General features: G+C 42.1%; 3 protein-coding genes across 10 annotated transcripts; 2 read left to right on the plus strand and 1 right to left on the minus strand.

The window, feature by feature from the left end:
• Positions 1 to 262: 262 nt before the first annotated feature.
• On the plus strand, positions 263 to 25723 carry KDM1B (lysine demethylase 1B). Of its 2 annotated transcripts, XM_052697766.1 has the most exons (20): positions 263 to 359; positions 1157 to 1281; positions 3110 to 3199; positions 4008 to 4119; positions 5160 to 5276; positions 6184 to 6222; positions 7303 to 7507; positions 8631 to 8815; positions 9717 to 9893; positions 10892 to 10966; positions 12260 to 12397; positions 13822 to 13993; positions 15040 to 15167; positions 16262 to 16393; positions 16707 to 16781; positions 17678 to 17794; positions 18756 to 18881; positions 20344 to 20466; positions 22091 to 22243; positions 22845 to 25723. In XM_052697766.1, exons 1-20 carry the CDS (start codon positions 270 to 272, stop codon positions 22926 to 22928), a joined length of 2463 nt encoding a protein of 820 aa, XP_052553726.1. In that variant the 5' UTR covers positions 263 to 269; the 3' UTR covers positions 22929 to 25723. The 2 variants fall into 2 exon arrangements, with proteins under 2 accessions (XP_052553726.1, XP_052553727.1); XM_052697767.1 differs by lacking the exons at positions 17678 to 17794; positions 18756 to 18881; positions 20344 to 20466; positions 22091 to 22243; positions 22845 to 25723 and adding an exon at positions 17821 to 18743.
• Positions 1280 to 46131, minus strand: DEK (DEK proto-oncogene). Of its 3 annotated transcripts, none has more exons than XM_052697820.1 (11): positions 46032 to 46131; positions 45035 to 45181; positions 42999 to 43100; positions 42376 to 42485; positions 38863 to 38957; positions 38253 to 38373; positions 37346 to 37528; positions 34231 to 34363; positions 32461 to 32609; positions 31255 to 31323; positions 1280 to 1838 (listed from the first exon to the last, which is right to left on the minus strand). In XM_052697820.1, exons 2-11 carry the CDS (start codon positions 45168 to 45170, stop codon positions 1818 to 1820), a joined length of 1119 nt encoding a protein of 372 aa, XP_052553780.1. In that variant the 5' UTR covers positions 45171 to 45181; positions 46032 to 46131; the 3' UTR covers positions 1280 to 1817. The 3 variants fall into 3 exon arrangements, with proteins under 3 accessions (XP_052553780.1, XP_052553779.1, XP_052553781.1); XM_052697819.1 differs by lacking the exon at positions 46032 to 46131 and adding an exon at positions 45892 to 46005; XM_052697821.1 differs by lacking the exons at positions 1280 to 1838; positions 46032 to 46131 and adding exons at positions 30237 to 30438; positions 45892 to 46005.
• A 1233-nt stretch (positions 46132 to 47364) lies between these two features.
• RNF144B (ring finger protein 144B) lies at positions 47365 to 131498 on the plus strand. Of its 5 annotated transcripts, XM_052697640.1 has the most exons (9): positions 82026 to 82579; positions 83329 to 83380; positions 96556 to 96744; positions 107639 to 107743; positions 114256 to 114316; positions 121738 to 121939; positions 122351 to 122495; positions 124224 to 124313; positions 124500 to 131498. In XM_052697640.1, exons 3-9 carry the CDS (start codon positions 96580 to 96582, stop codon positions 124638 to 124640), a joined length of 909 nt encoding a protein of 302 aa, XP_052553600.1. In that variant the 5' UTR covers positions 82026 to 82579; positions 83329 to 83380; positions 96556 to 96579; the 3' UTR covers positions 124641 to 131498. The 5 variants fall into 5 exon arrangements, with proteins under 5 accessions (XP_052553599.1, XP_052553602.1, XP_052553600.1 ...); XM_052697639.1 differs by lacking the exons at positions 82026 to 82579; positions 83329 to 83380 and adding an exon at positions 47365 to 47481; XM_052697642.1 differs by lacking the exons at positions 82026 to 82579; positions 83329 to 83380 and adding an exon at positions 47395 to 47481 and having other exon boundaries at positions 96560 to 96744.
• Positions 131499 to 288358: the final 156860 nt, after the last annotated feature.

Here is a 288358-nt window from a genome sequence, read left to right on the forward strand (position 1 = left end):
CGTCAAGATGTACTCAAGGATCTAATCTTAACTCTGAATTTAGTTTAGAATAAGATCGTTGTTCATTTCCCCATCACGCCACCTTCATTTCCACCCTGAGTTACTGGGTGGGCTGAGCAGATTCTTGTCCATGTTTCTCTGACAGGAGAAGCAGTGTAAGTGAGGCTGTGCCGTCCAGGTGATTGGATAGCTCTGCAAATTCAACCAATTCTTATTTTTCTTTTTTCTTAACTGCTCCCTACCTTTTTCTTTACAGGTCTAATAATACAATGTCAGCTGGAAGGGTACGAACAAAGAAAAAGGCATGTTCTTCTGAGCAGTCTCCAGACAGCCTTCCTCTGAGGAGTTCTGGAAGACAGGTATTTATAACAATTTGACACTCTTGTATTTTTATTTTCTGTTAACACTTATAAAGAAGGTGTTTCACTGTGGATACTTCAGGGATGGAATGTTTTTGCAGGAAGAGGGAGAATCAGTTCTGTGAAGAAGTAGGCAAAGCTGCTTTTTTATCAACAGTATTCGGAAGAGACAAATGCTCTGTATAACTTGAAAATTCTTGATGTGTTAAAAATACAACCAGGGCTTTCTGTGCAGCTGAACCAGGCTGTCCAAGACCCAAATTAATGTGATACACAGCATCTCTGAAGCCCATAAGAGGTATTTGGTATACAGTTTTGTATCTGAAGTCCAAAAAAAATATTCCTCCAAACCAGCCCTAATATTTTGTTTGAGGTGCAGATAAGATCACAGCTAATTAACATCAGTAAGTACGTGAAGGAGAAATTTTTCTGAAGGTGGAATAAAAAGAATGCCTGAGGCTTGACTCATTAGCATGTGATGGAGCTCAAAATGCTATTTAAATCAGAGGCTTTGCTTATAATTTCTTCAATGGTATCAGTTAAGCTAAGGCAAGACATTTTTAGCTTTAAATGATATCTTCATCTTTACTGTTCTGTTTTTTTTTCTGGGGGAGAGATAGAAAAAATGACCCAATTTGACAGCTGCTTCATGCTGCAGCTATCTCACAGTGGCTTCAGAAAGTTTGGTTTGTGTTCTTTATTCAATGCCATGCCACAGGATGCAAAACTGCCTGTATGCCTCTGTTAGAAAACACATCTGTGTCGTTTCTGGTCAGATTTCAGCTATTCTTTATTAGGTGAAGAAGAAAGCAGCCGAGGCAACAGATGATGATGATGATGCATCAGAAAAGAAATACAGGAAATGTGAGAAAGCTGGATGCACTGCAACGTGTCCCGTTTGCTTTGCCAGCGCAGCCGAAAGGTTTGTTTATTTTTATTTGCATTTTTTCATGGGCTCTTCTAAGCTTGCTATTTGAAATTCTAACCACATTTTGAAAAACCCCTTCATTTCCAAGTGTAGAGGGAGAACTGAAGGACACTGATACCAGTCTTATGATGCCAGGAAAGTGTCACAGGTTGTTCAGTTTGTGGTTAAGGTTCTACCGCACAGGTTGCTAATTCTGATAGAGTGTATCTTCAGCTTAGTATAAGCCTATTGATGTTATTAATGGTGTCCTCTGGAACACGCCTTGTTTCTGTGAAACCAAGAGCATCTGAGTGTAACCTGAGGAAGCTAAACTTGCTTTCAAGATGGAAAATGAAACCGCCATTTACTGCCGAAATTCTTGATCACTTTGTTGTTGGAATGTTTTGCAGTCCGAGGTGAGACTCTGAGCTTGACATTTTAGGACTTGGGAGACAATCGGACTTCTTTGAACTCCTTGTTCTCAAGTTGTTTGTGGCTTTCAGTGTGCTAATGCCAGCCCTTTTGCATTCTGACCCTGGAGATGCATCTCGTCAGTACTGTGTGTTCAGTATCTATAAAAAGAAACATATCAGACCTCATTATGCAGTAGGCAGACTGTAATTATATGGCATTGTTCCCTCTCTCGTTAATTGGGCAAACTTTCCTCATTTTATTTATTCTCCAGTGATATAAAATACTCCAGTGCCTCATTTACTTACCTATGAGAATTCTTCTTTGTTAGCTGCAGTTAAATGTTGTCACAGAAAAGCCAAGTTTTTCAGCAGTTGTGTAAGAGACTTTTAGGGGAAAGGAGTACCTGAGAAATCAGTTTTAGTGATGTTATATATATTTTTTGAAACAACAGATGTTGCATAATCTTTTTTTTTTTAATATTATTTTAATGTTGTGATAGATTCTATATTTTACATACAGATATATATATATATTTCCACCAGAATACATACTTTCAACATGATTATTTGAGATGAGATGATTTCACCACTGTCTATTTCAATTAGTACCTTAGGTCACTGCTTTTTACCTTATACATTCATCTTGACTCATTTCACTGAGTTTAATGAGAGTTTTCTAAGCGAAGAGTGATTGCTTTGCATAATGAATATAACCTTTGCTAATGGGCACTTATTTCCATGAGTAATAAAGAATAGAAGTCCAGAATGTGTAGGGGTTTCCTTAAGGTTTTCCTTCTTTGGGATAAAATTGCAGCTAACTTGGTCATATTAAAAAAAAATGTGGTGATCAGATTTGCGTATATGGTTGTGTCAGCTGTTCTGGGGACTAGATCTTGTGATGAGCTGTGAATCCATTCATCACTCGTACAAGAAAAATACTCATCAAGATGACCCCCTCCCACTGCTGCACCAGTACCAGAACAGAATGAAAAAAAGGACAAGAAATGCTAAGTTCCTACAGAGAGTTCCTTACACATTTGGAAAATGCTTTGTCTGTCACAATAGGCATTATAAAAACAACTCTATTTTTTGTTCAGAAAGTGTCTACTTAAAGGGTGCTAAAGCAGGGCTCAGTGGACCATTGTTGGAGAGAGGTTGCTGGAAGCCAAGCCAGCTATAGAACTGCTTATTGTGCACACTTTGCCTCCTTTGCATCTGGTGTTGCTTCGTTTGGGAACTGGAAGTGTCTGAGACAATTGAAACGATCTTCTCCTTATTGTGATTGGAATAACTGCAGTGCCTTGTGTAAGACAGCCTTCATGAACATAACATAATGTGCTGGCTTGTCCCGAATATTTGGTTCACATTCTAGAATGTGCTATTGTTAATAGGGTTTTTGAGATGTACCATAAAGTATTTCTGCATTTCAGATGTGCAAAAAATGGGTATACGTCCAGATGGTATCATCTTTCCTGTGGAGAGCACTTCTGCAATGAATGTTTTGACCACTACTACCGAAGGTAGATTTGCCAATTAACATTGTGCCTTTTCAGTACTTACTAAAATTTGACAGACGATACGAGTGAAGAGACCTCATATACTTGTGAATAATACGAGGGTTCATCCTCTGTGCTTGCTTTATTTGAAGTGATGCTTAGATATTGGTGTTAAAACTGCAGGTGTTGTATGGACTAATCATCAGCATAAATGTGTAGCGTGAGCAAAACCAGTTACTTTATACCTAGGCTGTTCTACAGGTACAGTTATTCTAAAGCTTTCCTCTCTTTTAAAACAAAAGCAGAGAATTTTAAAAGATGGGAGTGCATTTAAGTAGTTCCAAGTACATCCGTTTTCCCTTAGGCAGCAGATTCACTTCAAATGTGAGCTCAGGAGAGAGAACTTGGGTCAGAATAAGACCAAAGCCAGCAAGTAGATTTTGCTTTCATTTCAATGACTGGTGAAGACTCAGGTCAGGGTCAGAGAGTACTTTGGGCTCCAGGCTCCTTTCTGTTTTTGTGGGAATTTAGTCCATCTCTGCTAAGATTTCTGAGTGCTTATGAACTCAGCAGCACCTGTAACTCAGTCCCCATTTTAACTTCTTGGAAGTATGCCCAATACCAAGAGGATATAGTGGCCAGGATGCTCGTTATTGCTATCATAAGAACCACAACTTGCTTTGTTTTTAATAGGAAAAATACAGGACTCTCTTCAGCCTTATTTCTCTGTCCTTACATAAAAGGTTTAATTTTAGAATAACCACTGTTGCTTAAAACAAACTAGATCATTCCATTTCCTAACCACTTGCCTTTTTTTTCTCTTTCTTTCTAGTCATAAAGATGGTTATGAGAAATACACAGCCTGGAAAAGGATTTGGACAAGTAATGGGAAAAGTGAGCCCAGCCCAAAAGCCTTCATGGCTGATCAGCAGCTCCCTTATTGGGTAAGATGGACAGCGATTTGTGGAATATGGTGTATTTCAATGTGATGTTTATTTGTGAAGGCATACAGTTTTGAACAGATGTTTAAATTAACTCCCCTGACCTGTCTTTTCCATCTCCTTTCTTGAACTGAAAAACTTTCTGATATTGTATGATCAGGCAGCAGGCCAGCTGAGTTTTTACAGGGGCTAAAGAAAAGCTCAAGATCAATTCTGATCAGCTTCTCCATTGTTGGACACCTTCTCCAAGTCTCACAGAGAACAACTTTCTGTTGCTTTTTGTTGAAGTAGCAGCTAAGATGTATAATATTCAGATAGAGTAAGACTTAGTGGGGAAAATGGGACATACCAGCTATAGCAAACTGTGAGTGTAAAAGACTTGCAAAACATTGATTTCTGTATTTCCACGCTGAAGGGAGTAGAAGAGAAAGAGAGATGGAAATGGAATAAAGTTTGAAAAAAACATATCACAGAATTTCAACCCCCCTGCTGTGTGCAGGGTCACCAATCAGCAGCCCAGGCTGCCCAGAGCCACATCCAGCCTGGCCTTGAATGCCTCCAGGGATGGGGCATCCACAGCCTCCTTGGGCAACCTGTTCCAGTGCCTCACCACCCTCTGAGTGAAAAACTTCCTCCTAATATCTAACCTAAACCTCTCCTATCTCAGTTTAAGACCATTCCCCCTAACCCTATCACTACCCATCCTTGTAAACAGTTGTTCTCCCTCCTGTTTATACACTCCTTTCAAATTGAAGTAGTGCGTGATACACTTTTCACAGCAATGCTTGCAAAAGCCACTGCAGTAGTAATGGCTGTTGAATCAATTTTGGATTAGGTTCTGTGGTGAAATTCAGTCTTTTAGGAAATCAGTGCAAGACTTAGTATACAAAGTGTCTTACACCCGAACATTATATGAGAATGAATTTAACAACTGCACTTAAGAATTTTCTCACATCTGCCTTCTTTCAGTTGGTTATCGAGGCTTCATTAACCTTATCTATGATCAGTAACAAGTAAAAACATGTTTGTTTTTTGACTTGTAGGTGCAGTGTACAAAGCCAGAGTGTGGTAAATGGCGTCAGCTGACAAAGGAAATCCAGCTGACACCGCAAATAGCAAAAACCTACAGATGTGGTATGAAACTAAACAATTCCACCAAGGTAACACAGAAGACTTTTGCTCATATGGAAACTAGTAACAAGCAGATTTTTGTTGTTTGCAGACATTATTTACTTCTTACTTTGCTGCTTAATGTTTCTAATTTAAAAACAGTTGCTTGATGGCCTGTGGAGTTGCACAGTGAAAGGCCCACAAGCTGCTTGGCCTTTTCTGTATCCTGAGTGAAAATACCAAGAAAGAAGAATTTGAAATACTTTCTGTCTGTAGTCAGTTATAAAATCACTCATTCTGAAGCTATGAAAAGATTATCAGAACATACGAAATAGACATGCATCACAGTATTTGTTTTAGTTTGTCAAGCCATGCTCATTATGGAGGAAAATGTTTGAAAAGTTCAGTGAGCTTTTGGTAACTTCTAGCAAGTTTTATCATGGGAAATTTTCAGCTTTGGCACAAAGATAACTCTTGAAAAAGAGTCCTTTTAATGCCGCAGAGTCTTTTTTGTGAAAAACACGACAGTTCATCTTGGAACCTTGTGATGTTGAAATAAATCTAGGAATTTTGGTTTTATAGTCTGGACTGGAAGAGTCTCTCTGAAAAATGTAGAATCTTCCCAGATTTTTTTTTTGCCCTTCCAATTTGTTGTAGTGTTCCACTCCATTTTGTGGAATAAGACACATATTCTAATGTCTGATCGGTGGAGACTGCTTAATTCAACAAATGAGAAACATTTTCTGGTATATTTTGTATTTTTTCGGTGTGTTGTGTTTTTAACTATATATTTCTCTGTTATTTACTTCTACTAATACAAATGTCGTGCCACAGAAAGCTAACATGAATGCATTATTTGGTTTAGGGAAACATGCCATAGCCAAATTGCTTAGTTTTATATTTAATTTTTGTTGTAGAGTGTAAGAATAGCTCTGATTCAATTGGCTTTTCTTTCAGACGGAGGGCTCAGACCAATGTTCCATGCCTGAGGACTTGGTGAGTAGCAGCTGTTCCTCCTCATTTGTTCAGAATACAAAAACAACCCCAAAGCATGGCATACGTCTTTCCTTTTCTTGGACTTTTGGCTAATTGTAGCAGTATTGATGCATTTTGCAAAGGACACTATTTGCAACAGAGCCTAGGACCTTCTACTTTCTCATCTTTTTTCCTCTCTTCCCTCACTATACCAGTTAGATTTCAGGTGGTTCTTGCTGTCTTTGAGCTGTGGCCAGTGATACAAGGCTCACTCCTAATTCTCATTTTTGATTAGGCAAACCAGCATTCAGCTGCCAGTTTTCAAATAAAAATTCCCATCTCCAAATTCCCCTCTCTTCAAGGTGGTTTCCATCTTTAGTTAAGCCTTGTCTCCTCTTTCTGAAAAGTGCATAGGAAAGCCAAAACATGTTTTCTCTCTCCTCTACCTCCTAATATGAATGATACGTGATGCATGTTGGTGTTGCAATCGTTTTATGATCACATAACCTCACATTTCAGATTGAGTATGATATGATAAGCCAGCGTTGGCAAGCGTACCTGAGGTACCTCTGTCCCAGGAAACGTGCATAATAATTGTTGACTGCTGTGGAAGCTTGGACATTTTGTTTCCTTAATGCATGTTTACTTTGTAAAACGAGGCTGAGTCAGTAGCATTTCTTAGGGTTTTAGAAGGTCTTTGATGGGGATAGCAGAATTTATATTAAATCAGTCAGTTAGTTCAGACTTCTAAGTTCAGATTTCTGGTTGCACGAGCAACTGTAAATGTTTTATCAAGGGCCTGGTAAGGCACAGGTGCATTGTCGTGGCATGTCTCATCTGTTTGTTTTCCACATAGGTGTGGACTTGATGAAATTTCAGCTCAGTTTCTGAGGTTTAATACTGCTAGTTTTCTGTGTCAGGCTGAGGATGGGGAAAGAGGGAGAGAAAATGTCTTTAAGACTTGCAAATCTGAGATTGGTACTAATAGCGCTTTTTGGTGTCAGTTCTGGAGGGAGGGGGGAATTGGTTCATTTTACAACGTTTTCAAAGTACTGACATGTTCTCTTCTCCCCTCTTTCCTTCACTTCTCCGCTTGGCCAGAGAGTGGCTGAAGTTTCAGACCATTGGTGGTACTCCATGCTCATACTCCCTCCTTTGCTGAAAGACAGTGTGGCAGCTCCCTTTCTAGCTGCATATTATCCAGACTGCGTGGGCATGAGTCCATCCTGTACCAGCACTAATCGTTTACCTGGTGAATCCAACCTTGTGAAGTTAGAGCACTTAAAGAGCGTGCCTAATTTGACTGGTAAGGGCCATCTGCAGGGCTCTGTTCCTTAAGTAGGTGTGATGACTGTTGTCTTACAACTGAGGTTATAAGGCACACAACGCTCCTGACTCAGAAACACCAGTTCTGTTCTCAGCACTAATACACACCCTCTGTGTGACTGCCTCTCTACTTCTTTGTCGTAATTTACTCATTTGTAAGATAAAGGTAATGCATTGCTTTAAGGTGTAAGCACAGACCTCATAGGCTTTTTGATTACTACCTGCCATTAGGTAACAGAAATGGAAGTTAACATTCCGGTATTAAAAGATCATTTGTTTTCTTAAGGAAATTAAGGTTTGTAATAACAACATTTAATTCTGCTAGTTTTGATGTTGAGGATGTTTGAGGCTTTGCAGAAAAGGATTAGATTTCTTACGGCACATGGATTTTGTTTAGGTTACTTTTTGCTAACAGTAGCTCTGAGACTGACAATCTGGGAGCGAGATCTGCAAAATAGGTTCAGTATGAAAGAAGGTAATTCAGGATTCCCGTATCATCCTTACTGATATACCTCAGTACTGGCTCAGAGAGAGTACTTTGAGGGAAGTTCTGCTTTTGTGTTATCCTTGCAGGATTTGTTCTCCTTAGGTGCTGAAAATCAATCCGCTCATCTATTCAGCAGATATTTACCTGCTTTATAAACAGGAAACCAACTTCATTATACAGAGCTGCTAGTGCTGCATGTGGAAGATGATTACTTTTAGTCCCAGCTCTGGGTAGAGCTGGGAGCTGAAAATGAAAGCAGTTCAGAGGACTCTGTGAGCCTGTACAGCAGTGCTAGGCTTTAGACTTGAATTTAGATCCTGTTCCATGTTGGACCAGTCATGGCATCTGAGGGCATGTGCTGCTTCTCTGACAAAACTCAAACTCTTAGGCCCAAGGCACTATCAGAGGTGGTGCAACAAGAATTAGTACTACACAGCCTGGAGTGTAGAAGAAGGGAAAGCCGTATGAAATGAGATAATTCTAAAAGTGGCTAGAGGTTGGGGTGCTTCCTGGCTTCTTTATCTGTGCCAGATCAATGAATTGTCTTAAAGGGAAAAGGATAAGTAGATAAAACAGAATATGACTATTTCTTTTGTGTGTGTGTGTCTTTATTCAGTTCCAGGAATGAACAAATATTTCCAGCCTTTTTACCAGCCCAACGAATGTGGGAAAGCACTTTGTGTAAGGCCAGATGTCATGGAACTAGATGAGCTCTATGAGTTCCCAGAATATTCACGAGATCCTACTATGTATTTGGCCTTGAGAAACCTGATTTTGGCTCTGTGGTACACAAACTGCAAGGTAACTGCTAAAAGTTAATTTGTTTGTTTGCAAATAACTGCTGTTATGGGATAAGGATGTTTTAAGTGGGAGGAGGCAAAGGAATTGGACTCTATTTCTATTAGAGCCTTATGAACCAGAAAAAATTGTTTCTATCCTTTTGAAAATTCTTGCCAAGATTGGATTTCCACTCCACCATTAGTTGTAATGCCTGGGACCTTTTTTTATGGTAAAATGCTAAAGTTTTAAAAGCATTAAACCTTCACTAAATCTGCTCAGCTATTTACTGTCAAAAGTGATGTTGGGACATTTCTAAACAGTTGTTTGTGTGTGCTTGACAGTATTTTTTTTCTCGTATGAATGTTGGACAAGGAAATGACTGCCTTTCTCCTTTCGTTTATTCTACAATGTTACCCTTCAATGAAATTGCTTCTATTCCTATTTAATATAAACGAAATCAAGAGACAACTAGAATTGCACATACTGAAGCTTTCAGACAGACCCTGATATCTGCATTATAATTGTGAAGTTTTTGGATATTCATCAAAAGCTTTTATTCTGAATGCCATTTTAAAATGAATTTTAATGGAATGTAACCATGAGCACTGCCACCTGCAGTCAGGGATGGATTTCAGTACATGGAGTTTGCAAGAACATCTTTTACATTTATGCTTTTATTCCAAGTTCATTTAGCTTTTTATTTAAAGGAAACTGAGAAGAGAGAAATTATTACCTTACTCTTTAAGGCTGACTGGCAAGAAACTTCCACAAAAATTGCTTTTAAAATATTCTCAGGCACCTCTATGATTCACGATTAACCTTTATCATGTGGTTTACAATGCAAATACGTTGCAAACACGTGAAAGTATCGGATATTGAACTACCAATACTGCTTTTTTTCCCCCTTTTTTCTCTTCTACAGGAGGCCCTTACCCCTCAAAAATGTGTCCATCATATAATTGTTCGAGGGCTTGTGCGTATTCGCTGTGTACAGGAAATGGCGAGGATACTGTATTTTATGACAAGGAAAGGGCTAATTAATACAGGGATTTTATCAGTCAGTACTGACCAGTATCTTCTTCCTAAAGAATACCACAATGTAAGTAGCTGTAACAATCCCTGTGTTATCACTACTGTAAAATGACATGGAAATTTTTTTTCTGCTCGTTAGCTCTAACTCCAGTAAGTTGTGTCGGAATCACTTCTAAAAGCAAACATATTTCACACAGTCCTCATGGAATCATAGAATCGCTCAGGAAGACCTTAAAGATCATCGAGTCCAACCACAACCTAACCATCCTACCCTACTCTAACAACCCTCTGCTAAATCAGGTCCCTGAGCATAACAACCAAATGGCTTTTAAACACATCCAGGGATGGTGACTCAACCACCTCCCTGGGCAGCCTATTGCAGTGCTTAACAACCCTTGCTGTAAAGAAGTGTTTCCTGATACCCAACCTAACTATCCTGATATCCATCCTAACCTCATCTACCTGTAGTGCTCACTGAAACAGCAGAGATGGGAGTTTTGCCAGCCAGGTTTCTATTCCCACATATCTGTGGAATCCAACCCAGTGGATTTGAACTTTCTGTACACTTTTCAGATGGGTGGGAACTGTGGGGGAAAAACATGCAGTATGCTTAGGTTCTTCTTGTGCCTTAATCCTGGACTACACCTCTGCTTCCAGAGGTGAAGAAACTCATATTAAGTTCTGGTTTGCAAGAGCTATGATTGAAGGGTATATATTTATGACTAGCAATTTTCATGACAGAATGCAGAAACTTACATAATGAATGCATTCTGTAATAGAAACTTCGTAGAAAAAAGTTGATTTCTGTGTGGAGAGTGTATTTGCATGTGTTCTCAGTTTATCAAAAAGCTTTTATTGATGGCCCCAATTTGTGATTGGAATTGTTACAAGTTAAGTGTGTTATTTGTCTGAGAACTGTTCCAGTTAAAAGAAATTGAGACATCTGCAATTCAAATTGCATTTCTGAAATCTAAGGGTACTTCAACTTTAGCAAGAATACATTTGCAGCTATCATTTATATTTTAGTTCTTAACTACTTCTATGTATTTGAACGTTATTTTATAGAAATCTGTCATTATTGTTGGGGCTGGTGCAGCAGGATTAGCAGCAGCCCGACAGCTACACAACTTTGGGATTAAGGTAAGAAACTTTAGAGTACCTTACTTGAAAAAACAAGAGATTTTCTCTGCTTTGGAAGTGTTCTTCCTCAAAATAAAGAAATAACCTTGTTCTTAGAAACATCTAAGCATGGAGCATCCCAATTAATTGGCAGAATTTGGGGTTTTATTGAGTAAATTTTCTGCTAAAAACAGAATTTATCTTCATCTAAATTTTAACAAGGCAAGCAGTGTGTATTGTAGGCAGACTTGAGTAGGGAGGATAAAGGAAGTCAGGGACATTTGTGTATAAATAATCCAACTGTAGATGGCAATTGTTGTTTAAAGGAGATTTTCTCTCTGTTTTGCACTTTAGTGTACCTATTTGTTTATTAAACAGGCAAATCACACATATTTCCCTTCTCCTCCGCTTACTATTACCAGTATGATCCCAATATAGTAACAGAACTTTACATATCAGAGAATAGCAATATTCTTTACAAATTAGATGTTTGCAGTGCTGATGTTTAAGGAAATGAATGGGCACGTTGCTTTCCTTTTTTTTTTTAATAAGTGAAACCCCAGCTCCTACTGCTCCATAAACTCTTTCTTTTTCTGCTGAATAGCAAATTGTAGTGCAGCCTTATTGTCCATCAAGATCTTTTGGAAGCTCTCCTGCAGTAAAATATGGAATCATTGACTAGCAGGACAATTTTTTTAATGCATGAAGTATCTTGTCAATTTTTTAAATACATATATGTGCTTTTTTTTCCTATTGCATTCTGCTGTTTTGGAGAGAGTTTGTCCAAAAAGAATTGAGATAAAAATAAAAGCAAATAAAAATAAATATATTTAGTTAGACAAAGTATCCATCCAGTCCAGCATCCTGAGTCAGGATGCTGAAAGAAGTATGTATGAATGAATTAAACATGAGCTGTGAGCACATGAAAATGAGCTATTCTTGGAATACCCTTGAAATAAACTTCTCCAAAAGCATTATAGATGTCCCTAGGTGGATGTTGCACACAGATCATTGTTTGCAGCATGCCTTCAACTCTAATTTTGAGATTCCCAGCATGTCTTTATTGTTTTTAAAAATATTTTGAAGTTTTCCACTGGGATTGTTTCTTGAAGTATCAGTTGTTGTACATGCGTACATATCCCAAAGGGTAACCTTTAAATAACAATTTAAATGTTTAAATAACTTATATCAAGAAATGAAAATAAGGCATTAAGGTTGTTAGCCTTGTTGGTTTGCTTCTGTTTTTGCTTTGTTTTCCCCTTTGCTCTGGAGCTGGCCATGTCTCACCATGCACTGAACTGCACTGTGTCGTAGGTCATCGTCTTAGAAGCTAAGGACAGAATTGGTGGCCGAGTGTGGGACGATAAGACGTTCCCAGGCGTCACTGTTGGGAGAGGTGCACAAATCGTCAACGGATGCGTCAACAACCCAATGGCACTAATGTGTGAGCAAGTGGGTTCTCTGCTGTGGTCATGCGTTATCGTGACAGAACTGTTGTTAGAAGCTGGGTGTGGGTGGCTGGGTAAGGGCGGGAGTCTCTTTTCACGGCATGATTAAAACACTGTTCTGCGTTTTGAGGAAACCCTGTGCTGCTGTCCTATCTTTGGTGACAGATGGGGACAGAGAAAGGCTGCAGAATGGTTTCACGCACATTATGTAAAGAAAAACAAGGCAGCTTCGCTTCAAAACTGGAAGAAACTCCTTTTTTTGCCCTTTTCTAGAGATAAAAATATAAGAGGCACCTGGCAGACTGCTGATTCTAGTACAGACAAAACTTTAGAGCTGAGAAAGACATCACTGTGGTAGGCTATTGCTATGCTGTTGTAATACAGAGCTTGGTTACAGACTTGCCTTTGCTTGGCCTCTGCATTTCTAGTTTGATTCTGAACAAGCAATACTTAATATGTTTAACAGATACTTTTCCAAACATAAGACAGCTTAATTTTTTTGGGCAGGAAGCAGAATTTCCCCCAGTGGAACTTGAATGTGGAGTTTATTCAGAGAGGCATGTAAATCCAGCCCACGCTGTTTTAACTGTTTAGTGTTCTGTAGTGTCATGAAGAATAAAAATGATGGGGTTTATTATTAATTTTTTTTTAAAAACACTTCAGTTATGAGGTGAAGAGCAATGGCTTTTGAATACATGTTGGGTACTCGCCTTATGTGGTTATGTGATGTCATATTTCATGCAGAGTTTAGCTCTGTCTTGAGATCTGCAGTGGGGAGCAGCATCTTAGAGATATGCAAGGAGATGAGAAAAACACTGGAGTGCACTTAAGTAACAAGGCTCTAGGGAGAATCTCCAGACTGACTGTGTAGAATATAATGAATTCTTTGCTATGAGTTGGATGAGCAGAGAAAGATATGAGGTTTAATTCAAAACCATTTCTTTCATTGCTTGCCTGATAATGAAGCTGGCAGCAACTGGCAAAATGCATCCTGTCGATGCCTGCAGGGAACTGTTAGGCCATCAGGCATCAGAAAGCTGCTGAAAAGAACTAATTTCAGTGGCAATTAGAAAATAAAGTGAAGGAAAAATGAAAGAAACTCGTTCATTATGTTTGATACCAGATACATCTCTGTGCTACCCCATGACTTGACAGGAAAGTTGGAGATGAGGTTTCAAGGAATCTCCGATAAAGAAAATAATGGAAGAGTGGGGAAAAACAGTTTGTGGACAACTAAGAGATGGAAGGGCTCTTGGTATTCCAGAGCACAAGAGTCTCAGTTAATATGACTTGTTATTTAAGACCATGGATGTTTTTTCATTGACATCATTTAAATCTGAGGGATACACCTTTCTTTAAATAACCTTAAGCTGCTAGGCACTGCAGTTTTTCCATACTTATAAAGCAATAAAATGTCTTCTTCTTAAGCTTGGCATTAAAATGCACAAACTGGGGGAGAAATGTGACTTGATCCAGGAAGGTGGAAGGATAACAGATCCCACTATTGATAAACGTATGGACTTTCATTTCAATGCCATCCTAGATGTTGTCTCTGAGTGGAGAAAAGATAAAACCCAGCATCAAGATGTTCCTCTTGGTGGTAAGTGGGAGATGTATTTAAAAGTGAATATGTTGGCTGTGCTCATAACTGTCAGAATTTAGAATTTCATATTAAAATGCCTTTTAGATCAGACATTTTTATGTCTAGGTATGGCTGCATACCTAACCTTTAATACAGCAGTGATAACCCAGCTCTATTGAGGACAATTGACTACTTGTACACTCACAGACCAAAAAGTCCTTTGTAACTTCTAAGGAGGATGAATTTGAAGGCTTTTATAAATACTGCATTACTTCTGGTGTAGTATCTTGTTTTAATGGTGTAGCTTTTTGCAGTATAACTACTGGCAGTTGCAGCTCAAACGCTCAAACACCTGCTGAAGCAGGCGGCAGCGAGCTGCAACTCCTATTCTTTATGACTAATCTGTTTAAAAAACAGCCTAATCAAAGTCTTTCAACGGCAAGAATGGTCCCATCCCTGCTGGTAATGCCTCCCACTTACAGCATGCAAGCACATTCAACAACAAATAAACTTGCTCAGAAATAGGTGTGTCCCAAATCTTTACATTGTGGGATGAATAAGACAGAAGTAGTAGCTTTGTGCTCTTCAGTGAACTCCGGATCAAATTCCTCATCTCTTCTTGTTTTGTTTTTAAAAAAAGAATAAAAAAAACTAAACAGGATTTATTTGCAAGGATTCTGTTATCCTAAAGTGTTGGTTTTTTTCCCCTTGAAATATCTTCAACTGTATATTAATGACAGTGAAGCGATTAATGTCTCTCCTGTCTCAACTGATTATCCCAACTATGCTGTTGCACTTAGTAGTTTTTAAATATATTTTTTAATATCTTCCAGAAGCTATGTACATTTTCTTTACGAAGAAAAAAATATTTTACATAAACCTATGTTTAAGCAACAAAGTTGTATTTTATCATCAGAAAGATCTTGTGGTTTTTCTATGAGAAGAAAAACATCCTAGTACAAACAAGCCCGAAAATCTTGAGATCTAGAGAAGAGAATACTGAAATGCAGGAGGACTTCTAGTGAGTTGTGATATATCCTTATCTGAAACATGTTCTTTCACAGAGAAAATACAGGAGATCTATAAAGCCTTTATTCGGGAGTCTGGTATCCAGTTCAGCGAACTGGAAGAAAAAGTACTACAGTTCCATCTCAGTAATTTGGAGTATGCCTGTGGCAGCAATCTCTCTCAGGTGAGTTTTGACAGCTGTGTTTTGACATGGTTCAGCTCTGTGGAAAACAGTGTTGCAAGTGACATTGAGAAGCCTTCTGATCCCCCACGTGGCCTCAATCAGCTGTCCCTAAGTTACTCCTATATCCCTAACTTGGTCTTCAAAAGCACTGTGACATAAATTCCAGCACCTCTGTAGGTAATCTAATGGGAGTTCACGACACACTTGCAGTGAAATCCTCTTTACTTTCAGAAGCTGCAGGGGAATAGTGCATTTTGCTGAGATTCTGGGTGGTAGGATTCACAGAGTAACTCTTTCTCAGACATTGGTGTGTGACTTCTGCTTCTCAGATGTGTTTAAAAAAACTGAGGCACTTCTCTGCCTTGCTAGGTATCTTGAGAATAAAAGCATTTAACTCCTAAAATGTTCCAACACCGTGACAGTGGGCCCCAGTTCACCACTCCTAGGTATTCTGTTGACTGTGTGATATGGTTTGAATGCAACTGCAGTGATAGGAATTGTCATTTCAATAGCAATTTGAGAACTGCTTCACTGCCAGGTGGTGACTGCCAAGAGCAAATATTACTATTGTACTGTGAGTCTGTTGGGGAGAGAATGTCAGTGAAAGCAAACATGAAATAACCTGTGAAGATAGAGACAAATTCTGTTTGTTTTGTTTTGTTTTGTTTTTAACATCTCCTTTTCCCCCTCACACTGGGAAATAGTTCATTTTTATTCCAAGTCTTAGGGCTATAAAATATGACTTTTTTTGCTGGAGAGAAAACTGAAGTAAGTACACTGCAATCATTGCAATTCACCTCATTTTTTGGTACAACTTATCTTTTTTTTTCCTACCTCAAGCAGAGCTAAAAACTACTTGCTGGACACAAAGCCATTTTATGACTTAATCCAGCAATTATAAGCCACTTAGGGGCCTTGGGAAAATAAGCAGTTTATTTTTGTTAACAATGCCATATGTTCTCATGTACTTTTCTTTTTTTTTTTCCTTTTGCCAAAGCTGTGGAAGAAATTGGGTGGTTTTTAACTTACAGGACTTTTGTTAGAACCCATGTCACCTTACCAGTAGAGACAGCTGGGTTATGTTCTGTCCACAGGTATCTGCACGCTCATGGGACCATAATGAGTTTTTTGCTCAGTTTGCTGGAGATCACACTCTTCTAACTGTGGGATATTCCACTATCATTGATAAGTTGGCTGAAGGGCTGGACATCCGGTTAAATTTCCCAGTAAGTCTGGAAAATATTGATGCAATGCCTGTCTTGCTTTATTTTGACATACCCAATCATATATTTGAGCGGGTTTTTTGACCAGGCAAATGTGCAGCTGCAATCATTCCAACTTATGTCTAAGAAGAGAGAGGGCAAGTTCAGAATTTCTTTTGTTAACCTTCTGACTGATCAGAAATTAAATTGTTGATGTTGCCATCAGCATTGAGTAATTCTATTTATATGAAATCTGTGATACTGAAAACACAGCTGCTGTTATGTCTGCATCCTAGGTGTGCAGTCTAAACTATTATACACATTTGTATTTCAATAGGTACAGAGTATTGACTATTCTGGTGAAGAAGTACAGGTCACTACTGCAGATGGAACTGTGTGGAGAACACAAAAGGTACCCAGTATGCTTTCAGTTTATGGATTTTGGATACATAACAACAGCATTTTCCACAGTCCATGTGCTTTTGTTTGTTTGTTTGTTTTTTCCCCTTCCACAGAAGACTATTTACTCCAATTTCTCACACTTGTAAGAAAACTCATACATTCCAATGATCTGTATTTGGGTGTCCTGGAATCCATTTTTCATTGAACATGCTTGAGTTCTGAGCGCTACTTGATTTAAAGAACCAAGGACTATAAAGATAGAACTAAAAATATGAAGCACATAGATTTTTATCTGGTCTCTGGAGTAATGGTTTCCTTGGTACCCTTCCCTACTCAGCCTTACCCCTTTTTTACATGTAAATCTGCCTTTTAAAATGTTTTCCTTTGGGATGCAGGACTCAACAACTTCTTATCTCTCAGTCACCCTTACTTCCTACATCTTCATTTGCTTTGTACTGGAAAAACTATGTTTTAGGTATCACTTTAAAAATGATACCTGTTCTTATCAAAAGAGGATTGACATCACTAATGTTACTGAGCCCTTTTTTAAGGGAGGGAATCCGTCAAGGAAAAAAAACACCCTTTCCCCTTTCAAAAAGAATTTTTTGTTAATCTGATGGTCTGCCTGCCTACAGTTCATGAGAGATTAAAACTGTGTGGCATGGTTTGCCACTCACACAAGCAATTCAACAATTTGCGACTTAAAAGCCAGCCAAGTGAGAGACCTGTTCTTAGCTCAATGTAATGAATGTGTTCCCCATTAATGTGCAGTAGAATCAGACTCTAATGTTAAGGTATCTGGTGAGTATTATACATGGATAATCCAAGACACTTTAGAGGATTCTATCAATCTTAAGGACAGCGTTCAGCTTTTGCTGCAATTGTGGCTGTAATTGTTTCTCTCAGGTATTGGTGACGGTTCCACTGGCCCTTCTCCAGAAAAATGCCATTCAGTTCAATCCTCCGCTGTCAGAAAAAAAAATCAAAGCTATTAATAGTTTGGGAGCAGGAGTCATTGAGAAGGTAAGCAAATTCAGATCATATTTCAGGTCCTTTTCATGGAAATAGTCGCAGCTTTGGCCCTGTTGCTTTTATGGAGCATTTCTCAGGGTTTGCTTACGCATTTGGTTTTACTTGGATCCTCTGGCCAAAAATCTTCTGTGAGGTGCCTGCTGTTTGTGATTTTGGAGAAGGGGCTGGGGAAGGAAGCGCAGAAAAAACACTTTGCTGAGCTGCTTACTTTTTTCTATTTCTATACTATTAGTGAAATTCAATGGAAATAATTGTATTCATTTCTTTTTCAACCATCACAATGTAAATTATTACAAAGCCAGCAGAGCTCACGTGTATTTCTTAAAATTCCCATCTCAATGTGGTTTCTAAAGAAACTGTTACAGAATCACTTCACAGCTTCAACTTTTTTGTGCCTGAGTTTGAGCAAACCTTCATACTCATCTTAGATAATCCAAAGTTCTCATAATACTCTTAGCCCTGGTCTATTTTGACCTAGGAAATACATGAACTATTTTGGAAGAATACCAAAGGCTGTGTATTTGACCAGCTTGTAAGATCCTTTAACTCTTCCTAGCGGAAAAAGGGAGCTGCTCCTGAAAAGATCCCTTGTAAGATCTGCGCTTAGATTAAAACAGAAATGAAAGTAATGCCAACAGTGATCCTATAGCAGTGTGGAAATTTAAAGGCAAGATTCACTGATCCTCATCTGTTATAGGGAATTTCTGAGTTCTGCATTAGCCTTGTAAAAACTCTGCCAAATTTGAGCATTTTCCATAGTGAATTTCATGGTGAATTTAATTCCCTTTATTTTCTATTTCTTAGACTTCAGCTTACACATTATTTTTTGAAACTCCCTCAGAAAACTGTGTTGAAAATTGAGTAAGAAAAGGGAAAAATGATTAGATGAACAGTTATGAGTTTTGTGGTGTGCTATGAAATTATTTGATTCCATCTCTCTCTCTCTTCCTAGATTGCACTGCAGTTTCCTTATAGATTTTGGGATAGTAAAATTCAAGGTGCTGATTTTTTTGGTCATGTTCCACCCAATTCCAGCCAACGTGGACTGTTCAGTGTTTTCTATGACATGGATCCAGAGGTAACATACTCCATCTGTATTTTCTGCTGGCCCTTCAGAAATTCGGTTTGGAATCTAAACGCAGTCATTACCGAACAGTGAAAGCTTCCTTCCCCTCCAACCCCCCCCTTTTTTTCCTCTTTCCTTTTGAATTAAGTGGAATCACTTTTATTTATCAAGAAAAAGCTGATTGATACTTCTTTGTACTAAACAGCAATATTTTCCCAGGCCTGGGTGCAAAATAATACATAAGTATGTTAATACTTTTAGTATCAAAGCTATTCTGAAAACAAGTGTGTAAGACCTGGCACAGATGAACAAAGATGGAAAAGCCTTTCTGTCACTTCAAGTTTAGGACTTCTAATTCCTTACTTCAATCAGCTAAGAAGGACAATGTTGGCTTATTAATACTTACTGGCTTGCACTGGCCCAAGTGACTTTATGAAGTTGCAGAAGACAAGCAGTAGGTTCTGTGTGAATGTGAGGTCTGCAGGGTCAGCCTCAAAACCAGTTCAAACCAATGGACTGGCATTCTGTTTCCCTTCCCTGGCAGTTGCAAGCAGACACGCTACACATTTAACCTACTTCTTCATGCTTTAACAAGTGCTGCTTACTACCTGACTAGCAGTTCTTCTGGACCTTCCTGGCTTACTGTGAAAAGAAACTATCCTGTCAATATTGTGCTGTCATCAAAATATCAACACCTGTGTATGACTTTCCATGTAGCCTTTCTTGTCCTCTCCTTAATTCTTAGGAGCTCATTCTATATGAGATTCAGCATGCTGATGCTTTCCAGAAACACTCATGCAATTATTAAGTTGCTTGACAGCTATTCTCTGATAGCTATCAAGTTTAATAACAGAATTTATTGTATAGATAAAAGAGGGAGAGTTCATGAAAGGATTTGAGAATCTGTCTGGTATTCCATGGTTACAGATTAATCTTTGAAACTACCGAATCACAGCACATTTCCTGAAGTGAAAGGAATCGTCATGAGAACTGAGCTTTCATTTCTTGGGCCAAAATCAGCTGCTAAGAACTCAGCATTGGCTCTAATCCAAAACACGTCTAGCTAGTATTTAAATAGCTCATCTCTTTTACCATCTTTTGAAACCGGAGTAGAGTTGATGCGAAGTTTTGGCACTGGAGTTTGAGAGGTCTGGCTCAAAGGTCAAATGTTTGGGTGTAGTCTTCCAATAGGTATACAGCGAGTTTTCAGTTAATTCTGTGAGTTGTGAGAGGGGCTGACTGTCCCTATACAAGTTTCTGTTAACAAGATTTCCAGTTACTAACATCCTCTGATCTTAAACACTGAAAAATAGGAAGCCTTCATTCTAAAGAATCAGAGCTGATTTTGTCTAGAACAAAAATTATTCTGGAGCTGAAAAATATCTTTGTCTTATTAATTAAAATTTAAATTAGTAGTTAGTAATTAAACTGAAAATTTAGAAGTGATGTTCTATACTATGATTTTGTTTTCTAGGGCAAACAAAGCATTTTAATGTCAGTGGTCACTGGAGATGCTGTGACAACCATTAAGAATTTAGATGACAAACAAGTACTGCAACAGTGTATGACTGTACTTAGAGAGCTGTTTAAGGAGCAGGTAAGAAAAACCTCTTCTCTTAACAGATGTGAATGAATGTGCCAACAGAAATAAAGCTTCTGATTGCATTACTTCTTGATGTACAGGAAAACATTTGATATTTTTGACTATTTTTCTGTGTGTTTGAGGAAAAGCTTCTTTTGAGCTATGGTAAAAATCAAATTCAGATGCTGTGTAGGGGAGAAATTATTCTTCTAGTAAGAAACAGCCCTTTCAGAGATGCCCTATGGTAAAGGTACAAGCAACATGAACAGTCAAGGGTCCTAAATCCTGACTGTAAAGAAACAAGAGGTAAAAATTCCTTTGCTTACCCCATCCAGATACCAGCTTATCAGGACAAACACTAACGGGAGAATCAGACAAATGTGGGGCAAGCAGATGGCTGTCATTGAACGTTATTTTCACTCCTCTTAACAAAATCTGTAATATTTTACAGCTAAATCATTTGTAGCAGTTACATCTCAAGGAATGCTCAGCGTTAACGTTCATGGATGTTGGGACTAATGGTCTTGGAAAAATTTTGGCAGCTGAAAGCCAAGATGTTTTCCTAGAAAACATACTTTTGGTAGCAGCTTTACAGTTACCAGAATTGCAGGCAATGTAAGTCCACATACCTGCTATTTTCACCTCATCAGAACATACAAAGGTCTTCAGTTTGGTGCTGGTTTAATCTAGAAGGACGACTGCCATGTCTTTGTCCCCATGGCTTAACACAGTTGTGAATTTTAGCCATCTCTTGACAGCACTGCAGGACTTTCAAGGACAAGGTAGCTTTGCGTGCCATACCAAAACCTCCTTCTGGGATGCCTGTGCAACCTGTCACATGTATCTCCTTGGCTAGCAATTGTTTTGCTTGCTTGAACATTAGTTTGTGGGGGTGACCTGAATGGAATTGTCTATTTGTTGATAGCAAAAGCTGTGCAGAGGCAATCAGTGGTGTTTCTGTCTGCTTGTCACAAGAGCCTTAAGAGTAAGACACAGCTGTAGCTAAGTGAGCCTTCAGAGAGTTATTCAGGCTCTTTCTAGTAGAATGGAGTGGAACTTACACACTGCAATGTGACAAAAAATACACTGTACTACAATCACAGCTTAATTACAGACTTTCTTTTTGTTTCTCCCTAAATGTGGCTTTCAAACCAGCTCATTTTCTGATTTTAGACAAGTCAATTTATTTCTTCACTGGAACAAAATCATCTGCAAAACGGAAATTATATTTTGAGATTTAAACTAGAATTCACAAACTATTACGTCTTACTGAGATGCAAGGAGCTTACACTGCACACACAAACATGCTGAATTATGTTGATGCTGGTGTTTTATCTGTTTGCAAGATTACGTGTTACTGTGACATGGGAACTCTTTGTTTTACCTCTGTATTTCTAGGTTTTGATACAGTATCCACATTTTTTGCATTCAAAACAGAGGAACTGTAATGTTTCAAACATCAGGCAACTCTAGCAAACAGATTATCTTCAGTGCTTAGGGCTGTAATAAGTAAAACTGGGATTTAATTCAGGAGTTTAATCTATAGTAAAATAATACTGCATACTCCCTAAGGATTATGGAAAGCTACATAAACGTGAGCTCTTCTTTGCAGCATATAAGTTTCACTCTAATCATACAGGAGGTTCCTGACCCAGTGAAGTTTTTTGTTACTCGATGGAGCAAAGACCCTTGGCTCCAGATGGCATATAGTTTTGTAAGAACAGGAGGCAGCGGCGAAGCTTATGACATTATAGCTGAAGACATCCAAGGAACAATTTTTTTTGCTGGTGAGGTAAGTATCTTTGCTGCTGTTGATTTAAGGTTACTGGGGAACTATTTATGAAAGACTGTCCTTTGCCAGCCAACAGTTACTAACTTAGAGGTAGCATGAAAGTATATTGTTACACAAATATACTACTGTTTCTTCATTTTGACACACAGCTCTCTTTATTCCTATTGGGAGTAGGTAGTTCACTATGTATCTCAGGCTGGGAGTGAGCTGCATAACCAGGAAGAGCAGACTATGAAAAGAACATACTCTCCACTTGTATTTTTAGTCAAATTATCTTTCTGTTACTGGGTAGCATAACAGATGTATGCTGCTGATGGTGCTGATGGGTTCATTCTACCTTGAAATAGTACTCAAATGTCTCTCTATAGTGCTTACAGCAGAACAGACAACTAACGTTGCCAGTTGACTTGCTTTGCCAGCTTCTGATGTTGTCAAAAATCATCAATCTTTCCTCTAAAATTCTTTCAACTAAGCTTTCCATAGCCTTTCAAAATGTTGGCACACGCCTATGTAAAAAATAACTGATCTGAACTTTTCATTTTAAATCTGTTTCAGTAGCTCTAGAAACAATTAATTAATTTGTTTGTTTTTTTAAATACAGGCCACAAACAGGCACTTTCCTCAGACTGTTACAGGAGCTTACCTGAGCGGGGTTCGAGAAGCCAGCAAAATAGCAGCATTTTAACTATGAACTTTTTTGTGCTTATAGATATGTTTTAAATTGTTTTCTGTGGGTAAAACTATCTTCAAGTTTCCTATCTGCTGCCTTTTTGCCAAGTGGTACTTCAATAGTATATGGTACCTGAAGATAAAATCTTCATCTTCCTTTTCCTACTCTTTTTGTTTCCCCTTTTAAGCCCTAATGATACGTATTGTGTGTTTGGTTTTTTTTTTCTTTTCATCTAAAATATCACTAGCAAGGGTGCCATTGGAGTCTCTGGCCACAGCTTAACTAATGGAACTTTTGTTGCGAGTCCTTTTCTGTGTGGCTTAAGTCATGATATTGTAGATCTTCATTTCAGAAGGTCATATTAAAGAAAGATGAAGTTAACATACAGCATTAAAAATGCTGGCAGTTAGTAAAGGGAGAATGGGAGTTTTCCACTAACTGTGCTTCTCAGGTTGATTATGCTCAGAGGAGTTCAAACTTGCTCCCAAAAGCCTGAATAACCCAGACAAACTCTAGAATTACTGTAGGAAGGCACTCAGCTGTCACCGTTTCTACTTGCAATCGATGATCTCTTCTACAGTATTTCTCATATTCTTAGCCTCCACCACCCAGGCTTTGGAATATCAAGTTTGTTCCTTTAAATCAGACTGCTGGAACAGTTTACAGTGCAATCATAGGTTATTGTAGCTAATAAAAACTTGAAAGTAAAGATTAACTTTTACATTACCTTAAAAACAACTTTGAAATGTTTTCCCTGTTACTTAATTCAGAGAAATCCTTGTTACAGTAGGGTAAGTTTAGATTTGCTTAGTGCTTCAGATCATGTAGAAAAAGGACAGCTTGAGAACACTCTAAGATTATTTTGGAAACAAAACTCCAAATTCATTTGGGCTGAGGAACTAACTACTGCTATGAGTGCACACTGCGGGGGAAGAAAAGAACTGCAAGTTCCCAACAGCTCATTCAGCTTTCATATTTTAAAAATCAGTGAAGATGAATGAGGAAAAATATTAACTTTAACTTTATGAAGGGCTGAAACAAGGTAGCATGCACTTTGACTTGAAGTTTTTTCTTTTTCTTTTGTTATTAAAGTATTATGAAAAACAACTTGTGGGAGTTATCCAGTAAGGGCTAAGCATCTAGCTAATAGTTTTTCCACGAGACGGGGAAGACAAAGTATTTCTTAGTAGAAATCAGGCACAATCAGGATACCTGTTGTAATACTGTTCCACTAAAATGGTATTCGTGGGAAACAAAAATTAAAACCAACTTTTAGTTCTGTTCTGCCATACCTTCCGCGTAACTTTACTGCCTCGTGTTTTCTGGAAGGATAGCAAGCACTTATTCTTCTTCCCCCTTCTTGTAATATTTTGATCTCTTCATGTAAGAGTGACACAGCAAGCTCTTTCAGCTTTTAACAGTGCTTATTTCCATACAGCTGTATCACTAGAAACAACAAAAGCAACGTTAAGAAAAATGCTACTGAATAAATGCAATTCTTTTTAAATACCTAATAACTTGTTCTTAGAGTAGCAATGATATTGTTAAATATCTTTATTTAATCTCTAATTTACGAGGTGAAGATGTTTATATAACTGATGTTTTTCAGATATATATTGTTCTGCTTCTTAAGGCTGAATTATGCGGATTAATAGGAAAAGTGTAACTGTTCATAAGTTTTTCTCTACATAAAGGCTAGTATGTACAGTTTTGAAAGTAATTCCAAATATTAAATTGTAATTCAAAGGCTATAAGAAGCAAGACAAAATCCTTTGATGAAAGATAATCAAACATCAGATTTTGCTTTTGGTAATTATTTGCACTTTGTTAACTCCACACATTGCAGGCTCACTTACAGCTTAAGCAGGAAAGATTGGGAGCTGTACGTATTTGAGTTCCAAGTTTCTTTCCTCGCTTATCATGTATGAGGTGGTGGAACCACCATCCCTGTAAGCGTTCAAGAAAAGGGCAGATGTGGCACAGAAAGATGCTGTTAAGTGGGCATGGGTGATGGGATCTTGGTGATCTTTTCCAACCTTACTGATCCTATGATTCTAAACAAGCTTAATGCTATGAGCTCGAAACATTAATTCAATTCAATGGCTGCTTCTGCTGACCGTGGTCAAAACTTGTCAGCTTCATAACAAATCACTTATTCAACAAAAACCTGCCTAGAAAGAGGAACACAGCTTCATTTCTACAGTTGAAAAGTTTGCATGAACATGCTTATTTCAGGCATGTGCTTCCATGCTGATAATTTGTTCTTGGGGTTTTAAATCTATCTCTAAGTTGGCAGGTAGATAAATGATACGCTAGAGAATAGAGGAGGACATGAACCAATGCTATCACAGTTGGCTTTAGCTGCTGCACACTTCTTATAGCATTAACATAAGAAATGATAAATTTATCAGTAACTATTAATTATTTGTATCTTATTTTTGTGCTAAGGCACTTAAGTGGTGTTGCGCTGCACTTAAGTTTGAGGAGTAAATAAAAATAAGTATGTTCCACTTTACCTTATGTTCATTTAAAATATATAAGAACATCAGGCTGGTTCTGAGGCTTCATTCTTAATGTTCCCCCAGTTTTCTTTTTCAAATGCTCATGTCAAATTTTATTCCAAGCATGTATGTGTTTTTATTTCTGTGTTTAATTTATTCCCTGCAAATAAAGAACTAGGGAATGTTTTATTTGAGCAGATTTGTTTAAATGTTATCAAACATATTTGAATGCAGAGCATGATCTGTTACACTTCAATTCTTCTGTGTGACTATGTTATGGCAGCAGAATAAAACTGGAAAGTATCCTCAGGGCAGTTGTGTTATTTCTTCCTTGAATTTTCATTACCATTCTTCAAGACCCCAGCACCTGTAATTTCATTCTAACACTGAGAATCTTTGAAGCAGAAAAAAATACCAATGCTACTTCTAAAACCAGGTACTATGAAGCAGTAGATTGCACCACTGCCCCCAATTCCCAGTCAATAAAATAGCTGGTGTTACAAATTTGTTTTTTCTCATTTTAGTTCTAAAACATTAGCCTGTAATTTAGTTTATAAATGAGAGTGAAGTAAGTAGTAAGTTTAAGCTGTCCAGTGAACAAGCTCAGGAAGAAAGGCATGGTGAATGTGCTACCAGTGCTATCCCACAGAATATGTGAGAGGCCAGGTTTGTGGCCTGAGATTCTTTTAAGAGAACAAATTTTATTGCAGATTTGAGTATTAGACGTGGACAAAACTACGAATGCTTTATCAGTAAGAGACTCTAAGTTTCTCTCCCTCCTCACAGCCAGCTGCTTTGTATAAAATAGCCAAAGACCATTACACTTGCAGGATAAACACCCTCTGAATTTCACCAAACTATACCTGTTGGAGCTTATCATTGTTATTCCACCACCCCAAAGTCATTGGATGTTTCAGAGCAACACAACTGCTCGGATAAGGAATTTCTCAAGAAATGCAAAATATTTCATCCATTCTCATAGAATCATGGTTCACGTCAGAAGGAACTTTTGGAGATGATCTGGTTGCAGGTCCTTCTCAGAGAAGGGCCACTGTAAGGCAAGTTGCTCAGGGCCCTGCCTGAACACCTCCAGTAATGAGGATCCTTCCACCCCTGCCTGCTCTCTACTCTCTCTTGGCAGTTGCAGGCTGCAATACAGACCCCATTTACCTGTCTCTTTCTAAAGATGAGCAAGCTCAGCTTGCTCAGCATTCCTTTGTACATCGTGTGCTCCACACCCGTTATCTTGGTGGCCTTCCACTGGACTCACTCCAGGATGCCCACACCTTCCTTATCTCACAGAGCCCAAAGCTGAGCACAACAATCCCAAGGCAAGCTCCCAGGCACTGAACTTAGGGAAATACTTGCTTTTCTTGACCTACTGGCTATACACAAGCGTTATTGTGCCCCTGTGATGGAACACGGGGGTTTCAGGTGAACTCCAGTTCCAATTACTGGAGGCACCACCATTGGCTCCTTTCCAGATCCTTTCCTGAAAATCTGCTGCAAACTTGCTTAGAAAGAAGAGTCTGTCCCCATCTGAAGTGTTACACAGGCTTATTGTTCCCAGATGCCGGGTTCTGCATTTGCTAAGCTTTATGATGTTCCCATCAATCCATTTCTCCTGTAAATAAGGCCCATCTGAACATAATTTTTAATATACAACTTCTGGCTACTTGCTCTTATAATTATTTCCAAATTCAAAGACATTTATTTGAAAAGCAAAAATAACATGCTTTCTTAAAAATTTTCAGCAAGAGAAGCACAGACTTCCATTAAATTGCTTATTGCAAGGCTCCAGACAAAATATCCTGGTACCTTATAGACTTCCCATTGTTCTAAGTGACGAGAGCTAAAATAAAAGTAACAAAACTAAAAAAAAAAATAAAATAAAGCATTCCTGAGATGACTGGTTTTTTTCATCTGGCTCACTGGAAGCTACTTGATTACAGTCAACTTGTACAGCAGGTTGGAACCAGGTAACTTCCCGAAGTCTCCTCCAACCTAAAGTGTTCTGCAACACATTTGCCATACAACTTTCTGATTTGAAATCTACCCAAGCGGTTATGAGGTACCTTCTTTCTGAAACAGCATAAAAACCTGATAAGCCTTCCCAGAATTGCCATGCTGACTGCCAAAGGCAGTATTACAAATTAAGCACTGAGCTCCAAAAGGCTTATTTTTAAGCCCTGTTTAGTGGTGCCTACTCTAAATTCAGGCAGATGCACCTGAGCAGTGTACCATGGGTCACCCCAGAACTCAGCTCTGTCTGAAGACAAATAGCATCCTCCCTCCACCAAATTTCTACTCTTCCTTTTCCCCACCTAACCCCCTCCATCTTCTTTCTGCTACAGGACCCATGCACTCACTCCAAAGATCAAGATGACTCCTGAAAACAGCTGCTTGTGTAAGCAAGCCATTCAGGTTAATGTCTGTGTTTTTGCAGGTCACCAACCAAAACACTGAATACCAAAGACTTAAGTAAACAAAAGAACCAAACACACTGTAGGCATGTAGGAATTACACTGAAAGCAAATTAGATCAAGAAGTTAGACTGGTTTTTCTAGACTACTATGGTCAGCATATGATCTTGAACTTTTTTCAGGGTATGTGCCTTAAACACACCGTTAACTTCTGTGCCTATTTTGTATAGAATTTAGAGCTCTGATCAGCTGTTTCACATCCAATAGCATTAAGAAAAACAGATTTTTAAATGTATTTTCTAGTACTGGTCTCACAGCCTTCCACACAGTGAAATCACGTATCACCTGCAGCCAGACTGGAATGGATTACCTGAGAAATAGTTCAGACATTTCTCCTCAGCTGAGAACTGCACTTAGATGCAATTAAGATGTTGTAACACAATCTTTGACAGTTGCCAAGTCCATTTCCATTCCATCATCACAATTCCAAAATGGCAAGGAATGCACGTGCACAATAAATAGCAGCACGCTGTTCCTAAGAATTCACACAGTAAGAAACGTTTATACTTGCAAGTCATTTGCCATAAAAACACTTCCTGACCAAAAAAAAATGAAAACTCACTGGTATATTAAAATACCAATCACAAGAAAGTTACATGATTTAAATTACTGGTATTAAAAATCCATGTGAAAACACAATAAAACCTGACACAGGTAACTTAACAGCTTTAGCTGGGACTGCTAGTGGAAGTAGAAGCCCCTAGTGTTTTGAATTCCATAATTAAGATTTACAAAGTACTTTTAACACTCAAATATTTCAGAGGAAAAAAAAAAATAAGTCACAGAGCATACAATTTGAGGTCTTGTTGTAAAGACGTGCCCTTCAGCTACAATCTCCTAAGTAGGGAAGCCTGCTGATGTAAGCTGAGGTAGTTTCTACCAAACGAGATGAAGACAACAGCCTCGTTTCTGTATAATTATTTTTACTATACATTTAAGCAAACGTACCATCAACATTGATTTACATTTTTGAGAAAGACATTTATTGAATAAAAAACCCCGTTACATTCAGCCTTATGAATGATTACACGCAAAGCAAGTCAAAATAGGTGATGACTGAGTAGCCTAACTGGCTGAACATTTCCAGAACTTAGATTACTTATGAACACTTATTTCCCAACTGTACAATAATAAAATGCAAAAATATGCTTCTTCTTGCCATTAATACTGTAGTCAAAGGGATTCCTTGCTTTTGGCATTAATGGCAGCCCACACTTCAGCGTCTGTTGTTAGTTGGCATGTTAAGTGCAGGACTTCCCACATGAGCTACAATGTATTTGGAAAACAGAAACCAAAACAGCAGAAACAGATATGCAAAGAGTTCACTTTGATCCCAAAAGCTGTGGGTCAAAGTTCAAGATTGCAGACTTAGGAGTACCAGCACACACGTTGAGGCACCGTGGCTGAGGTTCAGAAGAGAGCTCCCATACAATCGTGCAGTGAAGCCCAAGTCAGAGACCCCACTGGGGGCTTCCAAAGCTATCACACCTCCTAACTGTACATCCTGGATATCCACTTCTGAGACGTCAGGCCATCAAGTCCAGACACTAAAAGACTTTTTTTTTTTTGCAATGTGAGATTTGAAAAAAGTTTCCTACAGTCTTTACAGGGACTTTATTTATAAGGTCAAGCCATTGAAACAAACGTATCTGTAGTCTTTGTACAAAATTAAACACTGAAAAGCTTAAGTATAAAACTACAGTTTCATTTCTGTACAAGATGGGAAAAACATTGTAAAACCTCAACTCATTTGTAGTTTAATCAGACTTCTGCATCTCTTTCCATCACAGCCTCACTGCTGAACACTGACATTTCATGTCATAAATCCTCTAAGATAAGATTAAAAACTGATTTGCACAAAAGAAATCAAAAATAACTTTATATACACAACAGAAAGCCTTTTAAGAGTACAAAAATAACATCTATATGCCAATTAGTTACCATGCTTTGACAATTCCAAGTGCCTAAACATGCAAGACAGTAATGACAATCTAGAATAATTCTGCATCTGTAGAATGTTTCAGACTATGAAAGACATTAACATGCCATTAACTCCTGTTCTTTTTTAAAATGGATATATATTCAATTTTTTTTTTTAAACCAATAATGCAGTATTCAAGTCTCTGCATGTATGTCCACAGATAAACAGCTTTCATCTTGATTTTTAAGTCTTCTGCAAGCTAGTAATGCAGACTAAAAAGCTGTGATGGTTCCAATCAATCTAATTATTCAAAGCAATCAAAGATGTACAAAAGCTATAAAAAAGGGAACACTTATCACCATGCACAAAACTTAAGAATGTTCAACTAAAACGTGCATCAAATGCATGTTTTGTTGGGTTCTTTTTTTTTTTTGCTTTAAAAAAAGATACACGACACGATTTACATTAACACTCTTAGCATCAGATCAGCAGAATCAGTTCTGACTAAATACCACAAGGGTAAGACACATTCCTTTTGCTGGTGCCTATCATATCTTCAAATCCACGGAAACAAAATCAGGAATCTTCAACTTCCCAGTCAAATCAGATCATGAAATCAACTGAAATGAGAAGTGCATTAGTTTTCTCCTTTCTCAGCTTCTACCTACAATGTACACACTGCCTCTCCTCTAGCATCAAGAAAATGCACTCAACTTTTTGCTGGCAGGAAAGGCCAAGAACATCCCTACAGCAGACAGATTGCTCTTATGCCTTTGCTGATAACACAGCACGTAGATGTAGCTATTTTCTAGACAGTCACGTATCATTTCAACACCTGCAAATGAACCTACAAGAAAAAAAACCTCATAGGCAGCTTCCTAACTGTGTTATCAGTGAAAAGGGGCAAATACAGAGAAAAGCTCTCTTCATCCAATTTCCTTCTCTCATTTGTAGAGCTTTCCAGTCTACGAAGCTTACACCACCTTTGTTTTGTTATCAGTGGTCAGTGCACGATTTACAAAGCAACTCGCAGCCAAAGCTGCAATTGGAAGAACATACAGCCTTCAGAGTCATCAAAACCTAAGAGAGCTCTAATTTTAGTTCTGCTTACTAAAGAAACTCAAAGTAGTAATGACATGCTAAGAAAAAAAAAGTCTGGACCAGTTATTTTAGGAAGAGGAATACAGAAAAAAAAACCCCAGCAACCACAAAGCAAACAACAGCAACAAAAACCAATAACCAACAAAACCACTCAACACACCCCACACAAGGGGAGCCAAAAAAGAAGGGCAAAAAAAAGCCAGTATTCACATTTATCAAAACAATGAGGTTTGGGATGCTTCCAACACTACACAGGAGGCTATTACAACTGGTGTAAAACTATGTCATGCCAATTCCTATTAGACTTGGAAAAATGTTTCTGAACAATTCTTTACCTCTTTGACTGTTTCTTTAATGAAGTCTTTCCTGTCAGATAAGTCATAACTGGGATAATTCTCATACACCTAGAAAAAAAGAATTAAAAGTACAACCTTGAGTTACTTCCACTCAGTGTACTTTATGAATAGAAGCTTAAATAAAAAGAGAGCAGAAAGCAGTGCTGTACTTCTAGCATTACAAAACTGGCAGAACTCCCTCTGTTAATTATGGAAAGTTACTTTTATTTCCCTGTCCTTATTTTGACCATGAAATCTACATCAATTTATTTTTTATGTTTGGTCACTGACTAAAATGCTACTGGCAACACACCACCAAATTGGAATGCCTAACCTGCCATGTCAAGCAAACCCAGAATTCTCCAATGTTTGTCCTACACATTTGCTAAGCAGACAAATACCTTCTTAAAAAAAAAAAAAAATCTAAATGCCTACTTATTTTTTTGTAATAAGTGGAATTGTCATCGTCCAAGCTACCAACATGAGCATCAATATATTTAAGTGCAATTCTACAATTACTCTCTGGTTAATCATCATGAATGAGAAGTGAAAGGATATCAAACTAATTAAACAACAACCACCACCACCACAGCAAATGCCAATACTGACAATGAATGCAGCTCACCACATTTCAGACTTATCCAAGTGTAAGAAGTGACCAGGTAGCAGTGCTGTCTGTGTGATGGTCACTTTTCCCTTTCCCACCCACACTCCTCCTTGGCTCCTGTCCTGCAGCTCAATGGCTTCTTTGCTCACTTTATACAACTCATTAACTCAATTGAAAACTATGCACTTATTCTGCGTTGACAGCACCAAACAGACTCAAAGGATACAAAAAGAGCAAGAGCAAGGCAAGCAGAAATGTGCACAGAGCAGCACAGTCCTTCCCTTTTGACAGCAAAAATCTGCTGCGCTGGTTCAACAGCTCTAATATTTGCACCTTAACACACAGCAGTTGCTTTGAAGGCAACAGCACTACTTTCCATGTAGCTATTTTTGATTTAGAGATTTTCATTCCCCTGTGGAACATACAGCATTGCATACCTTAAGATTAAGCCCTCCTATTAGTAGCTGTTAGTAAATAAATCAAGGCAAACCATTTTGTTTCGTTGTGTAGACTGTAAGCCATAGCTTACAAAACAAGATGAAAAGTCAACTTACAGACAGCTCACTGTCCCCCAAAAAACTGCTAAATCACCTGCTTACCTCCTTGCAGATTTGTTTCATTGTAACTTCCTCCAAATTTGCATTGGCCAACAATTTCTTGACAGTTTCCTTAATTTCTTCATCCGTGGGTGGTTTCTTCAGCTTTTTAATTAAAGGTTCATTATCTGAACTATCCTCCGATTCGCTTTCTAAATATGAAGAGTAATTCAGATTGTAATAAAACATTTTCAACTTGCTTTCATTCTTTTTCCAAAAGAAAAGCTATCAGAACATTTGATGCAAGGCTCACCCTTAAAATGGATATCTTGCCAGTCCATCATTTTATCAATAAAGCTAATGCTGTCAGTATTGCACTTACTTATCTATCCGCATTACTGTTTGTTAACTACCAGTTTACAAATCAATACATACTATAGAAAGTATGGATCTGTATACATTCATCTATCAAACAAAAGCAAAAAGCAAACCAACAACATTTATGATAAGAATTCAAAACTGAGACATTTCTGCCCTAAAACAACACTTATTTGCTTTGAAAAGGAGTTCAGATTCCTTTTCCCAATGGTGCTGCTCATTAGAGTCTCATCATTTTGCAGTGCTGTAATACCAAACATGCCATCAGAAACACCATTCCAAAAAGAAACAAAAAAAAAAAAACAAAAAACACCCCAAAAAGCAAGGAGAATCATAAGGGAAGTTAAGTGAAAAGGCACAGGACAGTCCTATAATCTTTTCCAGCAGAAAACACCAAGACTGAGTGACTCCAGCACACTGCTATTGGCATCCTGTCTGAGAATAGAGGCACTAAGTCTAGATGAAGAGCTTGCAGAATGACCCACTTCACATTTCAAGTTTTGTACTGTGGACGTAGACTCAAAACAGAAATGCAGCAGGAATAAATAGGAAACTAAGTCCAGACTATCTAACACACACATACACAAAGCACACACCTAACATCACACACATATTGTGGTGGTAAAATGAAGTGTACATGCACACAGTCAATCACATTGGTGCCATCAGCAAACTTAAAAATATTAAGTTCAGCACAGACTGCCTAACAGCTGAGAAACAAGGCTGGGAAAGAAGCTGAGCATGATTTTTTGTATCTGAGAGTTGTTGTTTTCTCAACTCATTGACAAACCAGTAGTCAGTTTGAACTGATTTCTCTGCGAGAGCACACATGCTGGTGCTGGCATTAAATGAACTGTGCTTGTAGTACACGGATATATGCTGTATTAGTAATGCTGCCACTGGGATGGCTTTTTAATTCCAAGAGGGTCAGAGAATTGAAGGCTATAAAAAACCTCTGGAGATCATTTGGCTGAAGCTCTTCCTCAGAACAGGGCCACAGCTGAGTGGGCTGCCCTACTCTGCATATACATGCATTTGTCAGACATAAGGAAAACGAGCAACAGGATGCACGTGGAACACGTATCTGTGTTGTGAATATCAAGCTGCTGAATAGGAGACAGAATGTTGGATATATACTATATACCCATCAATTGTAAGATTGAAGTTTAATAGAACTTCATGATGCTCTTACAACAGAAGACAAAACCAGGCTGATACTTTAATGTACAGACAAAAATGTACATAAAAATTATATAAATATAGTTTATATAATTATATAAAAATATATCCAAATCAATTTTTTTCTTTAAATTACCAGTGCGAGGAAAGAAACTTCAAATCCATAACTCAGCAAACTCCATTTTCCTTCACAATTAGGTAAAGAAGCCTGTTTTCTAATAAGTATCTCTGTTAAGCTACAAGACGATGCATGATAAAAGATTCAAAGCCGTTTACCTTTCCTAGAACTGTTCTGATTCTTTTTAGTAGTGCTGCTATCCGCCTTCTTGACATTAGCACCCTTCACAGTTTTCTTGGGTTTGGAAGTCACCTTTTTAGATTTTTCTCTTTTAGATGCTCTTCTAGGGGGCTGTAAAGAAGAAAATGGAGGATTAGAACAGTGGGTTCCTACTGAACAACCCATACTCCTCTTAAGCAATGGAAGTCATCCCTTCTGTCAGCACAAACTATACCAACAACATTAATACATTTTACTAGCTATACCTACTTCTAAACCATGAGGTGAAAACATTCACATTCTCACGAATTTCATGTTGCTCCTCTATACACTCAAACTGGCACCTTCTGATTGTGTTTGTAATCTAGCTGTACTGTGCCCCTCCATTTGCAGTTAGTTATCATAGAATGGTTTGGGTTCGAGGGAACCCTAAAAACCACCTGGTTTTGGACCCCTGCCACGGGCAGATGCCTTCCACTAGATCAGGTTGCTCAAAGCTATGGTTGCTTATAATTAGCTGAAAAATTTCAGAACACAACATGCCATGCCTTTAAATCATTTCTAGATGCTGTACTTCACTAGGACTACACACAGCAAGTTCTTTTAGTACAGCTGAGATCTATCAGCTGGCCCATAATTTGGCTGAATATTGCAGCTAACAAACTCAAAGAAAACTGCACTAAGTTACCACCAATAGAGAAAAGTGGGAACATTAATTCATACTGTGTGTATACATGCATTGCACTGTTATCACAAACTAAATGTGTGCTTAACACAGGCTTTCATATAGAACTTCTAACAAGGCTGAAAACTGCCCTCACAGAAATAGAAAGTTTTGACGAGGATAAGACCAGACTTCAGAGAAAGAACACCAGGAAACAAAACAACTAACAGTAATTACTAAATTCATCATTCCAATTTCAGTTTTAAATGGCAGTGTAGTCACCTGAGCTATCACTATTACACAGTGACATCTAAATAAGTTCATACAACTTGTAACTACTTGTTCCATTGGTATCTGGTACAACCCCTGAAACTAGCACTCCGTAGAACAGAATGTATTTCTTTATGCTGGATTGCTCACTTATAGTTGCTATTATAGCTATACAACTAAAAAGCAGTGTTGTTAAGTGAGACCTCTGCTGCTTAACATCAGAAAATATATTCAGGAATCACTCTAAGTCTAACTAAACTTGCAATTAGTTTTTAAGTTCCTGATAAAGCTCCATCACTAGCGACAGAATCAGAGGTTACAACCAGCAGACATATTTAAGCTTCAAAGAAATTATGTTCCTTCAGCATACAGAAGTATTCCAGATATCTTTTCCTTCTGGGTACATAAGATCAAAAAACAAAGCAATAGGATACTGTTGCAGCCAAGAGAAGCTCATAACTACTTTAGCCTGAGATTCCAAAAGAGCAGGGGAAACACAGCCTGTAGTTTGTTAAACGTTATATAATCCTAGCCTTTTTTTTTCTTTCCTTCTTTATGGTATAACCTTATAGCTCTGCAAAGGTAGACATTTTCCACTTCACCATTTCCTATATTCAAACTAATTTGGCATACGAGCGATTGCATGATAATTACACTTTTATTCCATGCAAGTCAGTTTCAACTTCCAAAGTCTTCAGTGTACACCAGGTTATTGCCTGGAGGTCATCAAATCCTCCTGCCTTTTGAAAGAAGGCAAAGACGACTCCGTTAGATCAACAGGGTCTACTATTTTTCTTAAATAGCTGAATTCTTAAGAAAGTTTCTAAAAGCAGATTCCTGCCCCTGAAAGCCATGTTTCCTTCCCTCACAGCAGGAAGACTGTACTGTTGAAGAGACGAACAAATATAAAATTCACTTGTAGTATTTTGCCCTCTTTTGACTCACTATTTGGGGGAAAAGAAAGATGCAAACTCAGAATTATGTTTGTTTTATGGAGATGCAAAGAACTTCCTTGAAGCTTCTTTTTAAATTAACACGAGAACCTCTGAAATTAGTAAAAGTAATTTGCATTTAATGGTTCAACTTACATACAGCAGCTTTTCTACAGCTCAGACTATTTACTTAGTCTGCCAATCCTGCACTTCAACAGAGGGAATGCAACCCAAGTAAATAACTGTCTCAGTTTGGAGTCAAAGGCTACGTAGCCCACATAAATAATTTCCTTTGGCACCAATTAACTAATTGCTGTTTGTTCTATGGCTTTGGTTATGGCTAAAAAGGAAGTCCCACTGAAAAGAAATTATAGGATAAGATGGAGCCTGTGGTTCCTTTCATTTCTTTCTTTCACACTTCAGACATATGGACAAAACCAGTAGCATCTGCACCAGAGCATTTTGTGCCTGTTCTGTTAACTACGTTCAGGACTGAAACTGAATGCACAGTGGAAGGCTTTTCTGTTTTTTTTGTTTTGTTCTTGTTTTTTAATCTCTCTGATGTTATAGAAGACTGAAATAAGTTTCAATGAATATACAGCAGAACAGCAAATAGGGAGAACACTTTGTAAAACACAGCGATCTCCATAAGGCTGCTTGTTCTGTTGCCTCCTTTAGCTCTACAGAAGGGCTTTTGGCCTACAGAAGCCCAAAAGAGAAATCAGAAAATAAGATCCAGAAGAAATGTGGAACCAAGATCTGAAAACAATGCAGTTAGTTGAGTCAGGGACCTGTACTCACCTCAGAGTTAACTTCTAGGTATCCAATCAAACCCTACATACACAGATACAAATACCAACATACTCTCACTGGAAAAGATACTGAGAATTTACTATTAAAATGAAGATTACGTTAAATAAAACCTTCACAGGTGATGTAAGAATCCCATCAATTACACTTCAAATTCTGACTGCCCTAATCTGACAAGCAGCAAATGGTTTTGTACGGGTGTACGAACAAAAATGAGAACCTTAGTATTATCTTATCAATTCTCTAACCTTAAGGAACTAAGAAATCAAGATCTCTCTTATAAGTTTTATAAATGAAACCATTAATTCAGCAAAACATTAAACCTCTCCAACCTCACATGTTCCACAAATCAACAATTGGTAGCAATCACACTGACAAACTGCAGAGAAAAGTTCTTAGCACTATGTTGAAAAAAACCAATGCAAGAGCCCTCATTACCTCTTCTTCACTTTCTTTCTCTTCTGAAGAATCATCCTTTTCCTTCTTTTCATCTTCCTCACTGCTTGATTCATCTGACAAGATCTCTGGACACTTGGTGCGTTTTGTTTTTCTCGTTGTTCCAGTACTGCTGCGTTCTTTCTTGCCACCTTTGCTTGGTGTCTTCTTGGACTTCGGCAATGGCTGAAAGCCAGGGATGCAAAAGAATGCAACAGAATGCAAAAGAATATTTTAAAGAAAAATATAAATTCCTTCAAATAATAGTAAAAAAAAAAAAAGTAAGTACACAGGTCTGCATCATGAAAACAAAAAACCAGGCCATTTGTACACGTTATTCTTATACCACATTTTGTGCTAAGAAGAAATTCAAAGCACGGGGATAAATCAGAGTAAAAAGAAACTGAATTTCACTTTTAAGCCAAGCATCCCCTTCACTCCCCTAATCAAAGAAATCTTCCACAGTTAAGGATCAGGGAAGCACAAACAAGGAAACTTTACATTACCCATAAAAGTACACTTTTTCTTCTAGCAGCAGATTACTGACAACTCTTGAGGTTATACAAAACTGCATTTTGCTCAGACTACCAGCATCCCTAAGGCAGCGTGCTGACTTGGTACACACTACTTCTCAGTGTTTGCTGCAAATAAACTGAAGTTTCCTGAGCAACAATCTAACTAGTTTGGCATTGCTTACAGATTAAAAACTGACTGCCATTATGTGATACTACTATGTCTGTTCTCTTGCACTCAGCCACAAAGCAGATGCTGCCTACTGGAATTTGGGAATGGCTGTCCCTAATTAGCTCACATATTAATCATGAATTCTGTTTAGTGCTTTAAAGCATAAAGGCAGCTACATTTTTTTGCCAGGACAGAGTTCTCAAAACAAGCATAACCTGCATCTTACCTTGCCTGAAGACTTTGGATGCATTAAGAAGTTTAAGATTCTGGTTACCAGCTCGCTGTTGACTCCTGATCTTTCCAAATCAAGAACTTCACAGATACTTTTCAACATTGCATTTCTAAATCTGGAGACAGAAAAAAGGAAGAGAAAATCCAAAGTCTTTAGTAACACATTATAAACAACAGATCAACATTTAACTGATCTATGCCTACAACCCGACATTGATTTGTTATGACTAGATTTACCGCTTTATATTATTTTCAAACCCTTTTCATTCCAGTTACAATCAATCTGCAGCACCTTCTTCTGTTAATAGGGCAGTAGCTTATGTGGAGAAACAGTACAAACAAAACAAAAAACATCTCTTTGTTACACTAAATGCTCCAGATCATTACGTTTATCTCACAGCAATTCTAGGAATAATACTGTGCTTTTAATATACATTAAGCAAAAATGGGTTTTGATTCTGAAGGAGAAAGGTTTTAAGGCACAGTGAGATGAAAGCTTGCACCATGAATGGAGCGTAATGTAAATTCTGTAAAGACAAATGTTGCAAATAAAAAGATAGTACAGCATGAGTCAGACTATATGAAGCAGCAATGGAGATCATTACTTTTTTAACATCTCCTCCTTCTTTTTGTATTGGTCACTTCCTTTTTCAAATGGAAACCCGCTGAACTGACCCACATTCTTCTTTAGGGAAGCAACCTAGAATAGAACACAGATTATCTTCTATTACATGCAGCTTAAAGGACTTCATCCAATTATGTTAAACTTTTCAAAGAAGAAAAATCTGTTCTATCTTGCAGCTTACCATCGATGAAAACTAGCACCTATACAAAAAACCCAATGAACATTCACTTCTACATCTTATGCCTCTGTTTTTCTCATGACAGCTAAATTACAACTAAGTTCCTGGGATCTTGGTAATTTAATTCCTTTTAATAACTTGCATGGAAAAATCACCTGCCGTTTGGAGCTTACAAATAATACAGTACGTGCAAAACATGTTTATGCAACGATGATCACAGGAAGCCTGACGTTCACACTGTACTGTATAGTTTGCTATAGAATAGTGAACTTTCAGTATACGATCTGTTAGAGCTGATTAGCTTTATTTGCTTTTTAAATTCTCACATAGGATTGTGACTGCACTTCTGAAGCTCTTCTTCTGCATGATCAATTTATGTATTTACACATCACTCAACTGACAAGGCTGGCCATTAAGCCGGTGGAGTGAACAGGAGCAAGCTTTCATCATAACAGACAGTCCTCACAATGAAAAAAATCACTCCTATCTACAACCAAGAATGAAGTTCCTTAGTTTTTTCTTCATCTCTTCTTCACAAAAAAAGTTTAAAAGAACCCCAAAATGTTATGAGATATTTATAATGTTACCAAGTACAACCTGCAACTACTTTCAACAGTTTTACAGATATTCTTTCTGGTGTTCCTCCACTAGTTTAAAATTTTACCAGTGCTAAGCTCCTTGTGTTCCACCCAGTACCTATAGAAAATCTGCAGATGTGTCAGCATGTTTTATTAAACATTACCTACTTTCTGAAGCACATATAGAACGTGCATACAAAACACCATCTGATTTCCTTGACCTTAAATGGCATTCTGAAATCCCTACAACTCTGATTAAATGTGGTTTTCCATGAACTCATACTGGTATTTCCAAATGGTACCTACTTATATGCAAACATATTCTCCTCTATTCTAGCTCAGAGGCACAGCTTTCACGAAAGTCATGCAAATACAGCCAATCTTTAAAGTATCTGATCATTAGAATTTTCTGGGACTAGAAATATTTTTATATATATTTCTATAATTAGAAACCACAAATCTGCTGTTACAAGTTCTGTAAATTGTGACTCTGGTCAATGATGGACATACTTTGTTCTACAAGACAAGGCTCTGAATTTATCAGTGATTATCACTTTAGGTTAGGACACAAGTGCTACAATAAAAGGTTTAGAAATAGAACAGATACAGTTTTTTTAAGAGAGAAACTTTCCACGACGAACAGAATCTTGTCATCTCACACTATGTTGTCCAGCTATCTCAGTCACTTTAGCAAGTGATGCTGCCTGATTTCCCCAAGCAACAGGTCTCACAGGAGCATCAGAACTTTGCAGGAAACCAGAAGGCTGCCCAAATAATACATCAAGGGCAATTATCTGTTATTAAGGAGCTAAGACAGCAGGAATCTATGTAAGCTCAAAAACAGCGTGAAAAATGTTGTTTTATTACATGGATCATCTGTATGTAAGATAGAAAATTATTTGTATTGGTATTTATTTATAGAACAACTGAGGCTGAAGTAAACTATTTTGTCTTAAGTAATGCAAGCCACATGTAATCAGAACAAAGCCAGATAAATGCAAGCATGTTTGAGGAACCTGAACCCAAAGCAGAACTTTGTAAAGCCACCAGAACCTATGTAACCATAATAATTCAGCCCGAGGCATACTGTTCAGATGACTTTCTGTGAAATACCATGTTTTGGGCAGTAGGAAGGTGGACAGCTACAGAACGTAGTGAGAGTGACCTAAAGACTCAGACCACTGGGACACTACAGCAATAGCCTTTAACAGCTAGCTGGATTCTCCAGCAAGTCTACATCCAAATGGGAGCACAGAGCAAAGCAGGGTGGAACTGCACCCAAGTAAATGGCGTGGGATGGAACAGTGAGAGTTGCATTTCAACTGCACTTCTGTCTAACTAATAGTACTGAAGAGTGTTAAATATCAGTTTCCAATCACATTATTTTGCACGTAATTCTGAAACTGCTAATAGTCACGTGCCCATTAGCTGACTGTGTTAACAAGCAATTTACTTAGTAGTTGGTGATAATTGTTACTGAGCTGTTAGTGCCTTAGTGACACACTACATAGCCAATAAGTATTATGGCCTCCTCAGTCAGTTACTCCTCAGATCTGTGAGCCATGGTGGGAGAGAGGGACTCACAGTACCTCTACCAGAAGATGATATAAAAGCATCACTAGTTTCATAAATGGATGCAGTTTCACAACTTGCACTAAAAATCTAGTTTGATCAGAAAGCTACATGGTTGTCATTCCACTTTTCCCATCAAATGATGAAATTCTACTGCAAAACAATCCAAATGTCTGACACACCAAATAAATACCACAATTCAGAGATTTTAATGAATATACACTGTTTTTTTCCTCCTGAATAGTTGAGATCACAGACCTTCACTGTGTCATTTAAACAACCACAGCATTTGCAGCAGTGGTTTCAGATATTCTAACCAGCATTTGTATTTGTATTACTCAGTTCCTCATTTCTGTGTTAGCTGTTTAAGTTTCTAAAACACAAGAGCTTAAAAATAAAGTGCATTGAAGTGATAATGTTGAATCTGCTTTAATTACTCCATCTCCATTTCACTCCTAGTAGCAAAGAAAATGGGCCAGATGTATTCTGAAATTTAAGGCATGATCAATCGTATGTAATAGGCACTAAGAACTATTTGCTATTATGGATCGAGTTTGATCTTTGGATACAAGAGAGAGCATAGCTTTTTTTTTTAATTAATCTTTCAGTTCAGTCTTATTTTAGGCAAATATGACAAAATCACTAATTAAAATGTTACGTATTGATCTACTTTTGCTTTCTATTGTTTTGTGGAGAAAATGACTAGGTAGGTAGCAATGTAGTGAAACCCACGAGTGCAGGTGCCACACAGAATAAATGAAGCAGTAAGACACAGCTGTATTCAAAGTAACTATACAGACTACAGTCAAAATATTCCATGTACATCAGCAGTTTTAGCATGTCAGCCATGAACTATTGCCAATTCATTTGCATTAAGTGATCATTAACCTGGAGTGAAGAGGAAGGGGGAAATCTACATTCTATAGGCTTACAATTCAGCATCTCTCTCCACAAGATTTTCAGAGTAGCTGACAGAAATTAGAAGAATTATGGGCTCGAGTAACTATTCCTTTAGCAGTAATTTTCAAGAGTAGTTTGTAATAAATGACACTTAAGTAGATCTATATGTGCAAATGCAGAAGAAAACAACGCCTACAGGATAAACTTTTTCACCATGAGAATGGTGAAGAATTACTAGTTATACAGATAGATTTTAAGTTCTCACAGTGCCTGGCCTGTTGTAGAGGAGTTTGTGCAGGTTCCGAAGTTCATCTGTCTTCTTTTTACTCAGAAAGAACTGTATCCTTTCAATTTCACAAAGTTTTTGTCCTTTTCCTGAAACAAATAAAAGAAAAAAACACAAAGAAATCACTTTCTTATTTACCCATCTGTTCACAACTTCAAATATCCATCTACCTATATATTCTATCTATACATATTTTTTTAATGTAAAAGAAGTTATTTCTGCAGAGCATCAAGTCAAGTGTTGGGGAGGTCATTCCCTATCAACTAGGCACTGATAAGGGCTTTTTTTCCTTACTTGAAACTACCTGTAACACGGCTAACAGACTTGGCATTTCTTTTTAGTCTAGATGTTCCAACAACAGTGGTAGCTAGATACTGAAAAGCCTATTCAGAGCTAAGTTTAAACATTATATAATTTCTATTGTTTAATGTGACCTTGTAGGATAAAAGACAGTTTGCATATAATTGTAACAGTCTTTCTGCTCGGAAATGCACAGTGATTCAGTTAAGTTAGGTCTCACCTACAAGATAACAATTTGATCTTTTGAGAGGTTTCATCTTCATTTCAACACCCATAATTCTTACCTGAAAGGACAAGCTTACCTGGTGTAATTGTAAAAGGTTCCTTTTGTAACGAGGACACTTGCATGGTCAATCGGTCTACCTTCTTTTTCTCCCTTTTTCCTTCAACAATGAGACTCTTTTCTGCAAAACACAGGGTGTTTTTTTTTTGTTAAAGTTTTTTTCCTCATTATATCAGCAACTCCACTGCAGTGATAGGCAATACGCCTCTGAATTATTGCAAAAGCAAAACAAAAAAGGACAACAATATAACCAAGCATTATAAGACTTCCAAACCTTTGGATAAAGGTCGATAGGATTTTACAGAGCTGTAGATCTGAGTCTCTCGTCCTTAACTACCATCCTACATCCAACCTATCCTTGAAGGTGGACAGTGGACATTTCCTAAAGGGATCTTCATCTCACGATGAAGATGGCATCTCCATGCATTATCAGAAATCCAGCCTTCTCTCCTTTCTTCACCTTTCTAAGGTACAGAGCAGATGCTACTGGCACAGTCTCATTCTGTCCCCTTCTGCTCCAGCCCCCAGATGCACAGCTCTACTCCAGTTCTTTACAGGAAAGCTAACAAATGGGCAAAGGGAGAATCCAGCTTGCTTGCAGCCTCTTTCTCTTCCCACCAGTGGAATGGAGAACACATAGCAGAATGCTATCAGTAGAAAATGCAGATACATAAGGATAGTGGGACTGCACCGAATCACACACAGACGTGCTTTGCAGCACTCTGCAGAGCACAAAACATCTTCCAAACTATTAAGAACATTATTACAAATAATTTAATATAATACTTCTTCCTTTTAGTGGAAGGAACCTGTTCACAGTAAGAAGTTTGAAACTAGATGACCTTTAAGGTACCTTCCAACCCAAAACCATTCTATGAATACGTTTAGATTGGCTTAATGGATACATTCCATGTAGCTACTTTAACAATACTACATTAAGAGAAAAGCCTCACTGTTTCACAAACATGAACACCTCGTTGTAAGATACCTGACCTTATATCACATATCACTTTCCTTAGCACATAGTGTTGCTCTGGCCTTAACAGAAAAGCAGCTTTATAATGTGCACAAACATTAATCTGGACACATACCTGGTGAGAACACAGCAAAACACACTTGTGAATAGACAATTAGCTGCTCGTAAAAAGCTAGTTCAAATTACTCCATTGTTCTTATAACAGCATAACCTTTCTAGTACATTTTTCTAAAGACAAAGCTCTGCTCCTTTAAGCACACAAAACCATCATTGACATGGTTTTCACTAGCCATACCACAGCTCTATTTGCACAGATGTTTTCATTTGCAAAATAGTTGCCTAGAGATTTAACAGCAGCAGTTTTGCATAGTAGTTCCTGCCTCGCATCTCCTATGCCTTCATTACCCTCTTCACATACGTGATGCAGTCTATTTTGCTTGTCTCTTCAACATCACCATGACTTCCGCTGGTAAAATAAGTCACATGGAATTCCTTCACCACTACAAATAAGTTGTGGCACCCAAAAAAGTAATTATCAGTTGGTTGGCAAATGATAGCTGTATTAGTCTAAAGCAATGCCAGGGTTATTTCCACTTGTCTATCAAGTGTGTCTATCAAGTGTGTATTGCCTCAAAGTGTTACTGACAAAAAAAAAAAAAAAAAAAAATTAAAATGCTCAATTTTCAGATAATGATTTGATACAGGATGATATGTCTTAAAATCTCCAGAAGTTTCTCCAGCAACAAAAAATCCCTAGTGTACGAACTGAAAATGCTGGTAATCCCTCCATTGTTTCCTAAGGAATATAGTATTGTTATTTCTAGTCTTGTCTGTTTTAGTCTACTGGAAAATGATTTGTGATCCATGAGATGTACAATTGCTGTTAGGAGATGCTGCAGTACAATTGCCCAGCAAGGTTGTGGATGCCCCATCCCTGGAAGCACTCAAGGCCAGGCTGGATGGGGCTGTGAGCAACCTGTTTTAGAGGGAGGTGTCCCTGCCTATAGAAGGGGTTTGGAACTACATGATCTTCAAGGTTCCTTCCAACCCAAACCATTCTATGGTTCCATGACACGTACCCTTTTCTTCCTCTTCCTCTTCTTCCTCCTCCTCATCCTCCTCGCTTTCCTCAGCTTTGCTTTCAGCCTCAGCTTGTTTCTCATCTGCTTTTTCAGATGACATCGTATCTTCTTTAGAGGAAGCAACAGCAGACATGGTGTGCAGTTCTGTAGAAAGCAGTGGGCAGAGCCATGAGAACACAGCGCCCTTGCAGAAGCTGCGGGCGTTCCCATGTTTGAAGACACGAACTCAAACACCCTGCTTATACGCAGCACCTAACATAACTCAGTAGCTGTCGCTCGTTCTGCAGCTGCTGAAGAGGTTTATCAGCACTTTCCACACACCAGTTCCCAAACTGTGAAACATTCGGAAACACACAGAGGAAACAAACAGGCGACGGGAACCGCGGGCTGCACTATGAAGGAGAAAAAGTTCACACCTTCTTGTAAAATGCCCAGAAAATGTCTCTCGGGGGTACAGGCAACAAAACCCTCCGTTTTTTCTTGAGAAAAAGCGATCGCTCTGCCCAACCTGCCTTTCCCCGCCTCTTAGCGCAGAAGAAGAACAGAAAGTTGGGAACTTTCCGCCTTGGCAACGCCCAGACCGGCGAGGAGGGCTGGAGAGGGTTGAAAGCGCCGAGATCCGCTTCTCAAAGTTACACTGGGGATATTTTCGGCCAGGAAGGGGAGAAAGGAGGGGCCCCTCCCGCCTCCGACCAGCCCCGCCAGCCGCCCGTCCCGGCGCGCAGCCCGAACGACGCGATGGCGCCAGACAGCGCAGCACGAACGCGGCGGCCGCCCGCCCCCCCCCCCTCCGCCCCGAGGAGAGAAAGCGGTCGTTCTGCAGGGCCCGGTGCGGCCATGGCGGGCGGACACACCTCGTTTCGAGCCCCGGCTCCTGCAGCGGGAGCGGCTGTGGCGGCAGGGTCGGCGGGTGGCGGCGGGGAGGGCGCGCGGAGGGGGAGGGGCGGGGCGCTGCCAGACTGAGTCGCGCGCCCCGCGTCCCGCTCGCTCTCACCTCTCTCTCTCTCCCTCTCTCTCCCCCTCCCGGAATCAACAAGGTTTTCAAAATGGCGGGTTCTCAGCCGGGGAGAAGGAAGCGGGAAGACGGCGGCCAATCAGCGCCGGCGCGGGGAGGGCGGGCACGGAGGTGGGCGGGGCGAGAGGGCTGCGCGCGCAGAGCGAGGGTGGGGCGAGAGAGGCGCTTTGAGGCCGTGTGCCGCGAGGGGGCGCCCTAACCGCTGTGGTGACGTCACGGCCGCTGGCTGCGCTGAAAGCGGTGTTTGGGAGGGTCGTGCGCTTGTCGCTCAGACCATCGAATCACAGAATGGCCTGGGTTGAAAAGGACCACAATACTCATCCAGTTCCAACCCCCTGCTGCGTGCAGGGTCACCAACCAGCAGACCAGGCTGCCCAGAGCCACATCCAGCCTGGCCTTGAATGCCTGCAGGGATGGGGCATCCACAACTTCCTTGGACAACCTGTTCCAGTGCCTCACCACCCTCTGGGTGAAAAACCTCCTCCTAATATCTAACCTAAACCAGATGCTGCAGCTCGCACTGTACAAGGGCAGGGCTGGGGAGAGCATCTCCCCCCTCAGTTCCTACAGCAGCTGCAGTTTCCATTCCCAATGTTTTTTTAAACCTGTTGTGAATACAGATGGTGGCAGTCTGAAAACCGAACGTCATTTGCCAGCCGTGCATAACTAGGCAAGCCTGAAGCTCAGGACACTGAAGGACCTGGCCATTAAGCCGTGGGCCACGCAAACAGCATGACAAAGAATCATAAAATCGCTCAGGTTGGAAGACCTTCAAGGTCACCAAGTCCAACCACAACCTAACCATCCTACCCTCACTCTAACAAAGTTGACTGCTAAATCATGTCCCTGAGCACCGCATCCAAATGGCTTTTAAACACGTCCAGGGATGGTGACTCAACCTGCTCCCTGGGCAGCCTATCGCAGTGCTTAACAACCCTTGCTGTCAAGAAGTTTTTCCTGAAAGATGTCGAAAGACAACGGGCGGCCCCCTGCAAACCCACGGGCTGGGGGCTGTCGAGGGCGGCGACAGCGGACCGGCTTCACGTCGCCTCACCGAACCCCATCGGGAATGCCCCGAGCAGAAGCGAAGCCGGCCGCCCCGCGGTGCGGCGCCGGGCAGCGGGCCGGCACCGAGCCGCCGCGGTGCGCCCTCGGCGCGCGTTGCCGCACGTCTCCGCTGGCAGCACTCGCGGCTATGACAAGGAGCCGCTGTCCCGGCCTCGGGGCTCCCCCCGCCCTCGGCGCTCGCAGGGGGCAGGCGGGCGCGCGGGGGCACCGGTCCCGGCGTCCCGCTCGCTGGCAGCCTCCAGCCGGGCGGGGAGAGGCGCGGCGAGGGAAGGCGGGCGCGGGCAGAGCGGCGGCTTTACCCGCCGGGAGGTGCCGACCCCCACCGGTCGCGGCCGGGAGGAAAACGCCGCCAGGAGCCGAGGTGAGGGGCGGCACGCGTGCGACGGGCACCTGCGGGGCGGGGAGCCGCGCTCCTGCCGCCGCTCCTCCAGCCGCGGCGCTCGGCCGGGCGGGCGGCGGTGCGTGCTGGGGAGCGCGAGCTGCTGGCGTTCCCTCGTGCGGCAGAGGAGAGCTTCTCCCAGCTTTGCGGCTCTCGAGCGGTTCCTTCGGCTCTGGCAACTTTTGCGGTGCGAACCGGCGATGAACGCGGGCTTGCCGTAGTTCTGGCGGACTTTCCTGAGTACGTTCCGTCCATGAGGCGTGCTTTGCCACACGTGAGATGCTGGGGCGGCTGCCTGAAGTGGCTGCTGCTGTGAGAAGCCTTTTCCCCGCTCAGATGTGAGCACTTAGTATATTTATTTCTAAGTACGTAAGCTGGGTGAAGACAGAAATGCTAAATCTACAAGTATTTTCTGTCCGTAGTTGAAACAACTATATTTAACCTCTAGAAAGTGAGATCCTAACTGAAGTCGTTGGAAGGTCTGGATGTCTGCACGTTACGTGCAAGCTGCTTTAAAATTCCAGGGCCTGCCATGTGAATTTGGTATGAATCATGTCTTATTTTTAAAGAAATGGAATTCCGTGCTGAAAATATTCACGGCATATTACAGGAATACCCATGGCCTGGCTTAGACTAACAAAATGCAGAAAATTCAGCGTGGAGGCAAAGCATTTATCCTCATTTCACCTCTGTGTGCTGGGTTTCTAGACATTTCTCCTCACAAAGTATGTAGTTATTGGCTGTCTGGCCCTTCCAGGACTTCAAGTTTAGTAAAGTGGGTAAATGCCAGGTAGCCAAATTCTGCTCCCAGTTACTCCAGACTCTTCGCCATGGTAACTCCGTTTGTTTCAGTGCTGTTATTTTCCATTTACAGGACTATACCTGGATACTGAATTTATTCAATACGTTTATCATATTTTGTGAATTTTGTCTGCTTGGGTCAAGCTTTAGGACAGGATTCGTTTGTAATACGAACAACGTGCAATTTAGCTGGTTCTCTGCAATAGAGCTTGTAGAATTGAAAGTATAGGTGGAACACATGTACTTAGTAGGGGCAAGAAACCACAATGGTGTTTTGTGTGGCTAAAAGCCATAAGCATTCAGTTCTGGTGATCTGTTTAGTGGAAATTCTGATACGTCAGAACTAAAAGCTTTAGGAAACTATTTTATGTGGATGCACAGAAATAGCCTTGCAGAGTCACAACCAGAAGGACTTTTAGAGTTATAAAAAAAAGTCTTAAAGAATTTCAGTAATGACATTCTGAAGTAGTGACAACTCAAATATAGGAAGCTTGTACTTTCCTCTTTGGTGGCTGAACCTCAAAGGCTTTGCACATGTCTGTGTCTGGTTTCCGCTTTGTGTGAGGTGGGTTCCACTATAATAGCACACCCCAAGGAAAGCTGTAAGAGGCCCACTAAGAGCTGCAGAGGTTTAGCGTGGACCAGAAGGTTTGCAGTTTCACCATTCAGGTTCTGGGTTTGATCCTTTTCTATATGAATGCATTTTTAGTGAGTATTTGGATAAAGCATGTCTGCAGCATTAGAAACTAGAAAGACATGTTAACTTACCGAAGTCTGCAGAGGGAAAATGTCCTATCCCTGTTATATTTGTACATTTGACGTCAAAGTATGGGATGTTAGAGATAAATTGGCAAAAGCTTAGTTAAATATTATCACATTTCTTTAAGTGGAAACCAGTTTGATGATGTTTATTTGAAGTATCACTTTTGATTGCAGTGTTTTGGAGGGGAGGTGTGCTTTAAGGCCTAACTGGAAGGGTGAAACCCCAAGAACTATTTGTCATATGAAGGGGAAAGTAAAAGTAAATACTCTGAAGTCTCTGCTGAGCTGCAGCCCTAAACTAAATATTAATCAAAGGTATAAAGACTTTAATTGTGACTTCTGTCACTACATTTCTTTACATGTTTCTGTTTGTTTTATTGTGTTTCCAGAATAATTTCAGTTTGACATGCGTTTATGACATAGTTCCAAGAAGCATGCATGTACAATAATGACTAAGAGTACATTTAGGCTGGGAAGACTGAATTGCTCCTGCTTCCTGCAATGGATTTAGCTGGCTGAAGCTCATTGTTTTGAAAAGTGCTGTGGAATAGTACATTCAAATGATGTGGACAGGTTTGAAAGCTGTGAAACTCATCATTCCTGCCTAGCAGCTGTGGATATGCTGATAAAGATGTCTTCTTTGACTGAGGTTAAAATAAAGACTGCAGCTTGGTAATTACCAGATAAAGCAATCTGACTTACAGGCTTTATGGCATCTAAGTGAAGAGTATACCTGCTGTTTTAACACGAGGAAGGTTTTGCTCACAACAAGCCCATAGGAAATTCAAGGGCATTCAGTACTTTATTATGCTAAAAAACAAGGATAGTGGAGATTACAGATTCAGTGATACAAAGGGAGGGTGGCTAGATATTTGCTGGGAAGGCTGTAGTCAGTAATGCAAAATTAGGTTTCTCCTTAATTTTATTTCTAGCACTTCAGCCACTCTTTGTGGAGGAAGGCACTGATTTAAACTCACTGATCTTTAACAGCTGCTCTACCTTTTTTAACTTTCCATGCAGAAGAGAAACTTGCAGCCTTTGCAAATGTTTATTGCTTCTTTAAACAAAAAGTCATTTTCATGTTTTAGTCCTTTTCTCCTGACCATAACAGTAATAGATTCTGAAATCTCATACGAAACATTATGTTTACTTATGCTGATGGATTTTTGAAAATACTCACTGAAGGTTTAAATGTGCTGTGCCAAAGTGTTGTTTATTGCTTCAGTTTTCATCTTCGAAAAAGGAAAGTACAAAGTCTTTTGAGCATGGAGATAGAATACAGGTTTTCTGCCTTGTGCATATGAATCTAAAAGTCACTTTCTGTGGCTCTGGATAAAAGTCAGTGAAAGGTTTCTGTCCCCGGGCTTTTCAGGTACAATGTGGAGAAAATACTTGCAGGAATATTCTGAAGCTCACTCAAAAAGATGAAACACCGTGTAGTACTTAGTGAATGGCAGCTATAAGTACTCAGAATGTTTAGTGAAATGGTATTTTTTTAAAAGCAATTCCTATAAAGTTGGACTAAGTTTCCTTGGTAAAAATACCCAAACACAAAAGTAACCTTTTCTTAAATGCAAATCGGTACACTAAGCATTCTGCTTATTTCCTCAGGCAGCATCACGACGCTGTTTTATACAATCTAATTCCAAAAATAAGACTGCTCTGTAAAATGCTTTGCTTCAAGCAGTCCCAATACAAGTCAAAATTATTGCAAGGATGCCACAGAAGGCAAAATTTATTTGCCTGAGGATGAGTGACGCTGCATCTGAAATGTGGACCTTGCAAATAGACTTTCCAGGAATAAATCACATCACTGCCCGCGTGCATCTGTGGGTAATTGGTCAAAGGTTTTCAGAAAATTCATAGGCTAACTAATTAATATGCATCTCTTGACTCAAATATAAACTGCATAGTTGGATTCATAGAGGAGATAATAAATATCTTGGAAGAAGAGTTGGATTTTTTTTCTGTCTCATCTTTTTTTTCTCCCCTCTACTCTGTCCTCTTTTGCCCCATGTATGTTTGTTGTAAGTAAACAAATTGCTCCTGATGGAATACTGGACTTCACCAGTTCTCTGTTTCTCTGAAGTGAAACAACCTCGAAGCCCCCAGATTTAGGATATCTGCTCAGGTAAAGTCAGTCATTATTTTCTGTGTTATTCAAACTTTGTTATTAGCTTGTTTAACTGCTGTTTATTAGCAGAGCTGGGGATATGCTGCAAGTTTGCTGATTCCTGTTCACACTGCCTGGATGGTGGAAAAACGTGGAAATGTACAACATCTTTCCAATAGGGCAGTAGAAAAGAGCAAACTGGTCAAACTACAGTTCTAGACAGCTTTAATCATTAACAGGGACAGCTTATCTGGAAAAATGCAGGTGATGCCCATGCTAGTTCCCTAAATGGCTTTGCTGTGAATGGAGCAACACTTCTGCTGTGCTTGGCATGTGAAACAGTTCTATTTTCCGTGACATAACAGGCTATAATCTGTGAGAGACAGCTGTTGGACAGGTAGATAAACATACATTCCAGGTGTGTATAGCTAACGTAAGGTAGCCTGTATTGTGCCTATGTCTAGACCTATGTCTCTTGTAAACCCTATGAATGATCCAGTATGCACGGAAATGTATGCCACTCCCAATGCTGTGTAAAGGACTTAACAAAATCCTGTAATTCTGATGAAATGATCTTTTTGGAGCAAATTGTGCAGATTTTGTGGACAGGTGGGTTTGTGGATGTGGATGTGGACTGCTTTTAAGTATTGTTCCTTATGCTGAAGATGAATGTATGAAAGTCAGACAGAAGTTGAGAGTGCTCTGTATGTTCTGCATAATGCCAGGGCTCTGAATTCAGTTGGGTTCTTATGTGATAGGTGGTTGTTACTTGCAGTGATCTGCTAAATTGAAAGCTACGTAAGAATTTTCACTGCTGTCTCGTCCAAATCTTGTCTTTGCATACTCATAACTTAATGAATTGTTCTCAGTTCCTGATGACGTTTTCCTATTTGGTTTTGGTCCAGAAGTTAGCTTTCCTGGAAAGCTCATGAGAAAATCCTTTGCCTGGTTCTGATTTAAAGATAAACAAATGAAAAAAAAATAAAACTTGTACTTCTTCCATTTAAATTGTAGCAGGGAAAAGAGGTTGCTGTTACACAGGCAGTAATGGTAAAACTTGACGTTTTTATCCTGACTGCTTTTCTTTGAGTATTTAATCACTTCAGAGATAAAACATTGAACAAATATTAAACATAAATAAGCCCACTGTCCATCTGTGATTTATTCTTAGTTACTTTATGCTAATATTCTGCCTGTACCCTGGATGATACTTTGTGGTGAGGCTTGTCCTGCTCTGCTTTCAAACTGCTGTAAATTCTCGTGATGAAACATATACTGCACTGCTTCTACCTTTGGTGACAGAAGACTCCTTGGATGCTTAGTTGGGCTTCAAGGGATATAGTTATACCCACTATGTAAAGCAGCTTTTATTATTGATGAGAATGAGACTTTTTGGTGGTGGTTTGCAGCACTGGTTACAAGATCCTTGATCACACATGAGCTCTGTAACCTGAACGTTCTGTTACACTGGAAGAAGTAGTTGCCTGTCACCTCTCAGAAATAGGTCCTAAAATCCCAGCACTATAAATATCTATGACAGTAGATGTTTGATTTGCCTGCCCAAGTAAAGATAGAATTCACATAGCTGAAGGTTTGTACAGATGTGTGAAGGACTATGGACTTGACTAATAATGTACCATAGCTGATATCTCTGTGAAAGGTTTCACAGCTTTAGAGAAAATCACTATTTTGTGCTATTAGATCTGTTTGTTAAATTTCCTTTTTGGTCTTGAAAAGCAAAAATGTTAATTAAAATTAAGCAATTTTTTAAATGATAAAATTGTAAGATCTGTTGTATCTCAAAGCCTACTGAAGCCCTAACTGTGGTTAGACAGTACTCAGAGAAAGGTGTTTTTGCCCACAGTGAACTTGGAGCTGGTATATGCTGCTGTTCAAGACAAGTAGGGAAATAAGCAGCTCGAGTGATTTAGCTGTTTAGCATTTGTGTGTGTGTCACTTCTGACATGTAAATGTGAGTTCAGTTCAGTTTGAGCCTATATGAGCTGTCTGATCCGCTCTGAGCTTTGTTAGGTGGGAATACAGGTATGGAAAGCACAGCAGAACCCAACGTTAACTATAGAAGTTGAGACTGAAAACCAAAGCTGTGGTTCTCATCAGAGCAGGAGTTTAACTATGGCATTTATTTATTCCTTTAAGTTCTCTAGGTATGTGATTTTCTTTTTCTGGTGTACTGAAGAGATGACTTTACTGAAGAAGAATTTGGCCTGCAGTGTGCACTTCCAGCATCAGAATGATCAATATTATGAGGAAATCTGAGAGCTGTTAGTATAAATCTGTTTTGTGTGTCTAATGGCCTTTGCAATCACCCTTTAGAAAATGTGTTCACCTTGAGATTTCATCAAAAGTTTTCCTTGTCATTTCAGACTTGTTGCTACTTTTAAACTCTATTAAGAAAAAAAGATATGTGACTTGACTTGGCAGAGAAGGTCACATAGCTTGGCTTTCCATCTGGTTAAGTAATTCAGTGAAAAATGAGCTAAGCAACAGAGCCATTTTTGTCATTTTTCTGAATACCTCACCAAAATGCTTGCTTGGAATGCTTTCACTTCACACTTTGTCACTGCTACCTTCCAACCCAGCGCTGAACACAGCCCTCTGTCTTTGCTGCATCTTGGCGTTTCAGGAAAAACGAGGAGCAGTTTCTGGGCTTGCATACATAGGAACATTCAGAAAAAAAAATATTCCAAATGAGCAGCATGGACGTTCTGAGATGTTAACGTGAACAAACTTCTCAAGTGTCCTAGTTAGCTCACAGTCAGATCTGTTATGGATACTTACATTTGGCAGTGGCTTTTGTTTGTTTAGCTAACTTCGAAAGTAAATTAAACAAAAGTGTTCTACAGTCATTTTAAAATTCTATTTATGGTTTAATTAATAACTTTTAAAAGCTTGTTCGAATTAATCTTCCTGAAGGTTCTGGCTAACAAACCCTGCTAAGTTTTGGTAAGGCAGTTAATGGGGTTTCAATGTCTAGTTTTGTGTTCTGCTCCTCTCCTTAGGCTGCTGGACAAAGATTGTCAGAACAGCACGTATGGTTGCCGTGCAGCTGGGGTAGTTTACAAATGGGATGTAGCACAAACTCACATTCCCAGAAAGCAAATACAGTTGACTGTGAGGCAGGAACAGATTGCTTGCTGTGCTGCAGCAATGGCCCTCTTTGGCAGAAGGTTTAAGCAGGCAGCAAAAAGTGGTAACGTCTTCAGTGTCTTCATTTACAGGATTTGGCAAGACTTGTGTCAGTAAGGCTGTGTGTCCGTGTAAACAAGCTTTCTTTCACAGCTGTGATGTGGGACTGTGCTTTTTCCTGGAAATCTGCAAAAAGCAGAGGCGTTAAGTTAAATTGCTTAGCTGTGGAATGTTTTTTCAAGTTGATTTCCTGATATTGAAGATGTGTCTTCCTAAAGACGTTACTACCATGGAATAAGGTAGGATGTACACAGTATCTGTTGTTTCACACCGGCTTCTGGTTTGGGCATTCACTTCTTTGTGAAGTAGTTCCCTATTGTGGCATATGCAATTCCTTGCACATGGCAGGAGCTACTGAGCAGTTGAATTTGTGTTATGAATTCATGCCATTGTTTAATGCAGATTAGCTTTTCTACACAGAACAAGGATGTCCAACAGTTTGGCTTTCCTGGGTCACATTGAGTGAAGAGGAATTATCTTGAGTGAAGAAGAGTTGTTTTGGGCCCCATATAAAATATATAATGTAACTAATGTATGTAAGTAACAAAATTTATTTTTTAAAAAGTCATTGCAAGTTTGAAAAACAAGAAGGCAACAAAACCATTAAACTAGTGGATATTAGACTTTATTTTTGTGAAATTAATCACAGAATGGCCTGGGTTGCAAAGGACCACGATGATCATCCAGTTCCAACCCCCTGCTGTTTGCAGGGTCGCCAACCAGCAGACCAGGCTGCCCAGAGCCACATCCAGCCTGGCCTTGAATGCCTGCAGGGATGGGGCATCCACAGCCTCCTTGGGCAACCTGTGCCAGTGCCTCACCACCCTCTGGGTGAAAAACCTCCTCCTGATATCTAACCTAAACCTCCCTCCCCTGTCTCAGTTTAAAAATATTCCCCTTGGTTCTGTTACTAGCCACCCGTGTGAACAGTCATTCCCCCTCCTGTTATACACTCCCTTCAAATACTGAAAGGCCACAATGAGGTCTCCCTGGAGCCTACTTTTCTCCAAGTTAAGCAAGCCCAGTCTCCTCGTGCATCCAGATGCATCAGTCTGGTTCAGTGGAAGTGCTTGCAATTCTTAGCAAGTTCTCAAGTTGTTCCTCAGAGATTTTTAATGAAATTTTAATCTTCTGTGCTTCATTCTTGAAAATAGTTGCTCACAAATGGCAGAAACTGATGACATGAATAAGGCACGATTATGAAGTGAGAGATTTTTTCTGTCAAGGTAGGTCTTATAGAAAACTAAGTAAGAGACATGACCAAATTTTTCTTTGCTGATTACAGTTGTACACATTCCCTTTGAAAATTCACAGGTCATTTACGTATGTTGACTGAAAATGGAATATATTTCTGCCAAAATCTTGATACCAATTCTCAGATTCCTTTATCAAAATGAAAACCATTGCTGCACAGGACTGTGTTTAGCCAAAGTGTCAAAATTATTTGCTCAAGTTATATCATAACTTGAGCTTATCATAATTTAGGTTTAAGTTGAATGCTGTTATGATTTGCAACAGCACAGGTAAGTTAATTTTCACCTTCAAGGCACATTTAACTCATTTAAATGAACAATAAAATCGCTCATAGAAACATAGTGCAAATTATTTTATAATTTTTGGGAGCTTTTTGACATGTTGGAAATTACAGCATTTGTCAGCACTACAGAAGAATTCTGGATATTTCTTCCACAGTTAGCTTGTTAAGTTGTTAAATTTGTAAAAAATAACACAAGCCCAAGTGTAAGAAAGAAGAAAACTTCCATGTCTGCTTAATAACAAGAGAACTCATCTTCACAAGCAGACGTGTAGATAGGTTGGAATATTGACAGCAGTCACAGCATTGTACTCACCAGGTGACACGAGTGCATGTAGCATTGCATAGCACGATTGCACAAGGCTTTCATGCAATCATGGAAAGCATTGATGAAAATCACATGATAATGGTAAAAAATCACAATTCTTCTAGGGCCACCCTGTCCAAAGCTGCATCTGGGCCATGGGTGGGATATGCCTGCTGTGGACGTTCGGTGAGAGTCTTTTTTTGTTCACTGACACGCAGGCTTCCTTGGCCATCTCTCCATGTTCTCTAAGCAGCACAGAAGTCTGTTTCTCACGTTGTGGAAATCCCTGGCAGGCCATCCTGCAGAAACCGTGTGCAAGAGGGAATTCTGAATGCAGTTAGTGCTTGGGTGAGGCGGCCTTTCTTCTCTGGAATTACAGTTAATTCCTGCATAGGTTGATTTGGATGAACACACAGAATCTTTTGAGTTCATGTAGTGCTGGCTAGGAACACTGACTACTTTCCAAAGCTAGTGTGCAATAATAGATACTAAGTGCCTTTATATAGTTACTCATCACTTTATTCTCCTCCATCTTAGTCCAAATAATCTGGAATTTGTCCTGGTAATAACTTGGAAAGAACCAGAAAAAATGCTCCCTTAAACATTCCTGATGCGTCCCAAACTAAATGCTCCTTTTTGAGTAACCAAACAGCTCACATTCTTTGGCATGGGTTCTGCTCCCGTCCTCAGAAAAACAGTCTTGAAAATGAATTCAAACAGTTCAGAACAGAGTTAGAAACAGCTTTTATTTTTTGTGTAGGAAGTACTGCTAGTTACTGGTTTCTACTTTCTTCTGAGGTTGCTTCATTTTCTGCCTGGTGCTCTTTTCTCAAGGCTAATGTAAGTATTGCTTATAGGCTTGTAGTCGTTCTGTACTGTCTTTTGCTTATGAAATGTTTAATCCTCACAATATAAATCTTCTTTTTAATTTTTTTCCTCCTTGTACACTGTTATTTGTCTCTGCCCTTCAAAAGCTGACAACTTTCCTCTTGACTTTTTATGCTGCAAATATTCTGGAATATTGGAACATAGAAGCTTGTATCTCTTTGTTTATATCAATTGACATTTTCATCTATGTTTGAAGAAGTCCGACAAAACTTTTGGGATATTTTGAAATGCAAATTTATAGATTATCTTAAAAATTAATGAGCTGATGATGCTGATTTATAGCTTTTGAGGAGAGGGGTGAAATGTTGCATGTGCAGTATGTTCAAATGGCAGTACATTTCCAGACGTGTTCAGTGTGTAACATGGTGAGACTGGGAGAGGAAAACAGAAATAAAGCAGTTGCTTTTAATAATAACACTGGACCTGGGAAGAGAAGTCATCTTTCTTCACTGCAGAGGTGCTTTGGGCCGTCGTGCTAGATGGTTCTTCCAGTGCTTTGGGGAGTAAGAGTAATGTGCTGTGATCTCCTCAGAGCAGAAGGATGCTGAAATTGAGGACTAACAAAACACGGGGAAGTTTCACATCAGCCTGGCTGCTCGTCCCTTGCGACAGGACGCTGGTGGAGGTTCCGAATGCGAGCATGTCGATGTGTGCCTGGTGCTCTCACTAGATGGAGCTCCTCGCCTTGCTTACCTCATCCCGGGATGCCAGAGACAGCGCTCTGCTCCTCGCTTGCGTCCCTTGCCGCTGAAGTCCGCTTAGGCCTGTCCTTCTGCCAGAAGGGGTGACCCTGTGGTCGTCTTACCTTCCACCCCGACATCACGTTATGTTACTGCTCCAGTTTGATTGGGTGGATAACAGACGTGCTCCACTTGGAAAGGAAGCAGGTTTTTTTGTTTTGTTTTGTTTTGTTTTTGTATCATAGGATTGAGGCTCTGAGCAGCTCCTAAGCCTGGCTGGTCATCTGCTGACACCGTGCTGTTCTGTGCTGTTCTGGAACAAGTGACAAGTGTGCTTCTGTACCCATTTGTGCACTTTCTGTGTTTCCTGGGACAAGAGAAGTCCAGTAAACTGGTCAGATGGAAAACTTGTCTTTCTTGTTTAGAGTTTGCTGAACTGTCTTACTCTGTAGTTGCTCAGCTACTAAGGAATGAGGGTGGGAGGCAATATGGAGCTCTTCTTGCAGGGGAAGCCCACAGTTGCACCATACTGGAAAAAGCTGGAGGCTCACTGCCTCACATCTGAATGTTTAAAATACAAAGCAACAGTGTGAGTAAAGTTTCAGTGCTTTCTTTCCTCACAGTTCCAGTACTTGCTTTTGCATCAGCAGGTTTTCTTCCATGTCAAAGGAAAATGCAGTAAAAATCAGAAATATTTTTCCATTAGCAAAGCAAAACAAAAACCTACGTTTGAATCTTTTATTCTTTTGAATTCTTATTTCCTAGCTGTTACTAAATTTTGCTTTTTTACTGTATATAAATTCAATTAATTAGTGGATTCTGAATATCCACAGAGATGAGCTCACTGAAGATTTAAAACCAAATTTAAAGTAGCACAAATAATAACTCTGCGTGTTATTTATTGAATAAAACATTAGATTATAACAGGGTCAAAATGAGACATGTTAGAATTGGAACTTCTTTTAGTTTGCCATTGAAAATGTGGTTCTTAAACACTGGAACTCTTACTTAGTTGTTTTGACATTTGAATGCATTTATTTTAGTCCTTAGATGACTCAGATTCCCACCAGCCTGCTGCGTGTTAATTTGCAAACACTATAAAGAGCAGGCATTAAAAAAGTCATAGACTGTGCAGCGTGCCCTTCAGCACTCATTACATGCTCATTAGCTCCTGGTCCCTCGTTTGGTTTGCATCCTAGTTCCTCGTCCTCAAAAGATGTGTGTGTGTACTACTTCACTTTGAGTTGCTGCCTAGGGATTAATGGAGCTCTGATTGTCTTCCTGGCTTCCCTCTGCTCATGAGATCCCACTAGTATATGAGGGCACACAGAGTGAATTAAAGCATATGTTGAAGGGAGAAGGAGCTGGGTTGGTTCGATGCATAAACCGACTGAGAGTGCGTATGTGATGATAGGCTTGGCACAGCAGAAGAGGAATGGAGGCCTTAAGGGGTCCCCTCATCCAGAATACTGATGTCTGTGGATCTGCTACTGCCTCTCTGTGTCCAGCCCACTGCTAAGTGCACTGAGCAGTGACTTACTGCAATTTGTTGGCCATTTTCCTTTGCCTTGGCCCTCGGACAGCTGTTACTTCAAGCTCAACTCAGATAACCTGATAGCATAATAACCAGAGAAAGTGTTCTGAGAAAGTAGTGAATTGTTTGTTTGCTACTACTATTTTGGGTTTAGTATTAATGCTTGTCCAATATACCGTTATCAGTATAGCAAGGGCCAGGCCTTTCATAACCTTTGTGCTTTTTATAACTTGCCTATGATTTCTATTCAGTGTACTTTTAAAAGATGAAAGCAGGAGTATTTGTAACCTTTTCAACTACAGAATTACAGTTCTCTTTAACACGTCTGCAGAGCATGCATATTCATGTTACCTTTTTCACTTTTCACATGAAGAGGCTTTGCTTGCTACTTGAATTCCATCTGCAGAGTCACCTCTGTACAGAGGTTTGTTCTGCATGTATTTTTCCTTTGTTTGACTTTCTTGGGGGTGAAGAGAATATTGGAATAAATTGGATACTCTGTTTTTCTAAGGGGAGTCTTTTCTAAGACTATGGGCTACTTTTGGGCTATTTTAGGGTGAAAATGAAACCTTGTTTTTGTGCCAGTTGATTTGATAGAAGCTGTCGAACATGATGTCAGGCCATGGGAATTATTTGAAGATGCTTCTAAAAATGGCATACAGAGTTCTCCCTGGAAATTATTTCTTGTTTGAACAAAATATGCTTTTCACCTCTACAGTCTCAGTGAAGTAGGAATGGTAGGGTTCTTTAAAATAAATCTGTATTATCACTAATATAAGAAAAAATAATCCAATACCCTGTTTCAGAGCATCATAATTAATTTGTTCTAGTGTCAGTCTGCTTTCTTTCATGCTGCTTTTTCATTTTCTAACAGAGGCTGAGGAAGAAGGAAATCATAACAGGACACAGTGAACGTAGCTCATTTTGATGGAAAAATGTAATAATTGTGAAGTAGCACTGAATTTCCTCTGGGAAAACAAGGTTTTCTTCTTTGGCATTGCTGTTCTTCATAAAATTGTATCTGCTGTGACCTTGTGGTTAATGACCTCAATAGAGTCATATCATACATGCACTTAAATCACTATTGGATTTTACATATTTTCCTTTTGCTTGTTATCCCTTGATAATTTTGTTATTACTGATGGGAAACATAAATTTCATTTACATTTAGATAAGGAAATTGTGTTATTGTCAGTAAGCTGGATACAGTTCTAAACCTTTTGTACAAGTGCTGTGAAACTGAGATCAGTGAATTGAAATGTCCTGTTCATATTTAAAAAAAAAACCCACAACAAAAAGCACAAACCAACCAAACAAACAAGTCCCACAGCCTTTGAACTTAAAGTAACTGCAATACAAAAATATCCTCTAAAATCCCTGCGATAAGAATCCCTTAAATAAACGTGTGAGAGTTCAGGCTGAACTGAATATTTCATACTCTCCCTAATGGAAGGATAGGCAAGTAGCTTCTAAATAACTTTTCGTGTATCTAACATGCTTAATAGAGTTAAGATGAAGGCTGATGTAATGCTTCTGAATCAAATTGTTTCAGCAGAATTTCTCTTTGTACATAACGTATCATTAAACCATAGCTGTGGATCTCAGGGACTCTGGAAGTGGAAGAGGGTAGATTTTGACTGGATATTAGGAAGAAATTCTTTACTGTGAGGGTGTGAGACACTGAACAGGTTGCCCAGTAAAGCTGTGGATGCTCCCTCCCTGGAAGCACTGAAGGCCAGGCTGGACGGGGCTTTGAGCAAGCTGGTCTAGAAGGAGACATCCCTGCCTATAGCAGGGGGTTGGAACTGGATGGCCTTACAGTTCCTTTTCAACCTGGGCCATTCTATGATTTTGGGTATGAATATCAGTCTTCTTAGAGGGGACATCTTTGCCAAAATGCTTCATTCTTGAAACTTCTGCACAAGCTTTCTAAAAACCAGAAGGTTGTTACAGAAGTGAAATGTTATTCTTCATACAATTTTGGAATGTATTTTTGTTGGTTTGTTTGGTTTTTTTTTTTAAATGCAGGGTTTCAGGTCCTGTTCTTTTTCCATTCTAACTGTGGAAATGGACATAAGAAACTTCTATCTATTATGAAAGTGGCAGGAAAAAAATTTAAAAATGTATATAAATTTGGTATTAATTGTATTATTTCCCTAAAGAGAAAAACCTCTGCTGTAAGTAAAGAATTGCCTCTCTTGCTGAGGACAGATGTCGTACAGAAGCTGTAATCACGTGTTGGAGCAGGAGTGGTGAAGCCTGTGGGACAGTTTGCCACCAAGTGAGGTGATTGTGCCCCTTCTCCTTTTCCATAAATACTGGCTTCTACTTTGTGCAGGCATTTGGCCTTGCATGGCTGTGTGATAGAGAAACTATGGGCTGTGTCTTGATTTCAGCTGGGACAAATGGTTTTCCTCAGAGCATCTGGTATACCGTGTTCAGTTCTAGGAGAAAAACAGTGTTGATATTCTTTTTTTTTTTCTTTTCTATTCTCCCCCCCTCCCGATCCCACTGGGGAGGAGGGGAGTGGGTGAAGGACTGCGTGGTGCTGAGCCACCACCAGGTTAAACCACAACAGCCTGATATGACAGGTGATTTGTTGTCAGCTGGAGAATTCCCTGATCTCACTGCCCTACTGACAGTGGCTCTGGCAGCAGGTGAGAACAAAGGATCCAGTCATTTGGTCACTGAGATAGAAGACCCACCAGAGAGAGACCTACCAAGGGCCACGTAGCCCATGTGAGAGGCTTGGTGTATTTTAGGTGTCTGTGTCTGAGTGACCAGTAACACCATACTTCAGGAGCTATGGAGTGGAGATGTGCTGTATGTGTACAGAAGACTAAATCATGCCTATCATTACCAGTCTTGAAGTTAAGCTACTGAGATTGCCTTCTCTTTGTGTCCAGAATGTGTGGCAAACCAGGTACACAACGCATGTGTCTATCAGTAGTAGATGCTCCAGTTGCTGTGGGCAAAATGTACGAATATCATGCCCTCCTTCACAGATTGCACACAACTCTGTATGGCAACCCTTTTTGGTGGGGGAATGGGTTAAGATCTTTTATTTTTGGCTGGCAGATAGGGAACTTAAAGGCACAGTCTCCCTGGATGCAAAAGCATCTAAAAATCAGAAGAATCTGCAGTCCAGTAGCTCTGTGGGCTGTCATGGTGTGCTTCATAGCTTATTTCATCAGACACATTTGTTGGATCAGCTCAGGAAGTGGGAAAACTTAACAAGTAAGAAGTCTTAAGCTGATTTTACCCTTTTTAACTTTAGAACAGGATATCTCTTCAAGAAGTAAGCAGAATCCCAGTGGAAAAATAACTCCTTGGAGATGCAAGCAGCACTACCTGTTAGTTGCAGACTTTCAATACTGATGACCGAATGAGATAATTAGTTTACTTTCAAGACTGAAGGCTCTCTTGACATAAATAATTGTATATCAATGAGTTTTATTAATAATGGTTGGCTGAAAGCCCCATTAACCCCTTAAAATGAGAAAGTAATATAGAAATAGTCTCGTGATCAACAGTGAGCAATTTTAACTGTGAAATTTAAATTACTGTGTTCACACAGGTGTATCACGCAGTACCTAGAATCTGCTTTCCTTGTGCTGTGTAGGCCTGTTAGGTGGAGCTGATAGGTAGAAATTTGCAAGGAAGCTCCACAGCCATTTGCAAGCTTGTTTGGCGAGCAGCAGTGAACGCTAGAGGGCTCTTTTGGACCGATGCAACATAGTACAGTGTAATGTTTGTGATTTAAGATGAGTCTGAACTTAACCTGAATTAAAAAATGAAAAATATTATTTTCATTAGAACATAATACTGCTTTCCTTTCCAAGAAAAAGTGAAGTTGCTGCCTTTGAAAGAAGAGAAATACAGCCTTGTTGTTATATGGCAAGCATTTGAGCTTCTGAGAGGTAAGAGATTTCTATGACGTAGTTTAATTGGTTTAAATTTTTATACATTTTTTTTCTGATCAACATTCAATTTTTTTTTTAATGCTCCCTTTCTGAGTGACTAATTTTAGGATAACGAGCTGCTGTGTATTTCTTCTTGTTTGCCTGCCCTCTTCATAGTTTCTTTCCTTACCTGGTAGTTAATTTAGAGTAGCCTGTGTCCTGTGAAGCCCAAGTCTGCATTGCATTATACTGAACACGATGAAGAAGTGAACGTATGATGTCACTGCACTTGTTTGGAGGTGCTTTCCAATTGCTTTTTACAAAAGAATCAAATTTCATACAGTTCTTGGAAGTGAAGAATGATTTTTAGCTGGTGTGAATTTCCAGTGCAGCCTGGAGAGCTCCTGTCACCTTACAGTGGCTGAAACACAGACCCAGTGTGTTTATTCCAATGTTAACTGATACCGTTTTGTGAGGCAGAAAAAAAAGCTGAAAAACCTGCTCCATGTTGATGGGAAAAAACATAAAATAGCACTGCTCTATAAAGCTGTATGGGAACAGTACTCTTTTTGTCTCCGTTTATACAGCCTTTGTCATCAGATATATTTTCTTTCGTACATCCTCTTGATTTTCCCTTGTGAAGTAGTTCTTGTGCCTAATGTATTCTGGTATTTTTCAATGACACTGTGGTGGTGTAGGAAATAATTGATATTAGAGAGAGGGAGAAACAATACAAATTGAATTTATTATTATGGAGTGCAATTTACATCACTCTAGGCAGCAAATTGTCAGAAGGAAGCTTGAAATTATACATCAAAATTGATACAACTGTGCTTTGAAATTGAAAGCTTTTACATACAGACAAATGCTCACACTTGTTTCAAGAAGTGTTTATAGAGAACAACGCGTAGGTTGCTTGTTCAGAAAAATGAAGGGCATTTTTTCCCTATGGCAAGTCAATCATCCAGGAAGCAAATGAGACTTGAAAGACAGGTTGTGAGATAATTGTTTTGTGGGACTGATGTCCTAGAAACCAATGGAGATTTTTTTGTGTTAAACAGTATTGAGAGCTGCAGAGTAATTTTACAAGAGACATTCTTTGGCTGTCAATTACCCCATTCCCAATCCTGCTGTACAATTTGTAGCCACAGGTAAAAATGACCTGTTTTTAGCTCTTGCGTGGTTGTGCTTAGCAAATGTTCAACCTCCAAGTGGATGTTTTGGAAGTACATAAAGGTAGTGGTGTAGCAAGCATGCAATTAGAAGATGGATTTGAACTGTTTCAGAATCTCAATTTGTCCTTTCTTTTAGATTCCTTGAACTTGATAACTCCAAGTATCCATTCTCTGAGAAGGGGCTGTGAATTTACAAGCAGGAGGGATAACGAAGGAGCAGGAAATCTGCTGCAGACCCAAATTATCTGCTAAACCTTCTTCCCCACACATAACTCTGTTACTCCTTGCTGGCACCCACTCGTTAGGGAGATTTGGCAATCCTTCCAGACTTCTTCTAAGTATTGATGCTTCCTCCTCACCACCCACTGTAACCCACCTCCTCGCACTTCCTTCTTGGCTTTCTCCCTGCTCTGCTCCCATTACCAAGTTGCATGTTTCTGGTCCAGATTTGAGAATAACGTTAGTTAATTTCTTCTAATCCTCAGGGCAGTCGCACTCAGTTTTGCTGGTCTTGCTGAGAAGTACTGAAGTGATTCCACAGAGGATAGCACAGCTGTTTTTCCTTAAACATTGCTGATGTCGTATCAGTCAGTTACCAGAATCAAAGTGCTTTCATTTTCTTTCAGGATGAGTGCATGGTCTGCCTTGAGTGTGTTTTTGTGGTTCACACAAAACAAATAAGAGCTACAGATGCAGGACTTTATTAAAATGATGTCTTCTGGGCACAATGTGGCCCAAACCACTGAGATATGGACAACTGTGATATTTCTGCCTTTCATTGCTGATAAAGCATGATGTATGTATATGGTGATTTACAGTAGAAAATGACAGGCTGGAATCTGTTTCAACTGCTGCTTCTAGCTATCACAGAACCAAAGTAGCATAGGCTGCAGCACAGCTCATAAAGCTTGCAAAATGGATTTGGCTAATGAAAATGCCAGCCAGGTATCAAATACTTTGGCAAGGAGAAGGTTGCTGTGATATAATTGGCAGTTCACCCCATGAATGCAGTCTAGGATTTAGGGAGAGCCTATGTTGGCACTAAGCTTGGAAGAACAGTGAGAAGTACACAGTAGATATAAAAATGAGTTTAGTTTTCTGTGTCCTGGTTTGTTATATTTGGCTGGGCTTTGTTTGAATGCAAAATGGAATACAAAATAAAGTGATTTGGTAAGACTCGAGCTCACTTGCTACTCGGGTCCTGCTACTGTGAATTAATATCTATGCTTCTTACTTGAGATAGTGAATTTTAATATTTTTAGCTTTTGCAATGCTGGGTCTCAGAGCAAGATTCAATTAATGCTGAGAACTTCAGGAGGAAGCTAAACTGTGTCAAGTAGCCAGGAAAGAACAAGGCTTTTTGAGCTGTTAGAAGTTGAAGGCTTCTGTTTAGAATGGTCAAGTATTTCTAAAATGTGAACTTGTCTGAGGATGCAATACAAAGAACTGTAATTTGTTATCATTTAAATTGATCCAGCACTCTCTGAAGGAGGGATTTTTATTCCATGTTTCATAAATATTAAAACAACAACTGTTTCTAGGCAAGGAACATCAGGCGGCATTTCTGCTAAAAGCATTTTCAGAAAATGCATCACTTTGGCTTTTTGTAAGTAATAAAAATATTACGCCACACTTAATCAGCAGCTATTAACCAAGAACTGAGAGCACCTTCAGAACTTGTTCATTCTGATTAAAGAAATCCAACCGATGGTTTCACAAACGTAGGGAATCCTCTTTCTCATAAATTCCATTTGCTTTAACATGTCCTTTCATTTAGAACACATCCCATTGATGCTGCCCTTCAAAGACATAGCTTTTTATCTAGAGGCAAAGGTAGCGTGTTCCTGGATTACAGAGAGGGGAATAAAGAAAAGGGAGGACGGTGCTGTGCAGGCAGGGTGTTAGAATTACACACTGACTTCTGTCAGTAAGAACTGGTGGTAATGATCCAAAATCAATTACTGTTACTTTTTTTTAATGCCAGTAGAGGTGGAAATGCTGGAGATGGCTGTGGTTTGGGTTAAATTTATCAAACTCTTTTCTCTCTAAGCCATATCAACAGCAGTCATTAGTCCTAATCCCCTTTCATAGAAATGCAGTGTATTGATAACCTAGGAAAGTGGGTGCTGCGTGCTACATTTGCAGCTAGGTGCTTTTATGTGGTATATGTATACATAAATAGGATTATCTCTTATCTAATCACTGTTACCTAAGGGTGATGGCTCCAGATTTTCTGCTCTGTGGTTCAGCTTGAACAGGGAAATTTTATGTGGGCTGGGGTGAAAAAGAAATTTTACTCCAGAGTAAAGCATACAAGCATGCTTTCAAAATGCAGTACATCCATGGTTGTGTCCCTGTTTTTCCTCTTCTGCATTTTATTTCTTTTCCAAGGCACAGCCTGTCCATAGATCCCCAGTTAATGCTGGATCCTGTAGACTTACTCTCAAGTATCCAAAACATCCATACTTTGTTGGATTGTGGGTTTCTTCCACAGAGCAAATTTCGTTTTTGTCTCTGTGAGAACAGTTTAAAAATACAAATGCAAAAAACGTTTTGACTGCTGTTGACATCTCTGTCAGAACATAGAAGCGAAAGCCATGTTGTATCTCTCATTGACATCACTCTGATCTCTTGCAGTTACAGGGAACAAAAACCACCACAAGCCCCTTTTTTGAGGAATTGTGCAGTGCATCCTGAAACTACAGCTGTTCTGCTACTCTGAGGCTTTAATGGAAGTAGATGATAGACTTGAGGACCAAAGTCTGAGGCAGCAGCACTAATATTTTTAGATCACTTTCTAACAGCTGTAATAAAATGCAATGCACTTCTGGGCAATTTTCTCTCTCTTGAGTTAATTGTGTGAGTAAGCTTCCAAAAGCAGATGTGGCCCAATGAAAAATAATTATACCAGGACATTTTTGAAAGATGGATCTTCTGATAACTTTGTCATTCTGATGTGTTTCCTGAAAAGAAACACCAAACAGCATCCCAATGTCTTATAGAAATGGCTAGATTTTCAGCTTCTGAGGAAAACTGTGTGTGCAGTCACCCTATCTTCATCCTGTCCCTTTGGTTGCCTGTCTTCCCTGTGGGGATTCTGGGACTCACTGCTCAAACTCCAGCAGCTCTTGCAAGGCTGAGGGAAGCGCAGCTAATGGCTAATCCATTCTGTGTGGCTGCTGCTGGTCACCTGTTGGTACACATTGCACTGGGCTGGCAAGAGCTGGATGGAAGAGGAAGGACAAAGGCTGAGCAGCTGTGTTCTTCCACGGGGACTAAATGTAGTCCATAATTCCATAGGCAACCAGACTTCATTCAGTCTGCTGTTCCCAGGATGACTTGGAGAGTGGTAGGTATGCTTCCTAGATGTATTTGTATTCTTAAGATACAATCAAAACTTTCAGTGAGTGGCTGGGTAGTGGAGGGCTTTGTTTTGTTCCAAAGATACGTTTTAATCTCCATTGAAAATGGAATTATTGAAGGCCTGCTGTGGATAGAAAGCCTGTAATTTGTCGGGTAGCTGTACTGGTAGGCATATCTAATCTGCCTAATCAACTGACATTGCCAATGAATAGATGGAATGCTGAAAGTATGCCTCAGCCCACTGGTGATGTAAAAGTGCTTACAGCTAAATAGATTTTTTGTTTCTTGAGATTTATAGCTCACATATGTTTGCTTCAAAACAAACAAAGTTCAACTGAATAATAATACTGTAACTTAGTTAGAGGTTTCTACTGGCAGTACAAATCATGAAGGCAAAGCTAGATTCCTTTTTATGTGCATTTGTACTATTGAAATATAAGTGTTGCTTTCTGTGTTCATATTTCTTCACAGTAGTTAAAGAGAGGAAGCACAGGCAGTAGTTTTACTGAAAGGGAACTTCAAAATCGAGACTGGTATGGAGTTGCATCAAAAGGGAGTTTCAAAATCAAGCCTGGAATGTGCCTGTGAATAGCCACAGTTTCAGAGCAAATGGCAAGCATCATCACAGAATCACAGAATCACAGAATTGTAGGGGTTGGAAGGGACCTCCAGAGATCATCGAGTCCAACCCCCCTGCCAAAGCAGGTTCCCTACACCAGGTCGCACAATTGGTCTGTGTGTGCAACTCTTCTCCTTTTGAATTTTAAAAAGCTACTTTTTCTTACTTTCACTAATGTAATTAAGAATACTTGGCTGCATATTGTAATACAGAGGAAGAGATATAAATAAAAGGAAGGCAGAAAAGGGAGCTACAATCAATATGGCAAAAATTGCAAATTGCATTTTGATGCATTATATGGTACTCAGGATCTCTAAGGCCTTTCTTTTGTTTTTTTTACAAGTGAGTAGTTAGGAACACCAGCAACTTCCTCCCCTAGCTGTGCATCTCTGAATTCACTTAAAGTTCCTCCTGAACCAGTTTGGTGGAAGCTGAAGATGTAATGTTGCCCTATGAGGAGCAACTGAAAGAACTGGAGCTATTTGGTCTGGGGAAGAGGAGACTGAGAGAAGACCTTATTGCTCTCTTCAAACACCTGAAAGGTTCTTACAGCCACAGCTGGGTTGGTCTCTTCTCACTGGTGACAGGTGACAGGATGAGGGGAAATGGCCTCAAGTTGTGCCAGAGGAAGTTTATGTTGGATATCAGGAAAAACTTCTTTACAGCAGGGGTTGTTGAGCACTGCAATAGGCTGCCCAGGGAGGTGGTTGAGTCACCATCCCTGGATGTGTTTAAAAGCCATTTGGTTGTTATGCTCAGGGACCTGATTTAGCAGAGGGTTGTTAGAGTGAGGGTAGGATGGTTAGGTTGTGGTTGGACTGGATGATCTTTAAGGTCTTTTCCAACCCGACCAATTCTATGATTCTACGTGCTGAAGCCCTGTGACAGCTGGTCCTAATTATGCATCTTTTTCAGGCATGATGCCTCCTTTACATAGAAGTGCTTTTCTTCAGTCTCCTGATGGCAGACACTATTCAGTTATCACAAAGACTTTTATTTTTCCCTCCTTCTGTAGTATTTGCTGGTTTTTATTGTGGTAACTTTGCCTAGACAGTCTCATATTTTCTCAATAAACCCCTTTTGTGTTAAGGTAAATATTAAATATAAACACTTCAAAATATTCAGTATCTGTCTTATTCTTGAGAAGCCATTGAATAAATATTAAGAGGTGGTTTTCACGTGGTCTTAGCTTGATAGTTGAACACTTTGTTCAGCAGCTTTATGGATGAGATAGAGTGCAGGAGCAGAGGAAAGCCTAGTTCCAAGTTTCCTTGCAGCTTCCCAGACAGTGTTAGGTGCATGAGTGATTTTTGCCTTAGCAGAAGTTGAAAAGCTCATTAGCAGCCATCAGTTTTGTTTTGAGCATATATTAAAACAAATAATGCAATTGTATAATCACATTACATGGCATATGTAATTAACTAAATCTGCAGGTTGACAACATGCTGTGTGATCCTGTCAACATTCAGGCTAGACACTGCTGTCAGCTGTTGCTAGCTTCAGTATAGTTTTATCCAGTGTGGGGCAGTTTTCCTGTAAGGATGTCTACAACTGTAGACAGAAAAGAGCTGTGAGGAGCACAGGTGGACTGATCCTGCATTTTCTTGCAGGTGTCAGTATGGTGGGAAGAGGCTGAAAAAAAGAAAAAAAGAACTGATCCATTTGAGGCTGGATGGGAAAAAGATAAATTGTTCTCATTTGGAAGGAAGGTGCTCTGGAACCAGTAACGCTTCTCAAGCATGGAAAGTTTTCCTAGAAAAATTGACAACTACAGCAAGTCAGTGCTCCAGATGTGAGGATGCAGGGAGCAGAGTTCCCTCTGTGCTTGTTGGGCATTAGTTGCCAGGTAGTATTGGGAATCTGCTACTTGAATGAAGGTAGGCCTGATAATGGCAGTGTTCGTGTCAATTAAACGGTTCAACCAGACTTTTAAAGGTAGAAATATGTACCCAAAGGCTGGGGCAATTTGATCCGTTGCTGATTGTGTTAGAAGAATCTGGGTCTTTGAATCTCAGGAAAGGTGCTTTGTGTGCCTGCAAGGGGGCTGAGTCAGGCTGCTGGTAACTCCTGTGCACAGCTGTGCCAACCCTCCAGCATGGAGATGGACAGACAGAGTTTTCTAGGCCTGGTCTCTGCATACTTCTGCATCTATATTTTGTGTAGCTGGCCTCCGTAGAGACAGTTTTCCAGCATGGTCTTTGGAACATAGCTTGATTTGTGGTGTTGCAACACTCTGCTTTATTTCTAGCTTCTAAACAGCCCTAAAAGAGAGCTAATCCCTACAAGAACAATTTCTTCATATCATTTTCCAGGACAATTAGTTACCAAAGCTCTAATTACAGAGGCCAGGGAAAGTTCCTCCCAGTAACGCGTGTCAATAAAATGGCTTCTTTGTTAAGAGAAAGCTCGTGTTGTGGAGGAAGGATGCAAAGCAAAATGCAAACTGTGCCAGAAACACCTCCGCAGTGAAGTGCTGACAGTATCTGTGTCACCATGAAGCAATCCGAGCACCCACCTGATTACTAAAACAGGTTCTTCACATATCTGTCTGAAACAGTGAGGTTTTTTGAGGGAGAGAGGGCAGGTGGGGAAGGGATTTGTGGCTAAACTGAGAAAAGTGTAAAAAGGAAAAAAATCTCTCAGTAATTGTGCTTGATCTCAGAGGCTTTCAGCTTCATAATGAAGTCGGGTGAATGATGTTTGAGATCAACTGATGTTGCAGCGTTTCTTGTGGTGCTTAGGTCCAGAAAAGCATTCTGCCTCAGTTTCTAAAATCTGTCTGAAAATCTGTTTTTACAGTGATAAAATGAGAATTTTCCAAAATTCTGGAAATAGCAAAAAGGAAGGTGTGGTCTGAGATGTTAGTGTCTCGTGGGCATTAGGTGTTACCATCAGCAGCCTCGTGAGGGAAGGCCTTCAGGAGAGAGTGCCCACTCCTGCACTCCTCCAGCTGGGAGGATTGCTGCTGCTTTCTGCTTCTCTGTAACTCATTATTGCTCCTTTGTTTTCTGCCAATGTCAGGCTTGCTCATGCTTTCCTGCCTTTTTATGTGGCCCCTTTTGTTTATCTAAAGAACCTTGTTATTGGCCTTGTTATTCATAAGGTAAATATCTTCTCTTCCTTCTGCTTCTTCACTTCCTCCGTGACTTCTGTCTGTGGTCAGCCAACAGTGATGACTAGTCAGCTGTCAGTCAAGAATTTCAGTTATTTATTTTCTTGATGAGGAGGAAAGGAAGCTAAAGAAGACATGTCAAGTATCCTGAATCATTTCACTGTATACAGAAGTAGGTTATGTCTTCTTCCAGTCACACCTTTCCTCCCTTACTTTTCTCTTCTTGTTTTACAACTCTTCTTGTTGCTTCTGATTGCACCTCAGACTGTGACCTCTGGGACAATTCCCTGTGCTGCCTCACAGGGATCCAGTTTGGAGTGGGATACAGAAATCTATGTGGAAAAATGTAATTATACCAGGTTACTTAATTAATTTAACTCAGTCTCATGAAATATAGCCTATTAACTTTTTTTTTTTTCATTTTACTAGTAGGTTAGGAACAGTCAAATAGGTGTTACCTAAAAAAGTTACCTTCTGATGAACCTATGCACACGTTAAAGATGTGTAAAAATGTGATGTCATGCATATTACATTTCCAGTAAAACAGGAACACAGATGTACATGCTAACAAAAAAACTGTTGGACACAGCAAGCCTTTAAGACAGACAATATCAAAGGCATTGATGTGTGCTATGTATCTCTATAGATACAAATAATCATAAAACACTGCCATATTCACAGGGGGATATTTGGACTTTTGCTGAGTGAGTGAAATAATTATTCTAAAGAAAAGGTGAAAAGATTTAGATTTCTAGAGTGGACTTAGGCAGGTAACACAATCAGCCAGGATGCTTTAGCAATTACCTGCCAAAGTCTTTGTGTGTCTGAGATCGTAAGACAGACACCACATTTGCTGAAGGGTGAAAGGGAAGAAAGTGGGAAATTGAAGGAAGAAATCAGGAAGTTATTCAGAAATCAGAAGTACAGTGGCCTTCTGAGGCCTCATGGCTCCTCTGCAGGCATTCAGTATTCATTTTATATTAGCATTTAGCATTCAAGCATTTAGAGTGTCTATGGCATTTATCTGTTCTACTGATCTTTCTTAGTGAGGCCAGATTGATTGAAATAGGCCATGCATGCACTTTGTACTGTTTGAATGATCATTTGTATTATCATTCAAACAAATAAAAGCTATTTCATCAGATCACTGATGCTCACAAAAAAGCTTTTTTTTGTCATGACTGACTTCATTCTGTTTGTTCACTTCTGATTTCCCCATTGAACACTTATGTTACTTTGCTTTCTACTTGAAGCTGCTAGCCTGGAAATACAGCACATTTTACAGTCTGTAACACAGCGTACAAGAAACCTGGGGACCAGTGAGGAAGTTTTATGGGGAATTAAAAATGATTATCATTAAAAATGAACATTAGGTGCATGTTGAGATTTGGTTACTTTTCCAAGGTTGGAGTATGTTTCTAGCAACGCATAGAATAAGTAGTGTTTTCTACTGCAGATATTTGTTTGTTAAGTATGTAGAAAGCCTGTAACAGAGGTTCTGAAATTGGCTTTCCTTGGTCAGAACTGGGTAGTCAAATGACAACTTTTCCTCTTTGCTTCTCACTGTAATGAAGCACTGAGGTAACCAAAAGCCAAAAGGTTTATAGCAGGGGGACTCGAGACTTGTGACTGCAGAGTACAGTGACTTGTGCCATGTTTCTGTAAAGCCCTCGGAGGTCTGAAACTGAGTGAAGTGTTGTGCTTATCCTCGTGCCTTAAGGAAGCAGATCATGTGGGTTATGCTATTCTTCTGCCAGTATGCTTGACAACTTTTCAAGTCATTGATGTGAATGGGCAGGCAGTGCTCTGCTGGTGTTCCTTTTGGGGTAGCATCCAGTCAGAAAAGCAGCGTCATATGCAGGATGCACTAATCAGCACATGTCATAACTTACATTGCCTTGGATCCAGATGCATATCCTAAGAAATACCTGAAAGCTGGCGTTACTGTTTGCTTGTCAAAGTTGAGTAGTACTTAAGCCATACAAATCAGAGAAACTACGTTTCATTCGTAAATTTGCTGTTCTCCAGTTTTTCCACATACAAGCTTGGAGCCTAAAATCTACCTTATTAATAGATCCTCTTACCTGAGAAAAAAGCTGGTTTGTGATATCCCCTTCCCCTTCCCCTGAATCCCTGAATGAGAGAAGTCGTTTTCTCATTGATTTTTTTTTTCCATCAACATACCTGGAAACAACTAATTTAACAATCAAATCCTACAGTATTTTATCTTAAAATAGAATTTGCAGTTGCAAAGATAAATTAGTTGGGCAGTTAATGGTACAGAGACAGCAAAGAATTCATTGGTCATCAGTCTGGGAATACTGTAGTAGGAGGGAATCTTAAGCCTTGACACAACACCAGTAACAAACTTTGGGAGGTCTGGATGAGTACAGAGAGATGGATGGGCCTCTTGGCCCAGCTGGTATCCAAGACTTGATGGTGCCTGTGTGTTGAATGTTCTGATTTACACTAAATGACAAAAAAGATTTCTTGGGCACTTCTGGCCAGTTGAAGCAGGCTAAAATGATTTCACTGTTTCCTGGAAAGATGGTCAGTGAGCTGAAGCTGATTCTTGGAGTATTTCCTTCACCATCACTATCTCCATTCATTCTGCACTCTGTTTTGTGGACTGGAAATTAACTTCAGCAAAGCATCCATCCAATTTCCTGTAAAACATTAACTTCATTTATTCTTCCTACATGTTTCCCAGTTCCCTCCTCTCTCTCCTAATCCTACTGACACCAGGAGAAATGACACAAAAGATCAATTGTTGGCTTTCTGTAAAATATTTCATCAAAATGGTGAGTCACTGGGAAAAGATTTGTCACAGTGAACATACACTCAAATATCCACTCAGGTCACCAAAACAAAAATGTTATCAATGAGGACAAAGGAAGTTGTTATGTTACTTTTCAAACAGTCTTGAATCATGTTTCCTGTCATCTGGCTTAGGGGGAGAGAAATAAATCTTCCTAAAAAAAACCACAGCAAAACTGCTAAAAACTCCAAGCACTTCAATCGATAAGATAAAAACTGTGGTGAAAATTAAGTTATCCCCCGCTGTCCAAATTCTGTTCTCATGGACGCAGTTTGAATTCTGCATATCACACCACATATTGATACTTCTTTAATCTACAGACAAGAATCTGTCATTACTAATACTTTGTGTCATATTCTAACGAGCATAACAAGCATATTACAAAAGAATGTCAGATGGAGTCTTGCTTCTTCCTGAATTGTGCTGGGTTGTTTCTCTGAGGTTTGCTCAGCAGGAAGCAGCGTATTTGCTCTAGTTCTTGTCAGCCCACTGAGATACTCTGGCCATTTTTGTAGCTAAAGCTACAAACCAGAAACTGGTGAGACACTTGTGATCACCAGCAAGGATGTTGGAGATTCTGTGTGGCTGGTGCCTGCCACTGCCTTTGCTTTGTGCAAGTCTATTGGGAATTGCTATTTGTCAGAATTTAGGTTATGCTGCTCAAAAAGCTGAGATGCTAGACTATAACCTGTAAGGTTATTTTAAGAGCTGGTCTTAGGAAAAAAGAAAAAAAAAAAAGCAAAATATATTACACTGAAATAGCTTTTGGCTCCTTTTTTTCATGCAATGTTAGGAATATTCTAAAAATCTTTTCCTTTTCACTTTTTTTTTCTTTTTCCTCCAATATAGAGAATGTATCATGTATAAACCAAAAGCAAGGAGGGAAGGAGAGTGTTATGATCCTTCTCTTTTCATGCTGTTAATTTCATTGCAAGGGAATCAACTGGTTTCCCTTTGGCCTCTGTTTCTCCCTAAATTTCACTTTCCTTGTACCTCCTGGTACACTTGAAGATCCTGGAAGTTTCTTACTGTCTGCCTCCTGCAGAGGGACTGGCAGCTAACCTAGCTGACTTGGGTCATATAGGAAGTGAGAGAAATGTCAGAGAATGGCTTGGCTTGGAAAAGGCTCAGAGATTACTTAGTTCCAACACCCCTGGCAGGAGGGGGTGTCAGGACTTCTTCCACACAAGTAGGCCAGTTTTTTCTAGTCTTGTACAAACTCTCTTTTCTTTCTTCTGTAAGGCAGCATCCCTGCACCTATGACCGCTTCATAACTTGGGAAATTGCCTTTTCTCTAGATCTGCAAGTTGCAGGTATGTAGAAAGTTGTCCTAAGGATAATTAAAGGAGAAAAGTTAGTTAGTTACTAGTTGACAGAGTTCACTGAGCATACTTTCATCACTTTAAATTCATATAACCTGGTTGCAAAAAGGTAAAACTAACGGAAATCTAGACAGACTCAAAGTTTACACTTGAAAGCTTTGTTTATAGCTTACCTTGCGAAGTGATTCTCTGTGGGAACAAATATATTGACAGTTTTTGCTCCTGACTAGTTTCTTTGGTCATATCATAGGAAATGAGTAAAAGAATAAGTTGGCTATAGCTAAATTCTACATAAATTTCTTCCTAAGGAGTATAGGGGAAGTAGCAGAGCCAATGGATTTTCACAGGGAAGTCATGCTTAACAAAAAGGTGAGTTCCCTTGGGATTTCTTCTATGACCATAGGTAGGAGAGAAAACACTATTTACTTGGATTTCAGCTGTGTTTAGAAAAGCAGAGCTTTTGGTATGCTTCCTGCCCTCCAGCCCCTGCTGTCTCATAAAACTTGCCTTTTTTTTTTACGAGAGACTCTTTGTTCCCAAAAGGATAGGAGCAGTTTTATGAGAGATTAAAAAAACAAAAAACAAAACAAAACAAAAAAAGCAGGTAAAAAGCATGTATATTTAATAAACTGATTTAGCTCTTGGAAGTGGCAAAAGCATAGACTTAAATACTCCCAAATTACAGAGCACCTGAAAAAAAAATCCTTATGTCAACAATGTGGTTGTTTTTGAGTTCCCACTATATCCTAACTTTGGGGTTGTTGAATTTAACAACCTCTTGCACAGTGGCACATGTTGGAGATATTCTTTCAAGGAGGTCATTGTAACTGTTCTCTTCTCTGCTTTGAAATTTATTGAAGGATAAGTTCATGTCATACCTAAATTCTAAAGAAAGTTATGAATCAGTGGTGTGCTCTGGCTCTGCATGTTAGTCCTGCCTGCTAGGTGTCTAGGGAACACAGCCCTGTCATTGGCTGTAATAGCCATAAAAGTAGGTGCCTCAATCTTATCTCATCTCTGACTTTCCTGTGCATGACTCCAGAAATTATAGTTAAAGCAGAAAGGTCTGAGTGAAATGTATTATTAAACTTCCACATTCCCCCTCTCTCACCTTTTGCCTCCCACCAGAGATAGAGCCACGCCAAGCTAAGGCAAAGCCTTCACCTAGGAGGGTTGGAGGTTGGAAGGAATAAAGCTGTCTTTTAGTCTTTCCAAAATAGGGCAGCTAAGAGCTTGAGGCAGGACAGAAAAAAAAAACACTAGAAATGGAGAAGCTAAAACAGCAGGCACATTTTTTTCTTATGACAAGGACAGGTTGGTGACCTGTTCTGTTACAGAGAAAGTTTCCTGTGTTAGCTGCCAGCATGGTTTTTCCCTTTCAGTTTTTAAACTGATTCCAGTATCTGGAATCATTGCAATTCTAGGTATGTTACCAAAACGCTTGGTTAAAAGTCAATGAAATGTGTCACTTTGGGCACATGGTCAAAAGGAAAAATGTCTGTGCATGTCCGTGCCATGCTCTGAAGCTCCTTGTGGGCATATATGATAGAAAATAAAGTCATTTAATCAAGCCTTGAGTTTTTCCCATGCAGTCTTTATATATATGCTTGAAAATGTCTGCTTAGTTTATGAAAGAGCAAGACAACTTTGCTGTCTCCTCTTGCATCTATAAATTCTCACCTATTGCCTGATCCTCAGAAGACTCATGCAACTCCATGCCTCTATGTGTTATACGTCAGCTCAAGAGCAAGGCAGGCTGTCTGGTTTCCTATTTTTTTTCCAGCAACTGCTGAGGTAGCATAACAGCTCTTCTTGTCGTATGGAGGGTTGGGGTCTATGTGCACTGCTTTATGAGCCAATGACTGGCTCATTCTCTTCTCTTGCCAGAGGAGAAGGTCAAGGGGAAGGATGATGATGGCCTATGGGTAAAATACTCCTAATGCTTGCTGGTCCCAAGACTAGTTGCACTAACACTCCAGAAATGTTCTGTCAAAGCCATCACCCTTGACATGTAAACCAAGATTTCTGAGCACCCAACCACAGCTGTCCCACATGGGTAAAGCAGGCTGTCTTTGTGCTGTTTTCTGCTGAGGCTGTGTTTCTTTCATCTAGCACTTAACTTGGTGAAAGAGATGTTGCTGGATTTTGTTAGGAGATGGTCTGCTGTGCCAATGTATTTTAATGATTTGCATTTTGCTTTATTCAGAGCAAGATGACTGTAAGTTACCTCACCACCTCTTTTGTGACCGTCTGAGACAAATCCATCTGCTTTCAGATCATAATGATTGTAAATGTTCAGTACAGAGTGCAGCATCACACTCACTGTTTTTAACTTGAAAATAAAAAGCTCATTAGATTTATACTTACTATTCTTTTAAAATAATTTAACTCTGTTTATTTTACCACAAAACACCAACTACTGAAGTTTTAGTATCTTTTAGCTGAGGGGAGTAACAAAGATTTCAAGCCTGGTTTGTTGGAGTGTGACTTGCATACCAAGTCAGATCTGTAGAATGATAGGGTTATTTAAACAAGAAAAGGTGTAATCCTGGTTTTATTGCACGTATTCTGAGAAAATCTTATCTGCACTCAGACTATTACATAGCTCTGGGGTTTTGCACTAACGTTTAGTTTCCAGCATCGTTTCTGTAATTTTATAAATACACACATATATGTAGAATAGAGATTCTTTTTGTCAACATGAAGCTAGCACAAATGACTTTTGAGGGCAGAATGTCCCTATAAGATAGGACCCATGGAAGAAAACTGTCCTTAGCCCATGACATCAGGGTGTCACGCTTGCAACTTCTAGATAATATGTATATCTACTGTGCAAAGTCCTGTTTTGTTCTCAGCATTGGTTATGTTACACATCAGTATCTGTTCTGCTTGTGAAACTGTATCTCTTGCATAGACCTATACAAATACTTCTGTTTGTGTGTAGGAAAGCAGATAATTGGCATGCGCACCAATAAGAAATAAGAAAGTTTTTTACACAACCTGTTCTTACTTTGCGTCTATGGAAAGCAATTATTTTTCAGAATATTTCCTATTAGTTGAAAAACTGTGAATGAGAGTAGTGACAATTTGTATTTTGGGTTTTTTTTTCCTCGCGGGCTAATTCTGATTCCTTATCTCCAATTATATGGGTCATTCCAAAAGTAATGCCTCCTGTTTATCTCCATGGAAACTCCGACAGCTACATAGAGCGCAGGAATGCTGTTTGATAAAGCAAATTCTCAGCTACAGAACACTTTTTTTTCAACATAACCACCACCATTAGCTGAGTGTTTCCACCAGTGATGAACAAGAGCCTGCATGCTGTGCTAGTAACAATCTGCACCAGCAGAGCTGACCTGCTGTCACTGTCTCCATGCTGAAATGTACCACCCACCACCTCACTGTGCTCACATCCACTGTTTGGTCTCCATAAGCATTCAGTAAGCACAGATGAATGTCAATAGGTGCCATTTTTTCCCACATGGAGAAATTCAGTTCCACACCTTTGCTTCATCATCACTTCCATTTCAGATGCCTGCTCCTCTGTTGCCGTCTGCCACGTGGTAACAAAATGTAATGGGATACTGGCAGGAAAGTTCAACCTTTACTGCCATACCACCAACGTGAGCCCATGACACTGTGGGCCAACACAATAAAACAGGCATTGCTTTTGGAGCAGCCTTCATATAAGGAAACTGTGTTAGTTTTACCCTAACCCAATGTTTTCATTTGCTGGTAATAGTATTCTTTTTGTGGCACGTGGGAGACCATTGCAGGGGTCAAACTATTACTTTTTTACCCAACTATGTCATAAATTAATTAGTAATTTTGTTAACACCAGTGTGGCTTAGTCATTTTGTAAGCATTTCAAGTAGCTGCAAGGATGACACAGCAATGTTAGTAATTAACTTTTCTCTCCGTCTGGCTGTTAAATGCAAATTCACTGTGAGGTTGTGATTTGGCATGTATCATCACAGAGACTCGTAGATTCCCCCACCTCTCTGCCATAAAAGTGTCTGTTAAAAGCATCCAGAAAATGAATCGGACTCTCTCTGTTTTGTGCTTTGTGCTATTGTTCATTGAGGAAGAAATCAAGCAGTGTGAGGGTTCAGTGTCTGCCACAACTGGCATTGTGAGACATTCCCTACTTGTGTTTTTTTATTGGTTGGCTCAGAAAGGAGATCAGTCAATCTGAGTTAAGAGATGTAGGCATTTCAGCTGGATAGAACTTCTAGCATGACTCATAACACTTTACACAATTAACTTGCCAAGAAAATGTGCTTCTACAAAACTGTGAAGCACTCGGGCTTGAAGTGCAGCTGGAAGAAAAATCATTCTGATAGAAGAGCTCATAACAGTCCAGCTGAGGATTTTCGGCAGCGGTGGCGGAAAGAATCATCAGCATTGATTGTCTCACATCCTTATAGCTGTAGTTCTGGCACAGTGCCATGGCACCTTCAGCTCTCCTTTGCCATAAAGATCCAGGATAGGCAGCATAGAAGCAAATACAGAACTGAAGACAGAAGCTTGGGAGCACCAGCTGCCCACAGAGCTGCAGGAAGCGACTGTCCTCCATATAGACACAGGGAGCACTGTTTAGGATTTGCTATTCTCGAAGTGCAATGACTGGTATCATGGCATCTTAACATCTTCCAGAAAATTAAGTGTCTTGAGGAACTCTCCTGATGTTTCTCACCAATTTTGTGAAGTTTAAGGGAAATCTGCAGTAAGCAGTTCTGCATGTTTGTGTAGTCACATAACTTCCATGCAGAGATATACTGAGTAGGAAACCGAAAAAAAAATATGATGTGATTTTTGCAACTGAAGCTTTCAGAATTTATCTGCATTTTAATGGACTAATCTAATTGTGTTAATTTAGAAGAACAGCTCCCCAGATACAAACAGGACTAACCATATATCTGAAAAGATGATTAGTCTTTACTTGCAGTTGTTTTCCTTGGTTGGTGGAGGCTACCACAGTGAAGCTTGGTTAGTTTTACCACGCCAGCATAGGGTACCAACCAGATGCCATTGTGGTCTGCTCCCCCACTCTACTTCTGGACCCATCACCCTACCATCTTCCCTACACCTGCAAGAATGACTTGCCTTCTTCATCCTCCCTCTCTCACCACTTTCCTCCTTGAGATAACTTTTACTGTTGATGTGCTGTAATGCTGGACACGGGAACTGAGCAAGAAGAGTTTTCTTGCTGCACTTCATCTGTTGCCTAATGAGTACCTGTGTGATGAGACACAGTAGCAAAGGTAGCAGCTGCAGGAAGAAAATACAGGAGCTGGAAGGGAGAGAGGGAGAAGAGAAGGGATGTAGTGAAAAAGTGGTAGGGGCTTTCACATTGGAACAGAAGATGGAGGAGAACAAACTAACCACTGTAGAGCACTCCTTTTCAGTTATGAACTTGGACACACACATTTTCATGACTGCTCTGCAGCCCAAAAAGTAGGTCTGAATCCCAAGTGTTTGTTGAGTACTGTCTGGGATTGGTGACTGCTGAGGATAAGTTGTTACTGCTATAAAGTGCTCTACTTGTTTAAGTGGCGAGGTTCGTGGCTCTAGGCTGCCTGATCCAACTGCTGAATACTGTAGGATCAGCGTGGTCCCACATGCTGGAGTGGCTGGACACTATTTCCTTCCTGCACAGAGAAAAGAATTACACTGATGTCAAATTGAGAAAGATTGTGCTCATTCCAAAGGGATGGACGTAAATTCAAACAAAGCTGTAATGTTGAGGTGTGAGGAAGCTGAATTAGAGCTATGCAATCTTTCTGCCTTCTCCTTAAATTCACCTGATGCAGCATAATTGTCTGAAAACAGGTAAAAGCACAGCTATGAGCTTCTGCAAACCCCTGAAGAAATGCCTGTACCTCAGTCTTCACAGCAAAGTATTGAAGGCAGAATGCCAGCAAGAATTGCATGAAGTACAAAGTAAACTTGTTTCGTAATTTAAAGAAAATTATAGATTAGCATCTCTACTTGCTTCTCCCCCTGTTTTTCTGCACCCGCTGCACTCTGGTGTGTCTGTACTTCTTATTTGTGGGTGTGGTACATTTCCTACAGCAGGAAAATCTGGGGGGGATTTGGTGCCATGGTATGATACCTTCTCCTGCTTCATTGCATCCACAGGATCAGAATACAGAACTGCAGTATTTCCCACCCCTCTTGCACATCTTAAAAGTGTCAAAATGTAGTCTTGTGAGAATAAACTGAGCACAAGCATCATGGCTAAGCACTCAGATTTGAAATCACACTGGCACTGCTGAGTTTAGATTATTCGCTTGTGAAGAAATCACTTTTAGCCCCCATTTTTCACAGGTGGAGATAAGCAGAAGTTGCAGTGTTGAAGGCATCGTCCTCCGGTAGTGGGTACAGATCGTACAGACTGCTATCCTGAAACAGGTTAAATGGCAATTGGGCTGTTGCATCTATTGCGTTACCTCTTTCAGTTTTATCTCTCTGGGGCACAGATGGGAGTTTCAAGCAGCACGGATATCCAGATAAGAGCGTAGGATATGCATTGGCTGGAATCTGACAGGGTTGAAGAAATCACCTGCCGCTGAATTGAGACTCAGATGGGAAGTAGGAAGTGCTGTGCTCAAGCTTCCTGTATAAATAAATGCAGCTTTCCCACAGCTACTGCATACAAGCTGTGACGTGCTTTTAAGATATAATGGCAGCATGCTCTTAATAGCAGGGAGGAGATTATTTATCAGAGTGGCAGAGGAACTGAGAGGCAAGTCCTTCTGCAGTCCTACGAAGTGCACAGCTGTCAGATACACGGAGAAGAGAAAGGGCGTGTGAGAGGAATCTGCCTCTGCTTCTGATTGCAAGCTGCAGTGGTTGTGACATGATTCTTGGGAGCGCTGGAGGGTGAGTGAAGCTATTGAAAAGTCAAACAGCTGGGACTGAATACTACTCTCCTTTCAAGGTATGTTGGAATACAGCTTTCTTTATTTTTCCAATAGAAGCAAAAGATAATTAAAAAAAGCAGAAAACCAAAGATTGCTTATAATGGACAAAAACAGAAAAGGCTTTGTTAATAGACAAAGTAAGGAACAGAATGATTAAAGGGCTAGAATAAATGTTACTTGTGGTTTGGTTAAAATCTAACCGTGTAGTGCTTAGAACTGAGGCAAAAAGGAGATCTTGGAGTCTGGATGATTAAAGATACAGAAAATCAGACATCAAGTACTTGCCAGAAGGGTGAAATTACTTCTGTCAGTGTAACTTTTAAAGGAATATGTGTATGAGGGGGTTGAAAATGCTGCAGTATTAGAACATACAACTGTGTGGAAAGCAATTGCCAAGATGGCATGCTATGTCATATATCTGTTCTAGCTTAAACACAAAAACTCACTTCATACTGAAGATACAGCTTGGGCTAGAGGGAGTCTGAATTCAAAATTTAGATTCCTTCTGCTTTAAAGCCATTTCTTATGTCCCAGTATTGTGCAGCTGGTGTCAGGAAGGAAAAACATTCTGATCTGTGTTCTAAGCATTAACGTACACTTGTAATCTGCTTGGGGTCGTAGTTTTTTAGGTAAGCACTTAGCAAACATGCAATACCTAGTAGGCACTATTTCTTCCTCCCCCTTCTCTCCCCTTTTCTCCCCCCCCCGACTAAGAACAGAGAATAGCATTTGCTGGTATGGCACTGCTTTCTCTTTCTCTTTGTAGAGCTTTCCCAGTACAAAGCTTCTTCAGTAATGATGTTTCACTGTGACTTACAGTAAGTCTGTATTTTCTGTAGTAAGAAGGCACTCTGCTCCTAACTGTCTGTAACAATATCAAATATCCTCCTTCAGAGAGCAGTGTAAGTAGTAAAATATTTAGGATGATGATAGTTAAGGAAACATCGCAGGCTGACTCCCATCCCCTTGGTAAATAGTGAATGCTTTTAAGAAATACATTTCAGATAGAGAGGCTGTGACTGAAATGCCCCTGTGCAGCCTTGCAGCCGGCTGTGAGCAGGCACAGTAACGTGATATGTTTGGCTGCCCTCAGCCTCAAGGGCAAGTGGTCTTGGTTAAGGACAAGCACTGCATTTGGAACACCAATATTTCTGGAAACAGAAGTTCCAAAATGCTGTCCTTAAATATTTTCCAAAACAAATCAGTCGGCCTGATTCTCCTGCCATTTAGGACTTGTCTGTGCCTGAAAATGAGTGGGTGTACGGGTTGTTGTCATAGCATGAAAGTGGCGGAAGCCCTTCTCGTGGTGAACGTGGGCTATTTTGGAAGAAATACAGTACGTTGATAAGGGGATGGCTGTGGTTATGATACTGAAAGTAGTGCTTTACATTATGAATTAGGAAGAATGTGTTTGCAGAGCATCTAAAGCTCTGGTAAAGCTATGGTAAACTGGGAGGTATTCCTTCAGAATAAACTGGAGCAATTCCACAGCCAAGTCAGTATGATGAGAATCAGACTTGTTTTCTCCCATGCATCTTAACTGTGCAGTGAGGATATTTAAAACAGTGTTGTCTGCTCATAGAAGTACATGGAAACCTCCCTACACTTCATGTAGGAACAGCATTTGGCAACTTGATCGAGTTTTGTGCTATATCCCATGTGCTTCTTCCTGGCAGTCATTCTTCTTTCCTGCAAATAGTGATATTTTGGTGATTGTGTTTGAGCAGAGCATAAGTCAATAATATAAATAGCCAATGATATGGAAATGTTCCTCTCTAGCTGGGCTTTTTAGGTTATGCTGTATTCTCTAAAAGCTTCAGAAGCTTTCTAAAAACAAATAAACAACATGGAAGAGATTATTTGACCTTTCTTTTTTGCTGGAGGAAGAAAGCATCCACTTGACCTTAATAACATCTTCAGTTTAAAATGCAACTATGGAAAGCAGCAAGTGAATTGACAGAAAAACAAGCAGCACTAATACTTAACCAGGTTCCCAGTTCATTGGTATACTACTGAAAGTGTTTATTATACGAGTCTGAGTCTTGTGCCTGTAACCTGCTCTGCCCAGACCTTTCAGGGATTTTTATAGTGAGACCCACTGACGGGTATTGCTTTGGTGTGTGGTTTAAAGAAAAAGGCAACAGACTTGCTGTGCCTCTTTGTGAGCGAGTGAGTTTTCTTGAATATACCTGAAACTATGCAGTGCAGATAGATTGCACGTATCAGACCCATAAATATCTCCCAGACTGGTAGTATTGTGAAATCTGAGACTGTAATTACATCTCTAGGCCCATGGATCACAAGCACACATGAACAAAATACCATGGCAAGCTGCCAGTGTCACTGTTAACTGAGTCCACTGGACCTCCTTGCATGTACCCAAGCATACACTGCCTTCACGTTTGTGAGGCTGAACCTGTCTTTTTCCTCTGCCTGCTTGCTGAAAGGTGACCACAGTTCCATTCTCTCCCCTTGGCTTTCCTGTGCCACAGCCCAGTCCTGTGTAATGCACTTCACAAATTCCCTTCGTGACCCAACAGCCAGGAATAGCCTTACATTCATTCCATCTCAAAATTAATCATCTTTTTGTTTGTGAAGGGTAACATGGAACAAAACCAAAAAGATCATAAGGGAAAGATAGCAATGTTAGTCAGCTCAGCCTCTATCATTTTGTATTTGTATTTGTATTGAGCTTCAGTGCTCAACTATGAGCCTTGACAGAGAGAAGTACAGGTCTGAGGGCCATCGTACACAGCAAATTTACCCAGTCCTCAACAAATATTTACAGAGGTGCTTGTGCCAAATAACATTGTGCTGATCAGTAGAAAAATAGTGTTCAGTAATCTTTCTGTGTCTCTTGTAAATGGTTTCAACTCAGTGGGAATGGAGTGGGCATTGCATTCACAAAGTAGATCATTGCTAGCAGTTCTTAAAACATTAATAATAAAAAAAATAAAGCATCTCAAATTACACTTCCCACTTAAGTTGGACTTCCCCAACTTCTCTTCTTCCAGGGAGGAGCAGAGGTCTGAGTGGAAATTTCAGTACCTGAGATCATGACTTGTTTAACTGCATTGTAAACACACTTTCGAATAAAGGTGGCTATACAAAAAAATATTTTGTTGATGCTGTTTCCTAGGTACCTTGGTATGTGTAGATACTTCACACAATGACATTTGTTCTCCATATCTGGTTCCTTTTATTCTATTTTAATAAAGAAATAAGATTATGGATTGCCCCAGATCTATGTGGGGTTTTTTTACTGTGTTTCTAGGGGAATCTGCTCAGCCACCAAGGGAAAATCCATTGTTTAAGCACAGGAGCAAAATGGTGTTTTAGTTAGCAATGCTATCAAGTGGCCTGATTCTTTGAATGTCCTTGGTGCCTGCAAGTACAGTTCTGACTTTGCTGGAGTTCGGGCCGTTCTGTGAGCATCCTTGTGCCCCTTCTTTTTGATGGGTCAACATCTCTATTGTCCAAACTAGTGCTGGGCACAGCAACTGGGGCCATGGAAGTCAGACTTGAGAGAATGCTTAGCTCCTCTTAAGTGAGGTAGTCTCAGACACGCTTTAGTCAAAAGGCAATTTGTTTGAATTATATTTGTATGAAACCTAATGAGAAATTTTGTATTCTTCTGACAGACTTCAAAGGCCATAAACAAGGGCAGTTGAATGAGTTGGACTGGGACTGAACTCCAGGACTGTGACTTGATATGTTTAGGTTTAGGTCTGGATGTGCTGATCATGGAAATCACAGTCAGCATTCTACTGTGAAAGATTCCAGCTTGTGCATGTGGTTTTATACATGATAGAACACATCACTTGTATGGATTTTCTTCTTTAGAGGCATTAGAGGTTGTTGTAGACACAGCAGTTATGGGGAGTTGTTCTACGTGCTTTTTGTCTGATGGAGAGACAAGGGGCGCTGATCAAGAGACAAACAGTACAAAATTACTTTTAACTAGAAGGGAAAAAATACCATTTTACTGTTGTGCTCATGTTCCTCCTCTTTAATTGAGAATGTTGCTATTTGTCTGTGTCTGTTGCAAGCTTTTCTGCCTTTCACTTTGCTATAATAATGAGGAAAGAAGGAAGAGCATAAGACATGAGTCATCCAAAGCGTGGACTCTGCCTAGGTCTGCAACAGAAGCTTTGATATTCATGCTTGCGTATACAAAATACTGTATCCTCAGACTGTCAATGAGCAAATGTGCAGATCTGAAAACCTTCACGTGCTCTGTTTGCAAAAAGAAAGAATATATTGCAGTAGAAGAGTTGTCTCCCTATGTTCAGGGGCTTAAAGAGGTCCCCAATGGCTGCCTACACTTGCACTTTTATGTACTGTATATCAGTGTGGCTTAGGGGTGAACTCCTTGCTGATGAATATACAGCTAGAGATCACTCAAAAGTGAATGCTGTAAAACCCCATGTACGTAGAAGGAAAACACATTTGATGACAGCTAGCATATAGGCTGATCGTTTGCATGCAAAGAAAATTCTGAGATTGACTAGAAGCTGTGATGTACAGGCTGATACTGGTTATGTTTGAACTGTATATACGAACGTTCATGTGTTCTGGCTCTTCTTAATTTTGGAAGCATTCAGGTGGGTGGATGTGGGGAGAAGATGAAGGAAAACAAAGCATCCCCTGCCCCTTCACCCCTCTCCAAAAAAAAAAAAAAAAAAAAAAAGGTAACAGGGATGTAGTCAGTGGGAGAAAAAAAAAGCTGACCCTGTGGGCTGCCCAGCAGTGCACTCACTTGAAATTTCTCAAGCAGCAAAATCTCGGCTAATCCCTGATCCTGGAACCTGTCCCAGTGGAGTTTCCCCAATTTAGGACTAAGATAACATACAGAGGGCCAGCAACAACTTGCTCCGTGAAGTTTCATACAATGGAGAAAATGCAATCTTGAGCCCTTCACACCCCTTCACATTTGTGCTGCTGGGTTCAGTGGTGAAGAGTCTCCATCACACTCTCCAGGGAGGGTTTGTGGGAAAGAAATTCATGTCCTTTGCCTAGAGTGGAGTAAGTGTATGTAACATCTATAAATGTGTATAACATCTAGCTAATGCTGCTTTAAGGATGTGTGTTTTCTATACTGGCCACTTGCAATAAAAATATTGCAAACACTCAAGTAGTCAACATGATTTGACCAATTTCAAACCCCTTGCTGACATAGCCTCTCTCTTCTTGGCATATTGGGCCAACAAATGAAAGAAACAGGCATCTATGGGGAAAGGAGTAAAGAAGGAGTTGAGATGTCTTCCCATACTTCCTTTTCTTAATTATTTAACAGAGATGACAAAAGACCTTTTTGAAGGGCATGGTCGTAATTAAGGCCATCCACCAGAAAGGTATCCTTAGAAAGATTTTTAGAAGATTGTCATGCTATAGTATAGCAAGGCTATGAGGTCTTTCAGAGCTGTGTTATTAGATGTACATTGTTTGGAGTGTTCGGGAGGTTTTGGAAGGGCAGCTTTTAACTATCACTAGTTGCTTATCTGTGCATTCATGAACAGGCCTTCTGGTGCCATTGGCAGCATTTTCATTGTCAGGGCTTTGACTTTCTGGGTAGGGTAATGTAGGGACCAGCCAGTCAGATACTAAGGTTCTTAAGGCTGAGATCTGTGTTTAGAGCTTTCTGTTCTCCTTTGAAGTTATTTCCATAATGAAAGTTGAAATTTGCAATTTAAGTGAGGAATGCAACAAGCAGACTAGAAAAGAGGAAGAGCAAATGTGGACATTGAGAGACCTAGAAGAGAGAAGCTCAGACAGGGATTGCCACAGGAGCTTCTTTCCCTTTCTTGCCTCTGCAGATCTGGCTGGAGCTGTACAGCTCTCTGTCCTTCCCTCACCTCCCGATGCAGCTGACTTTGGTAGGGTTTGATCATTGAGGACCTGGCAGAGATTTCAGGATACACTGCAATGAGATTGATAACCAGCTATGAGAAGAAGTGTCAGTTACTTCAATAAAAGCAGGTGTTCGTTGCAAAACAAGCTGCTCTCATATTAGATTCCCAAACCTCCTCTATTACTTCTTAATGATTCTGAATTATTTCTTATCAAACTACAGCACAGTGAGTACTTTCTCGTGTTGTTTTCTTAAAGTAAAGTGTTGTATTAACTACTGTGACTCCCACAAGGTGTAATCTTTGGACTAGATCTCAGTCTTTGATGCCTGTTACTCTTCCCAATGTTCTATGTCATTGAGACATTCTTTGGTTGAAGGTAGTTTTCAATCCTTTATTGTTTTTATCTTAGTTATCTTGAACAGCATGTTTTATTTAGAATAATACGCAGCATATTTGACTGAAAGATTAGATAGAGGGCAAACGAAACCTTCATTGTGTTTAGTTTTACTCGCTGAGCAGGCACACAAAAACTGTAAAAGGAAAACAAACTTGTACTTTGGTTGTCCTTTTGATGTAAATCCAAAATTGTGTGAAAGTACTTTTTGATGCTCACAGTAAACAAGATGGCAGGACCATAATCTTTCAAGTTTGCAGATGTCTTGGCCTCACAGAATGAAATGACTGAGATGTTAAAGGTATCATCTTGTTGCAGGCTCTGAAAAGAAGGCATTACTCAGATCGTCTCTTCTAAAAATAAATAAGTAAACAGATGCCATTTTCTCAATATATGACGTTCAGTTGATTTCTTCAGTATGCAGCGTTCCAACAGAGCTCAGTGGAAGATCTTTCATTGTTGTGCTCAGCTCAGGTGTTTTTTGCCTACTGGAAAATTCTGCATGCTTGCCTTGGCACTAAGAAATGTTTTGCTGTCACCTTCAAGGCCTGGCTGTGAGTCGTGTCCCTACTTGCCTTGGATTGCCTGCTTTGCAGTCGGACGCTATTCCCTGCACGCAGCCTTGGCTGCTCTGAAGGAGCAGTCTGCAGCCAGAGGAGCCCAGCAGCTCACTGATTTTCTTCTTAGAAGAGAATTTGCTGTGACCAAACAGATGTAGTCGGCCCCTCTGTCAAATACAGTTCTACTGCTTTAACATCATGAATTTACAAATACCTCTGGAAAATTCCTTGACCTCAGAATAGGCCAATGTCACAAATATCTTCTGAAAACTATCTGGACTGTAAACATTCCATTTCAAGGATTTAATGTATCCCAAGGTTTTATTATCAAGTTAACAAAAATAAACCGTGGGGTTTTTTTGTTTGTTTTTTGTTTTTCTCCTGTGTCAAAGTCAAATTGTTGCATTTGACTTCCTATTCCTGTTTTGGCTGATACAAACAGCTAGCCAAGTTATCAACCCACTTGACATCCCAAGGGTTCTATTCCTTTTTACTTAGTATGTTGTGGTTTCCAAAAACCCTCACATGGTCAAAAAGGAAGATCTATCATTTGCTTTTGACATTGATGTCATGAAGAGTGGGGTTTTTTTTTAGCAGTGGTGTGTTACCTCTTGACAACAGGAAATTCAAAATAAAGGACGCCAAACTAGTTAGAATGGAAATTCCTTGTAGCTTAGCATTGGCAGACATTGCATAGTATCATTAAGAATAGGGAGTGTCATTTAGATAAGCTTTGGAGTCTAATCTTGCGTTGGTCGCTAATACTTGAAATTCCAGTTGGCACAATTTTCTTGTTCTGATGTGTTTTGGAAATACTTGGAAATGTTTGATGCCACATTTGCAAGTGCTTTTGTCTAGCTGCAGTTTGTGCTGTCTGAATTCAGCTTCACAGTGTATAGGGTGAGCGTGAAACATCAGGAGAGTCCTGCTACTAACAAGCTGCAGGACCAGATATATTGCCATGGCTTGCTGTGGGCACCCTGAACCATCATGCTGCTTAGGCAGAGCAAGCTCAGTTCATCTGGGTCACCCTAAATTGCTTGCCTGAAGGCCTCCAGCACCTGAGTCACAGAATCATATAATACAATGAGTTGGGAGGGACCCACAAAGACTACCAAGTCCTGACTCCACATAAGACCACCCAGAATTCAAGCCATGTTTTACAGTATTATCCAACATGGAGTGCTTTGACCACTGTCCTGGGGAGTCTGACCACCCTCTGATGAAGAGCTTTTTGCTAGTAGCCAGGCTGAGCCTGCCCTGCTGGCTTAGTCCAGCAGATGTGATGTGGGGAGCTTGCTTCCTAGCCTGGCAGTGTTGATGGAGCTGTCTCCTCAGCATCTGTACCATCCTTGTTCCAGCAGAACACGATGAAGGTGGTGGCTTCTGCAATGCAGTGATCTGACATCATCCCCCCAGAAAGGCTTACTTTTGTCCTCATGGGGTCAGTGAGTTTTGCTGTTGCATGGCTCCTGACTGTAACGAGGAGAGATGAAGATCAGAATTCTGCATTATTTCTTTTTCAGTCTTTAGAAGTGATTGGAAAGTATCACAGTATTACAACACAGTATTACAGTAGAGATAGTGTTACTGAACAACTGTGCCTTCAAAGGGTTGTGGAGTGTAATGATTTACATATGCTCTAATGATGTTTTGATTTACTAGAATAATTTGAAACTTTTGGGTTTGTGTGGGATTTGGGAAACTGTTCAATATGTGCTTTAGGCATCCTAAAAGCTAGTATAAAAATACCTTACAGGAAGCAGGATGATATTCTGAGTTAGTGCATTCTGTCCCTTACTTTTGTGTGTGTGTATGAAAGGCTTCCCACTCAGTATATCCTTTACAAAATATTTTATATATTTATGTTCTGGTTGCTAGCTTGCTATGATGATACTCTATACAGCCAATACTTCTTGAGCAGCAGCTCAAGGGCTTGTTTTTGCCCTGACTTTCCAACAAAAACAAGCGATAGAAACTGCCTTCAGTGTGTTCTCATGCAACATACAGAAATTTACTTAGGCTGCTTGATTTTTAAACAAGCTTATTTTAAAACAGAGTTTTACACTGTCTGAAGTATTAAACATCTGACTTCCCTCAGTCTGTGCTCAAAGAGTACAGATACTGAAATGTTTTTGTTCTCTCTAATACTTCACCTCGGTAGCGTATCATGGTATCCAAAATGGGTTTTCCTTGTGCATGTATGTGATCAAGTCACTGGCTTGCTTGCTTGTATTAAGGCACAGATGTATTATGGGAAATCCGAATACACAAAAAATGTATTTTAAATTAGACCCTACATTCATGGATCTGATTGCTGACTGCAGTTTCAGAAAAAAAATTAAACACTTGACTTGTTAATAATCACATTTTAATAAGGCAAACACTGAGACTTTTTTTCAAATAAAAACACTTAAGCATATGATGAAGCATCCGCCTCGAAGATGATGGCTTTCTGGAAGTAGAGCTTTAATCACATGTTTTATAACCTTCCTTAGCTGGTACTTGATAAGTAGTGCTGTGTGGACTAGATTGGTAGCTCTGTGTAGGCACTGCATATCAAAAGAGGAGATGATTGCATTGTGGTTTAGCAGCCAGTCTATTAGACCACAGAAGCAATAGCATGGCTTGATTCAGACCAATCTTTGTGCAGAATCACTGAGTTCAAAAAAACTGCCCTAAATGCAAATTTTGAATAACACTGCCCTGAGAGAGTTGGGACAGCTAAGGACACACAGCCAGAACTGGTCAAGATGATTGAACAACTTTGTTGAAGTTGATGCTATAAACCATAGAATCGTGGAATGGCCTGGGTTGCAAAGGACCACAATACTCATCCAGTTTCAACCCCCTGCTGTGTGCAGGTCACCAACCAGCAGCCCAGGCTGCCCAGAGCCACATCCAGCCTGGCCTTGAATGCCTCCAGGGATGGGGATCCACAGCCTCCTTGGGCAACCTGTTCCAGTGCCTCACCACCCTGTGTGAAAAACTTCCTCCTGATATCTAAACTAAACCTCCCCTGTCTCAGTTTAAAACCATTCCCCCTTGTCCTATCACTGTCCACCCTTGTAAACATGTAACACAAACTGTTTCTGACACCTGTCTTCACATGTCCTAATTTCACAGTGATCTGGCTCCATTATCTCAATACTACTGTTAGATTTTTGAAATCTTTTATGATGATCCTTTTTGTAATGGGTGGAGTACCTCAAAAATCTCTAGGACATGAGAAATGCAGCGCTTGCAAACATTTCTCTAATAAAGTTTGATGAATACCTGGAACACTAAATGGGAATTTTACAGGTGCTGTCAGTTCTGTCATTCTGTTACTGTTTTTTTGCAAAGTGGGGAGGCATTGTTATGTGCTGGGCCCACACCTGACCTTAAGCCTAACCCCAAACCTCTCTGTGATCCCACCATGTACATACACGTCTACCCTTCCTTGGGAGCTGGCTTATGGCAAGCCTGGGGGCGAAGCTTGGCGTAGACAGGATGTCAGGGTTATTATCCTGTCTCATCATCTGGGCACACAGCAGCCTGAAAAACATATAAAGGACCCTTTTTGTCCTGTGAATATTTCCTGCAGCAGCTTGTTCATTTTGGTACTTTCCTTGGCTTCCTTTAAACTCAGCATTGAGCTAAAAGCATCGAGCTCTGCTAACTTCAGCAGAATTGCTTGTAAACGCAAGGCTTGAAGGAGCTTCTCTAAGAACTCTTGTTATTATTGGATACGGCGTGTGAAAAATGAAAGGGTGATTTATGGCACTGAATACAATCCATTCATTCTCCTCCAGTACCAGTGTGGAAACCTTTCATGATTTTGCATGATGTTTCTAAGTCACACCCACACACATCTTTTCAGCTAAATAGTGACTTGGTTGCAGGTACACAGATAATGTCCTGATGTTGCAGTTTAGGAGACTGCCTGGCCTGCTTGTGCTATCATTTACACAGAGTAACTTTTGTTTTTCCAGACTGGTAATCTTGCTTTGAGGCAGCTGGGCAGACTTACCTGAGCCTCTGTATGACTGTCACAGGAATGTTACCTTTTTCAACCTATGGGTTGCAGACTGTACTCAAGGAAAATCAGTTTATTGCCAATTAAAATAGATTCGGGTGGTGAGAAACAAAACCAAAACTTAACACACCACTTTCTCCCTACCTTCCTTTTTTCCCAAGCTTGCTTTCACCCCATCCCCAAGTTCTCTGCCTCCCCCCAGAAAGCAGCACAGGGGCTGAGGGGATTTTTATCATGAGCTGTAATAGCTCTTCTCTGCACCTCCAGTTTGACCAGTTTGAGTCAGTTTGACTGATCTGTGCTGGTGCAGAATTTAGTCTAGTATGTTCCTCTGTTTTAGTGCATCCCTGAGATGTGTTTTTCTTTGATCCACAAGATTTCATGCAGCCTCTGTTGAGAGAGACTTTCCACTTACTTTTATTTCTGGTAATTTATTTTTATTACTATAACATAATAGAATATATTCATATATGTATTTTTATTAATATAACCACATACGGAATGCTCTTTTTCAACTTTGTCCTCAGCTGACTGCCTCTTCCTCTGCAGGACAACGTACATTCAAGATGTTTTGTTTTCAACCTAAATTCTTTGCAACTTGTAATTACAGTAGGAATTTTAATCCACTATAAGGAGTGCTAATGGATGTGTAGTAAACTAATGACAGTCTATGGAACTGGGCCTAGCAAAGTAAAAGCTATAAAAATTTGGAGGAACTGAGATGGAACTTCAGAGATGTTCCACAGTGGATGGAAAAGTCAGTTCTGACAGTGGTGCTAAAGCTGAGGAGGTGGTTTGAGAGCCTGGGAGAGGACGATGCATCCTGAAGTGTTGGAAAAGGAGGAGTAGAGGGTGAGAACAAGAGGAAGACAAGTGATTTTTCTCTCCCCATCATTTCCACCGACTATTCTGATTGTGGAAATGAACTACCCTCACCAGGCCTGGTTTCTCTTCAGAGCCCAGTTGCCGCTGCATGGGCTGTCCTTTGTGACCTTTCTTTCTGCATGCTTTTTGTGACAGCCATAGCAAAAGTAGCAGTTCTGGTGGGCAGAAGCAAACTGATTAATTAGGTTGCTTGGGGAAGAGGAGCAGGTTGTGTACATGCTCTCACTTTGCTGGACATATTTTCAGGTACTAACAGGGTAGCTTTGCCTGTGCCAGCCTGACCTGGAGAAGAGCTTATGGATGGGCTGGCATGGAGGGAGAGCAGCTGCTGGTGGCTGTGATGCCTTCCCCAAGATGCTCTGTAAGCAGGCTGCACTGTTGTGCTCATAGCTGCAGTTCTGGCTGCTTCATTTGCTGAACTGTGCTGGGGTTAATGAGGTTGTGGTGAGGTGAGCCAGGGCTGTGCTGGGGGCTGGATGCTCTGATCCTCCAGCTTTGCTTTCAGTCATTTACTGGAGATTTCCACAGGGTGCTGTGCATGTGGAGGTGAGTAGCTTACCTTTATGGATGCAGCTGAGTAAGCGTGTTACAGTTCTCCCAAACACTGAGATAACGTCTGACACGTAGTTCTAAATAACAGGTAGTTCTTGATCTGCTGTAGCGTTTCCAGTGACTCACTGCTTCTTTTTTTCCTCCTGTTGCAGTAATTACAGAAGAGTGTTGCAGTTTCTGACTCAGAGGGAAGCTTCATTCCAAGGCTTCTGGCCGTGCAGGAGTTCTAGCTCTGCAGCTATATGGAGTGTGTTGTGGGGACTGCATGGTAGAGACTGCAGGTGGAGACTGAGCCAAAAATAATGCAGGCACAGCACATATCTTGAGCAGTGATTGCAAGACATTAAAAGGAGGATTTTCTTTGGATTAGGGGACAGAAATTTCGTTGCCAGAATCTTGGCTATGACTCTTGTGTCTCTCAGACAGGCTGCTTACAGGAAAGACATCCCAAGAGATACATCTGATGGCTGTTCTTCCAGACTGGAAACTAAGGAGTGAAAAAGTGTGCTCCACCCAGATCTATTGTGGTTGCATAGCTTTTGAAAGGAAATGGTCTTCCTGCAGACTCATAGGAACTCTGGACAAGAGCCTCATGGGGCAGGCATGGGAATGGGTCTCAAACGTGTGCCATATTGTGGGATAGGAGCTGTGGGGCAAGGTTTCACATGTGTTGCCTCTTCTAGCTCCATGAGCACCATCGTTTCTTCTTCTGGGGAGAAGTTCTGCAGATATTGCAAGCTAGTGCACTGTGTACACATGGACCAGCTGCAGCTGGCATGACCGCTTGGGGTGCAGCAGCACAGCAGCAGTGACATGCTGCCAAATGTGACCTGACAGCCCCGCCGTGGGGACACAGGAGGCTGCAGGGGAGGGAAGCACAAGTGGACCACAGGGCTCAAGTCTCCTCTTTGCCTTGTGAGATGTCAGAGCTGACAGGCACACGGACAAGTCTCTGTCCCCTGTTGTTTTCATGTTCACACAGCTTCCATTTGTAAAGTGACCTCCTAGATTTGGTGGTGCTGCATTTTCACTTTGGGCTGCTGCAATTGGCTGTGTGCAGTTGGCTTCCAGACCTCTGCTTGTCAGAAATGTGTGTGAAGGCCTTCTTGCCATCAGATAAGTGTATTCAGAGGCAAGTCTGTGGAATTCAGACCGTGTTTCTTGGAGGTAAGTGCTCCTCACAAAAATACCATGCTTATGAAACAAGTTTCATTGTATTTAAGCATGATATTTCTGTGAGGTGCACCATTCCATTGGTGCTTCTCTAAGGATAGGAATTTCTTCCCCAAGCTCTGGGGACATGGTTATTCTGAGCATCTCCGTGTAAGTGTGCACTCAGTTTAAGGCTCACAAAACTCATTTAGATGCCTAGGAGCCCTGCAGAGTTAAGTGGAAGAGCTGCATGGTCGTGGGTTGGATATAAAAATACTGTTGTGTGCAATATAAGTAATGTGTAATCTGTGTGATTTGTGTTTGAATTTGCTGATAAGTGCCCTGACTGATACATTTAATGCCAACAAGGTAAATCTCTGAGAATGCAGTCCAGTTCAGGTCTTTTGGGGTCCTGGCCTCTCAGGAACCTTCTCGGTAAAATGTCTTGAAGCACGAGACTAGAACCAAGATGACAGTACATTCAGGTGTGTAGGGGCTTTCATGAGCTATAAGTTCTCTCTTCAATGAGAAGTAACTACATGGTCTGTGGGATGCTTAAGCTCTTGATTTCTCTTTCCAGGCAGAGAGGACAACTGATGAGAGAATGGGCTCTGCGGGGAAGCCTAGCCCTGACACCATGACAGCTGACAAGTCAGAAGCTGGAGACTTAGCGCTGGAGCCCCTGCTCACTTGCAAGCTATGTCTCTGTGAATATTCCCTGGATAAGATGACCACTCTGCAGGAATGCCACTGCATCTTTTGTACATCGGTAAGATTTAGCAGCACCTTTAAGTTACGAGAGCAGAGTAATGGAAGATAGACAGAACTTCAAGATGGGACTGCTTACATCCTGCTAGAAGTGTTACCTCTGCTGATAGGGGATGCTTTCCTAGAGCATTTGGTATTAGTCTCTCTTGCTTTGTCTAGAAAATTTCTCTGTTATTCTGCATTTAATAACATGCAGCTCTAACAGATGTTCCTGTAGCATACAATAATAATAAATCCCGGTAGTAAATAGGAAAAAAAGATGCATTTTAAGACTATCGGAGAACATACACATTCATTGCTTCTGAAGCAAAAGTCATCCTATGACTGTGGTTTTGTTTCCCTGTTATTTTCTGGGTAGTCATAGGCCTTTTTTTCCTTTAAGTCTTGAATGTATTTTTTTAAGGGCAGTCAGAAAACCTAAACAAAAATTAAACTTGGCCTATTGAACCTTTGCCTCTGCAGTCTGTGCTGCAGAGAAATTGCCGAGGTCATGCATTGCCTATAGTTGTCAGTGAGGATTTTGCACCCTGCAAATTCAGATCAAATAAAGCTGGTGGAAGTGATAAAGGCTGGGGTTGAGTAAGCTCTTAAAAGCCTTGCAGATATTAGTGCTCTTCTGGTTTCTTTGTCAGCATGGGGAAATGAATCCAGTTTCTCTGGCAATAGTGACTTTGATGTACCTGACTAATGAATACTGGAAGCAGGTCACAGTACAGAAGGTTTTGGGTTTTTTTTAATACCTCCAGAATAAAAGTATTTATTTTTTGACAACAGATTGCAGGTAAGCCTCAAATAAGTACTTCTAAATTTTGCACTTGATTGTTTGAACTCAGAGAAGCAAAGTGATGTTATGAAGCAGGATAAAAATAATAGAATGGCTTATTTTGGAGGGGACCCTAAAAATCATCTAGCTCCAACCCTCCTGCCATGGGCAGAGTTGCCACCCACCAGATCAGGCTGCCCATCCAACCTGGCCTTGAACGTCTCCAGGGATGGGGCATCCACAGCTTCTCTGGGTAACATGTACCAGTGCCTTACCATCCTCTGACCAGCCTCCACCTGGACATAGACCTGTTGAGAACAACACTTTGCCTACATCCATCCAACCAATTCTTTGTCCATCTGATAGTCCAGTCTTCAAATCCCTATGTTTCAAGAAACCAGGAGAAGAGTGGTTAATTGCATTTTCAGCCTGAAATTCGTGTAGCGTCTTTTCCATGCTGACTTCCACAAGACATGCCTGACAGGTAGATACGAGGGAAGATAGAACTTTAAATTTAAAACTTGGAAGCATTGATATTTATAAAGCAGTCTCACTCTTCTGTGAGAATTTACTGACTGATTTACTAATATTAGTAGCAGATGACTCTAACCTGAGTATTGGCTGAGCAGAGTAATCCTCTGGCCCTAGGAAAGGGAGGTCTGCTGAGTACTGTACCAGGCAGAGCTGAGTTCTCCACTGTTCTTAAAGGAGAAATCAGTGACAACTGGGTATGGCTGCTGTTCCTACCCATCCTTTGTTGATGCTGAACATGCCACCTTGCATGTGTTCCTTATACCTGGATGGTAGCATGAAGCATGTTCACCCTGAACTTGGCTTTAGGACTACCATTACAGAGTGCAGTCATGGTTGTTTTGCATCTGTGCTGACTCTGTATAAGGCTAGAGTCAGCTTTGGGTGAGTTTTGAATGCAGCTGGGTGAAGCCTTTAGACAAGCTCTGTGTATATGAGTTGGCTTAATATGCCTTTGTTGTGCTTATGCTCTGTGTCTACCCCTTGGCTGTTGTTGCCTGTTCACCTCTGTCTTTCACAGTCACTTCTCACTTGTCCTGTGATCACCCTGTCTGGCTGTGATACCAGGGACAGGTAGAAAAGGAGCATCTTTTATGTGCTAGCATTCTGTGATGAGTTGCTGCTCTCTTCTTATTTCTGCACCTGACGGTGCAAAAGCTTGGACATGGGCTGTGTCACTGCCTGCAGAGTGCTCTGTGCTTTCCTGCTGCCTTTCCTTTTGCTCACTACGTGTGCTGAGATGAAAACAAATACAAACAAATACCAGCATATCTTTGCTCCCAGAGATTCCTGTGTGTCCACAAAGAAATGCCATGCTATGTAATGCAAGGAGGTACACTGAACTTCAGTTCAGAAATGTTCCTTGAGAGATCAAGGGTTTCAAAAAGCACTGAAAGATTTTGTAGTGGTTATAAGGAGAAAGGAAGTTGTAAGGCACTTATATAGAAGCAAGATGTGTAACAGAGGAAGGCTGTTTGATGCCTCTAGCACAGATGTAGTTGATAATCTGTGTCTGTATTGATGCAACGGAGACGTATAGATCTTACCTCCTTCAACAAAGAGGTCTCTGTCTTTTAACCTGCTTGTATGCTTTTCCATCTTGAACTCAGCATTTTCTGGCTGTATAAATTGCAGTGATAGCTTTAGGCAGCCTCCAAAGAACAGTGGCAGAAGCAGCACCTCACTACAGAGGGCCTCAGTGCAATGCCAGGACTTGTGTGAAACACTGCACTGGGCACAGCCTGCAGTGGTTGCTCTGCTATGCAGTGCTGTAACTTCCCTCCCATCCATGACAAGGCTTTTAGATACCTTCTTAATGCAACATCTGTCTTAAAGGCTGTGTGAATGTTAACCTCGAGCTGTAGGAATCTAGCCCATATTAGTTTTTGAGCTAGCAGAGCTACCTGTCTGCATAGCTTATTTGTACTTTTTATCACTAAGGTTAATTCTGTAGATCCATGAACAGTGTTAAATTTGAAATTTAATAGAAGAATACTTCACGTGGACATAGGATCTTCAATTCTACTATAATGAAGCCACTAGTTTGGTTAACTTTTGTTCTATTACATATGTGGCTTTTTTTTTTTTTGCCAAGTGCACTGATAGTTCTCTGTCTATGATTGTTTTTTACTACAACACTTTTGATCTTGGGAGTAATTGGAAATTGTTAATATATAAGCATCTGCAGGGGAGAGATTATATCTCCTTTTCATTAGACTTTGTACACAGCTATTTTTTTCAGCTTAGATACCCTTGTAGTAAACATTATATCTTAGAGAAGCTGTGTTCTTGCCAAAGTAAGCTTTATTTAAGGAGGTGTATATTTGCATTTTGGAGAAAGGTTGCAATTAAGACAGGAGCTTTTCACCTAGCCATTTTTACTCTGCTTGTTCAGAGAAGAGAAATCAGATGGCTTTGTATGATACAGTCGTGTCATTTGGTAGGCCAGTCTGAGAAGACATCAACCTTGGATTTCTTATCATTTCATAGAATGTCTTGGGTTGGAAGGGACCTTAATAAAGATCATTGAGTTCCAACCTCTCTGCTGTGTGCAGGGTTGCCACCCACTAAATCAGGCACCAGCTCAGGCTGCCCAGTGCCCCATCCAGCCTGGCCTTGAATGCCTTCTGGATGGGAACCCACAGCTTCTCTGGGCAGCCTGTGCCAGTGCATCACCACTCTCTGAGTAAAGAATTTCCTACAAACATATAATCACGACCTTCCCTCTTCATGGTTTAAAACCATTCCCCTTTGTTCTGTCATTATCGGGCTTTGTAAAACATCGGTCTGCCTCTTGTTTATACTTGTTTCTTCTTAATATCTAACCTAAATTTCAATCCTTTCAGTTTAAAACCATTCCCTTTTGTCTTATCACTATCTGCTCATGTGAAAAGTCGATCTCCCTCCTGTTTACAAGTTGCTTTCATTATTGGAAGGCTGCAATGAGTTCTCCACAGAGCCTTCTCTTCTCCACACTGAACAAACCCAGCTCCCTCAGCCTTTCTTTGTGGCACAGATCTTCAGTCATCTTCCTGGCCCTCCTTTGGAAGGCCTCCAACAGCTCCATGTCTTATTGTTGCAATTGGTGTGAGACTCCACTGAAATGTAAGATGAAGCACTCCTTTACACACTGCATGCTTTGGAAACAGCTATAATGTACATCGTGGCTTAAAACTACATCGTGCAAAACTTCTGACGTCCTTTATATTATTCAGATAACTTCCTGTGTCCATTAAAGCTTTGTGGAGTGCCATGCTGCAAACACACGTTATTATAAATGAATATACATATATAATATTTTGCAATATACATATTGCTTATGCCACATACTTTTTATACTATACGTCCCATTCAGAAAAGAGAGCGTCTCATCTGTTCTCAGCACTGCTTGTCTTTTTATCCATTTTATCTTATCAGTCATCCTTCTTGTGCGTTTGCAGGATATCCTTCCTGTCTACAGCATCTTGTGCTTGCCTTGTCTTGAAGCCTTTTATTCCTTGGAAGCAACCAGCTACAAAAGTCTTTGCTCCTTTGGTCCCACTGCTCACGTATCTACATAAAATGATTATTCGCTGTGCCTGGCTTTGCCATCAGACTGTTATGAAATACAGAATTTTACTGCACTTCTGCCTGAATCCAAAGCAAAATAATATTTTTTGTATCCTGATTAGCTTACAAAATTATACATTGCTGTACTTGGACAAGTGTCAGAAGTGCTCTCACAGTTTGGTTGCTCTTAACAGCACTGCTGTTAGGGAGAATGTGGTTTTGCAGGGGTCTGTTAATGTGTTAGCTTCCTCCATCCTCGGTTCTGTTTGGTTTTGTCTTTCCTCTTTTTCCTCTCTCTTTCTGAAAACAACAGGTTTCTTTTGTGAGCCAGGTGAGCAATTCCACACTATAGCTTCACTCTGTTTACATCAGGCAGTGGCTTATATCCGTCCTGTGTCTTATTTACTGCATCAGGTTTTGAGATGCATAAAACAACATATGACAAACTCTGAAAGCAAAAGATAGTTTTAGATGTTGACAGTACATGTTCTGCAGGTCTAGCATGATTCACCATTCTTTCTCATCCAAGCAAATTCTTTGTTAGGTCTTGTATTTCTGAGAAGTGTGTGAAGTAACTGAATTACAAAATATGCAAAACAAATGCCATGGTGATCACGTTTGATGTTTTGGTGCACACAACCCAGTCTAATCCAGGTTTAAACCTCCTCCAACCTTAACAGGAAAAGTCAACATGCAGTGTTGAATAGAAGCACAGGTAACTTCTACCTCGAATATTCCACAAAGTAGGTGATCTGGCAGTGTTTGGGAGAACCCAATTTTCTGCTGTGTGACAGCAAGGCCAGGGCTCAGGAAAGGTAAAAAAAGGCTCCTCTACAGCTATTGATAGCCTGGTGCCCTGGGCAGCTGCCTGCCTGCCTGGTGAGTCAGGGCCATAGGATTCTGCAGTCTCTGAGAGAGGAGCTGGCATGCTGCTGCCAGCTACATTTTCAAGGGGGGAAGGGAAAATCCTTCCATAAAGAGAATTTTCACCTTTGTACTTCAACAGCAGGGCACTCTTTTGTGCCTTCTAAGGCAGCTGTGTGCTGCCCTACCTTCTTCTTCTTCAGTTGGCCTCATACTGACCTTTTGTCCTTACTGCTGCAAGCCTTAGACTGCTTTTCTAGGGAAGGACTGGTGAGCTGTAGACAAACTGATGTGAAGGATCAGCATGAACTGCAAAAAGCACAGGAAGAAAAGCTTTGGAGCAGAGCTTTGGAGCTTTGGAGATTGATTCAACCAAAGTCAAGGGAGAAGCAGACGACAAAGAGCATGAGATGTCTGCTGAATTATGCATTATACACAAATACTCCAGTGAAGGACTACTGAGTAAAATTTGAGTAAGAGAAAATGTGAACACCTAAATCTAGCAAACATTGGATTTTAATGTTTCTTATCTTTCTCTGTGCTAACTTCCATGAGGGGACTTCTTGATCCCCTCTTCTTTCACTTTTCCTCATCCTAGGAGACATCTACATGTGCTCATGGCTGCACTAGAACACTGTGTTCTCCTGTTCCTAAAGAGCCCTTGTGCTGCAATGACCCACTTACTTTATATAAAACTCACCTCAGATTGTTTTCTGTTTCCACCCACAGGTAAAAGCTGCCAAATTTTGACATTTCAGATTTTTTTTTTTCCCAGCTTGACATTTGAAATGTTTCAGAATAGCTTTTTTTTAAAAAAGTTATAAAAAAGAAAATTCCCACGCCTGCTAATATTGGCACTGAACGCTTAGCATTTTTATCATAATTTAGATGGTTTAAGAGCTTCTTGCATGTACTTCTGGATAGAATATCAGAAAGGCACAAATGTACCCTTTTGGTGGATGCTACCATTCAGGAAAGTGGGCAACGTGTTCCTGAAGTCAGCAGGAATGGTAGCACCATGACAGTGGCCGAGAGGAGAATTGGGGTGGACAGAGGAGGAAGAGAGAACCACAATATTTAATCACAGCACTGTGTCACCAAAGTTTGTCATCTCTGTTTAACAAATGAAGAAACAGATGTGAAGTAAGCACATTCTAAGTCAGTGCCTTGGAATAGTGGAGTATCGGAGCCAGTCTGTGACATAAGCCTCGTGGTCACATCTGTTTTGTAGCTGTTGGTAAGAGAGTGTTTGGTTTGACACAGATTTGTTTGCAAACAGTATTCACAGCTGGCTGAGGTTTTTCTAGTCCTGTTCTCTGGTCTTTTTTTGTTTTGTGGTGCTGCTTTATGTCAAAGATTACCAGGTAGCCATCCTGATTTTAATGAAGTGCTTCCACTTTGTGGAAGGCTTTGTGTAAATTTGTTTTGGACTGTGTGTCCAAAACTGTGTGGACTGTGTGGATGTCCCTTTTCATTGCAGGGGAGTTGGACTAGATGATTTTTAAAGATCCTTTCCAACTTAATTCAATTTTTCTTCTTCATGGCCATCCCTCCAACTTTCATAGTGCTACCTGTTCAATTTTGCCATATCACATACACAGTTTCCTTTTATCCCTTAACATCCAAACCAATGATTTAGGCAGCTGGATTGCTGTGTGCAAGTGGGAGAAGAGCAAGGTAATAGAACGTGTCAGGGTACTCGAAAAAGTAGTATGTAGGAATGACTGAGATCTGTCTTTTCTCTCTGGCAGAGATATTATCAGAAAGTGGCTTTGAATAGAATCATAATAAAATTTTGCAGTGAGAAAGATATAATGCTTTTGGCACATCATTACCTAGAAATGTAATACTGAAATTACACTTTCATCTCATTCTTAAGTTAAAATGTAGAACTGTTATAAAAATAATGCATCCATGTTGCACGTACTATAATTTGATCTAAGTACTTTACAGGCCTTAACCTTCTAGATGTATATCTCATGAGAACCACTTTTTTGAAGTAGGCAAATAGACATTGACCTTATTTTAGTAAATGACAGAATGGTAGCCTGAAAAACAGTAACATCTTAATGTGAAAAACTTTTTCCTCAAAATGCTTAGAGAACAAATTATTTGAAAGAGATAATGTTACGTATTATGAGTATCAGGCAGGAAAAAAAAAGATTTCTAGAACTATTTTCACTAAAGTTGACAGTCCAGCAGGAGCAAAACTTGATTGGTAAAGTTAGATCAGCACAAAACCTTCTGTTTGGGTGTACCAATTTTTACTAGTGGAGTGATATTACATTTGAATCAGCCGCTCTTCCTTGATTGCATCCAGGCTTTATAACGTATCCCAGAACACAAAGGTGCTTGGTGAGCAAAACCTTAGTGAAGATGAGCTTAAACCAATCAGGGTACAATTGCAAGTACAGGACTTAAAATTCCTTTGATTGCTGTCTGCCATTTATTTGATGGAGCAAATGCAATGGAGCCAGATCTCAGATTTCATCTGTAGGCAGCAAGCTGTAAACCTGTTCTGCAAGAGACCTCAGTGGGTTTTTAATCCTGCTGCCTTGGCCATTGTGCCTTGACTACATGAGGAGTTTGTGGAAACCTCACTTGCTAGTGGGAAGCCTGCTGAAGGTGACTTGGGCCACAAAGAGCGTAGCTCTCCATGTCACAAATTCTCACCAAAAGTCACAGGTTCTCAACCACTGACTGCTCTCTGTGCTTGTACATCACTACACAGTGGTAAGTTGGTGAGAGTGTAAGCCCAAGGGTGTTAAGACCTCATTGAAAGGGTGGATAACAGCAGGACAAGGGGAAATGGTTTTAAGTTGAGGGAGGGAAGATTTAGGTTGGATGTCAGGGGGAAGTTCTTTACACAGAGAGTGGTGAGGTGCTGGAACAGCTGCCCACAGAGGCTGTCGATGCCCCGTCCCTGGAGGTGTTCAAGGCCAGGTTGGATGGGGCCCTGGGCAGCCTGGGCTGGTATTAAATGGGGAGGTTGGTGGCCCTGCCTGTGGCAGGGGGTTGGAGATTCATGATCCTTGAGGTCCTTTCCAACCCTGGCCATTCTGTGATTCTGTGATTCTGAGTCCTTGAGGTGATTTCTTGGATGTCAAGATGATGATCCTTTCAAGGAACTCTGGTATCACAGAGTACCTTTGTCCTACCTGCATTTGTAGAGGATTAAATGTATGTAATATAAATATGTAATACGTACAGTTTTTTAGACAAAAAGCATGAAGAAATAGTCTTATATTTTGCATTTATGTAATGAATTCTTCATAGTGTAGGAAAACAGACTGCTGAGAAAATGAATTCATTGTACAAACTGTGAATCCTCTTTTCATCACATATACAATTGGTATGTCAATTCAGTTGCTTTGTTTGCCATTTTTCAACTAAGTAGCTAAATTAGTAGATGGACTGTAAATAAAATCAAACCTCTCTAAAAAACTGTCTTGCTGTTAATGTGGAGACGTATTTTGAAATTTTAGTTATTTTCCACTGTCTGATCTTTGTTTTTGTTTTTGTTTTTTTTTCTGCTAAAAATGAAAGAGGGCACAGGAAGTTCAAATCTTCACATACAGATTTAGGTAAAAATCATCATCCTGTTAAAAACCTTCCTGTAAGTCCTTCCATCATCTTTTTGAATTGCTTCCAGAATACATTCTCCAAGCTCAGAAAATTGAGGCGAAAGTTATAATAGCTATAAAACTATTTAAGATGTAGGTTTTGGGTGAAGTTCCATGGCACTGCACAGATCTGTTATGAAATATATCCAAATCACCCTCTTGTAGCACAGCACCCTCTACAAGTATTGCAAGAAGGCTTAACTTCTTATCCTTATCTACAGTCAAGTGGTGAGTGGGTGAAGGAGAATCCCCGTGCATTAACAGTCCCCAGAAACCCCTGTTCTCCTGGTGTGGTGTCCCTAGTGGCTCAGATAGAGGACATAGAAGCTCAATTCAAACCCCATGCTGTTGTTGGAAGTTCCTTAAGCACTTCCTGGCCATGTTGGCAGGAGAGGTTAAATGTCAGTCCTGGAAGTCTAAATTAAGAACAAGGCTCTGGGCTGCTGGTAGGCCTACAGGAACTCCTCAGCCTTTGTCCTCGCTCTGTACCCGGCTGACCTGAGCTGCCCCCAAAATACAAATCCACTGCACCATGCTGTCAAAACAAATTACTCAATATCAGGCAGCACCGCAGAGGAGACAGAAGGCAGGATCTCAGTGAAAGTAAAAGGCTGTTCTCTCATGGTTGCTGAGGAACTAAGGCAGACTAAATGCTTTGACAAGAGGGGAACTTTTCCCCTTCCCCAAATGTTGCCATAGGTCTTGATGCAGAAGGTAATCAAGTCTCCTATGAGGGCAGAGAGCAAGACATGAAGAGCCCAGGTACCTGAAGAGCCCTGTTCCTAAGGTTGGCAGATCTTAAGAACCTTGCACTGCATTTCTTAAAAGTGGTCAGGTATTTAATCAGGAAAGCCCATATTAGAAGCCCTAATGACCCTTTAATTCAGAGGCATCCAGTGCTGCAGCTGGCCTCAGTGGACAGGAGCAGGGAGGGAGAAAAGGAACAAAGCAACAGAGGGAAGAAGCCGGCAGATCTGATGAGGAGGACAGGATTACCATGTGAGCATGTAATAGATCTGTGGAGAACAAAGCTTGCTTAGACCTGCACTCATAAAACAAGTTGGTTTTCATTTACAATAAACCATGCAAGCCGATACCAAAATATGCCAGAAATCCACATTTTGTAATTTTGTTAGCAGTGATTTGCCATTTACTGCATGCTCTTTGATTTTGTTCAAGGAGGTGGTTGTTCTGTTTTATTTAGAAGCAAGTTCACTTACTTGCCTGTGTACTTTGGAGATAAAATTAGAGCACTGTGCGTCAGTCCATTGCCCCAGTTTTGTTTCGTGACTTCACTGAAGGTGGTCTAATATGCGTTAAATAGGCAAAAGAATTGTGGAGCCCCAAGGTCCAAATTACGTGTATTTGAAACTGGCATGCCTAATAAAAGGTGGGGATGCTGACATTGGAGTGGAGAAGTCTGCCATTTTTGTGTCATCAAACAGTTTGAAACGTTCCTAGGAAGGTGTCTGTGCTGAAAACAGACCTAAAACTCTTTCTGAATGGACCAGAGGCTGATGATAAATCATAGTAAATCCTGGAAGTTACCTGATCTCAGCGGAGCCTTGAGAGGGAGAACTGATAACTGCACATCTTGTCGGGCAGATTATAACCTCCTGTAACCTTCTAAGCCTCCCCCTTTTATGGAGCTGAGAACAGTAGCCTCTTTCTTGTAAATGGAGGCTGCTGACTGAGAGTCTGAATTAAGAATGCAAAAGGAAAGACAAAAGAATGAAGCCTGTTTAATTAATATGAAGGATCCCCCTGCATAATCTACCGAACTCGACTGAGCAGAGTGTAGGAGTTAGTGCTGAAGGGTCTGACTTGCTGATTTGGATAAACGCAATACTCAGCAGATGAAGTCACACGTAATTAATTGTTCTGTGTTGCATTCTTTCCTATGTAATGACCTGTAGCATTCACACTTACAATAATTGATGCTTTTTGTGTGCTGGAGCTACAGGATAGCCAATTAAGGCAGTGAAAGTGGTAGTTGTGTGGAAGTTCTAGCATTGCTATGCTACTAACATATAGGCTCTAAGTTCTTTTTCTTTTGTTATTTCTAGTGCCTGAAACAGTACATGCAGCTGGCCATTCAAGAAGGTTGTGGTTCTCCTATCACTTGTCCAGACATGCTCTGTGTGAACCATGGGACCCTACAAGAAGCTGAGGTATTAACACTTCTTTCTCCTTTTTTAAGCATAAAAACCCCAAAGTTCTTTTCTTCATCTACATAATAAATATGATCATGTACTTTTTCCTCCCTTTAATTACCTTTAATGAGCTTTTGGCAAGAAGCCTGACTGACAGGAACTACTAGAAACAAACAGATGTTTTTCAAGGGTTTTGCTCCTTTTTCCATCTGTGCCTTGAGGAAAGGCTTAATTGGCATCCAGACAACCTCTGAATTATCCGTGCAGGTGACTTAACCAGAATACCTTGTAGCCTAGAATTGCTGAGCCTCCATTAGTGCTGTCAGTTAAATTAGATTTGATATGACTACAGACACTACAATTCCAGCACCTCTTCAAACCCAAGAGCAACAACACAAACTGATTATACACAAAGCCAGCACGTTTTCTTCTGTGTTTATAATGAGCAGCAGCAACCAATTTGTGGCCCAATATAAATACATGAGACGGTAAAACTGCATTGAAAGAAAGGTATCTGCACAGCAGTTTCTCTTAAGACCTAAGAGAAAAGTCTCTTTTTTCCCAGGGCAGAGATGGTAGAAATGGAGAGCTCAGAAGCTAAATGAGGTTTGGGCACAGCTGTTTGCACATCTGGCACATGCACAATCCCCCGAGTGACATGAAGGTTCAGTTTGGAAGTTGGAGGCAGAAAAGTGGAGGGAAAATGTAGCTTTAGACCTTGCACGCCTTGGGGCAGAGGGGATTCAAGGGGCTGTAAATGGCCCCTAGAAGGCTTCCTAATGGCCTCCCAGCAGCACTCAAACAGCCTTCTGGCTCACTTAGAGCTTGTGCGGTTTCTGAATTGGGCTTAGTGCCAAGCCTGTAACATGGGGAGGAACTGCTGACTGTGTGTCTGGAACCACACATGCCGGCTATTCTGCTCATCTAGAAAGCAGTATAAAACTGTGGATAAATCTGATGCTGCCCTGCAGCTATTCTTGCTTGCTCTGTGAGCCAGGTAAACCCCTGCTGGGCAGAGGAATACAAGCAGAAAAGAAAGACTAAAGTCTTTTGGCTTGTTTGGTGCATTCTCTCTGCAGTTGTGCACAGGAACAAAATCAAGGAGAATCAGGCCTCCGTCTCAGAACTAAAGAAAGGCAGTTTATTATTTTCTGCATTCCTTTAAGCTCTGTTTGTACAGGTGGCATAACTGTATTAGAGATGTATAATTCTGTTCAAATGCAATCAGTGACAGCACAGTTCCTTGATGAATTTGGCCTGTGGTCTTTTCTTTCAAAAATTTTTGTGCTGTGCAGTAAAAGCTGCAAGATCAGATCATAGTAGCTAAGCTATTTCTCACAAATATTTGAGATGTGATTACTTTCTGACGGGAATGTGATATTAAGTAGCAAACTCAATTCCATTAACCATGGGATGAGATTTTCCTTTGGCCAAACCCAGCTACTGTGGAAAGAAATCAGCTGCTGCCATTCCTCCTTTTTTTTTTTCTTTCTTTTTTTCAGTAAATGCAGAAAGGGCATAGCAATGTCATTCCTACCTATTGCACCACACTGAAGGCAACCAATGTTTACTGAAAACGCTGCTTTTAAAGAAAATGAACAAATGCTAGGAAGAATTCTGCACTGATAAACTAGGGCTATGATGCTATAGGAATTATAAGAATGTATTTCCCATTAATAAGCAGAAGGGCACTCCAGGGTTAAGTATTAACAGACCATTAGCTTAATCCTTGAGTGCTTTTTAGGACTAAGGTAGAATGACCAAACTACCTAAGACATGCGTTAATGTCTGGTGGATGAATTAATATTCTAACAGTCCCTCTTGCCAGCTCTCTTGAAGCACAAACCTTCTGCTTGAAAAGCAAACAAGTTCCCAGTCTGGTTAAAGCAAACTGCTCATGTATGAGGACTGCTGCAAAAGTAATGCTTCCTGTTTTATTATGTTGGCACATGACATCAGAGGTGAATGTCGGTGGTGTGGCAGTAGAGGTTGAACCTTCCCACAAATATTCTGATGCATTTCGTTGTCTTATGTGAGATAACTGCAGAGGGGCAGCCTGGCAAAATGGCATCTGACATGGAAGTGCATCCAAAGCAAAGGTGTGTCATTTCCCTCACGTGGAAAGAGCAGCACCTACTGACATTTATTGATGCTTGCTGAATGTTTCTGGAGACTGAACTGTGGATACAAGCGCAGTGAGGCAGTAGTGATCTTGTTCATCACTGGTGAAATCGTATAGCTAACAGTGGTGGCTATGCTGAAAAAGAGTGTTTTGTAGCTGAGAATTCGCTCTATCAAATACTGTTATTGTGCACTTTGTAGTTGTTGGAGTTTCCATGGAAATAAAGAAAAGGCATTACTTTTGGAGTGACCTACATATTTTACTAAATACTTCAGTAAAGAAAACCTTAGGAACCAATAAAGCGAGAACAATTGAAATAATAGATTATGAATAATCTGCATGATCAGACTGCAAATTATGCATGAGCATTCTGTGTTCTCTTCTGTAAAGACTGAAAATGTGGCCTTTAAAAGCTGTTAGTTACACAAATCCTTATTCAGATGGTGCAGAATATCTGTAAGTGTGGCTATTGTTTGGCACAGAAGCGCAGAATACAGTCACACTCTGAAACTTCAGGCGTGAAGGTATCAGTCTCCTTGTCTCCAGAAGGTCTGGATGTTTGCTCTCTGGCAGGTAAAAGTTCCACAGCAGGACAATGCCATGAGAAAAGACACAACCCTGGCAACCACTTTCTCACCTGTCCAGTAGCGTATGCTTTGAAGCCACTTACATTTATGCATTTCAGAGTTTCTCTTTTGGTAGATGTTAGTGTATGGAAGTAGGCATTCTTCTGAAATTGTTGTAGCTGTTGCCTGTACTAGCAGGTGCTGCTACAGTGTAAAGATAAAATGGATTATCCCTTTAACAGACACGTTGTTAAATTGGTTCCATACTTTGGGCTAAACTGTGTCTAATTATGTTAGTCAACACAGTTGTCTTGTTTGTTTTTCAAATGCCTTTTGCCCTATCCTGCATAAGGGAGATAAGGTGAACTTAGGCATAATTTTAAGTGAAGAAAAGCTTTTCCATTGATATCAATGGGCTGAGTCCTCTTCACTAAGGAAGCTGAACAATTTGTAATAAAGCTTATAAGCAACTTATAATATGTAGTAGTTATGGAAGATTATTTACTACTTTCTGTCAAGGTCTTTATTCAAGGTGTGTAGTGTTTCTTTAGTGTTTTCTGTTTACCTACTTTAATACCTTCACTGTGAATTAAGTATGCTTTGTCCTTTGAGCAAAATTCTTGCATTCCTGTTGTTCAGTACTAAATTATTTGAGCATTTGGATTGCTCTGGACTTGATTCTGACACACGTGCTTGTTGTGTTGCTTTTGACAGGTGAGGGCAAAAGCTCTGGGTAACATTTTAAATGTGTAATACAATTTCTTCCCATATTTCTCATGAAGAAATGAGCAAGTCTGAAGAACTGGAACGCGACTTTGTAGAACAGCTAAAGACTTCATCAGTATTTAGGGAGTAAACTACTCATTTGCAGAATATGAGATGCTGGGAGTTAAGGCTCAGCTTTTGGTGAACAAGAGCACTGTGTCTCTGGATCTTGGAGGAAAACATTTCAGGTTTTTTATTCTTAAAAAACTTAAGTCATTTGAACTAGAAAATTGTACCTTTAGGTGCTTAAAAAATATGCTTTCTGAACCCCCTGATTTGTTTTGTGTTTATAATAAAATCTAGCTGAAACTGGTATGTTCCCTGCCAGCTTTTTGTTCTGACAAACAGTACATTCAAATAGGAGGAACTGTTCCATGGGAGTGCTTGAAATCAAGTCTAATCTTAGATCATATCTTGGCCTGTTACATTAAGGTAGCAGCTGCTTGTAGTATAGCTTGTTTTAAAGTAGAAATAAATAGGTTTTGATGGTGGGAAGGCAATGGTTTTGCCACCAGACTCTTTCAAATTAACTGGTTACATGAAAAAAAGGAAGTTTAAAAGCAATCTTGTTGGACAAGATGTTTGTCCTTTTGCACTCTAAAAAGTACAATAAATGAAACTGCTTTGGATTTGTTCCCAGAAGTAGGAGGTGGAAGGAGCATCTGATGCTGATGCAGTCCTCTTCAACTGTGCACACTTCTTGCATCTCGAATACTCCTGTCTCTCTTGGGAATTCACTCAGTTGATTTAATTGGAACAGTTAATATCCCTAATCTAAAGAAAGGATGATTTATCACAATTTGAAATGGTTTTACTTGGTACAAATGCAATCACCAGCGTAAGCTGGGAATCAGTACTATGAATCAGGTCTTGAGTGCATTCGACAGCTTCCCATGTAGTACTCACTGGGATAATTTCTAGTGGATTGTGCTTCGCTGCCTCTGATGCCTCTTCTGTTTTGCAGCTCATAGGGCTGATGCCAGTGACCCATGTATATGTAATTCTAATCAGATTAATACTGTGAAGCAGGCAGTTGGGTTTTCCCCTTGCCTCATGAGTTCAGTGAGGAGAATAGTACCTTTGCAGTTAGTACAGTTTCTATTTCTTGTCCCTCCATCTGTGTGAATACCTGGTCTACACCAGTGCTAATCTGTCAGCACTTTGCAAAGAGATACAGAAATGGGATGGTGACCCAAATCTTAGAGTTCTTCACTGTTGTATTCCATACACAGCTGAGCAAAAATGCCATCGACTGTCAGTTTAAAATACTGTTTTTATTTTTAATTTGAAAATTGGTTTGCATTTTGCTGGAGGTGATTGAAATGGTAAAATGAGGAGGAAGGTGAGAAAATGTTGACCTATCTTTTTCAGGGTCAAAATTAAAATTGTTGTACGTGTTATTTACTTATATCAATCCAAGAGAAGTAAATGAGAGAGTCATTTTGTATGTATGTATGTATCATTAAATGAGCTCCTTGGTGGAGAAAACAAATTAATATTTCACAATTAGGTTATTGAATATGGTAGCTGAAAAAGAAAGGAGTGAGCGTAATTTCTGGCCATGAGATTGAACCTCCATATGATCTCCCTGCAAACCACAACCCAGCTTAGATCTGTTTTGCACTCTTAGCAAAGTTAGATGCTGCCTCTGTGAGTGCAACTTCAGCAGAGATGGGCAGTGCAGCCCTTTGCAAGTGGCTCTTGGTGCTGCTGGTTCAGGATCTTTCCTTGCTGTGTGTCTGCTAATGTGGAAAAGGGAGAAGCACTTGCCCTGATGAACTCTCCTCTTGTGGCATTATCAAGGCTTGATTCATATGGGTGTGAAAGGAAGGAAGACCTTTAAAGTTCTATTTATTGCCTCCTTGCATATCCTTTGAAAGCCTGAGAATAGAAGCAGGGAATTCTGTTTACCACTGTGATAACCAGCATTCAAAAGCAGGGAACTTGTTCTGCCTTGGCTCTTGCTTATAGCACTGCCCAAGTTACAAGGAACAGTCTGCCCCTGTGTAAACAGAACTCAGTTCAGTGCTTTCCTTCTCCTTCCTTTGCTCTGTTTCTTGCACAGTAATAGCACCTCTCGTTATTGTACCATACTGGGCAGTCTTTCGGAACACTCGGCAAGGGTCCAACTGGAGACTTTAGTGGTAGTGAGCCTCCCTAGTTTTCCTTTTTACCCTGGATGTTCTTATTTCAGATGGGAGCTGCCATTTCTCATGAGAACTGTCAGTATTCTGATGCTCTGACAAGAGAATTTTATCTGTTGCTTACAAAGTATAGAAAAACAAGAAAACTTATTTCAACTCCTGCCATTCCAATAAGTCTCACATCAAGATCTTTTCAGAAGAAGAGAGTCCTAGCCTCTCATTTTCTTCATAGGTTTTTATTGTAACTTTAATTTAGCTTTAAAAAAAGATTTAAAAAAGATTGTTGTAAAACCTGTCAATGTAGCAATGAATAATTGATTAATTTCTTGTCTGGAAGAGGAGACATCTGGATGCGCTCGCATTCTTTCAGCACTTTGCCACCTGCTATGTGGGCAGTTTGCTTCTGCTCAAGCTCCTTATCTGTTGAATGCAGTGTTCGAGGCAAGGCAGGGGAAGGGGTGTTTGGATGGACTCCTGAGTAGGGCTGAGACTGTTTCTGAGTCTGATCTGACCCCTGCCATAAAGACTGGGAGACGTGCATGAGCAGCCATTCATTTGGCCTGTGTTCTTGTCCATGAACAACGGTTTTCAGTTTCCAAGGCTGGGTAATTGTCACCTTCAGATGCATTAAACAAACATGAAATAAAACTTTATAGTAAACATAGAATCCATCCACAAAGAAGGCTTTCCTGTGCATGGTTAGAAGGACGTGAGTGAACTACTGGGCTATGGGGCTGAAGTAGGAGAGATTAATTACTCCTTTACGCTTTGGAGAAGGAAATCTAGGTATGGATGGGTGTGATGGTAAAATGCAAGAAGGAAAAGAAGGTGAATTTGAGAGCTGGCTCAGGAGAGCAGAAAAGTAGAACAGGGTGTTTATTTTTCTCAAGTCTCTAATTGTTTCTAATGCTTTTTCTTTGTTTCTCATTGCAGATTGCCTATTTGGTACCAGTTGACCAGTTTCAGCTATTCAAGAAGCTGAAATTTGAACGTGGTATGAAACTTTTCAGTTTCTGTTACCTTGGTTTTTAAAATGTCAGTGGAAGCAGTAATATAACAAACTCTAAAGCACTCTGCCTTAAGACAAAGTCCATTGGGTAAATTAAGGAAGAGGTGGAGAAAATATCATTATTTTGAAATTGTTTAACTGCAGTCGTAAAGTCCACAGGCCAATTTGAAATGATTTTGGTAAAACAAAATCAACAGTGGCACTTTACTGAAATATCATCCTTTTACTCAAACTTGTGGGCAGCACTCATTTTGCACTCAGACTGTGTGCCCGAAACACTGTCACCCTTCCTGCAGTGTGTTCAGCCTGGGTCCTTGAGGCAGTGGTTGTACAGGGAGAAAAGTGATAGTAGAGTGAGACAAGGTGCCAGAGACTGATGCTGTGGTGCAGAGCACACATGATCCTTTACTAGGGGATCTTCCAGTTTGGGGATCTTCAAAACTGTGAGAGATGGACCCTGCTGTCTGATAGGAACTTCTGCAAACACCCCTAGAAAGGGATTTTTTCTCACGGAGGAGCCTTGTGAGTGTTCCTCTAGTATTTTTAAATTTTTCCTGGTGGATCATTGGTCCCCTCATTACTGAGTAATGGCATATTAATAACACGGTTTGTAATTGAAGGTCAGAGGTACGCCAGCGGTCAGCATTCTGATTCAGGAGGCAGGTCTGAGCCAAGGCTGAAAAAGATGCTTGCCAGTCAGAAAGATGAAGTCCCACAATGATTTTAAAGACTGACTCCAATTGGAAAGCCCCAGTTAGAAGTTGCAGTATTTTTGTAAGTTCTCATGCCATGGTAACTTGCACTGTATTTTTTACTGGTCTGCCCTGACTCTGCTTGTCTTTCCTCTAAAGACTGTATTTTTATCATCCTATAGATGCATGCTTAGATGCAGATGAATTGGGAATATGTTTGAAATTGCAGAGTTTTACATTAATGTATATTAATGCACTTTAAAAGATGGTCAAATAGAAGAATGTGTGGGTTTTTACTGAATCTCATCTTGCCTGAAGTTCAGTGAGATGACCATGAAGCACAAAACCAGCAAAATGAGTGCACCTAAATGTACCCTGGAGTTCATGGGCAGATGCAGATTGTAGCTGTGGTTTGCACGTATATTGAATACTTTTGAAAAAATCCCAAGAGCAGCTTTCATTTTTTAGTTCTATCTCAAATTCTACCTTCTTCTCTTTTACTCTTAATTCATTAGGAAGTTCCCCCTGTTCATAAGCAAAGCACTCGCCTACAAACCTGAACAGAAAAATTCAGAGCTTGTTATATCATCGTATTAAAGAAAGAGAGGCATTCTTGAAATGCATTTATCTGTTTTGTATAAAGTCTTTTGTGTTAAGAGACTGAAGACTGTGAAACTAAGGATTTCCTGGTATCTCTTCCTCTACAACCAGACAAAGCTGAACTCATGATCTTTTGTTCAATTCCCTGTTACATCTTATTTTTGTTTGGTTTTTTTTCATTGCCTCCCACTCATAGAAACCTGAAACTTGCCTATTTTTTAAATCTTCCTTCCCTTTTCTTTCTTGCCTAAGTCTTACAAATCTCCTCTACACCTCTACTTCCTCTCTTCATGATGTTTCTAAGATCTGTCCTTTCTCCTCTGTGATGAGTAAAACTCATCAGCAGGTTTAAAGTGAGCCTTTTGGCCTTGTGTGTTCTTAGCAATGAAGCCAGTTTACTGATAACTTAAACTGTAACCTGGCCACCAGCATTAATGCCACCCCAGCAAGGTCCTTTTGTACATCCCAGCTTTAGCACTGCCCCTAGGACTGGCCTTTCTTGGGTCATCAGTTGAGCCTGGCTGATTTGCTTCTGCTTGCCTGAAGCTGTCTTCTCAGACTTGACCCCAGCTCAGTAATGCTGGCCTGATTATCTTTTTCTGAATCTTGCAATAAGCATTGCTGATGGCACTGCTGGCACTGATTGCTGACTCTGGGACTCCTGACAGATGAGATCTGATCTGTGGCTTGTGTTTTCATCAGCGTTTGTACAACCTAGCCATTCTCAAATCTCATGATATGCAAAAGCTGGGTTGCTGCTGTCTGGCCCTAATCTCTCTCATGGTCTCCTAACAGCCACAACCACTAGGTACCTTTGTGAGCCATTCTGACACCAGGCCTAAGGCAAACTCAGTGTGGCTCCTTGAACTGACAGCAAATGTAGTCCCTTGGTATTTGTGTTCAGCCATAGGCTTTCATGAACTTCAGTCATTATGCAACCAGATGGCCAGAGCTGATGTCAGCCAGAAGCCAAGCCAAGTATATCTTCAGAGGTCCATTAAATCATTGGAATTGCTTAATGACATAGAACGTTTCAAAGAGCTGCAAGATGGTGTATTAGTAGCATTGCTCTAATCAGCCTTTTAGGGTTTCTTAAATAAAGAGAAAATTTACTTGTGAAATATTTTGAGCTCTGTTTTCTTCCTAGTTTTCAGTTTTTCTTCAGACATGGCACTGGAAACAGCTAGTTTGAGTTAGCTTGGGATTTTTTTTTCTCTTTTTTTTTCTTCTGTCTTTCTGAGAAGTCAGCGTGGTAAGGGAAAGAAATCTAAAGCAATATGTTCTCCAGATGTTGCTCTTTAAAGTACAGTAGGCCAAATTCTGATTCTTAGAATAGACAGGTACTACACTGTCCTGCATTAATTTTGTTCTGATCAACAAAACCCTGTATTCAAACCCTTCAAGTTCCTGAATATAGTCTCTTCTACTCTCAACTTCTGCTCTCAGCTTCTCTTGCAATAAGGGCTTTGTGTGCTCCATCTTGCTTCAGCACCCCGTTTGCTTTATTAGAAGTGTTTGAAATAACCAAATTCTTGGTCAGGAGAGGAGACATAAAACTGCTACCTTGGACTTCTGGAGGGCATACTTCAAAATATTCAGGACGCTGGTAGGGAGGGTTCCTTGGGATTCAGTCATGAAGAGTAAAGGGCTCCAGGAAGGCTGCTCTCTCCTCAAGAAGAAAGTCTTAGAGGTGCAGGAGAAGGCTGTTCCCCTGTGCCATAAGATGAGCTGGTGGGGGAGAAGATAAGTGTGGAACAGAGAAATTTTTCTGAGGATCCAGAAGAAAAAAAGAGTCTACCTTCTGTGGAAAAAGGGATGGGCAGAGAGCACAAAGAAGTTGTTAGGATATGCAGGGAGAAAGTTAGAAGGGAAAAACCCAGCTTGAATTCAACATGCCCACTGTAGTAAAAGAGAACAGAGCTCTGTGGCCAACAAAAGAACCTTAGCAGTGCTTAACCATGTAGAAAAGATGAGAATGCCACTATGAAACATCTCCAAATTCTCCTGTTTATTTCTTCATACTCCTCCTGCCTATTGCCTCTGGAAACCCCAACGCTGTTCCACGAAGAAAGGCCTTTCCTTCATAAACAATCTGCTCTCTGAACGTGATTCTCAGTTCCAAACATTTGACACATTCAGACTGGACATAAAAATTACCCAGGGCTGAACATGAGCCTTACGATGGAAAGTTCAGAAATTTCAATCCTTTCAGTTTGTCATGGAAAGTGGGTTCTGTGGTTCAGGGTAGGCTCTTAAATATGAAAAAAGAGCAAAGTTCTGGGGAACGAGGATTGTTTTAAAGAGAAGTTGCGATGGCTGGGATGCTGATGTGAGCTACATCTTGATGGAGCTTCCAATGACTAAGTTACATTTAAGCATTGTTAGCAACTATCAGCAAGGGAGCTGAATCTTCTGTAAGACTGAGTTTCTTGGAGGAGATGAGCTAGCTTCTTAGGAGAGCTTCAGTCCAGTTCCTGGGTGAGAGCCTGCAGACTCTGCTTTAGCAGGAGGTTGGACGTGATGATCCCTAGAGGTCCCTTCCAACCCCTATGATTCTGTGACTCTGAGATGAATTTTGATGACCTGAAGAACTTATACATCCCAAAGCTGTTTTACTCGCCTCCTATATTTGCTACCTATTTTAATGTATCTTTCCTCTCTATTACCTTATCTACAATAGACAGATAATATTGGGTTAAAAGTTTGTGGGAAATAATTGGTATACAATTTTATACCTATATGCTCTTTCTTCATCTGATAATGAATGTACTCAAAGCATCCAGTCTTCTTGTGCTGTGTTCTTAGAACACAGATGTTTTCAGATTTAAATCAGCTTTCTTACATATCTTTAACTTACATGCTGGCAGTCATGACCTAGCCACAGGGCTTCTATGTAATTTATCTTAATAGAAGAAATCAGGAATTACTGCATGTATGTTTATGATGGAGTTGATGTGGCCATCAGAAATAACAAAATAGAAGAATAGGATGTGGTTAAAACATATGCCTCATATTTCTATGACAGTTGCCCAATAGTGAAAGATGATGTGAAACTCCACTGTATGCCTACTGGAAAAACAGTCCATCAAAAGGGAAATATTCCTAATATTCTGTGGAAGGCATGGGCTCATCTTTTCAGTAGGCACCTCTTGGAAGCCAGATATTCTCTCTTCTTCAGGATGCTGCATTTCCCATCTTTGCCTCCCACATCTTGCTTGCTTGTATGTTTTGTGAAAACTGTCCAGATCTCTGCCTGTCACAGGCACTGTTTGGGAAAGCGTTCTTCCTGAAAGTGGGCTGAGTGTGGCTGAAATGGCTGTGGGGAGACAAGGAAAAGGCTTAAGAGAGAAACAGCCCTAACCAAAAGATTGAACATCTCATCAGAGTAAAATAATAAATTCTTTCCTTGTTTTGACTGCTCCTTTGTGTTTATTTATTTATTTTTCTGGTTTCACTTGTGCTCCATGGTAAAGCAAACAGCATGAGACAGCATGGATTGCAAAATACCATCTGTAGGTTCTTTGTGAAAATGGAGGAAGTGGGAGCAGAGGGCATTTCATTTCATGCATCACATCTTGCTGCAACCAATCTGTAAAAATCAGTAAGATTTACAACCCTTCTTGCATTGAATGTCAAAACCAGACATCCTGTCTTTCATCCAAAAACAGGATAGGTGAATTTGTGTTCCCAAAATTGAGCATACTGCAGGCACTGGAGTTTTTCTTCCTTTAACTGCTGTTTATCATCAGAAATACTGTGTGAAGACTGAAATGCAACAGTCAGTAGTAGGGCATGGGCTTACCCAGTTCAGAGCATCATCTCTGAAAGAAGCTTGGATGGCTTGCCCATCACTGTGTCTCTTTTCTCCCCGCAAATGAAAGTACAAGCTGTTTTTGGCAAAATATTTGTTTGCTTTTGAGAGTAGAGGAAGCATGTGTAAGAGAATAAGGAGAAAGAAGAGAACTCAATTCATGAGTGGCTTACAAATCAGGTAGTACGGGTGTTTTTGCTGGCACATTCTAAATTATAGGTTAAAGCCTTTGCCGTGGATATGTGAAGTCTCCACATCTGTCAGAGGACAGACTAAAATATTACCTTCAGTTGGAGTAAGTACTTGTGTGCCCTTCAGGCAGCAGATCAGCTGGTTGTCCTTACTAGGTTCCTCACTGTAAGTGTCATGCAGAACTGGACAGGAAGGTGGAAGATAAATGAGCACAGCAAGGCTATGTTATCCCATACCACAGGGACTCATCGTGCCAACTTTAAATCTGGGAGACTGGAACAGGTTCAAAATTTTGTCTCTCTCATTTCATGTTGAAGTTCTACTTTTGGAATAACCTGAATTAGGTCTTCCTGCAGAGCCCTTTTGGAAGTATTCTATGTTCTGCACAAAAGAGTGAGGTAGGTTTTAAGATAGAAACGGTCAATGACTGCTTTGCTGTATTCACCTCATCTCCCAGGTATTCTCCCTGCCACTGCTATGCATATAGGTTGGAAAAGCATCCATGGAAATGAAAATCCAAACATGGGACTGTCTGATATCCTCAAAAAAGAATGAGGCTCAGCTTGCCTTGAGCAGAGGAGCTCTCTCCTACGTGTTTGCTCTCAACTATTAGAACTGTTAGTGTTCCATCTGCTTTGTGGCTTTGCTAGTATGATTGTTGAGAACTTACTCTCCATTTGTCAAAAATCACCCCAAATATTTGAATAATTTTGCAGACGGTAGTTTTGTCTCTTTCTTTTGTTTCTGAGCTACCAATGGATTAATTTGAAATTCATTTGTTTCAGTTAGGGAGAGATATTTTTCTTCCTAGCTTTAAAGAAGCAGAACACAGATGTTTGACACAGTAGAAGATAACTCAGTTTCAGTGGATTGTAAAGGCTGAGGGATGTCCTTCTGCCAAGTGTTTATGCATATGTATCTACTTTTATCTGTCTACTGATAATGTTTTATCTATGTACTGATTGTGTATCTACTGTTCTCCTTATTTGAACACATTTGTAGTTGTACAGTTTCTACTTTGTGGATATCTGGATCTGAATTGATATAGTTGTTTATCATGCCGACTGGAGCTTGTGCTGGATATCCATCCAGCAGCCCCTTTCAGTGTGAGTTGCCAGCAATGTCCTGCAGAGGAGCAGTGCAGAAAGGGGTGTGCATAGAAGGAAATGAGTTCAACTGTTTCAGCAAAATCTGCCAAAGAACATATTTCAGAGGTCATTGTGTAGCCTATTGTTACAAGTGGGACAATATTTTATCAGCTGAAAGTACAGAATAATTCTGTAATGGCTATTGACATCTCACAGTCAGGTATTTCTATGCATTGCTGTTTTCAAGGCTGGTATCAGAAAGCTTCCAGGGCAAGAGGAGATGCAGATAGCTCCTTACAGCATGACAGCCCTTTTCTAGGGAGGCTCCGTGGGTTGGGAGCATTTGGCTTCACTGCAGGGACTTGAGCAGTGTAAAGCAGTACATAGTAGACAACCCAGCAGTGAATGTGATTTGTCTGGGTTTCTCTTGTAAGCCCACATTCCTTTAGTAAAGATTGGAAAGTGAGAGAAATAATTGACGTTTATTATTCACTGCCATGTGCCACTGTATGTAACTCATGGTTTCCACCCACTGTCTTACCTTGACTGTTGTAATTTGAGACCTGGCCAATAATGCTCATATTAATCAGTTTGTAGATGGTGGGAGGAAGTAAGTCACAAGAAGAGACCTGGCATTAATTTAATGACAGTCCTTCTGCTACTAACATGAGAGATATGGCATGGCTTGCACATGCAAAAGATGTAATATCCTAGCATTACAAAAGACACGTGCATTTTCTTCATAGCAACAGTTACCTTCATCGTTTTCACCCTATAAAAGCAACAAAAAGTCCCGTGTAGTCTATTGCCATTATTGTGATGCATCCAATGCAGCAGCTGTTGAAGAATTCAGTTCTACACTTGCATGAGGAAGAGAAGTAGCCTCAAACCTCCACAGACACAGATTCAGAAGGTTTCAGTTTCCATGTGCACGTTCAGAACAGGGTCTTGCATACCTCAACATGCCACCAGAATGAGAACAGGGCCGTATAAGTAGTTTTATGTCTGTTTCTTTTGTTTCAGAAGTCCATTTGGACCCTCAGAGAACATGGTGTCCTGCAGCAGACTGCCAAACGGTGTGCTGCATTGGACCAAATGAGTCGGGAGCGCCGGTGCCGGTGGAGTGCCCAGCCTGCCACATGATGTTCTGCTCCTCTTGTAAAGAGGCATGGCACCCACAGCGCCCGTGCCCAGAAAACCAAGCTCTGGTAACAACAGAGCAGGGGTAAGAGTAAAACCCACTATGGCTGTGCTAGTTCTTCTTGGCATAGGGTGCTTGTTCTGTGTCCAACTGCAATTTCATGGAACTGTTTTCTTAACGGCATCACTGATACTGTCCATCTCTGCTGGCATTTCCTAAATAGAATTCCAGTCTAATTTCTATCTTAAATTATGCATGTTGGTTTTATATAGCATTAAAGACCAAGAAAATGGAGTTTCACTTTCATATGATGTAAAATCCTACATCTAGTAGTGGATATACTTCAGTGTATTCTATTGAATATAATAAGCTTCACACATCGTGTTAAGACAATAACATTAGATGCTCCAGAAAATAAGTAGAATCTACATTAGGAGCTGAGTATCAGCAGTAACTATATTTAAATTTCACTTTAATGTTTCCTTTCTCTTCTAGATCACTTACTGGAACTGAGACAGAAGCACCAATTAAGCAGTGCCCAGTTTGTCGGATCTATATTGAGAGAAATGAGGGCTGTGCTCAGATGATGTGCAAGAACTGCAAGCACACGTTTTGCTGGTACTGCCTACAGAACTTGGATGTAAGTGCCACAGAGAAAAAAAAATCTAGATGAAGGCTTAGTGGGGGCTGAGGTTAGTCTGAAGCTCCACCCAAAGTTCTCCACCAACCTAGGAAGTCTAGTTCTAGGAATAACTTGACTTATTTCAGATGCTGATTTAATTCCTTTTTCTCATCCAGTGCTTTTATTTATTTCAACATTCTTTTTTTCATAAGGGATTATAGCCATATCCAAAGGTCCCATAGCAGTTCTTTGAGGGAAATGAGATGTACTAGTTACTTTCTGAAAGCTGATTACTGCATTACCTTTCTCCAGTACCTCCTTTCAGTGCAGTAGCTACAAATGGTTTGGTTGAGAGTAAGAGAGATGGTAAGATCTTCCTTCTCCAACCACGTGGATCACAGCCTGTCCAAAAAGGGCATGGTACTGGGAAAAAAACATTTTCATGGGAAGATCTGTTAAGAGCTCATATAAACTAGGTCTGCTTTACAAGTCCATTTTTAGTGCTGCGTTCATTGAAGAGAATGATAGATCAGTTGATATGACAATAAAGCTGTGGGATTATGGATGTGGATTATGAAGTGCAAGTAGTTGTTTCTCCAGTGATACCAGCTAGTCTCAGCTTTTGTGGACTTCAGTCTTTCTGACAGGATTAAGAATACAAAAAGTAATGAACTCTGGTACGTGAGTTTCTCTTTCTTGCACAGTCACTAGTAACAAATGGGGGAGTGTGAAAATAACATTTCTAGCACTTGACATAAAATATTGAAAGATGCACAGCTTTTTTTCTTCTTTCTTGTACTCCACAGCCAGCAAACAATGAGACTTCCTCATTCTTCAATCTTTGTTTTCTCAGAATGCATATTTAACTTAACATCATGCCCTATTTTTGGATGTGGGAGAGCAATTTTTCAACATCTGTCTCTGGCTTGCCTCAGAGTACAGACATTACACAGTGATTGCTTAACACCATGCTGAGCTGGAAGACCATCAGATTCACAGTTTTGGTAGACACATCCTCACTAAGTTTCAGCCTGTTCTGGAGGAAAAAAAAACCACAACCAAACTGTAGCTATGTGGTTCAAATACAGTTTTTCTAAATGAGCAGGGTTACAGGAACGCCAGGTTTAGATGTAGCTAACAGCTGCAGAGCTAAAGAATAAAGCTGAAGAGTGAAAGAGGAGGCAACATCATGTTACAATGCAGCTGGCAAGGGGAGAGTAATGTGGAGCATTCGTCACGTTCTGAATTAAAAATGGTTAATTCAGTATTGCTGGGAAAAGAAAAAAGAAAAAAGTCATTTCCTTTTTTTTCTTCTTGTAATTATTTTCTTGTTAAGTCTATGAAGAAAATGCAGGCGTAGCAGGACAGAAGGTAGAAGTACCTCAGAAGATAATACCTGAGATTGCAAACTTCCTGAAATATCTTCTCCAGAAGCCCCGTTAGCATCACCAAATAACAGACTAGGTACCTGTGCAGTAAGTGCAGTGCATATAGGTAACGTTTTTTAAAAGCATGTGAGGGAAGGAGCTATAAAGTAGGGGAAGGAGCTATAAAGTAGCTTGGGTCCTAAATACACTGCACTGATTGGGACTGCAAGAATTTTCTCTGGATGAATATTTGGAAGACAGATGAGTTTGCCTGTCAGCAGCTGGTGGTTTTATGGCAGCGTCAGGAAAGTTGTATTTCCAGTGCAGTTCCCAGACTGTAACCTCCTCTTACAGCTTCTTCTTTTTATTTTTTTTTCAGAATGACATCTTCTTAAGGCATTACGACAAAGGCCCTTGCAGAAACAAGCTCGGCCACTCGCGTGCTTCGGTGATGTGGAACAGGACGCAGGTGTGTTCCTAGTCAGCTAAGCAGAACAATCATGCATGTGTGAAGCAAAGACATTTTACCCTTCAGCAGAGAACCAAGATTGTTTTTCATGCTTTCATTTTTTAGCTTAATCCATGCTTATGCATGCACATGCATTTTATTTTTCACGTTAGCTGAATATGTATTTTTCCCCACTATGTCTTGCAGGTTGTAGGGATCCTCGTTGGACTAGGTATCATAGCACTGGTGACCTCTCCCTTGCTGCTTGTGGCATCTCCATGCATCATCTGCTGCATTTGCAAATCTTGCCGAAGCAAAAAGAAAAAGCACAGCCTACCTACAACCTAAAAGTCTGTGTCTGAGCCTGTATCTGTACAGTACACATTTGTGAGAAAGCACAACGGTTGGATTTTGGTGCCATACCTATCACATAATGCTCCCCTTTTTTCCTTTTTTTTTTGGCCAATTTTTGGGATAAGTGCCTATTCTCTACAGGCTACTCTATCGATAACAAGTGACAGGGTGGAAGAAGTCTAGATAATTGCAGAGTACATACGGTATATGGTTTTGCTTTCTGACAGAAAAACATAACGCCATTCAGTAGCTCATACTCTCAAGTGTGAGCCACCTCTTGAGGCTGCTAGAACTTTACCATCTTCTGTCAGCCACACATGAATCAACTCTGCAGTATTAATCTGCTTTTGCAGGCCCAGTTGTTACTGCCATGCTTTCCGTTGGTTCTTGGTGAAAGTCTCTGAAATTTTTGAGTGTGTTTTAAAAGGGGAAGAGAGGAGGCTCGATGTTTTTCTGTCTGCCAGCGCATCCCATTAGAGGTAACAAACTGTTAAAAAATGTATTTGACAGTTTTCTGTCAACTGGCAGCCGTGGCATTTCTTTCAGCATTGAAATCAATGGGTTTTATATTACTGATTCCAATGACAATTAAAAGCCAACAAAACTATTTTGAAGACAGAGCTGCCTTTTAAGAGACTGGACTAGCTTGAGAAAGCTGTATTTTTTTCTGATCAGACATGCTGTATCTACTTAGAAATATAAGGAGTTTGTATATTTCCCTGATATTGGGCACACCTTTTGTCAGTAGCATGGGAATAATTCCACCTTGAATCTAATAATTTAGGAAAGGCAGTGATACAGCTCCTGTTCTTTCAGTACTGCGATCTTGGCTGTGTGTGTATCCAGTGACCTCATGTCCGTGGATGTACCGAGTGCATAATGCACAATTTATTTTCTAGGTAGTCAGTATATTTTTTCAACAGTTTACCTGGAATAGCAGCAAGAACCCTGTAATGTTACTCAGAACAGGATAAGGAAAACACTCTCTTGGACCTTCCGGACCTGCTGATGTAAATACTTGAGAAATGCTGTGCAACCATCAGTCCACAGGTGGATATTTCTTCTGTCCTGCTCAAGGTTAACTAACTGTTATATATATATCATTTTTTAGTTATTCTGGATCTGTCATTTAATACAGCCTTCATTTTCATTTGGTGCCTCACTGTCAAACTGATTCAGACCCTACTATCAGTTACACCTGTATAAATTCACTTAAACCTCCCTGAAGAGCTGAAGTTACTTCGGGCTCACTCAGGAGTAGCTGAGATCAGACTCTGCTCCCCTGAGTTTATTTCCTTAATGGCTGGTGCTCCTCATAACCCTGGCCAGCAGCGGCTTTTGTTCTGGGCTCCCAGTGCATTTTATATCTGTGGGAACTGATACGAGTTTGCACTATGTAATCAGTTGTAATTCCATACCCCTTGTGATAAGGGCTGCAATATTTAAATGAGATGCTTGGCCTGAGCATTGTCTCAGGCTCTTCCTCCTCTTGTCTACCCTCCTGCATGCACACGGTGCAAGGCACCAGAAGGATGTTGTGAAGAGCATCTCTTCTGTTGCATTTGGCTGAACCTCAGGAACTTTGCCTTCTTGGCAGTCATAAATGTGACCTTCCTTTGTTTAACGTCGCCCTCTGGTTCCTGTAACAGAAGTGGTAGATGTTCTTATTTTAAGAAAGTGCAGTCTGTTGAGCAGACTAGCATGGACAAAGGCCTTAAATGATACTGTCTGTTTTACTTTTACATTGATTTATTTTATAAATGCTCTCTGATTTTGTTACCAGTGGCGGTGCTCGCCAGTTGGAAAGGCTGTATTTATTCTTCATCCATAGCCTCTAAGGGAAGCAGAAAAATAGTCAGTACATTTTAAATGTAAAGTGCAATGCAGGCAACTACAATTTATAATAAGTGGAGAATGTTTTCTGTATGGTTGTTGTTTTTCTTTTTTAAGAATAGTAATGGTTGTGCTTGGGGGCAGTTATGGCATATTAAAGTATCCAGCCCTTGGCTTTGCACTATTTTTCTATCGATGTTTTTATGGCACTGCTGTCATCTTCAGCTTATTTACAAACTTGCAGTTAAAAGTCTTACTGTAAGAAAGCATCAAGAACAAAGGTATAAGAGCTGTACAGTGACCAAACAGCTATACAGCTGTACACTGACCATAACCAGCATTGTGAGGTACTGAGAGTCTTTGTGTGTTGAACTTAGTTGTTTTTTCATGTTTTGTGATCCTATTTCTGCTAGCCAGTTTCTTTCTTTGCCTGCTTCCTCTTTCCCTTGCAGATGCTCAATGAAATGAATGTTTCTCCTGATTTTTCATTAATACTGCCATGTTAATGAAATTACGAAGTTCTTCCCTCTGTTAAAGGAATGCAACTGGAGGCAGTATCTTACTTGGAGTACAGTAGGAGGATTATTTTACTTAAAAGGCTTTGCACAGTGTACTGCATATCCTGACTTTTCATTGCATAGGGATTCCTGAGTGTGCTTTAAGTACACTGTGACCTTGCTAGCTCATAAGGCTCAACTAACTCAGCTGTGCAGAAGTTCTGGGAGCAGTAGAGCCCTACCCCTTGTCTTCCAGTAGACAAATATTTTGCACCAACTCATCACACTTAAAGGCTTCCAAAGAACTATATGAGCAGGAGACTTTTTACAGTGTTTCTTTCTTTCAAAAACAAAAATTATAAGAGAAACCATAGAATCGTAGAATGGTTTTTGTTGGAGGGGACCTTAAAGATCTTCTAGTTCCAACCCCTCGACCACAGCCAGGGTTGTCAGCCACCAACTCAGGATGCCGAGAACCCATCCAACCTGGTCTTGAATGCCTCGAGGGTTGAGTTACCCACAGCTTCTCTGGGCAGCCTGTGCCAGTGCCTCACCACCCTCTGAGTGAAGAATTTCATCCTAACATCTAACCTAAATCTCCCCTCTTTTAGTTAAAAGCCATTCCCCCCTGTTTTATCACTGTCAAACCATCTAAAAAGTTGGTTCCCCTCCTGCTTGTAAGTTCCCTCCAAGTACTGGAAAGCTGCAGTGATGTCTCCCTGGAGCCTTCTCTTCTCCAAGCTAAACAAGCCCAACTCTTTCAACCTTTCTGCCATAGAAGAGGTTCTCCAGCCCCTCTGATCATCTTCATGGTCCTCCCCTGGGCTTGCTACAGCAGCTCTGTGCCTTTCTTGTGCTGGGAGCCTCAGGCTTGAACACAGTACTCCAGATGGGGCCTCAAAAGGGCCAAGCAGAGGCAGGACAATCACCTCTCTCTCCCTTCTTCCACCGCTCTTCTGATGCAGCCCAGGATGCAGACGGCCTTCTGAGCTGCAAGAGCACACTGCTGGCTCATGTCCACCTTTGTGATGTTTCCCCTTTTCCAATCGCCAGGGACTTTGCCAGACAGCCACGATTTTTTAAATATATGTGGAGATTGACTTGGCAACCACATCAGCTAATTCCTTCGGAACCCTGGGATGCACATCATCAGATTGATTTGTATACGTTCTGCCTCATGAAATGGTCTCAGACTTGCTCTGCTCTTACAGTGGGATTGATTTTGCTCCCTCAGTCCCCACTTAGAATTTCCAAGACACAAGTGGTGTGAGGAGCCTGACTGGCTTTGAAGACTGAGGCAAAGAACTCATTAAGAACCTCTCCATGTCTGAGGCGGCCAAAAATAAAATAAAATAATGATCATCATTTTATAAAAAAATTATTGCAAACGTGGCAAATAGTAACTGAAAAATTTGAGTAGAGGAGGAAGAGCTCTAGCTGCTTTTAGCTGTGCTAAATCAATGTGAGTCCACCCTCTTGAGCTCCGTCCATGAGATGTGGTGCACAGTACTGCCAGCCTTCCCACTCGCTATCCTTGCCATCCATCCTTCTTCCTTCTGGCTTGGGGCATGTGTGTGGGTAACACACAGGGGACAGAGCTCAGAGCTGGGTGCTCTGTAGGAGCTGGGATCTATGGCATATGGCCTGGCCTGGCTCCATCACCTGAAGCAAATGCTTCTCATGCTATAGCATAGGCACTTCTCCACAGTATTCGTTGTATTATTGTAGACCTATGGGAGGTGGTCAGTGTGGACATTCAATAGTTGGTTATTTTTCAGTGGTGCATGAGGTTACTCTAAGAAGAACATGAGGGCTTACAGTAACTGGTGTTTATACGGTGTTTTTATGATGTTAAGTTCTAGGTACTCTTACCTGTCCAGTAACATAGCATAAAGTATAGGTCCAAAGAAAAGTTTAAAGTATACGTCATTTTTACTTGAATAAACTAGGAGAAACTGGATACTATCTTCATACTTGCTTGGAGATATGCAAGTGGGCAGCAATCAACTCCATTTCCACAAACTAACAGCAAAGTAAGCTTTCAGCTGCTCTGTTTGTGGTACTGCAGCAGGCAGTTGTGTTGCAGTGCCTGCAGCTTTAACGGTCTGAAATCTGTTTTGCACTGTGTTTTCCTTTTCACAGTCACTTTTTTCTTCCTCAGACCAGATTCCCTTTAAGATCCTATTTTTCATCCCCAGTCTCAGGCCAAAGATTTTTAGAGTGAAATTAGTAGATTTCCTTATGTGAAAATAAAAGCCTTCTGATAATTTTCTTGCAAATTTTATTAAGAAATTTGATGCTGAGGCAATGACCAAAGAAAGAAAATTCCAGCTTGGCTTGTTTAGAAAAACTTCATTTAAACTCGAGAGGTGGTCTTGGAATACGTAAATAAGGACTGCTTTGGTAGAGCACTACAGCTTTTAAGCCTCGTGTTTCAAGAAATATGCTGTGAAAAAAAAATCACAGCTTCGATTATCTACATCAAAAGAGATTCTCCTGTAGGCATTCAACATCCTTCCCCATCCCCCTAGAATCCTTCTAAGGTGAACTTGTACAATAAGATGATTTGAAATATACAGTAGAACAGATTAACTCATACAGCAGTGGTAAGATATCTTTCTCACATGTAAGACCAGGCCCTAATTTTTGTGGGTTGCAATAAAAACACAAAGATGTACCTTGCCTGGAATAAAAAGAATTGATTCTTCTGCATTCTGCTAGGAACTGCTAAGAAGTGAACTTACTGCTAAGATTATGAAAACCTTCCACCCCTTTTTTTCTTCATCCTCTTGTTAGTTAAGTAATGTAGCAAGAACATAATGCTTTTGCAGAACAAGAATCCCAAAGGTCTGTTTTGTCACTATGTTGAGTTACACAGATCCAATGCACTTTTGAAAATTCATTATTTATATAATTCATACATAATTTATGTTTTGTAATTATAAAATACAGATTTTGAGGGCTGTGATACGTTTTACTGTATGATACATTTATTTGAGTTGCATTCAGATTGGAAATCTTTCCTCTTCTTCCTGGGGAGAAAATCATCGTATTCCTGGCAGGGTAAATTCCTATGGTTTGCTGCTGTCCACAGTAAATGTTTTGTGCTGTGTTTTACTTGTGCGTTATGTCTTGTTATGATCTCTCAAGTTAGTTCTCTCTATCAAGCAAATACTATGGTTAGGGAAAATATTTTCCTAGCAGTGCATTTTGGTGACTGCCACAATTTGGACTATACAAGATGATGATGATTGACAAGATCCACCAGCTTTTTAGAGGACATGACCTCATTCTTTCCCTTTCTCTTACCCCTTCTGCCCAAGGAGGTTTCTCTTTTCCTAGCTTAGAATTAGGGACTTCTCTCATTAGTCTGTGCCTTCTGAATGTCCAGGATGGAGCAGCTGCTTCTGGTGGCGACGTGCTGGGAGATCCCAGACAAGTTGAATGTGCAGTGCTTGCAGCGTTAGTGCAGTGAATTTCTTACATTTCAGGAAGGCGCCTGGTGGCTCACAGCTGGCTGGGACATGTGCTGCAGATGTGGTTGGTGGAAGAGGGACTTTGTCCAAGCAGCTTCATGAGTGCCCCCAGCTGTAGGGCGACCGGCTGCAGGACACGTGTGGTGCTGAGCCACTGCAGCGCTGCAGCTGTGATGCCGGGCCATGTCACCATGCATGCATGTCTCCTGAGTGCTGTAAGAGCTGCCGTCATCTCTACCTTACCCAGATTGCACAGCAAACCTCTGTTCCTTCAGTTTTCCAGTACCTGCTACTTGCAGAGAAACCTCAGATCAGATGAGTTATTTGGGGCTGGGCTGGTCTAGGCATTCATTTTGCTGAAGGTCTAGAAGGAAAAGCAAACTGCTATATGCCCTGCTGATACCAGCATCAGGGGCACCGAGTGTCAATTTGTGAGAACTCTTCCTCTGCCACAGTGTTGCATATTTTTCAGGAAAAAAAAAAAAAATTAAAGTGTTTTTTTGTTGTTTTAAGGCGTACTTTGAGGTGTCTGAGCCCAGCACCTGATCCTGAGTGCAACATGGACTGGCATCAGTCACAGACCCTGCTGGGTGGCAGCGCTGGGCTCAGCCCAGCTGTGGTCTCCCAGCTCTTGCTGGCAGGAGCAGGACACGGGGCTTCTATTGCTGTGCTGGGCAGATGGTGTGGAAGGGAATGATTAAATTGCAACAGGAGGAGGCAGTCCCTGAGCAGAGGGCCAGCCCCTGCTGTTCAGAGGGACTTGTCTCCTGCACTGTGCTGCACAGCGCTGAAATCCTCTTCAGCGTTCAGAGGTCGTTTACCTGGTACTTGGTTCAACTTCGGTTTTATTTATCCGGGTTTCTTCCTTTCTTCCAGGTAATACACTTTCTTCACCACTCTTACCCTGGTGAAGGGCAAAAGGGTTTGATCTTTGTAAGATTTGTTAAAATATTTCTGTGTTTATAAGAAAACTGACGTATAAAGAAATAAGTGCTTTTGTAAGATTTTGTTGTATGATTCAGCATTTAAACATTTTACAGATGCAATTTTTTGCACTCTCTCTGCGTACATTCATGAAAGTATATATTTATTTTCTGTCTTAGAGGTTTACTTTGGTGTTTTTTTTCTTCTAATGTTACAAAATGCAATATGTGCGACATTAAATAACAGTGAAAACATCACGTTTTGTTGCAATTCTCTATCAAACTGTCTTCCAAAAGATGAACGTTTGGTTAAAAAAAAACACTACAAGAATAATTCAAATCTGGGCTGCTTACTGGAAATGCACAGGATAAAAGGGGCTCCAATAGATGGAAGTAAAATCTTGACTCTTACTTTCTGAAAAATGAATGAAATCAAACTGCATGCAGGACCTTCCCTGGGCTCCTGAACAACCTTTGAGATTTGCACTCACCCATTTACAGGGTGGGATGAGCTCTGGCACAGCTCCCACATGCTGTTGCAGATTTCCCTCTGCAGATGGGCTGTGGGACCCCTGTAAAGCCGGTCCTGTGCACACCGGTGGGGACCACATACAGAAGGCTGCAGGAGGCCAAGTCTGCTGCTTTCAAGCCCTTTCTCATCCTTGTCCTCCCCCAGTCCTTGTGGCAGATCTTGGTTTTGTGGTTTGTGTTGCCAGAGGATATAATGAAGCATTACACAGCCCTGTAATTGCAGGTAAACATGCTCCTCAGTTTTCTTACATGCACATATCCTACTGTACTTGTAAGGGACAGTCACAGCTATGTTCTGAGCATCAAATATTAAAGTTGTGTTTACTATTAAGTATTTCTAGCTTAGCTACAATTACTCAGCACCCAGAGTCAGGATTTTCCAGCTGAGTGACACATCCTTGAAAACCCAACCTGCCACATGGGGGGCTTTTCACCTCAGCAGATTATCTGATAGATCTGGAGAGTTTGGGCTTTTAGGACACATTTTTTCAGTATGGGGGTCGAGGGAAACGATGGAGAAAGCTGTTTTCCCCTGTCATTGCCTTCATAACCATGTCGCCATTGTCACCTACTGCTTAAAGTTTCGATCACACCCAGGCATTTTTTCCCACCAATTTGCTCAGAGTAAATTCAGCACCAATATTATTTTTTTTTTAAATGCACTCATTTTTATCGACTTATTTTTGCAGGCTCAAGTTTTGTTCTGTCAATGTGCAACAACGCAATGGCAGCACATCAGTCCATACAGAAACATAGCTGACATGTTACAGCAGAGCAAATACTTCCAGCACAGCAGTTTTCCATCAGAGGAGCCTGATGGAACCAGAGAACCAATATTGAGGTAGGAATGTATAAATTCCATCAAACTCAGGGTGGAAACCAGCCGTTGGCAGCCCGTGTGCCTGGTGCCCTGCCAGCTACCAGCTGCCGATGGTGGGCAGGCTGCCTGGCTCCCCACCTGGTGGACAAGTGAGCTGCTGGCTCCTCACCTGCCAGCTTGGGGCAGAAAACATTATCCATGAAAAATTCAACATTTCTAAACTTTTCTCCTATTGTTAACATTCCAGACTGAATCAGCACGAGCGATTTTCAGCTGAGAAGCAATTGCAGATGCCTCGATGCGGTCACACCTTCTTCCATGCGCGCGTGTTCTTCAGTAGAAACAGGAACTAATTACCACATTCAGTTCACTGACACTCCTTCCAACCCAAATATCTGGCCAGCTTTGGAAAGAAAAGAAAGAAGAAAGTGTATGTCCCGAAGTTTGGTTTGCTCCCTATTTCAACATGCCATTCTCCCCAGTTCCTTTACTCGTCATGAAGGCTAATATTCTTCAACAAACAGAAGTTTGTCTCAGGGTTATTTATGAATAAACCCCTGGATTTTAAACTCCTTGTATTTGTTAAGTTCCAAAAGATGTCATCTTCTTAGCTTGTCTGTATATAACAGCTATCTGCTTGCATGCCCACACTCCCTTCTTCACAGGGATGAGGGCTGACTTCAGCACTACCTTCAGCTTTATTTTTCCCTCTGCTGGGACAAACGTTACTCACGTCATCCTTGTAAAACACCTCCTCTGATCTCCCAGTGAGCAAGTTGAAGTTTTGCTCTGGTGTGAGCCTACAGACAACACCTGCACACCCTACAGTAGTTCTGTCATGCTCCTTTGCATGGCTCATGACCTTCATGCGGATGTTTCCCCCTCAGCAGCTGTCAATGACATCCAAGAAAGCCTCCAGGAAGGCCTCCAAGAAGGCCTGCAGGGCTGTGTTTAAGAGATACCTTCAATGGTTGCACCATGAGTTGGCCAAGCTCAGCTCTGCCTTGAGTTGTCCACCCCTGAGAGGTGACCAGAGGTGACAGGTCCTTTAGAGGTGCCTCCTCCTCCCTTACACAGAGGACACCCCAAGTGTCTGCTCCCATTCCCCGTGTTCCAGCAGTGCTGCAGTCAATTGTGGCCACCGTGTGGAGACACACTGAGCCTCGCAGGTGCCTTGCGTGCAAGCTCAAGGCAGCAAGTCTGCACTGTGATTTTCAGCAATAATATTCTTTCTTGTCATTCTTTTTCCTAAACTGAGCTTTCGCAGCTTTGCAATTAGAGCAGCTGTGCTTTAAAGTTAAGTGGGAATGATGGAACTGTTGCTGGCTATCAGAGCTTCTGAGGAACAGCGTGGTGTTTACACCTGCCCAAAAATGTGCCTGGCTTTTATCAAAAAGGGAAAACTGCCAGAACCACGGCTTCTCAAACTGAGGCTGTGGGAAGTTTACCCAGTAGTAATGAGGCCTCCAGGCAGGAGAATCCCTAGCTGTCTTAAGGTTGAAATTGGCTGGTTTCTTTTTCCTTAGGACTATCATGTATTACAGAAACAATGATTTGTTCCTGATTCTGAGCTCCTGTTAGCATGAGTAGGTAGAATCCTGCCTTACCAAGAGCTTTGTCAGCGTCGAAATATCAAACTTGGAGAAAGCCTGAAGGATTGGTCAGTTAGCGAATGATTGAATTTTCTCTCTTGGCTAATGAACTGAATTTAAGGCCAGCTGAGTGGCTGTGCCTACAGTGGCCTGTGCTGCTGCCTGTCGCTGGAGATCCTGCTGTGTGTTGTCCTGGAAGTGGCAGCAGCTGGTGGGAAGCTGTTCTGGGAGCAGTGGTTTCACTGTGGCAGTGTGCCTGAGCGTCTCGCTGCTTGGCTGAGCCTGCAGGTGGGCTCCTGGAACAAGGCTGTGTGGGGCAACCTGTGATGGTGCCCAGGGGAAGTGCTAAATATGGGGGGAGGTACATCAGGATTTGGGGCTTGCTCAGCTGAATGTCTTTTGGGAACAGTTTGTTTTTAATGATACCTTTTCCCATTTTGAGAGTGTTTGCCTAGTCTTCCTGGGAGTGTTGCCTTAATTGTAAAGGTAGAAATGCTTCAAGGCACAGCAGGACCCGAGGAGGGAAGGACAGCAGATGCGATGTTGCTGTGGTAGCCCACCATCATCCTGTGTCTCCCCAGTGTGTGTTCTGAGGTGCTCAGCTGCCAGGAACTTCTGGTAAGGGCATGGGATAGCTGTGGAAAAATGTGGAAGCATATGGGATCAATAAAAAGTAAGTGAAAGGGAGAGTGTTGTGTGTACCACTGCAGGAATTCTGGCTTTTTTTGACCGTGGGGTGGTTTACTGGGCACCTGCCCTGATGGCTGCTGATGAAATCCCCCTGGGTCATAGGGAGAAAAGAAAGAATTCTCCAGTCCCTGAGCTGTCTGGGCTCATTGACAGGGCTTTAAGCTAGGTTTGAAGGGGGAAAAGGATGATAGTGAGCCTGCTGACTACAAGGTGTGGGGTAGTATAGCCAAGTCAGAGGGACAGGATGCTAGTGGAGGCCCTCAGCCTGCTGCATCTTATGGGGAATATACTAGGTAGCAAGCTGTCAGGACTCATCTCCAGGGCTTTAAACTAGATTTGATGGGTAAAGGGGATGTGCTGCTGAGGAATAGAGAAGAGCCAGGGAACTCTCTTGCTTTAGGAAACAGTGAGGGAAAACCTCAAATTTGTCCCAGACATTTTTGGGAGGGCTCCTCCAAGGAGGCAATGCAGCCCAGCTGATGTGCCTCTATACTGATGCACACAGCAAGGAAAGTAAGTAGGAGGGGATGGAAACTGTGGTGCAATTGGAAAAGTATGACCTTATTGCTATCACAGAAATGCACTGGGATGAGTCACATAACTGGAATACCATTATTGAGGGCTATGAGCTCTTTAGAAGGGATAAGCAAGGTAGGAGGGGTTGAGGTGTTGCCCTCTTATGTGAAGAAGTGGATAGACTGTGAAGAGCTCTGTGAGAGAGTCATGAACAGGTTGAGAGCCTGTGGTTTAAAATTAGGGGCCAGACCAATACAGCACACCTGGTGGTCAGCATCTACCACAGGTCATCTGATAAAGGGAAGCCTGTTAAGGCTTTCTTGCTATAGCTGCAAGAGGCATCATGTTTGCAGGCTGTCATCCTGGTGGGGGGCAATTTCAACCACGTGGACATCTGCTGGGAAAGCAGCATGGTGACGTGCAAGCAATCCAGGGGACTCCTGGAGTCCATTGACAATAACTTTCTAGTTCAGTTACAGGATAGACCCACAAGAAATGAAGTGTTGCTGGACCTGGTGCTCACCAACATGGAAGAGACCATAGAAGAGGTTAAGATCAGAGGCAGCCTGGGCTGGAGCAGCCACACTCTGGTCTAAAGGAATGTGGGCAAAGACTGGAATCAGGACCCTAAAATTCAGGAGAGCAAACTTCAGGCTGTCTGAAGTATTGTTGGATGAGATCCCCTGGGAAACCGTCCCTAGGGACAGAGGGGAGAGGAGATTTCTATCCCTCAGAATAAGAAAGCAGGCAGAGAAAGCAGGAAACCAGCATGACTGAGCAAGAACCTGCTGTTCAGGCTGAGGGGAAAAAAGGAAAGGCATAAGCAGTGGAAGGGGGGGGGGGTGGCCTCGGAAGAATATAGGGATGCTGTCCAGATGTGCAGGAATGGGATCAGGAAAGCCAAGGTGCAGATGGAATTGAACTTGGCAAGGGATGTGAAAAACAACAGAAAGGATTTTTGTAGATGCACTTGGCAGAAGAGTCTGGCAAATGAGGGCATACCTCTGAAAAGAGGGAGCTGGCCTCCTCAGTAGAGATGGCTGAGGTACGTAATGAGTTACTTGCCTCAGTGTTCATGGATAGTTAGACTTCACACATTTCTTGTGTCCTGGAAATTTTAAGCAGGGGTCAGGGGAGCAAAATCACTCCCAGTGCAAGAGCAGAGCAAATCCAAGACCACCTCATGAGGCTGACTGTGTACACTGGGACCCAGTGACGCATCCCAGGGCTCTGAAGGAATTGGCTGATGTGATTGCCAAGTATATATTTAAAAAATCGTGGCTGTCTGGCAAAGTTCCTGATAACCAGAACAGGGGAAACCTCACTTCCATATTCAAGAAGGGGAGAAAGGAAGGCCTGGGGAACTACAGACCGGTGAGCCTCAAGTCTGTGCCTGGGAAGATCATGGAGTGGTTCCTCCTGGAAGTGATTTTAAGGCACATGTGGAATGAGGTGGTGATCTAAGACAGCCATCATAGCTTCAGCAAGGACAGATTGTGCCTGACCAATCTGGTAGCCTTCTATGATAGAGTGACAGCATCAGTGGACAAATGAAGGGCAATTGATGTAATCTACCTGGACTTGTGCAAGGCCTTTGACGTAATACCACACCACATCCTTATCTCTAAATTGGAGAGAGATGGATTTGAAGTCTTGGCTATTAGGTGGATAAAGAATTGGTTGGATTGGTTGGAAGGTAGTACAATATGACAATAGACAATAACACCAGTGTTATTGTCAATGTTTTTATGTCCAGGTGGAGGCCAGTCATGAATGTTGTCCCCCAGGGGTCCATGTTGGGACCAGTGCTCTTCAACACCTTTATCAGTGACATAGACAGTGGGATCAAGTGTACCCTCAGCCAACTGACACTGACACCAGGCTGAGTGGTGCAGTTGACAAACAGAATGGACAGATGCCATCCAGAGGGACCTGGACACATTCAAAAAGTGGGCACAGAAGAACCTAATGAGGTCTAACAAGGCTGAGTGCATAGTGCTGCACTTGGATCAAGGCAAACTCCCAGTACAGACTGGGAGAAGAACTCACTGACAGCAGCTCCGAGGAGAAGGACCTGGGGTTCCTGATGGACGATAAGCTGGATGTGAGCCAGCAGTGTGCTCCTGCAGCCTCGAAGGCCAATTGTGTCCTGGGCTGCATCAGAAAAGGGGGAGCGAGAGGGAGAGGGTGATTGTACCCCTCTACTCTGCCCTTGTGAGCACTGTGTTCAAGCCTGGGACCCTCACCACAGAAGGTTGGAGGGGCCACAGAGATAATCAAAGGGCTAAAGCACCTCTCCTCTGCAGAAAGGTTGAGCTTGTTTAGCTTGGAGAAGGCACTGGGGAGACCTTATTGTGGCCTTCCAGTACTTGAAGAGAACTCACAAAGAGGAGGAGGACTGACTTTTTACATGGTTTGGTAGTGACAGGACAAGGGGGAATGATTTTAAATCATTAAGAGGAGAGAATTAGATTAGATGAAATTCTTTTCTCAGAGGGTGATCACCAACATCATTTATGACAAATTTAAATTACAGAATCATAGAATCACAGATCTGAAGGGGCTGGAAAGGACCTCCAGAAGTCATCAAGTCCAGCCCACCTGCAAAGCAGTCCCCAATAATAGGCATTACAATTTTGCATTGCTTAGTTAGCCTTTCCAATGGATCATCATTTAACCTTTGCCTCTTGTTTGCAAAGTATGGGAACTGTTAAACTCACTGCAATTTTCATATTTTAGACTGTTCTAAGTTGTTTTGTTTAAATACACCATTCTCCTTGGACTCTACTTTAGTTACTGCATACAAGATGAAAACAATCTGACAGCCAATCATATCCTGTTTTGCAGGGGTAAAATAGGTACTTTGGAAATCTGCCTTGCCTTATTTGTTTCATCTCAATTCCTACCTAATCAAACCTTCTCTATGCAACTAAATAGCAGCATTTAAAACCCATTTGGATCATGTAAATATAAGTTGATATGGCAAGCAGCTGAGTACTTGTGAGGCACTGGAACACATTACCCAGAGAAGCTGTGAATGCCCCATCCGTGGAGGTGCTCAGGGTCAGGTTGGATGGGGCCCTGAGCACCTGATCTGGTGGCTGGCAGTTCTGCCCACAGCAAGGGGGTTGGAACGAGATGATCTTTAAGTTCTCCTTCAACATAAGCTATTCTATGACTCTGTGTGTGTCAAGAATGGGGTAGTTCATCAAGAAATAAGCTTGTGTCAGCTAATTAAAAGCAAGATCCTAATTCTAAATGTCTGGTGGCCCACGATCCTCACAGTCCTTTTCGTCACTCTTCCTAAATGAGGCCTAGGTTTGGGCAGCCTCAGGCCCGGTCTATGGCCATGCTTCATGTTCACATGCTTCCAAGGGTGACCAGCGTGCAGTGGGACAGACCTGTGGGCTGGTAACTGCAGGAGACGAGCTCTGCATGGTGGTGGGCTCTGAGACTGGGCACCACCTCCTCCCTTCAGCAGCTGATGCCACCCAAGGCAGTGGGCAGGTGATGCCCGTCCCTTCCCATGCACTGTATGTCTTCTCTTGGTCGCACGCTGGTGTCTTTTGGACACCTCTGATGTATGGCCAGGCCCAGCCTTATGGTCTTAAGAGAATGCTGATGGTGGCTTTGCCATCTCTGTGTCCTGAGATCCCACCTCACCTCCTTTGGGAAGGCAACTGTCCGAGGCTCAGGGATTTGTATGGGTGTGTATCTGTGTTTTTCATTAAGCTGATATCACATGGGAAGTGCTGGCGCCGGGGGCGGTCAGAGCTACTTAGCTTTGGCACTGAGGTATTATTATCAAACCCATTATTCACAAACTATCATTATGCAATCACAGATAATGACTGTTATATAAATGATACTGTATTATCTATCTGTTTATTTATGTGCTCATCATGACCTAAAAGCACCTGAGATCATAGAATCTTAGGGGTTGGAAAGAACCTCTGGAGACCATCAAGTCCAGCCCCTCTGCTTAAGCAGGTTCCCTGCAGAAGGTCATACAGGAAAGTGTCCAGACAGGATGACCGGTTTCTTCCCAGAAACGATTACTTTTCAGCATGTGCCAAACTAAAATGCAGAGCAGCCATCCATGGCGTAGAGGAGTGAAGTGATGGTGAGGTGCTGGGCTGTAGGGGGCATTGCTTTGCCTGGGGAAGACGAGGGCTGCCATTTTGTTAAGAAGCTCTGGGGCCAGGGCTCAGTGGTGCTCAGTCAGGGGTCTTCTTGTGCAGGGATCTCAGTGCTGGTGCAAAGATACTCTATGTGGAGTGCATAAAAAAAACCAACGTCAGAGATTTGACTTGTACTTCTAATGAATCTGCTAGTCTGTCTCAAGCCCCATCAGTGTCAGTGCAAGTGGTTCTCCATCACTTTTGCTTCCCAGAAGCGATGAAATCATCTGACTCGCTGTGTAATGAGAGATATTTGGCTGCTGGCTTGGCTCATTGCTCTGCTTCTACAGGAAGGATTCCATGGGTGGACAGACAGAGCAGGAACCAGGAATTAAAGAGCAGATTATGGTAATTGTCTGATTCATAAAAGAAAAAGAAAAAAAGAAAATAAAGTGTGGAATAGTATCCAGCTGATTTCACAAAGTGCTGTGGCTGTTTTTGCTTGAATGTTGCCCAGTCTCTACTGGGACAGAGTTGTGTGGGCTCACTGATGGACTCTGCCTCTGCTCATGGGCCTGGAGGAATTTCTGGATTTTGGAGGAGGATGTTTGTGCCTCACATTAGGGTCTGGCAGACCGTGTTCACCACAGCATTGCCCCCTGGTTGTCACCACATGGGACAGGCGTGAGACAGGCACAACACCCCTACAGGTGTGCCTCTTGTTCCCCACTGCCACAGGCAGCCTCCAAGGACTGTGCCAGGGGAGCCTCTCCCTCCTGCCCTGTGGATCCAGCACAAGGGTTGGGTGAAGAGCTCTGCTCCGATACCTTGGATGTCAGTATCCAATCTTTTCTCCCTTCTCCAGCATCTTCAAGGGGATTTTAGAGCCTATGTCAAGGTAGGTGCATCTTCCCTAAGCTGACCTTCTAGAGAGGGGTCCTGGTTGCTGAACACCTTCTGATAAGTCAGGTTTGTAGACTCCTGGCTTGGGCATCACTTGTGATTTCTAGATGGATTGTGGGAAGCCCTCCCAGTTTGCATCCTCCTCTCCCAAAAACCTCTCATACATGGTTTGGGAGGAGGGTGATGCTGAGCCACCAGCTGGAGCGAATTCCCTCCCCTGAAAGTAGGACTCTTGTCCTCAGTGATGGGATGCCCTGTATCATGCAGTCAGTCACCTCTGGAAACCATCAGCAGTGAGTGTGCAGGACTTGCCAGAGGACTGAGGCACGCAGGGCAGGGCAGTGCAGCCGTGGCAGCAAAGCAGCTGCTTACAGGTGGGTTACATTCTCCAGATGCCTTACCTTCTGACGTGTTCAAAAATGGCTGAGGTTGCTGGGGTGGTGCAATGTGGCATGAGCTGAAATAAAAAGGCTTTCGCCATAGATTGCTGGTGTGTGAAGTTCTGTGGGAGCAAAGCAGGGGTCATTCTTTTCCACTGAAGTTTAAGGAAGTCTCTGAAATATTTCAGGCATCGCTGCATGGGCGCTTTCACTATGACTTGCAGAAACAGAACCTTTACAAGTTTGGAAATAACCTCGCTGTCCTTTGTGCAGCCAGGGGCTTTGTGGGGACTTTCCTTGGCTCCTTTCCCCTTCTCTTCAGGCACAGCCCAGGGTGAGGGGCAGGCTGGGAGAACTGCCATATGCCTTCCATGCATTTCAGCCAAGAACCATGCTAAACCAAAGCCTCACCTGTGTCCTGTAGATGGAGGAGCAGCCATTGTGATGAGGGCTGGGGGTTGACATTCCTGCAGATGCTGAGCAGAACTGATGGAGGCAAACAGCACTTTCAGGAAAGTATTACCAATTTATCTCCCACAAGACATCAAAAAACTGAAGTTATACCTTTCTTTCTGAAAGTGCAGATAACTTTCCTGTTAATGTGAGCTATGAAGGGTCTGGAAATGCTGATGACTTTCTCCTACAGCTCCATGGCTGCCATTGGATGGAGATGGACAGCTTGGTGTGGGGGAAAGCTGCTCGTTACCAGAACATCAGTATGGCTGTGCTGGAGCAGGTGGATTAAATGTTATAAATAGTTCAGATGGGTGAAATCATGGACCTGAAAGAAATGAAGTGCCCTGAACAAAATAATCTGATAATATCAGATAAGGAGTATAAACAGTAGGCCAGCTGGGGCTGAAGGAACAAGAAACATCACCAGGGCATGTTTTGAAGGAGAGTCTTTACCAGAGAGAAAGCAACCGTAACGAGGAAGAAGAAACACATGTAGACTGCATGATGAGAGGACTGCCCATTTCCATTTAACTAAGTAATTTTTTTCCCCTCATCTGCTCCTATAAATGCAATGATTAAAAGGAGCTGGAAGTTCGAACAAAGGAGGGAGAAGGGAGCTGGGGGCAGCCTGACATGGCTGTGCAGCTTTACAGCACGAAGAATGGCTGGATGATGTCTGAATGTTTTAGCCTCTCCTGCTGTTGGTCAGGGATTTGGGAAGTGGGCTTTACAGTTATGAGACTGTAGAGAATAGCATTTGTGTATTTCTGTTCACTTTCTGTGGCTGAGTGCAGTAAGGATATGAGATCAGTGCTAGCAGGTTTCAGGCCCTGTGCAGTTATGTGAGCCAAGGCTGGTGAGGAAAAAGGATGATCAGCTTTTCTGGAGCTGAGACCAGCTCTCTGCCTGTTGGGAGGTGACAGCAATGTGGTGGGATGGGCCTGATAGAGCACCTGGAGCTTGTTGTGGAGAACACAGCTTTTCAGGTGTTGTTGAGCAGTGCTGGCAGAGCTTTGGAGATGTGGGAGATCATAGAGATGGCTTGGTGATAAAAGGGATCGAGGACGCAGAGCATCCTGAGATTTGGAAATGGATAGGATGGTGTATAGCGGTAAGCTTGGATGGCAGTGGTTTTCACTGTAAGAAATGTCCTACTGTCATGTAGCACCAAAACAGACTGATGTTAGAAAGCTGGGATCTGGGTCTGCTGATGGCCCATGTAAACGCAGTAAAACTGGGGCAAGCAATTTCAGCCTCCCAACTCCAGACAAATGAGGTTGTTCTGCAGTGGTTTAAAGCAGAAGCATTCAGGGCTTCCTCAAGCTGTCAATGAAACTATATTAGATACCTTCACAGACTGCAGGAGGGTGCAGAGCTTGTACTGGAGCTGTGCTTGGCCATAAGTTGGGTGCAGGCTGCCAGAAGAGAGGTTTGTATTTTGTTATGGTTAAGTCTATCAGTAAGTGGTAGAGTACACGAAGATTATTTTTTCTAATGTCCTGGCTCTGGAGTATGCAGTCACATATGATATCTTCATTTAGGGGGAAAAAAAAGAAGGTATCTTTAGCCCTTGACAGGCAGCAGTGTAATTTGACTCAAGAAGATCAAGAACCATAAAGGTGAGGAAACACTTCTAAAAAAGGAGTGCAAAGCCAGTCTCCTTCTCCAGGGAGGCCTGACTCTGAGCCACCTGCATGTATAGAGTAAGCACCACTGCTCTGTGCACGGCACCTCACGTGTTCTTCCTTCTGCATGCACGTATTTTGTCCTCCCTCTTCTAAGCACTGACAAAATTCTTTGCCTCTCCTTCCCTATCACTTTCATTATTTTCATTACCAGGCCATGTGTCATCCAAATCCCTACTCATTTACACAGCCTCCTGCCTTTCTCCTTCCCCACGACTGCTCTGTGCATGCAAGGTGCAACCCTGTGCCACACCTGTGCGTGTTCCTGCTCTCTTCTTGCTTGGCCTCTCTGCCCTAGCTCTTGTCGGCACACAGAAATGATAGGGAGGAGGTAGGCAGCTTGAAGAGATGAATAAAGAGAATTGGTGTTTTATATTTTATGGCATGAATAGAAGGACCGTGTTGCTGTAAGGCAAGGGTTCACCTCCATCTTGTCCTGCCATGATTGCTTAAAGGCAGAGCATAAGTAGAGAGTGACAGGAAAGAAGGAACTGGTGCCATTCAAAGGACCTGGACAAGCTTGAAAAGTGGGACCATGGGAATCTAATGAAGCTCAACGAGGAACGAAGACAAGCGTTGCACTTGGGTCAAGGCAAACCCAGATAGGAGTATAGCCTGGGAGAAGTACTCACTGACAGCAGCTCTGCAGGGAAGGACTTGAGGTTCCTGATGGCCAAAAAGCTGGACACGAGCCAGCAGCGTGCTCTTGCAGCTCAGAAGGCTGCATCAAAAGAGGTGGGGGCAGCAAGGAGAGAGAGGTGATCGTCCCCCTCTACTCAGCTCTTGTGAGGCCCCATCTGGAGTACTGCATCCAGGCCTGGGGCCCCCAGCACAAGAAATACAGAAAGCTGTTGGAGCGAGTCCAGAGAAGGGCCACAGAGATGATCAAAGGGCTGAAACACCTCTGTTATAAAGAAAGGCTGAGCAAGCTGGGCTTGTTCAGCCTGTAGAAGGGAAGGCTCTGAGAACTTTAAGACTTCTTACAAACAAGAGAGAGATCAACTTTGTTAAAAAAAAATCTGCTAATGTTAGGAGGGGGGGAGTGGTTTAAACAGTAACGAGAAGAGATTTAGATCAGATGTTAGAAGGATTTTTTTATTCGGGACTGTGAGGCACTGGAATAGATTGTTTGGAGAAGCTGTGGATGCCCCATCCTTGGAGGCATTCAAGGTCAGGTTGGATGGGGCCCTGGGCAGCATGTGGGTGGCAGCCCTGCCCACTGCAGGGGGTTGGAACTGGGTGATCTTTAAGGTCGGTTCCAACCCAAGCCGTTCTATGATACTAAGACAGATGATGACGTATCCCAGTATAACTGCCTTGGCTTCACTCAGGGAGAGCTTGAGAGCCCCAGATTATCTCTCCAGGTAGCCAATATGTTGTCATTAGTTTGAGTGGCTTGTGAAGGGTGCAAGATTTGGTGTGGGCAGCACAGCTTGTGCAGAGAACAGGGCTGGGGAAAGCAATCCTTTGAGCAGCCCAATTGCACCTCACACTTGTGCTACAAAGTATTGTTCAGCCTGTTGCCATACATTTTAAACACCCTAGTCCTTGTTGCTATTTCTGCATCAAATACATCAGCAACAGTGGGATACGTGGGAGGGCTTGCTGTGCTGCGGTCATCCTCCTGGGAAGCGATCTGTCATGGGATATTGCATGGGGAAATGCTGCATAATGCATGGCCTGTTGGGTGACAAAAGGCATCTGTGGCCTGTAAGCAAATACTGAAAACAGAATGAAATGAAAGGAACTGTCTGTCTGCCTGCATGTTCTACTTTGGCATTCCACCATCCAGCAGTCGTTCAGATGGGCACTCCTCTCCATATTCAGGTGAAGATGGAGCTTGACAGGTGGTTATAAAAATAAGTAAGTAAATAAACAAAGGCTGGTAGAAGAAATAGAAGCTTCTGAACTGATGGAGATACGAGTGCATGAGGGAAGCCCCCCTGAAAGGCTGCCTGTGATTAGTGCTGGGAGAGAGCAGTCTATGTGGAGTGGAAGAGACTGAGGCAGTGGTTCATGGCTGGGGATGAGGGGAGGCTGAAGGCCCTGGGAAGGGTCTGGGCTGAGTAGGCAGCAAAGCTCTGGTTGGTAACTGTGGCAAGTTTGCAGAGCACACAGGCCAGAGCACTCTGCCATCTTACACTGAAAGTGCACGGCCCTGCTGTTCTACTTGCAGCTGAGAAAACCAACTGCTAAAGAAACCACAGGCTGATGGTGCAAAGATGTTCCAAGAAGGTATTTCCTGCAGGAGAAACTGATTTGAGATGAGCTGGAAGCTCTTCCAGCAGGATCCTTCCCAGCACCTGGGTTTGTGCCTTCCCCTTCTAGGAACACAAGAAAGGACATTGAACTTCAAGGCTCTCAGGTTGGAAGTGGCCGTCAGGCTTTGAAGTGTGGGTTCTTGCTGCCATCTAGTGAGTCCAGGAGGTAACTAAAAATGTCAAAATGACGGACTGTCAACAGAGCTGCTAAATTCGCAGCAGTGGGAAAATAATCCTGAAATATCGCCGCCTTTGTGTTCTTTGTCTCCTGCAAAACATCCGTGGGAAGCTTTGGCACTCTAAGGAAAATTTCAATGGGTAATTAGTCGTGAAGCATATTTGTCATTTGAATGAGGTTATTCCCAAATTAGAGACAAAATTAGAGCTGTTTTTCCCTCTGTAGCAGTGCTGCTCCAGGTCAGAGTGGGCTTGCTTCACCTCTGCTGCTTTCCTGTACAGGTGTCCTTGCAATGTCCATACAAACATGGTGAGAAGCATATGATAAAAACAGCAAGGCAGTTATCCCTGCAAAGGGATAAAAAAGGTCTTTTTATTCTGAAACTTTCAGGTCCTTGAAGCTGACCTAATAACAATGGAGTATGACCCATAGGATTATTTTTCTTCTCTGTGTGCATATGTAGAGAAGACCTAACAGTGAAATTAAATGGGGCATGATCAATTGTGTATGTGTCTGTTATTGTCATCAGAGACTTCATGGCCCTTCTGACTCTAGGAATCTCACAGGGTCGTAGTTACTCTTAGGTTCTCAACCTGTACTCTTTTGACACTTTCAGGTAGAAGTTGGTGAGGATTTTCTGCAGAAAAACATATGGATTGTGATTAGGCCAAGAGCTCACTGTAATACTGGCTAGTCTGTTTACGACCTCTGAAATAACAACACAGAGAATGTTTTTACCTTAAAAACAAGTTTGGGAAAGTTTCCTGGAGCTTCTTCACTTGTGCTGCAGCCATGACCCGTTCTTTCCTGAGCATGTTGTAGGTATGCAGATGTTTTTCTATCTCTGTAAATATCCTCAGCAGGAACAAAGACCTTTGCATCCTGCTAGGTCCATCAAGCTTCTTCCCTCTGCCTCTGAACTGCCTGTGAGAGCAGTGATGGAAGTGGGGTATCACAAAATAATGACTCTTGCTCCCCCTCTCTCTGAACCTTCCTCCAGCCTGAAGCTTCCCAGGGAACACTGCGAAAAGGGCTATTGCTGCTGAGAGCAGGAGGCCTAGAAATACTGCAGGTATCCCATTAGCATTACTTCAGCCTTCCTTGCTCCCTGGCACCTCTGGGAACTGTGATGCCAGTGGTGATAAATCATGTTAGCTGCTCGTGTCCTTGGGGGCGGCTGCCGTAATTACTTGGAGTGACCCCTGCTTTTAGCCGTCATAAAAACCTTGCCATAATCCCAGCAGAGCTTAAATCCTTGATAGGATGTAAACTGCTGGCATCAAGGGCAGTGTGTGTAGCCAAATAGGAATACAGTGCTCAAACAACTGCCCTCCAACCTGTGCTTTTTTAAAAAAAAACAAGGTTAATAATCTCTTGTTAAAAGGAGAACAAAGGTGCAGTGGTCTTAAAAAGGTGGTGGCTGTCTGTACATCCATCTGTAGTCCTTTGAAGACTGGGAAACAGCAGTCAGCAGTCATGGTCCTCTGATTGGATACTGTAGGCCTGCTCCACACTGGTAACTGTGTGGGATGGAGGGGAGCTGATGCTCTGTGTGGACGGGATGGAGCGATGACTTTGTGATGGACAACCTAATGAGAATGCGGTGGTGTAATTCTTCTCTCTGAAGGTCAGTCTGTCTTTGCCATAAGATTGCAGCCTTTTTAAACACTGGGGAGGTGCAAAATCAGTGGGAGGCAAAGTCAAGAAGCTACTGGAACTTTGCAGACCACTCTCAGATGGTAAGAAGACACACGGCAAGGAGAGCCATCAGTATGTGCTCAGGGACGTGACTTAGCGGAGGGTTGTTAGGTAGTATGATTAGGTCATGGTTGGATTTGATGACCTTTATGGCCTTTTCCAATCTGAGCAATTCTATGATTCTATGATTAGTGGGCTCACTCCAACAAACAGTGCACATCCACAGAGTTGAATGGCTTTCCCACCCTGCAACAACCGTCCAGCTGGGGAGCATGATAAATTCTCTACCCCTGGAGTGGAGATAGATGCCTAAAATCATGGTGTAACTGTGAAGCCATGAGTAGTTGGAGTTAGAGCACAGCAAGAGCACCAGTATCTGCTTCAGGCTTACTAGCCAATGGTTCACAACTCTCAGATGTAGATGATGTTAAATCTCAGTTTTTGCAATATCTTCCTCAGTCAAAACATTCAGATGTTTGACATTTCCAAAGAAGATTTATGTTACCTCTTACCTTTCCTTAAGATAGGGGCTAGGAAGCAGATCCTAGCAGAGGTGCTTGCCTTTAATCTCCATTGATGTGTCCGAGAATATCAGATTGATCAACTGCTTTCAAAGATTTCCCAAAAAGAATCAAAAGCTGATTCCAGTGAAGTCATGTCTGAGGCAGAGAAAGGCTGGAAGGAAGGAATAAAAAAAAGAATGATTCTTCTCGTGTGAACTTTCACTCACAGCTTTTCATTCTGCTAAGAACCAAACATGACAAACATGCAGATTGGCTTCCTAGCCAGCTGTGTCAGGGCCAAAGCAGGGACTTTGAAACTCCATGTAAAACCAATCCAAAACATCTCAGAAAACTCTTTGCTTCACTTGTGTGACAAGCAGAAGACTCTGTGTATCCTTCAGTGTTTGGGCATGTTCATTTAAGTACACAGGTAAATTACAGTCCACTGAAATTGCTTGAATTAAATGGATAGTTAAAAAACAAAAACAAAAACAAAACCTGGCTTTGTCTTGAAAAGATGCCAGAAGATAAGCTGGATGAGAAAACTAAGCTAGATTGCTGAAGGGAACACCTTTGTGTATAAATCCTAAAGCCCCAGGCTATATGTTGGATGCTAAGAAAAGAAAAATCACAAGCTTAAAGTTTCTGTCAGTTGCCTCTTATCAGTCATTCAGGTTGGAACTCCTCAAGCAGAGAGTTTGATTTAAAAGCATATAATATTTTTGTGTTGTGCTCAGCACCCAGGGTTTAACTGAGGGCAGCCTTCCCTGGAGTTGGAAATAGGCTCTGACCTTTAGAGGTGGATACATATGAAAACAGACTCAATTGTTTTGGCATTGTAATAGATTCACTCCTTGCTGGAGTGTTTGAGTGGCACAAATGACAGCCACCAGCATCTGCAAATGCTTGTGTGCAGTGGCTGGGTTGTGGTGGGTACCTGTGGGTGCAGCCCTGGCCAAACAGTGCTGCATGGTGCACATGTGTGCTGGGACTGGATGTAGAACCGGGTTCTTTTGGCCGTGGTGCCATTCAGGTGTGCTCTGAACACAAAGGTTGGAACAGACAGAGCTAACCCAAATTGTTGTGGGTTTGGGCTGCAACAGGGATTTGGTTCAAATTCATCAGAGTGGGAGTATCAGCTCATTGTGGGTTATCTTTGTCCTACCTGAGATGGCTTTTTTAGAGTTTATTATCTGATACCTGTGGGATCTACCCGAGCAGGCAGATCAGGATCAGTCGATCAAAAAATGTCTGTAGAAAATGTTCATATTCCAAGGCTCCTCCTCTAAATTTTGCAGTTTAAACTTTTAAGCCTATTGTCACTGAAATCTTATTTTATTTATTTATATTGTAGTTAATATTGCATGTATTCAGATTAAATATATAAATATTCATTGTCAATTAAGTTTACCTTTTTAATTTATTACAGAGATGCTTGAGAAATACTGCTTTCATCTGCACCTTGATTCCCAACAAAGCCTTCTGGTGTGAAAGTATTCTGAGTCCCATCACGCTTTTGATTGATGCACAGCTGAATGAGGGTCTCATGCATCTTGTGTCATCTCCCTGTCACACCAGAGATCGCTGCTGTGCTGGCCTCTGCTGGTTGGAATAAAACCTCCTCTGTGAAACCAGACTTCCCTCGCTCTCCCTTCTGGACAAATACACCTCCTTCCATTTCCTTGCCAGCACTTGGTGTGCTGAAGGTGACAAACATAGGTCATTGCACCCTTGGCTCATTCTACTGAGTGACCTAGTGGCCTTGGCTGCCCTGACAGCAGTGGGTATCTAATCTCTGTGTTCATCCACAACCATGTCCTCAGGACAACATGAGTCTCCCCCTAACCCTCCCTGACTGATGTGCTGATGTTGCTTTCTTCAGCTGAAGATGCCTACAGTGTAGACACCTGTGCTTCATCATGCTAATCCCATCCCTGTTGATTTACCTGTTCTTCCCCTCAGTAAAGTAGTGTTGAAGGACATCTGCTCCTTTTCTTCAGCGTGAACACCAGGTTTTCTTAGACAAAAAAATTTTCATTCTCAAAAAGTCCTTTTCTTTCTTCTGTTTCCTCTCCTCTGAATAAACTGGCATTATTTAACATCATGTTTCTCAAAGCAATCCCTTCTCGACCTCTGATTGTTCATGTGGTGTCTTGCTAAATACTTTCCTGTTAGTCCTCATCTTCCTTGCAGTGTGGTGCCCAAAACTGGAGGCAGCACTCCAGCTCAGGCTTTACTCATGCTGAACAGAGGCAACAGATCTTCTCACAGATCTTCTCCTCAAAAACCACATGGAAACTTCAGTAAATCCATGTTTTTGGGTTTTTTTTGTTTAGTTTTGTTTTGTTTTTGCATTAAATCGTGACTGCTCCCCCTATTCTGCCAATTGGTGAGGATGCAGAATGGCATATCCTGTGAGTGGTGTTTATGTGTGTAATTACTGCATATGCTGCAGCATTCTGCTGCAACAGTGCACAGGAACCTGCCCAGCCTCCCCACTGCCATTCCCCTTTACCAGAGCACCCTTTCCCATCTGTGCCTCTGCTTGAAGCCTGACTCAGCCTGGGCCCAGCTCCCCTGAGGAGGTATTTGTCTGTCTGCCCCTTTGTGATCGTTCATGGAGGTTTTTGAACTGACAGCAGTGATCTCATTACTAACAGAGTATTTTCTGGGATTTGAGCTTCTGAGCCATTTTTCTGTTCTATACAACCTTTGCTGATGACTCCTTGGGAATAATTTCTTGACTTCTCAAGGGCTCCAGAGCAAGGCACTTGTTTGACATGGGCTAGACCAAATTTTGGAGGACATACATAGGATTATTGATTAACTTGCTGTTATGCAGAGATAAATTGTTACATCACACACACGTTTCCTGGTATTTTAACTCACTACCGACAGAACTGAGAATTTCTAAAGGAAGCCAGGGTCTGGTTTTACCTCAACTTGGCACATGTGTCCTCTATTGAGTGGAGGGTAACAGAAGCCTCAGGGAGAGGCATCTTGGTATGCAAACACCTGAGCATCACTTCCATGCATGTCTGTTCATATTCTGTACTACCCAAGCACAGAGCTCACAGTACTGAAAATCTCTGAGCAGTGTCTACTTGCAGATTTGATTCCGCACAGGAGGAATAAATGGAGATAAACCAGAAGTAGAAGGTAATTTGAGTGAAAGCAACCATGAAACAACAGAATCACTGTTCTGAGAAAATTAAGGAATGAAAGAAGCAGAAAAAGGGTAATGAACTTCAAAAAGCAGACATCAACAAGCCTGGGAAACAAGTAAATGTGTGTCTTCTGGGAAGATAATCCGAAAGATAAATGAACTGTCAGTTACTGAAACTGCCATGAACAAAAGAGGAATGGTAAGCTATCCTGATGTGAAAGAATGAGGAACCCGAGCAGGAGATCAGAATCCAACTGCAACAGGAGCCAAAACCCTGAAATCAAAGGGAATTATGTGATAGGTAGAAGCAGGGACTCAGAGCTGACAGTGACTGTAAGAAAGCAGCACAGGCACGCTGCGGTGCAAGCAGAAAAAAAATTAACATACAAAACCAATTAGAAAGAAATTGAAAATGTCACTTTTCTATAAATACGTGGAGGAAAACAAACATCTTTAACTTAATGAAAAGAAATGCACGCAGCAGATGAGGCACAAGGGCTGAGAAATTCAGCGTTCGACGCAGAGATCCTAGAGGTCTGAAGATAAAGCAGGATGATTGCTGTCTTAAATAAATAAATATCGGAGGAAGTAATGTTGGAAATGTTTTACCACACTGCCTGACTTCAAGAACTGCAGAGATACCCAACAAGTTAATGTCCTCCTTGTAATGCAAAACAGGATTTTAAATGTTATTAAAAACCAGCATGACTTTGTCACAAGCAAATCATGCTGAACAGGTCTAATTCTCTTCCTTTATGGGACAGTCATACAAATGGATAAAGAGAAAGCTGTGAGTGTGGCACATCTTGGCCTGAACAATGCTCTGGAGACTCTCATGTAAGCAGTTGGCCAAGTGTGGTCCAGATGGAACAACTGCTTCTCAAGTCTGTACCTATCTCCATTTAGAATGGAGTGGTTTGTGTTTCTGTGCCACACTAGTGGAGACTTACTGCACTTCTTCAGATGTTTCTTCTCAATCTGTATATCTAGTAATGTCCTTAATTCACTGACGCATCAACAAATTGTATTCCTATGTAGAAAGATATGACCTTTAATGCATAATGTGGGGCTAGCTCTGCTATGGACTCAGGCTGCTGTCATTAAAAAAAAAGAGCATTTTTCATTCCATTTTTCACTCTGGTAGCACACAAGAGAAGTATTTCTCTTTATTTGACAGTGCCAAGTCTTCTTTGGTGTAAATAGGGCAGTACTGGAGACCACTGTTTAAGATGCACAGAGGCAAAGGAGAGCAATACAGCAGGGCTCAGAAGCTGAAGTGTTGTTCAGAAAACACGATCCAAGAGATGGAGGTCCCTTCAGCATGGAACCACTGGAGGAAAGGTAGCGCTGATGGATTTTCTGTGCATGGAATTTTCACAAAATGCAAGGAATGCTGGTGTCCATGTGCTCTGAGACAGAACAGGAAGAAACTCATTGCAGCAGTGGCAGGGAAGACTCAGAATTGAGCCTGTGTCCCCTGTCCACCTCAGAGCAGCTGTAGTTTCTGTCCCTGGTGAGGTTTTGCACTCCTGATGTCCACACCAGAAAGGCACAGCCACTGCAGCAGCGCAGGGAGTGACGTAGCATTGCCACAGAGCCAAGTCAGGAAAGCACGTGATGTGGATCAGATGTAAAAACTTGGATGCTGTTGTGTATAATGGCTCCTGCCACAACTGTGGTCAGCTTTATGTCTCTTATCACTGGGCTTTTTCGAGGAATGAAAGCATACTTCCTCAATCTCACGCAGGAAGGATCTCATTATTCCTCATTAATTAGGTCTTCAGTCACTAATCTGTTATGTACCTTTCCAGCCACTGTTTACAGAGAAGTGTTGTAGGATCTAATTGATGGAGGATAATTAGCTCCTCCCTAATTAGAGTGAAGTGTGCTTCTTTTCACTCTGTGGATGATCGCTTATGAATGAAAGGCCACAAATGGAAAGCTCAAGATGTGCAATGTGTCAGGAACTAATTTGCTTAAACTATATCTGAAAGCTTACTTAATTAATACCCAAATAGTAGGCTTATGTGTGAGCGTGTGCAACTGACTTCTGTCGTAGGCAGGCAAGTGGTTGTTGCAGACTTCAGCGTTAGCATCGTAATCTGTCTCTGGAGGCTGCACAGCGACCGTGAGCAGCCGGTTTGTGAGCATCAGCCAAAATGATACGTGCAACGTTTGGGAAGGAAACTAATCTGGAAGTTCTGTCCGCAGCTGCATAACTCCACAAAATTTTCTCAAGAATGATAGAGAATGTGTTTGTGACCTGCTGTGGACAAGTGTTTAGCACATTTTGGGATATCTGTGCCTAGCCTCTGAAATTTGGAGGGAGGTATCTTGTCACCAGAGAACAGGAATTCACTGGGAACCAAACGCTTATATACAAACCAAAATTACAGAATCACAGAACCACAGAATGGCCAGGGTTGGAAAGGACCTCAAGCACTATGAATCTCAAACCCCCTGCCACAGGCAGGGCCACCAACCTCTCCATTTAATACCAGACCAGGCTGCCCAGGGCCCCATCCAACCTGGCCTTGAACACCTCCAGGGACGGGGCATCCACAGCCTCTCTGGGCAGCTGTTCCAGCACCTCACCGCTCTCTCTGTAAAGAACTTCCCCCCTGATATCCAACCTCAATCTTCCCTCCCTCAACTTAAACCATTTCCCCTTGTCCTGCTGTTATCCACCCTTTCAAAGAGTTGAAAGCTATTTTCAAAGAAAGGTCTCCACAATACCTTCAGATTGTTCTTTCTATAACATACTAATAATTGCTTATTGTCATAATTGGTCTCAGTTACAACACTACTAATACCCTGCGAAACAAGATTGCTTCTGCATCTGGCTGGCTGTCTTCTCCTGGCTGCAAAAAGAAACAAAAAGACCGCAGGGTCTATGAGCCACTTTGTGGGTGGATATCTGCTGTGAAACACAGACATTGGGTCTTGGAATTCCAAGACAAACCCACAGCCAAGCCTTCTACAGGTTGCTCACTGCTAACTTCGATGTGTTAAGGCATCAAAAAACTTGTATGAGTGGACGTGGAATTCCTATAATTAAAAATGATGTGGATTCATTACAGAGCCTGTATGTAGCAGCTTCAGCCTTGCAAGCAGATAGGCTTTTATCTGGATGAAACTAGTGCTGGCTGTTTGACCACAAGTCTACCAGGCTGATGAGAGTGCCAGGAAGCAAATAGATTTGACTGTATTTCTTTGGATGAGATATGTCTCTCTTTGTAGTGCAAAGGTACAGCAAGGAAATATCAAAGGAGAATAAGTAAGCCTCCTCTCCTGGATGTGAAGAAAATCGTGAAATTGTGACCCTTCAAGATTCGAAACCCCAGAAAATAAAACCACAATTCTCAAACTCTTGTTTTCTCCCCAAGATCTTGTGAGGTTTAAAACAATTTAATGATTTAGGAAGTTGTTCTCCTCCAGTGCTTACTAAAATGCTAAGGGAGAGGGAGATAATACTGAGAAAGGGGAGAGGACACCAGCAAGGTTAGCATTACCTGTGAATTTCTAATGTTCACTGAGAGTAGAGAATTGCTTCAGTGGCGGTGGCAGCATTCCCTGGAAGCCTAATGCTGTTAATCAGTGAAGAAAGATTTCACTGTTTCATTACTTGCTGTAGCTGAAACTCAAGGAAATTACTTGAGTCTCATTATCAGATAAAGTTAAGATGCCAGTATGAAAGAAAACTTTTTCACACTCAGGTCGAGAGTAATTTATTTTCCCTAGCTTGGATTTTAAAAATAGAGAGCCAGCACAGGAGAATACAATAGAACTGCACAAAGTCTGGATACCACAGATCTGCTTTGATACAACAACAGTTTCCAGCCTGTCTTTTATCTTTATAACTCCTCCTGCGTATGGCGGGAAGAGATTAGAGTGGCAAGCTGAGCAGCGCATCCATCCACTGCAAGGCACTCGCCAGCTCCATGAAATAATGGCATGGGACAGCCTTGGAAGGAGCCACTGCCATCACTGCCTGCACTACAGTGTGCCTAGGGGATGAGGTGGTATCTGGGGGAACAGAGTGAAACTGCAGACTCATGCAGGAGCAGACTTACACAGGAGCGGGCTGCAACTCAATCCGCTCCCTCCTTTTCCCGTGCAGGGAGTCACCCCAAGTCCTGTCCGTCCTCTATGTTGCCTGCTTCTGCATGGGAAGAGATGCTCAGGGTAGATGGATTGCCAGCTCCAGGACCCAAGCTCTTGGGCACCCGTGGCTTGCGGGGAGGCTAGGAGCAGCAATGCTCTCCCTGCTAAGATGGTGTCCAGCTGCAGGTATCTTTCAAGCAGGATGAGTGGCGAGTGTGTTTCAGAACTGCAGAAACCCAGTCTCTGAGATAATAGAAAACTCCTTGCTCTCAGTCCACGAAGCACTTTCTCTTGGGAAACCTTTCTGTAATGAAACTTGAGCAGCAGAGCTCAGTTACGTTCTAGGCAATGGCCAGTTTCCAGTGGGTTTGGATACCAAAGTTCAGATGTTTTTCCTTCCCCTGAAAAAAAAACAGCGCTGACGAGCTTAGGTTAGTTACTGCGCATGAGAGTGCAGAAACAGGATATGCCAGTGAGGATGGCAGCGTGACTGCCCCTTCTCCCCTTGCCATTACAGAGAGAGGGATAGCTGCCAGCTCAGGTGCCGCAGCCCAGAGCAGGGCTGACAGAAAGGAGAAGCCCAGCTGGGTTCTTGTTTTCCTTCTGAATAACTTACTAAGTACTTTGGCAAAACCTCTGGGAGCCTCAGTGGTGAAATGTAAAACTTTCCTGCCCCTTTGTGTACCCAGCCACTTCTGAGCAAGGCGGGTAGTGAGCTGAAACATGCTAATTGGAAAGTGCCACCAGCTTCATTCTGCCACTCTCTGCAAATGTCCACATTTTTTTTTCCCCAAGGTGGGAGTGTGGAGGGACTTGGTCGGGGAAGAAAGGAGATTCAGTGTTAATTAAAGGAAGGACATGATGGCTTCCTTGGTGGAAGTCTTGAAGCTGGATATTCAGCTCAGGGTTTTTATTCAGCTCTCCTTGAGATTGTTTAATGTTGGGGTGCTCTAGATGCCTTTTGGCAGAAGCTGATGCTTGAGAAATACTAAAGAAAGGGGGTGTGGGGAGATGGTCCCTGTACCTTCTCATATCAACGTACCCAGGTCTTGGCTCAGAGGGCTCAAGTGCAGGACCCTCAAGGGGAGGATGCTTGAGGAGAAAGATGCAATGGATGTGTGATGGGCACGTGGTGTCCACGCACACAGCCCATGATGTACAGAACGTGGGCACAGAAGGGAGAAAAACCATAAAACCAATGTTTCTACAACTTCATAATCCTGATTTTAAAACCAGCCAGAAGTTAGTCTTACTGTAAATATAGTTTTAGTTTTAAGGAATGTGGAAGTTTACACATGAAAATACCTAGACCAGCCCTACTAGACCAGTCATCCCCTCAAAGTAAGGCTCATGTTGCTCCCAGCACAATTTGTCCTTGGTGAAGCTGTTACGGGTGCTCCCAGAGGTCACCTTGTGCTTTGTGTGCTTCACCAGGAAACGTCTAGCAGGTGTATTAGGAGTACAAGAATTTCTCCCAATGAGCTGAGAAAGTCTGTCAACAACACAAGAGAAAAGGGCAAGGGTGAACTTCAAATGGAACCACTCTCCTCTCACCTTCAAGACCTGAGGACCCCAGAGACCCTCTGAGAGAACACAACTTTGTGTTGCGCTGGCACGGTAGACAAGGAATAGCAAGGCCCACACTATTCCGTTGAGCACAGAGGGCTGCGCTGCTGTAGGGTGCTGGTTTACTGAGGGGAGGTAACAGAGAAGCCCTGACCCTCCAAGAACACTCTTGCCACCATCTCGTGCAAGGAAACCCAGGCATGGGATGAAGATGGAGTCTGGTGCCCTGGCTGTATGAGGGCAGGTGTCCAAGGAATGACTTTTCTCTCTGTCTAGAAAAATGGTATAGGGAAGCCCTCTCCAGGAAAGTTCTCTTGATTCCCCATCTGATAGTGGATATTGAGAATCTCATGGAGTTGGATCCACCAGTATATGCCGTGACACCCAATGGTATCCAGTGGATACAGAATGGCATGGAACTATCGCTCCCCTGTCCAGCGATGCATGTTGAGGAGCCCATGAAAGTGCATCTCCTACCAGAATGCCAAGAGGAACAGACATGGTGGACATCTACTGAATGATGGGTGGCACAGGCACGGCCACTTATCAGAGAACTACAGGAGGCATAGACAGCCAATAGACAACATCATGGAACCAAGCTATTCCAACTGTGCAGAGAACAACAAAAGGCCAAGATGTTACTGTTCTTAAGAAAATAAAATTGTACAGCGAAAGTTGCCATGGTGTGCACAGTTTTAATTTTAGAGGGTAGGGAGCAGGTAGAGATGAGCTTTCCCATGTGTGTAAAGCAACAATTCGACTGTGCCAATGTTTGGCAGGTGATTCAGCTTAGTAAATGACAACACAGTGGTCTCTCATAGTGTCGGATCTCAAAAAAGAGCACAGTTCTGTGGGTCTTTCCATGAAAGTGCAGCTATGCAAGAAAAAGCAGACCATGAATTTCTGCTGATTTTGGTTTTAGAGATGTTTCCTCCAGCAATGGCTCTAGAGCATCCATTGTCATGCCAAATACAGGTTCACAGGCCACAGCGTAGCCTAGGTTGGAAGGGACCCGAGGAGCTCATCCAGCTGAAACTCTGGGTTAAAACACAGTCAACTATAAACCTGTGCGCTTTAAAAAACCCTCCAGCTCTCCTAGTTTTTACCTAACCACATTTACAACTAGAAAGCTTTAAAAAACAATTACATGTTTTTCCCTTTTTTTTACAGCAACAGATCCAGAGGAAATGGCATGTGGCTGCATCAGCGGAGATTTGGCCTGGGCATCAAGGAAAGGTTCTTCATAGACAGGCTCCCCAGGGCAGTGGTCACAGTCCCAAGCTGCTGGAATTCCAGAAGCATTTGGACAACAGTCTCCGAAAGATTGCTGAACTTTCCAGTAGTGCTGTATGGAGCCAGGAGCTGGACTCGGTGATCCTTGAGAGTCCCTTCCAACTCAAGCTGTTCTATGATTCTGTCACTGTCACCAGCCTCTCCTAAACTGAAGGCTCTCTTTTTAATTGTGATTAGATATAACCTAAACTGAAACACCTAATTTGCAGGAAAATTGGACATCTGTGGTTCTCCTGAGTGAGTGCCCTGAGTAAGGGCTGTGTCCTTTATTCTTCTCCCTATGTTCCCCTTCTGCTCATTGTTGCCCCTTAAGTGCAAGCCTGCAAATAAATGTCCAGGTCCAGAAACTGAGGAAACAAACCAGAAAAGCAGGCTTTTGAGCAGGCTGCTTACTCCTTTCTCTGGCAGTAGTATATAACTAAGGTGTCTCTGAGGCTTTGTTTCATGTATTTATTTTCAGCACATGAGGTGCAAATGAAAGGCAAACAATATGAGTCAGGTGTGATAGTCCTGGATAATTAACAGCTGGAAATAATAACCTGCTACCAGGAAGAAGGATGATGGATGGAGGCAGGGAGCAGCTGTGTGGCATCTTCAGCTGGCTTTGTACAGGTGAGTATGAGAAATGCCCAGAGAAATTGCCTGAAGGGGCTGTGGGAAAGTGTGCAGCAGCCAGAGCTAATAGCAGGTTCTACAGCGTTCTGTGGGGGAAACTCTTCCAGAGACCTTGTTTTAAGATCCCTGCCCTTCCTTCTGGAAAATCTAATATTAGCCTTGCATTCCCCCAAGACAGATATTTCCCCTGTGGGCTGTGGGAAACCCCACTCTTTTCATCCCAGGACCATGAGCAGAGGTGCTGTACTGACTTGTGACATGACACAACACAGGAGCAAAGCCTTGTGAAGAGAAATGTGTGCTCCCAGCAGAGGGATGTGGCCAACCCCAGTCCTCACCTGGGATCAGAGTGAGCAGTTGTGGAGGATGGAATGCATAGAGAGCCCATGATCTCACCGTGCTCCAGCAGCATCTCTCATGGGCTGGTCAGGGATGCGCTCATAGGGGCCAACTTGTTCCCATCTCATATCCTACATCTGGGGTTTGGGTCTGGGGGGTAATTGTCTTCATCAGGATGCACAGGGGCCTCCTCCATAGCCAGGAGACCAAAGAGGAGCCCAGCAAACCATTCCCCTTAAATAGTTAAACGGCTGCCTCTCACTAGCACAATGTCACATTGAATTTGAAACAGGGAACTTTTTATATTTTCCTCCTGATTGTGCTGGCACCTGGCAGATGCCTATTTACCACAGGCATCAATACACATAGTAATCAAAGGAAATCAGAGGCACAGATTAGCAACAGCTGCAAGTCATTAGTGGCAGCCATGGGAAAGCACAGCTCTGCACCCAACTTCGAAATAACCAATATGAGTATTTCAGAGCACGAGGGTTACCGCAGGGCACAAGAGAGAAAGCAAACAATTGCCTCACTTGTCTCTCGAGATGGCTTCTTCCCTTCCCAAAGGCAGCCCTGTGTACTCTGTTATCAATGAATCCATCGCACTTTTCTGGTCAATTGAACGTAACTCTTTGGAAGGCTGATTCTGTCAATTGGAAATGGCCAGAGCTGGAAAAGAGTCTATACCTGTGCAGATTTCTAGTGATTCTTCATTTTCCATGGACTGCCTGCTGCCCTGATTGCTGGTATCTCTGATGTAATCTTGAAAAAAATAAGAGGTTGGAATCTCTGAGAATTACTGCTATCTTAAAACGATGGTAGGTTCTACTTGGGGGTGCTCTAGAGCAGTTGACCAGAAGACTCGTTTATATTTCTGATTTCTATAATCGATTCATTTTGAGCCAGAATAGAGTCCAATTTTTATTTTAAAACTCGATGTTGATTGAGATTTCCATTGCAGATTTAGGCTGTTTGGATTTCTATTTTGATCAGCCTCCGGAAAAGCCGATTTTACTTCAAAGCATCTCTGAGTCTTACAGGCGCAGGAAGCTGATGCCCTATTAATAGAAAGAGCAGAATCCGGCATCAGTGTTGTGTGGCCGCTCCCCAGCAGCGCTTCCACACCAATTGGTACCTGTCCTCCTCCCTTGCCCAGCAAAGCCATTGCTGCTGCAGAAGCAGCATCCAGGCTGCACTGATGATCCCTGGATCTTAGCCCAGCCCTCAGACCTTCAGCTACTCTCAGCTCTCCGATTGAATCTCAGAATAATGAAAGGGATTTGCTGAAGCAGGAACACCCAGAGCAAGGTGCCCAGGACCTCGTCTTCAAACACAGATATTAATGTAGTTTCCTATCTGCAAACCCAAACCTCACTTATTAGCGTCAGCTTTCTCAGAACTCCTTCCTCTCATATTTTTTTCTGTTGTTATTGGAAAAGTTGAATTTGCTTTCCCCAGGGACGAAATAAAATGTTTATGGAAAGACAAAAGTGAAATTTAGCTTTCTTTCCCAAGACTTCTAGAGCTGGATCTGTGAACAATATGGAATGTGCAAACAGAGTATTGAAGGTAACAAAGAAAAATATGGTTTTAAAGTAAAATAAAGGTAAACAGCATCGAAAGTTAAAGCACACTAAGTGCTCACATCTCTTAATGCTAAGGTGAAAACAAAGAGAAAGGAGCAGTGGTTGGATGTTAATTCCACCACACCTTCACAGCTGCTCCTATTTCCACTTGTAAACAAATGATTTTAGGATCACAAATATCCGTAGTGAACAAGACAGGTATTTGTGATGGGACTCTCAGCCTTGCCAGCTGCATGTAGTAGGATGGCTTTGGGCTCAATGGCTAGGGAAAGCAGAAAGTCTTTTGGGAAAATTCCTGGTTAAGTGCTTGATGTCAAAGTATTTTTCCATTTGCTGTAGGGCTAGTGAGAGGGAATAGTACCTTCCTTTCTTTGCTCTTCTGCAGAAAACTACGTGTAAAGGAAACAACAGCTTCAGGAAGAACGTTTTTTGTGTGTAGGGTCAAGTGGTGAAGAGCACTTCGTAGAGTTGGGTGCTGTCTCTCAGAACAAGGAGCTACAAGTACCCATGGTGGTTAGCCTGTACCTAGGGAAGAACGGGCAGCTCCTGTAGGGTTTGTGAATACCACACATGAGGAGCCCACAGGGAGCTTTTTCAGCTTTTTGATTTTGAAGCACTTTCGCTCAAACTGCATCTATGAATGGATGCAGAAGAATGGTAGGTACAGGTTGCATAAGCCTTACAAGGAAACTGAGGACTGGAAACTGAGGACCAAGCAATTTTCACCAGTTCTCCTTTACAAATTAAAAGCTAACGTTTATCACTGCAATTCTTTCTTCACAGATGTACGCAGGAAAAGGGCTATGTGATGCTTTGGCCATTTTATCCTGCATTGTGCTTCCAAAGATATCTAAAGCAATTGCTTGTAATCCTGTTAGTCGGGAAGGAAACCCACCTTGAAGACTTTGAACTGGTTTACTGGTGTGTGGTCAGTTGCGTGGAAGTCACTCATTTATTCCTGCAGAAAAGCTTGATGAGGAGCAGTGATCTCACCCAGCCCCACTGGCAGAGGCAGGGAGAGCAGCGCTTGGTCACTTTTGAGCTCCAGGGACTGTGGAGGAAACTTGGGTTTCTGAGTTCAGCAGCTGTGAAAAATGTCCGAGTTGGATGGCCGAAATTGCTCTGAGAGGATTCTATGAATACCCGTCTTTATATAGCTCTGTTCGGGGGGGCTTTGAATGCAGCATCTATACTGACTTAACTGCTGTTCCCGTTTGCCAGAGGGTGTATGTGTATACCCTTTCAGGTCAAGAAAAACGATTTTGTAGAAACCTCACTTTTAAAACGACTACCTGTTCAGGATTAAAAAACAGAGCGATTCCATTTTCCACTCCCGACAAGGATCTCTAAGTCTCCACGAGCAGAAATACTCAGAAAAGACTATCTTGTTCCTTCCAGGGGATCTGTAGTGTCTTTGACAAATCACAGTTTTCCCTTTAAATAAAACCCTGGGGTGCTCTGCAAGATGCTCACGGTTCTGATTCACTGTGTGAGTGCGTCTGTACGTGCAGGGGGAATGCGGCTGTGTTGCACGTAGCCCTAGAGGCCTCATTAAATTGTGATGTGTGGTGTCACATTTCAAACCCACAGTGCTTGCTGTTCCTAGTTTAAAACTTGATGCAAATGATGAGTAACTGTGGTCCAGACGCCGTCTTGACAAATAACTTGTGCAGGCAATGGCTGAAGTGATCTGAAATGCCCACTTGCTTTACATCCTTGGGTTTGTCTGTTGCGCAGCTCCAAGACCATCGTAGTTGAATTTTCAGAGGTGTGACGTGCCTCTCATCCCCTCCAAAATGTGGAGTGTCAGAACCCAGAATGCACTTTGGAAAACGCTCTCGATGACTAACATGTGACTGGCTGTAACGTGTTTGGTCATGCCTTTGCATTTGTTTCCTCAGGAAATATATCAGTGCTGTTCTGACGAAGGTCAGCATCTGTCTGTACTCATTTAACTAAAAGAAATGTATCGAGAAGGTCAGCAGCATTCTTAGACCTGAGAGAATAATTAGCAATGAATTATTCTACTATGCAATTGTATTTTTCCCTATTTGTTAATTATCTGCAGGCAACTTATAAAATGTGTCAGCACTAAAAGAATTATTTGCAAATAAATACTCAGCATATAGTTTGCAAGTGTGCTGACAGGTGGTATGGAGGTGGTGCCTGGAGGGAGGCCAGCATGGCCAGGCCATGGCAGAGGACAATCAGGACGTGCGGTTTTGGGCTGACTGTGGTGCAAGGCTGAGGCTCCTCCAGGCTGCCCCCTGCCATGTGGGGTTACTTTTCCTTTCTGCTCTTGGTGTCACCAAAAATCACTAGCCTGGCAGCAGCAGGTTGGTCCCGAGGTTTAGAGAAAACAAGCTGCCATTCATTTATTCACCAGAAATAATTCTGTGAGGTGTGTTAAGCTATTGAGCCAAAATGACCAGCAAAGGGAAACAAACCATCCCTGTGACAGGAAGAAGCTGTCCTTATTTCACAAGTCTCGTGGTGCTATGAAACGGCTCAACCTTACTGCATATGGAAAAAGCTGTAATAGTCCATGGCTATGATAAGTTATGTTTTGAAACTTGGAGTGAAAAACCACACCTGAAGTCATTAGTCTACTGACTTGGCCAGGATGCACTCAGTTTTTGGACACTAGTGATTCTTGTGATTTTCAAGGTTCTAAGCATCCAAAAAGTGACTCAACTTGAAGATTTGTGCTATTATTATTTATCAGAAGAGTTCTGTATGTTCTCTTACTCCAACTCTTTTAGTTCTGAGATGAAAACTATTCAAGAAGAAGATGATATATTGGTGGTGTTTGGGCAAAGGGCTGTCTTCTGGAGCATAATGTAGGCTTTGAACCATAACATATTGAATTATCTTTGTCACTTTGAGCATGTAGGCAGCTCCTCTTCTGAAAGCAAAATACCAAAAGTATCTGTCTACATCAGGTTCAGGTACAAGTCTGTCCTCATACAGAACCTTACGATAAAACAAAGATGTTATACTTGCTGATCTACGTACTTGGTAATATGCTATTCCTAAATAATGACAAGCAAGCTGTTTTTACAGTGACTCCGTAGATTCAACTGATGTAATTTCTCACTTAGCAATAGGAAAAAATAAGTCTGTACCAAAACAGAAAGTTTTCTTTAGAAGGAATAAATCACTCCTTTATGCCAGAGTCATAATCGTTAACATGACACACATTATTTTCTGCTCAACGAGACTTGCAAGCAATGTCCTTGTGAGCTGTATCCACCTCACTGTTTTTGTTCTCTCAAGTTTCTGTGTGATTGGTTATAGTAAATTGTTAACTTTTGCTGTTCTTGCCTCTGTCCTTCTTTTTGGAGTATGTAAAAACAATGACATGAAGGACACTTTCAGTAGAGGCAGGAGATAAGCCTGGCCCTATCTAGATTATACTTCAGACTTTCACAGCCTAATTCAAGGAGGACGAGGGTGAAACATTAATGAAATGAACTCAAGTACTAGCAATCAAGTTAATTTCTCAGGATACGTGTGATCAAGTATTACACTGGCTAGTAAATAACCCTCCACCTGCACTGATTTATTTTAAATGTTGTTTGCACAGTCCACGCTTAAGTGGATTTAAGATATCTTCAGAATAATCTTGATGTGAAGAGGCTGCCAGAGGATAAGAACAGTCTTTCCTCATTGGTTTACTCTTTCACAGCTCAGAGAATCACAGCTAATTGATACTGTTTCCATTTTAATTACATATAATTTTTCTGTTTTGATACCCAGGGAGCCAGGAGAAGAAAACAATACTCCAACTACATGCAAATCTTCCAATCAACAATTTAAAACCTTTATGCTCCCAAATTTGTTCTTATTTCAGAATGAAAATATACGTGCTTGGGCAGGTCCTTACAAGTTTCCAGTGTGTGAGTATACCGACACTGAGGTTCAGACCTGAAGCCTTTCCCCCTCCTTTTCCCTGTGCACTGAACGGGGTTCAGGCTTGATGTCAGTGCTCCCAGCTCCTGTGATTTTTGAAGTAGGATTCTCCCATGGAAAATCCTGTGATACCCATATTTCTTTTGTTTTAGCATAGAGCTTCCCAGTTCCACCTTCAGCCCTGCACAGGAAGGACTGTGGTTATGCCTTGGTGATGCAGATACGAGATGATATGTTGCTTGCACCATCTGGGCAAAAGATGCTGAAGGAAAGAGTGAAATCTGGACACAGAAGGACACAAAAAGAGGCTTCAGAGAAGGAATGTGGGAACTGATTCTTGGAGGTGGAGGCCAGTGGGAAGATTCCTGTAGGCTTGGATGGAGCTCTTGAATGGACAAAACACTTTTGGGTGGCGTTGCTGGAGCTAGATGTGTGCATAGCAGAGATGTCTTTTCCCTGTAGGCAGAGACCTCTGCAGAAAGGCAGCTTTTGGAGAGAAACTGGGACATACTGTAGAGAGAAGGAAAGTGGAGGAGGTAAAAAATATTTTTAGTAGAGAACTGCCTGTGTTTCCATGAGTGATGGCAAAACTTGCAGGCTCTGGTTCGGAAAAATAAATATTGACTGTGAGAACGGTGCTCCGGATGTGATGAGTCTCCCTTCCTAATGTTGGTGGGCTCAACCCTGTGGACATCAAGCTGACGTTTAGCCAATCTGGAGGACAGGAAAGCAAAAGCACTTTGATGCCTTGCCATGGCTTTTCTGATCAGCAAGGCACCAGACATGCTCCCTGAATGAAAATGGGCAACTTGAGTCCCTTGCTGACTTGACCAGCAGTTTCGTGATGAAGACCTGAAAGATACAATCCTTCAGTGAGTAAGAAATGCTTGATTTTTAAAGAAAACCGCACATCACCTGTGCTTTTCCTTTTCATGAGAGGCTTTTCCAGCATGAATTGTGGAGTCTGATTGTTTGGAAGAAGGATGAGGTCTTCTGGCACCCTTAGTGCAAGGAGGCAGAAAGCCACCATTCCACAAAAGCCAGGATGCTGTAGGCCTATGTGTGCGCTGGGATGCTGTGTGTGGTGGGGACCCAGCCCCACTGTCCCTTGGCAGCACAGATGCCCTTTTGCCCTTGGGTCCATAGCATCTCTCATCTCTCTTCTTTCCTCCAGTATTTAAAATTCTTGCAAATCCATCTGTTCGTGCCAAGGCTGGTGACTAATGCAGCAACTCTTATTAGGTCAAAATAGCTGAAATCATATGGCAATTACACATGCACACAGAAGGGTTGTTTCCCCTCCGCACCCCCCTTTTCCCATCCCTGGAACAAAACATTCCCTTACTGCTCAGAGGGCCAGAGCAGCTGCCCAGCTGGCAGGAGCAGGGATGTTAGCACTGTCAGTGAAAGGATGAGTCACTTTGTAAAAGTTATTTAGGAGGATCACCCTTCTCTTCCCCTTTCCCCTCCAGCCACTGATCCTCTCGGGTTCATCTGACATTAGAGTTCTGTGGCTTCAGAAAGCACAATGAAGGCTTTTCAGGGCATGAAGGCTCCTGGGAATCAGAGGAACGGCAAGTCCTGTGGGTGACTGATCTGTTGGTCTCCTGAAAAAAGCTTCTGCCTGTCTTGAAAACATGTGATGCTAGCTCCATTACAGCCTTTTTTTTAAATTTTAATTATTAATAATCAGAAAAGTATTATCAGCATATGAAGGTAAACGAGAACTGAGAGATATAATGTGGTGGAATCACCACACTTGGAGGTGTTTAAGGAAAAGGCAGATGTAGTACTGAGGGACATGGCTTAGTGGATAATATTGGTAGTAGGTTGATGGTTGAAGTAGATGATCTTTTCCAACCTTAAAAGTTCTATGATTAATTCTAAGATAAGGGTAATACTGTTACTTCTATTTTCTTATGTTTTGGTAAAAAGTCGCAAAAGAAATGCCTTCCTCCTGGGCAGAGCTCTCCCTAGGTCCTTCTCCAGCTGAACCCTCCCCTCTCAAACGTGAGATTAAATATCTCCTGACAAGACAGAACAGAGGTCTGACTGCTTGTTATGCTTTTAAATCATCTCTCAAACCCTGCAGCTGCTGAATATTTGCTGTGTGTGTACAAGTGCATGATGGCGTTCATGCTGCGAAGGGGACCGAGCTCCATAGTTTCCTATCTGCAGATCATGGTCCACTGGTTTAAAGAGGGCTTCCCTGTTTTATGATCAGAACCATCTCAGCACGTTCTCTCTAGGGCTCAGCTATGTAAGGACCACAGTGAGGTTGTTCTGGTCCGTTCCGTGGGCTGCAATGTGTAAAGTGGCTGTACATACATACATACATGCATGCAGCATCTTGTGAATCCTCTCACAAGTCTTTAACAAGGAGAAGCTACTGAAGACCTGCTATTGCTTTGTAATGCAAGAGTCAACTCCTCTCCCAGAGTGTGTCATCAAGCCCACTGCAAGTCCCTTTGGCTGTTATGATGGGCTGGGTTTCCAGCATTCATAGAATTCTTTTTCTTTTTTTTTTTAATTTAGTAGAGGAAAAAAAGATGGAAAAAAATTCTCTTATGTGAAGTTTCAGGCAGCATTGATGAGAATAGCTCTGGCTGGGCAGGGAAGGAAAATTCAAAATGAATCTTTTGTTACTTTTACTGCTTAAAATGTTTTGACATTCTTCATCACTGCTTTAGAAATGTTTCTTATCACTTTTTAAGTGACTTGCTCATGACAGACAGGAATGTAGTCCCTTCCAGAGAAGCACTGGCTCACAGCGCAGTGATGGCAGAGGCTTCCGCTGATACCCAGTTGCCTGTTCCTTTCTGAGCACCCTGCACTGAAGAGCTAAATGTAGCTTATCCCAAAATAAACTTTTTTCTTTTCCTTAACGATTTGATGTTCACTCAAATAAAAATAAAAATAAATAATCCGTATTTCTCAAAGCCAGAAATGCATGTGAGGGTTCTCTATCCTCTTATCCTTTCCAATTTACCTAGAATACAAAGGTAATTGTTTAATATTGGTATATAACTTGAAATTCTGCAGTTTGAAAGGGGCAAGTGACCTAGTTAAGCATTTACTAGTTAAGCATTTTTGAGTATGTCAGTGGAAAGAGGGCCTCTTGTAGTATTTCAGCTATCTTCTCTTTTAGATGTCCCCTCACTCCCTGCCCCCCGGAGAGATATACACACACTGATGGTGAAATAACAAGTGACTAAATGCACTGACAGAAGAATTACAAACCCCAAACGCTTACTGATGGCAAAGCAGTCTTGTGTCATTTTGTGGGTGTCTAATTGGCCCGGTGCAAAATACCAAATTAAGCCTTGAATATTCAGATTAGAAGACTAAAATAGCCTCTCCCTGAAGTTTATTCTGTTCTCTGATATTTTTGTCCTATTTTCAACCTTTATAGAGGTGACACATCCCCGCTCAGCGTTACTGGCTGCGTATTGTCAGTCTGGAGTACTGGCGCTCCATCTGTGAGCTCCAGCTAGCAGCAGGTACTGTAAATCATAGAGATTCATGACAAGGCTGTGAAGTTTTCTGAAGGACAAATCACAGTATCTGCGTAGAACATTACCGAATCTAGTAACCATAAGCAACTCCTTGGTTTGTGAAATGCTGCTGTGATAACACTGTTGGGTGATGCTTTAAACCGTTGTGAAGTAAATACGCAGAAAGCCCAACACACATTTTTATGTTCTTTGCAGCTCATCTTCCCCATGCATTTACTCTCACAGTAACAAGTATTCTTGTTGCCTCCAGAAGAACTGAAATGGAGCACTTTTCCAGTGTTTTCTCCCTCTTTCATAAGCAAAAACAAGCAGACTCATTCTGCTGCAGGCTGCCACTGGTTCAGAGTAGAGGGATGAGACCCATTTTGGGTCCAGCACCTAGCCAACTATGGCTCAGAGGGTTTCCAGGCAGATTTTCTTTGTGTTGATACCCTCAGGACATCCTTTGAGATTCATTTTGCATAGTCCAGAGGTGGGTGCATATGTGCATTTGGATGCATCTCCTGTCCATGGGCTATTGATTTGTCATGGCTAATTCAAATATTCTGGGTGTCCTTTGGGCACCCAGTGGCTTTTGGAGTTCAAGCACAAGGCTGAGGTTAAGGTTGACAGTCTGGATGAAAAAAGTTTAGCTCTCTCCTGCCCATCAGGATGGGTGGCTACTAGCCCAAAGCATTGTCCTAACGGGATGTGATGGAACAGGGCTTATGGCAGATCATTGCTTGGGAATTAAGCTCAGTGAGATCCAGTTCAGTTGACAAGAGCACTACAGCAATGATGGTCAGGGCTTCCTCCATGTACTGCCTATGAGCCTTTGGCCTCCCTGTACTAATTGACTAATGCTGATGCAAGCCTGAATACATGCTTAACACACCTATATATGCTTAGCTTCATCCTCTGTGTTTGTAGCTCTTTAAATGGTGTCTTGAGGGAGTGGAGCAGTGCAGTTATTCCTAAAAATCCTGCTGCAGTCACGCTCTTTTCCCCTCAGCTGGCAGACTCTTCCTCACATCTTCTTGGTGCCAATGTTAACATATCTTTTGGCTGTTAAAGGGATTTTTTAGGCTTGTTTGGAGAATCCCCCCTTCACTGCATGCTGCTCTCTGTGCTCTGAACAAGCCTACTGCTACTGAGGGCCTCCCTGTAGAGGCTTTCCAACTGACACACCTCAGTCCCAACAGGAGCCTGGCCCTAGCCCACGGCAGCACAGCAGAGCAAGGGAGAACAAATATACAGCAAAGGGTTTCTGGGCAGTTCCTGAAGCCTGTGCAACATGGGGTACTCTGTGAAATGAAGCAACTTTTTGTTTTCAGGGCCTGCTAAAATGGTACTGGCTTGTAGCCTGGGACAAGAGACATGACAGGAGGCACATGTGTGTCCTCAAGCATCAGATTTTTCTTGCTTGGGCTGCAGTGCCTTATTGTGGAAGACTTTAATGTAAAGTATGTTTGTGTCCTTGGCATGCCTGCTGTGGACTTCTGGAAAGAGGAGATGAGAATCCCTTGGGGGTGGCCCCACTGCAGATGTTCTGGAGCGTCAGGTGTGCCCCACAGTTCAGCCTCATCACCACAGTGTGGCTGCTCACACTTCTGGCACCAAAATGCAGGTGGTGACTACTGCTGATTCCTCCCTCCTGCTCCCATACACTGGAGAACCTTTCTCCCACCAGCTCTGGTTGCAGCCAACCAGTTCACCACCACACTCCATCAGAGGGGCTGTTTTCACTGGTGTCACCTTGGGTGCCATGCCTGAGAGCAGCTGCTCCCTTTGGTTTGCTGCTCTTACAAGGTACTTCAGGAAAACCACATTTCTGAGCCCAGTTCAGAAGAGTGTTTCCACTTAGGACAGCAGTTAATTGCATGGTGGAGTCAAACTGTGATTGAGTGGGACTTGAGTGATGCTTTAAGAGGGGAACACACAGCCTGAGACCTGGAACTCGTTTATAGGCTCTGTTACACCAAGAAGGGCCTACAGCTGAAGGCCTTATCGCTCTCTAACTTTGAGGAATGGATGCAAGGAGCGAAAACGAGGCTGACCACCTGCTCAGAGCAGCAGTTTGGATTTTGTTTGTTCTGTGCATTGGTGCCTTTGTGAGGTAGTGAGCCCAGAAGGGAGGCGCTCACCCTAATCGTTGTTCAGCTGCACAGGGCCAATGCCTGCCGCAGGACCTCATCCCAGCTGAGGTGCTGGCTCTTGGCCCAAAGGCATAATGCTTGAGGGGTAGAGATGTCCCTTTTTGGGAATGTTGAACAGGATGAGAGTCCCAAGAGAGGATGGTATTTAGATTACTGGGCAGCCTGGTCTGGTATTAAATGTGGAGGTTGGTGGCCCTGCCTGTGGCAGGGGGGTTGGAGATTCATGATGCCTGAGGTCCCTTCCAACCCTGTGATTCTGTGATACTGCTGGAAGGGCAATGCAGAATAACCCTTTTCCTTGTTCCTTGTTTCCACAGAGCTTTCACAGAGGATTTATGTTGTTGACTTCCTTTTCCTATTAGTGGGAACTTCACATTCCTTGGGGCTTAGGGTGTGTGACAGGGACCAAAGACATGGCATGGGAAATGGGGTCTTCCCTACAGATCCTTGCTGGGAGCCAAAGTCTGTCTCCCTTGTCAGCCCAGTCCATAAGTAATAAATGTGTTTTTCTCCTGTCTGAGTAGCTTCAGATTGTTTAGGATCAACCCCTGGCAACAGGTGAGGCTCTAGTTTAGTCCATGTTATCTTGAAATTGTGGTTTTCAGTTTCGGCATCCAGCATCAGAAATACGATATGGTCTAAACCAAAATATTTTCCTCTACAGAGAGGAGAGCCCCAAACAGCTTTCCAGTTAGCTTGTTCACTTCTAAGAGTTTTTGTTCTTAGTTTCAGCAGGCAAGCTGAACAAAAGTGACTAAGGATCAGAGACTTCACACATCTTCAGTTGGAGAAAGTGTACAGTTCCACCTCTGAAGCAACGTTTCCTAAAATAACAGCCTCTGGAACCTCTGCAATCTGTTTCCCCGTCTCCCAGAACTGAGAAGTCTTTCAGCATTGTGAAGCAAGCTGCAAAATAACAGCCAGAACAAGAGAGCCTCAGTCTCTAGCACGCTATCTGGGGACCTATTGGGCTATTATTAGCAGGGGATACCAAATTCATTTTGTAAATATTTGAAAAGCCTTGCCAAGCAGCGTTGCAAAGACACGTGGTTTTCTGTGAGCCTTTCAGTCATTGAGCCTGGATAAAACACAAGGAAAAAGAGCCGTTTGCACACACCATCCCGTTTTGTTCTCCTCTACCCGAGGAGACGCGCTTATGCACCCCTTGGGCCAAAGCTGAAAATCCTGCCCCAAACCTTTGACAGAGGGGATTCTTTCTCGGGTAGAAAGGAGGGTTGAGCGGCTCCCGAGCCCCCAGTCCGGGACGTGCTGCTCCCAGCACGCGTCCTGCCCGAGCTGCGCAGCTGCCTTTCGGCAGCGCCACGCGGGATTCCCGCGCAGCCTCCCCTCGTCCCCTCCAAGCACAAGGGACCCGCAATCTCCGTTTGCACCGCTAGAGGGAGGGAAACTACACGGAATTAGAACCTCCCCCGTCCGTCTGTCCGACCCTCCGCCGTAGGCGTGACGGTTAATATTCTTCCAGTGTTGTTTTTAACGAGGGATTGCTTAAAAATGGGTAAGGTTTTTTTTTTTTTTTTAATCGCAGTTTGTGTACGTCCGTGCAAGAGCTGAGAGCTGCTCCGCCCTACGGGGCACCAGCGTGTTCTGGAAGCTCCCCTTGGGTCACGTCTGTGGGAAATGCAGTGCGCTATGACAGGCTTTGGAGCCGCGTCCTCCCTGTGGTAACCGAGTCGGCGCGCGGAGGGAGGGCGTCTGAGGGGCGATGCAGGCTCACCCGCCTTCAAGGCGCCTGGCGGCCCTTCCTTAGCTTCGCAATCTCTGCTGTGGCCGGTTCAGTGTGGTTAAGTAAGTCAAACCACCCCAAATAAGTCTTTATGTATGGTTTCCCTTCCCTCCCTTTCCCTTTGACACTTAAGGAAAGTGTAAGGAAAAATATATTTTATTGAAAGCAAACAGTAATGGAAACTTCTGGAGAACTTCTTTTCCTTTCTGTTTCTGCACAGAAATTTTGAAATTTGATGAAGAAAAAACTTGATGACGTTTCCAACCTAGGAATAGGAATGCAGTTGTCAGTGAAACCCACTGCCATTGGCAGTACCAGAGAACAACCTTCACACTTTCAGAACCTATTTATCAAACCTGGTAGCTGTTTGTTCACTATCCACCCTGGACTTGGTGTTACACAGCTGGATACACTCAGCTTTCCTCCCTGGAACGGCGCTGAGTAACCACAGCAGCTCATGCTTAGTTTGCTGAGGGGATGCCTCTCCTCTACCCAGTGTGGAAGGGAGAAAGCAGGCATGTTGGAATGAGCTGCTGCTACTGTCAGAAAAGCAAGGATGGGTCTCTATTCCATATGTCAGCCATGGTGTAGAACACTGCAGGAAGGGAGCGTTGCTATCTCTTGGGAGTCCTTTGCTCCTGAGAAGATGTTCTTGAGGGACAACAGTAGACTTTCTTTTTTAAACACAAAAGAGAATGAATACTGATCAAAAATGAACACAACCATGGCTTATTTGTTGCTGAAGTCTGAACAGAATAAATACAAAGAGACAGCAGTGAATCCAAAGTGAAAAGGAACATGCATTTTTATTTGTTTTGCTATTTTAAGTATTAGCTGTTATATATTGTTGGTAGGAGGAGAAACAAAAATCTATGTGTATTATTCTTCTTTAATGAAAGAAAGCAAGAATGGTGCAGAACTCCGGACAACCTAGAAAGATGAAACCACAGTGACAGTTTCCTAACATGTGGCTTGGAGGAAATTGCCCTTGCAACTGTCTGGGTTTTCATAAGGAAGGGAAAAGGACAGAGCAGAACAGCACTGAAGGTTGCTTTCCTCTTTTGACACTAAAAGAAATGTGCACATCCCCTGTGTGCAAAACCTGGCTTCTCCCGGCTGTGGAAGTACGGAGGGAAGCTGGGCAGACTGGGACCCCTGGGATGGGACATGGAGGTGCTGGGCCATGCTTTGGGCTCAGCCTTCCTCAGGGACAGCCTGCTCCTGCTGCGGCATGTGTGAGGAGAAGGCAGTCTTCTTTGTGGAAAGCTGGCCCCAGCCTTATCACTGATGGCTGGGCAGAGAGGATGGGCTCAAAGGAGAGAATGAGTGCCTGTGAGGATGGTGCACCAAAAAGCTCTTGCTGGCAGCAGAGCAGCTGGCCTCTGCTGCTTGTTCAGATTGGCTGGCCCAGGAGGATCCTAATTACAGCACAACTGCTGTCTCCATAATCACTGCGGCAGGAGCCATGTGGGCCAGAAGGCACTGAAAGGGACCTGGATGCAGCAGCAGAAGATATTAGGGCTGCTGTTCTCTGTCCTAGCCGCTGAGAAGCACAAAGCCTACCAGATGTCAGGGAGGAAGAAGTGGGTCATCCTCCAAGTCGGCTTGTGCAAATAATGTAATTGACTGCCTGTGTGAGCAATGGAATTGTTCAGAGAAGCTCAGTGATATTCTTTTGAGGGTGTTTGAAGGTGTAGGGAAAGTGCTGGAAATGTGGTGGAGGGCTGTTGCTGTGTCAGATGTTCCCTGTGTGCCAGTAAGGACAGCCGCTCACATACCTGCACCCGCTGCTGACAGATGGAATCATCCTCAGCAAATTAATGGAAATGAGGAGAATTTGGGCCCAGCAGTTATCAAGAAGTGCTCTGATGAGCCATGAGAAAATAATGTTTTAGGATGTGAATGTTACTTTTTTTGAATTCCTGGTACAGTCCCAAAGTCAGCTTCTGCAGATACGGTTTGAAATCCAAACAGTAAGCTCAGGCAACGAGCACGCAGAGGGAATACATCAAAACAGATGTAATCTTTGTAGCATGGGCCGTTCGTTGGCAACGAAAAGTTACTGCTGATGCCTGTTGTGTTTAGGACCTGGGGTCAGAGGTGCTTCTGCTCTTCCCTTTGCCACACAAAAGCAACAGTGGTGTCACAGTGCTCTTCACAGAAATGCTCCCCCAGACAAGGATGGAAATGTTGAGCTGTGTCTTTGTCCTGGAGCCCCAGTCTTTACCAAAAGCCTTGTGCTTGGCCACAGACATGAATAAAGGGAGCCAGGCACAGGTAGAATGCTACGTCCTCATCCTCCTGCTCACCGCCTCTCCCCCCCCCCCCATCTTTCTGTCACATGCGAGAATTCAGTCGCATGCAGCCTCGCTGGGAGCTGGGGCAATAATTGGGATCTGAAACATTGCTGAATGACTCACACACGCTTTATCTATGTCTGTCCACACTGTTGTGGCTTTTCTTGCTGGTGACAACGTGGCGGAGAAGGACAGGGTGAGAGAGCAAGATAGCGTGGATGCGGGGGGCCATGCCAAGGTGACGAGCTGTTTTGCATTGGCATCTGATGGTTATAATCAGTAACGATGTATTTCAGAAGGTGTCTTTGATAACCACACTTTAATAATTTAACCCTCCTCGTATTTTTGGATATATAATTTGTGTGGGGATTACAACCCGAATCTGCTTAGGTGCCTCTGGTTTCTGACACAGCAGCAGCCTTTGAATCAGCGAGTGTCTGCTCTTGCTGCTTAATCTCTGAGGCAGCCAATTTGGGGACAGAAGGAGTTTTTACTTTATCTGCTCCAAACACACTTGTACTTTATTCCTTTGTATTGGGAAAACAGGGAAAAAAAAAAAAAAGGCCCCAAAAAAAAAAAAAAAAAAAAAAAAAGCTGTGTGTGTGAGCACGTGTGTGTGTTTATATAGCATGGGAGACAGAGACAAAACTGAACAAGTGTGGGAGGGTGAGAACCTTTATTGTGCAACAAACTGATGGCACCAAATATGCTGCATTTGTTGTGAGTTAAAAGGTTTATACAAAGATTTTCTTAGTAGTGTCTAAGATCTTAATAGGGTAATTAATCTTTCTAAGTGTTAGTGCCAGATTATGGGATCAGCTATTACCCCTGGCTACAGAGTACTCCTTTGTGTGTTGCTATGAACAGGATGAAGTGATGAGACTACTCCATTTGCCAAACAAAGATATGGTTGCTGCTAGCTTGTTTATGTTTGAAATGCATTTTCTGGTGTAGCAAGAGTAGAAGAAACCACTTCTTTGGGAATTTTGGTGCCCTTTAAAATGAGCCTTATAAAGAGAAGAAGGAAATGAAGCTTTGCAGAGCTTTATAGAAAAGTGCATATATACTTTAAGAGACCTAACAGTCAGTTGTTTGGTTTGATTTTTTTTTAATTCCAAAGCAGGCAGATAAATACATAGCCAATGTAATTGCAAGAAGCAGCTGTAGGAATAGATAAAAAGAGGTCTATACTTAAAAACTTTTGTGTGGAATGCAGAAGCCAAACAGTTTATTTGAGGAATTAAAATCCAGCTTGTATTGCAATAGGATAGGGTGGGACATAGAGGATGTGGGAGAATTTTCCTAAGAAATAGCCTTTGCTCGAGCCTGTTTATTCAAAAGGGTGAGTCAAATCTATTGGCTGTTTTATTTAATAGATAAAGGATATTTTTGTTAACTCAGTGATGTTGGGTTGGAGAGTGGGAGTGAGAGAGATAAAAAAGAATGATATCACGCAGTGGCTATCAGGATTGAAACAACTGGATCATCCTGAAGAAATGGCTGCTTGGCCAGCCATACTACTGAATAAGTAACCTCTGCTCAAGGTCAGCATAAACAACTCTGTCCACATCATTTGGTTTCTGGTATAGTGAAGGCTTTCATGTTCTTAAGTGATAATAAAAAGAAAGCTCCAAGTCTAAGCTGTAATATATACTATAGGTGACTTGAACCTTGGATTGCTTTTGAGTTGACCCAAAAGCAGTCACCTACAAGTGACAGGTTGCATATGGCTGAGTACGCCCTGCATCTAACAGCGCTAGAGAAGCTGTCTGTCTTGGAGATCAAATGGCTTAGGCTGCCATGTCAAGTTAGCTTTTCCTCGAGGCACTGAGAGAGAGCACACAGCAGGGCACAGGAAAGCTCTGTTGTGTGGCTGGAGAGCTCGGGAACTTTGCAGAAAAGCTATGAAAAGAACTGTCACAGAGGCTGGGGTCTGGGGCCTCTCACCTTGCACAGATACCTGCTGGCGGTGGCTGTGGCCTACTGCAAGTCCTCCATAGGACCGTTCCCTGTACAAGGGGAATCTCCTGCCTCACAGACAGTGGAGGGACCTGGCACTTCCACCCCATCTGCACCTACCACGAGTCCTGGCCTGCTAGATGGTGGCTTATGGCTGAGAAAAGATAGGAGTGAGAAGTCGCAGGCACTGGTTCACCCTCTCTTCAGTCTCAGGGGGCAGCTTGCATTTATACAAGACCTGAGGAAGCAAAGGAGAACCCTGAAATTGTTTGAAACCACCAGAATGAACTCCTAATACTCTGATTTGGCATAAGGTATGGGTGCATTGAATGGCTGTTGGATCAAAATGGCTGTCAGCTAGGTCCAGCAGGTTTATTCTGTTTGTTTATGTGGGGGAGGTCATTGATTCCTTCCACTGGACTGCATCACTGAGCCTGCCCATGATGGTGGTGTTCATCCTGCATGGCTACAGTTGGTGGAGGTTGTTGAAAGCCCATCCGCTGCACTGTAAGTCTTGTCTTTGCTCTTTCTGTAAGTCACCTGGGTGTTCCTCCTAGAAACTGAACATTTGTCTAAAAACCACAGCAAGCTCTTGGCTCTGTCCTGCTGTCCCAACACTTAGGCAGACTCCTCTTCCAGTTCTGCCAACGGGACTTCTCACAATGTGATGCCATAGAGGTGTGCTTGAGTTTTAGTATTAGACATCTTTATTGCTTGTACCACATCTGTCGCTTTCTGTGTGAGCTTAGGCTTTTGTCAGTTTTTGAGATTTGTAATTTGATTTACAAATCTGTTTGATTCTGGAAATGATATTGCAACACAGAATGCTAAAAGATCTTTGAATATAATTGCAGTTACCTTATCACAAAGAAACTCTGAATAGTATGAGAAAAAAACACCCTATTAATGTAGAGTTGAGATGACCCAGCTGTAGAGAGACCTTTCCAAACGGAAATACTGAATCAAGGTACATGGCCAATAAAACATTGACTCTTCCCCCTGGAGCCTGGATAACACTCACTGGGAGTTACCCACCTCCATTCCAGCTGTAGTTGCTGTATTAGCTTGAGCAATGTGGAATAGTGAGAGGCTTAGATTGAGTTTGGCAGAGTTTGGAGTCTAGTGTGGAATAATTTGGTGATGGGAGAGAGGAGATGCTGCTTGTACATACCTGGGTGTTTACATGCAAGCGCAAAGAAAAATCCTACCTTAATCCAAGGGAGAACTTGGGAATTTTACTTTAACACTGAGCTGAAGCAAGTCTCCTTGTCAAAGACTGGAGGCCAAAAATTTAGCAATGGGGATTTAATGGCGGGCAGGCATGAAATGCTACTGACTTAATAGGGTTAAAGCTGGGTTGAGGTGATGTGCTGCTGTAGGCTGTGTAGCTGAGTAGGTGTGTGTGGCTTCCATTTGGTACAGCACACCAACAGCACAGCTGTTGTTAGCAAGAGGAAGGATGCTTTGGATGCTTTTTGTTATTCTGCAGTGTACCTAAACCTCTCCCTTCCTGTGCATCTACCATGTGTGTTATAGGAAAACTGAGGTCAGGGGACAGTTATAAAGCTGAATTTTCTTATTTCCATTAGGTTGCTTATCCAGAATGGTACATATTACTAGATAGCCCAGGCTTTCTGATAGCAAATGTATTTGTCAGTGAATTTCCTAGGCTTGTTCAATAGGAATAGAAATAGTGATAGAATTTTGTTGTTGAAAACAGTGATGACTTAAGCAGTGGAAGTTAACGTGTAGTTTGTTACTTGAGATATCTGTTTCACTAAAAAAAGGAAATAGGATGTTTTGTGAAAAAGTGGCTGTGCTCTTTCTTATTTAAAAATGATATATTTTTTTTCTTTTTCCTGTTTTTTTTTTTTCTTTTTCTTTCCAATGGAATATAAGTTACTGACATGTTTTGAAATATCTGTAGGCCAACAGAAGAGGGAGTTGAAACTTGTGGTCTGTGTCTCCAGTGTTTTCCCTTGGGGTTGTAACAGTTTAAATGCTGCCCTAGCATATGGTAAAGAGCTGGGTATTTGGCTCTAAGCACATCCTCTGAGTCCTGCTGGAGCTCAGTCTTCTCAAGATGAGAAGAGTCTGAACTGTCCTGCATGCACTGGAAACTCCTGGACAACCCCCAGCCATGGGAGGGCTGCAGAACACTCTGGAGAGCAGGAAAGGCTTCATAGTAGCTAAGCTGGCCCTCCACTGCAACAAATGCATCCAAATACCACTTCATAACCTCAGTTCTCAGCATCTCTATAACTTTAGGGAAATGTTGCAATGAAACGTTAAGGCTATTTCAAGAAGCAGCTAAAAAAAAATCACCCTGGGAGACAAGTGACTTGTTAATAAGTCATGGGACTTTGGTACGCCTCAGGCAGCATTTTCAAACTATTGCTCTCCGGATCAGTCGCTATAATTATACCGCTTCCCAAGCAGAGAAGAACAATGTTGGAAATTCATCTGATGTGTTATCACAGGTTTGATTCTTGAAGCAGAACACAATGGGTTATTGAAACATAATGGTGAAATAGGTGTGACTACAGAATAGTGGGTCAAAGCAAATCCTCATATGAGTAATTAATTCCCACTATCCTACTTGTTCTATTTCATTCTTAGGTATTTAATTACACAGTTTTCCTTTCCTCCTGTCCCAACATACACCACAAGGCTTTTTTTTTTTTTTTCTTTCAGCCTTGCAAACAGTAAAATTTGAGTGTTTTATTGGAGTTATTTTCCTAAAAATAAAACTTTGAAAGGTCTGAGCAGTAGTAGGGCCAGGCTTTGTAATTACAGCTCTGTCTGGAGGGCGTGAGATGGACAGGATGTCCTTATGCTGGGTGCTGTGCCATATGTTTTAAGGCAAGAATTTACAAACAGTAGAGCACTGAAGAAAATCACTATTTTCTGAACAACTTACAGCCCTTTGTATGATGCTAAACCTAGCATTTGAAATGGGTTCGGTTCAGTTGCAGCTGTGTGTTGTCTGGATATGGTCTATATCTGTGGGGATAAGAGACCTTTATTTTCTCCTAAAGATATGTGCTGGTTAGCATAATAAATATATATACCATTTTTGTTTTGTTTTGCTTTTGCAACACTACTCCTGTGTTACCAGCCTGGAAAAATAAGACTGAGTGTTTTCTTCTAAAAACATTCTCTGCATGTTTAGGTGCTTGCAATGTTCCTGTCATTTTAGTCTTCAAACGCCTACTATTCCAGCAACTCAGCTGATAGCACTACAGAAAGTAAATCTCTCTTAAGCATTTTCCTTCCTCTGGCTAATAGCTAATCTAATAATAGTTTGACTCCTACCACCACAATAGCTCTCTGTATAAGATGGGTAATAGGAGGAGGCTACAGATTTCATCTCATCGGTGGTGATCCAGAGCTACATGAAAGCAGTGTGATGGTGCTGGGTCAGGGCTCTGCCTGGCTTGCTTATTACTGTACAGACACATTTTCCAGTATTTCTCAGAATTGACATTAAAAAGTCCAGGACAAACAAACGAACAACCTTCCTCCAACAATGTGTTAACCTTACCATCCTCTGTTAGTTTTGGGCTTTTTTTCTTTCTTTCTTTTCTTCTGTTGGTTTTCCTCATTAGTGTTTCTGCATGAGGTTTATATATTTACTTATTTCAACCTCTTACATTAGCCCTAAATGATCTTCCTATTAGTACAGGAAGCTGGCAGCAGCCAGTCTGCAGCCTTTGGATAGCCAACTAATTAAGGGAAAAGCAGGTGTAGATGGATCTACTGAGTCTACAACTAAGTGCCAAAAATTTAAGTTATTGGTCTGTGAGTGGTAGCAGGTGGAGCGCTGTTTTATGCCTTCAATACAGAGAAAAAGAAGGGTTGGAGGAAATGATTTTTCCCCTTCAAGATTTAAAAGCTCTTCAGAAATACAATATGTTCATTCATTAATAGGAAAAGAAAAAAGCTACTCATTGTCTTGTATGGGGTTAGTCTTGAAGACAAATAATGGCAGTGCAGGGGCTCTTACTTTCACTGACCTGGACTGGGAGATGTGTGGTCTGCGCAGAAATTATTCATATTCTTAGGCTGCCGCTTGGAAACATAACTCACAAGTGACTACAGATGCTGGCGCCTATTGTTCCTTTGCGGTTCTGTTTATTTATAAACTTTCCCTGCCTTCCATCAAACGCTCAAAATGTTCTAATCTGCAGAAAGCCTCTTCCCTCAGTGCTAAACAAAAACACAGTCTATTGAACAAAGTATTATGCAAGGGAGATTTTGTCTAAGAATATATTCTCTCCTTGCACTGATTTCTCCTCCTCCCCAATTTCTGCACTCGCTTTCTTCCTTTGTACTGGATTTAGTAATTTATTCAAACACTTCTAACCAGGGGGCGTTTTTCACCAGGGTGCACTGGCAAGAGACCACAAAAGCATTTCACAACACATACAAAATACATTAAAGCACTTTGAGAATGGTATAGTATGGGATAGGATAACGTTAGAATAAAAACATGCAGAACAGCCACCTAATTACTCAACTGGTTTCATTAATTTTGATCTGGAAGTTGTCTTCATGGATACGTATTAATCTTTTATGTGTGGCGTGTAAATTTAAATGCAAGCAATAAATGAATTGCTTGTACTAAAGCTTGTATATATCACCCTGGGAAAGGGATGATGAGAACAAAAACCTGGCACTCAAAACCTACTCACTGTTTACATTGTAAAACTCTCGGAGCGTCTGACCAAACCAATGGAGTAGTGAGGAAGAAGGCTTTCCAGGTTGGACTGATCATTGTGAATCACGGCATCTTTTACCCCTGGGTCTAATTCTCAGGGCACTCAAACACAGTGTGACAATGCACATGAAACCTCTGCCCACTGAGCTGTAGGATTCTCTGTTTGATAACTTGTCTTTTGCCCCTGGCTCCCCTTTGTAAAAGTAATGAGATATTCACCAGAGCAGGGACTGGGACCAGATACCCAGCCATCCTAGCAAAGTGTACTAATTAGTCTGTCTCTCTCTCTCTTAATGAATTTATACATATTGATTGAGAAGTAGAACAGCTCCAATAGGAGAAACATAAGATTTGTTTTTCTCTCAAAGAACCCTGCAGCCTATATGATAGTTATAACTTCCTCCTGATGGTTAGAGACAATAGCTTCTCGCTCTTAATCAGGTGGAAAGAAGAAAAAAACTGCTATTTTTTCCTGCAGGGGTGAACAGTCTGGTCATGGGGCCATTGCAGCAGGGAGAACAGTCTCCTTTTGTAGGGTGTATCTGTAGATCCTTATTTATTATGTTCTTTCTTTGCAAGTGCCTTAAATAGAAACTTTTTTTTTTTTAATTGGCATCGAAGAAAAGATTGGCTTGCATTTGCCATGCCAACTACATTCAAATTTTAAAAGCTGTTTTAAATCAAGCTAGAATATTTTCCTTCCTTACACCCTGCTGATATCTTTTTTGGATTTGATAGCGGAACAAGAGATAACAAGAGATCAGTTACTGACATAATTTTATTGAGGTTCTTTTTAGAGTGCTTACCTTCCTTTCCCATTTCATCCTGAGGAACCCTTACATGTGATCGCCTTAAAAAATCCATCCTGCTGGAGAAAGGTGGCTGAAAAGCAGACAGTAAAGGTAATATTCAACTTTAAAACTTTGGTTCTGACACGACTGGGTTCTGCTTCTCTGTGTAGCATCATTTGGCACAATTTGTGTGTTGATGCTGCAGTAATTTAGGCTCTTGATACTTACTGTTAATGAGTCTCTGAATAACTACATCTGTATAAATTAGTCCACAAATTGCCTGCTGCAAAAATAAACAGTTTTGATTTCCTGTGTGAGCAGTATGGCAAGCATTGTACATGTGTAGTTTTACTTAGAACTGGAAGTGTTTACCTGAGAGAAAAGTGATCATGAGTAGGTAAATGTGTGGTGGAACTGAGAGATTCTGCCCTTGCATGGCATCTTGCTACATGGAAATGGCATTGGGCAAGGCAGCATAGTGGAGTAAGTCTGCAATTCTGGAGAATCAAAAGCTTCATGTCTTTAGTGCTGTCATCTTGTTTTAGTCTGGGTGTTTCCGTCTTGAGCCTGAAAGAGAGCAAAATCAATAAAGCATGCATCCAAATTATCGTTCAAGGCTTTACTTGTGTTTTGGTAGCATGGGGCTTGGGTCCCATGGTACTTGAAGCTCTGAAAGACCAAAGTAGGAAATGTTCTTCTCTCAGAATGTTTCTCAGCTCAAGACTGAGAAGATTTAATAACATTTGGAAAGAAGGCAGTGGAGCCAGCAATGAGGACTTTGTTTTATATAGGCCAGATATTTTGTACAGTCATAGGATGACTCTAAGGCTTCTCTTCTGTATCTGTAATCTCCAAGTTTGGTAATTTCAGTGCTTTGTGAGTTACCCTTGCATCTTCCCACCCATGTGTTAGCTCCGAGAAAGACTTGACTGTTTTTTGATGGAAACACCTACACTCCTATGCCATGACTTCAGCTGAAGATATGAGGGAATACAGAGCAGTTCAGTTCTCAGTCCTCATGATCCGGATGGTGCATTTAGCTGGGGAACTGTGCTTTAATACAGGGTATAATTGTATCATGTCAGCCTCCCTGAAATGTCTCTGTATTATGCACTGGGTCATTTCCAAGAGTCGCAAGGAGTTGCCTGCCTGCTGGCGTTAGGCATGTGACCTTATTGAAATGTCTCTCTCAGTATCTAGAGGCTGTGATGTGTCACACTGATGCACATTTTCACCGTAACACTCACTCAACAGCAAGCAGCTCTCTGATCTGACAGTGCACATAGGTCCAAGGAGATGGATGCCTGTGTAATGTTACTTCAGTTTGCCTAGCTGGTCTGATAAAATGAAAATCCTGCCACAAAGTCATTGCGCGAATGGTTTATAACAGCATGCAGGATTATGAACTTCAGCACTTATTCCACCCAAGATACGCAGACCTTACGGGGCTCTGCTGCATTTATTCTGGAGATGACTGACAGCATAGAATGTACGTGTAGAGGATGAGCTGCGTGTTACGTTTGGTTTGGTCACAAGCAATGGGGTCTGCAGGAGGGTGGGACTGTAATGTGAGGGAAGGAAGAACTCAGGGTCTGTTTGAGGCTGAAGCATGGCCAGGGTATATTGTCAAAGCAGTAAATCTAAATGTATAAATAAATAAACTCTTAATGACTTGCAGAATCATTTTGGTGGCTTCTTTGGGTTGGAGATGCCTTCAAAAGCACCTGGCAGATCTTTCTGTAGTCGATGTTATTCCATATAGGTGGCATTTGCTAGGCAAACAGATGTGAGGTGTTAATGCAGCCAACTTTTCTGTCTCCTGCTGTGAGGCATGAACCTTGCTCACTGGCACCCAGTGCCATGGCTCCTCATACACTTCATGTCTCAGTACACTACATGCAGCCAATCAGCTTCATTCAGGATTTACTTGATGGCTGCCAGCCTGGGGAGCACACGAGCCCTGCTGGAGGGTGCACTTGTCAGGATCCAAAGACAGAGGACCAACAGTCTTTCTTGTGCTGTGGTAGAAGAAAGGGAAAAGATGTGGGGAAAACATGGAACGACTTAATGAGTCAACTAATTAGAGACAAAACATAATCTGACCAGGAGAAAACAAGGAGGATTGATTTTTTTTTTAATTATTTTTTTATCCGAAGGATATATTTCTCTGAAAGATTATTTCACAATAAAACAATTACAAAATTCACTCTGTGCTCATGGGTGTACATATACACACATGCAGGCACATAGCCCCACAGATTGTGTTTATGTGTCTGAACCAAGGCAGTCTGATTGCACAGAGTGACATGCAAGCTTGCACGGGCTGGTAGCTTTCATATTGCACAAGAAGTGTTTGCTTAAGTTAACTTTTGCCAGTAAGGCTAATGCCTCTGTGCTCTCAGTCTGGCCAGAGGCTCTGGTGAGAGACAAAAGCTCATTCCAGGTGCAGAACAGCACAAGCACTTTTTTTTTTCTGATACTTTTCTTCATGGGAGAGCTGCTGTCTTCTTTCTGAGGCCGTAACAACGGCCAAGGCTGCTGTGAGCCTCAGTGAATATCCTTACTAGAGAGAAGTGAACTGGGAGGGGCCAACATTTTTTAAAAAGAGAAGTGTTTTTAAAATTAGAATTCTGCATTTCTCTTTGTGTTGAAAGCAAACACCTGGCTGTTAGCAAGAGCAGAGGGCTCTCTGCTGAGGGCTCTCAGTGCCCAGCCAGCAGCATGGCCTGTGGGCACACCAGTGAGAACAGGGGTCCTGGGGATGCTCTTTGCTTGCTTCCCAGTTGATCTGCTCTAAGCTTTGGCTCTGTTTCATGCCTCTTCATGGAAATGACTACCCGTTCTGGGAGGAGCTCTGTCTCTTTCTCAAACTATAATGCAATCCAGACATGAATTGGCAGAAATACCATGAGACTTCTTATTCTTGTGTATTTCCAGTGCAAATGAACTCAAAATATCCTGAGAAAGGCAGCCATGGCATTTTTTTCTGATGAACTGACAGTGACCTGACAGTTTATTGTGGTTTCTTCCCCAAAAGATGGATATGTAGGAAAGAAACGGCAAGATCACTTTCTCATCCTTAGCTCGTTTTCAAGCAGTACTGATATTAAAAACTTATTTTTCACAATGTATTTTAATAATCTGTACTCCACCAAAATAGTTACAATCAAGCACTCTCTTTGAGCATATGCACATGTTAATTTAAAACACAAGATCTGTTGGAAAAAAGACTTTGAGGACGGGCTGGAGTTCCATGCTGTGTTTTCTGCACCCGCTATTAGCTGAGCAGTGTGAGTGCCTGACTTAGTGAGCACAGTTCTAGTGACCATTATGGTGATACAGAGAGACCTTGACAAAGATCCTGGCCTGGCCCAGTTTGGGGAAAAATGCTCATCTAATTTGCCTAGTAAACTTCAGCAATAAAGAGATCCTCACTTGAGAAAGTACTGTAACACAGCTAGGAGATTCAGGTAAAAAAAACAAGACATTATTTCTTCACGTCTTTCCAGCATAGTGATGAATGGATACAGCAAGGCAGGTGCAAGCGATTTAGATGAAGTCTCGCAGGAGAACTGCAGAGGAGCTAAGGACAAATCTTGCTCTTCAGCCCTACAGTGCAGCCTTACCAGAGAGAGACTCCCTGTTTTTGATTCTCAAACTGGACTGGGAACATTTCACACCATATATATCTATATTCTGAGGGGGAAGATGTAAATCATGGGTGTCCAACATTTTGGCTTGCCTGGGTTGCACTGAATGAGGAGGGCCACATGTAAGGTAACTATGTCACTCTGAAAGTAATGCCTCATGTTTCTTTCCATAGAAACTACAACGGATACAAAGAGCACAGTACCACTATTTGACAGCAAATTCTTATGTACAAAACACTATTTTTCAACATAGTCACCACCATTTGCTATGCATTTTCTCTAGTGATGAACAAGGTTATGCATGCCACACTTCCAAAAATCTACTCCAGCAAAGGTTACCCGCTATAGCTATCACCTCTGCTGAAATGCACCATCCACTGCCTCACTGTTCACATCCACTGATTAGTCTTCATTCACATTCAGCAAGCATCAGTGAATGTCAGTGGGTGTAATATTTTCCTCTTGGAGGAATTCAGTGGCAGGCCTTTGTTTCATGTGCACTTCCATGTCAGATGCCATTCTGTCACACAGCAATAACATATAACAGAATATTGGTAGGAAAGTTCATCCTCTGCTGCCATCCCACCAACATCTACTTCTGATGTTGTGGGTCAACGTAATAACATAGGGGGCATTACTTTTGGAGCAGCCCTCCAAGATAATGTAGTGGATGCATATAGGCAACAAAGCTTGCTTTATTTTTTAATATTTTTATTAAAACATAAAAAAATTGAGAGCAACAGAGTCATAAAACTAATGGGATATGTGACTTAGTGAAACTAATGCATTAGGATGGGCTTGGCCAGGATGTGAGTTGGATATGCCTGGTGTAAGTTACAGGGGTTGGAACTTGATGATCCTTCGGGTCCCTTCCAACCCAAACCATTCTATGATTTCTCTCCTCCAGGATAAAGCATCTCTGTGATTCCTGAGCGTCAGTCCTCAGCACCCAACCAACTAAAGCACCAGGACAGACAGAATCAGAATCATAGCTGCTGCTCAAGGAACAGCTTGGGAAGAAGCTATCTAGAAGTTTCTACCCCTCTCAAAATTATTCAGTGGCACAGATGATATGAATCCTCTGTGGAGTGCTGAGCTGCTTACCCCTCAGAGGACAATGTGGGAGAGAAGCAGGTGAGCCTTGCCATACCAGTTTTGGGTTAGTGATTCGGTTGAGCTGGTAGTTGGTGTATTTATTATTTCTTTAAATAAGCCCAGTTTAGATGCATTGGTGACGTTTGGCAGTGGTTCTTCACAGAGAGCTGAACCACAGTATGCTTGTTAGGAATGTAGAAAACATAGTACCAAAGCTGCAAAAGCACTATACTGGTAAAATATCGTAGCATGAAAGGTACAGCACAAATCAATACCATACAGACTGTGAAGATTCTAAAATATTGCAGGCAGAGCTGGGAGAATCTGTGCATAAAGGTGATTATGGAATGCTGCATTCTTCTGAGACGAAAGTTACAGCTTCCCATCCTGCCATAATAGTAGGTAGCATGGATCTTTGGAAACTTTCTTGGAAATCAGTGGCAAGATGAAGAGGTTTCTGCTTCTCATCTGAGTTACCTAAGTGGGACCATTATTAGGTTATAGATATGGGACCCCTAATTCACTCTATTTTAAGAAAAAAAATACCCTGAATAGCAGAAAATTCTGACACGATGTGTAATGGATAGAGAAAAATATGTTAAAAATGCAGAAAATTTAAGATAATTCTAAAAATATTTCCTCAAGCCTTCATCAAACTCCAGATTTAAGTTGGAAAGTGTAGGAATTAAAGCAATGTTGTTTAGAACATTTAGAACAAGTATGTTGTTTAGAATTTCTTTTTTCATTGTACTTCTGTAGATCTGATTTAGTTTTGCTTGAGCTAAAGGAGATATAGGGAGGACAATGCTTGTGATATTGTTCCATGTATCTTCTATTTGTAGCTGAAAATTTTTTTCTGTGTTATTACTGAGGTCTGAGTTTGTGTGGCGTGTGAAAAATGTTGGAAAGATTTTATTTAACTCTTGGGAAGGAGAAGGCACTTCATTCCTGTATTAAGAGCAGAGTGGAGCCAGAGGCAGACTGGCTGTGGCTAGTTTGATGCTAAAATGCTTCAAACTGTACAATAACATGGTCACATGCAGCCTGTAGAGTTCAGGATGCATTATGTCAGGTCCTGCAGACGTGCAAGAATGTAACAAAATTGGGTTTGTGCCTCTTTCATTCATCTGAATTTTCTGGAGAAAGGAGAAAATGGCCCTAATACCGGCGCTGAGGTAAGCAGATATATTTTTTAGCCAGCACATATCAGAAAGTGATGTTTACTCTGAAGATTAACTTGAGCTTAATGAAGGCTTCTTGGCATCTTCAGCTTCCATGGCAGAGCAATGAGGCTGTGATATTAAGTTGAAAAGAAAATCGAATATCCATTTCTGCAGGTGCCACAGACTAAGTGCTAGGGACAACAACACTTGGACCCATGCTTTGTAACATGGGGAGAGAGGTTTCTGGCAACTCCCAGGAGAGACAGTGGCAGTGCTTTCCACAGTGGCAGGATGCTCAAAGTAACTTCTCCCAGCTGAGCTTGATGCCTGTCCATCTGACAGCCCTGCAGAGGCTTTGGGGAGGGCACTCGTCATCGAGTGCTTTGATGCTGCCCAAACAATATGGTACTGGTAGCCTAATCCAAATGGTTCTTCAACAGAGCGTTTTGAAGGGAGACCTACTGAAGGTGGTGAAGCCACAGCTGTAAGATAGAGGGCATTAGAAGAGAGGAGATGAGGTGGGCATATGTTGCACCTGATCTCTTTAGATGCTGGTTGAATAAAAGGAAGTTACAGCAGAACGTGTAGGTTTGGAAGCAGCCAAAGAGGAAGAGCCAAAAAACCTGGAGGCAGCAGAAGCTGGGCTTCTGCTAGCATCAGAGACCAGTCGACCCAGCCCAACCATATTGTTACTATTTTATTAAAAGGGTTGATTTGGAGAATGTTGTGTTAGCAATTCAGCATCATGCCTTGGAGCCTTGATTTCAAGCCTTTATTTATATGCTTAATTGTTGCTATGGAAATTCAATATTTAAAGAGGTAATTATTGCTGATCTTGTTGCATGTGTCCATTTCTGATGTCCAGCTGTTAGCTCTTTAGCTCCAGTCTAGCAGATTAATTACCACTATTGATTACTTTGAGCTTCTCTCTTCACACCTGCAGTCTGTGTAATTAGCCAGTGGCCTCTTCTGAAAATTAGGAGCAGTTTCATTTTGGCATCTTGCCATTTCTTAGCCATGTGCTTTGCTGATGAACAAAAGCAAATCTATTTTAAATAGAGATATCTGTGCAAGGAACTCTTTGCATTTTTGAACTGTGGATAACTCAAATTACTGTGTTAGCAAATATTGTGCCCCACTGGAAGTCCACTGCTAGTAAAATAAATAAATAAGTAAAAAATTTCCAAAACACTGCTTTTCATTCCCATGCCCCACTGCTAAATGCTGTCCTGGCTTTTTAAAACTTTAAAAAAGTGTCTGTAAGGTTTTTCACTAAAAGGGACCCAACTATCAGAGGACAATCTGTTCTTTTCTCTGCCTGGAGTTGCCCTTTCCCTCTGGCTTGCATGTGAAGTTCCCTGGTGATCTTACTGGATGTTGCCATGGCACCTCAGAGGAGTGTCAAGTAGTAGGACATGAAGGTATGCCTGTACCCAGGAGGCCTTCATCCATCCTTTCCATTTCCAAACACTGTGTTTGTCTCTTGCTGTACACTGTTTTCTAGTAGCTATCCAAGGACACGGCTCTTCTTGAAAGGACAAGTCCGTGCTGAGTTCCCTCTCTTAGCACATTATTGAGGTAAAGACTTTCATGGTTTCAAGGCTTTGTTTTAAGAAAGAAAACCTCTTACGCCGTACTGGGGTCATGGCTTCCTTCTCTTAAAAAGAAAAAATATTTATGTAAGAAGTGTTGCTAGGCGTAGGTCATGCTAACACTGCAACTCATCATAAGCATTGCGCTGAGAGGATGAGAGAGTAAGGAGAAAACTTTGTTCTCCATCCAGTCTAGGTTTATAGCAGACCAAGGACAGTCCAAAAGCACAATATGGGTGGCCTGTGAACTGAAGTGTGCTGAAATGCAGCATTCGGGAACTAACTTCTGTATTAGTTCTGTGCGATTGGCCACTCTTCATGTATCAGCAGTTTAATGTGCTGTGGCTCAAGGTGGTGAGTCTCCGGAGTCAAGGCAGCAATGAAGGCTCTTGCTGCTTCAGGGGTCAAACGCTGCTCTGAAAGTTGTTGTGCAGTTCAGGAGAAGGGATTCATCTCCTTCCTGGTCGGTTAGATAGTTGCTTTAGACTATTTGGTACAGCACCGGCCTTGAGACCAGAAGGTCCTCAGCTGGAATCTCATCACCACCACTGTTTCTAGATTAAACTCTAAATTGTGTACTGTCATTTGGAAGCCTTCTGTGCAGGGTCTTACTGAGTCACCAGTTATTAGGAATGCCTCCTATTATCACAGCCCTAAAAGCTATTTGAACAGAAGCCTAATGTGACTGTGATTTCCAAGGACCATTTGCTGTTATTGCAGCTCTGCTTTGCTGTGAGTTAGAGAAACAAACCAAAGTTGCTTTCAGATCGCATGAAGGGGAGGGACAGGGAAGCAGTGGAGCTGGAGTGACATTCAGCTGCCAGTGAATGTAAATTTACAAAAAATAAACAATCTTTGTATTAACCAGAGCACAGTTACCTCTACTATAAGAAAACAAACAGGTTTATAATCTTCAAGCAGATATACTTGCAGGATTTTTAAATTCTTCTCACTGTTCAAAGTGGCAACAAAAAGTAGCTGCTGAAGAAGTATGCAGAGCCTATGCACTGCCATACATCATGGGCCAGAGGGAGCTTCTTCTCTGTAGAAGAATGTAGGAAAAACGCAAATGTCTACTATTGGGGACAGGAAGGCAGTCACTTGTGTCCACAGAGTGAGAGACCACACATAAATATTGGTGTGAAGACACACAGATGCATGTGAGGAGAATTCAGCATAAAACAGGAGATTATAGAATCTGGTAATATAGTTTAGGAGCTGGATTTCAGAGCAATCCTGACTCTACCTTGTTGTTAACTTTCCAAGACTTCTTAATCTTAAGTTGCCCTCCATGAAGTGGAAGAACAGTTTTGACTGGAAAAGGTCTGATTAAATAACAGGAAAATAGATGTTTCCTAAAATAATTCTAAAGTTCTCTTGTATCTGCAATTAGACACACTGTGAACAGCTTGCTCCTGTTTAGGAGGACTCATGTGAAATGGCACTGGTTCATTATAGATAGCGATGCTAGGCTCTACATTTATTGAATATATGGCCAAATATTTATATCAGTTATAGGTAATGCAGTCGTATACACAATTCAGCCCTGGCTTTCCCTTATCTAGCCTCGTGCTGGTGTTTTTGGCAGTTTTAAGAGGCTACATCAGAGACTGTATTTAGAGCATGAAGTGCCAGACATCTTCTCCATATCAGATGGTCAGTAGCCAGCCCGACTCACTGAAGGACAGATGGCTGGCAAGGGAGAAGACAACTGGAAGCTGGGATCATTAGAGGAAGGCAGTGGTGTTGCCAGCTATTTGCCTTCTACATTCCCATTTGGGTTATATATCCCTTTTAAGATGATGCTGACCGTCTCTAGCAAACAGGTAAGTATGTTGGGAAGGGAGTATAGCTGGCTGCAAGGTAGAGTAGGTGGCCAAACAGAAGTGAGAGAAAACACGTTTGCATCCATGTGAAGGTGTCCAGGTGATCACAGTACTTCAGCATGGCGCAGGCTAAAGCATTGAGTGCTTTTGTGCCTGGATAACTGTATTTGGAAATCTCTGAAATTTAGGGCAGAAATCTGGGAGATTTTGAAGTGACTGAAGTCCCACCTACTGCAGGAGAAGTCACAACCTCTGGCCATGCAAACAATGCAATTCAGCTGACAATCAGCAAAATAGTGTAGAAAAAGTCAGGTTGGCATGCCAACCTGGCATGTCCAACCTGGGTACCAGCTACCAGTGTTATGTGTTTTAACACACCAATAGACATTGCTTTCACCTAAGCGTGACCAAGCCTGGGACAATTTTGTCCTATCTATAAAAGGAGCTGGATCCTATCACTTGAGAGTGCAGGTGGATTGGCTGACCCCATATTGATGATGTGGTAGACCCACCAGACTTAGTTAACAGTCTTTGTCAGTGGTCAAGGCCAGAACGCTGAACAACACCAAAGACAAGCTGGAAGAATTCCGGTGCAACTTTACTCCTGGAAAAGGTAAAGTCAGCAGTAATGCCCCCTAGAGTGTTGCTGGTAAACGAAGAAGTACCTTATCTACAGGCTGTGCCTAAAGCTTTAATGAATGATGAATGTCTCTCTCGTCCTGAAGTTCCTGACATAAGTTTGTTCAGCAAACCATTCAAAGGTGCATTATCAAAAATGGCTGAGTGCCCAGTTTGAGAGGATCTGAATACGGGCACTTTTGGAAGTGGCTGTTTGTATCATTCTTCTGTCTGTATCTTTGGGCATGAAAACAGTCTGACAAGTTACTCCATTAGGGTTGTTGTAAAGACGTGACTTGAACAGTCTATCACTCTTTCTGAGAGGCTTCATCATTCCATTTCTCATCATTGCTGCAGCTTCTTTCCTTCTCTTTATGAGGTGTGAGATACTGCCTCCTGTCAATGCATGCTGTGTGGCTCCCAGTACAACTGGTTTTGATTGAAGTCTCCCTGCAATGCAAGCAGAAGAATAAGAGCATAGGGTGCATCTGCAGCAACAAAAGTGAGGTGCTCACAAGCAGTGCACCACAGGTTTGTTTGAAGATTTGAAATGCTATCTATTTCTTTGTATTAATGTGCTGACTATACATATGCCAGGTGTGTCTGCCCTTCAGTGAAACCATCACTGATTTCTTATGGTGTTGTGCTGCACTGTCTTCCTCCTAAGGAAATTTCCTCAGTTGTTCAAATTGCAATGCATGTGGTCCTTCTCCCAGCAGGTAACACATGGTAGTTGTACTTCATCTTTTGTCACCTTGGATGTTTTCTTTAGCCATCCAAACTGGCCATGAACACTTCCAGGAAGGGGGCATCCACAACTACCAGTCTTACCACCTTCACAGTACGTATTTTCTTCTTAATATCTACCCTCTTTCAGTTTAAAGCCCTTTCCCCTTGTCCTGTCACTATACGCCCTTACAAAAAGTCCCTTCCCTGGACTTGTGACCAGACTATGTGTTTATCTGCTGTGGTTTCCTGGTCCTTTCAGTATCCCTTCCTGCTGCTGAAGGGATAGAGGAGACAACCACCTGTACTCCTTCTCCATCCATTCGTTGCTCTAATCCCCTAAAATCCCTTTTGATAGCCCTAAGGCTTCTTTCAGCAATTTCATTGCTGCTAGCCAGCAATGAAATTGCTGAGAGCACTACCAGTAAAGAATAATAACCAGAGGGATGATCCAGGCCAGGAAGTTTTCTGGTAATGTCCTGATCCAGACTCCACTGAAACAGCAGACTTCCCAACAGGGAGGCTCTTACCAACCTTGCCCTCCCCTCAGGAGGGAGTAACCTATGAAACTTATCCTTCTTTCCTTTTTGGTGGAGGCAGTCTTGAGGGGCTGAGTAGAGTGCTTTGCCCTAGGCAATGTCCTGGGTGCACCTTCCACTGCTTCCTCACTTACCTTTCCCTCGAGTTCCAAAGCCTCAGATCGAGTATGTAAGGACACCTGGGAAGGTGAGGTATATACGGAGTGGGTTTGTCTGTGATGCTGAGCAAGGACCTGCTTCCATTCCTACCCATTTCTTAGGTGTCCTCCCTTTGCCTGACAGTGACAGGACAGGGGATCCACCACTACTTGGGGTGTATCACCCTGATGCCTTTCTTGTAGATATGGCGGACATCTACCAGTCTATCTCCTGCTTGCTCTTCCTGATGCTCCTTAATCTCTCCACCTCCTCAGTGAGCTCTGCCACCAGGTTGAGCAGATCATCTACCTGCTCACACCTCACGTAGGTGGTATCTCTACCACCCTTCAATGGCAGCAACAGGCTCAGGCATTCCCTGCAGCCAGAGACCTGAACTGCCACATTTCTGGGCAGGCACTTGCTCTGGGTAGCTGCATTCTTTTTGGAAAGAGCTTTCTACCTAGTGGAGACTACTATAGTGGCTGCTGGTAGTTTATTGCTGGGAGGTCTTTGAGATAATGACAGAGGTCAGTGTTTTGGGTTGGGAGGTGGCCTGGCTCTCCTTCAGCTCCATACCATGATCTGATGGCATAGATAGTGCTGAGATACTGGGTACTGCAAAGTCATATCTGTGGCAAATGGATCTCTTCTTCATATTCCAGTGCATCCATGCCCAAGGGTTCCTTGACAGACGTTGCTGGAGAGAGGTGCAGTACCCCCATACCATTTTCTCTGCAATGGATGGTGCTGGGCCTTACGGGGTTTTCTAGTTGCTACACCTTCATTGACACCTCACTATTCTCTTTACAGTAGACATGCCTGAGTGCATGCTGCTGCATGCACAGTGGAGATGCCTTTGTCCCAGACCATTCTCTGGACAGCAGGCCCATCTGAGCCCCATGACATTCTCTAGATGGTGGGCATGCCAGGGTCCCATGCCATTCTCAGGATGTCAGGCATGCCTGGGACACTGGTGGATCCACCTCCATGGGCTCCTTGCCATTTTCTGTAGACTTGAATGTGATAATGTATGTATTTGCTGAGCAAGGGTTTTCGTTGCCTGCCTTCTTCATTGGCTGTGCAATGATGGGAAAGCTCCAGGTTCACAGAACCATAGAACAGACTAAGCAATTGCTCACCACCTGCCAACCAATCCCCAAACAGCACTGCCTTCTCCTCCTGCCTTCTCAAATCCCTGATGTTTTTTGTCTGCTTCTTGTCATATGGCATGAAATATCTCCCTGACCAGTTTAGGTCAGCTGTTGTGGTTCTGTTCCCTCCAGCTTCTCAACCTCCACACTGGCAGGTTCAGCATGAAAGGCTGAAAAATACTTGTCTTAATGTTGAGACAACTAAAATAGTGGTGTGCTATCAACACTGTTTTCTCCTAAATCCAAAACATGGCATCATATCAACCACTGTGAAGAAAATGAACTCTATTCCTGTTAAAACCAGGACAATACAAGATCCTAATCTTGACAGGAGTTGTTCTGTGGCTCCCCCTTTTTCTCTCTGAATATAAATATGTCTGCATCTACGCATGTGTTTGTGTTCATGCAGAACATATCAGAGAGGTTTTTGTCCCTAAATAGTGAAAACTTGAGCTGATCTGTGTCCCATCCACAGCTCTTGCCCTAATGAGCTGAAACTACATTAGCAATATCCCAGGCAGATAAATTGACTTTAAACCTTGGTTTGATGATCCTACTAAGACATTCAATTAATTCTGTTTTGCTACAAGCTAATTTATGACTTCGTGTTTGTAAAAAAAAGAAAAAAAAATGTTGAATGTACAACAGTGGGAGACAAGGTAATGAATTATTCTACCTTCCTTCATGCTCCTGTCTTCACATTTCACTACTTACAAGCATGGAAGAGGAAATATGAAAGAAATGTCTTTTGATGTATGAAATGTGGGTATTTTCTCATACTGAGCTGTATCTAACTGGTGTAAACACATAATCAAGCCCTCTAGGAGATGCTAATTAGTGCAGTAAATGTAAGTTTATTAATTCCCATTACGTTTCTCTTTGTTTCACCAGTGAATGTGTCTTTTCAGGAGAACAGATTTGATATGGTGTGTCTGTAGAATTTGTTTGCATTCATGGCAAATGAAGACAAGTAGCCTAGCAAAGCTGTGATGAATTAACAGTGGTCCGTGTGATCAACGTCTCCGTAACGGGGTCCACAAAGTGCATGGGCTTCTCTGTGATCTGAGAGAAAAACAACAACAACAAAAACAAAACAGAAAGCCCCAGAGGATTTGCTAACAATTTTTGCTCCATCTTTTACTTGGCGTGTTTTTAATGAGCCCTCCGAAAGCACAGGTACTAAAACTTTCCCTTTTTGATGTAGCAGAATAGACTGTTAAGTCATACTGCAGGAGAGGTACTTCAAAGGCAAACAGCCAGCAGATATGATTGCATTAGGTGAGGCTGTTGGGTATAATTGAGCTCCTGCCATCTTGGGAAGATAGGGCCTTAACAATTCCCTCTTCCTTCTCTGACTTTGAAAATCAGTACTCTTCCTGTGATGTTCACATTTCTATACTATGCCATCAACACATGCTATGTTGCTTTTGTCAGGTACTATGAACCAAGGTTATGCCCAATGGTAAATAATAAGGGTTCAAGTGAGTAGTCCACCTGTGTGGACCAGTATGAAGGAACAGTATGGGCAGTGGAGAGGGTTGGAGAAGCATCTGATGGTCTTCCAGCCTGGAAGCCATCCTGTCTCCTCTGTGAAGGATGCCAGGAACCACTGGAAATGCTCTGGTCCTCTGAGAAGCCTCCAACTGTTGGAGCAGCTCTGTGTCCCAATTGGACTTATGTGGGAAATGATTTTGCTGGGGTTGCATCACAGCTTGACAATGCTTTCAGGACCTACTTGCAAGCTTTGTATGTGAAGAAGGGCTCTGTATATTTTAAATTAGTTTGCTAATGAACACAAATCATAGCAGGATGTATTTTCCCTTTGTATGGAATGCTTCCTGAAAGTTAGCCCCTTGCTCTAGTTGTGAATGACCCGGGAGTATCTGTGGCTGGCCACTGCCCACCTCACTCTCCTTCCCTTCATTTGATCACTTGGATTGAAATTAAGCATTAACTCAGTCAAGAAAGTAGAAAATACATGTGAATTGTCCTTCTCCCAGGAATGTGATTAATTGCTTGTTTTATGTATGAGTTTCCAACTCCACGTCATAAACTTGGACGTCTCTGGATGTCTGTTCAAAAGAAAGAATTCTTCTAGCTTCTTTCCACTACAGCATGCGTGTTGCCTATGTGCTTCATCTACTGTAGATGTCAAAGGCAGGCATGGCTGACTGTCTTCTGGGACTCTGCGCAGCAACAGTGGGTGTTGCTGCTATAGGTCTTAATTAGCATTAAGTCATTGATTTATTTTCTGGTGATAAATAATCATAATTAGTATATAAATATATAGTTCAGCTCTGATCAGAACACTGAATTAGAAGATTCTCTCCAAATGTTTGCCTGAGGTGTGAAAAGACTGGAAAAAAAAATATATATATATATATTTTAATTACAAATGTGTTCAATGTAATGCCTTGGCACAGCTTGAGCAAAACTTCACGTTCTTAGTAAGGTGGCTTTCTGCTGGAATCTGCTAGCAGAAGAATGCTGGAAGATGGACACTTAGCTTAGAAATTCGCTAGCAATCTGGAGATAGAAGCTGGCATGTCCTCTGAGACACGCTCCATATATGCAGAATCTATCTGAATAAATGAGCCCCTTACTTAACTGGGAATGTACTGTATATTCCATCTGTAGACTGAATGATTGCTCCATTTCAAGCCTCCTGACTCCCATGGAGCCATCTGGTACATGCTAGTTTGTACAAATAGGTGAGGATTCCTGCTAACACAACAGCCTTCGACTAGGCAGAATTCTGATATTTAGCACTGTGCTTCATATCTGCTTGCAAAGCCATAACAAAAACCTGAACGCTTTCAGTGTTTAATATTTAAATGAACCTTACTTTTTCTCCTGGAAATCCAGTTGGGACAGGAGCGATTAATGCAATTACATCAGAAAATGGATTGAGCTATTAATACATCCACTAAGTAGACATTCCACCTTATGTGGCTTCATGATATTTTTTCACCCGTTGCTTGCTTAGGGCTGAGCAGGGAGGAGGATGGGTGAGAGGAAGAAGGTATGTGTCATATAGATATTTTTATACCACTTTGACATATTGTCAGAAAATTAAGCTAACAGAAATAACTTTCATACGCAGCAGTGGGCCGCTCATGAACATATCAAGAGGTATGGAACTGCTGCAATATTTTGGTTGTCCTGTCATTGCTAGGTGTTCCTGTGGATGTTTGCTTTATCAGTGAAGAGACTTTCACCTGTAGCCCACACATGTCTATGTTTTGGTTTTGCTTTATTTCTTATTTTCTATGTTACTCATCAAGGCTAGCTCTTTCTGAATGGTAGAAATGCTGCTGTTTCCTTTTAACAGTGAGTACATGGTTTGCCAGTGCGGAGTTGGGTCTGTGCAGATTCTCACTATTCATTTGGTTTTATTTAGTTTTAGTAAACGTTGCCCCACAGGCATGGGATCAGTTACAAAGTGGGATCTCTTCTCACACTTCTATTACAAAACACAGCCTTCTAAAAACAGCAATGAGGAGCTCCTTTTGTCTGGTTTGGGTTCTTCACTTAAGTGCTTGTGGTGCCTGATTAAATTAGTAATCAGAGATATAGTCATGCTTTTTTGTGACTCTGAGAGCCTTCATTGTGGATTATATTTACACAGTGCAATTTCTTCCTAAATTGAGCTTTTTGTAGTCAAGGACTTTGAAAGTCTTTCAGACTGAGATAAAACCCAGTTTACTACATAGACCAGCTCTTACAGCAGTGCCAAGCTCCTGGGCAGAAACACTGGGCAAAACAGTTCTTCATTTGCACAGTAAATATGACTATATAAAGGTTTATGTGTGGTACAGTGGTTTTGCTGACCCTTTATGCTTAAATACTGCAGTATGACAGACTGGCAGTGCACTGAATGCCTTCATGTCATGCTGCCTCCAAATGACAGTTTCCTTTCTTGTCAAAACATGGAATGGCTTGAACCAAAGCCACATAAATGCTAACAGCATACTCTCTGGTATAAAAGATACTTGCACAGATCCAAACCCTGTGGCCTGTCCCTGGTCAAAACAATAGGACTAGAAAGCCATTAGGCCTTTGCAGCTTGTTTGCTGTGTTAAAACTCAATTTGTGTGCTAAGCCAGTGGCTCTGTTGTATGCATGTAGGTGGTCTGTTCAGAAGGGGGACAGGAAACTGAATCCCTCCCACATCAACTCAACTGCATTTACTCATTTCTGAAGAAGGTAGCAGAGACAATGAGTACCATGAAAAGGTGCTCCAAGGTGGGAGGAACTTGGGGCTAGGTGCTCTGAATCAGCTCAGAGAGGGCTTTAGCCCACTAGGGATTTCTGGAGGCTTAGCCAGAAGTTTCACTCTGGGCTGGAGGGAAGTACCCCAGGAAGAGCGTTCCTGGTTGGTTGGTTGCTTTTATTCCTCTAGAACAGGCTTGTCCAACTCATGGCCCACACACAGCCCAGTCTGTCCTGTGGCTGCCCCCTGTCCCATGCCATCATACTGGCAGCTCTGCCCTACCAAGCGGCCAGGCCTGGCCCAGGCATGCACCCATTGCTCACAACCAAACACTGGCGTACGATCAGCAGTCTGGGCTGAAACCAGGACACGGGGAGGGAGCAGTGCAGTGCTGAACTCAAGTCATGGCAAATAATTGTATGCCTTGTGATACATGGGATAAACTCAGTCCTGTGAACAGCGAAAAGTACATTGCCAGGCTTTCCATTCTGACAAAGAAATTTGAGAACAGGTTTCAAGATAACTGAAAAAATAATCGATTTTTGGGTATACTTGTGATTTTCAGTTGACATAGTTACCTGCAAATTTTCAAATGGAGTGTATAGAGTTGCAATCAGATATTCAACTCCAGTATCTGATCACATCTCTTTACTAAGCCCTTTCTTACCAGAGAAATATCCTCTGCTTCACAACCATACCTTTTTCATGTCATCGCTCTTTGGTACTACTTATATTTGTGAGGAGCTGTTTTCAAGGATGAAATACAGGAAGAGTAAAACTTCATCCGAAATTTCTGAAAACACCTTGAGAGCTCACTAAGAATGGCTGCCACTGAACCAGCCTGATGAGTCAGTTTCACAAAAAGTCACAGATCCCACTAGTTTTATGGTTCTGTAGCCCTCTTTTTTTTTGTTTGCTTTAATTTCAAAAATAAGTTTTGTTACTTAGATACATTAACTATATTATATATTTTATGAGGGCTGCTATGTAAGTAATGCCCCGTTTTATTATGCTGGCCCACAACATCAGAGGCAGTGGTATAGCAGTAGGAGTTGAACCTTCCTGACAACATCCCGTTACATTTTGTTGCTATACATTGAATTCCTCCATGCGGAAAAAATGGCACCCATTGACATTCACTGACACTTGCTAAATGTTGATGGAGACCAAAGACTGGATGTGGGCACAGTGAGGCAGTACTGGTGTGTTTCAGCAGCGGCGACAATGACAGCAGGTCACCTCTGCTGATGGAGATTGTTATGAGCATGGCATGCATGCTCTTGTTCATTGCTAGAGAAAATGCATAGCTAATGGTGGTGACTATGTTGAAAAACACTGTCCTGTAGCTGAGAATTTGCTCTATCAAATAGTCTTATTGTGCTCATTGTGTCTGTTGTAGTTTCCATTGAAATAAATAAGAGGCATTATTTTTGGTGCAACCTACGTATATGCGGCCCGAGATAATTCCTCTTCATTCAGTGCGACCCAGGGAAGAGAAAAGGTTGTACACCCATGCTCTAGAAGCTGATGTATTCTCAAGAAAAATCTAACTTCCTTCTCCAGTGACATTAGATTGAAAGCCTCTGACAAATTCCTAACCAGCTGGAGTGGGTACTGATTTATTTATTTTTATTTTTTAAATCACTTTTACAACACTATAACTTGTTTGAATATCTCAGCTTGATGCTAACATGAGGTCCCTGTTTACAAAAGCACTACTGGGACTTGAGAGATGTCATTCTATTCCTTGCTTTGCTATTCTCCTGCAGCATCACTTCAAATCTCCCGTGCCCCATTTTCGCTTTGACCCATTGCTTCTCTACCCTATAAAAATTCTTTGGATTTGGATTTTTATTATTTCATTTTACTAGAAAATCAGGATTTATCTCGCATGGGGTCTTTATTTGAGTTGCTGTAATGTAAGTAATATTCAATTAGTGAGGAATTTTTAGTAGTTATTTTGAGGTAACCCACCAGCAGCCATTTAGCCACTTACAATAGCAAAATCTTTGGATGAATTAACAGACCAGATGAACAGATACAGCTCCTGCACTTGTAACAAAACTCATTCATTCTTTCCAGAAAATTACTGTACCATGTTACAGACTGTTGGAAGGATGCTGTCTGTTGGCATTTTCTTTCTGCTACAGAAGAGATGCACGGCACCACGAGGTGAACTGAAGAATCCTACAGGACAGCAAATTGATCAGGAATGCTCTCAGACTGAATGAATCTTCTTTGCGTTCAGAGGGTTTCTGTTCAAGAAGCTGGAAATACATTTGCCTTTTTAAAGTTCTAATGTAGATGTGGCTGCGAGCTTGTTGAAGCAAATTTCTGGGAAAAAAATTCTGAGCTGGTGAAAGTGAAGAGTTGCACAATAGCAGCTACACCTGCCATGTCTCTAATGAGGCTCCTGTCTCCACTCCCAGGCAAAAGCAAGTGGCTAGAGAACAGAATAGGAAGGGTAACATGAGCATGGTAACGCACCTTCAAATGATCTCCAATGGCACTAGGACACTGGGCATGGCTCCACTAGTGCATAGGGACACATTTGCATGAAGATGGCAATTGAAAGATGTGAGCTTCCAGAGCTTCATCTAACTGCAGCATGCTGTCTTTTGTATAGTCCTGTCTGATCACTCAATCCAGCCTACATTCTTCCATAGCTATTTTAGTTCAGTATAGCACTGGTTATCATATCTGGTTTTGCTAGTTGTTCTTTTTGGTAAGCAGTGTTTAATGATTTCCCCCTTCATAGCAGAAGCTTGACTGTTATAGGATTTGGTCTCTATTAGATCTTGACACTACATGTTGATTTGGACTTTCTCCGAACTTGTTTCAGTGTCCCTGGAATTGCAGGAGATACAGGCTGCCTCCAACTTGAGGCACAGAAAAGTACAGTGTGTAGGTGCAGTCCCACACAGCTCTTTCCTTGGTATGTGCAGCCTAGCTGTGATGCTGAAGAAACCTGTTCCAAGGGGCTCCCTGTGTTGTTCAATATTAATGTCAAGTCATAACACCTCAACCCAGGCTTCCTCCTGAGCCCGAGTACCTCTACTGACAGCCTGCTGCTCTTGCTCCAGGCCCCTTGATTTCACACATTCAGATGCTTTTATTTTCTGTGGCTGAACATAATGGAGCTCCCTTGATTCAAATGCCAAGATAGGTTAGAAAAATAATATTGCAATGCTATGAAGATTTCTTGTATTCCACTGTGATGATGAGATTATTGCCCCCACTCCCTGAAATGTAAACTTTTTCTCCTCCATCACCAAAGAAACTCTGACACCCTCCAAACTATCAGTGCAGAAATTGAAACTGTCAAAGGCAATGCTCCTTCCCTAGGTAGCATCTTTTGTGTTGATTAATGAGCTTTTTGAGGACCTTATTGCTACAGCAGTAGAACTGCTTGGTGGCTTGTGTGGCACAAATAAAGTGGGACTAAAATTGTGACGGCAGAAGTTGAAAGAAATACAGTTACTGGGTGTTTGTTAATTCCATCTTTGCAGGAGGCTAGCAGCTGCTTTTCTTTTCTTCTTTAACAGATGGAGTGATTTCTCATGTAGTGTTACAGTAATGACCAACGTGACACAGAAGGAAAATTCTGTGACAATATGGTGAGCAAGATCTTATTGACAGCTCCACTTGGTTGTAATTTGTAAGCTCTATATTGTACCTCTACTCTTTTTTCTCCCCCTTCCCTCCCAAATGCTGCCTGTGTTTTCTGCCATGTAGAATTAGATTTCAAGCTGTCTGAAACAGTTAAAAGATTTCTAGCTAAAAGCTCTTCAAAATCTTTACCAGAATTTATAGCCAGTTGTAAGATAAAAAAAATCAAATAGCACTGTGTTATGGAGTGATGGTGCAAAACTTATCCTCTATTTCATTTTGCTGTTGAGATGGCTGCCTTGATTTCTCCCACAGGTGCTCACATCCTGTTATGGATAGGAGTCAACCTCTTTCCTGCAGGCAGTCTAACTCTCTCATGGAGGCGGTGCCACCATGACCCAGTAGAACACCGGCCATGTGTTGTGAGTTGTGTGGGACACCAACAACCAGTGTATGGGAACTGCTGAGCCACAGCCTGAACCTCTGATTGACCACCTGAGGCGAGCACTGAGTCAGCCACAGGAGCACAGGTGAAGGCAATTCAGCTGTGTGCCGGAAGGGGGGGAGCCTGGCTGCACCTCTCCTAGACCTATTGAAGAGCTGGCTGCAAGGGGGGAAGGGTCTCTGCTGGAGATCTGCTCTGCTGGAGTTTTGTGAGTGAGTCCAGGATAGGGGTAAGCTTTCTATTTATTCTCTTTTTGTTCTCATTATCTGCTTTGCCAAACTCTCTTGTTTATTTTGTAATTATAGCATCTTAATATTCATTGATTATACAAACCAGAAAAGAGTGCTTGCACTCAACACCATAACTGGGCAGTGTCCAGAGACTGGAAAGAAGTGAAGAGACAATTATTAACCAAAATCTGCTGCTTCCCTTTCACGGAGGGAATCAGCAAATTTCACCATCAATTCATAAACCTTCAAATCCAATGGGAGAACGCCACACAGAGCTCATCTTTTGCAAGGTGGTAGGTTTTGCATCACTATGTGTATTTAACTGCACGTGTAAGGTAAAGATCTTTCAACACCCTCATAAACTTCTCTATAATTTGTATGGCGGTTATATCGCAAGGTAATATATATATGGAAGAGCTGGGATGCTGTTCTATTCTTGCTTTGAGTTAATCAAGTTTGAAACTTGAGAACAAAAAGAAAGAGAAAGTGAATGTTGGTCAGCTTCAATGTTGTAAATAGCATTCCAGAAATGCTTTTTAATGGAGAACATTACAAAATAATGAGGATGCCAACTGTCTGTGGATGATGAGGAAGGCCAACAGAATGGTCCAGTGGATTCAGAATGTATTGGGCTGGTGAAGGAGACAGGTGGAGCTTATGTGCTGCAGTCCTGACACTTGCAGCTTCAGTCTGAGTATCTTCACTGCTTCTGAGAAGTATGGGTGAACAAATTCTGCTCTTGGAAATGGTTCCCTAAGAAACAGACCCAATGGCTTGTTTCCTTGCTTGCTACCAAATGCCAGTTGCTCTTCCAGTCCTTTATATACTGCATACATTGCAAAGCACAGCCATTTCTTTATTAGAGGGAAAAACACCCCTAAGAGAGAGATCTTCATTTACAACCCATAAATGAAACTTAGTCTTTGCAGTATCCTGCGGAATGATATTAACAGGACTGTTTTAATCTCTGCAGTGGTTTTACCTTTAATTTTTGGAATTGGTCTAAACTTGTGATATTATTTTTAAATTGCTAGAATAGGGAGGATTAGCCTGATTCTATATTTCACATTAAGTACCTTTTAAAATTTCTCCAAGTGAAGGGCTACCAGCCTGCTGCTCAGTGACTAATAAATTTGATTCATCCTCACTCCCCACAGGGTTATCCTCCTTCTTACTAATGTTTGACATTTTATGTTTTAATTAAAATCACCCTACAAGCAGCAAACTGCTAAGAGAATGACAGATATTCTTACTGCAGCAAGATATAAGTAAAAGGGCAATTCACTAACTATATCCTCATGAGTGAGTGGCTGTTACTTGTGCTCAACATGACTACTATATGATATGACGTATAGGAGAAAAAGCAAAAGCTCTTTTTGCCCAGGGGATTTCCAATCTAAAAGGACCCTATCTTTTAATGTCTGCATGTTGGGAGGAGTGACCGGGACTCAGGAGTGATGCTGCTTGGTTGGTGCTGTACAGACACGAGACAGGTAGTAACCTAAGAGAAGGGAAGGATGGCAACAAGGAGCAGTGAAATTCTGTGCGATTGCCATGAAGATGCTGTAAAATTGTGCAGCAGCTGACTCCTGGCTATCCCAGCCATCATTCAGGGGCTGGTTTTTATGTGGGCCTCCTTTCGAGGGAAACAGATATGGGAGGGATCTGTGGTAGGTTTATAGAGGGTTTTTGTGTACAGGCCTGTAGTAGTGAACATGGGAAAACAGCAGCACGAGAAGGTGAAAAATAGACAGGAAAAGCTGGTGTCAGTGACTGGAAAAAGAAAAAAAAAAAGGTTGGCAGGACTTCAGTCAGGAAGGTGTAGCAGATACGTGAAGGTGTGAGGCATATAAGGTGGGAGGCCAGCATTACAACGTGCTTAGAAAGGAAAGGAGATGAAGCTAGCAAAACAGATGGATACCCTATGCAGGGTTAGGCCCTAAGAGAGGTTAGGAAAAAAATCAATTGTTTGCACAGAGCAAAGGAGAAATGAAAATACAGCAATGGGAATGTTTTTACTGATCTGTGCTTAAGGGGGAGGAAAGATAATCCACTGCACATGCCCTCTGAGGTGCAGAGCCTGATGACACCAAGATGGTGGTGAGACAGGGACAAGAACAGGTGTGGGCAGAGGGGCACAGCAGTGCTAGTGCTGGTTGTAAGTATACTGAGAAACTGATGCCTGATCTTCTAGGTAAGAGAAGACACTGATCGGATAGTTTGGTAATGGCATCAAACCCAGAGCAAGACCCTCTGCTTTCACTTCTGATGGAGATCTCTGAAAACAGTTGTGGAACTGCTTGTGACAAGTTTGCCTCTTTCGGATGACAATGACTGGATGTGTGTGATGTAGAAATGTCATTTTCCTTTCCCCGTGCAGTCTAAGAACGCGTGGCTGTGTTCTCAGAAGGCGATGACACAGGCCTACGTCTCAAATAATAAAGCACGTCATCACTGGCCTGCCTTATTCCATCTGAGAAACAGCAACAAAAAATATCTTTCTCACTTATATTGTGCCCGCTCTCATTGAGAATTTTATTTTAAATGACTTTAGAAAATAAAATGTGCAGGGAAACTTGCAGAATCCTGCAAGTTACAGGCTTGCCCAGGCTTTTCTGAATTATGATACAAACCCCAAAGGAATAGTGCAGAAATGACTATTTCCTTTCATGTGTTATTCTTACTGCTCTTAGGAGATGAACAGTGTGAAGTATGTGACTTCTGAACATAAGCATACCTTATAGAGGGGATGAAGGCTTAGATACATCAATATGAATAAATGGGAAGGAGAGAAAGACAGACAGAAAGGTTTTGTATTCTCAGCTCATTCCTCCTCCTTCCTGGGACAGAAAAGTCAGGGAAGCCTGGTAGTTCCTCTTAAGGAGCTTAATGATCTGCATTTCAATAGTACCATGTATACAATCAAGAGGGACTAACTAGTCTCCAGGTGCTTGGAGACAGTTGGCTTTGGTTTGCTGAAGTAGCTGGTGGATAAAAACAACTTTGTAGCATGTCTGTTGGTGGTAAGAGCTCCATGAATAAAAGGTGTTTGTTGTCAGAAATAGTTTTTGTGCCTCCCCATGGCTTGATGCTCTGGGAAGGAATTTATGACAGAGTTGTCATCTTCTATTCAGACATCTAAATTTTGTGTTTGGACTTTTGTTGGTCCAGGTAGAACCAAAAGGACTCCTTAAAAAGGGCACCTGTGTGCAGTCATGACAAAAAGGATTCTGTCGATTTTCAGAAGCAAGTTACATTCAAGAGGGTTTTTGTATCAAAATTACAAGGGAACGTAGATGCTTGAATGCAAATACACATGTGAAAATAGGAGTCCTGCACCATTCTGCAGGAAAACAGGTACGACATCACAAGTTCCAACCATCCCTCAGGCATATCTGTCAGGGGTTTGTCTGTACAGGGATTCAGAGGGAAACAAATTCAAACTCTCTAAATGGCCTGAATTTAAAGTGGATTGATTAAATTGCATTAAATCCCTGTGTAGATCTTCTTGTTCAGAATTAAAGTGAGGTGAGATAAGACTTACAAAGGCCAACTTAATTCTGAAGCTGACTACATACCTAAGATTTAATACATTTTAGCTAATCCATTTTAGCAGCTCTTTCAGATAACCATACTCAGTGTTCTTCTTTGGGAAGAGAACAAGACACAAATAGATGCTAGGCACAGAAGTGCAATGTTTGTAAACAACCAGTGCTGCTGTTCATAAGGCAAACAATTTCCACCTCACTGAAACAATGCACACAGACCTCCCTGAGTTGGTGCAATTGGAGGGGCAGTAGTTCTGGGAAGGGCTGACCCAGGGCATCCCTACTTTCTGAAGGAAGATCCTCTGGGAGATGGCACAGCATGGCGTTAAAGCTTTGGCCAACCTGACAGGAGGAGGGATTTTGATTGTTAATGAAACATCTGTACTAGCAAGAGGCATCCTCCTAACACAGGCATGGAGTTGGCTGGTATCTGCACCTGCTCGTGTGTGAGCAGCAGAAGCAGGGCGTACTGTGAATGTTCATGGTTCCTCATCTACCTGGACTGAGTCATTTTTGGGCCAAATCCTACCTGTAATCCTATGCATAAACCAACTGAACAAACACTGTGCAGCTCCTCGTAGTCTCTTCTTCAGTTAAATGGACAAAAGCTGGAGTTTAAGCTTTGTTATTGATTTTAAAAAATATATTGAAAACAATAACTTACAAGAAAATGGGAGATCATGAATAAATAATAAGGTGCATAGGTGTACAGGGAAAATACAGCAGTTCATAAATATAGTTAAGAACACAGTCGTACAGTAAAAGGAAGGGTATAAAAATGTAGATGACTAAAGCAATATGTGTGCAAAGGAATAATAATCTACCATGCATTAAAATATGCAAGTACTGGGGACTAAATTGCTTTTACTACTCTATACATTTTTTTAAAGTACCTAGAGGCCTTCAGGTATGAGTGCTAAAATAAAAATATTATTATTATGGATTTTGGGGGCCAGATGAGTTGGAACTTAAGGATGTCCCCTGTGCCTTAGGTCTGTTTCATCTGGTTAAATGTGTTGGGCTAGATTTTTCCCTGGTCTGCCATATCTACTGTTGAAAGCACTTTTGAGCAGTACATATTAAAGCTATATCTAAAGAAGCACTGAATTCTGAACAGACACTCAAAGCAAGGCAATAAAATCAAGGATTTTCTCTCAGGTCAGTTTAGTTTTGGGTGAGAGAAGCAATTCCTCCATCACATCGGTCCAGTGAATCTGAAACAACAGTGCGTGAAAAATATCATGGCAAAATAATGTCTCCATGTGGGAGAAGTTCTAATGCTAATCACTGACTGGGCTGCCACTCAGCATTTGCTTGTAGATTTTGTCCTAATTTTATCATTGATTATTATTCTTCCCCACTGTCTGCTAATGTAACTTTTCTCCCTGTTTTGCTGGAAAATTTGAGGCCAGCATTTTTGCTGCATTACCAAATTCATGCAAGAACATTCTTTATTGAGATGCCTGCATGCAGTATCCTACAATATCAGCCACTATCTCTGTGCTGATGATTATAGAGATGCATCTTGAGTCTTGGAGAATGACACTGAGACCACAGTGTACTCTGCCATTGTCACTGCCACAGCTGGTTTGGAGGACACTTTGCAATGAGAGTAGGATTTCTTCAGAGCAAGGAGAAGAGCAGGTGAGCTAACACCACTCACTGCCTTTTCATCCCAGGAGCTGCCCTGGCATGAAGACAGAGAACCATTGCCAGTCCCTGGGGGCTCCCAGCCCATGCAAGATGTTCCCTGCCATCCTTGTGGGCAGTGGTGTGTTTTCCAAGAGTAGGGACACCAGGAGAAACCTCTGTCCAGGTTCAGCTGCTCTGTGTCCTTGGTGGCTCCTGGTGTTAAAGCCTGCATTTCTGCTCCGATTTCTGTTCTGCAAAAGGGCAAGGGTTGTTTCACCCATCAGCCAGGCAGGCTGTAAAGGCTGGAAGGTAATGCACTTTGAGTGAGAGAAATCCTATAGGCATCTTGATTTGCAGGGCCTCGTGCTGGTTGTGAAGCACTGAGAGCTGCCCGCCACCTCCCCCAGGTCATACCTACAAACATCCACATGAGGAACTGCCGCAGCTGGAGCACTGCTGATAGAAGGAAAATCAGTATGGCCTGACTTTTCCCACCTTCACTGTTTCAAGGGATTAGTTTTGCTACCTCCTTGTTGCAGGGGGCATGTCCCAGCTGCCCTCTGGTCTTGCTGCAGCCTCTGCGAATTGGACTGGGGAGCTGGCTTGTGGTAGAGAGCAAAAGTTTAAATTTGTCAGCGCAAAGCGAGGAAACGTGGGATTGGAGAACACTGGGTGCTGCCATATAAGCACCATAGCCCCAAGTCTAATGGGTAATAGAATCATTAATTCTGCTGATTAACTTGGCCTTAGGGTTCATGGAAATGACATCCACTTCCTTTCTTTTTTTCTTTATTCCTTTTTCTTTCTTTCTATTTTATTTTTTTAAAGCTCAAACCAGGGAATGAGGGAGCATTAAAAAAAAAAAAAGCTAATTAGAGAGAAATCAGGAGAAAAGAAGCAGGGAGAAAAGAGAGACAGTCTGAGCATTAATGAGACTGATTTGGGAAGAGGATGTGACAAGCTCTTCAAAAGCATTATTGTCAAATGTGTCACTGTTTCATAGATGGCTAGCACTACCTTTGAGCTTCATGCTGATAGTTAATGATTTGAAACTATAAAAAGATTGAAAAGGTAAAAGGGAAAATGTCAGACTCAACCGGATTTTAATGAGGGCCCCCCCTTCCCACTTTTCTCTTTTTCAATGTGAAGCAGCCTTGGAAAGTACAAAAAACTTTCCCCCTGCCCAATTTGCACTCAAGGCAAAAACTGCTTGCAAAGGGAAAGCCCTGAGGTCCACCTGTCTTGCTCTGTCCACCATCCATCTTCTCTTCGCCAAGCCATCGGCTTCCCCATCCACTGCCAAGCAGCAATGGGGTTGCAGCGGTACAGGCACAGGGCTGACAAAAATAAGCCAAGATTGATGGAGGAGACAGCTATAGCTCTTGTTTGTTTTTTTGTGACGTGCTGAGCAGAAGCAGTCTTCACACTGTGAAATGTAACAAAGAAATCTAAAGTGATTATGCAGGTTCATTTGTCAGTATCAGTGCTCCAGCTATTGCTGTGTGCGACAATGAGATGACAAGGCATTTATTGCTGATGGTTGGTTATTAGCCGCATTATAGGAAACATTAGCACAATCTAGGATACATAGACCAGGGAGACAATAGCTTTCTGGGCTCCAAACTCAGCGGGGTAGCCTTGTCATTAAATTTGGTAGCGCCAATTTAATTTTTTTAAATAAATTGAAAGGAAACTTTGAGAACAAAATCTGTAACCCTGCATTTACCTTAAGACTGATCAGTGTGTTTTCTCTGGATCCCACGTTTTGTATCAAAAAGTCTGTGCTGCCCAGCGGGCCAACCACTCTGCTACAAAGAGAGGTGCATCTGGAAAGCTTGATGATGCTCTGGGGCCTGGCCAACCCCATCACTGCTGTCCAGCCCTGACCTCTGCAGTGCAGAAGGAGGGAACTTTTTGCAGCCAGTCAGTACTGAGATTTGCAGTAGAAACAGAAACTCTGATGGTGACCCCTTCCTTTCGAAGAAGGGTTTTCTTATCTAATTCATTTACATATTGACTCAGTGAGCAATATACTCCATTTCTTTTATTTTTTTTTCTGAAGTTCAGCTTATATTGTGCTACCCTCAGATTTCTGGAATGTCCAGGATTTTGGCAGTGACAGCACTTAAATAAACTGTAACAGTTGTCCTGGGAAAGTCGGAGGTTTTGACAGCTGCATAAGGGATCATGGGACTTCAGCCCATAAAATACCAGTGCAAAGGGAATTATTATATTTTTGAAAAGTGCTATCATTTAATATCATTGTAAGTAGCAGCAGGAGCTGGATTAGAACGAATTCAGGCCAACCCAAGTATCTTTGAATCCAAAAGCGAAATGTTTTTGGTGCCATTGCCAGATTTGGGTGAATCAGAAGTGGGGAAAAAAAGAATTTTAGAAAAATTATTTTAGTGTTGTGAAATTGTCATATTCTTTGCCCAATATGCTGTCTGCCTAGCAGTGAATTTCATCTAAATTGTTTGTTTTGGCTTCATTAACAATAGCGGTAACCCAAAGAGATTTGATCAGACTCAGACTTCAAGATTCGTAAGTCAGATCATAAATTTTGTAGTGTTTTTGAGGTTAAAAATATAAATAAAGCCCAGCCATTTTCCTTTAAACTACATTGACCAAATGTGAGCATCTGACAAAGAACCGCTGTTGTAAACTCTATTAAATTTACTGAACAAGATGATTTTGCTGTTCGTTAGAGACACTATACCACACAATCTACCTCTGTCCAGCAATTAATTTTGCTCTGAATTACCAAACCAATTCTGTTTCCCAAAATTTCTACATCACGGTGCCCTCTCTTCATTATTTTTGCTCGTGTTAATTGTTCCTTCTCTTAACCCCCAGCTTCCACTTAAAATCCTATGATTGCAGTGAAACCAGGAAATCCAGGGAGCTGGTAGCACGGTGTGTTTCTTTGGTTTCAATGAAAGAATGTGTGTCTGCTGAGCTAGGGTCCCTTGAAAACAGAAATATCCCCCACAGGATGGACAGATAACATCTGTGGTCCAGCTTCCAAAGAGAGTCCATCTTTTGTAAGAAAAACAGCAAAGAATTACATTTGATCGTATTCCAACTATCGTACCTCCATGAGAGGCTTTTAAAGGGTAGATGGTATATTTGAATCTCTGGTGGAAATCCAGAATCAAATAAGGATTTATTGAGGCCACAAAGCTTGAAACTTGTCACAGAAGAGGCGTCTGAACTCACAGAAAAGAAAGCAATCTCTGTTTCAGAGCACACAGGCATTTCTGATGCCTGATGAGCAGGGTCTGATGAATCAGCATTTCAGCTAGTGATTTAATGCAGCTTTTGGCAGCTAAGCTAAAAAAATGCCCTTTGGCGTGAACTTTGGTTCTGAGATACACACAGTGTATCTATAATGTGGGAAGGTTTTTGAAGTTATAATGGAGGCTGGTTTAATTTTGAGGCAGTCTCATTAAAGAACATAGCTTAAAAACAGATTTTGTTCTTTCTAGTTGTACATCGTGCTTCATGATAAGCTTAGCAAAGCAAAGCAAACAATTCAGAAGGTATCTATCGTGCAAGATAAAATGCAGCAAAGAGCCAGCACTGTGGCTGGGTCAGATCAGATCAAGGTTGTGACCAGCGTTCCCACCCACAGTGTCAACTGGAGCTAAAGGTATTAACGGGTATGTGAAGATGATGAATAGGATTTAGTTTTCAGTTAAACCAAGAACTTTCAAACAGTTTGCTGTTAAATATCATTGGGTGTCAATAGAGTTTTTGTTGTCTGAAATGGAAACAGTGGAAAACAGCATAAGGCAGTCAGCAAGGCTGTGGGCTGGTCTCACCTCTGACAACAACTATTTTGTGCATCCAGGCACACACCCTGGTCTCTGTAAAAACTGAGCAGTGCTTCCAGTCTCTCTCCTTACGGTCTTGATTTGGAACTTCAAGTCTGGCTTTATATGTAAATTGTAGCAAAAGTAATGCCTCCTCTTTATTTCCATGGAAACAACAGCAGACACAAAGAGCACAGTCTCAACTGCAAAACATTATTTTCAACACAACTCCATTAGCTATGTGCTTTTACCAGCCATGAATAAGAGCCTGCGTGCCATGCTGGTAACAACCTGCAGGAGCAGAGGTGACCCGCTGTCACTACCACTGAAATGCACCATCTTTGGCACGCTGTGCTTGCATCCACTGTTTGGTCACTGTCTGTGTTCAGCAAACATCAATGGTTATCGATGGGCATGTAATGTTTTCCACATGGAGGAATTCACTTCTACCCCTTTGCTTCACTTTCACTTCCATGTCAGACACGATTTTGTTCCTCTTCTTCCATCTGTCACGCAGCAACAAAAGGTAATGGAATATTGGTGGGAAAGTTTAACCCTTACTGCTATATCACCAACATCTGCCTCTGATATTGTGGGCCAATATAATAAAATAGGGGCATTACTTTTAGAGAGCCCTTATATATGCTAGCTTATATATGCTAGCAAGTGTTATTGTCTGTATTTGAACTGAGACCAAATTGTTACACCAAGACGCAGAGCTCAGCGCTACCAGAATTTGGAAGTAGGAGTGGGAAAATAGCTGATTGCACACCGATAGAAAGTGGAACTTCAGAAGAAATATCACTATTTTCATTGGGTGATGCTGAATTTGCAGAGTATTGACCAGCTGTCAATTACAAAGAAGACATGGGTACTTCAGACAAAAGTTTTATTACTACTAGCAATTAATAATTTAATCACTGCTTGAGTGTGACTGAGCCTCTGAAGGTCTGCTAAGACCAGGATGCAGCAAAACCGACATCCTAAGAGTTCATAACCTAAACGCCCCATAGAGCTGGGAAAAAAGCCATCTCATATAAGCACTGCAGTGCAAACATCCAGACTGGAAGCTGTAAAAGAGGTCTTTCTGGGTGGCATGGACTGCCCAAGTGGCTTCAGCAATCCCTGAGCTAGGACCAAGGTTAACTTCTCTTTCCAACACATTCAGTAATGTTCAAAGGTGGCCCTGGATGTTTGTGGCTGGCAGATGAAAGCAAGGTTCGTTGCAGCAGTGTTGCTCAGGGTGACCTGTGCAGCTTTGCTTTTAAAGGTTAGGTGGTGAAAACACTGCTCTGCTGCCTGTTGGAGTGAGGTTTTAGCTATAAGGTCACTTTGTTTTTCACGCTCTTGGAAATGTTACCTCCACCCGTCACAGGGAATGTAAATCAAGTGAAAAAACACCCAGCAGGGTTAGCGGGGTAACACTAAATCAACACCAGCTGCAACAGCTAGGGCTGAATGTAAAATTTACAGTGAGGCATATGTCTATTGCTCCTGAACGTTTAACACTCTTTTCAATTAAAACATGCAGAGACTGAGTTGCTTTTTAATGGTCCAAAGAAAAGCAAACTTGAAGGCCAAACTCATCCCAGTTTTCTGTTGAGTGTTCATGGTGTATCTAAATCAAGTGTGTCTTGCAGGCTGGATGAGAATAGGGAGGAGGGGAAACTTTCTTTTCAGCAGTTTGAAAGAACTGCTGACTAAAATCTGCATCTATCATCTTGTTATTGAAAAGTATAAGTAAAAGGTGAGAGAAAATTGTGCCTGATATGGGACGTTTAGTTGACAGACAGCTCATTGTAACAGATGTGACTCCTTTTAAATAGCACTGTAAATGGGATCCCAGAAAGACAAGGACAAAGGCGAGGAGAGAGCACTTAGACTAATTAGACAGAGAAATCTATTTCCTTTTTAACTGAATGCTCCTCTAAATGTGCAGAGATTTCCATGTTAGAAAGTGCAAGCAAAGGATGGAGGCTACAGATATCAGTTCATAATCTGCAAGGCATTGAATAACAATGGTTCCCATTTTTCAAGTACAGATCTTCAGTAGTTTGTTAAAACTGCTTGTCAACTCGTTACTGAAGTACCTGCAGATTAATGGCACGGCTAAAAAGCTTTTCATCTATTGGTGGGGGAGTCTACAAAGAAAGGCAAGGAATGGCCTCAGAATTTGTCCTCTTAGAAATTAAACAAGTAAAGGCTTGGTGGCCCAGAGAATTTTGATTACTCCAAACCTATGTGATAAGTTAGAATAAAGGTAGAAGACTGAAAGGGTGCTATGGTTTCTATAGCAATTAGCACTCCATGCTCAAAGTGCCCTTCTGTGTGTTCTTTATGTCGGCCACAAGGCATTAAAGGCAGGATCCCTCTCACTTAGCTCCAGCTCTTTCAGTATCATTCATTCATTTTTACCATTATAAAGACATATTAAACCAAGGTTTTCCAGGATCGTACAACAGTTTGCTTTTAGAGATGGGCATCTCCAAAATTTTTGTGTGTCACAGAATCACAGAATGGTAAGGTTTGGAAAGGATCTCCAGAGATCATCTAATCTACCCCCTCTGCTAAAGCAGGTTCCCTATAGCAGGTCACACATGTAGGTGTCCGGGCAGTTCTTTAATATCTCCAGAGATGGAGACTTCACAACCACTCTGTGCAGCCTGTTCCAGCACTCTGTCACTCTGACAGCAAAGAAATTATTCCTTCTATTAGTATAGAACTTCCTGGGTTTCAGTTTCTGCCCATTGCTTCTTGTTCCACTGTTGCTTGCCACAGTCTGCACCCATCAACTTGATTCCCACACTTTAGGTACTTAATAGGATCCCCTCTCAGTCTTCTCCAGACGGAAGAGTCCTAGGTCTCTCAATACAAAAGATGCTCCAGGCCCCTAATCATCTTTGTGCCCCTCTGTTGGATTCTCTTTAGAAGATTCCTGTTCTTTTTGAACTGGGGAGCCCAAAATTCAATACAGTACTCCAGATGTGGCCTGACCAGGGGAAGGATCATCAAAGAACACGTCTGAGAAGGGCATCTCTAAAGGGCAATTCTGTCAAACATTGTCTTCCCACTGACTTCAGAGGGCATGGCAACAGGTTCAGCTTAGTCATTTTTCTACACAAATAGATTTAGTGATTTTTACCAAAAATGGCTCTACACTTACCACCAGAAATAAAATATATATATATATTTCACCAGAGATTTTGTGTTTGCTAATTTTTGATCTTTTTCTCTGTTCTACATAAAACTAAAGGAGAGAAACTGAGAAAAAGAAATTGAAGGAAATGGAGAACTTGAGAAATTAATTTTTGTTGTTGTTCATTTTTGAGCTGAGCAGCCAGCCAATATTTAGTGCCCTGGACATTATGTAGGGTAAAAGCAACAGAATTGAGCATGTTTAGTGCAATTCTTTTTTTAGTGCATTTTTATAAATAAGCTGTTCTGAAATCTTGGAAACTGGGAGAGTCAAAGGAATGGCAAACATTTATTAGCTCCCACCTGCTCCAGCAGCTTTTCCCTGACCTCCTTGAGAGCCTTTATTTGCAGTCATGTTACAGTGCTTATTCAGACCATGTGTTTGCCAGCTTTTTTTTTGCACCTCGATGTTGAGTTGCATGCATTAGGAGGGCAGTAGTAGTGAAGACAGAGCAACATGGATTTCAGAGAGCTGTAGAAGCAGAACATGATCCCATGGTCTGTGGGTGATCTTTAATCTGGTTCCTGCCACCTATAGCATGGGCTGCAGTATTTTCACTGCTCTTGCACACGCCAGCAGCACTGACCAGGATGGATATAATAACATTAGCAGAAGACTAGATAAAGCTAGGTAGAAGAGAGAGAAGCAAAGAGAAATAGAAAGTAAATGCACTCTCCAAGGACAAAAAGGCTGAACTATTGCTTATCTCCTTACCACATCCAGCTCCTCTATAAAGAAGTTGGAGTGGGAGCAGAGAACAACGAGCTCTGCTCCTTCCTACGTCTCCAAATATAGGGAAATGTGTAGGATAGGAATGTTGTTTTAGGAAGGATTTGGTTCTTCTGTGCTGTGCTCCTTTGAACAAAAGGTGCATTTCATCCACTGGAGGGAGAGAGCAAAACCCTTTGCCAGTATGGTAACAGGCAGCTTTCTAGACAGTCTGAAGAATAACGCAGTGTCTTAGTAACAGAGCCAAACAAACGCTTGTTTGAGTGTAAGTGCTCCCAGGCTCTTGCCAGTGATGCTTAACAGGCAAATTGCTTAACAATTACAGGAGGGGTTCTGCAACTGGGATCTGTGCAGGTGCAGGCTCCTGGTTATAGGCCAGGCTAATTTTGCAATGCCAGTGGCTAAAATTACTTTAAAGGAAAAAAGTGATGGAGCCCTATTTTGTTTCTCTGTGCTTGTGTGCGTGTATTTGTATACACATGGCTAGAAATGTGTGTGGGCATGCCTGAACGTAAATACAGGCATGTCTGTACTGTGCTTTGGCAGTATTTGGAGCAGCATGAAAGTATTGCTGGGGTGGGAAAAATTAACCTCAGTGGACCACAGTGAGTTTGATGAGTCTGAAATAAAACAGAGCCACCCCCAACGCTGCAGATTAACAGTATGTGAAGTAATGAAATAGTGGACTTTAGAAACTCAACAAAGTTGTTTTGTGTTTTCAAATAGCAGGGGATAATATGGGCACAAAGCATATTGCAAGCATAAGCTGGGCATGGGCCAGGATAACAGTCTCAGCTGGACTTCTCCCTGCGTCTGGACAGGGTGGTGAGCACACAGGGTAATGTTTTCCAGATCTAGCAGCCTGTGGACTTCATTGGCTTACACACACACAGAATGGGAAATGTGCACTTATTTATAGCCAGATTTGATCAGACTATCTTTACTGAGGTGTTATGAGAAATAACTGTAGAATAGATCATGGTGTCCTGTGTTTTGCTCCTATGTAAAAATCCACCTTGCTTTCTCTGTCAGCTGTAGTATCTGGCTAATTAGAAGTAGTATCTGTCAAATAATTGGTTATGCACATTTTGATTAATTTCCTGAGATAATTCTACTCTTGTGCTGCTTCTCAGTCTCCCTGTGATTTCTTTATTTTCTCATTTGAGTAGAACTTGCAGTTAATTAGACTCCAAAATCTTGCAAACAGCTTTGCAAATATCTGCAGTAAGGTTTATTTCCTTCAATTTCTGAAATAGCAGTATAAGCAACACATGGTATTTTCAAAATGTATCCCATAAGTTAAATAGCATAATGATGATTTACTATAAATGAAAAAAATATGGTAGAGCATCTTTTTGGAAAGTTTAGTTATGAAGTGAAGAACTGTGCTAGCTCATTAGTGTGGTGAGCCTGCTTTGCTGGTGGATCATGCTGAAAGCAGGTTAAAGTTGTGAAAGGCATTTTTGGTGAGATGAAGCATTTTGAAACATGTGGTTTCTTCATCTCTCTGTGGCCTTGTTAATTGCATTTGTTTTTGTTTTTGTTTTTTTAAAGTTAACATGCAGAATCTTCCAAATTGTGAATCTGGCATTCCTGTCAGACAGTGACGAAAATATATTCAAAAATAAAAACAAACAAAACAAAAAGATCTCCTAGCTTTTAAAAAGAATTTTCTCCAGTCAGGAGACCGAGTGGAAAAAAAGGAAGAATATGTGGAGAAAATTGAGGAAAACCCTTCCTTGGCTTTCCTATGGCTGTGGGTTCAGTAGTACTTGCATACCTCACATGGACAAATAGAGGGCTGCAATCGTCTCAGGTGGACCTGAGGTATGATGAGCATGAGAATTGCTCTGGGTGGACATCACAGAATCAAAGAATCACAAACTCATAGGAGTTGGAAAGGACCTCAGCAGATCATAGAGCCCACCTCCCTGCTAAAGCAGGTTCCCTATAGCAGGTCACACAGAAAAGTGACCCAAGGCTCTTTGGGTAACATGTTTCAGTGCTCTGTAACCCTCAAAGCAAGCAAGTTTCTCCTCATTGTCATATGGAACTTCCCATGTTTGTACCCCTTGTTCTCTCTCTGGACACCGCTGAAAAGAGCCTGGCCCCATCCACTTGATTGCACCCCTCTGGATATTTATAAGCATTGATAGGATCCCCTCTCAGTTTTCTCCAGACTGAACAGTCTCAGATCTCTCAGCATAAGGAAGATACTTCAGGTCCCTAATGATCTTTGAGGTCCTCCAGAGGACTCTCTAATATAATATAAATATATATAAATATAAACTCTCTAACCCTGTCTTTCTTGAACCCAGAATTGGACACAGTACTCCAGATGTGGCCTCACCAGAGCAGAGCAGGGGAGGGAGGATTAACACCCTCTGGAGGAGTGGGCAAATGTATCCCAGGATACCATTGACATTGACCACAAGGGCACACTGCTGGCTCGTGGTCCATCAGGACACCCAGTCCTTCTCTGCAGAGTTCCTTACCATCACATCAACTGCTGTAGTTACTCCTCTTAAGAAGTCTTCATAAGATTCCTCTCTGCCCAGCTCTCCAGTCTGTCCAGGTCTCACTGAATGGCTGCACAGCTTTTTGCTGTGTCAGTAACTCCTCCCAGTGTTGTCTCATCAGCAAACTTGTGACTGTACATTCTATCCCTTCTTCCAGGTCATTGATGAAGATGTTGAACAAGACAGTATCAGTCTCTGGGGAGACCACTAGCTCCAACTAGACTCTGTGCCACCAGTGGCAACCCTCAGAGCTCTGCCAATCAGTCAGTTCTCAGTCCAGCATGCTATCCACTCATCTGCCCCACATTTTATAAGCTTACTTATGAGGGTGTTATGGGAGGCAGTGTCAGAAGCCTTACTGAAGTAAAGTATCCACTGCTCTCCCTCCGTCAACCCAGACAATCATGATATCATAGAATGCTACCACGTTGGTCAAGCATGACTTCCCCTTGGTGAGTCCATGTTGACTATTCCTGACAACCTTTTCTTCCACTTACTTGGAGATGATATCCAGAATAAGCTGTTCCATCACTTTCCTAGGGATGGATGTGAGGCTGAGTGTAGTTTCCTGGCTCCTCCTCCTTGCAATTTTGAAGTGACATTGGAATTCCTCCAGTTCTGAGGCACCTCTGAAGCGTGGAGTGGCAATCTCTTCTGCCAACTCCATCAGCATGCATGTGTGAATCCCATAGGGGCCCGTGGATTTGTCTACATTGAGTTTGCCTCGATGATCTCTGACCAGATTCTCTTCAACGATGGGGTAGTCTACTTTTCTCCATATTCTCTCTTTTTACCTCCAGGGTCTGGGACTCCCAAGGGGCAGTCTTACCAATAAAGACTAAAACAATGAAGGCTTTCGGTATCTTCACCTTCTCAATGTTCTCCATTACCAAGGCATCCACCTCATTCAACAGCAGACCCACATTTTCCCTAATCTTTGTTTTGCTACTGACATACTTTAAAAAGCCCTTCTTCTTGTCTCACCACATTTAATTCCAAATAGGCCTTAGCCTTCCTCATCGCATCCCTGCATGCCCTCACAATATTCCTATATTCCTCTCAAATGTTCAGATCTCCTTTCTGTGTTCTGTAGACATTTTTCTATGAGCTCCTTGCTCAACCATTTGGGTCTCCCACCACCTTTGCCTGATTTCTTACTTCTAGTGTTGCACTGATCTTGAGCTTGGAAGAAGAGGTGCTTGAATGTCAACCAAGTCTCATAGGTCCCTTTACCTTCCAATAATCTAATCCACGGGATACTTCCAAGGAAGGTTATTGAAGAGATTAAAGTTCTCTTTCCTGAAGTCCAGGGTTGCAATCCTATTTATTGCCTTGTTTCTTCCAGGTAAGATGCTAAACTTCATATCTCATGCTCACTGCACCTGAGGGTGCCCCCAGCCTTCATATCCCCAATGAGTCCTTTCTTGTTTATAAAAGCAAGGTCTAGCAGCACACCTGTCCTTGCTGGCTCCTCCACCACCTGCATCAAAAACTTATCTTCCATGCCCTGCAGGAACTTTGTGGGCTGTGTGCACCTGGCAATGTTTCTTTTCCAGTAAATAGGAGGGTGATTGAAGTTCCCCATGAGAACTAGTGCCTGTGATTGTGAGGCTACTTTCAGCTATCTATAACATCCTCCTCAGCTCCCTCCTGATTAGATGGACTGTAGTAAATACCCACAACCATGTCACCCATATTAGTCTGAGCCTTAATTCTCAGTCATAAGCATCATTCATCCCTAGTCAGAGCTTGATATGTTCCAGTTGCTCTCTCACAAAGAGCAGCTCCGCTGCCTTGCTTTGCTGGGTTGTCTTTCCCAAAAAGTACATTAGCCATCCATGACAGCATTCCAGTCATGCGAACTGCCCTACCATATCTCTGTGACTGAATTGAGATTATAGCCCAGCAGCCACACACAGATCTCTAATTCTTCCTGTTTATTTTCCATTGGTTTTAAATTCTTCAAATGGTTTTAAGTTGAAGGAGGGAAGATTGAGGTTGGATGTCAGGGGGAAGTTCTTTACCAAAAGAGTGGTGAGGTGCTGGAACAGCTGCCCAGAGAGGCTGTGGATGCCCCGTCCCTGGAGGTGTTCAAGGCCAGGTTGGATGGGGCCCTGGGCAGCCTGGGCTGGTATGAAATGGGGAGGTTGGTGGCCCTGCATGTGGCAGGGGGGTTGGAGCTTGGTGATCCTTGAGGTCCCTTCCAACCTGGGCCATTCTGTGGTTCTGTGATTCCATGCTGTATGCGTTGACATACAAGGACTTCAGATCTGAAAAGGGAGCAGAAGATGCAGATTTCCCTAGAGGGATGCAAGAGAATCCTCCATAGCTATTCACAACATTGAGATGGTTGTCCTTCTGGTTCGTGTCATGGGAGGCAGCTAAGGAACATTTATCACTGTTCTGGTTGGTCTGGATATTCCCTAGTTGCCTGCAGTGACATATGAGTGTTGGACCATTTTGGACCTCACTCCCTAAGACTGTTTAAAACTGAACTCACTGGGTCGGCCAACTGGCCTGCTGCCAAAGACTGCCTTGCCTTGTCTACGCAGGTGGATCTCATCCCTCCTTAACAGATTATAATCTTCAAAGAAAGCCCCACTGTCATAAAAACCAAAGCCATACTGACACCACAGCCAGGAATTTGTATGAATTATACTTCTATTTCTGGCTTCCCTCTTTCCTCCAAGTGACAAAATTGAAGAGAAGGTAACTTGGGCACTGATGATCTTCACTTGCGCTCTAGTCATTTGATTCTGCCCATGTTGCAGATTTCAGTGTCATTCATGCCCACATTAAAGAGCAATAGCAGATAGTCTGTTTTCTTGATAAGCTGTGTCACTCTCTTGGAGATGTCCCTATTCTTGACACCTGGGAATGAGCAGATCTCTTGAGACTCCCTGTCAGGCCAGCAGATGGGAACCTTGGTGCCTTTGAACAGGGAATCGCCTACCAAGCACACGGCATTTCATTTTATGATTTCCACTGCAGGCTGCAGGTGTGATTTTTTCTAGCAGATCTTTGTCATGGGTGTAATGGACATCTACAGCTGTAACAGCTTCATATCTGTTTCTGGTAGTGAAGCTAGAAAGCGGGGACTGAAATCTAACTCTGCTTTTGTAGGCCACCAGAGAACAAGGTGCCTCCTTCTTAATGTTGCCCACTGCTGCAGATTATTAAATAAACTGTCTCTGAGCACCTTTAATACCACAAAGTGTTTTAACTGCTTCTTGTAATTTGGCCACTTGTAAAAGATCATCCACTTTTGCTCATCTTGTGCATGTACTTGCCCTCTCACTAGGGGAAGGTTCAAGGCACTCCGTACAACCAAGAGCCCTTGTGCCCTGCCTGGCCATGCCAGGACCATTGTGATGGGAGGTGGTGGCTCTCAGTCACTCTTGCTTATTGCATGCAGTGATGGTTGCAGGCTGAGAAGAGTCCAGGCCCAGGGAAGGGTTTAGGCTGAATAGTTGATTTTCTGCAGCTTTGCATTAAATATGTATGTATATATATATACACATATATATTTAATACCTTGTAATTCTCTGGAATAAGGATAACTCGAGATAGAGCGGATTATTTTCTTTCAGCATTCATTTTTGGGCACAAAATAGTAGCCACAGCCTATATTATTTGTACTCCTGTATTTGAGCATTAATGCAGAAGTGGAGGCTGAGGGGGGGCTTCATGGTGCCCTACAACCTTCTCACAAGGGGATTGGAGAGACAGCGCTGATCTCTGCTCTCTGGCGACAGCAGCAGGATCCAAGGGAACAGCATGGGGCTGTGTCAGGTTGGATATTAGGAAAAGGTTCTTCACCAGAGAGTGGTGGGCATGGGACAGGCTGCTCAGGGCAGTGGTCATGGCCCTGGTTGCTGGAATTCCAGAAGTGTTTGGAAAATGCTTTCAGACACAGGGTTTGAACTTTGGGTGGTCCTGTGTGGTGCCAGGAGTTGAACTTGATGATCCTTGTGGGTCCATTCCAACTTGGTTCTATTGTTTTGTTGTTTCATATGTGCTGCTGATTACTAAAACCTTGAAGAGGATCCACCAGCATTTTAGGAAATATACAGATTGTGCTGTGTGTCAACTTTTTTAACATAGATCAAAATGAGGGATGGGTTCTCTGGCTTTTTGGAACCATTTGGAGGATTTTTTACTGATTTGAAAGGGGCCAATACTCCTCCATTGTACGTTACAAAAAATGAGCCAGGCTTGATTTTTCTCATCTTCTGGTGTGAAGCCCAGTCTTATCTCAGTCCAGTCCTCACTGTAAGTTTGTCCCCTTTTATGGAGAAGTCACAAAATCACAGAATGTCATGGATGGAAAGGGACCTTGAAAATCATCTAGTCCAATCCTCCGTCCGGGGCAGGAACACCTAGACCAGGTCACCCAGGAATGCGTCCAGGAGGGTTCTGAATGTCTCCAGACATCAAATGCTCAGCTCTTCACCACTCTGCCTATCTCACGCTCTGGATTTGCTATCCCAAGCATTTGGTGAACTCAACTGAAGGCTGGTATTGCTTGCTGCAGGACAACACCGCTGCCTTCACAGTGGCATGAAGCGACACTGGGAGCTCTGGGCAAGGCCAGTCCATCCGAGTATGCAGAAAGTGGAATTGCCACAACCTCCTGCTGTTGCTGTGATAGATAGTACCATAAAGTGGATGTGATGTGGTTATTAGGCTGTTATTCAGCTCATACTGAGTGGTATTGATTGGTGTTGGTTCAGTGCTTGCTACATATTTTATCAATTGACCTTCCAGACTGTATTCCTGCTCTGCTTCTTTTACTTCCAATTCTGCTTTATCTCCACTTTTGTAGCTCCTAATTTTCCTGCGGTTGATTTCTCACAGTATTTCTTTCTCACAGTATTCCTCCTGCTCTTCCCTCATACATCAATTGAATGAAGATTCAGCTTCTAAAATATTTGAACCCACAGTAGAAAGAAAGAAAGCTAAACGCAGATATTTTGCAGTAAAGCTCAAGGTTGCTGAAACTGGTTTTATAACAGCTCTTGTCAAATTGGATTTACAGAACCAGATAGTTGAATAACATAATGCCTTCATGAACTGTTCTCCTGGCCATCTGTGGAGCCTCACGGTTACACCAACTGAAGATCTGGTAGCCTATTTCCAAGAGGCTGTTTGCAAATATGCTTGAAAATGTGAAAGAGGAATTGTAGTTAAGAGATTTAGATGGGTGCAAGTCACTGAGGGTATTAATTTTCCACTTAGACTGAAAACATGGTAAACATCATTGTTCTGTTGATTTAGTGCTGGCTGGTAGGAAGGCAAGGGAGGAAGCTAAAACACCTCTCCGGATCTAAGCAATTGTCTGCATGGTGAAGTTGGGTTTGGAATTAGGGAGTTTCTGGCTCCCAGCTCAACAGAGCGTGCTGCCTGTGCATTGAAGACTGCTGACATACAGCTCTGCTCCATTGCAGGAAGGGATCCAAATTTCAGCAGAGAAAAAGTAAGCCTGCACCAGTCACATAAGTGAAAAATAAATAATATACTGTAAACTCACAGTGTTTGCAATAGTTACCTTCAGCAAGGAGATGCAGAGCACCAGAAAGAAAGGCTCTGGCTTTGCAAACATTTTTGTTATCTGGAAGGGATGCAGATTCTGTAGTATTAACATGAGATGTGAATCCAGATGGATATGAATTAAGACAATTTTAGACCTCAGATTCATATGCCTGCTGAAGCTCAGAGGTATCAATTAGGAAATACTTTCTAGGATCTTATTACAGCCTTTGTGTAGGTGAATTTGAAGCTCACAGCTCAGAAAAGGAATTGTTAATGTCAAAAGGGGGACAGGAATTTCAAAATATATATTATTAAGTTATGATAAGAAAATCTCTGCCTGTGAGTAGTGCACGAGTGTCTGTTCTCCATGCAGCTTCATCTAAAACTCTCTTTAATGAGCCGGTTCATGGGAGGTTTGGTAAATCTGAAGATAAAAGAAGTCTGAGAAAGGCTGCAAGCACAACAGGGGAAAGAGCAGGAATTACAAATGATTTTTACAAATTGGAGAAATTTCCTAAAGATAGTATGGAATTGCATAGAGCATCCTGCAAAGTAATTGGAAAAATTCATTTATTAAAAATAGGATGAGAAACTTCGAGCTCTTTCAGAAAAGAAATCATGAGCTAAACATGTGTGAGCAATGTCAGCCTGCTGTGAAAAGGAGAAAGTCCCTCCGCAGATGAAGCTGTAAACAACAAAGACATTCAATAATCCTTCTGCTGGTAAACCTATTTCATGTCCAGTTTCAGGCATTGCACTTTTAGAAAGCCATAGATCAGTTGGAGAGGTGGAGTATCCCAAGATGAGTTCCTGGGCAGCCTGATCTACTGGTTGGCAACACTGCCAAATGCATGGATGGAACTAGGTGATCTTTAAGCTCCCCTCCAACCTAGGCCATTCTATGAGTATAGCAAGGCGGTGACATCTAGTAAATGTGAACTAAGGAAATAGTCTAAGATGGTAAAAGGAAAGCAGACCTGTGGGACAGGATAACAGTTTTCAAGTGGAAAGAGGAGGGAATGATCTCTCTATCTGTGGTGTACAGAACATGAATTACTGGTCATAGACTGCAGAGAAAATTATAAACCAAGAAATCATGTTAGGATTGCAAGGAACATGACAGTAATGTCTGTGAATGTGGGGAGCCCTCCTTGTAGAACTGCCTTCTAGAGCAGGGAAAACAAGCATCCAATGGGAGTAGTATGGAGATACAGCTTCTCCTGCCATTGAAGATCTCAAGGTGCTTTCCTTCTCTGCCTCCAGTCTCTGTGTTGAAGCCTACAGGAACAGTGCCGTGCCTACAGAAAGCATGGGCCATTTAGATGGTAAACAGGTTGCGTGATTCTGTATGTGTCTACATTGAGGTCAGTGCACCAGAAGGCAGATCACCCCAGCTTTTATCTTAGAATTGCAGGCAGTTAGCATTCAGGCATTTCTGTGATGTATGAATGCATAAAGCTCTTCTGCTCTTAAATAATCTGTTGTTACTTCACAGAATAATAGCAAGGCTCAGTGGTGGAAACCTTTAGCAGAGAAAAACAAGTTCTTAGAACCACCAGGATGAAACATGTTGGTGTCCTTTGTAGGAGAAACTAAATCAGAAACTTTCTTAAACTGTGGCCACAACCTTTGTTGTGAAGTGCTGGCTTCACTGTCCTACCCATTCATTAACTGCAAATCTTGTCCCTTGGTTGGTGTTATTTTGTGGTGTCTTAAGTAATAAAATCCTGCAATCAGAGGGTTGCTCTCCAGTCTGCTGGGATTTTCTGGAGCTTCTTACATGTGCAGTGCTCCTACACTGTCCTGAGGATTCTTCTTCCTAGAGTTGCTCCTGCTGGTGTGCTCCAGAGTGGTCCTGGCCAACTTTAATTTAAAATATATATATATATATAATAGGTATTTAAATAAGCTTACTTGTCTGATTTAATGTACTTGCCTGAAGCTGAGGTGGTAACACTGACACAACAGTCATCAGTTTATCTGACCTGGAAAACTGTTGAAAACTTCATTCACTTGGTTCAAACAGAAATTACACATTTCTAACTTGTGTGCCCATTTCTAGACTATCTGACTGAGGCCACAACCAACCAAACAAGAAAGAAGTTGAACCTGTTTGGCATTAGCTCTGAATATAACGTGAAGCTGTGAGGTCAGCTCTCTGTCTCAGTGAGGCAGAGGAAGGATGTGAAGTGCCTTCGCAAACCCATCTTGTTCCAACACTGGAAGGAAGGAAAATGTACATTTTAGAAATTTGCCTTTCATTCAGAATGATAATATTCAAGTATGTTTGTGAAACCACTTCAGAACTACGTTTAAACAAGAGGAAGAAAAACCCTGCTTGAATTCTCTCTGAACAGATCAGCCTGCCTGCTACCGTTATAGTATGAGGGAAGCAACAGAAGTATTTTTGCAGCCAAATCTCTTGCCAGAAAAGCATTATGGTCCATTTTCTTAAAACCACTCTAATGTGATAAGCCCTACATGTACATATTTATTCCCCAATGCACTTTTTTTTTTCAATCTACCTCATTCATTGAAATGATTTTCACACTTGTGTTATTTCACCGTGCTCTACCACTGCACGTATCTATCAATTGTGGGATCAAACCTGAATACTTCCTCAGTTTGGATCTTCGTGTGTCTCAATTATATGAAAACTTAGGTCAGAAAGATGGCAAAGGGCTGGTGAGGCTTCCAGCAAAGGCAGTTTTATTACACGTGAAGAATAATATTAAATATATCCATTTTGGTGTCTTTCCAGCTTGCTCTCACTCTCAGATTCTGTAGCTTGCTTATTACCTCTCTCTGAAGTTGCACAGCTTCTCTGGGAGTCAGAAAGATACAATGCTTTTCAGTGCAACCTCTAAGTGCCACAAATTCTGGAGAGCTCTGGAGGGGCAAGATAGCTGAAGATGATCCAGCAAGGAAATTGAAGGAGTTTCTTTTAAGACTGTTGAAGGCAGAGAGAAAAGAAAAATTTTAAGCTGATGTCAGGAAAAGTTCTTATATATCAGGGAGATGAAACAGCTGATAGGAGGAGAGGAGACGTGAAATACATGGGAAAAAGCATTTTCCAGAGCAGGAGGAAAAAGAGGTGATACGGTAAGAGAAGAGAAAAATAGCCTCTGTGGTTTTATTTTTGGGCAACAGTTTTGGAGCTGAAGCCTCAAGGTATTTTAAGTGTGTTGTTTTGAATTGCTTATTGTCACAACGTTCTTCCTCTGAGCAAAGTGCCATTCAGTTTGAAAGTGATGGATAGTAGCCAAAGACAGTTTCTATCAACTGCTTGCTTGCTTACCAAGCACCGCGGTAGGTGAAAAGAAAGTGAGAGAAACTGCACTTTTTTTTCCCCTCCTCTTACAGAAGCCAGAAACAGCAGAAAACCATCTGTCCTCATTCTTAAAAATTGAGAGCAGGCTTGCAAGGAAGTGTCATGAGTGACTTCAGGGCTGACCACACCGCCTATGGGCAGTAAAGATGAATCAGCCTGCAAATCCTGGTATGGCCTCAGCAGGTTTGTCTTCCATCATTTGAACACCTCACGGTACCTCCATACGAGCACATACTAACTGCATGTGTCTACAGGGTGAGGATTGGGTTTTGCTCTTTTTTTAATGATCCCTTCAGGCGCTGATAAATTTCATTCAATCTTCTGCAGTGTGAACAGAGAGTGAAATCCTACATCGCTACACAGTGGAAAGGGAACAGCACTATCTTGTAATGTACTTATTTGTCTCTGTGAGGGATGGCTGCCAAGCTTCTGTGAATAGACGTTTTTTGGCCGCCCTCCCTTAAATGAGCAAAAACGCCGAAAATTTATTCCCACAAACCCCAAAACTTCTCTCTGGTATTTTATGACATTAAAACTAACATACAAAGCATGCATATACATATGCAAAAAAATTGCCAGAATCAAAACTGCCTTTTTGCAACCGCATCTTTCCCAAAAACTCAGAAAATGCTTGTAGGATAAGTTATGACTTAACTAATAACTGAAGTATTAGCTTTCTCAAATATCTGAGATTTTTTGTACTTCTGTAACTGTAAAATCATTACCATTTTGAAAGACAAAATTAAACAGTAACTTTAAACACGCTGTGCGTATCCCATGCAGCGATATTAAAGCTATTTCTGAGAGAGAGGAAAAGCAAGAGGAGAGAAGAGTTAAGTACAACATTTAAGAAGTAGGTAATAGTTCACATTCCGTATTTGGAGTAGGTTTTTTATTAAAAGAAAAGCAAATAAAAATGACTGATTAAATGTTCCTTGCATCTTTATAAATCTGCTACACTCCAAAGAAGGCCAGGCACTTGCTTGGAGTGTGTGCCTATGAGTAAGTGTGTGTCTGTGTGTCTGTGCTTGTGATATCTATTTCAACGTACAGGGCATATTTCCAGCAGCAGCAGGTAATAGAACTGATGAGTACAAGATGAGAAAAAGCTTTGGTGATGAATGATCAAATTTTCAGAAACATCTCACCTCATTTGATTTCTTCATAAAATCCATTACAAGAACAAATAGTATTTTCTTACCTCAGGCATTGTGCAGTTCTTGGTCACAGGATGATGGCTTTCTGCAGTATCTGAAGTTGGAGGTTTGTTGTTTGTTGTCTTTTGTTAAATAGCGTGCCATCTGAAAAAAAAAAACACCCACATTTTTTCTGAAAGAACATTGTGGCATTGGGAAGCTGACAGCATAATCAACCAGTCAGCACTGTGTATAGGTAAGGAATTTATAAGAAGAACTTCCTAGCTAGAGTGATCTATTTAATAACCGAGGTTAGGAGAAAAAGGGCGAATGACACACAGAAAATAATTGTACTGATATAAATGTTTCTCTTGTTTTTCTTCTTTCTCTGAAAATAAGAGCTTCGATAGTTTGTGTTGTCCATTTCAATTAGCTTTGGTGGAGCTGAGGGGAAAACTGTGAATCCTGCAGAGGGAAGGGCTCTGCAATTCGCAGATGCTGAACCACTGCACAGTTTTTTCTGCAGATATTGCTATCCCAGGAAGTACTGTCTATTTTTACTGCTCTTACAGGCTTATTTTAAAATAGTCTTCATCTCTTGTGGAGAGCGGGGAATACAAATGATCTCCCTTTTCATTCTTGTATCTGATCTCCAACAATAAGTTCTCGGAGAGTCCACCTTTCTGCACTGGCTTGTAAGGCAGTCAGTGTAGTTTTCTATCTCTACAGTGCACCGCATTACTAAATGAAGCAACACTTCCCAGTTCCTGAGCCTGACTGCAGGCTTTCTTTGGGTTATGCCCGAGTGCATGACGACCTCTGCAAGGGACCCCCAGGCCCAGTCACAGCTGTGGTCCACACCGCCATCTCAAATTTGCCCCAGATCCTGTGATATATATCAGCAGGTAACGTAGATGCAGCCATAGTGACCAGCGTTTGCATTAACTACAGCATGTTAACAGTTAGGCCTCAGAGAACCTCACAAATCTTCCTCCTGCAGGGGAAACAGTGCCATGGATGACTGCACAGACTTTGTGCCCTTTCTTGGTTTGGCAAGCTCTCATGCACCCTAAGAGCTCCCTTCCTCAGCAGGCTCTGACCTGCTGGTACCCATCACCTTCTGCTCCCTCACCAAGGGTTGGTGAGCCCTCTCAAATTTTCAAACTCTGCCTTACATGAATGACAAATTCTTCTAAAATTTCAGTCTCTTCAGATTCCCAGTTGCTTTAAAGCAAAAGTGTTTCCCGTTTCTTTCCCTGTTTGCAGTGAAACACCATTCTAAGCCTTTTCTGCCGGCAGGTTTCCAAAGATTAAACTTCAGACTAGGTTTTACTGCTTCATTATCTTCCTAGATATTTGTTTAATTCTTTTGACTGCTGAACCGTGTGTTGTGCAGAGATCACTGAGATGAGGAGTCAGGAAGGGGTTGTAAGTACACATCAAAACTACAGTTTTCACAGGTCTCAATAGGGAAAATGCTACTGAACTTTTGTAGGCCATTTGGGCTTTTGATGTGCAGTTCTGCTTAAAAATCTTCAAGGAAGTGCTGAGAGGATGAAATTTTAGGTCACGAAAGATGGAATGGCTGAGAACTCAGAAAGACAAAATCCTCTGTGTCTAAGAGAGCAGCGTGGCTCTTGTCATGGGCCGGTAGCCATAAGATCCTCCATGGCTTCAACAAGGTGCTGAATGCAGTTTGGGCCAGACCTCAGGCCTGTGTAGGAGAAAGGACATTTGGGACAGCCTGTAGGGCCGAGGTGGGCTCCCAGAGCAAGTTGGGTGCACCAAGCTACCCAGGTTTCTTGGAGGAGGCAGTGGAAAAGTCCCTGAGCCAATCCTGCCCTTGCAGTTTAACAGGCTATTCCCTGGGGCAAATATTCTGGCAAGTCCCATGTATCACTTGTAGGTGATGGGCAAATATCTGTGTCAGGAAGGCTGAACCCTGAGCCTCGTGTACAGTTGCTACGTTGTCAGTGAGATTAAAAATAGCCAGCTGCAGCTTCTGCCATTTGGGTGAAATGTTTTAAATTTTATAGCAAGTAGGTTGACTTAGCATATTCAGACACCAAAATTTTTGTGCTGAAGGAGCTGAACTTCTCTCTCCTCCTCTCTACCCCCTTTTAACTTGCTTTTTGGCAGTAGGTTCCAGAAAAAACATCTGCTACCCTTGGCAACTAAAGGCACCTTCGTTTACAGATCGATTCTATATAAATACCAAACAAAATGTATATTATAGATGCTTGGCTTGGATTTAGAATAAGATTTGCCTCAAGCTAGTTTTTTTTTCCTTTGGTTTTACAGCATAAGTGTTAGATACATACTGCAGATACATACTTTCCATCTATGTGATATTCTCATATCTAATTGAGGTCTGATGGCCACCACTCTCTACCTTTGCTTCTAAAGGTACAGCCTGCAAACTGCAATCCAGAGTGAGTATCCCTTTTCATTTGCCAAATAATCAAGTAGCAATGGGCTGCATTTTACCTGGACCTCTCTGGATCTACATCAGGCCCACAGTATGCTCCCTAGCCCAGAAAATGTCATGGGTGCTCCGAGCAAATTATTGCGATGAGTCGCTTGCTCCATAAACTTTGTTCTTTCTCCCCTTTGGGTCTTGATCTGCCCGTCAATGCATCAGCATTTTATCAAGCACACCCAGCATCTCTCTAAAGGATTCTTTGTCCGCAGATCTGCTGGAATCCTGTCCAACTGACTGGAGACAGAGGTTACATGGTATGTTTCTGTTCTTTGACTGGACTTTTAGCATCCTTCTTCTGGGATAAATATTTGGGTTTGCAGTTTTGAAAATTACTTACCACAAATATTTGCCTGAAATTTGCCTGTGTGGGGAATGTTTCTTCAGTAAACACATTTGCCAACATGTTTTCAGTCAGTAAATACCACAGAAGTGTGAACACAGTTGAACTGAAATAATATCTAATATAAAATAATCTGGAGAAGGTCGAAATCATCTTTCTGTCTTGTATTTCAGGGAATGCACTTCAGTTCAAACCTGGGCACACTCTGTGCAAGCCTGCACCTCTGGGGCTATGAAAAGTGAAGGATGGTTTTTATAGTACAAGATGCAGTGATGTGAGCACACGCTTTAGAGCAACCTGGCAGTGTCCCTGGCGCATGGCATCAACCAAGCCATTTATTGTGGCCAGGCATAAGCAATGAATTATTGTGTTGTGAGAGCCTGTATGAGAGACTCTGTGATAAGGTGGTTTATAGGGGGGTAAGAGGCAGAAAATGTGAGATCTTGCCCTGGCAGAGGTAGTGCAGTATTGAACAACAAAGAGCTGGTGAGACTAGCCCTGTTCCTGAGGTAACATGGCCCAAGGGAGGCAGGCAGACTGAGGAAGAAGAGGACGGATCTCCTTCCTGGTAATGAGAGCAAGCACACATGCTTGGGGATGCCTCCTTGGGTCCTTCACCCACTACTACCTTGAAGCATTCTCCCGCTTGGTGCTGAGGCACCTGGTTCTACAAATGATATTTCATGGAGTGTTCTCCTTCCCTGCGTGGTTGGAGAAGTGCTGCACTGCTGTTAGCTTTTAGAGATGGTTTAATCTGGGGAGATGACGACAGGCTGTTGTGAGGCCTGTTCCCTGATGCCATCTCCTGAGCAGGGGTCAGCCTGCAGTGGGCCAGGCAGAGACTGGGACTGTCAAGAGGAGAGTGTGCCCCAAGAGCTGACATATGCAGTGTCAGCAGGCTGTGCTAAGGGTGGATTCACAACCCAGTACTGAAGCTAATTTGTAAGCTTTAGAGGGGCAGTGGCTTGCTAGAGGAGAAATGTCATTATTTTTATTAGCACTGGTAGTTTTAGACCAAATCCTTTGTCCTCATTCCCCCTGAGAGTTTGCTGATTTTCAATTAAGAAATGTGACCCAAGTTGGGAGAAATGTTTATTTTTGGACAAGGGAACACCTTCCCTGAATGACATGGCTAGAAACAGGAGCAATAAATCTTATTTTCATTCCAGGGCTCTCTGAAGCTTGTCAGGGATGCTGAAGATAATCAAAACCTCATCTTATTAAAGATCCTTCTCTTCGTCAGTATGTTGTCTACTGGAAAAGTGGGAGGCTCAGTCAGTGATGCCAGAGCAGACTGAAGGCTCATAGAGAAGCTAATTATATTTTGCTTTTTTTTTTTTCTTTTCTTTCATTGCAGAAAGACAGAATAGTTGTGAATAAATTAGGAAAGGGGAGGGTGAGGAGAGCTGAGAGTTCATTAATATTCATATTTAGCCACAAGTACACAGAAAAGGTGACAAGGAGCTGGCTCCCTGGAAACCTATGCACCTTGGCAGTAGATGGAAAATTGCATTTAATTATAGCTACCTTTAGCTCTGCACCTAATGAGCATGTTTGAAACCATGCAGGGTTGCCGTATACTGAAGGAAGATCCAAGACTGAAACAGAAAATGAAAACCTTTCCTCCTCCTTCCCTGCTCTGCTGAATTTAAAATAATTCTGTCAAGGCCCAGGAGACCAAGTGGACTTTTATTCTCGATTTCTCAGAGATTATAATAGAAACCCGTCCAACAAAAATAGAAATGAAAGAAGATGGTCAGTAGGAGGAAACAAACACATTTTAATGGGAAGTAAAAGGATGGAGTCTTGTTCTATTCTCACTTTTCCTAGTAAGTGCTATTGGGGTCTTGAGGTCTCTTTTTTTTTTCTTGTGTTTCCTGCTGTGAAACCTATACTTTTGCTTTTTATATAGCTTTCAGCAATTTCTTCATTATTTTATTTCTGGGGAAACTGCAGTCTGCAAAGGTTGCTACCTTGTAGCTGGGAAAGAAGGGAGCCATGGAGATTTTTTTCACATACGCTGCTTGGGGTTGCTTTAGCCATTTTGGTTCCCACAGCAGCTTTAAAGCCGTGGGGCCAAGTTCTTCTCTAGCGCACCAGCATGGGCAGAAATTGAAGCCAAGGGACAATCTCCATACCAGTTCGTGTGAGTTTAGAAAAAACAGAATCTGGTTTATATTTGGCCTTTCTTTTAGCAAAATTTGTATTCACAGAATCATAGAATTATTTAGGTTGGAAAGGACCTGCAAGATCATCACGTCCAACCATCAACTTGACCAGTGTTTTCAACTATCTTATATTACATTCCCTGTAGTACAAATATATCTTTTCCTTCACCAGTATGTATTAGAGAAAACATTTGAAGCTGCTTTTAATCTTACAGCAAGGAACTGATATTTGCAGTGCATGCCCAGCAGAAATTACTTTCATTTCAGTGGCTGAGGCAGGGAAGCAAGTATTCTGAAATACTTCTTATATTTTTAACACATATTATATTTTTAACACATTTATATTTCTGGGACTACTTCTCACCTTCACCTGTGCTGAGGGCAGATGGAGGAAATCTGACTGTTGGCAATGCTGCTGGTTTGCTTGCAGCCTGACCTGTGAAAGCCTGCTCAGGCAAAGCTCATCCTCCAAGCTGTGTCTGCTTTGGGGTACAGGGGAAAGGAACTGCCAAGAGCCACATGCAGAGCCAGGAGCCCAGGGTGAACCCTAGCAGTGCAGCACCAAGCTGCAAATTGACGGTCACAACCTGCCCCTGAATCTCCTGAGTTTTATGTTTCTATCAGCTTCTGCTTTTTTATTTTATTTTTTTCTCCTAAAAGTGCTGCCGGGTTTTCTTCCTTCTGGGCCTTTCTCCGCCTCCAGGGAAATTTGGGAAATCTTGGGAGAAACAGAAAATCATGCACATCTCTCTTATCTTCGTGTCTTTGTATGGAGAAACCTTACCAACAGTTCCTGTTTCCAGGCTCCTAGCAGACAGATAAGTGGATGCTTCAGGAATTCCTGATGTAAAACTCTTATGGACACACAGCAGTTCCCAAATTGCATCTTTTCTCCCTTCTGCTCCTTTGATTTTCATTTTGTGATTTATGTTTTGCAGGAACTACTCTCAGCTGCACAAGCCATACATGTCTTTTAATTTTTTTCCTTGCCAGGGGTGTTTTCTTCTGCTCCTACTCTTTTGGATTCACATGGCTTTACTGGCAGCATTACAGTCTGTTTGGGATGATTTAGAACAGGACAGATAAAGAGGTGCAAATATTATTCCCTGACAAATAAGCAAGCCTAGATATGCCTCAAAAACTTTTAAAACATTTAAAACCCTTATTCACAGGCAATTTATGTAGCTGACTACTGGGCAAGCATAAATCCCTAAATCCTTCTTTTTCTTTGTTTTCATCAGCATTGTTTGGTTTTTCTTATGCTTTTCTTGTCAGCTTATTTCTAAAGAGCAGTAGGTACCAGCGTGCTTTCAAAAATTGCCTTATTTTTCTTTTTATCATCTGCATAACACAGCAAAGTTTTATCTCATTTGCAACGTATTTTGTGATCAAAAACAGACTTTAATAATGATGAAGAAGGAAACCCTTTATGCACGTCTGTCTGTTGAGGCATGGTAGGTACCCATGGTTGGATGCTGCTGTCTGTGTGTTATCTCCTATTTATCAGAGCCCAGCCCTTCACCAAGCTGTCAGCTGAACAGAGGAGACACAGAGTGACAGGCATTTCTGAGCAGACTTTGGGATGTGCCAGAGCCCCAGAGTGAGTCATGATGTGTGACAGACATCCAGTGTGATAACCTACATTGGCGTTCACGTGCTGTGGGATGCCTCACTTTGGGAAAAATAGCTGGAGAGGGGTGGCCAACACACTGGGGTCCTGCTGGCTGGTGCTGCAGGGAAGGAGACACTGCTGAAGGCAATACAGCCCAGTCTGGAGATAGTCATGGGGGAACTTCCTTTGAATTCTTCTTAGTCTTTCAGATGTAAGGTCATAGCGAGACCTTGCATCGTGTGCATCACTGGAGTTTGCTTCAGAGGCCTCTTTTGGCAGCTACCTGGCTTGCCAGCAGCTGGTCTGAGGAAGTGTGGGAAAAGCGAAAAATACAGAGTCTATGTAAATGTCAGTGTCTTTTCCACAATCTTTTTGTTTAAAACTGTGGGGAAAATTAGAATTTTGAAGAATGCCCAGAATCAGATGAAGCAATTGAGCCTTAAGAGAAATCATTTAAGCTTTGAGAGACTGCCGCTGCACTTCTGTAATCTCTGTGCCCAAGTTGTCTTGTCCCAGCAGATCCTCCCCTAGGACACTGCCTCCCTCCAGGGGCTGAGGTGCTGCACAACAGAGGTCCTCTGCCTCCCCACGCCATGGGGAAAAGGGCCTCTGTGCATTAGAACCTCTCTTGAGACACTCCTGCGATACTGGCAGCCAAAGCATTTTGATTTTCAGTGAAATACATCAGAAATATTTTCTTCCTGGGTTTCAATAAAGTGTGTGACAAAAATATTTTGGTTTTGAATGTTTTCTTCTCTTTGAAGATACATCGGTTCTGTGGGGGAAGGAATATGTTTAGTGTTCTTGGTGACACAGTTTTCTGTCAAGAAATCAGTTCATCTCCATGAAAAAAATGTAAATGAGCATGGAGAAACAGCACTTTTCTCTGTTGAGAGGAGACGGTGAAGGAAGGTCTGAATTCCAGACCTGCTGCTTCGTTTCTGAATGTGAGAGACCTTCTGCTAGAATGGTCATTAAAAAATAATGGATTGTGCTCTACCCTAGACAACAGGATGCACTCCCCCAAACTGTGAATCTACAAGAAACCCCACATCACTTTTTTTAGGAGCTGGGGCACTTTCCTTCTGGTTTTGAGCCTTGAAGCTTATGTTTTCAGACTTCTCAAGGCACACACAGTGGGAACGTTATGAAAAATAAATAGAAAAGGATTTCTAGTAGAACACCCTGAGTTGGTGAAAGTGCCTTCACCTGCTCTGCGCAGAGATCTGTGAAGCAGAGCTCTCCTGTGGAAGTTGCAACACAGCCGTTCTTGCTGTCTTTTGTACGGTGTTCGTGCATTTCAAAAGAATTGCATATCCTTTGTATTAAGTGTGTTTTTATCACTCAAGGCAGCACAATTATGCTCCAGCACTGAAACGATGAGGTGAATTTAGATGGTGGTTACAAGGTGATACCCACTGCCTGATCCCAAAGCACTCTGTAGGAAGACATAGGGAGGTATAGAGTATCACGCTGCATCAGGCACAGGAATAGCTGTACATACTGAATGTATTCAGCCCGCAGGCACAGATCCATATGTTTGGATGCTGGTGGGTGTTTTTTAAAGTTACTGTCTTAAAAATAACCACACAGGTGGCCAGCAAGTGTTTGTTGGGAGGCACAGCATGAGCACCGAAGCAATCTGACTGCTCGTGGGTGAGGAATAGCAGAGAAGGAGTGCTGGATATCCCATCTTTTCTAGATAAGGCCTACTGGCCTTAAGAAAGGGCTAGATTTTTCTAGCTAGCTTTGGGGCAGTGCACATGTCTGTCTGACTGCTGACATCAGGCTCTTGTTTCAGGGAAAGCAAAAACCTCTCTGGGTAGAGTCACTTTAGAAGAACAACCTCAGTTTTGATTGCGTATTTTTGTACAAACCACATTTTATGCCTGGGTGCAGAGATTATTTTCTTAGTAATTGAAAGCAAGTATAAAGAGGGCATAAGGCATGGGGGCACGGGACTGTTCGTTGTATTTTTTCTGGGTAATGGAAATATGTTGGAGCTAGAGCATGCTGTTAACAGTACAGCTCTGTGACAAGCAGCAGCATGGAGCTGCATAGCCCTGGAGGTCAGTTTGCAAAGGCCACAGGCTCCCCAGGGAGGTGCAGTCCCAAACCACTTCCTTGCAGGATGACAGATGATCTGAGCTTTCCACCACAGCCAGCCAGCTTCTCCGGGCTTGATTTCCTCCCTCCCCTTCAGCCATGGGAGCATCCCCTCCTGGAGCAGTGGTTTGTTGTGATTTCCTCAGAGCAGCCCATGACTTCTGCGTCTCATCTCCAGCAAGTACACTGGCATCACAACTTTTTGTTGCCTCTGCAAGATGCTTAACAGTGTTAACTGAAGAAAATAATCCTAATGTAGCTTTACTGGCTCATTAGACTGCATGTCTGTAAGGGCATAAGTGACATACGAGAGAAGTTAATTAAAACAGCCATTGCTGAGAGGAGTGAATGAATGCTGGTGGTCATATAGGATGGGAGTGGGATTCAGGCAGTGTTAATATTCAGCTATAACAGGGATATTTAGATGCCCAAGCCAAACATTAGCAACAGGCCCTCCCATATGTTGAGGGAGTTGTCAGCTGGTAAAGCCGGAAGAACAGAACGAGACCAAGAATTTGCCTCAAAACAGTGTAAATCCCTCACTGGTACTCTCTGCCGAGCTGACCTGCCCAAGCACATCTGTGCATTGTGAGAAGAGAGCTGCACAGGCTGCAGTGTTTTAACCTGAAGCTATTTGGGTCTGGTCTGGTCAGAGCTCTGCAGTAATGACAGCAATTATCTATCATAATTTGCTTCAAATATAATTGAAACTCAAGGCAAATGAGTGTGACTATGCTGATACTATCAACATGACTACAGAAAGGTTAAAAAGACAGTAACAAACAAAGTGGCTTTCTGTTGGGAAGCTGTGGTGCTCCACCTGCAGAATGACTGAGTGATGCTTGGGGTCCTTCGTCTGCAACCTTGCATGGCTGCCACTGTGGGACATCCAAGGGGGGTTCTGCATGGGCTGTATGGTGCAGAGCAGTGTGCCCTGAGGATACCTCATGCTGTCAAGCTGTAATGTATGTATGCAGTCTGTAATAACCATCATTGGAATAGCACCTTGTGCAGGCATGTACATTCACCTGTGCCCATCATGGCCCATGCGTCATTTTTTTCCATTCTGCATTGTGGGCTGCTTTGGGAATACTTCCCCTCACTAGTCTGATGCATTCTAATTTTTGCCATCTCTGGGCGATGTTTACACCGTGTTGCAGTGAGAAGCCCCTTAAATCTTCATAGACTTTCAGGCACGCATACAGACAGTCCAGCATTATCAAACTCCATTGTGCGGATGTTCACATTTCTTCTCATTAGCGATGTGCGATGTAAAAGGCTCGCCTTGAGTTTCTTGAAGACGGCAGTAATGAAGCTCTGAAGAAATAGTCAGGGGACTGGAGCTAATTAAAATGCAGCAGGGTGTAGAAGTAAATGTAGCAGCAGCTCGCTATGCTATGTCTCTGGCAATCAGCAGTCCCTGGTTTACCCACACTAATTGACAGGAGACGCAGCGCTACTGAGTGTGCACACAGCCAGCGTTAATGGAGTCAGCACACGCTGCTCTTCCTGCCTGACTTGTCTCATTATCGACCTTGAACTGGCAAAGGTCACTTGATGGTGCTGCTTTCATCAGGATGACAGGTGTCTGAAGATCTTCTCTTTGTAGTATAATAATTTGGCAGTTGTCTTATCCTGTATATGAATTAGTGGTCTGATCCTGGAGATATGATGGATAAAAAAGATGGGCTCACTGCGGTGAGGAGCCGGGCTGCAGTGCGTTGGAAAAAATAACAGGTACTGAAAGTCCTGGAGGAAGGAAACAGAACTATATTCCGCATTTCCCCTCGGAGATGATAGTGCCTGAAGAAGCAAATAGGCAAATTTTCACAAGTGAAAATGCAGTTGGCCCACTGTTAAAAATCGGCAGCTTGTTTGAGCTGATGATGAGCACCAGGTGCACCGCTGGCACTCGGCAAACATCGAATAACAATAATAGCAACGGTCGGAGCACCTGACACCTGCAGCAAACCACGAGTGACAGCATTCTTGGGGAAACATCTCATCTGAAGGCAGCGCTGTCTCCAGGAGATGCATCATTATCGCACGCTGCACCGAACTGCAGCTTCATGTCCTCCTTTTGTCACTTCTCTGGTACAGATGGTCTCAGCAAAGACAGAGGAAGCTGACAGAAACACTTTTGCCATCCCTTTCTTCAAATCAGCAAACTCAGCATTTTTAGAGTGCTGTTAGCAGATCCCGTGGCTTTTCCAAGTGACAGGCAGCAGCCTCCTTGTCCTGGGAGCCCTCTGCTCGGAAGAAGAATCTGCTGGAGCCTGGGCTTGCATCTCCTTTCCCCTCTCATCTTCACCTGTAAAAGATGTGTATACAAATGCTGCCATTCGGCAGCTTGTTTGTGGGCAAAAAATGGGGTGAATCCAGACCCAGGACTAGAGGAGACTGTATTGCTTTGTAGTGCAGATAGGAAAGGCCTCATTGTTGAAGAGCTGAGAGGTTTTCAGAAGATCTCAAGGCTTGTGAGATAGACAGCATTTGTCTTGGCTAAATTTGGGAGGGAAAGGTTCAAGCTTCCAGACATGCAAAACAGCACCTGCAGAGGGGCTCCCTTGAGGAGGATCCTGCTCCTTGCTGTGGCGTGGGAGACCCAAAACTTTCTCTGGCTCTGCCAAGGGCAAGGGAAGATGCTGATCCCAACAGTGCCCTTCCTGGGGACGATAGGGTGTCTGCAGTCCTCTCTGGAGCTGAGACTGGGAGATGAACTGAGGCCAGCTTCTCCCTCCTCCACCTGATGTTTTTCAGGGTCTTTTTATAATATCCATGTCTGAAAGCAATTGCTCTTTGCTGGCATAATTACCAGAATATTTCTTCATTTATCTGTGATTATAGGGAAACTAAAGGATTGTCTGGGGAGCAAAATAACTTTCAAACGATTTATAGCAGCATTCTTGTTAAGGGTGTTTGCAAAAACTACTGAAACAGTGCATCTGTGATGGCTGCAGTCCTGCTACAAAGGTAGAAGAGCAGAAGCTTTCTGCCTGAGGTGGCAGATAGAATCATTCTTTAAATGGATAAAAATGTTTCTAATTGACCCTTCCCAGTCTGACAAGCTTTCTAAGCTGCCTCTTGGGTGACCAACAGGTGCACAGAATGCATCTGATCTCTCATTCTCCCAGCACTTGCACTGGTACTGTGGAAACCCCTGGGCTTCCCACCACCCCTCGCACACAAAGGAGCTGTTTGCCCCCTGCCCTCAGCGCTGCGTCCTCTCCGTCATGTCTGGATGCTTCTCCTTCAGGGACATGAGAGCAAGCCTCCACCTTTGTGCTGGGTTGTGAAAGCAATTGTAAAATACATGTTCTGGGAAAAAAACAGAAAAAAAACAGGGTTGCCTAAGTGCATCCTGAGATCGATAAGGCCTGCAAGTATGGGCTCCTGCTGTGCAGGGCCACAGCAGCCTCTGACCTTGAGCTCAGAGGAGCACATCAGGGCTACTCTAAGTGGCAGCTGGTAGGAATCCTACATTAATGCAAAATATAAAGCTTGTGCATCTGTACCCAATAATTGAGGGTTCAGGTTCCAGCTGTGAAGGAACCCATCTGAAGGAACATTACCTGAGAAAAGTTGTGATAAAGGAAGCTCTAGGAATTAAGGTTTTATGGTTGTGTTAGCTTTTTTCAGTGTTGGAACATTCCTTGTTTTGCAGAAGAGGTTTGGGTTTTTTTGTTTTGTTTTGTTTTTTTTTCCCCAGCAAGAAGGTAATCAATAATGGAGGTGGTGGAAAATGAGAACAGTGACCATTTCTCTCTTGCTGGAGAAAGAGAGACTCTTCCATCCAATCTGAAGGCAAGTGAGTTGGATTCATGGATCATTTGTTTTTGAAATGAAAAGCTCAGATTGATGCTGCTGAAACCAACAGCACAATGGAAGAAGAGTTTCTTCTTCCTACCAGTGGTGTAAGGAGTGATCACATGAAAGCAGAAAGTGTATCATGACTGTTCCATGATTGTTCTCTTTGGTGAGAGGGATCAAGTATTTCAAAACACTGTGGGAATCCACATATTTGAGAATGAAGGGTCGAGAAGTTTCTAAGGAAGAAAATACTTCATCTAAAATGAAAGCACTTGGGAATAGTTGTGTCTCATGGGAGCGTTTGTGTTAGGAACGTTTTTATCAGTCATTTGAGATAGTGTTTTGTTCCTGTCCTTTCTGTATGTGTATGTGGAGGTAGGGAAGTCCAGATCAACACGCAGAGTGACATCTGACAGGACAGCTTTCCTGGAGTGTTGGGTGAGATGTCCTCTGAAGTGTCCTCAGAGGACATCTCAGGAGCTGTGAAGCAACTTGAGCAAAAGGAGCAAAAGCTTCTGGAAAACACAACTGCACTGGCACTCATACTGAATCAGGCATAGCTTTTAAGCAGAAGCTGATTTTAAGACTTGGATGAAACTGCTTTTAAAGCTGTTCTGCTTTGGGGTCTAGAACTTTGTAAGAGGGAGAGAATAGTAGAAGGTGGCAGAGGAAAGGATGACTTACTGAAGGCAAAGAACTTGGAGTTTGGAAAGGATAGTCTGAAGGTTTTTTTCTTGACATTCAGTTAGCATGTTGCAGTCATACCATGGAGACCTGAGCTGAGAGAAGCCTTTTGGCTCCTCCATAAGCTCCCAAGAGACATGGACAAGTAGACAAAGAGGAGGGGCCTAGAGAAGGTGAAAACAATCTTTTCTCCTTTCTGGTTTGCAGCTCTCTAGGAAAATGACTCTTCTGTGTCAGTACAGAGAGAATTGGACACTCCTATTCTAGAAGTTTCTCCAGAACTGGTTCCTGGTGCACATACAGGAAACAGCAAATGCATCTCTTTGGCCTGTATTATATGGAAAGTCAGACCGCGTGACATTCCAAGTTCCTTCTGGCTTAACTATGTTAACTGTTGTCCCTTCAGCTGTTCAAACAAGGAAATAGGTTGGTGTAACCTTTGTCCCTGTGTTCCATCTCCCTTAGTGATCCTGGTGTTTCATGGCTGTCCTTCTGGGTGTTGCCTTTGGCTGACTGCTCTGGGCAAGAAATTTGTTGCCCTATTCTGGAGGACAAATTGTGGGTTCAGTGAAAAGAAAATGAGGAGAGATCAAACAATGTAAGGAGAAGTAAACTGGCTTTAAAACTCAAGATGCCTGGAGGAGGCCAGGTGTTTGGAGGTAATAGTTCATACCGTGTTCCCATTTTCATCAGCTTGTCTTTCAGCGGGTAAGGCCTTCTGCTTTACAGAATCTCTTCCTTCCAGACAGTACAGTATCACTCAAAGGTTTTACTCGGAAAGCCTGTCACCTCTAGCTCACAAGTCCTTAGATCTGGTCAGATGTGGTCTGCTGCTACCATGCTAAGTCATGAAATGATTACCTGTGAACATCCAGAAAATGACCTTTGTCCAGGCACGCTGCCTTGGGAGCTGGATCGATCTCTGTCCTTTTGACCACATAGAAAGTCAATCAGCATTACTCTAGAATGCTGATTCTTTTTTTCAGAAATACTAGAAAATCTTGAGTATGTAGTCCTTTTTTTTTTTTTACAATGACTTGGAGCAGCATGGGAATTTGTCTGAATTTTCACTGTCCCTCAAGAGAGCAGGTTGTTAGGCAAGCAACCATCTCTTCCATTCTAGTCATTTCTAGTCTAGCTTGAAAATTCCCTTATGCTCAGAGATTGCTGTCAGCGTTTCTCACTAATTCTGTTCATATCATCTTTAATTCCATAACTGGAAATACCTAAGTCCTGAAAAACAATTTATTTTCTAATCTGGAAAGAGCTTAGAGGAAAATATACAGAGAGAAGGACAATGAATACCATTCCCACAGCTTGTTTGTTTTGGTTTCAGGTCCTGTGTTAATCGTCATCAACACACCATAACAGAAATATTTACTATAGCAGAAGACTGTATGAATTTCGTGAAAATGTTTTTTGATAGTATCTTATGCCTTGCTTTACTCTGAGGTTTTTGTCTGATATGCACAGAAATAGCTATGCCATAAGAAGGACAAGGAATGTGTAAAGAAAAAATAAGTAAAGGAGACAGAAAATGCAGTCTTCAATGTGCTCCAGTGGTATTTGTACTGGTTACAACTGTGCTCAACACCAGAAGCATTACTGCTGGTGATCTGCAGCAGTGTGGCAGTAAAGGGAGAAGGCAAAGCCAAAGCCATGACGAAGACCAGATTGCAGTAGAAGTGGTAAGGAAATCCCTTTCTGAGAATTCCACATGCAGAAACACCACTGAATTTTTCTCAGTGTGTGGTGCTTTTTTTTTTTTTTTTTTTTTTCTCATCACCCCTTAGACTTAAACAAGAAGGAAAATCTTAATGGCAGAAGTTCAGAGAATGTACTTGCCTGATTCTGCAAACCTGGATTCACAATATGCCAACATAGCTTTGCAAATCCAAAGTATTTATGTATTCTGACCTGAAGATAAGAATTAAAATGAGATTTTGTTTTCTATTTGTCAGTTTCTGCTTAGAAGATAATAACAAGAAAGTCATTTAGTAATCAAACTTTTTATCATTCATTTTACATGCATGTAAGAATTCTCTCCAGCATAGAGCTAGACCCAATGTCTGAGATTCAAAGATCTTTCAGTTTCAAACTAAGAGGGTTTCTGGTTTTGCCCAGTTCTTGCAGTGCTTCTTGCCTGCTGCTGAAACTAGATGCAGGAGGATGGATATAGTGAGGGAAAAAGACATCTCTGGAAAGCACTTCGTGGCTAAGTATAAAGTGCCAGGAAAATATACTTGTGAGATTATGTCCTGAGGGCTTTGTATCCTTAATCTATTTAAATTACAGAAGAATGCCGAGACTTTGAGGGAGCTCATTGTGTCTCAGCCTATGAATTTCTCATATTCCCACTGCTACCAATAATCACATATGGAAGGAGTAGTTCTATTACAAGTACAGTCTGATCTGAAGTTCATATCTGGGTTTCATCATTCATTTGCAAAACAGCAGCCTGAGGCATCTTCCTTGCTTTCCTGAAAGATGTCTGTCTTTCTCTTTTGAGAGGGAAGAAGGCATAGAAGGGGAAAAGATAAGGGTGGAGATGTTTGGTTTCTTTCCATTACCCAGTGGAAAACATTTGTATTTAGAAGTTTGGCTCTTTTCCCTTTTTTCTCATAAGGGGATCTACCAGGAAGGGAAAGGAGAGACACTTGTTCTCGTTCAGTCTGGTCCGTGTCCTATGGAAATATGTGACTGGATTAACTCTTCCCCTCTATAAGCAAAGTAGAAAGCCAGCTGCTTTCATTTCAGCCTAGCCACAGTTCAGTTCCAACAGAAATACATCTTGTTACAAGGGAAATTAACCACAAAATACTGACTGTTAAAAATATTGCAGATAGAGTACAGAACAGCCCTTATTAAAGTGACAGTCTATTCTAAAATGGTGGAGCGATTTCTTCATCTTTGTCACAGATTACACGTGGCAGCTTCCTTTAACTAAACCAGGGAGCTCCTGGCTTGACCCACGGTGCTCAAGTTAAGAGCAATCGCAGCTACCACGTGTTCTTGTCTCTGTGGGTTTTACTGTGCTCTTGGATAGGTTTTTGTTCCTGTCAACCAGGAGTTCTTGCATAGCAATCTGGAGGAAGAAAGGAGTGGCACAAGCGTTCCTTTCTTGAAGCTATTCTCCAGTTAGTGAGAACTGAAGGTAGATTTGTGTCTCCAAGATCCAGTCATAGAGAACATACTATGAAGCATCCAATTTTGCTGCCATGACTGCTGTGTTATCTTCCTCTGTCTTTGCTAGGCCCTCTTCTTAATTCCTGAGAGTCTATTGGCTACTGAACATTCAGTGCAAGTAAGGATGGAATCATTAGCCTTAAGGTAAAGAAGAGGACTGCACGTGAAGGAGTATGTGAGACAGGGAAAGAAAGAGAGGGAAGGAATGACTTTGTTGTGGCCATTGGTGCATTTGTGGTGCAGTCATTCTATCACTCATAAAAATTCAACGGTCTCTCTTACTATGTTTAGACAAGTCCCCAGAGACCAACTGTGGGGCTAACTCTAAGCAAAGCACCCTTTCCAATTTATTCTTTAATAAAGAATAAATTTAATAAAGAATATATGGTCACAGAGGACAGGTTTTAGGAATAACTGTTTCAGTGCCCAGATTGGGCTAACCTGCCTTCAGACAGGTTGGATTTGTGTAGGGCTGGATAGCCAGTGCCTTCACTGCTCGTGGATCTGTCTCCTTGGGCTGCTGGAGTTCTTGTCTCTGTCCTGCTGGAGGCCTCACTGAAAGCTGTTCCTCATTTTCCCGCATAGAGGAGTTATCAGAACATGTCCTGAGTAGCATGAGATATCTCTGGAATGGGCCTCAAATTTCAGCTTTACTCCTGCAGAAGGCTGCGGAAAGTAGATCAGACCATCCCTTAAAAAGAGCCATTCCAAGGCTAAAGGAGTTCAATCAAGAAAGATAGTAACATCACTCAGCAAAAAAGGTTCTTTACCAGACTCTCAATTACAACAGTGCATCTTCACTGAAAGCAGCAGAGCAGTGCAGGCATAAGAAATGGACGGCGCTGTCCATTTAACTTTCAAGGCTGGCAGAAACTGAGGCAAAGATTTGCAGTTGTGGATCTAATGTGTCAGACGTTTGGATTAGACCCCTTCCTCCTTTCTATTGGGATGTTAAGGCAGCTGGTCATGACTTTCTTATGCTCAGTGATAATTCACCTGAAAAAAAAAAAACACCAACCAAAGATCCAGATGATATCAGAGCTACTGTGAGCTGGTTGGAGCCAGGCAGAAATTCTGCTCCTTTATCTTAACCTTTATCCATTTGGGGACTTTATTCTTTGAAGAGGAATCTCTTGCTTTTCCACGTGCGGTATGCTGATAAAGCTTTGAATTGATTTCTTTGCTCTGCGTTTTCAACAGTCTGTTCTTTTAAAGATCATCTTTCTTCTTTCCCTTCTGCTCCCACTTTCCCCAAGTCCCCTGGCCGTGATGAAATGACATCGGGAATGACCCAGGAAGAAAGGAGAAGTGTTGAAATGCATGTGTGCTTTGTGGCCCTCCTGAAGGCTCATTTAGCATTGAACTCTCCATCCAAGAAGAGAATTTAAATTAATTTTTTTTTTTTTTCTCCTCAAAGTTTCCCTCCCTGATCTCCACAAAACAATTTTATTTTTTTGTCAGAGTTTTGTCTCTCTCAGGACCAAACTTATGGGCCGTACAGGGCTGAATGTTGCAGAACTGCAGCATGCATTGCAAAATCATCCTAGCACACACTTGGGGGCAGTTGTGTTTTTCTGTGATTCAGTCAAGCAGCTCCTCTAAACTAGGAATCATTATCTTTGATTCTAAGGGCTAACATGATGGCTAACGTGACAATTTGGGTGGCAGTTACCTCTTGCTGCCTCGCGTGAATGCTAGATAGTAACCATACATGCTTGCCTGCAAGAGCAATTACCTATTTTTTCCCTCTAGTGTTTGGATACAGCTGTTAGAGACAGGGAAAAAACTTCATTGTAAAAAAATGTGCAAACAGTTTGAATGTGGTGAAAGTACTCATGGTTTTGTGCGAGCTGAAAACAATACCAACTCATGACTCAGAACAAAAGACCCAATCCTGATTCAAAGCATGCATATTCGCTAATAGCAAAAACTGAAAGCCATCAAAGAAAAAAAAAAAAATAAATAAACAGCGGCCCAAAGCTCGGAAGAGGCAAAGGGAGCAGAAAATCAAACAGAGGAGACTTGCTTGTAACAGGCTTGTTTTGCTGCCCATCTTTGCTGGCAGTGGCAGGCCTGGGAACTCATGCCTGGGCGCAGCTGGGGTTAGCTCCTGCTGGCTGTCCCAGGGCTGTCCTTTCTGTGGTAGTAGAAGTAATGGCAGGGAACTTTAGGGGCAAGCACTATCTTTGGCAAGAGCTTTTCCAGGCTACCTGCCTGCTGCTGTTGCTTCATGAAGTGAGGAGCTACCCTGGGTGCCTCAGGAAAGGTTCCTGTGTTCAATCACACCTCCTTCTACTTTCCCAAATTCAGTACAGTCACAGGGGGTAAGAAACTAGCAAAAAGCATCATCCCCTTGTGCCTGTGCCTGGTCTGCTCAAGCTAATTCATTTTTTGGCTCATTGCATTTTCAGCCCATTACTAATTGCCTCTTGGGCTCTGCTCATTGCCAGGGTTTTCTGTGACCGTCAGAACAACACTGAACAAATGAACAAAGTAAAAAGTAAGCCTTCTTCAAGGGCCTTCCCCCAGCCCTTCGCCTGTGTTAGTATTCCAACTGCACCCAACAGGTAGGCGTCTGCACTCATGTTATCTGTATTAATTAGACTGTAATACCCTTGGCACAAGACAAGGACAGGGATGCAAGAGTCTCTCCTGCAGCTCTCTGATAATTTATACCAACTGAAAGCCTGCTGCAATGTCTTGCTGTAGAGTCACGTGTACCAATAGTGATGCATAAATAAGATTAATTTTTATTAGGAATTTTGCCTTCCTTCTCACTAATTAGCCCCTTCTCCACAATATTTGAGCCCTGCGCGGTATTTAATGAACGTCTCGTAGCAAACTTCTCAGGCAGAATTACTATTACCTGCAGACAGACCGGTGTGTTGCCCATAGTGATGGGAGAAGTCTCTGATGCAGAGAAACACGAACTCAAGTTTCTCAAGGTCTACGTTAGTGCTCTAGCCACTAACCCTCCTGCCTAGCAACTACTTCAGTGTGATTATTGCTCCCCCACTATGCGTGCCTGTATCTTATGTTGAACTTGCCTAAATCCTTCAGGTATCAAATCTAAGGTTGAAACATTTTTTCCTCTGTATTAGGTTTCTAATTGTTGTGACATCCATATTTCTTACAAACAGAGGGGAAAAAAAAAAGAGAAACACAACTGATAAACTTGCTGTCTTTTTCATTATGGATGCTTATTAATTATTCAGCTTAGTAGCAGAAATACTACAGTTTTTTAAGCCTGAGGTAGAATCAAAGAATCTTTAAGGTTGGAAAAGATTACAAAGATCATCTAGTCCAACCAATAACACATGCCCACTAAACCATACCCCTCAGTGCCATATCTATCCTTTTCTTGAAATCCTCCAGGGACAGTGATTTCACCACCTCCCTGGGCAGCCTGTTCCAATACCTCTTTGCTCTTTGGAGAATAAATTTTTCCTAACATCCAACCTGAACCTCCCCTGGTGCAACTTCAGACCATTCCCTCTCATTCTGTCACTAGTTAACTGGGAAAGGAGGCCAATTCCCATCATACTACAACCTCCTTTCTGGTAGTTGTAGAGAGAGGTCCCTGCTGAGCATTCTTTTCTCTGGACTGAACAATACCAGTTCCCTCAGCCACTTCTTGTGAGATTTGTATTACAGGCACTTCACAAGCTTTGTCGCCTTTCTCTGGACATGCTGCAGGGCCCCAATGTCTTTCTTGTAGTGACAGGTCCAAAAGTGAACACAGTACTTGAGGTGTGGCCTCACCAGTATGGAGTAGAGAGGAACATTTCCCTGCTCCTGCTGACTGTGCTATTTCTGATACAAGCCAGGATGCTGTTGGCTTTCTTGGCCACCTGGGCACACTGCTGGCTTGTGTTCAGCTGCCTGTCAACTAGCACCTCCACATCCTTTTCCTCCTTGCAGTCTTCCAGCCACTCTGTCCCAAGCCTTAGCAATGCATGGGGTTGTTAGGGCCCAAGTGCAGGACCCGGCACTTGGTCTTGTTGAAGTTCATAAAATTTGCCTCAGCCCACCAATCCACCCTATTCTGATCGATAAGACCTTCCTACCCTCAGCTAGACTAAATTCAGCGCTTAACTTTGGCCCTTGTTTGACCAAACTCTCCTCATCCCGTGTTCACGCTGCTGTAACGGTGGACAGGTTTTATTTATTAATTATTAATTTGGCAATCAAAACTTCTGCTATCCTGCATCTTGAGTCAGGTGAGGGAGGGTGCTGGATCCATGCAATCCCATGAGCAGCAGATGGGCAAGCATCCATCCGAGGATGGCACGTAGCAGACGCTTTGAGTGGGAGACCCCATGTTTGGCCCTCGAGTTTGGGTCAGAACAGGGTTTTTTTTTTTCCCCTGTGCTGTTAACGGTGTGCCTCTGAGAACTCACGTAATTGCCAAGGTCTTCACTTTGCTGCATTCTTCTGGTCAATCGAAATATTTAGCTGGAGCATGAAGGCATCGTATTTCCAAAAGGAAAACATACAGAAAAAGGTCCGATCTTTTTTTTTCTTTGGGCCTGATTGTCTCTGCTTGTTTATGGCTGCCACTAATTTGCTCGTTTGCTTGCTGGAAAATAGCTAATTAAAACCCACTTCAGCTAACAAGCTGACTGGGACCATGCAAATGTCACTCTCTGCTGTCTGCTATTTTCGTTTATACTTTACATTATTAGTGTTGTTTTTCCTCCCTCCATAGTAATAAACGCAAGGATAGATTTAGTACCCTCTTCACAGGTGTGTGCTTGTACATCAGCACATCATCCCGAGAAAAGTGCTGCTGTTTTACTGCTCTTCAATACTTTGAGTGTTATTACCCCTGACAGTTAATGGTTTCAGACTACACTGCTTGTTAGCACTAGATTCTGAACAGCTTCATCTATCTTTTTGTTTTTACACTGACTGGTCACATTAAGTATATGTGTCTGAGCTATTAGTCCCGTCTGTTCATTGCATGCATTTCATTTGGTGCGTTTTTTCACTAAAATTAGTATGTATTGTCATCCATATACTTCAACACATCGACTTTTGTTATAATTATGCTGTCATCATTTTGCTTCCACACACTTGCTAATTTATTGTAGCTAAATTAGACCTAATATTAGCAATTTTGCAGCTGTTCCCATAGACCACGCTCAGCCATATATTTGTACATTGTTTGGTAATTGGATTTGAGGGCTCAGGAACGGACTGTGGCACTCTTTAGAAACAAGGGAAAGATTTGAGAAAATGGGAGAAAAATAAAAAAAATACAAGCCCCAGAAGAGGCTTCAGGGGTGAATTTCTCGAGCCAGCTTAAAAGATTTTCACATGGCCAAACCAATCAGAGAGTTAGTGTACCAGACCACAAACTTTGACAAAGCCATGTTGCACTCAGGCAGGGGATTACTCCTTTCGCCATGAATATGCTTTTTAATTTAACTGGGGCTAGGCCATGAAAAATCCCTGGGGATTTTTGGAGGGTCTTGGGAAATGGCTTTTAGTGTAGTGCATCAGAAACCTCCAGGAAAAGATCCTGTCATCGGGGGTTGTTGATTTCTTTAGGTAGGGAGACATGGAGGAAGGAAAATGGTTTCATTTAGAAGTGTAAGCTCCTGCTCCAGCAGTATCCTTGCTGGATACTGGCACCCACCTCTTGTTCCTCATCCAGTCCATCTTCAGCTGATCTCAAGACAAGCAGAGAATAAATGTGTTTGTTTGTTTGTTTGTTTGTTTGTTTTAAATAGGCAGAAAAAAGGAGGAAGGCGGAAGCTCTCATGTGTCCTTCCTGGGGACAAGTTGTTTTTTTATCAACAGAGGCATAACTCCAATAAAAGAAATTATGAAAGTCCACCAATGAATCTTCTATATCCCTTTTGTAAATCACTTGGCCTTTTTGTAAATGGTTTTCAGATGTGATATAAGACAAAACTGTGAGGGAGACTGTTCAGAGTGACACTGCAGAATCAGTTGAATTCCCAAACCAACAGAGGCAACTTAATCACTGAAGAGCATGCCTTTAAACGAAATAGAGCTAAGTTCTTCCCTGCTCACGATGTATATCCACCTGCCTAATAGGAATATTATAATGAGGCACAGTGCTGCTGGCCGATGCACATGCAAGTTTAAAAATAAGACAGTAAAATTAAACCAAAAAAAAGGGTATTTGCTCAGCCCTCATCTGTAACACAGAGTTCTTTCCAATTCACTGCAAGCTGTTGCAGCAGGCTGCATTCTGCTCTGCTTCTCCCTCGGCCAAAGCTTAATTTCTGTTTGGAAAAGAATAGAGCAAATTGACCTGCCAAAAAGTAAGGCGGCATAGGCCAAGTCATGTAAGAATTCAGGCCCTACAAATGCCTTGTGCAAGAAAGGAAAGCGAAGGCCATTTAACACCTCTTCAAATGATTGCCATGCATACAAAATATTTTAAATGAATTTAATTTAAAATTGTTCACCTCTCAGTTAAAGTCATTAATAACCAAATGCTCTTGTCCTGACAAAACCTTAATTATTTTTGCATTCTTCCGAAATGTCAGGAAAGTGAGTAGGTAGGCCCTGAGTAGGTACTCTAAGCACCAACTGGATGCGTCGGTAACGAAGTTGGTCTCCTTGCAGATGTTTCTAGAAATTGCTGTGACTGCAATCAGCATATCCTACAGGGAAGAGGGAACTGTGTCCTTTGCTTATTCATTGCAAATAACTAAGCAAAGGTTATTTGGTTTTGTTTGTGTTGGTTGTTGTTTTTTTCATGACAAAATTTCCTCAGGGCAAACTTCTCATGGACTTCTTGATGTGGGGACTGAACTGGATCAACCTGTTCCTTGTGGTTCTCATTGGCATTATTAACCCCATTGTAACCCCTAATTTTAGTATGATTTCTCACTCTCTTTTTCCTCCAGGTGTGATGGTCTCCCAAGTGAGGATAGATGATGATATTTTAGCTCCTCTTTTTTTTTTTTAAATCCAGTAATTCACAGTTAACATTTACATTGCTGAGCAGAGTAGAAATGTGTGCAAAAATACACCTGCAGAAGGGATCTGATCTGTTATAGTAAATGTTTTAAGGTAAGCATGAAAAAAATAGCTTTGATAACGTTAAGTATAGCTTGTATATGTTCCTGGAGTGCTTGCTTTTAGCACTTCCCTATAGCATTTTTTTGTATCAAACTGCTAAAAACCTACTAAAAGGGTGCAAAATGAAGTCAATGAAGTCATTAGCAGAAGCTTGTTTAAGATCTCCACGCACATATGTGCTCTTCAGGTAGCTGGCTGGACAGTGCTGTGAGGCTCTTTCTTGGAGCTGGAACAATAAATGTCATGTTAGGGGCCAACTGTCTGTAATCACAGTTAGCAGGTTGAACAGACTTGTGAAAATATTTTCTTTATGTGAAGGGAGACACTGCACACTTTGCCACAGCAGAAGTTGCTAAACCTAATGTAATATGACAAGTCCTTTGGCAGCAAAAGCCACGTTTAATAGACACACTGCCTGTGAAATGGGAAAGAAACAAAAGCAGTTTTCTACACAAATGTCATCTCTCTTTTGCAGTATTTTGCCTTGCCCAGCTCCCACACCCTTTGTTTTCTGGGTTCCAGTGTCCATGCAGCACAGTCTCTTTCCTCATCATTCTCAGCCACCTGTTCCTTCAGGCACACAAGAACTTGGCCTTTTGGGCATGGAGAGGATCTGATGGCTCCCATACCAGCTGGCTGGTCAGGAAACATAGAATCATAGACTCGTAGAATCATTAAAATTGAAAAGACCATCAATCCATCACCCACACCCCCTAACCTTGTCCTTCACTGCCACATCTGTCTTTCCCTTGAAAACATATTGGAATGGTGACTCCACCACCTCGCTGAGCAGCCTGTGAGACTGTGCATACCTCACCACTCTTCCACTCTTCTGAGAAGAAACTTTTCCTAACATCCAACCTGAATCTCCTTTGGCATGGCTTGAGGCCATTCCCTCTCATCCAATCACTAGTCACCTGGCAAAAGAGGCCAACCTCCATACCTCACTACAGCCTTCTTTCAGGTAGTTGTAGTAGGTGATGAGGTCTTCCCTGAGCCCCCTCTTCTCCAGACTGAGCAATCACAGAGTCCTTGAGTCAAAGGTTAAAAAGTGAGTCAACATTGTCCCCATGCAAACAAGAGTAGAGTGCATACATGCTGTCAGCCCCTCTCAGGAGCTTTTCAGTCTAATTCTCTGCTGCTCAGTCTGGTGCAAGATGTTGGTGAAATCAGACCTCCTCTTTGCTTACAGTGGTAACTTTGCACAGATGTAAATGATTGCATGAGGTGTGAAGCAGTGGAGAATCAGGCTCCTGAAGGCTTTTTGCAAGATGCAAATAATTGTTGTCTGCAATGTGAGTGCAATAGCAGTAAGAATGAAATCAAGATTTCTCCTTGAAGAACAGCCATTCAGTCACTGAACTAACAAACTATTCATTTAAAAAGCAGATTTTCATAGCAAAGCTCCTGCCAGCACACAGGTTCTTTTCTGGAATGGCTTTGTTCAGAATCAGAAGTCACTCCTCTGTGCCAGAACATCTTCAGTACCAAGACATCTTCAGGGGAGGATTAAAAGTAACCCATGTAACAGCCATGGCTCTCAGATTTCCCCCGATAATTATTGTTGTGCTTTACGAGGACTGACAACAGTGCTTGAGGGAACACAGGGTGTGCAGCTCTGATTTACCTGCCATTTTACCCTGTGTCTGCAGGAGCTGGCAAGCTCCTTGTTCCTCAGGGGCCGGCTAGAGTTGAAGGCCATCTTCATGGAGCAGTATGAGTAGCACAAAAGGGACAGGCACAGGAGCTCACAGTAATTTTCCGATCTTTTTTCCATTGAATGTTCAAGGATTCTGTCTTGCAGAAAAACAACAAAGAAAGAAGAGTAAGCAAAGGATTTTAAAGCTACTGCTTTCTTTCACAGAATTTTTGGTATTTTGGATTCTTAATGAGGCAACGTCATTAGGTTGATAGGAACAAAGCGTGTGTGAGGGTGTATGAAGGAAAGGGAGGTCAAGGAAGACTGCAGCAGGATGCCGGGCTGGCATTTTTTACTCTTGACTCATTCTCCTCCATGTTACTCTATGTGAAAAAATGCAATGGTGCTGAAAAGCGAACGTAGCATTGCTTGAACTGCAGATTGTTTCTATGTTGCACTGACTATAACAGATAGATGAGTTGAATTAACACGGGGAGTATATATGCTCTGTTTCTATAAAGCTGTAGCAGAGAAAAGCTAGAAAGAAGTTAGAAAAGACTCGAGGCACAAGCACCATTGATGAGAAAAGTAACAGATTGGTGCTTGAAGTAATATAATTTGTTTGACTTAAAAGATTGGTTAAAGGATGCTAACGACTGAAATCATATCTAACATACATTTTTCACCAGTTTTTATCTAATATTATCCTTTACTGTCCTTCCTATAAAATTGGGTGCATATCTTTCCAGCTTCTTCTTTTCTCCCTTGGTGTTCACAAGACTTCAAAGTACGTGAAAATACCTTTGCTCAAGGACGTGATTTAGCAGAGGGTTGTTAGACTTATGTATGAGTTATGTAGAGTTATGTAGAGTATGGTTAGGTTGTGGTTGGAATCAAAGATCTTTAAGGTCTTTTGCAACTTGAGCAATTCTATGGTTCTGCATTTCAGGTTGGAGTGCAGCACATCACTCCTCCACTGCCTTGCGCCTCTGCCAACATCTATAGCTCGTTTGAAGGCTAATGTTCTACAGAGTGTGACACTGAAGCAAGGCAAGTTTTGTATTAAGGTCTCTGTCAGCAGTCCCTTGGATTCTCTGTACATCAGCCCAATCTAAAGCTAAAGAGTGTAGAAAGAAAGAAAGCTGATTCGTATTTAAATCACATCACCCACTTCACAGCATTATTTTCATCATGATGGCTTCTTAAGCAGTGTTAAACCTGTTCTCTTAGCCCACAGCTGCACATCAGAAATGACATTTTCAGAAGGGCTCCTAGCTGCTCTCATTGTACACATAGATTTATAGCTGTGCTGCAGAGGAAGTATTTTTTGCTGACCTCGCTTTACTTCTTATAGCGCAAGTGGACCCTGAAAACATTTCATGTGCTGCACTGGATAAAGCAATAGCATTAATGTTGCCATCTTAATATTTTAGAGAGCTGCAAGTGTGTTGTTTTTACCATAGGAATGACATTAATTTTGCTTATAAATTCTGTATATAAACGTATAATAAATTGTTTAGTGACAGTAGGATAGTAACTTTTTTTTTCCCTCTGAACAAACCACCCAAATGACTGAACCAGTGTAGTTAATTAGAATCGATCTCACTTTTTAGCACCAGGAAGTGCATAATGGAAGATAAGATTGATTGTAACGTTGGATCACTTCATTTAAAGACTGCTAATAGGCTAAAATGACAGAACCAATCTAAAATTATAATTTCAGAATCAATATAATTTTTATAACGTTGTCAAATCTGAAAAATTAATCTAAATTTATGCTGTGAAACCAGCAAATCCTTCTTAGCCATTATAATGAAATGAAGCAACACTTTATTATATTACTTATTTAAACAGAAAAAAAGGCATCTTTATTGGCATGGTGTTGCAGCAGAGTAGATAACCAGGCTTTCAATTTGGGAGGTATCTGTTCTTTTCCTGCTTCAGGCGAGAGTAGGAATAGAATTTAGCCTTCCCTCTTTCCATCATGTTGCCATTTTTCCACTGTTATCAAAGCATGACTGCAGTGTGAGAGCAGGTGTCATAGAAGAGGAGACCAGGATGAGAAGAGCACCGACATTTCGGAATGAAATTCAGGTTTGTTGGTAAAGCTGTAGTAGAAGCATGTGTCTGTCTGATCTGCACTCCCATCTCTTTGCCTTCTAAAGAAATGTGTGCTCGCCTTCTCCAGAGGAAAGGAAGTGACTGTAGTGATAGCTTAGAGACAGATATTTTTCTCTGCTTACTTGTTCACTCCAGAAGTAGGACTTGACTAACAGTCACACTGCCAATATTGATAGTACCAGGGGTTTTGCTGTGTTCTGCTCCTCCTGGAGACCCTCATGCCCCTCTTGGAGAGAGCTGGGAGCACTACTGCTGAAAAACAACATTGCTGCTCTCCTATAACCTGTGAGGAGGGAGTCAAACCACAGGGGGAAGTGCCTCTTTGTGAATAACTACTGCAAGCTTTCCAGCTGATGTTAATGTTAGTAGTAGTAGCCTTATCTTCAGTGATTTTCCTTGTGCTGCCTTAGGATGAAGGTGTTCTTTCTAGCATGAATTGCCCTATACAGCCATCTTCCTGCTCATGGTACGGCCAGGCTGAGGGCAGAGTTTCCTTCTGAAAGCACAAGTATATGTGAGCTGTTCCCAGCATGGATGCCATCACTCAGCTCTGCACACGGCAGGTGTCTTGGTCTCACTGGAACTCAGGGAGCCTTGGTGCAGATTTCTATTTGGCTACAGTTGTGCTCCAACAGCCTCACATTCAGTGCAAGGTACTAAGATTTGTTCAGACAATTTAGCTGGAAGGCCTCTGTCCCTGTGTCTCCAAAGGAGCTGCTTTTCCTTGCTATAAAAGTGGCCTGGAAAAGCAGCGCAGCATCCTTGCTGGCAAAGCAGTTCCCCAGCCTCTGCACACAGGAGCAGTGGTGACGCACAGGCCAAACCCATCCTGAATTCCTTTTGCACTGATCTGGAGGTGAGGCTGAGCATGTCTGAATGGGACCTGCACACAGGAGCTGACCCTGAGATGGCAGTAATTACTGCAGAAAGGAGCTGGAGAACACGTGTACCGAGACCCCAAAGAGCACTTTGCAGAGCTTTGTGTTCTTGGAGGTTTAATGTATTATAATCTGATTCGGCACAAGCCAGACTGGGAATAAAAGAGAAATGCAGAAAGACTAATGATTTTGAAGTACAGGGGGAAGTGGAAGGAAAACAGCACTTTTAAGTGCATTTTTTCCCTTTTATGCAAGATCTGACGAGGGCCAGGCAGAGAGAGCAAAGAGCTTCTGTGAGTTAACACAAAAGTGAAACAGTACTTTAACGAGGCTTTATTTGCTCCTTAGAGTCTTCTTTTGATTTTTAATATCTCGGAGACTTGTCAGGGAGAGAACAGGCAAAGACATCACATTCCAGGTCTTGAGCAGAGCTCTGGAACTTGAGATTTCATCAAAATGAAAAAAAAAAATTACGTTCGGAGAAAGCTAATGACCTTACTGTAAGTGCTGCAGAATGACAACCAGAAGCAAGCTGCTCCCTCCACTGTGGAAGTCCCTACCAAGAGAGCCTCTGTCTGCAAGAACTCTGCACAAATTGGTGGTTACAATGGGACATACAGAATTTAGGTATGTCTGCTAAGTGGGTCTCTGGCCATGGAGGAAGCAGGCAGATGTCTGGCACCACAGCTGCGCGTGAAAGCGACCAGTGATCACTGCAGAGCTTTTAAAAGATGGACATCTATTTTCTCAGCTATTAGATTTTTCCATTGATAGCTTTGTGAAGAACAGGCTGCACTGCTTCAGCCTAGAGGCGGCAAAAACATTGGCTGCCTAAACAGCATGGGGCTTAATTTGAGTCAAGCATGGGAAAACTTGGGTTTTTGTAAGGATGGGTGGAATTCATTATGATAAAATAAAAAAGCAACTAGCATTCCTAGGTTAAAAGTCACTAGAGTAAGTTGTGAATTTGTCCATATTTATTGCCTGATATAGGATGAGGAAGTGACTGCCCTGAAAAGAATGCACAGAGAATATATTGAGACGGCTAGCTATTTTTAAGCCATTGGTTTCTGCTGAGCGTGAATCGTACGTCCATTACTTAATTTGCAAGACTGCCACCATTCTTCCCAGTGAGGACTCCCACACATATCCTGTTTTTCACATTTCTGCGAGAACATCTGTTTGCGGTTCCTCCAGTGGATTTTGAAAACACAAAAGTCACTCGTGATGGGATTTTCCATCGTGGCCCAAAGCCTAAGGCTGCCCATTCCAGGAGAAGATCGGGTGGCTTTGGCCATCCGGAGAACCTGGATGTACCATCAGAACTTAAGATTCTGAAGGTGGAAACTGAGGCAGGATGAGGTAGAAATGGCACTTTGCTAATATGAGGACTTTTGAGACATTGGGAAAAGTTGGCTGTCCTTTCCAGCAGATCCATAAGACAGAGAAAGCAGGAAAGATGGTGGTCTACCCTGGCCCGTCCAGCCTGTTGCTGGAATAGGAAGCCTGCTCAGATGCTGACTTCTGCTCATACCCCTGCTGCTTGCTTACAGATACATGCATTAAGAACATCAAGAGAAGAAGGCAACATTTATTACTCTTTTTTTACTATTATTTTTTTATTTTCCTGAAGAAACTCTCATGTTTTTCTTTAAAATGTGGCTGTATAGGCATAGGAAAGAGGAAAGTTTATCAGCAGTTCACAGAAGACAGCAGCAGCCTTTCTCCTCCTTCACACCAGTCTGTCAACACTCACTAGAGACGGCACAGGGTTGAAAAGCATCACAGTTCCAAAGTTGTTGTTGACTATGACTGACATGATCATCACTTCTCTGTTGCGTCTGCAGAAGAAAAGATTTCACTCTCTAGACCAAGCACTTCAAATTAACAAAAAACCCAAAATGCTGCATGCTCCTGCACTCAGCAAAGTGTCTGAGAGCATCTGTATCTCCAGTCTGACTGCTATAATGATCAGTGCTGGCAAAGTAAGGGCTGGTCCCAGACTACGTGTCTGGGTTCTTAGCATCTACTTTAAAGCTATGCTCTCCTGCAAGAAAGTCACTTCAGGGTGCTATGAAGCCCCCAAGAAAGCAAGAATGTCATTACCAAGAGTTTTCTGTTACAGATTATTTAATTTGTGGGGGGAAAAAAAAAAAAAAAAGGATATTTACAGACCTCTCCTACAGATGTTTACATTTTGTTTTCAATGTGAATAAAACTTCTCATCCAGACAATGAGAAGAGTTTATTTTCCCGTGAATGAGAGCTTGAGCTGTTAGTTGCTCCAAGCAATGACTTGATTCTCAGTCATTCATGTTACAGACATATCTGAAGCTCCAAGCGAGTGATTATTTTCAAATTCATATCTCCCACCCTCTCCTCTTGCATCCTGCTTAAGAGTTCTGCAGTACATTTATAAATAATTTTGAGGTGACAGGAGAATCTTTAGTCAACAAAAAATGTGTATTTACAAGGCGTGGAGTGATTCTTCTGTGGAAGAATGACCCCCCCCCCTTTTTTTTTTCTATATATATTATTAACATTCCAAAATGTTTGTTGAGATGGATAAACTGCTCTCCCACAGCTCTTGCCTGGATACTAGGAAATCTATTTGTAATCCTCAAAGGGGTAACTGGTGTTCTTAGGGCTTTCATTAACCGCAGGAATGTCAGAAAGACTGGTAACTGAGTGTGAAAGCCAGGTGTACTCCGTTTAGAAGTGAGATAATAGTGCCAGTGACTGGCAGAAACCTTCACAGCAAGATTTTGTAAATCCAGTGATTTCCTAAATCTGGTTATCAAGCATCCCAGGCTGATTATCTAGCACTAGAATGAATGATATGAACATTGTAATGCAAACCTACTCTTTGTAATAGCCAGAAGATAGGATCGGAGATGTCTTCATCCCTCAGCCTTAGCTATGAGGACTTCTTCATTAACAGTAGGGGAAGGGCAGGGGCTTCACACTGATGCCCTGCATCTGTGAATGCAGGGTGTACCTGAGGCTGTGGGGAGATGTCTGTGCTGCTTCCCATGCGTCTCGTGGACTGTGTGCTTCCATGCACACTGAGTAACAGCAGAGCAGCTGTGCACCACAGGGCTAAATGATTGAACATTCACCTGAAAATCTATGCAGTGATACAAGTACGTGGTTTGTGCTGCCTGGACGGATGTTCAACTGGCTTTTTCCTCTCCTTGTCTTCTGCTCCATTGCAGAGAGCCTCTTATCTCAATGGTATGGAATTGCAAATAGGGCATAAAACCAAGAGGAAATACTGGGTTATTAGAACAATAGCTTTATTTGTCCTACCATCCCACTTATAAATGTGCAAGGAAAGAGTTAACCTATCCCAACATTATTTCAAGGGACAGACACTCATTGAAGCTAGGCCACATTTAAGAAGGGCAGGGGTTAATTGGGGAAGTTGTTTTTTAATTATCATTGAAGTCAATCCTTTCAAGGACCACCACTCATCTCTAGCTCAGTGGTCACCAGAGTATGCTGAGCCAGCAAACCACCCACGCTCGCCTTAGCCAGTGGCTGCTGATGGGCTGAGCCTGGCTCTTTTTGCTGGATCTGCTGATCTTCTCTCTGAAGCCAGGATGATTAAAAGAGAAAAGCGATCTACAGCCCTAATCATGCTTGCAGGAGCACACCTTCCAGATTTTTTGAGATGAGGTATTTGTTACCTCTTATCTTCTGGCATGGTAGCACTGTAATGAAAGGCTGCATATTTTTTTGTTAGCAGCTCAACCACTTAATTCTTAAGTTCCTTCAGAGCTCTCAGATGTATGCCATCTGGTCATGGTGACTTGTTGCTCTTTAATTTGTGAATTTGTTCCAGCACTTCCAGTTTTGACACCTCAATTTCTGACAGAGTCTCATCTTTATTACTTGAAAAGAATAGCTCAGAGGACTACTTCTCTCTCTTACACTCATTTTCTTGTAACTTCATTTTCATTAATAGAATTTTAACTTAAAGCAGAATTAAAGCTTTCCCCAAATACGCAGTCTCTCCACCTCCTACCCTTCCTGCCACATTTTATTTTGCTATATTTTTATTAAATGGAAACACATCTGAAAACGTCATGGAAACTGTTCTGAAGGTAAATGGTACCTTTCCTAGCTTATATAAAAGCCTGAAGGTCAGTTTGAAGAAACGCTTGGTCTGTCACTTTCACCAAAGGGATATTATTAGTTCTCAAAATCTAGGGGATTGGACAGCCTATTTAAACATATCTAGAATGCTTTTTCATGGCCCAACGTTATTTATTTATGTATCATAAATAATATCTATTATTTACACTCTGTTTGCATTTTGGGTTTTTCATGGAGTCTCCACAGTAATACGTATTCTACAAGCACTTGGCTATAGGCAATTCCTCTTCTGAGGAATTTACAAATAGAGAAGACAAATGGCCAACAATAGGCAGCATACAAAAAAGTTGTCAAAGACGAATGTCTTTACAGTTACAGTTTTAATGGATTTTCCTTTTACTTACAACATCCTTTTCCCCCCTCACTGACTATATCTCCAGCCCTACGTTCATTGGGATTTCATAGAATCATTAAGGTTGAAAAAGACCCCAAAGATCATCCAGCTCAACTGTCCATCTACTGCCAACATTGCCCACTAAACTGTGGTCCTTACTACCATGTGGATGGTGAATCCACCACCTCCCTGGGCAGCCTGTTCCAGTACCTCATCAGTCATTTTTCCTAACATCCAACCTGAACCTTCACTGGCACAGCTTGAGGCCATTCACTCTCACCCAATTACCAGTTACCTGGGAAATGAGGCCCACCACATCTCACTACAACTTCCTTTCATGTTGTTGTAGTGAACTATGAGGTTTCCCCTGAACCTCCTCCAGAGTAAACAGTCCCAAATCCTAATACATGCAGCAGCAATAGACTTGGCAGTGCAGTCCGTCAGTCCATGCCAGCCTTTTTGTCTCTTCCTAGGAGGCTTAAGGGTTTTTCGACCTCTCTCCGCTTGTGGAGCTCAGGGCAGGAGGTTTGTCTCTTGCTTCCTTCTTTCTACCCCAGAACACTGGGGCACGGTGACTGCACGATCCTTGCAGCGGTGGCCACCACTGGCATTGGCCCTTTGTCTTCCAGCCATGGCTCTGCCACCCCTCTCCCTACTTTCAAGGAGCAGGAAGCTTTCCTGGTATGCCCTTCACCTGCCTATGAAACAGGCTGGCCAGAAGGAGCAATTGTGGCCGGACACAAAAAGATCAGAAACTTGAACCTGTCCTTTGCTTCTTTACTAAGTCTAGGAAATGACAGAAGCACACACCCCTCCTGACAAAGTCTGAGGGTCTCTAGTGACATTTATGTCACTGGAAAGGCATATAATATGTACACTGTGGTTTAATTTTATCTTAATGAAACAATATACATATAAAACTATCCATTAAATATAAAACAGTAAAGTAATTTGCAAATTTTCCTACGGCATAATAAATTAAGCATGGAGAGCACTAAGGAATGCAATTTGCAGTCATTTATAATGCAGTGTTTTATGTTAATAATTCAAAATCACATGCTATTTGGAGACACTTCTAATTAATGTATTTATGAAATTGTGAACTGTGACTGTTTTGGTTCCATTTAGCTAAACATTTCAACAGAATGCGCTTGCTGTTGTTTTGTGTTTGCTTAATGGCACCAGCAAGCATCAAATGTACAACTGGGGAAAGCTGGGGGTGGTGTCTGTTGTGGCTTTTTTCACGGGTTTGTGTTTTTGTGCTGAGGACATGCATGGGATTGCACTCCCAATCTCACAGAGGGAAGGAAAGTTCTGAAATAATTTGTGGAGGAAACAAGGAAAGGAAAGTTTTATGGATGAATAATTAATTGTGAGAAAAGTTCAATACCTTCCCAAAGAATTACTAAGATATTCAGTACAATATTCCGTATTCTTCACGTAGCAGATCTGTATACAGTGACATTTCTCCTAACTGGTTAATTATGACTGATACAGCTCATAAATTTGTATTCATACTTTATTTTGATATTATTCAGCTTTCTCATCAGGCTAAGTATTTGTCATGCTGCTTCTTTATCAGAGAGCTATGAAGAATGTCATGCTTCTCCAGAAAGTTGCTCTCCTGGGAGGAGGCTTGCGGAGATTTGGGGGTATTTTGAAATTTAAAGTACTGTGAAAAAACATACATATCAGAATTTCTAGTGCATTATTACAAGTCAAGATCCAGATCCTGAAAATGGCTCGAAACGAATGGGTTCTAGGCATGCAGAGCCAGATGCTAACTGTAAACTGTTGTAGCTCTGCATAGGAAAGTGAAGGGAAAACTCTTGAAATAATTTTCTATGAAAAACACACAGAAGGGAAGGGAAGGGGAAGGGGAAGCGGAAGGGGAAGGGGAAGGGGAAGGGGAAGGGGAAGGGGAAAGGGAAGGGGAAGGGGAAGGGGAAGGGGAAGGGGAAGGGGAAGGGGGGGAGGGGAGGGGAGGGGAGGGGAAGGGGGGGAGGGGAGGGGAGGGGAAGAGGAGAGGAGGGGAGGGGAGGGGAGGGGAGGGAAGGGAAGGGAAGGGAAGGGAAGGGAAGGGAAGGGAAGGGAAGGGAAGGGAAGGGAAGGGAAGGGAAGGGAAGGGAAGGGAAGGGAAGGGAAGGGAAGGGAAGGGAAGGGAAGGGAAGGGAAGGGAAGGGAAGGGAAGGGAAGGGAAGGGAAGGGAAGGGAAGGGAAGGGAAGGGAAGGGAAGGGAAGGGAAGGTAGGGGGGGGAAGGGGAGGGGAGGGGAGGGGAAGGAGAATATAAAAGGAAACCTGAAACTCCTCAAACTCATAGTAAATGGGTGTGAGAAGAGGTCTAATCGCCATATGTGGCTCTGTCCACCTCTTCCAACACTGTTCTGACGCTTCAGCAAGCCATTGAATCAGAATTTTCCTTTCACCTAGCAGTTTCCAAGCTCCCTTGCAGACTGAAATTTCATGCTGAATGTTTTATTTCACCAGTGCATTTTCTATATGATCATTGTTCTTTCTCGGTCGCTTGTCTTTTTGCCATATTTTTTTTTTGAAAGCTTGGGACAATATGTATATGGGTGGGAAAATATTTTAGAAGTTCTCATGGCCTTTAGCTGCAGCCTTGGAAATGGACCAATGTAATCATTAAGCTGAGAATTAAAGCTGGATTTTGACCACTTGGTGTAATTTATGTTTTAAAGAAAGTAGGAATTGCTATGATTTAAGAATCAGTATGGGTCTGTAGGACCTAGCTCCCCATTACTTTCCTTCATGTACTTTGGTCTACCAAGTCTTTTTTATTTCCTTGGTATCGAATAACAAATTTTGGCAATGCAACACATTAGCTGAGGGACAATCTTTTCTATCACACTGTAGTAACCTACTTCTTACTCAAACGAAAAGCATACCCTTATCATATCCAGTTCTTCCTTTCTATCCACTACACATGCATTTTTATGTATTTGTCTGTTTCTAGTCTCAGACTCAACAGGAATTGCCTGGAATTAATGAACGTAAAGATTCAGCTTTGAGTCATGTTCTAGGTATGTTGCTTTATTTAAATGTTTTTTTTCTTGCTGGATTTTAAAATAGAATTTTTCTTTCACTAAACGAGATTGATTTGGGAGATTCCACAAACGAGATTTATATATCTGGGTGAAAACTTCTATCCAAGCTCTGCTCTTTCAGAACATCTGCTGCTTTAAAAAGCTTTTGGTGCCTATCACAGGGACCTAGGACACTGGAAATGCCTGTGGTGTAACAGTACAGGATTTACAGTGATGTAGGGGACTGGGAGACATACTGTGAGATATGGGGCATACGGAATGGATGTGTTGTGGACTTTTCCAACGAATCAGCTCATACTTGTCTGCCAGCACCCACGGAGGTCTGGTACAAAGACCCAGATTTATTTCAAGCTTTATGCTCCCAGGTTTATGGCTGCATCTAAATTTTATGGTTCGTGCCCATCTCTAAAATTAATCTACAGAAACACAGAAGGAAAGTGCCTTTGCTTTTCCTTCCAGTTTGGTGCAATATTTTTGCTTTACTGTGAGGCGTGGTGACTGCTTACAGCTTCTGTTTCAGCCTTGTGGTATTTTGGCATTCACAAGTGGATGACCTGTGGAAAACTTGTTTTAAAAATCCCATTTCCAATGGTGGGAAAATGGCAACACTTGGGAACATGTGCACTTTCCTTTTTTCTTGTAATTCGTCTAGTGTGATTTACAGGACTGAATCTACAGCTGCCTGTGGTTAAATGCTATTTATTAAAGGTACTCTAAAATGGCAACAACAACAGCAACAAAAAAAACCCAAACCACAGAAAAAAACAAACCCACTGCTCTGCCCAAAGTAAAATTGACATTTTAATAATCATACCCAGCAGTTGTTACTTTTGATTGAGAGCAACAAGCAAATTTAATGAGGATGTTAAAGCCACATTGCTTTGCCTCCTTCTCAACTTCTAAGAGACCAGACGCAGGGGTTTAAAAGGTATCAAAGAAAGATGAGAAACTGAAGAAAGAGGATTTGGGTTGTAAGAGGATGTGCCTATCCTCATTTCTGCTCCAGCCCAGAACTGTAATTCTAATCAGTAAGATACTCTGGAGGAAGCATAATGTATAAGCTCAGTCCAGAGATAAAGTGTGTGGAAAAAGAGTGAAAAATATTGCAAATGATTTTGACTGGCATAGAGCAATTCTAGTATAGAACAGATCTTGGGAAAGTTTTAGGGCTAGAGACTGAAAAAGAATCAGAAGCTCTGAGTCTCTTCTGCCATGTGAATCTAGAAAAACTCTACATTTAATGCAAGAAGTTCAGGGGATTTTGGTACATTGCTACCACAAAAAGGTAAAATAATCATATGGTAAAAGAAAATCCAGCACCTGCTGGGAAAGCAGCATTGCAAAAGGAAGAGGATTTTGCCACAGAGCCTAACTCAGCTCGCAGTGTGTACCCTGGGAATTGAATACAGCCTTTTCAAGTCAGAGCAAAAGAAAGTTTCCAAGCTGTTCTCAATACTTTTATAGTGACAAACAAAGCTACCAGGTAAGGCGTAAGCAAAAAAAAAAACAAAACCGACAACAGCAACAAACAGATACAGTAATTACTGGTAGTGTACAGAGTTGTTCAGCAGCAGGCAACAACAAAAAACACACACGTCCTCTGCTGAATCGCTGAGCATTCATTTCAGCAATGTTTGTGACCCTGCTGCATCTGCTTGCCACATACATTGTGCAAAGGAGCTGCAGCAGGCTGAGTATTTCAGGAAAGTGGACTTCAAGTGCCAGGCTTCTGGTATTCTCCGTAAGAGAAATCAGAACACCCAGGGAGGAGTTTTAAGAAGCGTTATGCAAACTTGAAAAACTGGGGAAAACCACTGAATTGATACTCTGTTCTGGGTTACGTTCTCAGCTCTTTCCCCATCGCTTTGCTAAAGAGAACATGGAATCTCCTAAAGCATTTCTCTCCCTCTCTCCTGCTTGTGGTCTCCTTCTGTTTGAGTTTAACCACGTGGGATATGCCAGGTATTAAGAATGAATGGAAGGGACAGAGGGAGGCTTCCCACGGCTGCGCTGTGTTGGTAGCTCAGGGGGTTAACAGCAGCCAGAGAAACAGTGAGGTCATGGAAAAATCTTGGGCAATCCTAAAGGACTGGGAGAAACCAGGCTGGACAGAAAACCCACCAACTTTCCTCTCTCCTGGGCATTCACACTGCCAAGTAACTTATTTTACGTCTATCTATGATGCGAAAGCGTTGTGAAATGTAGCTCACTTGCTAAACATTGTTTTGATGCGTTGTTTGGGACACAGGGAGAGAGAAACAGCCTGCATTCAATCTCTATTAAAGCAGAGAAACGTCTTCCACAGAATTTATTTTCAGAAGCTTTGCGCTAACTTCATTTTCTTATTAGCTGAAATTGCTAGTGAGCCAGTTTTGGTAATGATGCTAAATGAGTTCATGGAAAATGTGTGTCCGTCTGTGTGTGCTCAGTGAATCGCCTGTTGTTGTGTCAGCTCGGAGAGAACAGATCTTTACTGTGGGATCTGAGGAGCTGGGATTATCCTCGTGATAATTTACGTGGGAAAAAATGTTACATGTCATTACTGAAAGCAAAATAGAGAGGAAGATAGCATGAAAGCGTTACAGGTAGTTACAGTGGCAGAAAAAAAGGAATTCATAAACTGCTGTTAATATCTATGAAAGCAGAAATTGAGGCCAAAAAGAGCAGGGAGATGGGGTGGTGATTTTGTTTGAGAATCGAAAGTCCAAAAGAATTGTCTGGGAAATGTGCTTGTAGGGGCATTTTGATATCATTGTGAAACACTGATAAAGAAACTGATCCAAAACACTGCCTCACTAGAATAGCCTCTTTACCCATCCTGGTACACTGATGTTAAAGACTGGGAGCATCAGGCTCCTGTTTTTTTCCACAAGGTCCTGATTTCCTGTTTGGAGTGCATCTCTCATAATGCATTTGTGGGGACACAGTGCCCATGGCAAATCTTCACCCTGAAGGAGGAGGCTGAGAGGCATCATGAGAGGCACAGGCCCAGGAGAGGTAATGTGACACTAAAAAGCAATTCATTTTCAGTTGGAACTGCCTCAGCATGAATGTTTTAGGTCAGTCCAGCAATCCAAGGAATTCTCATTAGGCACAAGAATGAGTGGCCCTTAATGCCGGTGTCTGTGACAGAAAGAAAAACAAAAAAGAGTGAGAAAATTTTGTCATACAGGTACATGCTGCAGACTTCAGGTCAGCCCGCTTCTGCTGGTTACTCCCAACTCACAAAAGCTTGAAGAAATTGGGACAAGGTTAATCTGGAGGGCAGGGGAAGTTGTCTCGGCTGTAATCTATTGAAGGAAATGCTGCAGTGTCCCCTGCTTGCTTTAGTGAGCTGGGAAGAGGAGAGCTGCATGGGATATTGGACTGCCTCTATGGGAAATGTTGGCATGATTCAGGCTGTACCACTGATGCTTCTATAAAGCTGGAGCTAGGGCCACCTGGCTGGATTTCTTTCACTAGACCAGGGCCTCTCAAGAGATCTCTATTTATGGTGATTTTACACATATTTCTGCAAGTGAGCGAGGGAATGTTGCACAACACTCTGTTGTTCCCATGTATCTATCTGTACATCCCTGTCTCTGATAACTCTGCTGATTTCAGTCAAGTTTGACGTGGGATTAGAAGTTTCAAGGTATTTTCCAGCTCATTAGCTGTGAAAAATCAAACACAGAGCTACACAAAATGTGATAAGTGAGGACACGTGGTGGTTCGTTTTGCCAGACTATGCCATTGATGTTTACTTTACTTTCCCATTCCTCACTAAACACTGCCTTGAAAGGTGGGTTGAAGAGCAGAAGCAGTTTCTGCAAGGAGACACTGTGGGATCTGGAGGGAGATACAAGAGGGAGAGCAGAGACATAGGATTTCTCTGCTCATGGCTGGCTTGCAGCACATCCCACCATCAGTGTTACTGCTTTGAGAGCCAGAAAGCACAATGTCTGAACTTGTGCATCCCATCCAGGAGAAAGGAAAGCATCTCTTCTGCTCAACAAATTTGGTGAAGAAGTGGTGATTCTCTTAGGAGAGACCACCTTATGTTGGGAAAAATAATTTCAGAAATGTTTGTATTCCTCAAAAAAAACCTAGTGCTCCATTGTTACTAGAGGGACACAGGCCAGCATTTGTTTTGTCTCCCCTACTGCTCTCCACTGCCTCACACACACTGTTGGAAATGTTTTGCTCTGCATTATTACCGATGGAGCGTTGCTCTTCTTTTTCTCCCTCTGTAGGTACAGCACTGTTTCTCATGAGCTACATGACAGAATGCTTTGCCTTCATCCAACAAGTTCTTAGTCAAAAATAAGACCTTTTTAGGAGATGGCACTCATCCTGTTAGCTGTGTAGTTGCAGCTGTGTGTTGCACTCTCTGTCTTCTTTGGAAACCTTACCCAAGGGATGGAAGATACTGGGCAAAGATGGAGAGATGAGGAGAATAAAATTAAATTCTCTAAAAGCGCTAGATGCCTTTCTGCAGTGATGACCTCTGCACAGTCTCAGGGAAACTTCACACTCAATTTTGTCTTTTGGCACTGTGTTCAAGTTAAGTTGGAAAAATGCTTAACAGAAAAGGCAGGTATCAACACCTCAACTGCCTGCATTTACAGGGACAGCAGTGATAGAAGGCCATGAAGAATTACAACTTGGGAATGTCCTCAGGGGCTGCTAATGCCTTCGACCTGTAAAGAGAATTCGACCAGTCGTGTCATAGGAGATTCTACTGACTTCATTTCTTTTCGTTCTCTCCATTTGTTTGTTTTTAACCTGTTTACACCACCTTTCAGTTTTTTATAATTCCTTATTATTTCTTATTTTTCTTAATTCCATTTTCACAACTAGAATGATAATTCATTAACTTCCCATTTCAACCTTTGCTCTGTGACAGCTGGACAAACTAAAACATAGATATGTCAATTCCTTGAAGCTTTTCATTTGGGATCTTGCTGTACATCCTCAGTGATGGTGAACACTACATAGAGTATGACCAAACTTATATATAGGTAGGTTGGTTAAGAGACTATTAGAAATTGTCTATAAATTTGATCTCCCACTGGAAATATGTCTAGAGAAAGGGTTTTCGGGGAATCATGCCTCTTAGTCTGTGGAACATTCGCAAAGTTAAGTTCTCACGATTGGAAAAGAGGAAACATAATCCCCATTTTCAAGAATGGAAAAAAAGAAGATCCAGGTAACTACAGGCCAATCAGTTTCACCTCTGTGACTGGCAAGATCATGCAGCAGATCCTCCTGAAGGCCCTACTAAGGCACGTGAAAAATAAAGACAAGGTGATTGGTGGTAACCAACATGGCTTTACCAAGGGCAAGTCATGCCTGACAAACTTAGTAGCCTTTTATGATGGAGTTACAGCATCAGTGTATAAAGAAATTGTCGTCATCTACCTGAACTTGTGCAAAGCATTTGACACTGCCCCACATGGCATTCTGGTTGCCAAATTGGAGAAAAATGGATTTGAGTGATGGATCAGTCACTGGATAAGGAATTGGCTGGATGGCCACACTCAGAGAGTTGCGGTCAATGTCTCAAAGTCCAAGTGGAGGCCGGTGATGAGTGGCATTCCTCTGGGATCAGTGTTGGGACCAGTGCTATTTAACATCTTCGTAAGCATCACAGACAGTGGCATCGAGTGCACTCAGCAAGTTTACAGGTGACACCAAGCTGAGAGGTGCACTTGACATGCTAGAGGGAAGAGATGCCATCCAAGGCCAAGTGCAAGGTCTCGCATCTGGGTTAGGGCATTTTCAAGCACAGATACAGGATGGGTAGAGAATGGCTTGAGAGCAGCCCTGAGGAGAAGGATTTGGGAATGTCCATTGATTAAAGATTCAATGTGAGCCAGCAATGTGGACTTGCAGCCCAGAAGGCCATCTGTATCCTGGGTTACTCCAGGGGAAGTGTGACCAGCAGGTTGAGGGAGGTGATTTCTGCCCCTGTACTCTGCTCTTGTGAGACCCCACCTGGAGAACTGTGTCCAGTTCTGGAGCCACTAACACAAGAAAGACATGGAATTGTTGGAGTGGATCCAGAGGAGAGCCACGAATATGACCAGAAGGCTGGAGCACTTCCTCATGAGGACAGGCTGAGAGAGCTGGGGCTCTTCAGACTGGAGAAGAGAGGCCTCCAAGGAGACTTATAATGGCCTTCCAGTACCTGAAGGAGGCCCTACAGGAAGATTGAGGAGGGACTTTTTATAAGGGCATGTAGCAACAGAATAAGGGAAATGTTTTAAACTGGAAGAGGGTAGATTTAGACTAGATATTAGGAAGAAATTCTTTACTGTGAGGGTGGTGAGACACTGAACAGGCTGCCCAGTGAGGTTGTGGATGCCCTCTCCCTGGAAATATTCAAGGCCAGGCTGGATGGGGCTTTGAGCAATGTGGTCTACAGGAAGGTGTCCCTGCCTATAGCAGGGGGTTGGAACTGAATGATCTTAAGGATCCCTTTCCAGACAAACCATTCTATGATTCTATCATTCTACAAATACATGTGGCCACTGGATTTTAGTAAAGGACAATTCTTGTACACCATTCTACTATGTGAATTATCCATGAATACTGAGTGGATTTTAGAGAGGAAATATGCAAAAACATGAGAGAAATCACTGTCTGACCTCTGCTCTAAACTGAACTGTGCATTAAGAATGCAATGGGAAAAGGAAAGTTTTTTCCAACTAGAATTAGAGTGTGAAAAAATAAAAGGCTACTTCCATGCAAATTCATGCACTAAAAGGAAGAGGAAAAATTGGGTATACATCAGGGAACAGTTATTTTTAATAATAACGCTTTTAATAACCTTCTGACCAAAACTAATACTCTGCTCCATGTCCATGGCCTGTATAGATTAATAATTGAAATTCACTAAACTGACTGGGCTTTTTGGTGTCGATGAAAATATTAAGGCAGGAATATGTATTTTTTAAATCATCCTGGATTTATTGTTCTAGACATTCTCAACTGACTCAGTATTATGAACTTCTGTGTATAGTTTTGGTAGGATTTAGCCAGCTAGAAAAAAGTACGTAGTGTTTGTGGTAAACAGCAACTGCATTTTCCTTGGGAGCAGGTGCTCTGCAGTGCTTACAGGTGTGCTGTGGGGACAATGCCCCTTTTTTGGGGAGGAAATCTGGGGTATAGCAGGGAACAACTGCAGTGTCCTCCAGGAGGTCCGAAACCAGGCCTTTGGCTAAGACAGTGGGTCACTCCTGTCCCACAGCGTAGATACCAGTCCACAGGGAAAGGGAGTGCAGAGTCAGTGTGTCGAGGCCAGCTGATCCCAGCAAAGGATGCTGAAGTAGCTGCATCTTTGTGCCAGCTAAGGAGCAGGAGCCCAGGGCAAGGCCTCTTCCTAGGTAGAGCTGTAAGTACCCTTATGGCCACAGGTATCTGCAAGTGACAAAGTGAAGAAAGAACTAGGAGAATAAAAATATCAGTTGTTGCTCAAGGGTGCTTACCTAGCTAGCCTGCATAATGAGGAAGGTAAGTGAATGAGAGACTGAAGTATCTCCATTATCCACAGAGTGAAGCAAGCCCAGTGTCTTTTGGTACTGGTTCTGGTGAAGAAAGGTTGGAGCTTATTCACTTTGCCCTGTACTCTGCACTACTGGCTAGAAATGTAAGTAATATGAATAGCGGTGTTGATCCTGTAAGCCATTTTATGGGGGTTTAAAGTAGCCCTAAGACTGTGGTGGCCTTATGATTTTTTTTCTCAGTATTCTATAGTCCAGTAGTTACTCTATAATAGAAATATTCTATATGTGAGGGAGGTGTAGCCTCATTTTCCTGCATACAGATATATTTTCAAGAATTCTTCTGAAATAAAATTACATAAGTTTGTATCAGAATAAAATCTCTGTGTTTTAGGTGATGATATACATTTTATGAGGTATGCTTAATTGTTTTGCTTTTTTTTCCTGCCACTGTTCTTTTCTTTCAGCTTTAATTTCATTCGCTTTATAAAGTCCTTAGATCAAAGAACGTTTGTATTTAATGCATGTATTCTAGTGGAGGTTCTATGCACATTTTGAACCTGGGGAACCTTAGGCAGTTGTCTGTTTGCTGCGTGGAGATGTATGCCTGCAAAGTCTTGGCCTGAATCACTCAGACCTGCTGGCCTGGCACTTATGGCTGTGCACTTCTGCTCATTTGTGTGAATGCCCATTGTTCCCCTTGATTTCAGCAGCTGAGGGAGGGAATCTGATATCTGAATTTGCTGTTTGAGACCAAACTGGAGGAACTCAGGCTTTGTGAATGCTACCTTTGGCTCACGCAGCGTTATCTAATGGTGAAATGCAAGTGCCCCATTCTTTCATCCTCAGTCACAGATGTCACCATAATATAGCTATATCCCTCCATTTTCTTGTAAGAGCCCCCTAGCTAAGTCTTTTGAAAGAACTGAAGTCTTTTATACCAGCAAGTAGCATCTTTATAATGCCCAAGGAAAAGAAGCTTGCTGGTCCACAAGTAAAAACAAAGTAAATTCTCCCTTGTAATTAAACAGACAATCATTATTTCCAACCCTTCTGCGTTACAGTACTGTAAGGCAACGTGGCAACATGTGCTTAATAGTGTTCCCCAGCACCAGTGCTTTGATGGCCTGGTTTGTCTCCTCTCACTGCAGACAGGAAGGACCATAGGCACCTCCTGCAGCATGTGCTATGCCACATGATGCAAAATGGCTTCTGCCAGCAATGCTGTAAATCTGCTTTGTTTAGCAGAGAAGCACTTCAGTGAGAGCCTTGATAAATGGTCCTGTCACGCTCAGATTAAACTATTGATTTACCAACACTCTTTGTATGTTGACCCAAGAAAACACAGTGGATGCTATTTAGAATATTACAAACCTGCCATATGCATGTTGTCTAGCCTACACTTCAACCCTATCACCTTTCAGCAGATTGCTTTAGACAAGAGATCTCATGGGCAGGGAATCTGCAATGCATATAAGCTCACTTGCTCATTTAATACAACAGAGTCCTAGACACTGACCTTGTCTATAGCTTCCAGCTTGGCAGGGCTGTAACACCACAAAGACCTGCAAATCCCTTTTTAACAAGGCTACCTGAACCTAATGGCTCACGTCCAAGCAGATGAGGACTTGAAGATGTCCAACAGACCAGTTGCTTACACTATTAAGTAGAAAATTTCCTGACGCTGCACATGCTGTTGCCTACTTATGTGATCCAGTAACAAACCACAGCATAACTATCTGTGTTGTCAGTTCCCAAAACACTGTATGTGTTGTTGGTTCGTTGGTGAACTGTGTAAAGGAGTTTTGCGTGACAGATATGGAAATACAAACGTCTACCCAAGATGCCTCATGATTTTAAGCAAAAAATATATTCCATCAAAGTGGACAGTCTGAAATTGGCACTTGTATGATCTGAAGGGTCCAAAAGGAGTCTCCATATGAGTGAAAATGAATTTCTTTGTCCAGGTGATTGTTTCATACCGTTGGTGACTCAGGAAGTTTGCTAGCTACAGAGGTGTTCGGGGAGAATCTGGGGTGTTCCCCATGTTCCCAACAACTCATTCCCACAGCCCTTTTCCTACTGGGGCTGTCTTGCAGCCTAGCACTGGACTAGGCTAGAGGGGTTAATCACCTGCCATGGGGCTGCTGCCTGCCCATGGGAGCTTGCTGCATTATGGTAGCAGCCTTCTCAGCATTTTCAGTAACTTCAGCATTAGCGGGACTCATCTTGGTGTGTTTGCTATTTCTGGGCTTTTAAATCATTTTTACAACCGCTGTATGAGCTGCTCATAGAGGTGCTATTGTGTGTTTAATACCAGGAAACAATATCAACCTTGAAAAAATATCTATTAGTAACATGTATTTGGGTACAGGGAGAAAGTAAGTAGCAACTATACCTAGACCACAGTTCAGTAAATTAATATCAATTGGAGGTTATATTCTGATGGAAGGAAAAGCAAGGATCATTCCCACCTCTGGTGTAAGCAGAACAAGAAGGTTCAAATTAATGTCAGTTTCAGGTGCAGGAGATTTCCACAAAGCAGACAGCTTGTGTCCTGCCTAGAAATAGCTTGTGCATTACAAATTATATACTATGTTTTACTTTGTTAGTAATAAAGGAGGAGGAATTGCACAGCAATCTATAGTAGCTACATTCAAAAGCAATAGTTTTGTAACCTGGCAAATTTGCTTATCTACTGCCTATGGATTAGCCTAAATAGTTATACGCATATTTAAATATTTACAGGACCAAGGCTTTCTGCACTGCTTAGAATTTTCCATATTATTTTTTGTGCTGCCTTGTGAATGATGTAACTCAGCTTCTGTCGTGTTAGGTCAGATGATGTCCCACTGCAGGATTTGATATTCCCCAGTACACCGTGCAATGTAACAACCTCTTCAGCTTCTAAATAGAAAGAGACGAGCGCTCTTGAAACCTGGATATTTTGCTGCATCGTTGTTTAAAGATTTGGAGTGCCTGTTGACATGGCAGTTAGTCACACATTATGACTTCACATAAAAATAAATAAGCACAAAAAACTTTGCACCCATAATGAATTCGGTCAAAATCGCCATCCTTTCATTTGCTTTACCTTCAGATCAATTGGAAACCAAACAACTGAATTCCCTGCAGAATCTCCAAAAGCTAATCCAGATAAACTTCTATCCAGTCATCCTCTGGAGACGTGCACCAACAGACAGATCAAAGGGAGGGTTTCCAGTCCAAAGTCCTTGTGCAGGAATGATAGATCCAGAGACTGGGAGCCAGAGCTGCTCAGCTGCCTGTATTGAGTGAGACTGGAGGGGGAACATTGCAAATCCATAGATAAAGGTGTGAAACGCTGAGGGACATCACCAGCACCTTCATCAAGGGCATGGAGGAGGAGGGAAAGCAAGCCTGGGAGAGAAAGACAGGATACCTGGGTTTGCAGGAAGCCCTTGGAAGTGGTGTGTGGTTGCTGTATTACAGCAGATGTTTTGCATGTATCCCAGCCACACATTAAAAAAAAACCCTGATTAATGGTATAGTAGGTGTGGTTTATTTTGTGAATCCTGTTTCGTAATATGAAACACGCCCAGCACTGGGGACTTTGGGCACAAGAAATTAAACTCAGGGATGAAAACCACCAACCTGCTACTGTATGAGATTAGAAACGCTGCCCAGAAATCACACCAAACATTACAACAGTGAAATGAAAGCAGTCAATCAAAGTGCTGCTGGGCGAGCAGCAGATAACCCATTGTAGAGAGGGGAATTATCTGCGGTCACCAATATAGCAATCTCTGAGCAGGCTCCATCCTGGCTTCAGCCTTGCAGGTTCTTCTGCTGAACAGATATCCTGAGACAGTCGATACGTGAAGACAGATGGGCAAAGAACAGCAATGAAAAACACTGTCTGCTAAGGTTTATGGAAAATAATGCAAAAGGATACTCGGAAGCAAAGTCTAATTAGAAGAGTGTGTAGCTTTCTTGCTATTCCTTATTTAGGCAGAAAATAAAACATTTCCCAAATTAAGGAGGGAAAATATTTCTCATGGAGAAGGCTGCTTGTCTGGATTTCATTCTCTGCTTTTGAGAATAGGGCAGGATAAATGATTTGATCTTTGTAGGCTGACTGCCAATGAAAAAAACTGCTCCAAATTCCAAATACCCAAACTGTACTTCCCAGAACCACTGTTGAAATTTTAGGTAGTGATAATCTCTGTCTCTGATTCAATGGATTACATAAATACCCCTTACAATGGAGAATACCATCAGAAAAAAAACAGGATTTCTTGCCTCAGAAGATTCTTTAATTGTCTGTTGAAGATGTTTCCTAAAAGATGATAAACCTTTTCTTCAAGCATGTCCCAAGAGTGCATTTCCACCATCCATTCTTTTCTGGCTGAGTCCTCATAGATAATGTTGGATATTTCCCTCCCTAAGGAACTTAAGGTTTCTAGTTAGTATATTTTCTTTTCCCTTTCCCTTTCCCTTTCCCTTTCCCTTTCCCTTTCCCTTTCCCTTTCCCTTTCCCTTTCCCTTTTCCTTTCCCTTTCCCTTTCCCTTTCCCCTTTCCTTTCTTTCTTCATATAATTTTTAGTGACATTCAAAATAATTGCTCCTTATCATCAATACCACTACTTTTCATTTATCTTTCTGAATTTCACAGACAGTCCCTTTGTGTCCTCATCTTAACTTTCTGCACTGGTCACATTTGTGTCTGGTTTATAAATCTTTCATATTAGTGGGATTTTAACATACACTTTTTTCACAGCTGTTCCCTCTTCCATTTTTCCTCCAGAACTTTGCATGAGAACAGAGGCATGGCAGTTCTATTGGTTTTAACCTCCTCTTCTATGTGAGTGACTGGGGTAATATCTACCATGAATGTGGCATCTAGGAAAGATGTACACCCACCCTTCCTCACACAAGAAGGAATGAAGCCCAGAGGTGTTGTTGAAGAGAGGAAGCTAGACTGTCTAGCTGGCCCTTACACAACACCAGTTCAAATGCCCCTGGTACAAACAGTGACAGGTTTTATAGCTCCTCTGTTCCCTGTTCCTCTATGAGTCTTTCCAGTTGCACTGATGAACAAACCTTACCACACCGTGCTCACGCAATTTGTGACTGCTTTATGAACCCAGGCATTTGGTACTTGAGTACTTCAACACAAATCAAATTTTAACTTAAATAAAAGGTAGAAAATGCTACTCGTTCACGGTCATCACACAAATGTAAATTTTGCTGTGTCTCTTCAGGGAGGGCTTGGCTCGTGCAGATATATGAACACCAGAGAATGTTAGCACAGACCCCAGGCTCCAGGCTTACTGCTGCTGCTCTTTACTCAGTCACCCACAGCTGCAGTAATTGGATCTTTAGGTACAGGTTAATGGGATAATTAGCCAAACGAGATCAAACCCATACGCTATGTAGAAATGGATGGGTGCTGTCTCAGAGCTGCCTGTTGCATGCCACTAGGGCAACCTGCATGTCTTTTCAATGGGTAAGAAAACAGGAATTAGATGTGAGTGATTCTGCCTGCTCACAGTGAAGACTGCTTCATTTGCACTGCATTTAAAAAAGCAAATAATACAGTTAGCAATTCTGTCTGGAAGCATATTGGCAGGAAGAGCTTCCATTCACTGCTTTCCTGAGGCAGGCCAAGCACTCAACCTCCACAGCCTCCATTTGAGGCCATTCCTTGGGAGCAGTGCAGGAGCAGGGCTATCTGCTAAACTGTCCTCGTACAGAAGACCCTGAAGGCTCCTCATTTTTGGTGATTTTGTAATAGAACTGAAGCACACAGTTTGGGTTGTCTGTGGATCTTGCACTTAGATCTGAAGTACTGTATCTAAGCCTGGGGCCCCCAGCACAAAAAAGACATGGAGCTCTTGGAATGGGTCCAGACAAATGCCACTAAGATGATCAGAGGGCTTGGAGCACCTCTCCTATGAAGGAAGGCTGAGGGAACTGGGTTTGTTTAGCTTGGAGATGAGAAGGCTCTGGGGAGACCTCATTGTGGCCTTCCAATATTTGAAGGGAGCGTATAAACAGGAGGGGAAGTGGCTGTTTATGAGGGTGGATAGTGATAGGACAAGGGGGAAAATTTAAACTAAGTTTAAACTTAAACTAAGACGGGGAATGTTTAGGTTGGATATTAGGAGGAAGTTTTACACACAGGGTGGTGAGGCACGGGAACAGGTTGCCCAAGGAGGCTGTGGATGCCCCATCCCTGGAGGCATTCAAGGCCAGGCTGGATGTGGCTCTGGGCAGCCTGGTCTGCTGGTTGGTGACCCTGCACACAGCAGGGGGTTGGAACTGGATGAGCACTGTGGTCCTTTTCAACCCAGGCCATTCTATGATTCTGTGATTCTGTGATCTGTATTTCCTCCTTGTGAGTGTCTGATGTGGCTCTGACCCACGAGTTGTCTCCCTAGGTTGAAGGAGGACAGGTATACATTAGGACCTAAACAATTTCAGGAATCTTCTCAAAGGAAAAGGCTTTAAGTTTTAATGTGTGTTCCAAGGATTACCACAAATGCTTTGCATTCAGAGTTTGCTTTTTGCATCATAGTTTTAAAGGTCTTAGAGATATGAATGGACCTACGTTCTTAAAAGAGTGCTAGCAGACCCTTTCTTCTCCTTTCTCTGATGGACAAAAGAGCACCAGAGCAATTTGTAACAAATACTAGAGAGAAATTTTGTGATAGAGTAAAGAATGTCATCCTGGTCTTCAGACTTCTATTACTGACTCAAGAGGCCATCTTCTGCAAACAAAGTGATTCATACAGAGTGATTTGAAAGGAATGTGTTTGAATGAGCTTCTTGTCTATTTGTCATAGTTTATGGCTTTTTAATGACAAATCACAATTACTTTAAATTATTAGGCCAGAATTCCCCATAAATCTTTTCAAGCTATCTCTATTTATATCCCAGGGAGGAACCTGTTTGCTGTTTTTATTCATTCCATTGTTGTTAATTCACAGATTACTATTAGATAGCTTTCAAAATTTTAAAATGGTGTCAGAGAGAGGATTTAGGTCACAACCTCATGGCCTTTTATTTTACTTTGCAGCCAGCCTGCCACCAGCTCTAGCTCCACCCTACACTGTAGTCATACCTGAGATTACAGTAGAAATAGTTTGCTATCTGTCTGTGCAGATCCATGTCTTCAAGCTTATCATGTCATTCTGAGCACATCAAACACAGCTGGATTTTTCTTCCTTGCAAAATTCCCAGTGCGTCATCCCATAGCAAGCTCAGCAATAACACGGATTTGCGAAGGTATATAGAAAGAAGGGATGAAGTGAACACTCTGAAAACTTTAAAAATTGAATTAAAAATAACCAAACAGGTTGTGTTTACTCCCAGTAATAGAGTGTTTGTCAATCAGCTGGTGGATGGGAGACTTGCGGCTGAAAGCTGTGTTTTTCTTAACTGGTTCAGCCTTTCCCATACGTGACCAGCATGGATCTCAAACCTGCAAGATGCTGATAAATCTATAGGAGGCAAAGACATTCATCATCTCATAGAATGAGCTCATTGTCTAGTAGCACGAGGCCACGATGTTTGTACAGTCTTCTAAATTGATGAAAGCATTAATTACTCTGAATAATGGTAACCCTGGTATCTTGGCAGACATCTGAAACCTTGGATAATTATAGCTTCTGCTAAACAAATTTTAGCTCTTCTTTGAATTTTGAGTTTAGGGGACAGTAATAATTTTCAGATAACCTAGTGACTGAGAAACCAGGAGGTGAGCAACTAGAAGTTTGCCTGAGCTGAAGTGACTGATGGATCGGAGAAAAGACTTTTTGTAACCACTTCTGACGAGGTCATGTATTTTTCCTAACTCTTTGGGGATGGAAAGCGTTGAAATTCAGTGCAAAAGTAAACAAACTCACAAAACACACTCACAAATGAACACAACACAATGGAACGTGAAATAGGAAGAAAAAAATGGAATCAGTCTTGATTAGGATTGGAAAATCTACATGTCAGCAAAAATAAACTTGTTACTTAGTAAGGCTAATAATAGATAAAGTCTCCTAAAGATAAATGGTTATCACACTTGACGAACATTTTATTAAAATGTTAATGGGCTGAGGCAAAAGCGAACTGTTCTCTTAATCTGCCAGAAGAACTGCTTTCTCAGGAATTATGTACGCCAGAGCACTTGGGAACTGAGCTGACTGCAATAAGCATGTTTGAAAATGGGAGCATCTACTGCTTGTGTAACTGTGACTAAAAGACAGTGGGTCTCACATGTCTGAAAATGGCTGTGTCCTTCTGGACCAAACAAAACTTTGACTTGCATTTTCAAAAGAAAATCAGTTGGATTCAATGGATGAAGTCAAAACAGCTGAAATGTCAGCAGCTGAAGAAAGGATTTTCTCTTTGCCTTCTCCATACGAACTGTGAGAAGGGTGTAGCTTAACAAATGCAATTGCTGTGATAGCAAACAGAATGAAAAGAAGTTTTCATCAACATCTCTAAGAATGGCAAAACCATGAAGTGACATGGCAAGTATACAAAGCATTCGGTGAATGGCGATGGATTGCAGGATCACAGAATAGAATCATAGAATCCTTAGAGTTGGAAGGGACCTCTGAAGGGTACTGTTGGCTTTCTGGGCTGCGAGGGCGCATCCATCTCTCTCCAGTTTGGACAGAAGGATGCTGTGGGGTGCCATGTCAAAGGCCTTACTGAAGTCAAGACAGACGACATCAACAGCTCTTCCTTTGTCTGTGGATGCAGTGACTCCATCATAGAAGGCCACAAGTTTGGTGCAGCAGGATTTGCCCCTGGCCAAGTGATGCTGGTTCTCCCGTATCACCTTCCTGCCTTCCACGTGCCGTAGCAGAGCTTCCAGAAGGATGTTCCATGATCTTCCCTGAGCAGTTATCAGTGAAGATGGAGACAAAAAAGCTGTTAAGTACCTTACCCTGCTCCTTGTCTGTTGTTACCAGCCTGCCTGCGTGGATGATTTGTTGGTCTGAGAACATCATCAAAAAAGAACTGTGCAGGATCTGGCAGAAGCTCAGCTGTACAGAGAGGCTTTTTCTATGAGCACGGTATCAGCTCAGAACACAAAGGACCTGATGAAGTCGAGTTCACATCCTGTCTTTCCTTGTGACACATAGAATGCATATCCCTTAAAGCCCTCAGACACCTGAGCAACAAGAATGAAAAAGCAAAGCAGAAAAGTACATAAAACCCAAATCTTCACTGCCAAAGGTTGCCTGAATTAAATGGGAATGAGTCAGATTACCCCAGTTTAACAGAGCTGAGATTGTTCCGGCCTTAAAAAGGGAGGAATACCCTGATTTCCAAGTCACTTTAGTGCGGGGAATGAGAAACTTGGGACACTGGTTAAATCAGTGGTTCCACTGGTTAAACCAATTGTTCCACCACTGAAGCCCACTCACACATGCAGCAGGCATTCAGACTCCATGAAGTCTGGTTTGGGGAGGAGTATAGTCAAACTTCATCTCCTTACATCATTGTTATTACTCAGGACTGGGACAACAACGGGGTAAGTTTTGCTATAGGCTTTTTGGGGCAGAGGGCCCATGCTGAGCCTCTGGGAAGAGGCAAAAGCCCCTGACCCAGAAGATATTGCCTACGCATCTTAAGATTCCCAGTGAGGGAACACAGGGAATCATGAGATCTTTTTTGTGGCATTTATTCTTATCGTAACCACTCTTCATGTGTGCAATATAAATGCAGTTTTTAACATTTGTTTCCCACTTTTACCCAATGACTGCACATATTTAACGTGGAGATTCATCCTGTCCCTTTGTCTGCCAACCAAAAGGCAGAAGTTTCATGGATATATACCTGATTATCAGTCTTTTGGGAAAACATGGAGCTTTTTGTAGATCTTTCTGTGCAAGCTGAATCACAGATGACACAGACATTTTGGTGCAAGGACATAAAAGAAGATCTGTAAGGTTGCCTTGTTCTCTTTGTCACGTATGTGCATGCACTTCTTATCCTTTAGCATGTAGTTTCCAGGCCAGCTATTAACCCTCCTTTAGAGAAGCTGCAATTTGCTGGGCCCAATTGGTTTAACTACCTTGCTACACCTGCAGTTTGTTCAGTCATTTCCTTCCACAGCAGATATCAGTCTTCCTGAACAAATGGGAGATAACTCTCATATACTTCTCTTCAGCTTAAGTATATAAAAAGCAGTTCCTTTGTGTTTTCTATGTGAGCAGCATTCTCAGCTCTGAAGTAACTTTTCTTTGATGTAAAAATTACAGTGTAATGATTGTAGTTAAGAAATATAATGGGACAAAAAAGCTGCTATCTGTGGGTATTTCTGCACAGTGAAATGAGCCACGTGCTCAAACATCTTTCTGTCTGCAATGATGGCCCTTATTCCACCTGAGGTTCATGCTGTGCTTGGAGCAGGTGAGGTTCAGGACACCTGCTTGGAGGAAAGCCTGTGGTGTTCTGCACTGTGGCTGACTTGTCCATGCTGTGCTGGGATAGTAAGTCCATGCTAAAGCCTTACAAAATGCTCTTGTTTACCAGGAGAGGCTCCAGAGCTGAGTGCATCTTTCTGCTTGAGAAAGCCCCGTGAGTCTGCAACAGACCTGTCCTGTGCTCAGATGACAGTGTATCTTATCTGCATCTGCCTTCTTTCATTGTTGTTTCTTCCTTCATTTTTCCATAAAGCAGCCCTGAATGTGTGCTGCCATTTGAGCATGGCCCCACAGCCACACATGCAAGGCTGCCCTGTTCATGGGAGATGGGAGGGCAGCAGGTAAGTAAGAGAGTCTTCTATGGTGGCAAGCCACCTACAGTGCTGCTCTTTCAGCCCAAGGTAGATCGAGCTGTTGCTTCAAAGCAAGAAGCAAAGACAAGATGCTGAAGTAAGTGACCACTGCACAAATTTTAACAAAAAAGATTACATTTCTTGAGAGGACAAAATGCCTTTTATCACCTTTCCCTTCTAACCTGGTGACTGATGTGTGGTGGTGCAAGAAGTTAAGTAGTGGTACTCTTTGGTGCTAAGTGGAGTTGAGGAAGTAGCTAAAGTGCTTTATTAGACAGGAGTACTTTCACACTGTAGTGTCAGGAAATAGTGCAAGCTCACAGCCTGTAGTTTGATGCTTCGTTTTTTCTTTTTCTTTTTTTTTTTTTGTAGTTGACATCACTCATATAAAAAGTGTGCACTGTGCTGGCGCCTTTTGTTTTTGCAACAGCAGCAGTGATTTTGCAATAGCTGCAGTCATTCAAAGGCAGCATCTGGAAGGGGTGCAGGATGGCAGGCTTTCAGAGGACCTCCCCAGAGTGCTGTGCAGAGAGGCTGGTGTATGTTGGGCTGCCCTTCCTGGGAGCGCAGATGTACTGGGGACCATATGTTTTTGGGTGTGTTTTCCACTCTGGAGCCAGCAGCCACCAAGTTGCCTGGTGGGCACTGTGTCCCATGTGGCAGGGCTGGCCCATCAGCTCTCCCTGAAGATGATGGACACTTGCCTGGCAGTGCCAAGCTAGGATGACAAGGCCAGATTTTTAGCAGAGCGTGGAAGAGTGCTGTGTTCTTGCAGCTCTACAGCTGTCAGACCTATGCTCTCTCCTGCTTGGCCAGCTCAAGCTCTAGCGTGTGAACACGTGCTTGTCTGTGCCTGGCCAAGGGTGTCCTGAAAGTGCTAGAAATTAACAGCTTTTTATGGCACTCTAACTTCCCCATGTAGGCAAACCCTCAGAAGCCTCATCAACCTGAGTTTAGACCATAATCTGAACTTTCTGGCAAAGGTACTGCCACACTGAACGTGGAAAATCTCTGTGATGAGCAGTAACAGTGCATATAAAATAAAATAACAGCAGGACTGGGGAATAGCAGTGGCACATCTTTCCTTCCAAATTGAATTGTTCACTTCACTATGAGAAGGAATAATTATCACATTTATCGTGTTTGGCTCAATTAGGCTGGAATCTTAGGCCAGGAACCTTTCTTTTTACATTTCTGTAAATGTTGTCCATGCATGGCTGTGTCAGCACTGATTGTGCTATCAGTAGGTACCACAGCTGTCTGCCTGAATTGGAAATGCAAACCAGAATAAGCCTCTTACGTTATTTCTACAGAATATTGCTCTTGAACGCAGTAGGGACAGAAGCATGGAGTAAAACTGTTTCCTTTTGTACACGGTGCACGTTTACTCTTGGAATCCAGAACAAGATGTGTTGAGACCATGTACACAAGGAGGTTCCAAGATCTGTATGACTTTTGCCAAGTGACATGTGAGGCTGGCAATGTGGCACGATGGGAGCAGAGTAGGAGATGGTAAGGCTTGTGGAAGAGTCTGGTGTTTTACACCAGGGTGGGGTGAGCAGAAGATAAATTCCTGGTGTGGAGAGGACAGGTACATTCAGTTTATTTATCTGAGTCTGTGTGAGACTGCACGTAACAAACGCCTTCCGGTTTCCTTGGCAGGGCTGCATGTTTTTAAGAGCTATGCATTTAAACACTGAAATTGAGGTTCTCTCAAAGATGTCGGTATCAGACTCATGCTCCACTCGTAGAAATTTGGTTTCGCAATGGGAGAGGACTAGGATCAAATATGCTAGAGGTGGAGAAACTCGGCCACTTCTGCAGGTTTTGGAAACTAAGTCAACATTTCTATGAACTGAGTCAGGTCCTTTTCATCTAGTTCTGTGGATTTTTCTTTTCCATAAGGAGAGAGAGAAAGTACCCATTAACCAACATGTAAAAAATGCAGAGTGTTAAATGAGAGATGATACATACTTCAAGTGCTAAGAAAAATTCTGGGAGAAGGCAGACTCTACCTTGGTTAGAATGAGATCAGATCTTTTATACAGAAGCCTTTCGAGGGATAGAGGTTGGTGCTACCTCTCATGATTTTCACTTGGAATTCTTGTTGTTAGAAAACCTGTCTATATCCAGACAGAGACTGGACCATAATCAATACCAAAGTGTATGTGTGGAAGTTTTTGGATAGAAAAAACAGAGAATGGTCTATCTGGCTAGTGAAAGCAGCATTAAAAGCCAGTTAAATGAAACTTCAATATGTCATAATAGGAAGTTGAGGTGAACCAGAACACAGGAGAGAGGAAGAAAATATAATGAAAAATGACGTTTGCACATTCACCTGATATGCAGAATATGGTGACCATAATGTCTGACTGTCCTAATGTCCTAATCCATGGAAGGTAGACAGGGATATTTCAGAAAAGAGTTATATTAAAAACACACTGATAGTATTCAGGGTTCTGTTTCCTCTTATGACTAATTGGCTCTGTTACTCACCATGCATAAGTCCAATTTACCCTTGTTTCTGCACAAGGAATGAGCAAAGCTCACCACTTCAACATGAGAGAAATGAGAGCGAGTGACGCATGCGAGCCTGATGGTGTTGAGGCAGAGATCTCTTAGGAGCATGGGACAGGGTGAAACCACTGGCAGAAATGCTGGGCTCCCTGCTATTGTGGCCAGCCACATGAGAGATGGCTACTCAGGAATGTCAATAGGAAAACCCCACTCCCCACAGCACTTCAAACTAAAAGCCACAAAATGCTTTATCATATTCACTAAGATGACTAATTTAGATGACACTTACACTGGGATAACAATTGATGTCTATGCTGAACCATAGGTCAAGACCAGTCCACACTTGGTGTGGTGCCCTAGGTACCATATAGGATAGATACATACACTGTATGCAGGTCAATATTTAAGTTCTTCCATTTGAGATGGTTTGCTTAAACAGCATTGTAAAGAAACATACAGTTTCTTGAATCAGCCATTGAAAATCAAACAAAACAAAAATAAGCCATCGAAGCCAAATCCTATTTTTTCTCTGCTAATTTACCAGGTTCTTTGTTGAACTTCACCAGGATCTGGTTATTTTCCCTGTGCCATCTTGTGGAATTACACATTCAATATAACTTGTACCACATTTTGAGAGTTGCTGCTTTAACAAAGATGTGTTTGTGCAGGTATGGAGGTAGATGCTGAGCAGAGACTAATCTTGAGAAGGCAGAAGCAGGCTTTGTGCTGCCAGGAGCAGTGCTGTGTCACTTTGGGAGTGCAGAGTTGGGTGAAATTTAGAGGCAGAACAATTCCCATGCCATCCTCAGCACCAATGTAGAGGAAATTCTTGGCAGCTTAGATGGCAGGTCATAAATTCTCCTTCACCAGTTTGGGGGCTTGATCATTCTTTTGTGTTCTGCTGGAAACATTACTTATGAGAATTGGGGCATTTTAATTTGGCTGTGCTACCACTTTATTAATATTTGAACATCTCACTGTTTTCTGTCTTGGCACAATGGGATCCACAAAAATGGGCTAAAAGAAAAAACGCTCCCCTCCCTGGCATCAGATTCCTGCCCTTTTATTTTTAATTACTTTGAATTATTTCTGGAACTTTTTATGCCATTTTGACAGCACAAAAAAAAAAAAAAAAAGGAAGAAAAAAAAGGTTAACTATAAGAAATAATATTATAGAATGTAAGAAAATGTGGCTCTACAGTTTTGTCCAGAGACAGCATCAAACATGCAAGGAACAGACCCTTGCCAATTTATCCATTATATCCTGGCACAACAATGATCCATTAGCCTGAGCAAGGCCTGTGTGAACTGTGTGCACATTTGGCTAAACCCACTCAGTTTATTTAGCCTCTGGTGTGCTCTGGATTAAAGCAGACACTCATTAGAGAAGAGTGTTTCTTTCACAAATGCTGTTTTTCATCATCTGAAAGAAGTGGCAGAGCTATTCAAAAGCCTTTGGTACTTAAGGACAAATGCTCCCTGCTCCTTGCCAGCGTTCATCAAAGATTCGGTAGATTTTAACCATTCCTGTTTCTAAAAGCAGAAGTTGATCCTGAGTCTGAAAGAATAAGTCCAGAACTTAGGATCGTTGCACACCTTGAGCTGGGATTTGCCACTGCACTGCTCTTTCCCAGCAGCTCGCTGTAACCCTGCAGCTCAGCCCCCTGGTGTTTCTGAAGCACGCTTCAAGATCCCCAAGGAACAGCTACCTTGAGCAGCAGGGCAGACCATCTCAGTGGCTTTCCAGGAGGGCTCAGTCAGCAAATCAAGCATTAGAAGGAAACGGCATCCTAGGATAATTAGTAATTGTCTGACTGTAAAATGTACAGGGATGCTGCAGCATCTTCGCATTGACCATGTGAAGAGTCCTACAGCACCCATTTCATCTCCATCCATGCCCCTTTCAAGCACTCAAACTTCAGATCCCTTTCCAGAAGAAGTGGGAACACACTGCATGTGACAGAGCAACATAGCATTTATTTCCTTTAAAAAAAATTATCACAGAATCACAGAATTGCTCAGGTTGGAAAAGACCTTAAAGATCATCGAGTCCAACCACGATCTGACCTACTACCCTAACTCTAACAGCCCTCCGCTAAATCATGTCCCTGGGCGCCACATGCAAATGGTTTTTAAACACAAAACTTACCTTCTTTTGAAATCATGTACTTTGCAGATCCAGACACAATTAGTAATGTCTAATGTAAGCAAGAACACACGGATTTAAAACTGCTGTTCCCCAGCACATAACTGATCTTATACTTTCCTACAATGCTAGGAGCAGTAAGTCTGCGAATGGTGTGCCATGTATTCTACTGTGGGAGGACGAGGGTTATAGCAAGAGGTCCTGAAGAATATGGGTTGCCTATTCACAGTCTCATCACAACGTGGTGTAATTCCCCTTCCCACAGGACCGTGATGTGATGAAGCTTTCTGATGGCAAGGTGTGACCAGGTGCAGCCTCTGTCTCCATCCGTGAGGAATCACCAGGTGGTAACAGGGTCAAAGCCAGGGCTAAGTGGAAGAGCTGCCTGGCAGTTAGCAAACAGGCTGTTTAAAACTCGTTACCTCCTAGGATCAGAGCTTAAACTGCTTTTAAAAAATGCCACTATGGAGGACAAAATGCACACGTATCATCTCAGGCATGCCCTACCTAACTTCAGTCTGTTTGTGGAGAGGGAGGCACTGCCAGAGAACATCTTCCAGGCTGATATTATATCACTTTCTAGTGATGTCTGTCTGTCTTCCTTCATTCCTCTTAACACAGGGAAAGAGATCGGTGCCTACAGGCAGCTGGTATGAGGTCAGGCCACCATCCTCTTCCTGCCAGCAGGACTAGAAGGCATTTCAAAATGGCATATCTGGTGTGGTGGGCCTAAGCTAGCAGAATGGTAAGCACATCTGGCTGCTCATTCTGCCTCTCATCCCTCAGCATTCAGAAATGGGTTGGAGTCTGGCTGCAGCAGGCTCTGCTGATCTGTGCAGACGGATGGGAGGTTTCTGTACATATTCACCCAGCTCAGAGATTTTTTTTCCTCTTTGTTCTCCTGGTTGCTTCCACCTCTGTCTCTAATTTCACCTCTGTATGCTCCGGCACTGATGGTATCAGACACAGCTGATGGATAGGGCAGTGCAACGGTAACTTTATTTACCACTTCATTTGCTTGAACAGCCTTGGTAGAAATCTGAATAATGGCCTTGTACCCTGGGCCTATTGGACATGGTTTGTTTGGCAAGCTGGGGGAACAACCATGAATTTCATGCCTTGATGAGGTAATACACAATGCTGCTGACAGCAGAAAGAGGATACAACATATTAAACATGGCTTGGGCTGCAGGCAAATAACTGTTGAGCTGAAAGGCAGTGCAGGGCTCCCTGTGCCAGAGAGAGAGCTGTTGGGTGCGCATGAGGCAGAGGGACCAGGAGCAGCGATTCACCTGGATGCTCTCCTCATCATCTCCTTCACTGCCTGGAGAATTTCAAGTCCAGGCTGGACAGGGCTCTGAGCAACCTGACCTAGCAGTGGATGTCCCTGTTCATTGCAGGTGACCTTTAAGTCTCTTCCAACTCAAACGATTTTATGATCATCATCACTAATAACTGGTCCCATCACTTAATTTGCCTCAAGGAAAGCCTGCAATCTCCTCTTTGCCCTTAGCATCTGCCATGTGAAGCCAGTGGGAAACTTTTCACCGCCTTTGTAGTGAGATTCATTTCTTATTTCATGTTTTGAAGAGGCAGATTTGTGCAGCCTAATTTCAGTACTGGGATGTCTGCAGAGCAAGGAGGGAGGGAGCTTCGCTCTTTTCCAACACACAATAGCACACAGAAAGATGGGCATTTCAGATGATTGGCTTAAAAGAGCTATCCTATAACGGCATCACAATTACAAGCCTGCAGGGAAAATTTCTGGGCTTTTGTGTAAAATGGAGCAAGGAACACAAAAAGGTTTTACTGAGTTACAGTGCCAGGTTTCACTTACCCGTTCTGCAGGAAAGCCAATAATAGGGCTTAAGTAAAAGTATTTCCAGCACTCAGCCTGTATACAGAATGGGTGGA

Source organism: Tympanuchus pallidicinctus, unplaced genomic scaffold (assembly GCF_026119805.1).
Source record: "Tympanuchus pallidicinctus isolate F22 unplaced genomic scaffold, pur_lepc_1.0 scaffold31, whole genome shotgun sequence".
In the NCBI taxonomy this organism is placed as follows: Eukaryota; Metazoa; Chordata; class Aves; order Galliformes; family Phasianidae; genus Tympanuchus; species Tympanuchus pallidicinctus.

Excerpts from the sequence above, each read along its gene's own strand:
- KDM1B (XM_052697766.1), top strand. The coding sequence starts at position 270 with ATGTCAGCTGGAAGGGTACGAACAAAGAAAAAGGCATGTTCTTCTGAG. Across the intron at positions 1,282-3,109 it reads TTTGCCAGCGCAGCCGAAAG|ATGTGCAAAAAATGGGTATA; the intron begins GTTTGTTTATTT and ends TCTGCATTTCAG. Across the intron at positions 12,398-13,821 it reads TGGCACTAATGTGTGAGCAA|CTTGGCATTAAAATGCACAA; the intron begins GTGGGTTCTCTG and ends CTTCTTCTTAAG.
- DEK (XM_052697820.1), bottom strand. The coding sequence starts at position 45,170 with ATGTCTGCTGTTGCTTCCTCTAAAGAAGATACGATGTCATCTGAAAAA. Across the intron at positions 43,101-45,034 it reads AGAGGAAGAGGAAGAAAAGG|AAAAGAGTCTCATTGTTGAA; the intron begins GTACGTGTCATG and ends TGTGTTTTGCAG. Across the intron at positions 1,839-31,254 it reads TTAAAGAAACAGTCAAAGAG|ATACTGAACACACAGTACTG; the intron begins GTAAAGAATTGT and ends TTCTTTTTATAG.
- RNF144B (XM_052697639.1), top strand. The coding sequence starts at position 96,580 with ATGGGCTCTGCGGGGAAGCCTAGCCCTGACACCATGACAGCTGACAAG. Across the intron at positions 121,940-122,350 it reads CTGGTAACAACAGAGCAGGG|ATCACTTACTGGAACTGAGA; the intron begins GTAAGAGTAAAA and ends TTTCTCTTCTAG. Across the intron at positions 124,314-124,499 it reads TGATGTGGAACAGGACGCAG|GTTGTAGGGATCCTCGTTGG; the intron begins GTGTGTTCCTAG and ends TATGTCTTGCAG.